The 288,358-nt window shown below is 49.2% G+C and overlaps 2 protein-coding genes across 3 annotated transcripts; both read right to left on the reverse strand.

Annotated features, from left to right (window-relative positions):
• Window positions 1-10,186: 10,186 nt before the first annotated feature.
• On the reverse strand, window positions 10,187-85,943 carry LOC8030972 (putative surface cell antigen sca1). 2 transcript variants are annotated; one of them, XM_029993442.4, is made up of 5 exons: window positions 85,723-85,943; window positions 27,307-27,362; window positions 16,532-19,087; window positions 13,898-14,111; window positions 10,187-10,931 (listed from the first exon to the last, which is right to left on the reverse strand). In XM_029993442.4, exons 1-5 carry the CDS (start codon window positions 85,775-85,777, stop codon window positions 10,738-10,740), a joined length of 3,075 nt encoding a protein of 1,024 aa, XP_029849302.2. In that variant the 5' UTR covers window positions 85,778-85,943; the 3' UTR covers window positions 10,187-10,737. The 2 variants fall into 2 exon arrangements, with proteins under 2 accessions (XP_029849302.2, XP_029849301.2); XM_029993441.3 differs by lacking the exon at window positions 85,723-85,943 and adding an exon at window positions 44,723-45,436.
• A 2,237-nt stretch (window positions 85,944-88,180) lies between these two features.
• On the reverse strand, window positions 88,181-240,351 carry LOC115331337 (hemicentin-2). Its single transcript, XM_042289730.1, has 16 exons — window positions 240,019-240,351; window positions 111,476-111,832; window positions 108,686-108,985; window positions 107,178-107,432; window positions 105,408-105,689; window positions 103,847-104,113; window positions 103,044-103,367; window positions 100,926-101,222; window positions 99,391-99,576; window positions 98,795-98,902; window positions 97,390-97,665; window positions 96,086-96,244; window positions 95,772-95,805; window positions 94,354-94,526; window positions 91,973-92,197; window positions 88,181-91,031 (listed from the first exon to the last, which is right to left on the reverse strand). Exons 1-16 carry the CDS (start codon window positions 240,065-240,067, stop codon window positions 90,868-90,870), a joined length of 3,456 nt encoding a protein of 1,151 aa, XP_042145664.1. The 5' UTR covers window positions 240,068-240,351; the 3' UTR covers window positions 88,181-90,867.
• Between the last annotated feature and the right edge of the window lie 48,007 nt (window positions 240,352-288,358).

Consider the following 288,358-nt stretch of genomic DNA (forward strand, 5'->3'; position numbering starts at 1 on the left):
GAGGGCTGCAAACTCCGGCATCGGTGCGAGGACGGCGCGGGGTTCTTTCGCGAGCTCTCTCATTTTTTGTCGGGTCCTTCAAACTCCATTCTCTCATCACCTGAACCTGGGCCAGCTTTACTTCCTTAATTTCGCGTTGGAGTCTAAGAATTTCAAGCGCTATAGCTGCCGACCTGCTACCTACTCCGTCCTCCGCCCCAAAAGAACCGCCCTTAGCCCCTGATATCGTGCCCTTGGAAATTGTGAGCCTCGGAGGAAACAACCCTGGGTCTTACCTGGGAACGAAGGTCCTGCCGTGCCGTCACATTTCCCCGGGGCTTCTCTGTGGCTCCCTTGTGTTGCCTCCTTCCGCCGGTCTCGAGCCCTTGACTCCCGGAGCCTCTCGCTGGGATGCCGCTCCGTCCGCCGCACACGACGCAACACGCTATTGCCGCCGTCTTCTCACGCAGATATTGACGGGGCTCACCATCAGCTGACGTCGTGGCGTTCCTCTTGAGTCCCTTGACTCCCGAAGCCTCTCACTGGGATGCCGCTCCGTCCGCCGCACACGACGCAACAGGCTATTGCCGCCGTCTTCTCACGCAGATATTGACGGGGCTCACCATCATCTGACGTCGTGGCGTTCCTCTTGAGTCCCTTGACTCCCGGAGCCTCTCACTGGGACGCCGCTCCGTCCGCCGCACACGACGCAACAGGCTATTGCCGCCGTCTTCTCACGCAGATATTGACGGGGCTCACCATCATCCGACGTCGTGGCGTTCCTCTTGAGTCCCTTGACTCCCGGAGCCTCTCGCTGGGATGCCGCTCCGTCCGCCGCACACGACGCAACAGGCTATTGCCGCCGTCTTCTCACGCAGATATTGACGGGGCTCACCATCATCTGACGTCGTGGCGTTCCTCTTGAGTCCCTTGACTCCCGAAGCCTCTCACTGGGATGCCGCTCCGTCCGCCGCACACGACGCAACACGCTATTGCCGCCGTCTTCTCACGCAGATATTGACGGGGCTCACCATCATCCGACGTCGTGGCGTTCCTCTTGAGTCCCTTGACTCCCGAAGCCTCTCACTGGGATGCCGCTCCGTCCGCCGCACACGACGCAACAGGCTATTGCCGCCGTCTTCTCACGCAGATATTGACGGGGCTCACCATCATCTGACGTCGTGGCGTTCCTCTTGAGTCCCTTGACTCCCGAAGCCTCTCACTGGGATGCCGCTCCGTCCGCCGCACACGACGCAACACGCTATTGCCGCCGTCTTCTCACGCAGATATTGACGGGGCTCACCATCATCCGACGTCGTGGCGTTCCTCTTGAGTCCCTTGACTCCCGAAGCCTCTCACTGGGATGCCGCTCCGTCCGCCGCACACGACGCAACACGCTATTGCCGCCGTCTTCTCACGCAGATATTGACGGGGCTCACCATCAGCTGACGTCGTGGCGTTCCTCTTGAGTCCCTTGACTCCCGGAGCCTCTCACTGGGACGCCGCTCCGTCCGCCGCACACGACGCAACAGGCTATTGCCGCCGTCTTCTCACGCAGATATTGACGGGGCTCACCATCATCCGACGTCGTGGCGTTCCTCTTGAGTCCCTTGACTCCCGGAGCCTCTCGCTGGGATGCCGCTCCGTCCGCCGCACACGACGCAACAGGCTATTGCCGCCGTCTTCTCACGCAGATATTGACGGGGCTCACCATCATCTGACGTCGTGGCGTTCCTCTTGAGTCCCTTGACTCCCGAAGCCTCTCACTGGGATGCCGCTCCGTCCGCCGCACACGACGCAACAGGCTATTGCCGCCGTCTTCTCACGCAGATATTGACGGGGCTCACCATCATCTGACGTCGTGGCGTTCCTCTTGAGTCCCTTGACTCCCGGAGCCTCTCACTGGGACGCCGCTCCGTCCGCCGCACACGACGCAACAGGCTATTGCCGCCGTCTTCTCACGCAGATATTGACGGGGCTCACCATCATCCGACGTCGTGGCGTTCCTCTTGAGTCCCTTGACTCCCGGAGCCTCTCGCTGGGATGCCGCTCCGTCCGCCGCACACGACGCAACAGGCTATTGCCGCCGTCTTCTCACGCAGATATTGACGGGGCTCACCATCATCTGACGTCGTGGCGTTCCTCTTGAGTCCCTTGACTCCCGGAGCCTCTCGCTGGGATGCCGCTCCGTCCGCCGCACACGACGCAACAGGCTATTGCCGCCGTCTTCTCACGCAGATATTGACGGTGCTCACCATCATCTGACGTCGTGGCGTTCCTCTTGAGTCCCTTGACTCCCGGAGCCTCTCACTGGGATGCCGCTCCGTCCGCCGCACACGACGCAACAGGCTATTGCCGCCGTCTTCTCACGCAGATATTGACGGGGCTCACCATCATCCGACGTCGTGGCGTTCCTCTTGAGTCCCTTGACTCCCGGAGCCTCTCGCTGGGATGCCGCTCCGTCCGCCGCATACAACACAACAGACTATTGCCGCCGTCTTCTCACGCAGATATTGGTGGGGCTCACCATCATCTGACGTCGTGGCGTTCCTCTTGAGTCCCTTGACTCCCGGAGCCTCTCGCTGGGATGCCGCTCCGTCCGCCGCACACGACGCAACAGGCTATTGCCGCCGTCTTCTCACGCAGATATTGACGGTGCTCACCATCATCTGACGTCGTGGCGTTCCTCTTGAGTCCCTTGACTCCCGGAGCCTCTCGCTGGGACGCCGCTCCGTCCGCCGCACACGACGCAACAGGCTATTGCCGCCGTCTTCTCACGCAGATATTGACGGGGCTCACCATCATCCGACGTCGTGGCGTTCCTCTTGAGTCCCTTGACTCCCGGAGCCTCTCACTGGGACGCCGCTCCGTCCGCCGCACACGACGCAACAGGCTATTGCCGCCGTCTTCTCACGCAGATATTGACGGTGCTCACCATCATCTGACGTCGTGGCGTTCCTCTTGAGTCCCTTGACTCCCGGAGCCTCTCGCTGGGATGCCGCTCCGTCCGCCGCACACGACGCAACAGGCTATTGCCGCCGTCTTCTCACGCAGATATTGACGGGGCTCACCATCATCCGACGTCGTGGCGTTCCTCTTGAGTCCCTTGACTCCCGGAGCCTCTCGCTGGGATGCCGCTCCGTCCGCCGCATACAACACAACAGACTATTGCCGCCGTCTTCTCACGCAGATATTGGTGGGGCTCACCATCATCTGACGTCGTGGCGTTCCTCTTGAGTCCCTTGACTCCCGGAGCCTCTCGCTGGGATGCCGCTCCGTCCGCCGCACACGACGCAACAGGCTATTGCCGCCGTCTTCTCACGCAGATATTGACGGGGCTCACCATCATCCGACGTCGTGGCGTTCCTCTTGAGTCCCTTGACTCCCGGAGCCTCTCACTGGGACGCCGCTCCGTCCGCCGCACACGACGCAACAGGCTATTGCCGCCGTCTTCTCACGCAGATATTGACGGGGCTCACCATCATCTGACGTCGTGGCGTTCCTCTTGAGTCCCTTGACTCCCGGAGCCTCTCGCTGGGATGCCGCTCCGTCCGCCGCACACGACGCAACAGGCTATTGCCGCCGTCTTCTCACGCAGATATTGACGGTGCTCACCATCATCTGACGTCGTGGCGTTCCTCTTGAGTCCCTTGACTCCCGGAGCCTCTCACTGGGATGCCGCTCCGTCCGCCGCACACGACGCAACAGGCTATTGCCGCCGTCTTCTCACGCAGATATTGACGGGGCTCACCATCATCCGACGTCGTGGCGTTCCTCTTGAGTCCCTTGACTCCCGGAGCCTCTCGCTGGGATGCCGCTCCGTCCGCCGCATACAACACAACAGACTATTGCCGCCGTCTTCTCACGCAGATATTGGTGGGGCTCACCATCATCTGACGTCGTGGCGTTCCTCTTGAGTCCCTTGACTCCCGGAGCCTCTCGCTGGGATGCCGCTCCGTCCGCCGCACACGACGCAACAGGCTATTGCCGCCGTCTTCTCACGCAGATATTGACGGTGCTCACCATCATCTGACGTCGTGGCGTTCCTCTTGAGTCCCTTGACTCCCGGAGCCTCTCGCTGGGACGCCGCTCCGTCCGCCGCACACGACGCAACAGGCTATTGCCGCCGTCTTCTCACGCAGATATTGACGGGGCTCACCATCATCCGACGTCGTGGCGTTCCTCTTGAGTCCCTTGACTCCCGGAGCCTCTCGCTGGGATGCCGCTCCGTCCGCCGCATACAACACAACAGACTATTGCCGCCGTCTTCTCACGCAGATATTGACGGGGCTCACCATCATCTGACGTCGTGGCGTTCCTCTTGAGTCCCTTGACTCCCGGAGCCTCTCGCTGGGATGCCGCTCCGTCCGCCGCATACAACACAACAGACTATTGCCGCCGTCTTCTCACGCAGATATTGACGGGGCTCACCATCATCTGACGTCGTGGCGTTCCTCTTGAGTCCCTTGACTCCCGGAGCCTCTCGCTGGGATGCCGCTCCGTCCGCCGCACACGACGCAACAGGCTATTGCCGCCGTCTTCTCACGCAGATATTGACGGTGCTCACCATCATCTGACGTCGTGGCGTTCCTCTTGAGTCCCTTGACTCCCGGAGCCTCTCACTGGGACGCCGCTCCGTCCGCCGCACACGACACAACAGGCTATTGCCGCCGTCTTCTCACGCAGATATTGACGGGGCTCACCATCATCCGACGTCGTGGCGTTCCTCTTGAGTCCCTTGACTCCCGGAGCCTCTCGCTGGGATGCCGCTCCGTCCGCCGCATACAACACAACAGACTATTGCCGCCGTCTTCTCACGCAGATATTGACGGGGCTCACCATCATCTGACGTCGTGGCGTTCCTCTTGAGTCCCTTGACTCCCGGAGCCTCTCGCTGGGATGCCGCTCCGTCCGCCGCACACGACGCAACAGGCTATTGCCGCCGTCTTCTCACGCAGATATTGACGGGGCTCACCATCATCTGACGTCGTGGCGTTCCTCTTGAGTCCCTTGACTCCCGGAGCCTCTCACTGGGATGCCGCTCCGTCCGCCGCACACGACGCAACAGGCTATTGCCGCCGTCTTCTCACGCAGATATTGACGGGGCTCACCATCATCCGACGTCGTGGCGTTCCTCTTGAGTCCCTTGACTCCCGGAGCCTCTCGCTGGGATGCCGCTCCGTCCGCCGCACACGACGCAACAGGCTATTGCCGCCGTCTTCTCACGCAGATATTGACGGTGCTCACCATCATCTGACGTCGTGGCGTTCCTCTTGAGTCCCTTGACTCCCGGAGCCTCTCACTGGGATGCCGCTCCGTCCGCCGCACACGACGCAACAGGCTATTGCCGCCGTCTTCTCACGCAGATATTGACGGGGCTCACCATCATCCGACGTCGTGGCGTTCCTCTTGAGTCCCTTGACTCCCGGAGCCTCTCGCTGGGATGCCGCTCCGTCCGCCGCACACGACGCAACAGGCTATTGCCGCCGTCTTCTCACGCAGATATTGACGGGGCTCACCATCATCTGACGTCGTGGCGTTCCACTTGAGTCCCTTGACTCCCGGAGCCTCTCGCTGGGATGCCGCTCCGTCCGCCGCACACGACGCAACAGGCTATTGCCGCCGTCTTCTCACGCAGATATTGACGGTGCTCACCATCATCTGACGTCGTGGCGTTCCTCTTGAGTCCCTTGACTCCCGGAGCCTCTCGCTGGGATGCTGCTCCGTCCGCCGCACACGACGCAACAGGCTATTGCCGCCGTCTTCTCACGCAGATATTGACGGGGCTCACCATCATCTGACGTCGTGGCGTTCCTCTTTAGTCCCTTGACTCCCGGAGCCTCTCGCTGGGATGCCGCTCCGTCCGCCGCACACGACGCAACAGGCTATTGCCGCCGTCTTCTCACGCAGATATTGACGGGGCTCACCATCAGCTGACGTCGTGGCGTTCCTCTTGAGTCCCTTGACTCCCGGAGCCTCTCGCTGGGATGCTGCTCCGTCCGCCGCACACGACGCAACAGGCTATTGCCGCCGTCTTCTCACGCAGATATTGACGGGGCTCACCATCATCTGACGTCGTGGCGTTCCTCTTGAGTCCCTTGACTCCCGGAGCCTCTCGCTGGGATGCTGCTCCGTCCGCCGCACACGACGCAACAGGCTATTGCCGCCGTCTTCTTACGCAGATATTGACGGGGCTCACCATCAGCTGACGTCGTGGCGTTCCTCTTGAGTCCCTTGACTCCCGGAGCCTCTCGCTGGGATGCCGCTCCGTCCGCCGCACACAACGCAACAGGCTATTGCCTCCGTCTTCTCACTCGGATGTTGGCGGGGCTCACCATCAGCTGACGTTGTGGCGTTCCTCTCGCAACCCGTCGCAGAAAGTGAGCGGGATCCTGTCGACTGCACCAGTCAACTTTCCGGGGGAGGGCCTGGACCTGGTGGTATGGGGATGGGCGCGTCCTGGTCCGGATGGTAACGACCGATGACGGTGCTCGCCCGATGACAGCCCGCGGGAAGTTGATAATAAAAAAATACTAAACTAAAAGTTGTTCGATCCCGCTGAACACATTGCGACGTTCGTTGGCTTTACAGTGGCCAGTGTGGCCACGTTTATTTTGAAACAAAACAACTCAACAGTGAGTTAAAATCCCAAAATTAGACCCCGTACTTTTGTTCCCAGTCTCCCAAAATCGAATCGAAGCCAATCCTCCATAATCCTCTCGGGGACCCCTTTGTAGACTCGCAGGGGCCTCCTTTCCCCTCAGGGACCGACCAATCCCTTCAAATTTCACCACTCCCACGTGGTACACTGTTCTCCAATGGTCGGCGAGCTGTCAGCCTGGCAGTCCAACCGCCAAACCTAAATTCCTTGTAGAGTTGTTCCCTGCAATTTTCCCAGTCTGACTGGCGCCAACCGCTAAGTTATTGCATCGGGCAAAAAGCGACAATTTTACAATTAGCGGCAAAACCCTCTATATACAGGCACATTCGGCTAAAAGCTACACGATTCTCCAGGCGGTGGCTCTCCCGGTCCCGGTCCGAGCGGAGTCCCGAAACCTGAGACGCTTCTTAACGACCGCGAGGGGAACCGCTCCCGCACTGCGGCCGCTCTGGCCCCGCCGACACAAACATAGAAAGCTAAAAAAAAAGAAAAAAAAGAAATGCCGACGCAACATTGGAAAGGTAAACTTTCCTAACAAAAATCACCTGAACTAATAAGCAGGATTTCTACAAACTTAACAACCACCAACTGTAACCTGGTGGCCAGATCCTCCCTGGTGAACGTCTTTTGGCTCTCTCCGTCTCTGATGCCGCGTATGCAGGCACACTTGTTTTCCGCTGCGACCCAACCTCGGAAGGTCTGCAGAAGAAGGCCTCCTCCAAGCCACGACACGGAACCTGTCGGAGCACGTTGGCCGACTCTCTACTCTCCACCGGAGCCCCACGAGGCGGTAGCCGTGCCTACCACGCCGGGTTGCGCATAGAAACGGCATGCATGCCTCCTGCCGCACGTAGGGCATCGGATCCTGCTGCGACAGTTCCTCGAGTGCTGTCGGATCCCCTCCTCGTACAGCGGAAACATCTGTTGTCCCGTGAAAGCCGTCTCTTTCTCTCCTCCAAATAGTTCCCGGAAGAACAGGTATTGATTGGTCTGATAATCTTACCCGTCGCAGAAGAAACAGGCGTCCTCCACACTGCCCGAACTCTGCAACACCAGTGTCGAGCGAAGCCCGCCGGTCTGTTGAAGCCTGGAGGGCTTGTGGATTGTCGCCCGCCGATCGACGTGCGCTCGCGGCTCTCAATCTCCACTCGTAAGAACCTCAACAGCAGCATCAATTCTTTGCCCGCATCCGTCGATGCTGCAGACATGGTGTCCGAGTTTGTCCCGTTGTCGGCAGTAGCTGCCCCCTCCTCGGCAGGAATGCGAACACCCAGCCGTGTCCCGTAGCGGGTGATGCGATGGTACTCTACAACGATGCTCGCTGGCAGGCCAGACAACAGTATGTCTGTCTTCATAGCGGCGTATGTCGCACTCGACACGCCCAAAGATCGCAATCCGCGTATGTTGGTTTGTACGTGATCGTAGACGTCTCGTTGCCCCTTGACGTCGCGCTCAGATTTTACGCTCGGGAGACTCCGCAGCTTCCCGAGATGCTCGCGCTCGATACGTCGTTTGTGTCCGAAACGCTCGGTCAGTATCTCCACTGCATCTTTGTAGCCCGCCACAGTTGCCTGAAGTCCCGATATCGCGTTGGCAACCGGTCCCACAAGAAGCGAGCGAGCGCAGATGCTGAAACTTTTCGGCATCAGAGAGGCTCGTGTTCCGGTTGACCGCGGCGTCGAATTCTTCCCGAAACGGTTGCCACTGAGCACGGTGTAAGATAATACTCTTCAGGTAAGGACAGTGCGCTCCTCGCGCAGTGCAGATAAAGTTCGCTTTTCACTCTCTCTCTTTCTCTCTCTCTCACTATGGTTTCAAGCGGCGCCGGCAGATGACTCGTCGACCCGTGGGCACGGCAAAGACGGCTCGTGCCGCCTCATGCTCCACACGCGCAGAGCTCCAGCGAGGTTGTCGCTTGTGCAAAAAGACCACGGTGTACCGGGGTGTCATGGCAACGAGATAATGTTTTTCGCTCTCACACAGTTTCGCCGTCTGGCCGCCGGCGACACTGTCAGCCGCGAGCACGGTCGCCGCGGAATAATTCAGCCTTTCGGATGCCCATCGAACGAACACTATCTGATTCCTCGCGCCGCGCGTTCAGCGACGCCGTGTCCTCACCTAAAGAGTGTATCTTACACCGTGCCACTGAGTCAGCTCACCTTGGGAAGTAAAGGAGCTGTAACTTCGGGAGCTTCACTCCAGTCCCGTGGGAAGAGTCGCCTCTGCCGCCGGTCATGTATCTGGAGGGAGCTCACGGACGGCGGCTGCTGCACTGCCTTGACTTGCACTTCGCCGACGACCGTGGCAACCTCGTCCTCGAAGTCCGCCACGACAACATACTCTTCGTCCAGGTCGTCGTCGGCGACAAGGGGTTCAATTTCCTCATTCACCTTCCACACTCCTCGTTGCTGGAAAGAAGCCCGTTTCACAGGGTGTTCCCGCTGTCGACGTCGATGGTGGCCGACTGAAGCGCGATTACAAGCTCGTTAATGAGCTTGTATTGCGGCTCCGTCGAACGGTACGTTTTCGTTTGATTCCATCCATTCTCCGTCCCTGAAGCGTCACTCACTTGTTCACTGTCCCGGGTTTGGGCACCAAATGTTGCGCCTTAACGGCGCTCGTTTCAAACAGACAGGAGGCGACCAGCTCTCTCGTGACGATAGTTCATTTAGACTGCCTCGGTATTTTTCAAGTACCGGAAAGCCGACGCCCCTCTCCTCCCCCTATCTTCTCTCCGCTTGGTGGAGGGAGTCGCCCATCTGGAAATCACGCACGCACGCACACACATACACGCACGCACGCGCACGCACACACACTGGTATAGGAGGGAAACCAAGTTCGGATCGCAGCTTGTTTTCCAACAACGCCATGGCGTTGTTGGAGTTGTGTGGATATTTAGACAGTGTGTAGTTGGTCAGCCATTTCAAAGTTGCGACTATAGTCACTCGCTTTAGATGAGAAATTTGAGAAATTTAGCCAGTGCGGTACAACCGCTAGCCTGGGGTCTTTAACGTGCACCACGCAGTAGTGATACACGACCGCACGCCGGTACGATGCTCATCCAGATCGAAACGGGCAGGGGTGGGGATTGAGCCCAGGATCCCTGGGTTCTGCAGCTCGAGCTTTCGCTCCATGCACGTGCTCCGAGCTGGTGTGCGCTAACCCACTCGGCCACCGACCTCCCCGCGTTTCACTCTTACCGCTCATTCCCACTTTAAGCGGATCCGCGTTCGCAAAGAGGTTGTGAACGCCGGTTGTATAAAGATCCAGTAAAATTTCACGCGCATTTGATGTCATCAAATGCGCGTGCAATTGTACTGGACCTTTATACAACCGCGTTCGCAACCGCTTTGCGAACGCGGATCCACTTCCAGTGGGAATGAGCGGTTAAAGGCGAAGTTTAAGCACCCGCCAAGATTTTTTAGGAGTGCGTGTTTCGCCATTCAATGTTCAGCCATGCCGGTAGCGCTTTCAGAGCTTTGAGGAGATGTCCATTGCCCGTTCGCACACCGTCCTGCTGTTCCGGAACAATAAACAGACACCGTCTCGAAGACAAAAGATGTCGTTTTTAATACGCAAATATATATATATACATATCAAAATTAGTTTTTCTTTTTCTACCGGTTAAAGCACACAAAGACAAATCATGGGCCAATACCATGGGCTGTGTACACTCGGTGCAAATCACAAGTTACTATTTCGTTCTTTACTGTTTTTCTTTTATCTTAAGTCTCGCAACAATTATTATTTTTGTCATTGAATATAAGCCGTCGGAAATTACGTTATAAACGTCCGAAGTAACATTTGAAAAAAAAAAATAAAAAGTAAGAACTACGCAAGGCACAGCGTAACATGAACGCGTTGTAAAAAAGCCTACACTTGCGTCCCTAGATTGACTTTTGTGGACACACGCTGTCCTAATATACCTCAAAGATTAAAAAAAAAAAAATTAAAATGGGTCAAAATTGAACGGCACGCGTTATCGTCAGCTCTAAGGCACAGTACACACCCTGCGACAAACGAGATGCTCGACAATAATTTTTGGGGGCCTTGACTAGGACCCGCGCTGCCTTCCCGGCAGTGTTCCAAGGCTGGGCTCAGCGCGATTCAACGAGCTCCCGCTCCTCCTTGTGCAGCCCGCTGGGTCCGTTGTCGGGCTTGAGCTCCTTGCGTACCCTGTATCCCCTGAAGGCCGCCTGGATCTTGGTGGCCGCGGCGGCGGTGCTCGAAGGGTCAGACTCCCCGCTCGCCTCGCTCTGGTCCGCGTCCGCCGTCTGGTACTCCGAGTCGTCTGCGCAAGAAGGGACGCGGAGAAGAGCCGCGTGAACTTGGCGCAACGCGCAACGGTGATCTACACCAGTAACAACACCTATACTCGCATTCACCTCAAGAACCGCAGTAAAAGAGGTCCGGCTCGTCGGGGAACGTTCCCCCCTTCACGTGTTGAAATGAGATATATGTGTGTGCATCTTGGTCTTTTATCGATACGATATAGACGCTTTCAGCGCGAACCAGGTTGAGCCGCCATCCGACCTTCTCTTGTCTTACCGAGATGCCGAGCCACTGAAGCGGGCCTTGACGAGTCTCCAGAAGGGCCTATGCTGGGGAGAAGGACACAGTAACACTTAAAATGTCAATAACCGGTCCTGCTGTTGTAATGATGAAGTGGAGCGAACGGAATACTAGGGAACAAAAACTGAAGGTCAGTTATGGCGGCGCCTATGCACAGCTGCCTGAAAGCGTCTATATGCACTTTTCAAACACCGAAAGCATCGTTTCTTTCCTTTTTTCGACACGCCAATCTTGTAAGAACTTCTCCGCGCAGCGCATGGTTGATGCGCAAAACTTCCTTTTTAATAATGTTGGATTTTCTACGTCAGGTACCGGAGGCCAGCGCCTGGCACCGATTGGACACGAGCGCTGCGTCGGCGTTCGGTTCGAACTCGTGTCCAAGCGGTGAGGAGACGAGTCCGGTATTGGTGATGGAGACAGGCCAGCGCTATAAACTGTTTTTTTTTTTTTTGGAGGGGGGGGGGGGGGGGGGAGGAGGGGGCTGAGGTGTTTGAGTTGGCTCTTACGACGAAAAGGACACACCGGCACCACCTATCGGGTAGCAGTGAAACACTGGGCGGTCCCGTATATTTTAAATTTTTTTCGCGCATCATTCTTTTTTTCTTGGCTCTAAAATCTTATGTCAATGTTATATACGAACATTTCTCATAAGTAGTACGTACAGTTGACTTCGCAAATACTGCCAAACCTTCGCTCTAGTAAAAATACAGTTCCAGGGTCACCCCATAGATGGCGCCAGCGTGTCCGTGTGTTCTCCCGTCGTAAGAGATTGTAACAAGTGTTTAAAAAAAATATTTTTAAACAGTATGAATGGGACACGCGTTCAAAAAAATAATTTTACGCAAAAAAATTAATATAAAGATTAGAGCAATGTTGAAGGCGCGAGACACGATTAAGTTGGTAGTCACCCCCTGTCCTCTTGTTTTCTCTCGGCATTTCGGGCGCTTGGAGGAGAGGTGGATCTTGACATCATGGACTTTGTGCGCAAAATTTCAAATAAATCTCTCACCGTCAATAGTGCTTGAAATTATTTTTTTTCGTATGAAATTTATTTCTTGACACGCCTCTCCCAACCAGACTGTTAAAATTTTTTTTATTCCGGGTTATTTCTGGGCGCTCGGTTCTAAGGAGTCGCGAGTGAGTGAACGGGTCTTCAGCGCTCGGTTTCGATCCAAGTCTGAGCCAAAAGTAGACGCAATCGTCGTGTCCAATCTGGGACCAGCGTTGGCCTCCCCTGATGACGCAATCTCACTACGGGTTTGTTATCTAGGAAGTGTTTACCCTCCCCCCCCCTCCCCCTTTCTTTCCAACCTCCTCTAAACCTTTATGTTACAGGAAACAAAAAGAATCCCTCAGAGAAGATGGGAAAACGTTGTATTGTATTTCTGCGTCCTGATTTTATGTTTCTTATCCTTATCAATCATCCGCTGATTGATCCCAATGAGTGATCAGGCGGACCAGTGGAGTGATTTTCGTCTGCTGCGTTTGCCTGACGGGCACCCTTTGTCATCAAATTACTGAAATACACAGGGATTTTTTTTTTTGACTTCTTGTTCGGGTTTTGAAGATTTTTTTTTAACCGTGAAAGCTACACTAATCCAGTTTGTGCATGTGAATTATACGGCCAAGGGGAAAATAATACAGGGTGCCAATCGTCACGAAAAGTAGAATGATTACCTAAAGTTTGGTAATTAATTTTGAATAAAAATAACCACATGGTTTTAATTATACACCTGATGAGCGACACAGAAAACCAAAAAAAAACAGTAAATTGTGAAAACATTTCGTGGCGCGTACTCCGTTTTTTTGGATCTCGAAAATCCCTCCACTTCTGGGTATGCAAACTGGCGCTGTGACCGTGGCGAGCCGGAGAAAGTTCACGGCAAAGCCGGGGACTCCTCGCCACGGCACGCTCCGGCAAGCTACCGCGTCCCGCCCCGTGACGTGTTCCATGACGAAACCACTAGATGCTACCAATCACGTTCACGAGCGGGGTGGAGAGGAGGTCAAGGCTTCGGCAAAGCTTGCGTGGCTCGGGCGTCGTCGCGGCGTCGCCCGACTCCCGAGCGTGTGTGTGTGTAGGCGTTGTACGAAGATATTAGACTCCCGAGCGAGTCCACGCACCGTGCGCGTGGAAAGAGACATTTCCATTGGTGGGCGGCGGGCCGGTGGGCCAGTCACAGCGCTTCGCCTTCTCTCACCACCACGACTCGCTGTCGTGTTCAAACAGAAAAACGGAAAGGGAGTCCAGCTTTTTTTACGGAGCGGTGAGCCGCCCACAACCCACGCAGACTCTTTTTTTTTTTTTTTTTGAGTGTATCAACGTAGGGGTTTTCCAAGTTTTTTTATGTCAAAATGGAAGAAAAAACGTTGTTGTAGTCTATTGAGGTATTTATTTAATTATTCACTCGTTGAGAACACCTTTGAGGTTCATTCATTCCATTAAAGAAGGAGAAATTATTTTAAGTTTTCTGTAGTCGAGCTTTGAGTAATAAAAAAACATACACAGATAAAACAACATAAACGGGAGCAAAATCACTGACTTCGTCACGTGGCTATCCTGGAAACACTGCAGCAGTTTTTCGTGGAGATTCCACTAGAAAATATTCTTACTTCGACCATGAAAAAAAGAAAAAAAAAAAGAAAACGTGGTGACAAAGAGAAGAGATTTTGACATAGGCTTACCGTGCTGCGGCTGGGGCGACCGCTCGTGCAGGTTCTTCCTGGTAAGGTATCCCCGGACTCCGGCCTGGATCTTCACCACGGCCGTCTCGATGTCCTCCAGCTTGGGGCTCAAGCTCCGCCTGTCCCCTTGCTCCACGTGCAGAAGCAGCAGCTCGGAGGGCTTGGGCTGCTCGCCGCCGGCCCCTTCGAACTCCAGTCGCGTGGCCGAGCTCACCTGCACCGAAGCTCGGGCTGTGGGCGACCGACGAGACCGCGTTTTCTACCGCGTTTGCCCACCACCTCCTAAGCGGCCGGCGCGAAGCGAAGATTGGAAACCGAGCATTGCGTCAGTGTTCGGCTAAGATTCGCGTCCAGTCAGCGAGAACACGAGTCCGATCCGAATGCTGACGGACCGCTCGTATCCAATCCCCGCGCTGGCCTCTGCTACGTGACGTAGCAAATCCAACACTGCGGCCTTGTTCGTTTCGCCTTCCGATGGACCGCAGTGGACGCTTCGAGCCCTCCAAGCCAATCCACTGCAGTGTGGGTGTCACGTGATCTTCTGAAAGGGCGGAGCGATGCGTAAGGCAGTCACGTGATACGTGCACAATGCTGGATTGGCCGGGATGGCTCCCAACGTTTGCCGGAATCCCTCCCTTCCCGGTTTCCCTGAAATATTTACGAGATATTACGTATTGCGCAACATGGAAACATTTCGCGTGAAGGCGACACTCGGTGTAATAAATCGACGTTAATCGGTATATATATATATATATCTGTGTGTGTGTGTGTGTGTGTGTGTCCTGCTCGGGAACAACTGCAGTGCGCAGAATCGGGGGAAAAAAGGGTTCATGAAATTGGCGGAGAACGGTCTAAAGTAAAGAGTAATGCAATCACGAACAACAAAGTTCTCCCAGTTCTCATTATTATCAAATCTGGGGCATTTAAAGTGAGAGGGATAAGGAATAAAACGAAAGTAAATGCCGAATAAGCGAGTAATATTTCGGTGTCTAGATATTTCCTATTGATTCACCAAAATAGTATTCGGCGTACATTTACCACTCGGCGTATTATACGTGCCCAAAACCAAATTCACTATCGCAACGTGAACTAAAAGAAACACTAGAAGTGGTTTCCAAAACTTGTTTTTGAGAGTGTAGTCAATCGTTAGCGGAAATGCAGGCCACCGGTCCTTCTATTCGTTTCGCATTCCTTTCAGAATTTTTTTTTTTTTAAATAATAATGGCCAAGTTTTAATTTCTGACTCCAAGGGATGGGGAAATGCCGGAGCGATAGACGTAAACACAGAACTGGAACAAATGCGATCGTGGCAGCACGACACGCAGTTCGATATGGGTATTTTCACCTGCTTGCTTTATTTTTTTCACGGATTATCCGGCATCATACTTCATTAAAGTACGCGACTGTAACGTTAAGGTTACACGTTCGAATCTTAGAAATGTAACGGGAACCCGTTTTTTTTTTCGAACCACTGGAACCTGTAACGGAAACGCGTTTCAAGAGATGGCTATAGAAGTGGGAGCATTTATACAGCTGAACAACATTATTTAAAAGAGATAATAACAAACACTACAAAAGGAAACCTATTAATAAACATAAATGTTGTTAGTTCAATAGTTGCTGAAGGGCACGGAATTGAGAAATGTTGAAACAAAATTGGGCACTTGTAACAACTGTAACACAATTCAGGCCCTTAAACACTCACATAGTCATAGTCAATAACACAGTAGGTATGCTTCTTTTTAAAACGAGAGATGAAAGCGATCACATGTTGTACACACTAACGTAAAGTATCGATAGAAAGTAAATAAATTCTACGCAAACGAGTGAACACACATCTTGTCAATTACAATTACTGCCTCAATACTGTAGCTCGTGAAACTCGCACTTTCGAAACCCTGCAATGGAGGCTCGCTAAATGTTATTCGACGCCACCATCGAAGGAAGAAGCGGAGCCCTGACTAGTCGATGAGTTTCGCCACCATAGTCACTGACGGTGTAAGAACGGCAGGGCGTGTCTATCGAATTCCCAGGCTCCAGCACGTGCTCCGTGCCTTCCGCCGTGCCTGGGCTGGGCACTCTATGTGCACCGGGCATATCCTCCTTTTTACTCACAAAGCCTGGCAGTTCGACGACGGAGCCATACAGTGCCCGGTCGCAGATTTGGAGCGCGAAGATCTGGTAGCACAGAGCATCAAAGAGGCATTTTTCGGGGAAACTTGACGTCAGCGCATAGCTTTTGCAGCGGCGAGGGCCCGAAACACACTTGTTCGCTCGGGAGAAGTGTGTTTCGGCGTCTTGCCGCAGCGAAGCGCCAGTCACGTAGCTTTCCTCTGATTCGTTGTCCGCCGCTCTACCTTTTTCATTTCGGCGGCCGCTTCTCGTGGCGATCTGCCAGGCTTTGTCAGTGTATAGGAGGCTATGTGCACGGGATGCCCAAGCGTTGCCGAAGGTAGAAAGCTCGTGTTGGAGGCGGGACAACTGAGGCTCCTCCCTGCCCTTCTCACCTTGTCGGTTACTATAACAGCTAGTTTTTAACCGAGCGACTATGCCGTTCGACAACAAAGCAACACATCTCGCTCGGACAGCCTAGGTGTTTCCGAAACTTGCAATGCCTACGTGCTAGCTGCTCACCTGCTGATTAGCGTGTTCGGTGTTCGTTTTGCTCTTGCCAGATTCGAACTCTTGTTGAGCTCTTTCCTTTAGAAACTCAATCTTCTCCTTGTCACTCCCGAACGCGTCTTCGGAGGCATGCTTCAGGGATTCCGATGCCCCAACGACGGACGAGATGACATGATCAACGAGCAACTCAGCCTGGGATTTGGCCGAATCGAACATTTCTTGCGAATCGGTCTGCAGGCACTCCGAAGGTTTTTTCCCGAATCCATCGAAGGACTTCTCTTTCCCGGCTTGAAATGCAGCCGTTTCGGGTGATCCTAACACCTCGGTCCTGGAAGCGCCCTTCGTCGCTTCGTCTTTGTTCTCACGTCCAAGTGGGTCGCGGTACGCGAGTTCCAGAGCTGCCTGTGAACTCAGCGCGGCAAATTTTACCTGATCCAGTAGCGTCCCCGCCGGCTCCTCCTCGGCGCCGAGCGCTCGTGCACCCTTCTCGTCTGCGGAAACATCAGGCGGAGACTTCTTTGCAGCGTCAGACTCGTCGAACATAAAAGCCTTTATTTGCTGCGCGTAAGAATCGGCCATTGATTTACCGGTGTCGAATGCATCCTGAGACCTTTGTTTTACTGTATCCGAAGCCCCGACAACAGCCGGTTTTACTTGTTGAAGAAATGTATCGACTTTTTGTTTTCCAATGTCGTAGGTTTCCTTCGCTCTGTCCGTCAGTGAGTCTGCTGTTTTTCCCGTTGTTGCGGCGGCATCCTTGGACATCTCCCGAAGAACACTGGCTGCGTCCACCGATTTCTGATTTAGGAAGGCTACGTCGGATTTTCCGATATCGACAACTTCTTGGGAAGCCTGTTTCGCGCCATCCGTTGCTGCCAGAACAGTCGGTGTAAGTTCTTGAATGAACGCGCCAATCTTTACATGGCTAGCGTCCAAGGTTTCCGCAGATTTATCTGTAAAGAAGCCAGCTTTCGTTTTTCCAGCGTCAACAGCATCCTGAATTGCTTGTTCAGCTTTCGATTTTTCGGTGTACAAAGCGTCTTGAGCTTTCTGTTTCATATCTTCAGCTTTGACTTTTGTGGCATCGGCAGTTTCGTGTGCCTTTTCCTTCGCAGAATCGGCTGTCTCTAGTGCTTTTGATTTCGCAGCTAATACTGCCTCTTGAGCGCTGTGCTTAAGGTCTTCCACGTTGGTCTTGCCTGTGACCACAACCTCTCGAGACTTCTGGTCAACCATCTGGGCCTGCTGTTTTCCCGCCTCAAGTGCTTCCTGGGATTTCATTTTTAACTGGTCAGCAGCAGTCACCACCGACATCTGTACCTGCTGAAGAACGGACGCTGCTTGTGACTTCCCAGCATCAATAGTGTCTTGAGAGCTTTGCTTCAGATTTTCTGTTTTTTCTTTCGTTGCTTCAGCCGCTTGCAGTGATTTCTGGTGTAACGAGCCCAGTGTATTCTTCCCAAAATCAACTGCCTCCTGACTTGTTTGCTTTAGACCCTCAGCTTTCCCTTTCCCTGCCTCAACCACATCGCAGGACTTCTGTTTTAAAAACTCGGCCTGAGCCTTACCAGCGTCAAATGCCTCTACAGACTTGTGTTTAAGGGACTCAGCCTGAGCTTGGCCAGCATCGAGCACTTGCTGCTTTATGGATTCTAGTGACTGTTCGGTCGTTTGCTTCAGCGATTCAACCTGGGCCTTAGTAGCGTCAACCACCTCCTGAGGCTTCTGCTTCAGCGATTCAGCTTGTACTTTACCCGCATCAACCGCCTCTTGAGATTTTTGCTTTAGAGCGTCAGCCTCAGCTTTACCAACGTCTAGCACGTGCTGAGATTTCTGTTTCAGAGATTCGGCTTCAACACGACCGGCATCGAAAACGTCTTGAGACGTCTGCTTCAAGGAGACTGTCGCGTCGTGTGCCTGTTTAGACATCAACTCAACGTTTGTCTTGCCAGCGTCGAGCGCGCCTTGTGCCTTTTCCCTCAGCAATCCCGGCGTCTCGGCCAAGGCGGACACGTTCTGACCAAACTGGGGGACGGGGCTTCCGCTCGGCTGCTTCTCCGTCTCGGCAGAACTGGACACGGCTTCCGGACTGCTCTTCTCTTTGGACTTCTGATCTTCCGATTTTCCGAAGCGAAGCTTCTGCAGGAACGATTCGGTCTTACCCTTTTCGTCTTCGGTTTTTTTGACCTCGGGCACATCTGGGGTCTTGGGCTCTGTAGATTTCGGAGAAGCGGGCTTCGGCTGGTCCGTCTTGCCGGGTTTCTCGAAGAAGGCTTCCTTGGCCGCGCCCACGTTCTTCTTCATGGACTCGAAGACGCCCAGCACGTCCTCCTTGGCCGATTCCAGCTTAGACGGCTTCTTGGTGAGCGCGGACCTCGGCGGCGCATCGGGCGCGCCATCTCCCGGCCGTTTGGCGACGTCCTGGTCGACGGGGGTCCCCGGTTCGTGGCTTGTTCTTCCGGGGATCGGTTCAGGGGGTCGGGAATCGGGAGGCGGTTTCTCGGGACCCACGCGGGCGACATCTGGCTTGCACTCCTCTCGGGCATGAGGCGGCTCCTGGCCAGCTTCCTGCGGGAGAGAGACGAGACAAACGCCTTTGTATACAGTCCGCTGCCTCTGTCTCCCGCTGTTTGTTTGGATTGCCATGTCAGGACCCCACGGTATAATAAATCTACAAAAAAAAAAAAAGCCTTTTTTTTTTTTGCGAAAATTAACTATGCGTTGCTCAACGCTCATTCTCCGCCGAAAGGTAGCGCTCCTAACCAGGTGTCACAAGGCTTCAGCACGAATCGATATTTTATTCAAAAGTTATAAGTGATTTCCTGAAAAGTTCAATGGAGAAAATGGAGGCCATTTTCGCCCGTTTTCGGTTTCTGGCGCCATAGAGCATCATGTATTCGAGAGCTCCATCGGCCACCATATTCCCCCCCATTGACATTTTCAGAAAATCACTTATAACTTTTGAATAAAATATGGGTTCGCGCTGAAACTTTGGCATCTGGTTGTGACCTCTGGCGCTACTTTTGGGCGGAAAATGAGCGTTCGACGATGCCTATTATTTTTTGCAAAAAAAACCCTCCAAGCTTTTTTTTTTTTTTTTTAAGGGGGGGGGGGGGGGCATTTTGTATAATTTACCGGGACTTCTTGATTTTCCCAGCCTTCTGTACCTCCGACAGGCAAAATAAAATAATCGTGGGATAAAGGATGATTATCGCCGTCAAAATGCCGGAGGGTTTTCGATTTTCGCAGAAGTAGATACGATGCATAATCAAATTACACAAAAAAAAAAAAAAAAAAAAAAAAACGAGGACAAGGAGATGAGTGGAACACAGTACAGGGACGCCTCGCTTTGTCCTGTGTGCCATTCACCTTGTCCTCGTTTTTTTCTTTTTTTTTTTCTGTCTCGTTTTTATTTTTCTGTATATTTTTATTATGAATAAGAACCAACTAACTCATCTCGCAGTCTTAATAAATACGATGCTTTTAACAGGCCTTTTTGTCTGAACTGTGCGATGAAAGAATTGAAACATTTATACGACGGTTGATATAAGCGGCTCATCAATTCACCGGTAGCTCGAACGAAGTGTTTGGTCGCATTAAACGGGGGTATGGTAATTTTTCTAACTAAAATGCGTAAATTAGAACCCAGTTACAAACGTGTATGTGAATAAACTGTCGGTGGATGCATACTAAAAAAACAACAACAATAATATACTGCTAGATTAGTAAAAATAAAAAAAAAATGTCGCCCTTTGCCGCACTAGCGTAACAAAGGCAGTGTCAACACAAAATGTGACGTGTTAATGTGGAGAAACTGAGTAGACGTGTGGAGACTTGATGGCGCCAAGCGGCCCTTTGTCGTAAAAGGTAAGCGAGTGAGTGTTCCGTGGATGTCTTACTTGTGGATGCCATCTTCTGCGGTTGCAGTGTAAATGCGACTTTCTCGGAGCCTGTTGCAGTGCGTGCGGAAAACAAAACAATAGACCTATTGCTGTCTTATCCAAGTGCTCTCGTGCACGCCCGAGGAATTGTGGATACGACGTTCTGACTTCTGCAGCTGCTCTCCGTATACAGATCGCCTTACCTGGCCATTTATGCCTTCTCAATGTTCCGTTTTTTTTTTTTTTTTTTTTTTTTTTTTTTTATATAGCTTTAGTTCTCTATTTCTAATATTCCAGTGTAATTTTATTGTTTGTAAGTGTATTCATTCTGTTCTGCGTGCTGTATTCATTTACATGTAGTGTTTTTGTGCACATTTCGTCGTTTTCGACGCGGGTGTTGACGGACCTAACGACGCTGCTTACGCCGCTGCCGAGGTGAGTAGTACTACTGTTGTCGCGACGCTCTATCGCGCTATAAACGCGTCTATTTGACCCGCATCAGTCTCGAGCGAGAGAGAGCTGTTTTTGAATGTCAGTGCATATGTCATCAGTGTAGGCAGAGCAACGACGTAGCAATCGCGACGCGAAAGCCGACCGCGCCTCGATCTGGCCGACCGTGCTTGTTGTGTTGAATTACGAGCGTGGGACTTGTTGGGACTCTCGAGCACCGTTAACTTGCTGATGATGCAAGATTCTGCTTTGTCGTCATGAATCCTTTACCCTTCGAGCGCCTGCAAAGCCGTTCCAGCGTTCGGCGTATCCTACTGCGCCTTTCAACTACCGCCCGCGCAGCATTGCATCCTTCCGTCTGCGAGTGTCGGCGGTTCATCGTCGCGGAGGTTAACGTTCGCAGGGGTTCACAAAATGCTCGCGTTCAGGTCGCGACGATGAACCACCGGCGCTCGCGGACGGCCAACAGGCGCCAGAAAGGTCGCGATGGTATACGCGGGTGGCTGTTAACAGGCGCTGCGTATAGGTACGCCGAGCGCTGCACAAAAGTGAAACAGTATACAGTGGTTCTACTCGAGGCCACTTCTGGTAATCAAGAGTTGACAGAGCCCTGAGAACAGTATGGGGAACTATTAGTTTTTTTCTTTGTTTATTGATTTATTTAAACTGTCTCAATAGTACAAATTAATTATACTAAAGTGATTTTGAAAAAAACATTTAGAACCGCGCAACCATACATTTATATGGTAAGACAAATGTAGCAGAGGCCGTTTGCCACCATTAGGCCCGTTAGCCTTCACGAACGAGTTCAGTGCCCTGTGACCCGCTTGTCCGAAGCCATGTTTTTAAACTTCAGCGATCCCGTTGTCGGTGATCGCTCTGGGGATATCTAGTTCTAGGCGGCCATTTCCTTTCAGTTATAGCCTCGCTTGTGTTTTCATTTGACGTGCGTTTCCAAATCACGATGCAAATTCGTTCCAAAGGGGCCTCCTCGAGCAGAAGCCTATTCATTTGAGCGATGGGTATTCTGCTCATTCATTACTGCTAGGTGCAAACATATTTTAAAATGTTTGTGCTGCCCTCCGCGCAAGGCCAGAAGCGAGTATGTTTTCTCCAACGGAGTGCATATCGGACGCAGCCGGTTAACGTTTATGACTAGTGCGTGTTACTGGCGCTGTACGACGTGAATGGAAGACGCGGCTCGAACCTAATCAATTACTTGTTCACGCTTTATAATATCTGCGTAACTTCCGCGGTACGAAGGTTTCACACCGCTTCACTGGGAAAAAAAATCATGGCAAATCCCGTTATACAGGAATAAAATTGAGTTTCGCTAATCTGCAAAATAATAAAAGAAAGCTATAACATAAAATTACACGCTTAGAAAAACAAGAATAAATTCGCGCCGCTATAGAAAGTCAATCGACCAATTATTATATCTACATGCACGCATAGAAGTTGACAGGGTATGCGTACATACCTCTGAATTGACTTATAGCCCGGTGTACTTCTAAGGAAATTTAATGCAGAGGCACCTCTAGAAATAGCGCATCTCGTATATGTCAGTTTCAGAGATCCACACCGGCCATCTCTTGTCAGGGTTCCCTGTGAGCACGGCAAGCCTCGCCACACACCGTTCAATGTGAGGCGAGCCCTAGACGCCATCTATCCCGGCTAAACACGCCGAACAGTGAGGTCTGCAATTATTCCGCATTTTATATGTGTAAGGTGTATGCAACTTTGTACATTCACTGTGAGCTGCTACTTCCTTGTTCAGCATGATGGTTTCTCAAATAAGTAAAAGAGAACTGAGAGTTACTGAGGAGTGGAGGCAAGCTGCAAGGGCTTGACACCCAACATAAGGCCGATCAGAAGTCAGAATGTTAAGGGGAGAAAACTCAAGAGGTCATCTAAGCCACAAGGGGACAAGCAGAGACCGTATGCCGGAAAAGCTAGAAGTTGTGTCTGCTCTTAGACACAGAAACACACATCCTCATCTTAGGCAGCATGATTGCTATTATCGTGGCCAATGTGAGCTGAAACGCCATGACGTGTGGCGCCCGGCAGTATGAGAGCCGGATGACATATTTTTCCGAAAACTGTGATGCCTGCTCTGGCCAAGAGAAGTTCTTTCCTGCACTGCACCTATATGTCATCTGCTATTGAGGAAGTAAAGGAAATATCTTTTTGCTTAATCGAACCACTAAACCTGCGCAAGACCCGGCAAAAATTTACCGCATACTTTCTCGGAACAATTTTTATGATGCCCCGATTTATGATCACGCATTAATCGATCCACAGTTGAGTGGCTCAAATACAGATGTTTCCCAGCATTTGCCAGAGACACGTTAGAAACAGTAAAAAGTGCCGACAGAAGCGTACCACATATCTGAGCATTAAAGTATATCGGCTAAGGGCAATAGTAAAGAAGGTCATTAGCGATTATCAATTGCATAATTCATGTCTGCAGGTTGAAAGTCAACTTAGTGATGCACCTCACAAATTGTGTTTCCGAGCAAAAACGGACGAGGAGAACCGCCAACTCGTCGCAGCTGCGTCGGTGCATCCTTTCCAATTGGAGCGGGAGCTCAGAGAAAACCTGGCGATCCAGGTACCCATCCAAACAGTCCTGCCCCAATTCACAACTGCCATCTCAGTAGTAGACAACAAAGAAGTGGAGAATGGTGCAACAAGTGCAGGAGGAGAGCTGTCTTGGCCTGGCATACATCACGGTAGAAAAATGCGACAGGCGGCTCTGATAGTACCGCACGCTATGTGTCGTGGTGTTTCAGTTCCTATTGGCCACGATAGTACATAAAGTGAACTGCTACTGGAAATAGGCCGACTCTTAATTTTTATAAGCCCCGCACCTTTACGTGGGTACCATACTCTGTCTCACCACACATTGGCAGGCGGCATGAAGAGGTGGCAATGTATCGTCTGAGTACACTCCTCCTATAGGGAGCGGTCACGTACTTTGCTTCATTGCCCCGACTGGCTTGCGGGGGCCTCAGTGTTCACTTTTTGTCAAGCTATGCCAAAAGAGAGTACAACAGTTGCCCTTGAGGTTGATAATAAAGCATAAAATTATTTCTAAGGGGACCAGAGTCTATCCTGTGGTCCCTCGAGCAAGTCTGTTTTGAGACAGATGTATGACACATCAAACAATCCTACATCATGATTATGCAAACTTTTCAAGTCGAGCCTTAAGAGCTTTGACTTTGGGTGAAAAAAGAGCACCTTCCTACTACCACGGCATGGCATAAAAAAAGTCCCTCATTATCATGGTTGCTAATCCACAGATTTGGCATCAAAAGACCTTAACCTATAACAACAATCTCCTGTGCGAAAGGATACAAGTTGCAAAGTTTGCAGTCTGCGGCAAACCGCATCTGCTATCCGCCAAACTTGCCAAAAATTCATCCGTCGGTGTCCGTCTGTCTGCACATGTGTATCCACGGTCAAGCAAGACTCGGGGTATGATTTGCTAAAACTTCGTTTATTACTTAGCCAGCGGTGTCAGCAATCTCTAACGAAATTTCACACTTCACAAGAACAGCATTGCCATCTTTGCTGTCAGCTTCAAAAATTGTTCTTGTTGTATTAGAGCACATTTCTGCTGCATTTCTTGAAATTTCCAATGCTGTTTACATTTTTGACATCTTATATACCTTACATATTTCTTGGTTAGTACAAATAACAACGTGTGTTCATGCCATATCTAAGAAGCCAAAGTAAATCAGAAGAGGAGAAAAAAAATCTAATGAAGCTTTTTTTTTTTATACAACAGATGCTACAATTCTGTACAATATGATCTAAAAACCTACTGATCGCTGCATGAATGTCATAAACAAAATTACAGTGGAGTGTGCGGTACAAGTTGGAAGTCAGTGTCTGGAACTGCTTGCTTGGGCATGCTGCAAATGTGCCGAGTGGTTTTGTTGACTGTTTGTTGGCAACAGAGTTTCTAAAATAGATGGTAAACTGCTCAATATGCTGAAGTCTCGCTCATTGGTACACTTAAAGGTGCTTGCATGGGCTATGACTACCAAACAAAGCTGAACCTTATGAGGCCTTAGAACCTCCTCATAGTGGTGTGAAAGCATAGACCATTGTCTTTGCTCGAATGGTTTGGCAATCGCAGTAGCTGCCGTCGTGCATATGTGGGGAAAACTGCGGGTTGAGGGACTCGCCTTTCTTGTGACCAACATTATCGAACAGCCCTTTGCATTCATTCGTCAGAAAGGGAATTTTTGGTACACCCTGACATGAAGTTATTGCAGGTATATTATGCAGTCGAGCCCGATTACAAACTGTAAGGAGAACTTTGTTCATGTTCTGCTATGTGCAAGTAGTCTCATCATTCGGCAAATGAAGAGTGCAGCAGTCATGGCGATTCTAACGTCAGGCTCCTGAACAGTGGAGCTGTTACTGTGGGTTTGCTGTTGTCAACTCAGTAGACTTCCTTCGGAAATCACATGAAGAGTAATGACAATAACCGGCCACTACCACCATGTTGCGTTAGCCAGTAGACAAGAGCAAGGCCATCCCCTCCTTGAGCTTAGACAAAGGGTCTTCATTAATTTGTCGTCTTCTCAAAGGGGACCACAGAGCTCAAGGGCGAGTGTTGTAGCTGACATTGTGTGGGCGGAGGCTTCCTCTAAGAAAACCGACTGAACACATTTGAAACTGGCCGACACATCTGAATACTAAGCCTTTGAGGTATTTTGAATAAATAAATAAACCTCCAGACATTGTCCTGAGGAAATCGACTGGCTAGATCCAGTATACCTGCAAGAAATCTGACTAGGTGCGTCTGACGCTTATCTCGCGAAACTGACGGGACAGGTCTAATACGCCTCATAGAGACAGCTGTATTCTTCGCCATATCGGGCTGTTTACTGTTCTCGAAGAACCGACTCGTTTGTAAGCTTCGTATAGTTATGCGAAGCATTGTATTCCTTTGCAAAAGAACAAATGGTTGTACGAAATACTAACTGTCTTGAAATACATTTCCCTGTATTCACTGTACTCATTGATCGTCGGTTTCCCCTAGAGTTTTAGTAGATCGTTCCGATATCCCCGATAACGATACGATGCATGCGTAAAAGCGGCTGCGGAGCACCAAGTATCAATAGAAAGTTTTCGTAGATCGTTTTCGTCGTCCCGCAACGCTCTTCGCAACCCGCTGCGATACCCGAAACTTTAAGGCCATCGGCGCGCAGGCGCAGGTTCTTCGTTGCGGAGGGCTTAGCGGAGGGGGAAACGCGGACTACGAAAACTCTCTATTATCGGCGTCGTCGGAACGATCTACTAAAAGTCTGCTTACACTCAAGCTGTATCACTGTGCATTTTTGCTGAAACTGCTCGACAATCAATCGCATCGATGCATGCGCTGTTAGTACCTTTTTTGCGCAATGTATTTCATGTACAGTTGAAATAAACAGTTGTCTGCGTGAAAGAGGTTACTGTAAACGACTAAATTTTCGCGAATTTCGCGAATCGCCTACAATTCGCAACAAAATACGTCCCGCGAACAATTCGGGCAATATGTGAACGCTACGGAAGCTACACTCGATTCGCGAAAATTAGAACCCGCGAATAATTTCAAATTTTCAGCTTTGGCCCGATTCGCGAAAATTTGAGCCCGCGAAAATTAAGTCCTTTACAGTATCTTCTTTTGATCGGCTGTTGTTGTCGTCCAGTGATGGGCACATCGGAAGAAAGCGAAGCGAAATGTTGGCGAGCGCGAGGACCAAAGCAAACCAAAATACCATGGGGCCGTCATCTTTAAAAGGAAAAGAACAAAACTGAAACATTAAAAAAGTAAGCTATAGTTTCCCCATACCTTGAAAAAGGGCGCTTTTATGGGTTCAAAACATTAATTGAAGAACTTTCGCTTTTTTAAAGTTATTTTGTAGTGAACATAATTTAGATTGATCACATAAAATAGAATAATTTTGGTTGTTCTCTGGTCTATTATTGACACGATATCCTAGATCACGTGTTCAGCGATTATCATAGGCTTCCTGTACAGTGGCCAAACTTTATATGATAAAATGTGGCTGGAACGGCTTTGGAGACGTTCGAAGGGCAAATGATCCGGGACGAAAAAGCAGCGTCGCAGCGTCCTGCATCATCAGTAAGCTAACGCTGCTCGGAGTCCTGCGCTCACATTTCAGCAGAGCGCGCGCAGTCGGCCAGATCGAGGCGCAGTTGAGCTGACAACTGTATTATATTGCTAATGCCACATTCATTTGCTGAACCAAAATATGGACTGCACTTGTTAGTGATATGAAAAAAAAAAAAAGAAAAAGCACAATTTGAGCGCCTGTACCATCTTGTAGTATGTCCTCATTATTTCAAGATTGATGCGTTCAAAAAAAAAAAATATATATATATATTAATACCTATAAAAGTAGTTTAATTTACTCTAAGCGCGACCGATTCACTTACCGACTTAGCTTGGCCGGGTTGAGGGGGAGCGTCGAGACTGTCGGAAGGCACAGGACCTGCGAAGAGAAGGGGAAAAAAGAAGAAAAGATCAGGTTAGAGAGAATTAGCGGCCGTGGGAGAACCCAAGAAAATTCAAAATCATGAACTTAGTGACAAAAGTAAAACTGCCCAGGTGTTCCGGAAACGATAAAAAATTGCGCATATCAGTGCCATCGAAGTGCAAGGCAACACAGATTAAACCGGTCCAAAGCAAACAAAATAAAACCTACGTGCCAGAACACATCTTGATCCTTAAAAAAATAAATGGAACATCGTTAGCCGTAACTGCGCTCAATATACTGTTTGTAAACGGTGTATTAGGATCTGGACATATGTGCTTAGAAAACATGGCATTACTGTAAGGCTGGGCCAAAGTACCCGAGTAGACTATTTCAGTTATGTGATCGCTCCGAGTCATTTTGGAGCACTTCTTGAAGCCGCCACAAGTTCAGTTCGAGAGAGAGATAGAGAGATTTCGGAGCCCAAGCATACACTTCATACTGAGTCATCCCTCAGCGAATACTAATTTAAGACTCGTGTGTTGGCTTGTAAACCTTGAAAAAAAAAATGCTTTCTTTCCCTTTCCCCTTGAATGCAACCACTTAGCATAGCGTCGAGCGAAAGGTGAGAACGGCAGAGAGGAGCTTCACTTGCATGTCCCGCCTCTGCGCGGGGATGCTCGGGCGTTTCGCGCACTCAGAGCAAAAGCGCGTAACCAAAGCACGACGGAGGGTCGCGTGCTTGAGACCGGGCGTTGGAAAGACACGCCCTGCCGTTTTCATGTTAGGATTAAAAGTACAGGACATGACAACAAAAAGGTCGTGGCAAAGGCCATTGTTTTTTGTGTGTTTTTTTAGAAGGCTTATCCACACAGCCGTATTTCAAAGAAACGATGACTAGACATTGACAAGATTAAAACGGCAAGGAAGTCGTTCAGGTGTCCCACCTCGAGGGCGAGCTTCCTAGCTTCGATGACGCTTCGGCGATTCGTGCGCTTCAAGCGTGCGGCCAAAGCACCGTGGAAGGCAACGAGCGTTTGCTGGAGTTCTGACATCTGAAAGGAGACGCCCTGCGCTTCTCGGGTCGTCGGTAACTACAGGGTGATTCAAGGAGACGCCAGGCTCTTTAAATCGACCGCAAAATTCAGTTTCTTAACCTATCGCGTTACGATTTTGTGCAGCGTTGCCCACAGATGGTGCATATTTTTTTTATAAAATTTGCAAGGAGCGATTTTTCCTGAGGAAAAAGTAAAGAAAGGAAAAGGCTTAGCTCCTATGGAAACGCGGTGAAACCACCGGTCTTCAAACAACACGGCGCCGTTTCGAGCGGGAGACAAGAGATGGCACAAGCGGTCGCGACGCCAACTGCCGCCAACGAACGAGCATACGACGCCGAGAGCCGGCGTCTTTAGCAGACAGGGAACTGCAGTTCTTGTTGTTACCGCGCCTGTTTTTGTTTCTGCGACTGTCGCCGCCTGCGGAACGCGCGTCGCTTGAGTCGAAAAGATTGTCTGCTAAAGACGCTGGCTCTCGGCGCCATATGCTCGTTCGTTGGCGGCGTTCGTTGCGCCATCTCTTGTGTCCCGTGCGAAACGGCGCCGTGTTGTTTGAAGACCGGTGGTGTCGCTGCGTTTCCATAGGAGCTAAGCCTTTTTCTTTCTTTACTTTTTACTCAGGTAAGTTCGCTCTTTGCAAATTTTACAAAAAAAAAAAAAAAATGCACCATCTGTGGGCAACGCTGCACAAAGTCGTAGCGCGATAGGTTAAGAAACCGAATTTTCCGGTCGATTTAAAGAGCCTGGCGTTTCCTTGAATCACCCTGTAGAATGAGGGATATCTGCGAATGGTTATATTAATTATATAAAATGAAACCAAACGGTGTTCAGCCGAGATATTAAGTAAAATAATTTGGAGTAGTACTTGATTGAACGTTTTATTTAGGTTCTGCAAGGTTGCAATAAGACATCAACAATGAATTTAGACGTTAAACAAAAAAAATCTTTTATAATTTAGTTAAGCGTACGCATTTAAAACGCATTGTTTTATGAAAATGAAAATTCGTCGTGTAAGCAATAAAATGGCCTACTTAAACAAAATCCCGCTAGCTTTTATCGCACTGCTAAAGTTTATCTTTAGCAGTCTGTGCCTTGAAACATTTGGAGGTTTATCTAGAGCCGATAACTAAGCAAGCAATTTCACATTTAAAAAAAAATCTAACTTGTGGTACAGCCCAACTGCACATAATCAAGGTTATTCGTAACTGCTCTCGCTATGCCCAAGTACCCCTCCTTAAATCCCTAATTTGTAAGGAAATCACTACCAACGATGCACAAAACTCGTCAGGACGCAAGTATGTATCATGTAAGGCAAGCGCCAAAAAATGTTTTGCTAGTTTTTTTTGTTTTTTTTTTTTTTTTCGTTTTTTAACAGGGTAGGGTTGTCACATCAACATTCACCATTGTCTTCTTTTTTTTCGATACTTGACGCGTGCGCTTGCACACTCCCGCTCAGTGTTGCCGAATCGTGGGAAATTTCCCATATTGTGGTAAAAAGCATGACAGCTAGGGAAAAAGGGAAACCAGAATTTAAACACATGTAAAACGTGGGAAATATTTTTGAATAAACAAACTAACCCGAAATTTCGTAATTTTCTTATATAAGCTAAGAACAAGAGAAAGGGAGTGGCACTAGCTACTCAGACAGTTTGCTGTTTTGAAGAGCCAATCTAATTCATCACGACTTACATCATGTGAGTGCTGCAAGCAGTGCCGGTACAGTACTGCCGCTTCGCGCGCTTTCCTGGCCGCTAGGTACGCACACACGTCCTCTGTCAGTGCGTTACATCATGGACTGCACAATAGGTGTGATCCCTTTCACATCACGAAAACGAGCAGGCGATTTCAGTTTAGTTTAGTTAATGGCCCTCTTGCCTTCATTTAGTTCCCCGGGTTCATTCAACCAATGTATAGCGCGGAAAAGAAGGGAAGGGGAGACCAGTTTGCCGAATGTCAACATCTACATTTCGTAATTTATGCGATGCAAACTTTTACAAAACAAAAACATAGCGAGGCGTTGCCGCATTTAAATATACTTGGCGTCATGCGTATCTTAAAAACGACTTCTGTCACCAAAATGGTGTTGTGGGAAAAAAAGGGAATTTTCGCCGCTCGGCGAGGGAAAAACCGAAGTGGCAGTGCGGCAACACTGTTTCCGCTGTGGAAAAATAGCAAAACCCACTCCGCTGGGTTTGCTTTTCCACAGTGCAGCGGGGCACGGCGACAGGCGCACTTAACGGAACTTGTTACTCCGCCCGAACAGATCCCAAGAAGTTCGCGTGGCGCCCCCTTACGGCAAACCGGGGTGACGTCACGGCGAGGAGAGAATTTTTCCCCAACTCGCCCCGCTCGCCCTGGGGAGGCTGTGACGACGCTAGCTGTCGGTGCGCTCGTTTCTATTGAACTTTTTTGGCGTGTTTTTGTAGGAAGTGTAAATTTTTATATATGCCTTTATCGAGGTATGGTCTGTGCCTGCAGGCGAAACTTCAACCAACTTTTCAGATATGGTTGACAGAGCAGGCAACGTTTGAATCGCAGCTGGTACATGAAAAGGAAGAAATATGGCCACAATTCAAGGAGCATCGCTACAGATTTACATCTCACACATTTAATGCTGCTGATGGGCGGAATGAATCGGCAGATTCAGTATACTATTTTTTATCTCTGTTTTTAAACAAGATCTCCGAAGCAGAAAAGCTGCATGCTGCTCGAGCAACATGCTAAATACAGTCTGGGCCATGGAAAGAGAATCACAAGTAAGAGAGCCCAAGTGCAGGGGCAATGTAAAAAAACAAGGACCATTTATTATACACATTGCTCGCATTTGACCTTTGCTGGATTCGGATAGTATTTCAATGGACTACAAGGGTGGTATCCCTGGACTTGTTTATATCAACCCTCAAGTAATATATAACAAACGTAAGCGAAGGTGTCTAGCTCGTTATTAGTCCCTTAAGCCCTAAAGTTGAGATTTGATTTAAATCGAATTGTCCTCAAGCTAAAATACAAGAAGCTTTTCTCACGCAAACTGTCGCCCTTCACAGGTTCCACATTTTTTGCTACTAGTGCTGCATCTACAACTGGACAGACGTTCAAATGCTTGCTTTTACTCCTGTTTTCCTCCGTTGTCAGAAAGTCCAGCTGTAGGGAGTTTGGAGACTGAGGAAGCTTTTGGAGACCTGCAGCAGTGTCTGTTTTAATTGGAAATGACAATTCAGACAGAACGGTGTATTTTCCGAATACCCAAGGCTGGAATAAAAATGTCAGGAAAAAGTATAAACATTCCAAATTACGGCGCTATTGCTGTGCATATTTTGGGCAGTTCAATACAAATCATACAGGCAACTGGGGGTAATTCGGCCGTTTTTGCTGCTACCATACAAACTAATTTCCAGTAATTGTGCATCTAAGAAATATGCCTGCATACGTGTATATACTATATAATTAATTCATGAAGAAGCTACATTTATGTAAAACAACCCTGTTCCACGAGCACTTCAAAAATAATCAGACACAGGGCCTTTAAAACATCTGCGAACCAGCGCATGCAGAGTGGCAGCGCAGAGTCGGGGTCGCGAGCTAATTTGCCGACCACCCAAAGGCCCATGGTATGAATGCCACTTCAAGTGCCTTGAAGCGGGATGTAATATCGTCCTAAATCATGAACATGTAAGGAACAGAATTCCAGCGTCTGAAACACTTGCGCCACCGCTTCACCGATCCCTCGCAAAATTGCCTTATGTCATGTGGACGGACGGGGAGGTTCATCGGCGGAATTGCGTCCGCCGATAGCTTTCGGGATTTGTAACCCAATTTAAAAGATAAAAGGGACAAGCAGGCTTATAAAATGCACGGAAGCACGTCAATATCGGCCTAACTCAACGTCTTTTACACCGGGTAAACGAAGTCCAGCTCCTCGAAGAGTTTGCGGCGCACAACGCTCAACCAGGAAACCGGTGCTGGGAAGCGAGCTGATGCGAGGTCGCGGAGCGGAGTCCTCCCCCTGACGTCACGGTACACCTCATCCAATCAGGGCGCGGCGACCGCAGCGACGCTTGTGTTCGCTCTCGGGGCTAATAAGCACCAGAGAAAGCTCCGAGGACTGCATGTCGGTGCTTTACAGAAAGATCACGCCATTCAAAACTATAATATATATATATATATATATATTTTTTTTTTTTTTTTTTTTTTTTTTTTTTTGCGCACGCTTATTTTAACGGTTTGTCAGTATAGCATCGCTTGAGTTATTAGTTTCCGCATTGACCACGTGAAATCAACCTTTGGGGCCGCAGCCGTGTCCAATATGCGCCCTACGGTCACCTCTTATAACCCTTCTCAGTAGTCACCTGACCGGTGGACAGAGCGCGCTGGCACACGCGGTGCCATAAGGTGGCTTCAGTTTGGTTGGTCTCGGTTTCATAGGGCTCGCGGCTGTGTTGCTGTGTTCTGTCGTTTCGATTAAGAATGTGAGATAAGGAACAAACACGTCAATTGAAGTCTGACGTCTGTCTTCCGTATACACTCCGTGCGACGCGACTGGCGCGCCGCCGCGCGGCCGGTACCGAAGGTAGGCAGTGAGAACCCCAGAGAAAACGAAACCGAAACCACGCCGCGTACGTTGGTACGCATTGAAGTCGGAGTGGTGCGGTTGCGCTGGGTTCACAGCATGAAGTGCTGCCTGTGCTGCGTCATTAAGTGCTTTAATAGTTACGCGTCGTTTCTCGTGGAGACAGAGTTTCACAGTTTTTCACCTTGCCGATGTTTTGTGGGACAGCGACAACGATGGAGCCGTGCCGTATGACGCGAGAAATTGGGTCTCCCGATCATGTCTGCTACTGTGTCGGCACGGCTGACATATTCTACACTGCCGCTTTGCGCTCTGCGTTTGTTTTTGTACCAGTAACGCCTACATGTGTCAGCGCCGATGGGACGAACTGAAATGCCATCCCACACTCGCGGGTATGAAGTGCCAATTTCGTTGGAGGAATGAACTCCAAAGAAGTTTCGTCCACATCGTACGTGTCGATGATATTTCCGGACAAGTATGGCACGCAATCTGTACTTCACGAAGAAAGATTCGAACGGTAAAAAAAGTGAGAAATATGAATCTAAAGAAAACAACAATGAAACTCGGAATCACTGGAGAATCGACGCTTGAGTGTGGAAGTTTATGTGGTGTGCTTTCTTTCTTGGTCAACCTCTTTTTGGATGTGGAAACGCTGACACCCCGACATCTGTAGACAAAAATTTTTTTTCTCGGCTTTAGAGCCACCTATCACAAAGTGGTTCGAACTGGAAGTACCGTCCACTGCTCCCTTCCTACCTGTAGAGTGTGCACCTCCCACGATGAGTGGTATTATCTTGGCAGCCTTTCACGGTCAAAACTGGTTGCCATTTAGTTACGCTGCCCAAGCTAAATTTTCACCTGGTTTCCCTACGCCACCTTTTTTTTGTGTAATAGGTGCTTTGTCATGTTACTGTCAAGTCCAAGCACCTGCGTGCCCAAATCTGCACTTTGCACAGCCCGCTACAACACAACATTTTGGGTCCAATATTGGATATCCCGTACAGCTTTATTTCTTTATTCGTTAGAAACATAACGTTCACTTGCCACTCTTCGTGCACAAACTTGGTGAACATCTCACTCGCCTCCAAATATCATCGTATCAGCAGTCCTAAGTTTACAGCGACGAGCGAAATAAATTTCCCACTCAGAGCAATTATGCTAGCGGCCGTCTTGTTTATCGGAAAATTCCTCCAACTCCTTTTTCGGCCGCAACTAGAGAAATTACCCCAGAACAGCTAAATGCCCTTCTGCCCCAGCACTCATGCAACGTCACCCTCAACCTATTGGCTCAAAAAGCAAAAGTTTCGTCCGTGCGCGCTTCCGCCGCCACAGCTTGGCATGCGAAAAGGCGCCGCAGGCTGCTGAACGCGCCTCACAGTCGAACGCCAGCTCCTCCGCTAGCGGCGCTGCGCGCGTTTTTCAAAGCGCCCCCTATAGTTCCCGCACGGAGTGTATACACCAACTCATGTTTACAAACAAACCGGAGCGCCCGGAGCACCCCTAGTGGACACCACCGGCGCCGGGCATGCGCGATGGGGGTGTGGGCAAAAAGCTCGCCGTCGCCCATAAACAGACCATTGAAATGCGATGTTGTCGGCGCCGGTGTGAGTCCCCGCGCTCTTTTTCGCGTTGGAATTGTTGATTCTACGTCCTCCTAACGATGTCTGACTACTTGAGCAGCGTCAGCGAAATTAACGAGGCTCGTTACACCGCAAAACTTCGCGTGAATAATCTGACATGTGGCGATTCATTCCGCGTGGACGCCGTAGAACGTACGCATGATGAGATTTCGGTTATGCCTGATTGTTGATGTTATGCCTGATTCACATGATGAGATTTCGCTCGCAATTTTCAGTCGCGACGCCGCTCGGACTGCAAAAGCGTGAACCGTAGCTGAGATGGTCGACGTCGATACTGAAAATCGCAAGCAGAATCTAACCAAGTGAATCAGGCATAACAAGTCGGTGATGGCCACTGGTAACAATGATCAACATCTCCTTCTATCTACTGTTTACGTCGAGCCTGCTTACCAACATTCCAACTAAAGTCTTTTGAGGCCTGCACTTAATTCTTATCGCAAGTACCGGGCCCACGTTTGGTCTACGGGCCGGTGTCCTCTAAAAGAGCAGACGACAAGCAGAAACGTTTGAAAGAGCAGACGACAGTTCGAACGATCAGGCGACCGTTTGAACTTGAAGGCGCACTGAACGGTAGTCCGCAGGTGGTCCGCACAACTTGACGTTTTTCCGGCGTTCATTTTGGAACAAAACAAATAAATTTTATGGCCAGTAGTATCCGTGAATTTAACCCAAAATGCTTCCCGCCCAAGCAATCGTGGTCCGACGGCGTCTGGTTTTCCCTTTTCACGGCACATATCCGCGTTCTCGGACGAACCGAGCGCATGAAAACTGACGTTCAAACCTTTCTCGACTCCCTTGGTACAGCCCCAGTCGCAGCATTTTGACGAGAAGGCAGGTTTTTGTCTGGTTCTTTTTAAAACAACGCAGGAATACACGTCTCAAATGGGCACTTCCGCCCACAGCCCCGGACCGGAAGTGCGCCCGACGCGCCACCACCGCGCCGTGACGTAACAGAGATGAGTTCGTGTATAATTTGCGAAATAAAATTAAATGGCGCGAGAGAATTGACCCGCAGCAAGCTTTGCTCAAGTCAAATTCCAGGCATCTCTTTATGGATTTGTGCAGCCAGATCTTTATTGGTTTGAACCGATACGCTTTTTACTTTCAGTGGCGTCGAGAGTAAATCTGGCCTCGACAACGCTCCACTCGAGTGATTTCCATTCAGACACGGTTTGGTTTCGGCGTCATATATTGCGTGCATCGGGCACTTTTGTCAGACACTCACAAGCTGTCTTTGACGAGTTTTTCACCCTGGGAGTGGGAGCCAACCCTGTGTCTAAATAAATTAATTTAATTGTATATATTAAAAAAAATTGAATGACTGCAGCATGATACTGAGCACAATCTACACTTTCTTTAAATTCACAAATAAATAGATCAAGTGTTTGTTTTACCGCAAAAATGATTCCCCCATATAATCAAAAGCCTTTGTATTGGATTTATGGTAATAAAAATCCGAGACTCGAGAACAAAGAAGGGGACGAACATAACACGCCCCCTTCTGTGTTCCCGAGTCTCAGGCTTTTATTAGCATGATTCAACACCAGGTCGCTTGTTTTTTTAGCATTGTTGTTGTTTTGGATTTGTTATGAAGGCATGAGCACGATGCTTTCAAGAAACACACATAGTGACTACTTGCGTTGACTATATTTGCCTCCTTCATTGAGACAATAAAAACGTGATCATAAATATACCTTGCGCTTCTTACTGCGCCACTAACACTTAAACAAAGTTCCGCTGTCATTAATAATTGACCTCTCAACCTTTGTGTGTCTTAGTCATTTACATACTCAATGTGCGCCAGTGCTAATGCTGATTCCTTTCTTCACACGTATCCGGTACGCCGACAGTGCAAATAGTAATACCCTGTTATAAAATAAAGTTCAGAAGTTGTGCACATAATGATGGCACGTAGTTAGGTAGCAAAAATAAGTTTCAGACGCGAGACAAAGAATCGCGTTAAAACGCGAGGAAAAAAAAGTGAAAGCCGTTTACAACTCCCTGTAACGCCGAATTAGAGCGCAGCTCTTGAGGAGGAGGAGGGAAGGGTACTGAGGGTCTCGTGTTCTCGGGCGGGGGGTCACGTTACGTCGGGGGGCCCTCGGGGAGGGGGTCACGTGACCTGGGGGTGTCACGTGACCTCGGGGGGGGGGGGTCACGTGACCCCCCAGAGAAAGTTTTCCGCTAGATATAGTGGGGAAATTTTTTCGCTAGATCTAGCGGGGAAACTTTTCCGATAAATTTAGCGGGGAAATATTTTCGCTAGATTTAGCGGGGAAATTTATCCGCTAGATTGAGCGGGGAAATTTTTCCGCTAGATTTAGTGGGGAAATATTTCCGCTAAATTTAGCGGGGAAATTGTTCAGCTAGATTTGGCGGGGAAATGTTTCCGCTAGATTTAGCGGAGAAATTTTTCCGCTAGATTTAGCGGGGAAATTTTTCTGCTAAATTTAGCGGGGAAATTTTTCCGCTAGATCTGGCGGGAAAACTTTTCCGCCAAATTTAGTGGGGAAATGTTTCCGCTAGATTTAGCGGGGAAATTTTTCCGCCGTTTAGCGGGGAAATTTTTCTGCTAACTTTAGCGGGGAAATTTTTCCGCTAAGTTTAGCGGAGAAATTTGCCAATAATGCACCGCGCGGTTACGCCGACGCCGACGGCGACGGCGACGCCGCTCAAGCCGGAAACGGGCGCCTAAGAGCTGCGCTCTAAAAAACGAATACAATGCCTTCACCAAGGCGCGGAGGGAAGAGAGGAGCGACGATTTGAAGCCACCTTATGGCGATCGCGTCACGTGATTCCAAGATGGCAGTGCCCATGCGAAGGAGGGTGAAAAGTCCAATTCAGCAATTGGGTTTCTCACCTAGAAGGTGTTGGTTATAATTACTGCCGAGACCGCTAATAGCGTATAACGAAGTCAACGGGAATCGGATATCACTTCGCTATATTCGCTATTTCGTTATAATCGACTTCGGTTATAACGAAGTCAACGGGAATCAGAAATCACTTCGCTATATCCGCTATTTCGTTATAACCGGTCTCGACAATCCTACGACAGTTAGAACAATGTCACAACAGGAGCGGACGCTCCGTCTTCTCTGAAATAAAGCTCAACGCGGAAATCAATTGAAAGTGATGGGACAGTAGCTGGCATGCTGCTCAAAGGATAATAGAACACCTCTCATATTTTGGAAATACGAATGTTTATTCGATTTTGTGCTGTTTTCACCTATTCCTTTAAAAGCTTCAGGTTTTCCACATTCCTTTCACCCTTTTCGTGCGTCAGCTTTTTGTGACCTAGATAAAAATGGTAATGTTTTGTTCTATGGCACGTTATTATTAGGGCACGTCATCGGTAATACGCGTATTTTGACAAAAAATACCTCGCGTTTTTTTTATTTGTCAGTCTCCTTAGACGAATTAATAAAAAAATACGCAATAGCTAGCGTCAGCTTTTTTCTTCTTCTCAATAACCATGATGTTAAATAGATTCCCGACTTGACTCGTTGGCTGTCGCAGTGGAGGGAAGCTTCGCTACCGTTGCCTCACCTGGCGTCTAGTTGAAGAACACTCAGCTGGCCAAGGCCGACCCGTGCTCCATACGTTTTAAACTGCAAATTGACATTTGTTTTTGTTTTTTTTACTCTAGGACGTAAAGTTAAAGTAACGCCGCCAAAGTAACAGATTACTCTCTGACCTAACGGTGTAACAGTAATTGGTTACATTTTAACTTCGGGTAATCGTAAAAGTAATTCCTTACTCTTTTTTTTCCTTTCTTTTTTGGCAACGTGTAGAAGTCTGCGTCGGGAGTCACAAGCAATACTGGTTTGGTGGCAGATCAGTTTGTTTTCAATAATATTTTATCGTCAAAGTATTTGGTGTTAGACGTAGAGCTCGCTGAGTTCGTCTGCGGCGGTGTGTGTAGAAAGGCCGACGACCAGACACGAGATTCTGCAAGGCAGAAGATCCTCCTCACCCTGGGGGAGGAGGAAACAGGCAACAGTGGACAGGGTAAAAGGGGGGAGAGGAGGAAGCGGGGGAAAGTGGTAAGCGCGAACTGGTCGCCGGTCTTTAATTGGACTGTAAACGCTCCCATGTCTCCCCCCGGAACCTCTTCGGAGTGAACGGCGAAGCCGAGGAGAAAATTGCGCCTCCTGCAGAGTCCTGTTGACGTCACGCACATCTCTCCACAGATTTCTCCCCCGTGTGAATACGGTTTAACATCGTATAGATTTAAGTTTTAAGTGTACATTAAGAACGTATAGGAATAATAATAATACGCATAATGTGGCATAACTGCAACTAATATATTTTAATTACAAAAAAAAATAAGATGGGGAGAGTTGAGTGGTATGGTATAGCTACGACCGCGTTAAAACTCCGGAGATACGTCTACGAACACTTGTCGGATTGTTAATTTTATCTGCTTCGCTCGCAAATACAGCGAAGGTCATGAAATGTTTTAGAACCACGTAAATACACATCTGTGCTACTGAGCTGTGTCTTCCACAACTCTACCGTGGTGTGTTTTCTTTTTCTTTCGACTATACTATACACAACACTGCTGCTTGGCTGCCGTCATTGAGACGGGTACACAAGGGAAGTTTGTATCCACAACCATGTGTATTGTGTTGGACGGTGGAAAATAGACTGATCTGAATGTCGATCGCCTTTTTCTGAAATCGGTGAAAGTAATGTTTGTTGCTTTTTTTTTTTTTAACATATAGGTAGATATATTGTAGAAACGCACCCTCTCGCGACATATAAAATATTTCATAATTAGCAATTTCCAGTGAATTATTTTTTTTTCTTTTGTAAAAGAGGGCGAAATTTAAAGGAAAGCCATGCCCACCACGCGGCTTTTTGTAAAAACTGCATATTTCTAGATAATTAAAAAAAGAGTTTGCTTTCATTTTTGGGGACCGGACTATAACATATATTTCGTGAAAATCTGAAGGCTCGATTCCGACTCGCCTGTTAGAATCTAAGGAAAACCGTCCGACAGATATATCCGACCTTGTACGCGATTGATACACGCGCACTCTGCTTCCGACAAGGTACAGAGGATCGGAAAATAGTATTTTTGAGTGTCTACGACAATTCGGGGAAGAATCGCTGAAGCGCGGTCTTAATGAAATACTGACGCGAGAGTGTCTCAACAAAAACGATTAATGTAGAAGTATGGAAGCCCCAAACATTCCCAACGCTTTGGGGCATTCGTCCCATCCGCCGTCTCCTCAAAAGTTCTCAGCGAAAATCTGCACAAACTGTAATGTTCCCCCGAATAATTATGAATAGTAATAATACAATAAAAAATGTAAAAAAAATATTCAGGAACGTGTACGTTTTTATTCATAGGTCAGACATTGTTTACACAAAAGCTTATGATCCGTTTAAAGAAACAATATATATATATATATATATATATATATAACTGAGAAGAAAAAAACCCTTAGTGAAAAACAGCAACAACGGACGATTTAATCTTCGACGTTTCGGCCGGAGTCCGACAGTCAGAAAGTCAGGAGTCAGGAAGACTATATATATATATATATATATATATATATATATCAGGGTATCGAACCGGAACCGAACCGAACCGATAACCGGAACCGAACCGGTATTTTTTCCGGAACTGAACCCGAACCCGAACCGTTATATTGTTATCGCGATGAACCCGAACCGGAAATGAACCGGAAAAAAATAACGGTTACCGGCTCATGTCAAAACGGTTCGGCCACGCGCTGTTGACAATGAATGTGCTATCAATGCCATTTGTTTTTTAAGTGCCGTCAACTGACACACACCTCGCTTACATATTTTTCTTCTCCACTCAGTTTTAGGAATATAAACGCTGCATCCATGAATCTTGACAAACGCTGCATCCATGAATCTTGACATAGGAACCAGTATTGCACTGGTCGCGGCTTGCACGGAAAAAAAAGAATTAGAAGGCTGTGCAAAAAAAAAAAAAAAAAAAGATCGCGTCGCGGGATTTCATTTTCCTACAATCTTGCAAATCCCAAATGCTGCTGTGTGCTCGTTTCATAACACGTTTCTAGAAGGCGGCGAGTTCTTGAAGCTTGCTTCGATCGGAATGAGAAAAGAAAAGGCTGTGGAGTTTGATAATAATGCATCCGGTTTCGTATAGGCACTTAGAAGCTAACATATTTGTGAGACAGCGAACTCTTCCATTTAATATTTATCCTATTACGTCCTTCTGGCGTTGCGTTCGGTGAAGTCTTTTTCATATTCCGTATCTTGTTTGATGAAAACTTCTTTAAGGGTCTAATTTGAGTTACCGAAGGCTAGTTCAAATAAAGAAAGCTGTATTTTCTCCCCACTGTTCCTTCAATTGCTTACACGCCGAGGTGGCGGGATATAGCGAGTTCTACTTGTAAGTGGGTTTGTAAGGAGGTCGCGGATTTTACAGCTACTGCGTCGGACCCAATTAGATGAAGTCCGAATGCGTAAACGTCGGTGAGGTAACCTTTGAGTGCACATAAAGAAACCATTCCTGGTAGAAATCCCTGAGCCTTACACTACGATGTATCCCGTTTCGTACGTGCTGATTTCAGATGTTTTATTTGTAATTTATTTTGATGTTGCAATTTGTCATTTATAATTTCCGAACCGGTTCAGCGCCCCGAACCGGTTCGCGAACCGGTTCGCGGATCGAATTAATCGAACCGGAACTGAACCGGAACAAAATAAATTTACCTGAACCTGAACCGTAACCGAACCCGTATCTTTTACGGTTCGACACACTGATATATATATATATATATATTTAAAATGTGCCCCTCCCCCCCCCCCCCCCCCCCCGTAATATTTCCGACGGTAGTAATAAGGCAAGACTCAAAGCGTATGCAAAAACTAAAACTTCCCAATTTCCTTAAACAGCTCTCTTTCCCCGGGAACTTTTCGTATTGAACACAGCATTAGTCCCTCTAAATTTATTATTTCCGCAAACATCGCCGCACTGAGACCAACTTTACAAGCGCCTACAGCCATTATTAGGATCGACTGTATGAGGAGAGTCGAGCAGCATCAATAGGGAGTTTTCGAATCGGGGGCCCCCGCGCTTTGGGTCCCCTGTTTGGGGCATCACACTGCGCATGCGTAGTCACTCAGCGCTCGCACTGTGCGACGCTCCAAGCTGTTTGGGAACCCGTGGGGCCCCCTATCCGAAAACTCCCTAATGTTGATACACCAGGCGGGGTCTCGCAAAGAAGCTAAAACCGAATGTCGTGAAAACAATTAGAGCAAAGAACAAGACGAAGAAACGACTAAGACATTAAGCGCTACTATTAATAATTCGGTGTTTAATGTATAAAAAGAGATAGGCAAGAAGGAAGTGAGGAATGTTTTGATTCAAAGAAAAAAATAAAGATTGTTTAGAGAACAAAAAGCTAGGGCGCAAGCTAGCTGGTGATGGCTAAACTTTTAAGACAAAACCCTGAGACTAGGGAAAAAAAGATTTTTCCGCTCGTCTCGAGGGTGTTTTTTGATGTTGTTGTTTTTCTAACAAAAAATAATGTCGGGTTGAAGGATGTCCCGATGAACTAAGTGACACACACGTACAAAAATAAAACAAATCAAGAGAAAAAAATAACATTTTAAAAAGAAACAATGAAAGAGAAAAAAATAGAGGATGAGAAAAGGGGCAGGGTTAAGAAAAAAAATTGAGGTGCCGCATCTCTTTCTCGGACAGTGCTAGAGATGATGTGCTAATCTCCTTGATCGATGATAGTTTTTGCCTCCTAGAGCTCTCTGGCTCTCTTGCTATGAAAGCGAACGAGGACTTTAGTTCATTTAAACACAGTAAAGCAGTTACAATCGCTGACGTGTATGGCTAGGTGTCCTAATAGTGACGATTGTAGAGAAGGTAATGCTCTCGATCGTAGCCTTACATTAACGCAGCGGCCAGATTGGTCACATACACTTCTCACAAGAGCACGGGATCTCCTACACGATGTTGACGCTGCGATTGACGTATTTATGCGCACAATGAACTATGCATTAGGCATGAGAGAAAGAGAGAGATGACTTTATTTTGGGTCAAATAAAGACCCTTGATCATGACGTTCATTTAGTGAGCTGGTCTTAGGACAAGTTTGTCCAGTGCTGACAGTATCCCCTATTACAACTTCTTTTTTGTTTTTCTTCTATTGTGGGGGGGGAAGCATTCTGCTACATCAAACAATAAATAACTGGTATATCCAAATTCCTGCAGTCTTATAGCTTGGGCCTCAAAACTCTTCTTGGCTGTGTGTTCGCATGATTTTTGCAAGGCCGCGCCGAAGCAGCTTTACACAATTCCTCTTTTGATTGTCTTCGAATGAGCCAAATCAAAACAAAAAAGTTTAATTTTTCTGTGAGTGTTTTTTGTTTGTTTGTTTTTTGACCGTGGTGAATATATGTTTAGCGTTTAAACTTGTCTTTAAAAGACAGCTGGATATCTAGAAATTGGAGATTGCAGGTAGTTGGCAGTTCGTGGGTAAACTTTAGTCTTTGAGATTGTGCCACGAAAGTAGCGCGGATGTTTATTGTTGACGAGTCGTTTTGTTCAGGTCGCTCATGCAGTAGGACAAGATAGTCATCAGCGTATCTCAACACACGTGACACCAGGTTGGTGGGAATAATCAGGAGCATGTCCCGGTCGCACTGGGATAAGAAGATGTCACAAGTACAGTACAGGTGCAAAGCCTTTGGAAATTTCTTTCGTTTGGATGTAATCACCATTGTTGAACGTAACTACTGTGGAGTTCAGGAGCTCCAAGAATGAGTCCACCGATATACACACCCCTTTGGGTTTGAAATGACACAGTTCCATTCAGTCTCGATGCAGTCACTCACCGCCTCAAACATCTGTGTGTGTGTGTATGTGTGGGGGGGAGGGGGGGGGGGACAGAACAAGCTAGGAGGTGTTGGAACAAGTCCGCCACGTCACGTGAAAGACCAAACCTGACCGGCATGGCGTTTTGTTTGAGACGTATCAATGTCTCTTAAAGGGGTGTTCACACGAGGGAGAAATCCCGGGGATTTCTCCCCGGCACGCGCATCCCACGACGAAAACGTCAGGCTTTGCGATGTGCAAAAGCCTCGCGTTTTCATCTCGTGATGCGCGCACGCCGGGGAGAAATCCCCGGGATTTCTCCCTCGTGTGAATACCCCTTAATCGGGAATCACGAAAGGATCGTTCAATTTAAGGTTGTTCAGGTGGAGTAAAAGAAATGGAGACATATTTCTCACTGCATAGTTCCTTTTCTGTTACAACTACACGAAATGGGCAACTTTCCTTGTGAGTTTTTGCAGTGAAAAACATCTCCAATTAAACACCTTTCGCGGCGGTGATATTCGTTATCAAGATAGACATCTCTAGTTTCCACAAGAAAACCTCCTTCCTTGTACGAGAAAAGCAGATTTAAATTGTTTTGTCCGCATTTATCAACAATACGAGATACATTCATCTTCCTTTCGCTATGAGGGCCTGTTTTCAATAGTACGTCCACAGAAAGTGTTACGTACCTCGGTCTATCATTTTTTGCGGCTCCAGTAGCACTCTCGTGGATGTTAGATAACATTTATACTGCTTGCTGTTTAGGCCACGCGTTCGTCTTTAATCAAGTTCGAAACATTTCCAGAGATGTGACGTGGCGCTTTGTTCCATTACCCCCTGAATAAACCGTGTTGTTGCAGAATGTTCGAGCGAAGCGTCTCCATTCGGTCGCGTAAAACACAGTCACAATCCCGGGATGTCTGCTCTTTTCCTATAGAAATAAATGTGCGGACAGTTTGCCGCTAAGACGATCTGTTTGTTGAGGCTTTGTTTCACGGTGCCACAAGTCGGCGCTGGCACCTTTCCCATTCGGGACGCACAGACAGAACCCAAGGCTAAACGAGCAATAAATGAGGTTTCGAAGCAAGCATGCACACGCACCGTCCTAACAACTATAACGGGCGGGGAAAAGAAAAGAAAAATATCAATAAACGGTTTTCCCTAAAGAAAGACCAGTCGTTATGACCACGGAGAAACAATAAACAACGTCTCGCCGCCACCATAGAGCTCAACAAATATAGGAGCTGGATAAAAGCGCGCGAAACGGTGTAACTCACCGCAGCCGGTGCCTTCTCGAGTGACATAGGAACCGGAGTGAAGAGCAGAAGCGCAGCAGCCCATGACGCTGCCGGACTTGGCTCCGGAGTATATCCGCTTTCGATACGCCTATCTTTTCGAAGCCTCGGTGGTCGCACCAGTTCGAGTCACCGGGCCTCCGCATCCGCCGCACCACCACAACGAAGGCGCGTAATGCGAAAAGACGATATAGATTCCCGAATCTCGGATGAGGTCCGAAAGATGATCACCTCTTGATTTCCACAGAAAGTTAAGCCATCAACGAGATCAGGAATGTATGACTGCCCGAACGGGTCACATGTGCACCCGTCGGCTCCCGTCGAAACGGGGGGCGACAATCAATCGAGCGACGGATCAGCGTGCTGTCGCAACCCTCGGGCTCCGGAGGGGTTTTGCCGCAATGGACCCCAATAGCCTCCGGAGCGCAACCTCGCTCTGTGCGCCATATTGGTTGCTTTCGCGGGGCCCAGCGAAATGTTCTGCTGGTGCGCCTGCAAAAGTTATAAACACTCCGAAGGGCGCCCAAGGGAAAGAGGGGGCCGGAGAAAAATAAAGCGGCCCGCGGCGCAGAGAAGGGAAGGAAGTGCTCCGAGAAGAAGAAGCGGCCGATGTTCCGTCGGTCGCCTAAAAATAGGCCGAGCTCGGTACGTCTGCAGCCAGCCAGAGTCAGCCTCGCGTGGAAGCTGGAACTGAGCGCGAGCCCCCGCGCGTCGTGAGCGATGTGGAATGCCCGCCGCAGTGACGGCCGGGGGCTGTAACGTCCGGCTGTAACTCTTCGTTGACGCGGGTTGCGGAAAGAAATCAAAACGATACCATACGCAGTCTTGCGGGCCCTAGTGACCCCCCTCGGGCTCAGGCTGGAGGAACTTGTAATTGGACGCAACCGAAAGATGTGCGATGTTTGGAACTCGGCTCTCGGGGTCAAGGGCCTTTTTTCTTTCTTTTTTCTTCTCGGAGCTTGGGGGAGGGAGTTCGGTCGCTGTCAGCGCTCGGAACGAAGGGCGCGTCGGCACTGAACGGCCTGTAGGATTGCGGCCTCATCCACCCCGACGGGTCGAGAAATAGTGGGCTAACCGAGAAATCGTAAACCACCGAAGAGCGTGAATATATATATATGTTACCGCTCAAGAAACGAAGCCTTCCTGACCTATGTTTACAAGCATGAACGTAGGTTTCGTGGCCTATGTTCACGCTTGTTGCTTTGTGATTCCTTAATCGGCATCCTTATCGTCTAACGGTATAATCTCATTGGTCGTGGCGGAAGGTGATTGGGGCCCCGCGTTTTTTTAAAGCCCTGACCAACTCAAAAATATTCCGAATTGACAACAACAAAAGAAAATCCAAAATTCTCACTGACCGGCAAAAAACTCTTCTCCACCCGAGGTGTCGACTGGCGAAAAGAAAGAGTCACGCCTGCTGATGATCACTTCGCCTATGCTTTCAACCACATATCGTATACCGTCGACTGCGCGACGATACATTGACAACTGTTTCATTGGAACGTTGCAACAGCAGCCGACAGACAACAAAGTCTCTAGTTCGCGATTTGCCAGGGGAAAGGGCTATATGATTCACTCCACCACCCAAGTTAAAATACAAAACAGCAGAAAGGTAAATAATTTCACAAAATACGCTAGATACTAATTGTTAAACTATAGAACGATCGTTTGGGAAGGAGGTTCAACCATCGCGCCCCTAGTGGTTAAACTGAGAACTACACCGATGTATTATTTGTTTGTTTTGACACACCACTCAACCCACGAAGAACAACGTTGCGCCAGCGTTTGGCAGGCGCTCGTCTTCAATCTGTGAAGCCGAACGCGGACGCAGCGAACAATTGGGCAAGAGTCGTGCCCCATCATTGCCCCGCGCGCAATCGAGAAAGCTGAAGTAAAGAATCCAGTGCACGTGACTTGTGTTGGCAAACACAGAACTCGGGGGGAAACAAGCTGGACGTCGCTCCCCCCTATAGTTCGACCTCACCGCCAATAATCATTTTAATTATCTTAAAATGAATATGGACGCGTGGGTAAAACTCAGCCCACACTGTAAAAATATGCGGCGGAAGCTTCATTCAATGGTGGTCTGGATAGTGAACGGTTACGGCTTTGTGGAACAAAGTTTCCAGATGTTACATTGTGAAACAAACGAATACTTCCCACTATACCGTACTATGAAACGGCTTCAAGAGTGCAAGTCACTAGGCACTGTTTATGGTGGCTTGAGCGATGATAGAACATATCCAGAAACATGACGAACACCATGATGGAGCCCTTTTGACGCTGTTTGATTGGTTCCATATCAGCTCGCCTGCCTCTCGCGTCTCATCACAATTCGAGCTAGCGATAAGATTAAACAGCCATACCGCGCCTCGCAGCGCCCGTGCCTGCGCTTACGCCTAAAAGGGTGAAGTGCCTCGGCTGTAGAGGCAACAAATACAATTTACAAGACGACTTCTCGTGCCCGCACCGAAATTGTTTCTTTTATTTGGAACGAAACGCAACCAAACACTTAGTTTTATTAATGTAAACACCGAGATTGTGTGGAGTACAAACTGCGCAACGTCCTCGAAGAGAAAAGTACCTATTATTAACACGCCCCTCGCTAACCAGGTTGTCCTGATCCTTATCCTCGGGAAATAAAAAAAAGCGCATCAAATTCGCGGTACGCGTATTTCGCATCTAGCTGTAAAGAACCACCACGTGGGTCTTGTCAGGCCTTTTTAAAGCGTCAGAGAGCAAAGGGGCCAGTGTGGAGGCCCTCTGGGCAAGTGCGGGAAGTGCCTGATGGCCAGCGCCGCCAAGCGAGCACATCAAGCGGCTTGCCAGCCAGGAACCGTCACAGCAAAGGGGCCCGTACCGCAGCCGCGGTTCCAGTCTAGACCGCAGCAACCCATGCAGCCGGGCCATCTGCCAGGGGCCGGAGGCTCCCAAAATATCGTCGGGTTTCGCAAAAAAGCCCGCTCGCTACGGTTCTAAAGGCGACGGCCACGAAGAGCGGACCCTATGCAGTCCGTGATGGAAGCGACATTTGACCTTTCGTAGCAGCTTCTGAGGCATGCAAAATATTGGTTTGGAACCGCTGCTGACGCTTTTGGAGCAGATGCCGAAACCTCTTAGAAAATCATTTGAGAATGAAAATGCGATTGCATGTCTAAACGAGTTCATCTGTGATAATGATTGACGGTTCCTCTTTGATACTGGAGCATATTACTTATTACTTTTGCTGATAAAAGCAGATACGCAAAAGGAACACAGATACTTCTTTTTAGAAATAAGGCTCTGGTCAGCTAGGGCCATTCCATCTACAATGGGTACTAAAAAATTCTCGAAAAATAAATCATAGCCCAACCCTTCATTTGGGATAAAGCCTCTATCCCCTCCCCATTTCACACTAAGTAGTTTAATTCATCCTGTAAATATATCGGTGGTGACGCGACGCCGTAGACACATAATGACCGACGCTTTCCCCTTCCTTCAACGCCCCCATCTCTCTCTCTCTCTCCTCTAAATATAATTTCTGTAATATGCCAGCAAGAACCAGCATATGCCGCTACACGTTTGTAAACAAAAATGCCTCCCCCAAGTTTTATGAACGTATTAAACTCAAGGCGTTAAAGAAGCGATCCAACAATTTTCTACTTTAAAGAAATACAGCTTAGAATTATTCCTTGACATTTATTACCTATGAAACACACGTTGCTTTGTTTGTCCACGCAATGGCAGTCCCAGAAAAAAATCCGAGAAAAGCCAAACACCATTTGCCCTCTCAACTCGCAGCCGGAAAAAGCGGCCACGTGATCTGGAACCGATTATATGCCACCAATGTTTTTAACATAACCACTACCCGAATACATGGCGAGGCATCGATTGTCACGAGCCAAAATCGAATGCCTACGCAGTCTTCGTACCCACTGCATCAGCAGCATTTAAATATCGTCACAGCGGGGATCGCGGAGGTTGATGACGCACTTCTGGGGATCGCATTGTTGGCACTGTACCCACAGCTCCATCATCAAGTTTTCCGAAGGAAAGAATGAAAGCAAAGGTACAGTTTTATCCTTGGAATTCCACCGCGACGAAGACGCGTCTTGGTCCGTGGCGTTGCGTTGAGCATTCTTGGGTCCCACTAGTGCCAGTAAGCTGGTGTAAAGTGAGAAACGTTCACAAACAGCAAAAACAACAACATTATGAAAGCCTTGTGCTTTAGAGCTGACATTGCTCTTTAGCGGAACCAGAGTTAACTCAAAGTTGAGCTGCTCTTTCGGTCGACACAAGAACTACAGTGACTACCGTGTTTATTCAAATATAGACCCCTCTTTTTTCTCTCTTTCTCGGCTCAGCCTTTTTTTATTATTTTCTCTCTCGATTTAGAGTTTAATTTGCAATTAAGGCAAAGAAGGTCGACCTACAATGATCCTGAGCATAGTTTGCGTGCGCTCCCCCAGGTCAGCCGCTGCTCCTAGCACTCCCGTGCAAAGCGGTGAAGCTCAACGCGTGCACGCTGGCGAGAGGTGAAAGTTGACGCCAGGGACGCAAGTGTCACGGTACTCTGCAGCCAGGGCACGGAGGCATGTGGCAGACATGATAAGCAAGTGATATCATCGGGAGTACAAGACCCTGGTTCTGTCTTATAACAGCAGCCACCATCCTACTATTTTACAATGTTTTCTCGCGCCTTTTAGGTCCTAACATCGCAGGCATCGTCTGGGAATGTAGACCATGTCGGCGATCAACTGGCCTGGCCGATTGACGAGCAATCTCTATACTTCGTTTCACCGGGAGCCAACAGCACAGTTGACTCTACGAGCCAATGGGGCCAATCAAACAGCATCAAAGCGCGACACTATGGCATTCGTCATCTTCCTACACGTGTTCCTTCACCAGCTAGACCAGTCAAGTGCAGCGAATGTCCCGTGACTTACGCTTTTCGCGTGTGTTTGAGGTTGTATGCGTTCGAGCCTTCGACTGTGCTCTGACCTAAAATGAACTAAATAATATGGTGAGTAGAGACGCCGTGAAATAGGTATTTGCACCATTTCTATTTCGTTCTACTCCCAATACGAAAATATATTTATTACAGCGAAGCTGTTTCTGGCTCGGTTTCCGTGAATTTTCTGCGTGCGCCAACAAAAACTCCATTTCCCCGCTAAATTTAGCGTGAAATTTCCCCGCTAAGTTTAGCGGGGAAATCCTCCTCCTTCCCGCTAAGTTTAGCGGGAAGGAGGAGGAGTGGGAAGCGCGCCCCCCCCCCCCCCCCCCCCTTTGTCGTCGTTCCAAGTCCGCTTGCGTGCCTAGTTTCCTTTCCTTGCGCCGGGTGGCGGGGCCGTCGCGCGTGTCTAGTTTCCTCCGGCTCCTCGGGGCGGCCATAGTCCTCGACATGTGTGCGCGTACCTTTCGTCGCGATGACCACCGATCAAGACAATAAATGTGTTCGTACCTTTTTCAAAATTCTGTGTCACGTCTGTGTCGTGTGCTAAACAGCTTCTCTGGTCATCCACATCTACAAAATAGCTCATGACTTTTTTTTCTTTTTGCTTTAAGTTCATTTTGGCGCAGGTGTGCTGCAGTTCTGAGCGAAAATGAAATTTTGGCGCCAGTTGTAGGAGATTTTCGTTCATGACGCAATTTGGCGGAAGTGGCACCGCACTCCCATCACTGTGTGCTCCGCCAGAAACCGGCCCTCAAGTTCGAGCATGTGGCTCTTGTACGAAGCACCGTAGTTTCTTTCACTCTGTGTGCGAGCGAAGCCGAAGTTGCGATAACGAAAATGCTGCCCTGAGCCATGCTTGTAGTGCACATGTCCGCGTGCTCGGCAAGGACGCTGAAAGTCAGGAACTTGCAGATTTGTGTACTTTGTTCGAATACCGCTTAGAATTAATCCTCGACGTTTGTAGCATAGCAACACACGTTAGCTTTTCTCCCGCCGCAATGGTAGTTGCAGGAAACATTAAAGAGAAGCTGAAGTGGTTTTGACTTTGATTAAAAACACTAAATTCTTTTTAATCCGACTTCAAGCATCGCGAATATCACAAAAAGTGGGCTATTTCATGCCTTTGAATTTGCGTTGAAACCACGCCCCTCCGGGAAAGCGGGAGAGGGGAGTAAAAGGAGAAGGGAAAACATGACGTCACGAAAGGTTCCTCGCGCGTGCTCCTCGACTCGCAGAGCCAGCGTCTTTGCGTCGCTGATACTGAGCTAGTTGGTGATTCATGCTTCTGAAAGATGCCAGCTGAACGTATAGACGCTTTGCTCACGCGCCAGATTGAGCCGCCATAACCGCCCTTCTCTTGTCTTACCGAGATTTTGAGCCATTGAAGCGGGCGTTGACGGGTCTTCAGAAGGGCCTATGCTGGGTACAAGAACACAGTAGCATCTAAAATGGCAATGACTTGTGTCCTGCTGTGGTAATGATGAAGTGAAGCGAACGGAATAAGAGGGAACAAAAACTGAAGGTCAGTTATGGCGGCGCCCATGCACAGCTGCTGTAAAGCGTCTATACACACACCAGGAGAGATAAAGAAAGAAAGAGAGAAAGAAAAGAGGACAAGCACACTGCTGAGCTAGCTACCATTTACTGGGGATCTTCTTCCACACCCATTAGTTTGATATCTCAGAACTAATGGGTGTGGAAGAAGAAGTTTATCTTAGCAAATTGCTTCTAGTCCAGCAGTTCCGATCATCTTTCTATAGAATAGCTATAGTCACCTCAGCGAATCCGAGGAGCTTACGCTAAGCGGAGACGAAACGAGGTAAGTATTGCTAAGTGATCATTGCGCGAAAAATGCAATTACAGTGGTGGAACTGATACGTAGTGATTTGGAGCAGTTCTTGTAGCAGAGCCTCAACGGGTTTTGGAGCAGAGATTCCCACTCTTGGAGCAGGCAGTTTTGAGCTATCACGTCAGAAAATTATATACAATCTCTTTAAAAGTTAGCCTGTGAAAAAAAGAAAAAACTGCAGTTGTTAGTGTTGGGAGACTATTAAAGGTGTCATTCCTACAGGGTATATGGCCACTACAGATATTTATTTATTTATTGACCAATCTCAAGCCCGTAATTTTCCAGATGTCTGAATAAACTATTAGGAGTACCGATGGCGTCTTCGGTTTGTGTTTGATGTAAAAATATGTTGTTTTTTTTTGCTATTTCCGAGGGTTTGTATTACGGTGAGGTAATTGTCGCGAGTTCGACAACAAACGGACACTTTTGTGTTGCATGTGTCTCACGCTGCCCTCGCTCGTATTCAACCTGCTATTGTTCATAGAACAGCTAAGCGGAGCACAGAGCTACTCTAATCTATAGTGCCACTAAACAAGCTACGCTTCAGAGTAACGACACTTGGCCATATTGTGGCTTAAAATCATGGTTGCCAGTTTTCTAAAATCATAGGAAACGCTTTTCCGTCCTCCTCAAATGTTTAAAGTAGGGTGACCACCCGTCCCGCGACTCGCGGGACTGTTCCGCATTGAGGGCTCGCGTCCCGCGTCCCGCAAGAAATTCCAAAATCTTCCAAATGTCCCGCATTTCACATTGTCGTAACATTCACTGCACAAATTATGCCGCTTCCGAACAACGGGCCACGGGGAAGCGCGGAGGTCGCTGATAAACGTGGGAATTTCGATGGTATGCCATTTTATATCCAAGCACTGCGGGAAGCGACCGTCAGTCTTGCAGGAGACTGACGCACATGCGCCGTTGTGCCTCTCCCCTTAATGGCAAAATATTGCGAGCGAAAATTGCTCGCCAAAAGCTGAAAAATAAACTATAGTAATTAGTTGCAAATCATACTGTATCATGCGAAATGGTTGTTGTGGAAAGATTTTTTTTTTTTAGTGAAGACGGCCACAGAGGGCAAAAAACCTGCAACTCACAACGGTCAAAAAACAATAAATTAAGGTTTTAATTTTGTGTAGGAGCATGTTAATATAAGAGTATCGACAGGAAACAATAAGCCGAAAATATTTACTGTTTTTTTTTATTTCCTTTTGATGCATTGGGGTCTAGTGCAGTCGATCTTTATGTTTTCAACTTAAATACTTTTAATAAAATATTTACCATGACAAATAAACAAAAGTATAATACTGTGAGTGAAACTTATCTCAGTTTAATTGCCGCGTACAATTTTCAGGTGTATAATATGCTTTCGGACAGCACAGGATTTCGGGGTGTGCGCGTTGGTGAATTTCCCTTAATAGTTATTTCTTGAGTCGTAAAAATACCGTCCTCTTACTCTCCTCCCCGCCCGGTCAGGGCATTCCACCGGCAGGAAGGTGGTCACCCTAGTTTAAAGGGATGGGGAACCGTAATTTGGATTTCAAAAAAACAATGCTGGAGATTAGGCGGGACGCAACGATCCCTACAACAATACTAATAAGGCGATATCTCAAATGGACGGCCGTATTTTTGGAAAAAGAAGTCGAGATTGAACCAGGCCGACGACGCGTGTGACCCCCCCCCCCCCCCCTTTCCCCTCCCCCTCCTCCCGTCAAGATACTTAGTTTCCTCCTATCTTCGCTGCGCTCCCTCAAGGCCGCGAGGCAAAGAAGACGCGAGGCCGTTCCCTCTCCTTCTCGGAGAAACATGACGTGAACATTCCTGCCAAATGCGCCTCTTTTTTTGAAAAATACGGCCATCCGTTCGAGATATCGCTATATGAGCGATGTTTTGGTGTTTGTAGCATCCCGTTGCCCGTTTTTGCCGCGTGTTTTGGGGAATCCAGATTTCGGGTCAGCATCCCTTTAAACAGATCGCGACAAAGCAAAGCAATATTACATGAGCTTCCTAACACCGAATCTAATGCTGAGGAAGTCGCACTTTTGAATCATGACGATCGGCAGTTGCGTCTGCTCTGCACAAGCACCAAAATGGCGGCGCCCACACCAATGTCGGGGAACGGAGTGCCATACTCTAAGCGCAGCTCATTTAGTGGCTCTACTCTAAGCGATCACAACGAGTAGCACCACCTATTCATTGCGATTGATGTAAGCATCATTCGCACAAAAACCGCGATAACTCTTCATTAGGCATGTGCAAATAATAGGTATTGGGTTCGAAGCAAATTTAAAGTGAATAGTGGCTTTAGCCGAATATTTTTTATCGAATATTGAATAGTTGCTGCGCCTTTCTCCACGCTTTTCACCCCTGTTACACCATGCTTAATCTAAAAATTCAGCTGAACTCGCAAAGCTTGTTCACAAGCCTCTAATTGCCAACTTATGAGCTCTGTTAAATTTAAGCTGGCTACATTTATAGACTGTGGCCTCAGACAGTCCGATACCTAAATTGGAATGGCAAGTAAATGACAGATTTGACACAAAAGTAAAAATATAAGGCATAGGAATAGGCGGCCATACAAAAGCAGCTGGCTTTTCCTCTACTCACTACTCATTCCAACCAAAGCTCGCCGCTAAGTCCAAGCGCTATTGTCTCCTCCTCCCACTCAGTTTCTACTAGTGAGGGGCCGCACTTTTTCCGAATCGTAAACTCGGCAAAGTCAAACTTTTGCCAAACTTTTATAAAGATGCGGCAAAGATTCGGCAAGAATGCATTGTTGACAGACTTAACGTTGATATTTAGTCGTTGTTTTTTTTCTGGCGAAAAAAAGGTGTTATTCTTTCTTTTTTTAACTTAAATGCAACATGCAACGCATATTAACAGTTATTACAAGTGATGGGCCGAACTTTTACCCTATCGAAAATTCGGCCCCGAATCTTAGGCATCGGCAAAGCCGAATTGTAGCCGAACTCTTCTGAAGATTCGGTAAAGATTCGGCAAAAAATACATTCGCGCCAGACCTAAAGGATTTTTTTTTTCGGGCAAAACAGTCTTGTAGGTTCGTTTTAAAGGCATAATGACACAGTTATGACTAAATAAGGCGATATTCAAAACGATAATTGTATCGGTGTCATTTCTGCGTGTTTACTGGCAATTTGGCAGTGACTTTCTGCGGAAGTGGTGTGACAACGAGGTTGGGTAGAAGCGAGCGCAGTCAATTAAAACACGCGAGTTTCGGTTTTGACGCCTCATCAGGCGCAAGCCTGCAAGTGACATCGTTGAAATAAAGGCGCTAACACTGTTCTTACTTTCTCTGCGAGTTACCGTTTCGTGCTCGAAAATGAATGCAACGGCTGTTGAGTCGGAGAAAACAATAATATTGTAAATATGCATGTTCTTCGATTTCAGTCACTTCAGCTTTGCATGAAAGTGTGCGTTCCATATTCGCAACGACTCGTTTTTAACTTTTAAAATGCCGGTTTCTGATGTTAGGACGCACGCGGACGTTTAGGAAGATGGGAAGAGTTAGGAATGTCGGATGTGCAACGTCGAGGGCATGGCAGTTCATTGTTTAGTTTTATGAGGATAGATGAAAACCGCGAAATAATGCTAATTAAAAATCAATATTATCTGTTTTTACACAAACTACTTGTGAGCTGAAAACAGGGTTGTTATAATGGCAGGGAGTGCTTTAAAGTGCTTGTCAGTCAATGTTTCAACTACGTCGTTGCAACTGGAAAGCTCAAATGAAAATCACATTATCCAGGATGTACCGCATCATGTGTCACCTGCGCAGTGGACTGCGTCAGTTCCAGGTCGACCTTCTGTTTTTGAGGCAGAAAATAGTGAAGAGAACCACTCACAAAGGCTGACAAACGCACAGTTACCATGTCGCCCACTGCGCACCTCGCCGTAACCGTTGGTAGTATACTACACTGTACGACGGTAACCGCACGACGGCACGGCGTCCATTTGCAATCAATCCATGATCCCGTCGCATTCCCGTGCGTGCGTAGACGTTTGCCGAATTTTTGCCGAATCTTTGCCGAACTTTCCTTCAAAACTTCGGCGAGTGTGCACCAAACCTTGTCGGAAGCGCCAAGGGTTAGCCAGGCGACCATTTCCCGCTCTCAGTGTTGACCTCCACAGCGGAGCATCCGACTTTGGCTATAGTGTTGCCCCGTTCACTTTAGAAGACGGCATTCGTGAGGTGCGTTTGCCGCTGCTGGCTTCAGACGCTGCGTTTGCGCGTTCGTCCATAAAGAAGACGCTTCGTTGGCATACTGACATATTATATAGGTGTGCACTTGAGCTCTTTCGCCGTGCTTTTCAATGGGCGAGTGTTTTAGCGTGTAATTTGGACTAGGTATTTTTGTTGTGCAACATGGGGCTAAACGACCGATGTGCCCATTAACAGATAAGAATCATACATGTCAAATTCGGTACAACCATGTATTCGAATCGTAACTATATATGAAATCCACAGTCCCCGCGGCTAAAAAATAAAAATGAGAGTCGAAACAAACAAACACGTTTAGCGTGGAGAAAAAAAAAAAAGCAGAAATGTAGCTATTTTACTTCCTCGTTTTTTCTGTGTTTTTTGTACAGTTGAATTTATTTTTTACCTTCGCTTCACAAGGAGGATAGAAAGGTAGGAGAGGGCATGACGCCAGCCGCGTAGCCTCCACAAGCCATGCTCCCTTGACGCCTCGCCTCTTTCTCATTTTCCTCCTTTCTTCCTCACTCTCCTCACTTACCACGCCAATGTGACCACATCACGTGACCGTAGCTAGCCCTCGTCTAGCTATGGGGTACTAGAATACACCACAGTCTAGCCTTCGACCTGATAAAACTAACCGGACGGAGCGCGCGCAAGCCTGCAAGGTGTCCTTCTATACAATCAACCATCCATCTCACACGTGACATGTCACACGCACCAATCGCCAGAGAGATCTGCGGTCACGTTGGCCACAACATCGTTTAAACTTTTTTATGACTAGGCTTCACCAATATTGCAACGTGCCCCCCCCCCCCCCCCCCCCCCCCCCCAGTACTTCTAACCTCCTTGGTATAGATAGTTTGATAGGAAAGCCTAGCTAAGGCGTGCCCATGGTGGCCAGGCTGGTGCGCCAACAAAAGCGCTTTCCACGTTTGGTGGCCAGAGCGGCCTTAGAAGACTGGCTGCTTGCAAACCTGTCTATAGGCGGGGGCGGTGCGAACCGGCAGACTGCGTCTCTGCGACACCCACGTGCTTCTATCTTGGGCCCGTCCCGCGCACCACTCCCACGAGAGCGTCACGAGAGCGTCAGGCCTCCGGAGAAATGCAAGTTCAAGGCCCCGCCGAAAGATCGGAAAGGTTCCGCAGCATCGACGCCGACGTCACGGCCCCCTCTCCCACCTGCCAGCCCGAGATGTGCTCAATCACTTTCAAGTCAACGCACCTGTCGCCACGGTGACTCGAGGTGTCGCAAGGGAGACGTTTTCGCCTTGCAGACGTCTGCCGTCAGAGGCACGCGCGGAATTCGAAAGCACATGAACGGGATCCCGATGAATCGCTATTCTCTGCCAGCGGCGTACCTACGGAACTTCGCAAGTACGGCCTCTGGGCACCGCCATCTTGCTGCTGGTGAGGGTAGATCGCCTGACAGTCAAGCACTGGTGAGGCCCTGGGTACCCCTCAGCAATGCTTGACTATCAGACGATCTACCCCTTACCAGAAGCAAGATGGCGGCGCTAAGAGGCCGTACTGGCAAACGTCTATTGGGGAGGACATCGAGGAGTGCCCCTCCATAGCGGCCGCCGCGGGAACTAATGCTGTGTGGCTATGTCCTCCGAGATCCCAAATCGCGCGAACGCTTCGGGATCTCGGAGGCCATGGTGTGGCAAACAAACCCTACGACCGCAGTCGTTGGTGCATTCGCTGCCATAGAAGACGACGAGGCTAGGCTCGTGAACGATATATGCAACACTATTCGTTTCTCCTAAACGCATCTAGATAAAAGTAATCGAGTCCCTCTTGCGTTCAGTGTCGTGGAAGTTCTTTTGGAAGGCAAAACAAGCGCATCTGTGGTTGTGACTGATTCAAAAAGGGGTGGGGGGGAGTTCGGATGTTATGACCCCTCTTTTGAATTATGCATGTGCAAAAATTTAGGACGGCTTGGGGGGGGGGGGGGGGGGGGGGGAGGGCAAGAGAGAGGTTCTTGAACATTTAATACACTGACCTTCCCCTCCCCCACCCTTTCCCCTGGAAATACCTGTGTGCCGGGCCAGCCACGTCGTGTCGACCCCGCCCGCTGTACCGTACGTGGCCGGCGCGGCGTCCGTATCTTTCTGAATGATCCACAAAACATGCACATCCCTTTTCAGTTACCCTGTCTCTCGCGACAATCATGGACGACATCTGCGAAAGAAAGCGGTGTCTCGTTGAAGGAGAGAACGTGCCCAACTGAAATCATCAAGTGCAGCGTAGCACCAAAGCCGTAGGCGGACAAGTATGTGCTGCAGTCCTCCGCGCTGCAAATATCATATACTGCATCGCGGGCTGCGGGTGGCCGACCCCAGGTCTACAAGTTCATCACGGTCAGTTTGATCAGTTTCTCCTTTTTCTACACTCAACTGAGTGCGACCACAAAGTCTGTCGAAGCCCTTTGTCCAATACCAACTCAGGGGTTCCTCCTGTCTACTCGCCGGCCCGGCGCCCCTTTCATATGACGCCCAGGGTACGTGCCTCCCCCCCCCCCCCCCCCCCTCCCCCCGTGCCAGGTATGCCACTGATCGCCACTGAAGACAATTGAACAGATTCAAATATTTACTATTTCATTATCGCACCGCTAAGACTTCGATATCGACTTGTCAAACTCTATGAGAAAACATGCAGAGTTGGACATAACTCTCCTCGCCAAGATGTTCATGTTAGATACACTTTGCGGAATGTAGGTAGTTCAAACGATAATTCGGTCCTCACTAAAACGGGGAAAAAATGTTTATTTTCTGCACGCAGCCCATGTAATGCAAACAAATGTAAAAAAAAAGAAAAAAACTGCGGATACATTTAATAGGGTAATCCAAGTCACCAGGCTCGATCTAAAATGGACCGTAAAAATCGACGCCCGCACGTAGCAATCTAACCTTTTCGTCAAAGGTGTATTTCACGGGTCAGTTTTTTCTTGTAAAATTACAAAGCGTAGTTCTCTTTTAGTAAAAAATAGGGCCAAGCAACTTGCCAGGGTCTACGGCGGGCGGTGACCCAGACGGCCAAGTCCAGTAGCGGGGTGTGTTTGGCGTTCGTATTGATAGATGGCGTCGGGAGCAGCGTCTGAATAGGGTGCCTCGACATCGAGCAACGTTACTAAAACACTCAGTTGGGAAACTCGCCGTCGAAACCTGGGCCGCTGGCGTCCACCGAGACCGAGCTAAATGCGACAACAGCGCCACTCTTTATCATTTGTCTGTACTGTGGTCACCTTGAGTTTTTGAAAGCCTGTTTTTGCGTAAAAACAAACGGAAAAGACTCTTTTTGTATGAAATTTATTGGAGTTTAGTACAAAAGAAGGGGCGCATTATGTTTTTAAAATCTTCAGTTTGCAGGGTTTTGCGGCACAATTAATATTGTTTTTATACAACCATGCCTCAGCGGGCCTTTCAGGTAGCGCGTCCCGCCCTAGGTGCATTTTAACTTCGGTCGTTGATCGCGGCGCGTCCGCCGGGGAGACGGGGGTGGAACCCCTGTAACCTCTACCGCTGTATCTGTTCTTAGAGCCAAAGTAGAAGTCACGTGCAGTTCCTCGAGAGGCCGCTGTGGGAGAAATGGTGGCGTTGTGTTCGCAATTAGCTCGGTGCTCGGAGACAGAATGGGGCCACTTTTTCAAAGCTGTCTCTATGGGAGTTTCCCAACTGAGTGTTCTAGTAACGTTGACATTGAAGCACCGTACGTCTGAAGGTGCAGCCGACCAGCGAAAGATAGCAGACGACACGCAGACGAAATCCATTGGCAGCAGAAGCGCCGCCGTTATGCAGACGCGCTTTTTTACTTAAAGTTTTGCTTTTATTGTTCGCATTTATTTTTTAACCGAAGGTACATTACAAAAATATTATATTCATTTTAATAAACCACGGTGGTCGCGAGCCGTCGCGATTAGGAGGTAGCGCCATCTATCAATACGAACGCCACACACACCCCGCTACTGGACCCCTGTCGTCTGCGTTGCTTCCCGCCGTAGACCCTGGCAAGTTTCTTGGCCTTATTTTTTACAGAAAGAGAGCTACGCTTTGTAATTTTACAAGAAAAAAACGACCTGTGAATTACGCCTTTGACGAAAAGTTTAGATTGCTACATGCAGTCGTCGATTTTTACGATCCATTTTAGATCGAGCCTGGTGACTTGAACCACCCTATATTTGAAGGTCGTATCACAGACTAGCACCAATCCGTCAAAACCATCGTTTTTTTATGTATGGGAGGCAAATTACATGAAAGTCTTCGCCGTGTTCGACGAAATACTCGATAAAAGTATTTAAGCTAAGTTACTAAATAGCTGCTTCGTAAAGTATTTAAAATATTACTCAAGTTACTTTCACTGTGAAGTATCTTGAGCAGAGTACAAATACTGAGAAATGTAATTCAATTACTTTTGAAGATACTTCCGCATTGCGTAATTTGTATCGACGTCAGTGACAAAAACAATTATATGGTTGCGCCAGTCTGGTTTACCAGAATGGTTTATTAGCACGCAACAACACAAAACGAGAAGAAAAAAAACCATCGTAGGGTTATTTTCTGCAGTCCAACCATAAGGAACAGAATATCTTTGATAAATGTTACAAAACATTCCTAAGGAAAAAAAAAAGTCGCTTTAGTTATTTGCATCTTTCACGAGTTATAGCGGCGCGCTGGTGCCTATCAAAATGGCTGTCATCTGGATGATCGTCATAGAACAGCAGTACAGGCGGGGTCTGCGACGCGTAATTAATTCGTTTTGCTTATAGGAGCAGCATTGGAGCCTTTATTTTTTCCCGCCAGGAAGGTGTAGGCAAGCACGTTTCTTATGAGCTGATCATGTAGGAGCTCAGGGAGCGCGATCCTCACACCACGGTACCACCATCGCTCAAAGTTGAGAATAGTGACATCGCTGAATATCAGGTCCTGCGGCGGGCCTTAGACGCATCGCTTAACTACAATCCATATTCCCTATATGGGGAGTTTACTATAAACGAACTTGGGATCTGGAAATGAGTGAATGGATAACAAAGAGAGCCCACATAATAGCCACGGCAGTGGTCGCACCTTCTTCAAGTAGGTTGCGTTCAAAAAGGCACTCAACGTTGGGAGACGCTTTGTTGGCATTTTGATAGGTCATTTTGCTCGTAGTTAGTTTCCTGTTCTGTTCTACGCTTATCAATGTTCGCTTACAGACAGTGTTCGTGAGAGCAGTGCCGGACTGACGACAAAAATAAAAGAAACAAAAGAAACCTCGACCTTTTGCGTAGCAAAATCAAATACACAACAGGAAAAAAAAAAAGTGTTTTATTTTTTAGTTTACTTTTCATTTTCTTCTATTTGTGATTTTCTTGACACTGAAGTCTGCATTGTTGTCGTGGGTCGTTTCCCGTTCTGCGTTGCGCCTCAGCGTGGCAATCATTACTTCCGTAAATCCACCCCTTTTGTTTGAGAATTTGTTTGGGGGGAAACTCTAGGGGAAAAAAAGGCGCCTATGGGAAGGCGAGAGGAAAAACGCTTCGTCGTACGAACTTTGGGCTGAAATATGAGTCATAATCGGGCCAGAACCGATGTCTTCAAAAGCTTAATCTAAGTCATCGAAGCTTATCGAAGCTTATCGAAGCTAGCAACAGGATATGGTTGCTCGAAAGAATGTTAAAGTTTGCTCGTGCCACGCCCACTCCATTTCATACCGAAAAACTCGGAAAATGGTGGAATGTCAAAAATGTATTTGAGATAATGAGTACAAGATACTCAGAAATGTAATTAACATACGGTATCGAATACTCTTAATCAAAAGTATTTGCAAGATATCAAGACACTTCAAAAAGTATTTGAAATAAAGTATCTCGAATAGAGTATTTGAGATAGGCACAAGTCTGCGGGGGCGACATCTCACCGGGACAGACATCGGTATACGAAGCGACGCGCGCCGACGCGAGGTGACGCTAAATAACGCGGGCAAAATGCGTAAAAGTGTCATGCTTTGCATGACGCTTTGCATTGCGTAATGCCACAGCACAGACTTAATTTGGAGAGGGTTGTAAAGTACCTAGGTACAAGTAACTCGAACTCGGTATCTAGGTACTTCTGTTGTACCTGATGTACAAACCTAGGTAATAATTATAATGCAATTAATTGCAAAGGTGCAAGCGAGCTTGAGAAGATTTTTCATTTCTCGCGGTATCTGTATTTGTATCTTAGGTACATTTTCATGTAACTTGTACCTAAGTGAAGTTACTTTTTGCAGGTAGTTTCCTATTAATTTCGTCAAAATGGTGTAAACCATAAATCTTGAAGTATTAATACACTACCATGTGCCGTGATTAACGTCGAGTTGGGTACAACCTGGGAGGCACTGACTTAATCGAACGACGTGCTAGCGAACGAAGCCCTGCCCATGATGTTTCATCGAACACTTCAACGAATGGTGGTGTTCATTCGAGCATACGGTGGATTAGCGATGCCGTTCTAGCGACACCAATTATTCGAATTGCTTCGGAACTCCATTTAGGAAAAAAAGCGACCTACTTCCTTCATCTGAAATCAAAATCGACTTTATTGCGTGTTTGAAGCTCTTCTGACAGCTATACAAGGGAGGAGATAACTTGAAAGATGTGCGCAGTTTCTGTTAAAGCCCCTGTATCTGGGAAAAGTGGCGCATTCTCTTCCCTCCTCCTAAACTGCGGTCGAGGATGTCAGATAAACACTTCGAGGACATTCCATTCCAGGACCATTTGTGTCCTGGAATGCTCATGCGAATGCGGTTTTCCTTATTTCTCGCATTGACACCAAATAAAGCACATTTCTAGAACTCGTTTTTGTGTCTATCCTTAGTATAAAAAGTTTTACTTCCAACGTAATCTGACCAATTTGGGGAAAAAATAAAGTATCTATGAAGTAACTGTACCTGTACCTAGGTACATTTTTGTATGAATAACTGTAACTGTATCTTAGGTACATTTTTTAATTAACTTTTAGAACCCTGGTGGGGGGTAAAAAAGAAAGGATAACTATAATCACTGACAGCTGAAGAAATGCAGGGCGTGGCGAGTTCCTTAAATGACATCTCGTTATGACTCCGCAGCCAATGAGCTTAAGCTGTTAAACGTAACGAACTCCCAAGTCATACGCGGATAGGAAAGAGCCTTAAAACCACAGTGTAAATTACATTGTTAGCATAAGCTTAGCGCCAGTCAGTCAATTATATCGCAACTTACCACGAAAGCATATCCTAAATACTGAGAACGAAATGGCATTCTTGGATCGAGGATGAATCGCGAGAATGCCATTTTTCATTAATCCCGAAGCGAGGATATGTTAACTTCTCCGCTTCCTGCCAGGAAGCAGGGAAGTTAATACTGGTGCAGGAAGTAAAGCGATTACCTTTACTGTAACTGATAAAATTAATCATCCCAGAGCTGCGAACGGAACGCAAAAACTCACGCTGTGTTGTAAGTTGAACTCTGACTCGGAGCCCGGGAGGGCAAGAAACAGAAAAATCGACAACGAGACGGCGATAAATCTCACGTGATACAGCGCAGCATAAACACGTAAACAGACAGGATACACACAAAGAAAAAAAGAGACGAGCACGAGGAAAGCACGTGGATGCTCAAGTAACCTCAACGGGCTCCTGACGGACTGAGCTTTGCCCGTGGCCTCACGTCATGTTTAGACCAGCTCGGGCGAACTTGAGCAAGACGAGATGTTTGCAGCCGCCATCCGGGAGTGCGAAAAGCGGACCGGGAAAGAAGCGGAATCTGAAACGTCGGCGGGAGGGGGAGAAGGGAAATGATCACGGGACGACGGGGTCTCAAGAGAGATCGAAAAGGAACGCAACGAAAGACGCCACGCAAAAGAACTCTTCTCTGTTTAACGAAGCTTGAGTTGTAGATTTAGACTAATAAACAGTTCGTGTTGGGTTAAACCTTGTGGTTGTCATTAAACAACACGCTGCGCTGCGCCTGTGGCATACATGTCGATTCAACGGGCCCCCCAATTTAATCTCACTTCACTAAAATCTCGGTCCCATTTGCAAGGCTTGATATCATGGAGGACATAGTCCGCGTCCGCTGCATCGCGGAAGTTGTCCCAGCCCCAGTTTTCCGCTTTGCACCCCTGGCAACAAAATTTCCACGAGTGCGAGCGAATGAACACCTTCTTCAAACGTTTTCGTGCGTATACAGGGTAATTGGGCGAGCGCAGTTTGTTTCTATTTCAGATTGGCCCGTTGCGACCGCCGACTGCCCACGACGGATGAGGAAACAACGATGTGCCCCGTTTTCCGAATACGCACCCCGGGCCAGACCGACGTCAAAGTGGGCGCTGTGCCATCGTCTCTTTTGGAAAAGCGTCAAGGGAGATGTTTCTGTGTCGCTAATATTTTCTCAGCGCGAGAGCGCACCTCGCAGACAGTGACGTAAACGGGGCGAAGACACGAAAGTGCCGTGAAAGCGAGCAGCATTCCGAGAAACACACACACACGCGAACACACACACACGCGCGCACAAACACACGCGCACACACACACACACGCGCGCGCGCACGCACACACGCGCGAGCGCGCGCGCGCGCACACACACACACACACACACACACACACACACAAAGAGAAGAAGTACGATGCATATTCGTATGCATGGTTGGCGGCAGAGTATAGGTGCATCTATGTCGGCGGTGAAGCGTGTGTGGAAGTCAACATCCGCATCTAAAGGCCGGTTCAGACACTTGCGTTTGAGTCCGTTTGACTGCGTTGCGTCGAGTACCGAAACCGAGTCACCGGCGCATCTGTGCTTCGTATGAAGCGTGGAGTCCAATTCAAGGAATCATTTTGGCACGCGATATAAGCAGCAGGGATGTCCTGGTTTCTCGCTGCCGCAACGCAGTCAAACGCAGTCAAACGCAACTGTCTGAACCGGGCTTAACTTTGGGCTGCAAAACGGCTTCGAAGTACAAAGTTACGCAGTCTTGCTGAAAAACGAGTGCATCTGTGAAGAAGAAAACGTTATTGGAGGCTCAGGTGGAAGAGCAGTTAAGCGGTTGTTTTATTGAAACGTCTCGTGCACGAAGGTACAACACGAGACCTTTCACGAATATAGGGTGCGCGAAGGCACTCCATATTGTAGTCAAGTGGGCTAGCGCACACCAGCTCGGAGTACGTGGAGCGGAAGCTCGCGCTGCAGAACCCAGGCACCCCTGCCCGTTCCGATCTGGATGAGCGTCGTACCAGCGTACGGTCGTGTATCGCTACTGAGTGATGCACGTTAAAGATCCCAGGAGAGCGGTTGTACTGCACTGCCTAAATTTCTCATTTATACAGCTGTGAGACATGTCTCCCGTTGAGGCGGACTAAGTTCTAGGCTGTATAAACATACACACACGGTACACCCCAATTTTTTCTCTCTTTAATATGATCCCGATTAATGGAGATAAACCGCGATATAAACACATTTTTTGGGACGAATTGGGTAAATAATGAATTGTTTTGGTCCCGTGAATATAAACAATTCGCATTACGTTATATGAACCGCTTTCGTGTCCCATTTCGTCGTGCACGTTAAGAAATTGTCGTGTATGCTAGATTAATAAAAGGATCCCAACGTCTGCGTTCATGGCATTATGAATCTCAGCACCATGCCATGATGTTTTCGTCCTTGTTTTGTGAGATATACAATACTAGTCTAATCTGTCTGCTCCTCCAATTCCTGGACGCGCGGCCACTGAGCTGTTGGGTCTATCAATCGTCGGCCACGTGCCTCGTGACCCAACCTGCCGCGCGCATGCGGTGTTCCCCAGCCTTTGACGTCTCAACACGAGCGCCCGACTTTGGCAGAGGAGCGCTATATCACTCTGGACCGCGGCGGAGGGGGGGAACAGCTTAGGCGGCCAACTGATTATTGAGTGCGTGTATCACCGCCATCCGCAACTCGATATCAAGAAGAGAGCTGCGAATCACGGGGTCACTTTGTTATGAGGCTCTTGTGGCGTTAGTGCGTGAATGCAGATGTTACAAAATAAAGGTATCGGTTTCGACAGCGTAACCGACGCCTGCGTCGTTTTCAGAACGGGCAGCAGCTAGGCAGCTAGGGCACTCAAATGCTTTAAACTTCTCTTACGCCAATGCAGCACGCGATTCTGACGAAGTAACTTCATCATTCGCGGCCTACTCTACTCCACTCCCCAAACCCCCCCCCCCCCCCCCCCAAAAAAAAAAAAAAAAAAAAAAAAAAAACGCTCGACACGTACAGGCTCACAGTCTGAGCAGCTGTGTTTCAGCTGACGAGCCATCAGAGCCAGTTCAGCTATGCGGACCTAGTATATCACGTGACCACGCGCCCCTTTGCCCCTTCCAAAGCTCATGTGAACCTTACACGACACTGGATTCGCTATGCTTGCGGAAAACTTTCGGTAGAATTTTAGACGAGAGGAGGAGTGCGCTTGCGCTGCTTTAATCGGCGCTCAAGCTCGCGCTCCCGTATCTTTGACTGCATGGTTACAGAAAGTTGTGCGGTCCATTAGGTGTTTGGGTGCGTCCCATCCCATGTGACGGTCAGTTTCTCATAAAGCTAATAAAGGCGTCTTTTCAAATATACATAGGAAACTTTTCTTCAGGCGTTTCATACCAGGGCTAAATTGTTTCGTACCGTACTTTACTACCGTGAGCCGTGGTCGGAATAAGGCCCATTAAAGTTGATTTCTGAGACCGTATACGATACTGACATCCGGTACATCGTAACCGCGGAGACCAAATATTGCGCCGAGACAATTGCAATGATCTGCGAAAAACCAGATTGGCTCTGCCAGTGTGTGGGAACGTGGATGCATGGACAATTCTAGGTGCAACCAATCGTGTGAGGCACCAACCAATCGTGCGTAAACTATTTTCAGAAGGCGACCGAACGTTAACTCGCAGGTTGTCTCCAGGCGACGTAAGCAAGCTGGGTCGTCAGCTCTTTAAAAAAAAAAAAAAATCCCAGCTGGTTTTTGTCGGCTCTTGCGACGTGGCCAAAGAGGATCCGAGTGCGTGACAGTGCTTCTATAAATGCGGCCCAAATACCAGGAAGAGTCGGACGACGGTTGCCAAACAAGTGATGTCACCGGCGGGACCGGCCACCGCTCGGCGGTATTTGCATGGTACGCAACGCAAACAGGATGGAACCGCTGCACTACTCGAAAAGAATAAGAATTGCACAAGGCACCTCGCAAACAGCACTGTTAGCTGTCCCTTTGCTTGTTCGGATATTCTAAATCACTGCTTTTGAGACACAGAGCCACTGGACCGGGGACGCTGACAGACGCTTCTCCCTCTTCGTGACGTCAGGCAAATGGTGCGTTCGTCCAACATCTCCTAGATAAGGAGGCCGCAGTGCTGGATTAACTACGTCACTCACTGAAGGTCGGCGCGGGGGAGATTAGACGCGAGTGGCTGTCTTGTTACGGTTGGAGATGTCTGGTTTGTAGTACTCAATCATCCATAGAAAAAAAAACAAAAAAAAACAACAACATCGTGCAATTTTGGCGTTTGTTACTTCTTGAGCGCGAAACGTGGGATATTGGATCCGATTCCGCGAAGAACACCCGAAGGCTGGCGCAACCATCGTGTCCACTGCTCAGAGTGTATACGTGCTCAAGCAATATGGCGGACTGGAATATTCAATTAGCGAAGCAGTTACTTCAGATGTCGCGCACTTTTGAAGAGAGTCCAGTGACGTCATTTCCCTATTCCGGGACGGGGCATGGCCTGCAGCTCTTGCTAGCCACGGTGCCTGGAAGGCGTCTCCGACGGGTCTGTTCAGCGTCATATCCCGCACAGGCATCCAAAGTGATTCCGAAGCGGCGACGAATGACGTCACAATAGCCGGAGTCTCATGCTGTCGGATGTCGCGATCCTGGCGGTTGGGCGAACAAGTTCGGCAAAAATGTCACGAGGGAACGCGAGTGTCATCGTGCCATCCCAACTCTGTCTGCCGAAGCTTCCGTGAACAAGCTGAAGAGCGACCAGCAGAAGGCGCCTGTCAACACACCGCTGCTGTCGTTCAAGATGGCGACCGGCAACCGCGTGACATTTCTACGACGTCTTCGGGCGGAACTCGAGGGAGCACTGCTTTGGACGCGGTAAACAACGCGTTCCAGGCACGGCGGTTGCAACGAAGCATTCTTTGACGTAAGCGGCTAAGCGATATTCCGGTAGAATATCGCTTGGCGCCGAGAAGAGCGATAGCCGACGAGATACGGGTCGCCGTCGCCTGCACGCTTCATCTCGCTGGTTGCACGCTCAATTTGTTTCTGCAGATACTAGCAGAAACAATGTCCCGAACTGCTCGATGACGTCATGAAGCGAGGATGCTCTGCATCGCCGCGCATTTCAATGAAGCCGGCGCGTGGTCACGCTTGGCCGGCCTCGGCGGCAGCGGGACACGCGGCGCCTGTACGCCGAGTCTCCTCATACTTCCGCGCAGCCACAACGTGGTCTGTGTACGTGTATATGGCTCATGCGGAGGACGGACTAGTTCCATAACCTAAGACCACCCAGTAAGCTTTAGATGAATATGCATGCCTAAGGAAGACCCATTTTAATGTCAGGAGGGGATGGACCAGCTACTGCCCCTAGCTTCCTATTAGTAATAGTAAATAAAAAAAAATAATTGCATGCACGGAAGACCCATTAAGTATTACGTTGGGAGGTGCGGACTAGATCCGTGCCCTCAAGCTTCCTTTAGCTTTATAAAAAAAAAAGCCTTTAATGCTATTGTTTCCGTGAAAGGGGGGGGGGGGGGGGGGGGGTTAATACATGTTGAAATCACTATTTCCAGGTAAAACAAATATAAGTATATCAATCTGAAAACATAAGATATCAAGACATAATACCACTAATATCTTAATATGTAAAAGAAAACATTGAATATAAAGACCACTCTTAAAGATCGAACTAATTAATATGTGAAATACCTGAAGTTAAATAAGTAATATGAAAACATAAAATAAATTAATTGATATTCAAATTGAGCGGTTCAGGCAACCTCACTGCTGTATATTATCTTAATGGCATAAACTAATTGAATATGTTCTCCAAAAATTTGAAGTCAGAGTACCTTTACAAAATAAAAGAAAAAAAATTAAATACGAGACACAGTTTTGAAATATTAATCTCCAAACTTAGATTTCCACGTCGCTCATAATTCTGTCTATATCTGAAAAGAGACACTGCGCCCAGCACCATAAAAGTAAAAACAAAGGTAAAAAATATTAAAAGAGAAGGGATTTTTTAAAGGGATACTGAAGCGAAACTTGAAATACTTCTATTATGGTCAGAAATAGGTTTAATATGATCGATGATATCCGTAAATCATAATCGCGCGTTTGTATTTTGAACGGATGGCTATATTTTTCACCCTGAAGGGCCCGATTGGGCGCGCGCTCAAAAATCAGCCATCGGAGAGCGCGATGCGTCTTGGGATATTGGGCGGATTCGTGACGTCACTTGTGCCAGACGGGAAAGGCTACGGCGTGGATGTTGTGGTTACGAGTGTTGTCACTTGGTGGCGCGTCGACGATTTACGGTAAGGGCAACAGAAATGCAGCTGTAATGAAAAATAGAGCACTTTGGAATTACAACAGGTATGAGGTGGTGAGAGAGATTTGGAAAGGGGTCATGGTGCCTGGCTTGACTTTTGGAAACGCAGTGCTATGCATGAAATCCGAAGTGCATGCGAGACTAGAAATAAAACAGCGCGGAGTTGGTAGACTGGCTTTGGGGGCACATTGCAAAACGCCAAACCAGGGAGTACAAGGAGACATGGGATGGGCATCATTTGAGAGCAGGGAAGCGGTGAGCAAGGTAGAATTTGAGGATAGGTTGAGGCAAATGGACGGGGAGCAATGGGCACGAAAGGTTTTCAGCTATTTATACATGAGGAGTGTAGACACAAAGTGGAGACAGCGCACTAGGAAATTAAGAGGAAAGTTTTTGGGCTATAGCGAAGATACGGAAGAGCAAGTCTCGGTTAAGAAGAAAGTTAAGGCCACAGAAAGAGACTGGTGGCTAGAGGGAATGCAGACAAAGACGGCTCTGGAAAGCTATAGATTAAACAAAAGAGTTATTGTCAAAGACAGCATTTATGACAATTCTAGGGGAAGCTCATTGCCGTTTGAGGCAAGAACGGGTGTTCTGCGAACCAGAACATACAGAGTGAAGTACCAGGAAATTGATACAGTGTGCACTGCTTGTGGAGAGGAGGACGAGACGGCTGAGCACTTGATACTCTACTGTAAAGGGCTTCACCCTATGCCTACCGAAGACAACATAGATTTAATAAAGTCATTGGGTTTTAGAGACAGCGAAGGGAGAGTGGATTTCAAGACGGTAGAGATTACCAAGCAAAGATTAAGTGAATGGTGGCAGAAATCGAGAGAAAACTAGGTATTTTCTTATCCACTGATGGCAAGGGGGTTTCATAGCCTCACTTTCTTTGCACTGCGGAGTGAATATAGATTTCACATTTAAATATTCTAAGCTTAAATGGTAAAACAAAATGGCTAGGTGGCGTAAGCTACCGCCCGATCCAAAGGGCTCAGCCGTATTCATCCATCCATCATCCATCCACCTGCGACAACGTGGCCGTTTGAGATGTGCAAGGGCTGCACGTGCTGCACGCACGCTGCACCACGGCAAGTCGGCAACCACGGCACCACTCACAAAACCAGCTGAGGCCGGATTCTCAAAGCGAACTTACGACGAAAAAAGTGCGTACGACAAATTTGAGAGAAAACCCGTATTCTCGAAACGAAATTGTCGTAACTTTTGCGCAGGTTACGACAGAATCCTACGACAGCTCCGCAGCTGTCTTACGCACTTTTTACGATCAAATCAACATGGCCGACAGCGTCGCTGAGTCACTTGGTAGCGACGACCAACGGACATTTATTTTTCTACGTGCTCTTCTCGTGCGTCCCGACTTCAACCAACAAGAAAAAAGGAAGGAGTACTTGAAACAGACCACGACGATCAAGAACGCAGGATCCATAAACACCCGAGACGAGCTACAACGGCCACGATTCTGCCGACCGAGCGAGCTCGGCAGAATATAGTAGGCCTAGCAGCAACATCGACTCGGCGCACCGTTGTTCCGGCGGACCTTGGCCAAGACCGTCTGCCCATGACCGGCTGGCCTGCTGAATGGAATATGCCCGCGTGACCCTTGTGGACCCTTCCCGGATGAATAGTTTGATCTTTAAACTAAATTTCAGAGGTCAATCTTTTCCCCTTGTCATCTCGATCTCCTTGTTTTCCGAGACAGCGGTGATGAACGCTGTCTTCGAAAAGGGACTCTCGCTGATTCTATCTCCTTGTTTTGTGTGATATAGAGCTCAAATAAACGCCATACGGATTACCTTCGCAACACGGTATGTACACTTTGTTATTAGTATGCCATTTTTATTCTGACACGACGCTACGCCACTGTCGAGCTATAGCAGTTCGTGGGAGCTACGCGATGTCGGTTAAACCTTTCTTTGCCGAGTGTCATCATCATGTCAGTATCGAGTTGCAATCGTAAAAGATCGGTCCAGAAGCGCTTACCGAAACGCGGTCTAACAGAGCGAATCCAGCACTTCGATCAAACGCGCGTGTCCGCTCCGAGTGTGAACAGGTATTTGCGTGGCTCTTGCTGACACTCTCGTAGTTGAAACATATCTTTTTTAACGTCGGTTCGCAGCTCGCAACTCGCAGCAACTAATACCGGCCGGCGACCGTGCCAGAAGCATGCTCGGGTCGTGTTATGCAAAGAGCCGCAACGAGAATGAGCTCACCGTGGCCGGCTACGCTTTGGCTTTCTCCGCCAAGGCTTTGCAAACGCGCTCAGGCCTAGGCTAATCCTGCCGGCACGCCGTATTGCCGCAGAACGGCGCTGCTCCTATGCCACAAGTGATGTCACGAAAACTTTCCCACCATCCACCAGATGTGAATTTGAAATTGTTTAATTAGGTTTAAAATTAGTTCTCCTGTGTTTTACAGCGTGATACTGATATTTCCGAGGTGGTGCCTGTCCCTAGCCCACATTTATGCAGAAAGATCGGCGCTAAAATTTTGTTTCCGTACCCCTTTAAACACACCGACAGCCAATTTAAAATACAATCTGAGCTTTCAATCACAACTTCCTTAAATAATGACATAAATACTTAACAGGTAATCAAAACACTTAAGAAATACATATCTCCGTTAATATTAATATACCACCCTTTCCTCCAACCCTACTAAATAAAATAAAAAATCTAATAGTTGAATACAAGTAAATTCTTCACCACATATCATAGGAAAGCCATTATACACTGAATAATAATTTATACGCAATATTCCTCTTTTCAGATGTAAACCTCATGAACCCAAGCCTCTGTCGCCGTCGTCCACCGGATAGAAGACACGAAACCTCCTTTGCTCTCAAGCAAACCTACTTATAGATACCTACAAATAATTTTCGTTTTATAAGAAAACGCCCGCACTGATTCTTTACACGCCCATTCCAATAACTGTGGCTTCGTAGTATCACCTGTTTTTCTTTGCGGATTGGCTTTTACATTAAAATTTTCCTTTTGGTCATATTTGGCCCTATTTATTTATATTTAATTGGTTTAAACCTATTATACCGTTTGGTGGTGCAGGTACAGTTACACTTTTTTTTTTATTCATTTAATCTTTTACTTAGAAAAAAAAAAAAAAAAGAATGTATATGCCACACCGGCGCCGAGCGAACCTGAAGGCCCTCGGGGCTTCGCGGTCGTTCCTGAGCTGATTTTGGGGTATAATGGACCCTTTTTCAGAACCTCATCAGGCAGCACTGGCAGTCGCCATTTCTTGGGAATGAAGCGTGCGATTGGATCCGAGTTTTAGCCGAATGATGACGTATATAGTACTCTAGTACTCGCGTCCAATGCACAATGCAGTACGTGCCCAAACAATGGCGGGCTCAAATAATTGGCGCAAAAAACGCAGTCTGAGTTGTGACATTAAGCAATGCAAGACGTCACGGTTGCATTGCTTAAAGGGATGCTTCAACGAAATTTGAAATATTCCCGTCGTATTCAAAAATAGGTTGAATATGAGCCACAATATCCGTAAATGACAATCGCACGTTTGTATTTTGAGCTTGGTAGCTGTATTTTTCGTTATAAACGGCCCACTCTGGCAAGCGCTCGGAGAAGGCCCAGCGGAGACCACGTGACATCCAACGCAATCGTGACGTGGGTCGTCTCAAGACCAGCAAAGCTACGGCGAGGCTGACGTCGAGAGGATGGCCTAGTCGTTCCAGCCACCGAAGCGGCTGCTTTTGTACGAATTTTGAGTGACGGGTTAATCTTCTGTAATCTTGTAGGGGGACAATAGCAACTTCTGCGACACACAAAAGGCATTCTCGGGAAGAGGCGAGTTCCTCCTGCCCTTCTTCTCTCGTCATGGCCGGAGGCGAGACAACCTCCGTCCCTAGCTGTCAAAGTTCCTAGACGGGCATTACAAGCGAGGCGTTAGCGACATCCACCAGGTGCTCTTTGCTAATCGTTTAATCCGTTTTAAAATTTCTTTTCGTGACCTTTTAATAAGATATTGGTATGTTCGATGTGATACTGCTCCTTTGAACACATATAGACCAAAAAATGAGCGCCGAAATTTCGTTGTAGTATCCCTTTAATGTCACAACTCAAAACGGCGTTTTTTGGTCTAAACATATGTTCGGCATCGTCATTCGCAGAGGTGCTTCCGTAAGTTGCGCTGATTGGCTCTCCGGGTGTTGTGAGGGAAAGTAGACGCACGGTTTTTTTTTTTAGAGTGTATCGTTTATCTGCAAGGAACCAGGACGGCCGTCCATCGTCACTTCCTGCGCATATATTCACTTTATTGCCGCTATATCATTAGAGGCGGCGCAGCGTGCCGCAGGTACCAATCACTCTCCTTTCCCCGGCGCCACGGCGCTCTCGAGCCGCCGGAAAAATTGTAAAACACGGAGTGAGCGTCCCGCTCCTCGCAAGGTTCTCACCCCACCATTAGTACACACTTTTACGACATGGCAACTGCTCCAACTCCAAATTCCCAGGAAGAAATTGTGTCACAGCGCCACTCATTACGAAAGCACAACTTTTTAAGACGTTAGCATTAGAACGCTCGTCTTGACAAAAACCCGGCGGTGTCTTTCGTTTTTCAGTGCCGTGGGGAGAGGGAGAAGGAAGGGAGAGTGTGACACGTGGGACGCTCCCATTGGTTCGAAGCGCTAATATCAGCACGCGTGAACCCCTTTCTCTCTCCCCGACGCTGACAAACTGACAGACACCACCGGGTCTTCGTCAAAACGAGCCCTTTCGTTTTCGTCAAAGTCACGCTCACAGCTGGCGCGGAGCCAGAGAGGAGGAGGCGCCGCGGCCAACACCTTTGAGAAACGAAAGCCTAAAGCGCTGTTCGCACACTTGCGACCGTGTAGGACGGAGAGAGACAAAGCCGGTTTTTAAGCCTCTTGCGACGGCGGAGTACCGGATGCGCTGCTGCGGAGCAGGTCCTACGCCGGCGCAAGAGGCTGAGAAATCGGTCTTGTCTCTTTCATCCCTACTCAGATGCAAGTGTGTGAACGGCACTTAAGTGCTGAATTTCCCTGCGTCACTAAAGAAGGCCAGCGACCACAGATTCGACACGACTACGGCGCTAGCGTTCGGCCGGGACTCGGGCTCTCACTGATTGGACAGGTGTTACGGCCGAACACTGACGCGGCGCTATGTGTGTCCTTCGATGGCATTCTTTAGTGGCGCAGGAAAGCACCTAGGCTTTCTTATCTAGGAGGTGCTGCCGCGGTGCGATGGAATGCGGGCGTGCTCAGTTGCCGTTCTGTCATCGCCTCTTGCTCTTCGCTCTGGGTTTCCGTAGTGCCGGTGCGTTGATTGTGATGTCTGTAAGTAGTTCGAACAATGGATGCGGTTCCCTCCACAAGTGGAATGGATGCAGTTCCTTTCACGAGTGATATTGTCCGTACGGCCCTGCGCGGATAACAGTTTGATCATCTGATCCGCATCCGCAGTATTTGTATCCGCATCCGAACCGCATCCACAAAATTTGAAACCGCATGCGACCCTTAGTTTTCGCATTCAGTTTACATCATAATATCAAGCATAAATAAAAATTAAAAAAAGAACATCTGGATGGTATCCTGAGCCCCGTCTGCTAACCTTTCTACAAAGAAATCTTCGTGCCACAATATGGTGAAAGTAATTTTATCGTATTTATAAAATAAGCGATCATCCTTCCAGAGACACTTCGCATCGCTCGAAAGATGATCGCAGTTATTAAATCTTCTTGGGAGTCCGTGACACTTACACTGTCTAGAAGATAAGCTCAAAAGGAAGAAAATTTATATTTATTTTTCTTTCTGCTTTACAAAACCCACTACAAGCAGACGCATATTTTATAAACATGGAAATTGACGAAGGACAGACTAATAACATTGTGTCCTTTTATTTAGGCCAAACCATAAAAAAAGTAGGAGAGTGACGAGTACACCACTGGGAAAATATCACGATATTCGATAATGGCAACACCTCCCTATCGGTTTCAGTTTCAAACACGAACCCTCAACTGCAAGCTCGGAATTATATACTTAAAAACAACTCAGTGCAAACTGTCGAAAAAAAGAAAACGCACACACACGCAACGTTTCACTTGTCGAGGTTGCTGCGTAGAAGCAGCAGAATATCGTCAACATAGACAGATTCAGACTGGTTCGCCTCTTTTAAATTAATACCCGCTAATTAGAAGTATATCTTCGTTGGTGCACTTGATGCTGGGATGGCATGCACGAACTGCGTTACAAGGATGGGGTCCGGAAACTCGAGCTGGCGCAAGTTCCACCACTCCAGATGATCGAATGCAGTCTCCTCAATATATACTTGTAGGCGAAGAACTCACTTGCACGCTTCTTCTACTTTCTTGTGGCTTGTTCTTTTTGAGTTTTCTTTGCCTGAAGAACGTTCTTCGCTCTTTCACTGCCAAACAAGAACACGCTTTCCCGGGACGACCGATGCTGCTGCATTCTTTACTTTTTCTAGGGACATCATTTTTGGCGAGATAGAACGTGCTATAAAGCGATCTTTGATGAGAATCAAAGGCCAGATTCACGCAGAGCTTCTTAGGTTACGACAACTTAGTTAAGTTCGTAAATTAAGAACATCGTAAGTAGAGGAGAAATCGGTATTAATTAACGAACACGTTTTAAAGAAACACTGAAAAGAAAAAAAAATATTTTTTAATCAGTTGGGTTGGGACACGCGTGTTAAAAAATAAATTTTACGCAATTTTTTTTTTTATAGCAATATTTACGGCGCGAGATTTATTTTAAGTTATGCGCGCCCACGACGTCACGAATGGTCATGCGCTTTTTCCACCTTAAAGACCGACGACCAGTTCGCGCTTTCCACTTTTTCCCCGCATCCTCCTCTCCCCCTTCTACCTTGTCCACCGTTGCCTGTCTCCTCCTCCCCCAGAGTGAGGAGGATCTTCTGCCTTGCAGAATCTCATGTCTGGACGCCGGCCTTTAAAGGGGTACTCCACCGATTTTTTGAGCTACCTCATCTAACTATATTTTCTGACTCCCCGGCCTTTACTCTCTCCGGTGTGCTATTTAGAATCGCGAAATTCATAATAGTTATTGCGAAATCAGCAAATGAAAATGATGCAAAAACCAACATTCAAATATACGCGCGCTTTTCAGGGCCGTGACGTCAGTGGCAGGCAGGCTTGCCAGTCGAGCAAGCAGCCAAAAAATAGAATATGCCAATCATTTGTTCCGTGCTGGAGCGCGGGTACTGCAGCGAGCTTCCCAAGCATTCATTTGACACCATGAAACTGCTTCGAATCAGTTTAAAACAAAATCTACAGCCCAAAGAGTGAACTCCTGCCTTCCACTGACGTCACTTTTTCATTGTTGCCAGTAGAGACTTCGAGCTTGAAAAACACGGTGAGGACCAAAACTGTAAATTCAATAACTTCGTGAAAAAACAATATTTTGACCTAATATTTGGGATACTATTTTCGCGATGTTTGTTGGTTAGTTTAGCAAAATTTCAAGCAAATCGGAGACAATGAAAAAATCGGTGGAGTAGCCCTTTTTAAAGGGATACTGAACCAAGGAATTTAATGTCCATAATAAGTGGCGCACGTTCTTTCCACGAGCCAGCAGCCGCCGGTGTGCGCGAGCACACGCAACAAAAATGACGTCAAAGACCTCCATTCGCGGTTAAGATGACAGTGAAATGCATCGGCTTCGGGCCAAATGAGAATGCAGACAAGATTTTCATCTACACAGTGGGGTCTGGTGTAAAAGGTAAGCGATTAATTGGTCTAACAAGCGCGTAGCTTTAACTTGTAGAGATAAAAAGCCCGTCTCTATTCTCATTTGGCCCGAAGTCTTTGCATTTCACTGTCCTCTTAAGCGCGAATGGAGGTCTTTGACGTCATTTTCGTTGCGTGTGCTCGCGCACACCGGTGGCTGCTGGCTCGTGGAAAGAACGTGCGCCACTTATTATGGGCACTAAATTCTTTGGTTCAGTATCGTCTCTCCACCTCAACGTGATGGCCAAGCAAATCCACCTCTCTTCCACGCGCCTGAAGTGCCGAAAGAGAAAGCAAGTAGAAAGGGGGTGACTACCGGCCACCGTGCTACCGACTAAATCGCGTCTCGCGCCGTCAAAATAGCTCTAAAAAAAATAAAAAAATATTCCGCGCAAATTTTATATTTTGACACGCGTGTCCCCATCCAAACTAAATAAAAAAAAATATATATTTTTTTTTTGTATTTTTTAGTGCGAGGAGGAAAGCGACGTTCTCGTAGGAAAAAACTAGAACTTCCGGTGTACCGCAAGTTCCCGATCCCCGCGAGAGCGGGTTGTTGCTATGGCGACAGCGTCTTCGGCAACACGAATCGGAGAGCTCGGCATAATTCGGAGCAGGTCAGAGCACGTGGATTTTGAATAACAAACGCAGGCGGCCTTTCCGCCGACGCTTGTCTAGGGTTTGTGTCCGTGCAGTGAAATGCCGACGCTAACACGATTTAAACGGGCCCGAATGCCGAGGCCGGCATAATTGCCGTCGTCGACTGCTACGAGCTCAATCGTTACGAAGTCAGCACAACTGTCATCGTTTCTAAAAAGACGGCCCGTGCCAGTCGTTAGCAAAGCGACGTAGATAGAAACAAATCGCAGCGGCGTTTTTCGCGGCCTCGGAGATGCAAGAGCGAGCCGAGGAGGAGGACTGAACTACGAGAGTGTCAGCAAATGCTTTTATACTTTACTATACCCCTCGTAAAGTATTTGGTGTCAGCAAGAGCCACGTAAATACCTGTTCACACTCGGAGCGGACGCGCGTTTGGTCGAAGTGCATGGATCCGCGCTGTTGGACCGTGTCTTGATAAACGCTTCGGGACCGATGATTTACGACTGCATTTTGCAACTATATATATATGCTGACGTGACACTCGGCAAAGAAAGGTTGAACCGGCATCGCGTAGCTCCCAAGAACTGTTCTAGGTCGACAGTGTTGAAGTACCGTCGTGTCGGAATAAACATGGCATACTAATAACCAGCAGTACATACCATGTTGCGGAGGTAATCCATACGGTGTTTATTTGAGCTTTATATCACACAAAACAAGGAGATAGAATCGATGAGAGTCCCTTTTCGACGACAACGTTCGTCACCGCAGCTTCGGAAAACAAGAGCATAACAAGGGTAAGAGATTGACCTCTTAATGTAAAATTGAGGTCAGCGATCAAACTATTAATACGGGAAGGGTCCACAAGGGTCGCGCGGGCATATTCCATTCAGCAAGCTAGCCAGTCGTGGGCATACGGTTTTGGCCAGGGACCGTCTGAGCAACGCTGTGTCGGAACAGGTTGGAGTGCCTTCTAGGCCTATATTCTGCCGAGCTCGCCGAGCTAGCCATTGGCGGCCTCTTGGTCGTTGGGATCGTGGCCCTTGTATACCTTTTCCCGGTTATTTGTGGATCCAGCGCTCGTGTCCGTCGTAGTCGGTTTCAAATACTTTTTTTTTTTTTTCTTGAAGTCGGGCTCTTCTCGCGCGTCCCGACTTTCTTAAAGTCGGGACGCGCGAGAAGAGCACGTAAGAAAATAAATGTACGTTGGTCGGTCGCGACAAAGTAGCTGAGCGACGCTGTCGGCCATGTTGATTTGATCGTAAAAAAGTGCGTAAGACAGCTCCGGAGCTGTCGTAGGATTCCATCGTAACCTGCGCAAAAGTTACGATAATTTCGTTTCGTGAATACGAATTTGGTCTTACGTTTTGTCGTAAGCACATTTCTGGCGTAAGATCGTCTCGTGACTCTGGCCTTAAATCCTTATTTACGTAAAGAAAAATTTTCTTTACGTCCCGTAAAAATTTTCTGCCCGACTGGCACCTTTTATCTAAAAGAGTAGTTTGCCCCCGCCATACATTCGATTGTGCACTTCATAGTAATACTTTCTTATTCACTCAACACTGTGCGGTCGAACACGTTTATGGGCCGCCTCTGCAAAAATAGATCCGGACTCGCGGATATCTGCATCCTATCCGCAATCCGCCAAATCTGATTAATTTTTACCCGACTGTCAGTTTACTGCGGATATCCGCGGATACTCCGCGGATATGCAGAGCTCTATGACTGACCGTATCCAAGGGCGTCGACGTACTCTGACAGGCAGAGCACACACACAAAAAAAAGAACGAAAAAAATTACAGGAAGATTTATTGGAGCAGTAGTGCCCGCAAAGAGCATTCTAAGGGTGCGCAAAGCCCTGCCTCATCAGTCAAGCCCGGCACTAAAAGCTGTATTTTTTTTTTTTTTTTTTTTTCAGATTGAGAAGAAACGTTCCAATTCGCGGGTGAGTTCCCTCGTGTGTATGTCAATCAGAGAAGTCTACTTCACACTAACCCTTAGTGTTATCCGTTTAATAAATCATTATCATAAATAACATATACCTTTTCCTTCCCCTCACCTCAACCTGGGTCCTCCATCATCTCCGCCGATTCACAAGAAGCCTGGGAAACATCAATGGTCGAGAACCACTGCGTTGGAGGATCCATTGGAAATGCCCTTGGGCAATGCCACACACCTCCCTCCCCCTTAGGGAAACGCTAACACTGAGCCCGTAACGAGGCCAAAAAGAGGCAGAAAAAAAAAATGAGGAAGCAAAAGAGAAAGGCAAAACAGAAGTGCGAAGGGATCAGCATTAGCGATTCCCAAAAGGGGATCCGTGCGGCGTTTCCCAGGCGTCATGCTAACGCGTTCCCTAAAAATGCACCAACGGATCTTCCTGTGTTTCTTTTTTCTGACATCACGGAAAGGTATCCGTCAACGTCGTTATCTATAGTTGTTGTTGTTTTATTGTATCAATGTGGCAGCAATTAAGCGTTTCTCCATTAAGGCCTGTCTTCACATGCACCACAGCGCTACCTCAGGGGTATTATATAGTCAGCGCTGGGAATAACGCTGACCTTGCTGACTTTGCGCTGGCTTACAACGGTGTATGTTAGTGATAGTGCGCTGCTACAGAGCTGTATCATCGCTAAGTTGCGTTCCAGTCAGCACTGCATCAGCGCTGTTCCTGGTGTTGAATTAGCGCTGCGATGTATCTGTGAACCGGCCTCGGGGAAACGCAGTTTTGTTAAAGGCAATTTTCAAGCTTTTGAGTCAGGGGCTCCAAAAGTGCAAAATGTCACAAAAAAAAAATGAAATTTTTTTTTTTTTTATATTGAAAAAAACAACAAAAAAACTAGGCATCGCCGAACGCTCATTCTCCGCCCAAAGGTAGCGCTCAGATGTCAAAGTTTCAGCCCGATCCGATACCTTATTCAAAAGTTATAAGTGATTTTCTGAAAAGTTCAATGGGAAAATGGAGCCCAATTTTCGCTCGTTCTCGGTTTCTGGTGCCCATAGAGCTTCATGTATTCAAAAACTCCGTCGGCCACCATTTTCCCATTGAAATTTTCAAGAAAATCACTCATAACTTTTGAATAACGTATCGGATCGGGCTGAAACTTTGGCATCTGGTTGTGACGTCTAGCGCTACCTTTGGGCGGAGAATGAGCGTTCGGGGATGACTAGTTTATTTTCGCGGTAAAAAAAAAAATGTGTATTTCTTTTTTTATTTTTTTTGTGACATTTTGAATAGTATTTGATATTTGTGGGGGCGACGTCCATGAGGGCTCATGTCACATCGTGTAGTTTACCTCTCTCTCTCTCTCTCTCTCTCTCTCTCTCTCTCTATATATATATATATATATATATATATATATATATATATATATATATAACAGCTTTGCGTATGGGGGCATGCCCCCACTCGTTTAGAACCTGTAAGGCCGACTGCCCCCACTGCCCTGCCCCTGCTGCCATCCCCCCCCCCCCCCCCCCCCCCCCGCGGTTCCGGAGCCCCTGTTCTGGGTATTAAAGGCTAAATCGGGTCCCGCGAAAACTACCCAGACGGCATGTATACGATCCGCGCTCTCGTAACTGGCATGGTCGCTTATTTAGACCGCAAGCATCAGGTTTCTTTGAATGCGGCTCTCGATGAAAGCATATGGACCCTACCGAATTCGTTCGTTTCAGTGTTACACGCTCCAAGTTTGCACCGAAAATGTTGGGATTATTCGGCAGCATGCCTTCGGTAAATATACAATCGAATCGGCTCAGACCCTCCTAAGAACGGCAGCGAGCATCCTCCAGTTCAGATGGCTGGCCAGCACCGTACGTCTCATTCGAGGAAGGTATACACATGTTAAATCTTATATTCGTAATTTACGTCCGTAAACTGCCGATGCATGCCCGTAAAATTCATGCCAGTAAGCTTCCGAGTTTGTGACGCCAGATGTTTACACATGCAAGATGTCTAAATACAAAAGCTACGGTCCGGGATAAGTCGCACATTCTGAGAAAAAAATTACAATGTGAATGCACCGAACACATTCACCCACAATGTGAATGGAAAGATTCTGGGGGACATTACACGCACGCACGCACACACACACAAACACACTATAGGGAAACGAGAGGGCATCATCGAAGCTTGTGTTAAAAAGTACTTGCACTTTAATATATTGTATTTATAGTACCTCAAGTACATTGCGCCCGATGTACTTACTACTTTACTTAAAGTACATAACCTCGCATTTACTTCGTACCTCACGCATTTTTTTAAATGTACTTTACCCAACACTGGTGACAACTTGTGAGCAACGGGTGACGAGGCAAGATGTTTGGACGCAAGCTGATGACGCTTTGCGGGCGGAATTGTGCGTTCTGCGTTGAACCTCCCCACGTTGCCAAATCAATTTAAAAGAAAAAAAAAACATTAAATCAATTGTTTTTTGTTACCGGGAGGTGCCATAGCAACAGCCAGACGTTTGTTGACAAAACGGGCGCACGGGGCCATCGGTTCGGGGCCGAACAGCTCCTGGCACCGGCGTCCACGACTCTGCCCAGGAACGGGGCCGTGCCAGGCAGTTGGCGAAGCCCTCGGTTCCACGTGCCCCGGCCCCAATTCCGCCGACGCTCTTTGTCCGACGGGAAGGACACTGGAGTTCTGGTTATTCCAGTCCGCGGTTCTGAGGCCTGGCAGCTCGGCAATAGGAAACAAAGGTCAACGGAGAAAAATAGGGGCTGACGAGGGCAGCGGCCAGTCCGAATTTCGTCACAACGGTTGACCACGTCGGGAATAATGGTTGCGGACGCTCGTTGCCCGCACTCTCCACCTCGCACTATTTGAGGCACGAAGGCGTTTCGAGATAGAGGGGAAAAATCATGGAAGTGGCAAAAGCAAAAGAGCTAGTTTCTTTCTTTCCCTTCTTTCATTCCGCCGTGGCCGTGAGCGATGTCTCTATAGGGCAATGGTCGTCGTCAGAGACGTTGCAATCAAAAGTGGGGAGCGCAGAGCGATGAACTCGTGAGTCATAACGCACCGACCGCGAGGAATAACGCTGATTCGTTGAAGCGTTGGCCCATATTATTTTGATTGGCTCATTCTCGCAATCATCTGGTGTGTATGTTTGGACACCGCGAAGTTAGGAAGCCCCAGTGAATTTAGCCGGTGCGGGACCCGGGGTCTTTAAAGCGCGCCACGCATGCGGCAGTGATACACGACGGCTTGCCGGTACGATGACCACCCAGTTCGAAAGGGGGGGGGGGGGGGGGGGGGGGGTGTATTGAGCTTCCGGGTGCTCGCTAACTTTCGCCTCACCCGCTCCGAGCTGCGGTGTTATTAACACACCCGCGGCCACCGATATAGCCCCTAGTCACGATCAGAGAAACAAAACGGTACAAGGACGTTTTGTTTCACTGATGAACACAATGTCTGTAACCTCGACACAAACTAAGAAAGAAAAAAAAAAAAAGAAAACGAACAGATATAATATTCTGGAGAGTACGATTTCATGAATAGAGCTTATTATATTTTTCCTTTCTTTCTTTCTTTCAACAGGAGCGCTCAGAGGAGTTCTTAGTCAAACGAGTCACGCGTTGTGTTTCTCGGTATAGTAGTTTGAATGGTGCTCGTAGATAGACAATAGAGTTTCCCGTTGGCGGAACTGGCAGAAAGGGCAGACCCGTACGTTGGCATATCGGAGGAGCGATGACCCGTGAAGGCAGCCGTGAGCAGTCCGCGCTCAAAAGGAGCCCGTTAACAATAGAAGCCCGCATGGTGCTCCCAAGTAGGCGAAGAAAAACAATGCGGTGTCGCGCAGACGTCGCCGGGGCCTGCCTGCTTCTTAGTGACCGTGCAGCGACCAGCCGCGAGCTCTAGTTTTACGGAAGCCCAGACAGTAAGAATGCAGACACCACGCCCAGCTGTCGTCCGAAATGCGTACATGTGGGGGGCCCTACACTCGTCAAACACAAAGTTGGAGCCGAAAGTTGGCGGAGAGCGCCGAGTGGACGTCGGCGAAAAAAGCGCGAAGTCATCGGCGTGAGAGGCCAATCAGTGCGCTCCGTCAACTTCGGCCTCAACTTTGTGCTTGACGAGTTTAGAGGCCTTGATGGGGACTCAAAACTATCTATTAAGCTTTTTTTTTCTTTTTCTTTCTTCTGAATTTGTTGTTTATATATTTTGTTTTACCTTATCTCAGAGCGCAGCCGATGGAGTCTACCAAGCAGCGCCAAAAGCGCGACGTCACGGTGTTCCTCGTCTTCCTGTGTTCGTACGATCATCCAGCATTCCCTACGCAATGTGCGTGACTCTACTCTACCCCCCCCCCCCCCCCTTTCTCGCTTCTCTCTCTCTCTCTCACACACACACATACACACAGATGACAATCCTGGATAAATCAGTGAATCGGGCGTAGTAAAAGCGGCCTGATATTAATGTGTCGTAGCTCGTTTATATGTATTCTACAGCCTTTGACTGCCTTATTATGACTTACGCCGAAACAAAGTATGAATGTTTCACGAGCTACCTGGAGACGTCCCCGGAGGCAATACAAAGCCGATGGCGATTTATACGCAAAATAGCCGATATTCCAGGACTTACCACGTGGATCAATTAGTGGCAATCTCGCCGACACTGTACGCGCTCTGAACGAAACCCGACAAACGGTGAGGCCATCTATTTTGCCAGAAAATATTAATAATTGAATGGGTCCCACGTGTTTGACAAGAAGTCGAAAACAAAAGAAAAAAAAGGGTTACTGTTTTTTTTTTTTATTAGTTTATTCGTTAAAGCACAAAAGAACCGGCAATTCAGCTGCTGCATCGGTGTATTATAGCTGCCTCAGTCACCACATTGCCTTTGAGCCACCTCAGTGATACGACATCTACATGTGATAATTGGGGGGGGGGGGGGGGGGGGGGGGGGGCAGTCAATGCTATGCGAGGCACACGAACAATTGACAGAAATGAAAAGCGCAAGGTCGAGCCGCACTCTACTCGCTAGATCGAAGCATGTCGTGGATTGGAGCAGCCGAAGATAACGCACGCACAAAAAGACGCCATGACGTTGCACACTCGATGCTGCCTCATTGAGATAAGTCTAGCCAATAGCGAAGCCTAGAATTATATTACTCGAACGACCAATCGACAACTCCGGGTTCGAATGACAAAATGGCGGCCAGTCATCTTGATCATTGAAAGGTGATTGGCGGGGGAAAAATTCCTGGTCCAATCAAATGCGAAGCATGAGTATGCGTAGCCAATGGGCAGTGCGGGAAAGTGCAGTGGATATTTTATGGGGATAATGGTATATTTCTGCAAATTAAATAGTGACAGTAAAGTTATATAGCTCGAGATATCTGTCCGACAGCTGCTGCCTATAACCGCGTGCTTAAAAGCACACCAGTATGTCCATTTATATCGCGCAAACGTGTAGACTCTGCTTACATGTTAATAAAAATCTATTTTCGAATGAAGAAAAGAAAAGTTACTGCGCTTTCGAGATAATCGCGGCAAGTCGCGTCCGCTTGAATATCGAAGGAAGGCACGAAGCGCTAGTGCGCAGTTTGTTCGATAGTTTGCCAAGAACTGGGCGTTAAAGGACCACAGAATAAAAATATCAATATATACTTCGAAAAAAAAAAATCAAGTTATGTTTAAAGTAAAAACGAGGATGGAAGAAAGGCTGAAGCCTCCCAGACGTGTTCCCTGCCGCGAAAGAATGCAGACGCGTGGGTGATCCGCATCTGTTCCCGGCTGCGCACCCATCCTGCCAGATGCTCGCTGGCAGCTGAGCTCACGGCCAAAGGAGAGACACCTACACGACAGCCGACGAGTCAGAACGCGGACAAGGACACCTAGAAAATAGGAACGCCTCTAAAGGGCATCGGGTCGAATGCCCCAAATGTCTGGCGGCAGGACGTCCCAAGGATGAGTTTCCCGGGCCGCGAGACGGGATGAGAGGCCGACATCCTCAAGCGATGACAATCAAGACCGGGCGCACGGCTTCCCGTCCCTAGCTGGAAAGGCGACAGAAAAGTGCGGCGTGCACTCACCGGTTTCGTTGGTCCTGTATCCTCTGCCGAACAGCTTGGACACCACTCCACCCATGACGAAGGCTCACTGGCTGCGCGACAGGGCCAACTGTCGGGCGCTGGATGCTCGGCGCGTCGGCGCAACAGGGGCGACGGCGGCGACGCCTGAGGAGGAGCCGAGGCGCGGGACCTACTGCTCATCGCTCGTTCGCCGAGCCAGACGAGCGCCAACGCCCTCTGGCAAACAAAAACGCACCGCGCCAATTCCAAAAAGTTTTTTTTTTTTTTTTTTTTTTCGTTTTCTCGCGTTGATTGTCGTTTTTCTCGCCACCTTCGCGCTCGCAACGGCGCCCCACTTTGCACACCTTCCAATGGGCGACGTTTTGCGGCGGGACGCTGGCACGGTTTTTTGACGCGGGCCAAATGACCGGCGATTTGGAAAATAAAGGGCACTCGGTAGGCCATGGTCGAGATCCGCCGAATCCGCGTGGATGGCCCATGGGCTGTCGCCGTGCCACGATGGAACGAGCCGGACGTCCTTGGTACTGGGAAGCCGATTCACACTGACAGCATGGCCAGGTTCAATGAGATTCAATGTGAGCATCTTAAAGTACCAATGTGCTTCGTTTGCTCATTGATGCTCTTTCGAACACCGCAGAGAAGCTGTAATTTGGGAAAAGGGGCAAACCCGTGAGTAAGGTGAAGCCAACTTTGGGGACAGAACCTTATGAGCACCAATGTGCACGATGGTACACAAGAGCACCAATCTGCACATTGCTCATTGGTGCCCTTAGAAACATTGCAGCGGAGAAGCTGAAATAGCGGGACGCAGTTTTTAATGTAGACTTCGAAATTACGGCACTGTACAAAAAATATGAAAATTGAGTGGACATCCTGGAGACTTGGGGTAGCTAGATCACGTTTAGCTGAGAGGACATTACTCAGAAATGCGATTTGAATCGTTGGAGAAAAGCACATGTTTGTAAAGCTTGGTAATGAACTAAGTGCTGTAGATGACCAGTTTTAAATGGGAAAGAATTTGCATTACCGAGGTTTGAAAAACCATGGGGTGATGCGGAGCATCGCGGATCGTTATTAACGGTGTTATTAACGGTGTTAGTAACGTTGTTGAACTTCACGGTCCCGAACCTCAGGTTCTGCTGCTCGACGTTCACGAACCAACGCGCCGTTCTCGAAGGTCGGGTTCCGCCGCTCGCTTCGTACGTTTACGTTGAACTTCACGGTCCCGAACCTCAGGTTCTGCTGCTCGACGTTCTCGAACCGCCGCTGCTTCACGTTGTCGTAGTTCACCATCCGCCGCTCGACGTTCACGAATGGACGCCGCTTCTCGTTGCCGTAGCCCGTAGTTCAGGGTCTGCCGCTCGCTTCAAGCGTTTGCGCTCAGCGTCGCGTGCCCTTCGCTGCGCGCGCTACCGCTTGAATGAGAGGAGACTAGAGGAGAAGAGTTGCGCATGCGCGCGCGGTGTGAGTAGAAGCGAACCTAACGCGCAGCTGTTGGAGAGAGGGAAAGAGGAGAGTTGCGCATGCGTAGTGTGAGTGCGGACTACGACGCCGCGGGACATAGACCCGAGCAAGAGATGCTCCGCATCTAAAATATTTCAATTTATTCTGGAGGTGCGATGTACGTAAGTACCTATTCTAAGCTCGTGCTGGCTATTTCCTGGGCCATGTTAGGATGGGTAATGCGGTACTTCGAGTATGCGGGGTGAAGAGCAACCTACAGCAATAAAGAAAATGACCCTCCTTTGCATTCTACATGTATTCATATTTATTGCCCTTCAAATATCAAGCAGAAAAACCCCATCCCTGTAACCTCATATATTAGGTGTCTGGGAAAGACGTTTGCGCTCAGTGGGCTGCTCTTGCTAGTGTGTTCTTCTCGTCCGTACTCATTGATTGTTGCTCAAGATAAATATATAGCTGCTCATTCATGCACACTCAATTCTGGATCAAAATCCACCTGTCTTGTCTCACTTTCTACATTCACATTGTGGATTTCCAGTGAAATTTGACATTGAAACTTTCTTCCACTACTAGCATCTGCACAATAGTTTATGAATCAAAATAAATAAGATTTCAGCTCTTTTTCTTCTTTTCCAGCAGGGCGCCTACTATTGTCCTTTCTTTGTTATCTAGTCCCTGAAGGAAGCTTTAGCCAAAAGGTACAAGTTGCCGATTTTTGTTTTTCTCATGGCTGAAATGCTGTAATATAAACTATTGTGCGGTAGAATCTCCTTATTCTGCGCACCAACTTAGCCCATAAAATTTTGTGGTGCTCATGCTCTGCCTGAGCGGAAAGCGAAAAAGCGCCACTATTGCATACAAGCTGTGTGCCATTTTTCCGACACCTCGAAATTTACAGAAATGGGAATTTACATTCTGGATTCCTGACGAAAAACTTCGCTCCCCCTAAAGAAATAGCTCAGGTTCCTTGACAAGAATGCATACAACTCGTACGAAGAATAGAATGTATGTTTATTTACAATGACATACAAGAGTTTGTTGTGACCTAACAGTGTCATTGAAGAGCAGAAGGCACTGTGGCATATGAGAATAACAGTTTGTCACCTATTTAGATGTCAACAACACTTTGACTTATACAGCCATGTACAAAAATCATATGGTAAGGCACATTCTTTTTCGTCTTCCGAAGCCATTCAATGTGCAGGTCATTGAAGTGGTTTGCTTCTTAGCATGTACAAAAATAAAATAGTGTGGAGAGAAACATGTCATCCTAAGTAGTAACCGTTGAAGCATCTTGATGTTCACCATTATACAACTGGCACTTTAGTAGTATGAAAATGTTAAAAATGCAGTCAGCTCGTTGCACTGGTAGGCTACACCTAAGACGCTATTGCATGCAATTTTTACCTGCATGCTATTTGCTGTTTCAAACTTTAGCTCACAAGCTCTTACTGCAGGTGGCTGGACTCACTCCATTTAATCTGTGCAGTTTTATTAAAACTGAGGAGACTACAAGCCAGACAGATTGCGTCGTCCCTAAACTTATATGCCCAGGGCTTTCTAGACACCAGTACACCATTATTCTGATGTATAAAGCTGATTTGAACGCTCTATAGAAATCCATAAACATTCCTGAAGTTAAGACAAACATTGGCAGCTTTGCCTGTCTTAACATACATGAATTATACAAATCCTAGTCACTAATCATGTACGAGGGCAAGTCTAGGCAAGTAGAATCCTTACGATATTGCAATAGGATGCGAGGTTGGCAAGATATCAGTTGCACTTCGTCGATCCGCTATTTTGGGCAGTTCATTCTTTGTAAACTGCTGCGTTACAAAAAAGATTGCGCATGGCATTTGCACAAAACAACTTTATATTTTGGGACCGTTAGTCGGGCCCAGTGTACTGTGCAGGTGATGTTACTCTGAACATACCTCTAGTTCTGAGATCTCTACTTTACGGCTTTGCTGCAGTCATGTGCAACATACCAAATGAAAACAACATCAAGAAAATCAGCCTACTACAACATGGTATGGTAAGTTTAAGAAATGCTCAATATTTATATTGCCTTATGAAAACTAATGAATTATTCACACTGAGTTTGGAAAACAACACTGGGCTAATCATTAAAATGTGAATACTATGGCCATCTGCTTTACTTTTTCTAATATAGTGGACTCATTTGATTTAAGAGATGAGCATTTTCCATTTTGATGCTTACATTTTAGCATTTCTAAACACTACAAAAAAAAGTTCTTTTTTTCTTAAATGTTATGTTTTGAGTAGAAGTCAGCTTATAGCTAGAAATCTGCATAAGAATGTGGGGTTTGAACCATTTTGCTTTCACGCTTCATTCTTGCTCCCAGGTATATTCCTACCACTTGAAGTAGCAAGAGAGCTAGCTGGTCACTCCATTAAGAAGCCACTGATATTAATAAACACAAAAACACATAAAAAAAATTTGCCTGTACAAAGTGTGACCTCACTTTGTTATTTACAAAATGAAAATATGAGCATTAAAAATCTCATTACACGTACCAAAAAAGTTAAAAAATGGATAACAACCTTTACACAATGCACAAGGAAGTTAAAACCGATTGAATGGATGAACACAGAAAAAGAGCCAGCCATTGGACATAACAAATGTTACAAAGTGTGATGAACATAGCAGTGCAATCAGCATATCACCTAGACTGCTAAAATGAGCACTTGTTGCTGACATAGCATTGACTCAGCACAACTGTCGGAGTTTTACCTCGAGCTAACGAAACTGCCGTTAATAAAATTTCTGTCCTAATTCAACGGAAATTTTGTCAGCACCAATGTCCCGACAAGTTACCTCATTCTCTTTTCCACCCTTAACCTTAAAGGAGACTGAAAAAAAAGGAGCTTGCATTACAACATTGATAATAACCTTGAACTGTAACTATGAAGATGTAGAAGAAGTAAATATGAGCAACACAGGCAACTCCAATTGCTGGCAACCACTGAGCCCTCTGAATTCCTTACGCTAAATGGGAGATGTGAATGAGCGTATGAGAACACTGAATAAAGTTTGGCCCCCGGAAACATACAACTGTATGACTCGTGTTCTTTACGCGCCTCCAATTTAAAAACGGGATAAGAGAAAAAAAAACTAAAACATCAAACAGCATGTCAATACTATCATCCCGAACAAAGATACGCAACTTTGAGCAAAAACACAAGCATACACATGCATGCAAAACAAACTATGCCACATTCTCAACGCCCGGCAGATTGTGTGTCATTATCGGTTCCTCTGCCGATGAGGACTTTCTGCTCAAATCATGCCTAAAACAGCATGCGCATGGTTTCAACTTGAGGGAGGCCAGTCAACACATGATGTAAGGGCGACGAGACAGTCACGCGTGGTCGTCGCCAGTTTGCCAACGCAGGCTCCCTTGAAGATGAAGAACACAGGTGGTGGCACACTCTGTAAGCTCCTCCTTCCTCCTGCTGCCCTTGGTTTACCAAAGGCACACCAGCTTGTCACAGATGCAACAGTGCCGAACAAGTCCTTCCTTGCGCACAGTTTCTAAGCTCCAACAGGCTTTTTTGCCACGCACACACCTCATGCACATCTTGAGAGCTTCTGAGCGTCCATCCACAGACTCTGCTGTCTTTCAAAGGGGGTTCCCCGCTTCCGCAACACCTCTCTCACACGATGATCTCTCGCACGATGCGGCGATTCCGAGAGTTCGGTGTGGAGTAGCCGGATTCGAGGCTTTCGTCGAAGGACAGCGAGATCTGTTGATTCTTGTCCTCGTCGCCCATTGCAGCGTACGGATCTGGGAGGCCACTCACATCGTAATAGGGCGAGTCTGAAAGTCCAAGAAGAAGGATCCCGTTAGAAGATACTTAATCACGCCGGGGACGTGCAACTATAGGGACTTAAAATCCTAATACTGTCCGTGATTTTTATGCTTCGATGCAATGTTGGAAATGCATCCTTTTCCCAGTTGGAAACCTATTTTCCTTGAATTTGAATATATTATAAAGGAGTGCTCGTTTTCATTCTTTACACTCATGGAAAAGAGTGGCCTGAGGTTGCCAAAATTTTTCCAGTGCTACGTAGGAAACAACTCTGCAAATGGAGAATAAAAAAATGGCTAGTGATATTCTAAAAAAAAAAAAGGTTTATGTAAAAAAAAGACAGGTCCCAAATGTCACCTCATAATAATACCCTCAAAAGACTGTGCTCCATCTGCCATCTAGATGAGCTCCAAACGCACCAGAATCACCGTATTTACTCGAGTAAGAGATGTGCTGCTCACAAACAAAGCATGCACGTCCACTTTCCAATGGAGCATGCAGATAGACGATCATCTCAATCGATCCAATGAGCCCACTGAATTACAGGACCGAAAGAATGCCCTCATGCAAAAGTGCTCCTTGAGCAGACCGTATTTTTACCAAGAATCGTCTCCTTGACCCGATTACTTGCTAATATTTCTGCATAGAACACAATAATTGACTGTATGTGCACTTTGTGAGAAGGTAAGGCACATGGACACCTTGTTCACAAACATGTGCCTATTACTTAAGTAAAAACAGTATATCACATATTTGTTACCACCTCCCAGAAAAAAAAAAATTGAGTTTCAAAAGTTGTAGAGATTAACGGAACGCAAGGAAACAATTTCAAGCTTCGGCCGAGCAGAGAAAACAAGTCGTCTTTTTGTTACCCTTCCCACTTTTCGAGAAAAACGCAAGACCAGAAGCAACACAGACAGCCCAAGAGGCAGCTGTGAAGGGGACTCACGTAGGTGTTCCCTGTTCTTGAGGTTCATGACGTCCTCGTTGAGCCCCTGGTAGTCGTCCTGGTAGTAGTAGCCCGAGGGCAGCCGCGAGTCGTACGGCTGGTAGGAGGACTCGGGGGGCGGGGGAGCCTCCCCCTGGCCCGCCTTCACCCAGAGGTCCCCCGGCCCGTCGCTGCCGCCACCCCCGTGCATGCCGTCCAGCATGTCCGAGGAGCCGTACAGCATGCCTGCCCCAACAGACGGACATCTCAGGAACGCTCCAAAGATGCCATGCTCCTACTTTCTCGTCTTTGTCTTTTTTTGCACTATTCTACCGCAGAATACCGCGCATCCACCCAATCCACACTAAGTGCCCATTCCCGAATTTGTAAGATCTGAGAAAATATGCACGGTACATTTATATGTAAAATTAATGACCGGACAAGCGCCCATCCTCCATTTTTTCGTGATTATCTCTAAATTTCGAGAGGGTGCTTGCCCGGTATTTTACGGCATTGGAACCTCGTTGTGTGCCAACTAGCCCAGCGGAATACTTTACTATAAAAGTAACACTTATACCGCAGCACTTCCACAATAGACACTTAATATGACTTAATGTAAAAAAACAAGAACAAAGAGTTTCTGTGGGGGAGAGAAAATTGCTGCAATCAGGTACCAATTATGTGTCAATTATATGCTGAATGAGCTGCTCAATGGTTTGGTGAATACAACTGAGGCTGAATTAGTAGTCTTCTCATGGCTAAAATAAAAATTACTGGATAAAAATAAGAAGCAGCTCATGCATTTCTGCCAGGCCTTGCCCGGACGATAGAAGCACTCGACTCTCTTCACGAAATGTGACAAGAAGCGTGGGTGAGACAACGCACAATGTGAGAAATGGTGCCAGAACAGATATTGATCACTTTGTTCGGGAGTTGATTTTATTGTTTGCTTCGTAGTACCCACTTAGGACACGCAAACCCAAAGGTTCACAAAGTGCAGTCCTGAGAGTTTTAGTCAGAAACCGTGCTCCTTAACTATAAGCAATAAATTTCTATAGAAATATTCAATGCATTTGTTTCTCTAGAGGTAAAAGCTACCTCTGGATATTTTTGCTGGTTCAAAGCTGGACCAAGTACCTGAGTATGTGCAGGTACAGTGAAATCTCATTACAACGAATGCCACTTTAAAAATTTTTTCAGAATTACGAAAATTTTTGAAATCTTCTTCCAAATGCTTATACTAGCTATGTAGAAATATTTCACTACTGAGAATTTCAACATACCAAACATTTCATAATAATGTATGTCATTGATGTGGCTTCATATATGAGCAACACCTCACTATTATGAATTGATAGTGCAAAATTCGGCCACCTCGTGGCATGGGCGCCTCCAACTGACAACTATTATCATCATTAGCCACTGGGTATTCATCCATCCGGTTTAACTAGGCAGCGTATAGACGCTTTACACACGCGCCAGATTGAGCCGCCATAGCTGCCCCTCTCTTGTCTTACCGAGATGCCGAGCCACTGAAGCGGGCGTTGACGGGAATTCACAAGGGCCTATGCTGGGCACAAGAACACAGTAGCATCTAAAATTGCAATAACCTGTCCTACTGTGGTAATGATGAAGTGAAGCGAACGGAATAAGAGGGAACAAAAACTGAAGGTCAGTTATGGCGGCGCATGCACAGCTGCTGTAAAGCGTCTATACGCAGCTAGGGTTATTCTCAGATTGCTGCGTCTGTCGTATCACCGTGCTGCTGCTGTTTTCTTTTAGCATGTCACGAAGTGAACGCGCATTGAGTTTTGCGAGCGGCAAGAAGAAGCGAAAGCAATTTTTGCTACAAGATAAGGTTGACATTCTTCGCGAAGTAGACGGCAGCAAGAAACAAGTCTAGGTTTCCCCAAGAACGTGGCATCGCCCTGTCGACTGTCACAACGATACTGAAATATCACAAAAAGTTCATAGAATCGGATCATCAAAAGCATTGAATCGTTCATGCTGCAGCACTTTTCTTGCATCCGCGAAACGAAGATGACAAATTTCTTCAAATAAACATACAATGAGCATCTGCGAGCATTGCATTTTGTGTGGCTATCAGCATGGATACATTTGCTGATGTCCTCATCGCGAAGGCAGGTAGATCTGCCAGTTTTTCATTATTACCATATTTCAAAATAACGAATTACCAGTGGCAGTCCCGCGATATTCATTATACCAAGATTCCACTGTAGTCCTTCCTTCCCAAGGCACACCGTGCGGAGGCAATACACATGCCGTGTACTGAAAAGGCCTAACTCTATGACATTGGTGGCACCCCAATCCTGCAGCCCAACCCCTACATGAAAACGCGTGGCAGATGTCCCTCAAACAGCACTGCTCGAAATGGGTCTCACCGTTGGACATCATCTGGCTTCCATGGTGTCCGCTGACAGTGTGAGGGGAGCTTCCCATGCTCCCCATGCTGCCGGCATAGATGGCGTGCTTGTTCATGTCGTCTCCGTTGGCGTCCATTCCTTTTCCGACGTCGTCGTGGTAGTACGGTCCACTGATAACCTTGGGCCTCGCGCTGCACAATAACGAAAGGAATGTCTTAAGATTGGTAACAGCTCTGAGACTGTCACAGAGGCTATCGAGCATGCAAAACTCCCTTTACAAAAAGAGTAAAAATTACAAAGGATAGCAAGGAATGTTAAATTAACTGCAGGGTATTAGCAACTTGAACCTCGTGGTTTCTAAGCCTCATCTCTCCACATCGCGCCTGAGTCACCAGGCAACACCATTTCCAGAAAATCAAAACTCTGTTTAGGTATTTACTACTTGTCTCTTCCATGAGATGGCATCACCTTGTTTGGACCTGTGAATATTTTATACTGGCTTCAAACAAAGAGGCAATTCTGAACTATCCTGAAGCTTTTTAAAGGGAAGCTGAGTCCACTTCCAGCTGGATTATGAAACTGGTCCATGCTGGGGTTGTCAAAGATAAAATGAGACAGTCCAGTTGGAATCCAGCTGGACTGTCTCACTTCCAGCTTGGACCAGTTCCATAATCCAGCAAAAAGTGGGCTAATTTTTGCCTGGGGGTGTTGTATTTGAGTCAAAACACTTCAATCATCTTCATTTGGCCTCCAGAATCGCAAATATCGAGACTATTTTTCAGTTTGGTGCACGGCAGCTGCAGAAAATCCCTTTCAAAGTACCGCTGAAGCTTCTCCTTCCCGGAGCATTACGTCATAAAAGGAGTTCTCGGAATCTCCGCTCTCGCGCATCTTCAGCGACTATCAAAGCTATGCACGTGCAGTCTTGCTATTTTCAAAAAGGTAAAAAAAAGAAGTCATGAATGGTGTCAGTTCGGGGGAATATAGCTGACAAGCTTGCAATTGTATGTGCTGCTCACACGAGCGACACGCGCTTGGCGGCTCAAAAGATGCTAGTATGACGTCACAACAGGTTTTTTGTGTTTTCTCGCGTTTACATAGTTACATCTTCGAGGAAAACGAACATGATACACAGGTTCATAGGATAAAAATACTCTAGAATTCACCTCTAACTCCTTCTTTTCAAGAACTTTTCCAGCTTTTCTTTAACTGCTGCCCTGCTAAAACCATGTTCTTTGGAGCCCATATTGCAGTGTAAACCGTGCACTGTTCATGGTTGGTGCCAGAGCACTTCGTTAACTCCGATTCAAATATATTGGTTTCCTTCTTTGATTAACTCCACATTATTTGCAGAATGATCCTCTCTTTCTAGAAGTGCCACTCTGCTTTCAAAAGGCTATGGTAGTTCTGATTTTTGACAAGAACAGCACACTTACTTTTGCACTTCCGACTCATAGTCCTTCTTGATGACTGAAAGCAAAAGCGATGTCAAGCATTATCAAACTGTACCATACATTTAAGGCCCCAAAATTCCACACTCCCGTCTTCAAATTCACATGCAAATACTATTGGAATGATTACTAATCATATATGATTACAAATATAAGATAAGGAGCAGAAAAAACAAAAGCTTGTTTAGAGTTTTCATTATGTGTTTACCTTTCTTAGGATCGGTATTATTAAACCAACGATGCAGACTACAACATCATCAGTAACGTTCAAGAAAACTGTCAGTGGGTCGAGCCCTCACCCTTGCTGGCCTTCTTCTTCCAGCAGCAGCAGACAAAGATGAGCACCAGGAGGAAGAAGAGGCCTGCGGCCACAGCCACAATGATCACGACATTGACGGTCATCATCGACACAGGGGCACCCACGGGATGGGAGCTGCTCTCCGTCGTCAGCGCAAATTCTGGCAGGGCACGAGAGAACAAAAACAACTTTAAGTACTCCCCTACCTAGCATTCACAAGAGGCAGAGACTGCAGAAAACAACCAATGCAGTTTTACCTTCTTCTTCATTTTCATTCATCAGCACCACTCATTGTTTGGTTTAAAAAAAATGCAAGAAAAAGTAAGGCAGCAGAGAGAGAAATTTAGTACATCTACAAAAAAATAAAGCGAGGCAAGGTAAAACTGTCTTTCAAATGACACCACCAAAAGCATGTCAACAAATTATTATTATTATTTTTGAATTTGTCACCTTGAGAGTTATTTAATTTAAACATGCATGTGCACTTCATGAGGAACTGCTTGATCTAAGCTTTTTTTTTTTTTTTTTTTTTTTTCAAATGTAATGCTTGTGCTTACTGATGTGGCATGCTTGCAGGTCTTATACTGATCACTCTCAAGTCACTAATCCTGAGAAGGGTCTATTCATTATCAGAGTGTTCTGAGCCATCAAAGCTGTGAAGATTATAAGACAAGGTATAATAATACTATCGACAATCACAATCCCACTCCTCTAACTTCAGTGCAGCAACTCCACACGACAGAGAGCAATACCAGCAGAGAGTGCTGCTTCTAGTATTCGGTGATGGAAGGGGCACACAGTCAAGTGATATGTTCACAGTGGTGGATTTGCTGGGATGGCTTGTAGCATCCACTGCGGTCCCTTGCGAAGTTAAAAGGTTATACAGCAAGCAAGTGTTTGAAAAGGCTTCTTTGGTACATCGAAACACGAAGAGGGGCACGCCAATCAAAGAGCAATATAGAGAATGCGCAGGAAACGTGGTATGACGAGGCAGACAAGCGTGCGCCATTACTGGTTGAGGTCAGGGGGAAAACCAAAGCATGTGGGCTTGTCAGTAGGCCAAAAAAATGCACGGGGTGCACAAAGAGCAAAAGAACTTGCGTGCCGTATAGCAGACTGGAATATCTCTTTCTGTTCCCCGGGAGAGATCTACAGGAGCACACATACACGCACATGCCCAGCGTTTTTTTTTTTTTAGGCACCAGCAGTGCTATCTGCGAGACTGATATGGCAAGCGGTGCCACCTATGACACTATCACAGTGATAACAGTCAAGGACAACGGAGGGTTCGGGCGGGGCGCTCACCATCGAAAGGTTCGGCGAGGCGTTCGTCCCCGCACCAGGAGACGTTGCTCTGGAGGCAGAGCAGGACGCGGACGTCGGCCAGGGCGGGCCCCGGCGAGGGCAGCTCCACAGACAGCTGGGGGCGGTCCACCTCAGTCTCCACCAGGGGCCGCCACTGTTCCTGGCCCCTGGGGCGTCCCTCCACCCGGGCCACCAGCTGCTCCGCACTCGAGTCCACCGTGAAGTACACCCGACTCGACTCCTGGTCGTACTGAGCCGACAGGGGCCGCGGCATGTCTGCACGCCCGGGGAAGGGAGTGGTGTCACGCTTCGAGGCCTACCAGGCTTACGACGGGAAAAATGCAACAGCGCGAGCACTTGGGTGCCTCGTTAATGACGCAGTGACTCGAATCAAAAGATTGCACCGTTAATTGTCGGTCGCATATTATGAATGTCGTGAGCTCCGGTCTGTTCGCACATGAGCCACAGTGCTACCTCAGTGCTATTAATCAGCGGTGACCTTGGTGATGCGGTGCTGACTTTGAGCTACATTAGTGATACAGCGCTGATACAGTGCGACGTAAGTGCTAAGCCACGTTCAAGCCAGCGCTCCATCAGCGCTGTTATTAGTGTTGATTTAGCGCTGCGATGTATGTGTGAACCAAGATTGCAATAGGCATTTGAATAAAATGCACACTACCCTGAAGTACCTACCATAGAGCCCCTTAATTGGGCAGAGAGGTCATATTCTCAACCATTAAAGTGTGCAAATTTTGAAGACTGGGTTTCGCCTCCTTATAAAATTAGTTGCGTGTCGTTAAAGCTTGCAAATTTTCCAATTCGCAAATATTAGGGGCTTGTGAACAAGAGCTTTACACTATCTAATGCACTGCCCTCCATGTTTCTCCCACTACTAAATCCTTGCACAGCCTGTGTCAATCTGAATGAGCATCACACCGACGTGCATTCATGTAATTACTGCGTGACAGACCCCAAGCAGTAGTACTGCACTGGCTAAATTTCCCATCTAAGGCGACGACATAACGGTTGTCTTAATATCCTCAAAAATATAAACTTTTCAGAAATGGTCCCTCCACTAACCCGGATGCAGCTTCGGTAGAATGAGTAAAACAAAGAAACCAATATTGATTTGTTCGGCCCAAATTAGAAACATTCGACCAAAGTGTGCTGCTGCTGAACATTTGCTAGAATATATCTGTTGCCACTTTTGCACTTTTGCAGTTCAGTTCCTGTATCTTTTTCAAGAATGTTTGAAAGTAGAATGCAACATGAATTGATACTAATAAGTATAATAACCTAAGTGCACACGTGAGTGGAAACATATTTTGTAAAGAATGGGTGTGCTTTCCATTTCCCAGGACAGTGGATAAAACATACTAGTCAAGATGCATACGAGTTAAGTCACCTTTCAAGTTCACTTTCGTCTGGACACCGATCTCTTCGGAGTACGAGCTGAAGCCCCGCGGGTTCACAGCAACAACCTTCATCACATATTCAGCTTTGGGTTCCAGGCCTGCAAGAAAGAAGATAGAGGGAACAAGGTGATTTACCAGGAAATATTTAAATGAACATAACGGGGCTGTGTCAACTTTCTACCAGCTTTCCTACCATTAGTGTGCGGGAATTGGGCAAAACCTTGGATGGCATTTTATTTACGCGCCCTCTTTTGGAAGGTCAAAGAGAGGTTCACTTCGAGTTTCTGCGGTCATTGACAGAATGAGAACGGCAGGGTGCGTCTTTCGAGCATCCGGCCTCCAGCAGATGCTCCGTGATCACCGTTTGGCCGTGCGCACTCCCTAGAGGTGCAGGAGACGAAGCGTCGTCCAACGTAAGAAGCTCACATGGGGGGGCGGGACCAACGACGCTCCTCCCTGCCCTTCTCACCTTGTCGGCGACTAGAAGGTTGACGCTCCTTGTCGGAGGTCACAAACTATCTGGATGGACCAGTGTTTTTATTCCCTCAGACGTCATTTCTAACGACGAACACGAAACTTTGCCTACCAGTGATGGGACAAGGGTTGTGGGTCCGGCAAGACTCGTTCTTGGTCTGTCCGGTAGCAACATTGGTGTAGGTGACCACAAATTCCGTATTGCCGAATCCCCCGTTGAATCCTTCGGTCCACTGCAGGGTCACCTTGTCCGAGTCGCTGCTGATGACGTGCAGACGGTCCGGAGGGTCGGGAGCACCTAAAAGGAACGAGCGCAGAAAGGAGGGCCACGACAGTCAATGCGTGGCCTGATAGAGAGGATCTTCAATAAAACAAAGGGCTTTCCCAGGTCAACACTGAGACAGAGACGAGAAACAATGTCCGATCTGCTCACCGACTCTGTTTCCGAATGCCGGTTATTCATCCTCGCCATAACAACCAGGCAACGAAGTTTGGTTAGAAGGAGTAGAGCTACATTACGCAGAATTTTTGCAACACCGAGACTGTTCGCGGGTGCAACAATCAGACCCGATTGCTAACTGGAACGTCTGAGTACCCTACCAAACTGCGACGCAGCGCTCATACCCACGAAGTGGCACGGCTCGCCCAAAGTTGTACGTCTTCACCACCACCCGCACTGACTAGGAGACGAACGAGGCGCCTCCTGTTCAACGCGTCTCAGACCGGTGTGTTTACTGCATCCAAAAAAGTGGTCCGTCGACTTCCGCCCGACAACATCCAACGCTCGGGATCTTGACATCCGACGGCGTAACACTCCCGTTTTTGCAACATTGTTTGTTGCTGCATCGGGTTTGCTTTTGATTCGTGGTGGGAAGAATGGGACGTTAAACGCACCACTTGGAGATGCGTTCCAGGCACCATGCTGAAACCAGAGACAAACAAACGTTCCGACCGACTGAAGCCAAGTCTTAAAGGACACATGCAAAGGAAAAAAACATTTTTTTTAGACAGCTTAGATGGAAAAAGGATGTCATAAAACGATTTTACAACGAAGAAAAAAAATTTTTAGAGCTATATTTACGGCGTTATTCGAATTTGTAGTTGGCGCTCGCGGGAGCCGCCGCTGGTCACGTGGTAGGCCCGCGCGCCGCCGCGCTGCGTCGCCGCCGCACGCTGAGCGTTCTGCGAACGCCGCTTCAACGCGTTTCTTTACGCCGCCGTCGCCGCCGCCGCACAAGTTCGTCTGCTTCGGGGCGCCGCCGCCGTCGTCTGGCCGGCGCACAGGTCTATCACGTCTGCTTGCGCTTATTCAGGAGTTTCCTTTGGTCTTTAAAACATACTTATTCATCTTAGTTTTTTGTTATACTTCAAACAAAGATGAATAAGTTACTTTTAGAGGCCATAGGAAGCTTCCGAAAGAACGCAAGCACCACGTGATAAATAAAGACCAGTCACGTGATAAATACAGACCACTTTTCCGCGGTGCCCGCGGGCGCCAACTACAAATTCGTTTTGCGCCGTAAATATAGCTCTAAAAAATTTTTTTCTTCGTTGTAAAATCGTTTTATGGCGTCCTTTTTCCATCTAAGCCATTTAAAAAAAATGTTTTTTTCTTTTGCATGTGTCCTTTAAGAGTGGTCGACTCACTCTTCTTGACGAGCTTGAGAATGGTGCGCTGGACGTCGCCCACTTGGTTCCAAGCGCGGCAGGTGTAGTCCCCGTAGTCGGCCTCCTTGACGTCGGCCACCGAGAGCACGCCGGCGTACAGGTCGTCCTTGAGGTCAGTCACGTTGGTGGCGTAGTTGGAGTAGCGTTCCAGGATGCGTCCCTGGAAGGCCCACTCGAAGGTCGGCTCGGGGTAGGCCTGCATCTGGCAGCGCAGGATCGCCGTGTCTCCCGGGTCGAAGGCCACCCTGTTGTATGTGTGCCGCACTTGCGGAGGATCTGCAAGGAATCGAACGGAGACTCAATCGAGGCACAGACCGTCCCAACGATCGCCATCCACCTGCCGCCATTCCCGCCTACTGCGGAACCAACACCACCTAGAGGACGCGCTCATTGCCTCTTGCAGGGATGGGAAGATAAAGATGGGTGGGGATAGGAATTAGGAGGTGATGATGGGGATGTAGCAGTACTATATAAAGGAGTTGATGATGTGGTGGGGGCGATAAGTCGTAAATACCGCCGACCCAAACCTCATCCTGAGCGCACGTTCCTCAGAAAGGGTCTTGACATTGTCACACAATACAAGGCCTGCACATAACATTGTCATTACTGGATCCCCGACCCACACCAAGCGGCAAACACGATGAAGCTCTACCAGAGTCGCTGCAAGGCAACAAACGCGTCTGTCTTGGTATCGCCACATTCTAGCATTGCACAAGGGATGATGCTTGGGGGGAAAGGCATGGCTCTTGCCTTCGAGGTGGCATGGATAGAACGCATTCTGAGCACACACAGTGGCTCTTTTCCATGGAATGTCGGACACCACGCACGCATCTACGGACCAGTGACTGAAAATGCACAATCGACGTGCATGCAATAAATGTGCCTTTTAAAAGTTGCGGCTGATACTTCTTAGTACCAAACCTCCATTCTTCGTCCCCTGCAAAAGCTTGTTTAGTTTCATTTCATAGTTTGTTAATTGCTCTCAAGCAGTCAGAAACCTATACAAAGGCGGCAGATAAACGAAAGATTTGACATAAAAATAAAACCTATAGTGCTGCCCAGGCCAAGGTTATTTAAAAATTCTCTTACTACACACGAGTATCATCCTCTAAATCGTGAATTCAAAAGCAAAAATTATGACCATGTACCAAGCTCATCGGGATATTGCAGTTTTGTATTATATGCTAGCTGCTGTTTTATTCCGAAAATTGCACAATAAGGTTCAACAAGTTCCTTTCCTTTTTTTCCTTTTCTCCAAGTGCCTAACACGTGCGATCCCCATTTTGCTTCGGAGGAATGTGTTTCTCCTAAGCCTGCAGCTGCTATGTGGCAAAACAAAAACCTGAAGACAGCGATGTTCCCTCTGCTGTGAGTATTGCTTCTCCCCCAGTATGTGGTAAGAAGCACACTGATAAAGCTAATTAGGTAGACCATCTGAACGGACCGCGAACAATAATAAATATAGCTCAACTTCCAAGAACTGTCGGTGTTCGACACAGTGATCAAATACACCGTAAGTTACCTACTCAAAGCCATAACCAAAGTTCTGAACATTCGAACAAGACTGCTGTAAAGAGCTAGCAGCGCAGAGGGGCCTGGGATATCGGTTTCAGTATTAAACGAGTGAAATTAATGTTTGGTGAAATGTTGGCACAAATTCCTCAGACACTGGTGAAATGTAGCAGGGTTTGGCAAGGGAAAGCGCGTCGGTGCAGTTAGACAAAAACGATGCAGTAATTGCATTGCTCGATTCTTCTCATACAGCCTCGCTTGAAACTGTGGGAGAAGCCGGCACACGCATCTCTCAAACCCTCAGACTAGCCGAAAGTCCCAACAGATGCGAAAAGAACTCCACTACAAGTGCCCCGACCGGATGAAAACGGCGGAGCGTCTCTTTTGGATGCCCAGGCCTCCGGCATATTGCCTTTTGTGATGCTCTGTCCACACGAGCATGCTTGAAGCTCCCCAGACGCCAAAGCGCTATCAAAAGTAGGAGGCTCGCTCCGGAGGTAGGACAACAACTGAAACTCCTCCGTGCCGTGCGACTACTATAACGCGTTTCTCCAGATAAGCCGGACAACAAATCTTAGAGCTCACGTTCGATCCTGAGGAGCATCTCCGAGTCGACGGCCCCGCCGAATCCGTTGTCGAAGTGGCACGCATATTTTCCCCGGTCTTCGGGGGTGAGGGGCCGCTGGAAGGTCAGGGTGCTCTGGACGGAGAAGACGTCGTTGTCCTCGAGGTTCTCCACGGTCTTGATATCGAACCGAGACTCAAGCCCCGGCTGAAGCGGCTTGTCTCGGTGGGTCCAGTGCACCTGCGGCTTGGGCTTGCCCCGGGCACGGCAGCTGACCGACTGGCTCGTGTCGCCCGTCTTGCGGATGATCTGGGGCCGCAGGGGTACCACGATGGTGGCGGCCTCTGTGGACAGACCGGCCATCAGCTCGTGTCGACGCGGTTATTTGCTTCTAGAGCTCTTAATATAGTGGTTCAGCCTCGAGGGGGTCTTAAAAACGATGAGCGTACAATTATATTCTCACCATACGGCAAATGACGACATCTCTAAGCTGTGGTTATCTTCTCAAACTCCCGCGAGGCTTAGACTCTTAACCAGTAATGAGCTTACAATTAATCTTATTCAAGTACGTCCGACTCTAGTCGAAATATGTGAAATCCAGGAAATGAAAATTAGGGAAACTAAATTGTAGGTGCCTGTTTGATGCAGGGCCTTCTGCTCATTCATACTAGCGATTGATGCAGGGCCTTCTCCTCATTCATACTAGCGAAGACAGAAACATAATTCTATATTAGCAAACAATAAAGCGTCAGAGAAACAAAACATGAAACAAAAAGAGGCCAGTAAGAAAGCGGACGTCAAGCGCCGGCTAACTGGTACCCACCGTTGACGGCGAGGTAGACAGAGGCAATGGATCCCTTGCCGAGGTTGTTGTGTGGCTGGCAGAAGTAGCGCCCCTCGTGGCTGCTGTGTACCGACAGGAAGCTCTGGTTGGCCCTGTGTCCCAGGTCAATGTGCTCTTGCCCCTCCCGCCACCAGCGGTACTCGGGCCGGGGCCAGCCGGGGGGACGCGCCGAGCAAGACAGCGTGAACGGACGTCCGGACACTGCCGTCGGACCTTGTGGCAAGATCTCAGCCTCCCCGGGCTTGTCTGTGGGGCGAGAAAGAAGGGCTCATCTCGAAACACATCCTTGACTAAATTCGACTCGCACCCTAACACACGAAGACATCCAGGGGACCGACAGAGTGAATGACATATCTGGGCGAGGAGCTTACATCTGCTTCAAGAAGTAGAGCCTAGATTAAGGAGAGGGAGCAACTCCAACCATGGAGAGCATTTGCTACTTAATAGCAGATGCTTCCTGGACAGAGTGGTCACAAGTGAGCATGCATTGTGTCGTCGCATGACGAGGAAGAATGCAAGCGGAGAGGCGGAGAAGCTTGCAGCCGATCGACGCTTTCTCCTCCTCCTCACAGCTCGTATTGCAAATCCACCCCATAAACCACGTGGTCCCGATCAAGCGGTTGGAAACACACTGAAATCTGGGTGCACTATCAAGAAAAGATGGAGCAATAAAAAACGCATGAAACGCTTTGTTAAGGTGAAACTCGGCATAGCAAACAGGAGATGATATGACCAATGAGGCACCGATTATACTGATACTTATTTTTCAGCATCATTTCAATCATCAAATCTCGACTGTGGATTGGGGAGCTGAACTTGTACTATGCATGTTTTATGAATGGATTGTAGACTCGCACAAACTGTCATTGGCCAAACAAAACAACCGACAGATTGTGTCCATGAGTCACATAAGTGTAACCACCACACCATGGCCACATGAGTGTAAAACAGACAATACAACAGCATTTCTTTTTTTTTTTGTTAAACTCCCATAGATTTCTTTTAGCTCGAGCGAAGCATTCTACCCCAACAAAATTCGGATGCCTTCTGGTAAGAAAAGCAATTTTGGCAAACACAAGATTGACACATACTTGTCTAGACGAGACTTACTATGTAGTCTGTTGCAGGTTAAAAAGATCAGGACAAGCACCTCCCACAAAGCTCTCTGCTTGCCCTGATTCGTGGTTTCCTCCTCTCCACTTGCATCCTCCTAAGCATTTGCTTTGCTAAAGTGGAAGAAGTGAAGGGCTTCGTAAGAAGCACCTGTCCTATGTTTTTAAATTGCAACGAACTACAGGAGTTTCTTTCGGGTACCCAACGCACGCGCTTCATGCTTTCCACCGTGCTTTGACCGTGCACTCATGCGCACTTGAGGTGCACAAGACGCCAAAGCGTTGTCCGAGGTAGGAAGCTCGGATTGGTGGCGAGGCAGCTGAAGCTCCTCCCTGCCGTTCTCACCTCGTTGGCGACCATAAGGTGACACGTTTCGCGGGAGCGGCTGCAGACGCTCGTGAGGCACAAAGTGCACCAAGCCACTCACGTCGGACGTGGAGCACCACCGAGTCGTTGCCGACCACCTCGGTGTGGATGGCGGTGGCCGAGGGCCTCATGACGACGGTCGCCCTGCAGACGTAGGTGCCGGCGTCCTCGGCGGTGACCCGGTCCACGCGCAGGGTGTCTCCCTTGAGGGAGAACTCCGCGTCCCCTTCCTTGGTCCACACCACCGACTGGGGCTCCGGGTTGGAGGCCACGTTGCACTTGACAACCACATTCTCCCCCAAGGAGGACTCCTGCTCAGGCAGCACGTTCACCCGGGGGCCGTCTGGAAAGGGGAGCACGGGGAGACTCAACCGTGGAAATTTGGCAGAGGGGAGTGCACGTCATGCGGCGTTTTGGCATGCAAGGTTGAATGAAGCTGACGGGCAATGCAGGAACATACAGAACTGGGACTCTAAGTTGGACGCTCAGCAAGATAATTGAAAGGATCACCGACCGTCGCAATTTGCCGGCACCTAGCTTGACCTTGGCGCTCGCCAATTGCAGTACGGCACTGGCCAACTGCGGCAGTCGTTGATCTCGCTGACCTTCTTTCTCGTTAAGTGTCTGACTATAGCCCAGGGGTGGCCGGGCAGACCCGGCCTAAGAGCCGCAAACAAAACCACGAAACTTCAAAGAGCCGCGGGGGGGGGGGTTAATTTGTTCAGAGCAACAAACGAAACTCAAACTACATTTATCCAATCTGACTCAAAAGCAGTCCTACTGTACGTAAGGTAGCAATAGCAAAAGACTACCGAACCGCACCCTGACCTTCGATTAAAAACGCCTTCCATTCTTTTTTGGGGAAGTCCTCGTATGACCCCAGAATGGAGGTGTTGGAGGGGGGGGGGGGGGTAAGTAGGAGAGGGATTCGCGAGCCGCACTTTAACACGCAAAGAGCCGCATGCGGCTCGCGAGCCGCAGCTTGGCCACCCCTGCTATAGCCACTGCCGGAGAGGTGCGAGACCGAGATTGGTCTAGTAAAATATAAGGTCTTTGTTTCAGCCGACTTGGACAAGGTAGCGTGGCTGTTAATCTGAAGACATAGCATGCTTTGCATCGTCATGGCCAACTGAAAATACCTTATTCTGGAAGTGGCCTTCACGAGAAATTTTATGTGTTAAGTCAGCACAAGCTTGCTTTCATTATTGTCTTCAACTACCCTATTATTTTCCCTGGTAAATAACGTGAGGATTAAAAGATGAAGCACCATATTTACTAGTAGACAAATACAAACAAAGCCCACAAACCCACTAAGTGGCACAATGAGAGCCAGTTATCATAATTTAAGCAAAGAGATCAGCGAGTAGGAAACGACTTTACTGAATTAGTGGACGGGACATTAACGAGATCAGCATCCCAGAAACAGATGCGTGTGCATCTCCGCACCCATATACGTAAGAATGCAGGCACACGCACAAGTCCATACTGACACATATGTGCAGGTACTACCACATACAACATGAGCTCCGACAGACCCTTCATCCTTTTAAGACGTTCCTCCCGGTTTATCAAAAAAAGCTTTGGTCCAAACTGTTTGATGGAACATGAAGCTTAGCTCCCGTGCCTCTAACAATACAACAAATTGGGAGAGATAATAAAAAATCCTGGAGATTGCAGAGGAAAAAAAAAAACAAAGGTCGGAATGGGTGTTGCAGCTCGTATTGTGTGCGGGTGTACATGCAGTCGTACACATGTATGTGCCATATGTACGCATTCCACAGAAACGACAAGAGTCCCCGAAGGACCGCCTTCCACCATTCCGACTACTCACAGAGGACGCTGAGACGAAGGTCGGCTTGCGTGGGCTGCTGAATGCCGTTGTCAGCGATGCAGGCGTAGTCCCCGCTGTCCTCAGGTGTCACAGATGGGATGGTGTGGTTGTGAGTGTTGGAGAGCAGCTGGCCCCGCTTCATCCAGCGCACCGAGCGCACGGGCGGGTTGGCAGACACCGAGCAAGTCAGGGTGGCGTCCCCTCCCACCATAACGTTCAGCGGGTTGTGGGGCCCCACCGTCACCTTGGGGGCATCTGCGAGGGACGAAAAGTCGCGTCACTCTGTTGGTTGCGATGGGTAAGAATTGTTCTAAATAACATGGTGCAAATGCAACCGTGAACCTGAGTCCTAGGGAAATGATTGAAGGATCCTACTAAAATTTGCCTTTGGCTTAATTTTTTCAAAAAAATTTGCTTTGCGAAGAAAAAGATTCTTAAACTAATCTGAAATGAAAAGTTCCAAACTTCAAAATAGCCTAATTAACTACTTCAGCCTACATTTGGGCCTTGGTACTGTTACAGTGACATAGCTAGAGATTCGTAACAGGTACCTTATCAGGCAACTCATTGAGCTTTTGCATAATTAACATTTAAAAAAGTGCTCTCCCATGAAAAAGAAAAGTTGATTAGAAAATTTTTTTAGTGGACACTTCCAATACAGGGAAAAAGCATATGCCACAACCCCTTGCTACCGCACAAGAGTGTATTCTTGCACGTAGAGAGGCCTGGGATAAGCACTTATGCATGATAGTAACCAGCTTGAGAGAGCTCATTATTCCTAATTAAATCCTCATATGTTAACACCAGAACAGAAATTTGGCACCTTTGTAGTACTTTTTCATTCTTTCATTAACAAAGATACTGACTCTTTATAAAAATATTTTGATCACTCAAATATTCTTCTATAACATTCACAACTTGAACTATTGTGCACTAAAATACTGACTAATAATATGTTCCTTACACAATCCTATTAAATAGTGTCGTTAAATATTCGAATTTTTAAATAATAGTTCCGAATAAGACGCTATTCGATATTGGCTTCAAGGTGGACTGCAATATTCGTACTTCTCAAAGCTAATTGCGGCGGGTTAGTCCCATTGAGATCGCTTCTCCCCGAGCACCGTTGCACTGCGGGGAAGCAATACCCGTGCAGCTCGCGGGCATGGCTTCCCCGCAATGTACAGGTGCTCGGTGAAAAGCGCACTCAACGGGGCTAACCCGCCGCAATTATATTTTGACAGCTCGCATTCATCGGTTTTTCTTCTTTTTTTTTTTTAAGTCTGAATTAGGAGGAAGAATATTTCCATATAGCAATCATATTTCTAAATCCCCTCGATTGGGATAGCTTCGACGACAAATCTCTCGTTTACATGCCACAGTACATATAGTGCTGTGGCATGTAAGCGTATAGAGCGTGGCTTCTTTGGGGGCTCTAGGGTGCGTTATCCAAGCGTCCTCGACTCTCAGGCGAGGAACTGAACAGCGCTCCAACGAGCCCCACTCACAGTAGACCCTGAGGCTGGTCCGGGCCTCGTGTCCGGCTCCCTCGGGCATGGCCCTGTTCCAGACGTGGCAGCGGAAGTTTGCGCCGTCGTCCTGCCTGGCCGGCGTGAGCGTGAGCACGGCCGCCGTGGGCTTGTCCCTGCCGCCGCCCTTCTGGAGCGTGGAGTCGACCGGCACGTCGTCCCGGTACCACTGGATCTCCGGGTCCGGACTGCCGCCCTCGCTGGCGCACGTGAGCGCGAAGGCCTCGCCCTCGCGGGCCGTCGGACTGCTCGGGCTGATCCGGGGCTCGCCGGGGGGAACTGAGGGCACGGGCGCAGGAGAGAAAACAAGTTAGGTTACGGTGCGGTCGTCAGTGAAACGACGACGGGCGACGACGGCTCTGGTGTGACATAGCCAAATCTGGTTTAACCCGTTGAACTTAATCCAAGTTTCAGTTTCCTTACCCCATTATTTTTTTTTTTTTTTTAAGATTAGCAACCTATACTGAGTTGCAGGTTAAATAAAAAATCAATAAAAAAAAACGGGAAAGGTTTCTTCCGCAAAGCCCTCCACAGGCTCCACTCTTCGCACTTTGGCAGAGCGAACACCGGAGAGGAAGTAGCGAAGGAAACCAGCAATCATGGCGAGCAAAGAACTTCTGCGGGGGTTTGTCCCACTTTCCTCAATTTGAAACGGACTATCACCTAGCCTAAGCTAAAGAATTCCTTCCCTCCTCCATTCAACAATTAACCTAGTTGGCCACGCATTCCTCCTTGACGCCATATTCATAAGCGCAACGCTTACGGCCACTGTTTTCATACAGGCTCGGACACGAGCCAGCTGTGAGGAAGCAGGGGGCGCGACAGGGGCCAGACAATTTGCAAGCTCTCGGCAATTATCGTTTACATATAAAAACAATCGCATCATTAATGCGCACACACTGCGCTCCCTCGGCCAGAAGGTCAGTCTTAGCAAATCTCTCCATGCAAGGAACGCCAGTATCAAGGTCACAACGGCCGTTATTTTCCCATCCAGTGTCCCCTCCATAAATATTTCCACTAAAACTAAAGGAAGAAAAAGAAAGTAGCGGACAAGGGCTAACCTTTACTTGAAACGCTTTCCCAGTGCTAAGGACAGGCTCGCTGACAGGCTCGCTGACAAACTCGTATAGTTAAAACATATTAGCCGCACGTAACTAAGTTTTTTTTTTTTTTTTGCACTTATAAGAACAGTTTGGGCTCTATGGTACTGGGCATGACGCTTTACCATGCTCAGTGATACAGCACACTTTAGGTCTAAACATATTTTCAGCCTCGCCGTTGGCCGAGCTCGCTCCGCGGATAGCAGCGATTGGCTCTCCCGTGTGCTTTGCGGCAGAGCAGCCGATCCAGGTTTCTATGAGCCGTTATTCCCCAAAAGAAATACAAAACATACCCTCGAACATAATGAAAATAATCCCTGGAGAAGGGGAACAAGAGGGACAAAGGACATAACAACATACGAGACAAATAAAAAAAAAAAAAAAAAAACATTTCCGTGAACATTTTGACTAAATTGATGGAACTAATATATGTAAAAATTCATTAGCAGCTAGTGTCGTGAATCACAACTAGGATTTCGTGTTTTCGGAGTTTATTTTTCGCCAAATTCAAATGGTGTTTTTCGGAGTCTATTTTCTTCCGAAAATTCGGAGTTAATTTTTGTTAGATTCCCAAGTCTCCGAAATTTGGAGTTTAATTTCGCGGTATTTCCTAATAAAAATAAATAAATAATATACGGGTGTAAACGTACGTTCAAAAAAATAAATAAAATGCGCTTGTATCAATTAACAATTCTTCAGTTGGATTCGGCGTTGGCGCCCTTGCCATTTGCAATACTGATTTGTCTCACGACAACGTTGCACGTAAATGTTGCTTCGATAAAGATCGAAGCCTTAAAATCAACAGACTCCTGCTGAGGAGCTCATACTCATCCCAGCCTATTATCAACCTACCCCGAGGCCGCGCGAGGTGGAGTGGGTAAAGGATGCAACAGAGAAGAACTGCCCCTCATCCCTATTTTATGCAATCTCTATGGTTTATATATTTCCCTGTTACAAAAACACCCTTCCTCTAAAGCACGAAATGCATTCCTCAAACTGAAAAAAAAAAAAAAAAAGTGGCATTTGTTAAGACCCGAAAGTACAATGACCTGTTGTCCTGAATGAATCTTGACAATATAGGCGGTAAGACACCTTTTGACAATGGACCGAGAATTTAAGTTTTTTAGAAGCAGCTTCCAGTGGGACACTCTGTCGAACGCTTTGGCGATGTCAAGAAAAAATTACATCAACCTGTTTAGAGCGATTTAATATTTCAGCAAAATCATGGACGGTTTCGAGTAATTGCGTCGTGGTTAGAAAGCCATGACGAAAACCATGGTGATTCACGTTAAAGAAGTTGTGATTTTCTAAATACGCTGCCAAACGTTTAAAAACAACGTGCTCTAAGAGTTTGCACGTCAAACAGTTGCACGTCAAAAGATCCCCAGGTGGTGCAAATGAATCCTCAGTCCTCCGCTAAGACATGCCAGATGCCTTTAGTTCGCTGGGCAAGTAAAACTCCAAAGTTTGACTTTCGTGTTCACGAAATATGTTTAAAATTTATGAAGTGCGGACTATACAAGACGTGACAGATTTCGTGAATTACAGGTTATTTTCCATATGATACAAAATTCGCTTTTACCGACATACACCGAATACGGAACGATAGCCGGGAAAATGCGATGTTGCCCAGCGAAGTGGGAAGTCGAGGTGTCCAGCCATCACTCACTGAGCACGGTGACTTTGTAGGCGTAGGTGTGTACGTCGGCGCCACTGCCAACCTCCTTGAGCGTGCACTCGAAGGGCCCGTTGTCCTTCTCGTACTGGGCCCTGGAGATGATCAGGTCGTAGCGGCCCTCGTTGGGGAAGTAGTCCACGCTGTAGTGAGGGTCCAGAGGGCTGCCGCTGATGGCCGCGTTCTCCCGGCTGTCGCCGCTGGACCGGTACCAAAAGTACAGGATGTTGCGGCTCGCCAGCGCCGGGTTGAAGTGGCACGTGAGCCGCAGGCTCTCGCCCTCCACCACGTCGCGCGCCTCGTAGTGCAGTGCCTGCGCCCAGCTCGGCCTCGTCGTCAGCGTCACGGCCACTGCGGAGGAGAACCAACAGTCGTACGTTTTCATCGGCTGATATGTTTCGTCGCCAGAGACAAGCACTCAAGCACACGTGCTTTTCTGCTGAGGGTCGTATTAGGGAGCGTTTGTAGATTGTCCCCATGACTCCGATAACAAAACCCGATAACGGTGCGATGCATGTGAAAAGGCACCGGTGGAGTATCGAGTTATCAGAGTTATCGGAAAGATAAACCAAAACTCCCTATTCATCCGAGCAGCCAAGCACTTGAAAGGTACAACAATAGGGAATCTTCGTAGACCGTACGCAGGAGCTTTACGTTGCTTGCGGGAACTCGTGCCGTCCCTTTGAGTGCGGATTGAGCCCGCGTCCGCAGGGCCCGCGATCCTCATCTGTACCGGGAGCTTGCGCTGTCCTTTCCAAGCGTGGCTCTCCCGGAGCGACTATCGGGCACTCGAAAACAATCGGCTGAAACTACTTACGGGGCCTATGAACATGGTCTACATGTCAAGGCGAATATGCGATGGGGATATGTTAAGCATTAATCAAGGTCCCTGTGCTCAAGTTCGTTACGCATAAGTCTAGAATGGAGAGGAGGCTATGAGAGTCATAGGCGTAGACTTCGGGGGGCATCGGGGCTCGTGCCCCCCCCCCCCCCCCCCCCTGGTGAAATCCAAGGGGGGGAAGGCGGAGCCCCCCCCCCCCCCCCCTCCCCCCTCCGGGCCCGGGCTATGATCCTTACCGAGACGCTGTTTACGTGCCATGCAACGAGCTTCTATAGTAGTGGCATGTCAACAAAATAACGCCCACGTTGCCTTTATTGACAAGATACATGGGAAATGGAATCCTAGCGTGCTTTCTCCAGTTCTGACGAAAAGGTAACGCGCAGCCCCCTCACCCCCGCCCCCGGGAATATAGAAAGTCTACGCCGCTGATGAGAGCACAATCATCTCTAGACTTCCCTGGGGGACTGACGGGTAGAGTCCTTCACACATCGGGGCTAAATCAAAGGCGAATCCAGTACCGTGATATCGTCATCACTAATATCGGTCTAGCAAACCTGCTAGACCGATTTCAATGTTTTCGAAAGAAAACATTGAAATAACTGTTCATCCACAACGTTTTCTACAAATCAGGACCAGTTACAGCAGTCATCTTCAAATGAACGAAACAAGTACAACCAAGTATATGACTAATAACATATTGTTGTTATTATTTAGTAACCCACCAAAATGGTTACAAACGTGAGTGCCCAATACAACAAAGACTGACGCAGCCGCGTTTAACGAAGTTTTCAGCGTGCGGAGGGTGGCAATACATCATCAACAAAAGAATCAAGTACAATCGACACCAATTAATTTTCCTACGAAAGAGAAAAAAAGATAAAAAGCAACAAATTTATTTTTTGCCTCGCTAAAAAGAAGAAAACAAAAGAGAAGAAGAAGATTGTAGGATTTGGTTATACGTATTCGAAGGTTAAGAAGACAACTCGGCCAACCCGACCCGTCCGAGCGGAGGACCACACAAAGGCTCTCATGAACGTCCTACGATCCGATCGCTGCTACGCAGAAGAGCAAAGTGACTTTGATGACGGCTATATAAAAGCGTTGGCCGGTGAAAGTCTACGTCGAACACTCGACGCTCATCCACTCGATGGGAGCGACCCACGCTCGGAACAGCCGAAGACGACATAGGCAGTAGAGGACAGAAAGCGGACTCGCCAAAACACTCGAAGCAGAGGAGGACGCCATCCAGGCGAGCAGGACCATCTTCTCCGAACCCCCAAAATGAGGGCCTACCCGCGAGAGGGGCAAAAATAATAAGCGGCCCCAGAGGGAGAAATGAACCCGCGTTCCATCCAAGCCGAGCAACTCTCCCAACAAATAAGAAGCAACGCGGAGAGGGAGCATGGCCCAAGGCCCCATTTGCCGGGCTTCCTGCGCGTCTGCCCCGCTCCGAAGAGAGAGTCCCCACCCACCTCCGGGGGGGACTAATGACAATGGGGGCTTTTCGGGGGCAGAAAGAGAGGAAGAGGGGGAGACGGCCCCTGGAACTAGGGCTAGCTACCTGGAAGAGGCGGAGGCGAAATGTCCCGTCACAGGTGGTGGAACGTCTCAATCAGGGGGGCCCTGTCGTCGAGGGCAGAGCCCCGTCGAGCGGGGCAAGGCCCCTCTCCGAGCTGGCCCATTTCGGAACACTCCCAGCCCGAGGCGCATGGGTTTGCCGTGGCTCTCTCCTTCGGTTTGGGCTTGGCAATCAAATGGGATCGACAATTCCATTACGTAGGGTATCGGCCCCAGAGCGGCGGCCGTTCTCTCGTCTGTGTCGGTTTGTTTCCGAGTGAAAGACAACCTTCGTTGCAGTCCGTGCCGCAGAACAGGCATAAACGATTGGATCGAAAATGGCAGAGGAGCCAAAGTACGAGCACAATCCTTCAAATACTCTGGTACGAGCTAGCGCCAAGAGGCGCCGAAGTGCGGTCACTTTGCCATGGAGCGAGAAAATAGCCGAGACGCCATAGCTTCATTTACTGAAAAGCGCATGTGCACGGTACCGAGGAACCCAAATTTACGTGAGCTAACGACGCGCAAGAATTCCACTAATTGGTTTTACACAAAACACCTCGTCCTCCTCTATCAAGTCTTCTTCTTTTGTTTTGTTGTTGCTCCCGAAAGCTTCTGGCAGCCTTCACTTTAAGTGTGAGCATAGCAGAAGCTACAAGCGCGAGCTTCGGGCTTTTATACTTCGTTTCAGCTTCGATCCAGACGCAGCCAAACCTACAAGCGCGAGCTTCGGGCTTTTAGCGTCCCTGATAAAGGGGTATTCACACGAGGGAGAAATCCCGGGGATTTCTCCCCGGCACGCGCGCATCACGAGATGAAAACGCGAGGCTTTTGCACATCGCAAAGCCTGACGTTTTCGTCGTGGCATGCGCGTGCCGGGGAGAAATCCCCGGGATTTCTCCCTCGTGTGAATACCCCAGTGTTCTGGGCCACAGGACTGGATACGCGCGAATCCAGTCAGGCTGTGGCCTTGCCACGGTCAGAAAATCTGATGATTCTGCAAGGCAGAAGATCCTCCTCGCCATGGGGGAGGAGGAAACGGGCAAAGGTGGACAGGGTAGAAGGGGGGCGAGGAGGAAGAGGGGGGAAGTGGAAAGCGCAAACTGGTCGTCGGTTTTTAAATGCAATTTCGCACTAAAAAAATGTAACAAAATTTAATCAATCAAACCACATAAAAAAAACAAAAAAACTTAGTGTTCTGTAATGCCGTTTTACACCACGCTCCCTAAATCAATTGTCGTCGATCTTCATCACTGCATCGCCGGGGTCGGCCTCGGCACGTATATTACATAAACGGGCCGGCATAGCTTCGACGCTCCAGCTCAATCTCGCTCGCGGGTTACACTTTAATCTCGTGTCAAAGCGGAAACAACCCTCCCGGGTCCTCGCCTTCCCGCTGGACGGAGTCTCTTTCGGGTCGCGTCGAGGAGAAACGACTCGTCCGAGAACACGCTTCCGCGTCCCTTGCTGTGGCACGTCGCTCCGTAGCCGTCACTCGCGAAGTCGGTGTACTCATTCCTCCAATATTCGAGACAGAACTTACCAACTAATATGAAACGTTTCTGTTTCACATGAATCGGGCATTGCTGTATCCAATAACAACCCCCCCCCCCTTTTTTTTTATTGTTTCTTTTTTTAGAAAACACTAAAGAAGCAAACATGCTGGAGGCAAACACGACTGTGACCTCGTCCTGGATGTTTACATATTTCTCTTCGTGTTTGCAGGCTCGTGCAGTTCCAAACTTGTCCACACCACGCGTGCCCGCACGCACCGCGCATCGGCCATAACGCTCCGCTTGCAAATGTATAATGCAATATGCTCGAGCTCTTCGCAACCGAAAGATGAATTATTCAAAAAGGTAAAAAAAAAAAAAATCTACTTCAAACCCTCACACTGTTACAAAGCGACGAAGAAGCCAAACGAGCAGCGATCAGCTTGCATGCCCACGCGCTCATGCATCAAAATCATAATTGCGTGTCGCGCGTTTGAACCCCATGCAAATAAGAGGACAGGTCAGTGCTGACCTCGTCCCCTTCGCGCGCGGGCAAAGCCTCCTCGGTCTGTACATGTCCTCGTGATGAATAGAGTGCGAATACATCGAGCGAACTGATTACATCTCTCGATTGGCCGTCCCCTGCCTCGGGTACAAATCTCTGTTTAGGTCATATGCGTGCGACTCTGAATTATTTATTTATTCGGTGTCCGTTTATTTTGAACCAACTGCCAGGCCGCGAGGTCGAAGCAAGTGGGTAGGCACGTTAAAACTTAAAAGTAAAATCACTCTTAAGTTTAAAAACTATTACAGAAGAAATCAGGCACATTTGCACTACATACGGCATTTCGTTGAAGACAGTTCCATTCGTCGACGCACTTAAAGAAAATCTGTAAGGCATAATGGATTTATTCTGTTTTGTTCTAGTTGTGCTAAACACAGTTTGCATGTGCACCATGTTTGTAAAAATCAATAAAGTAATGACCATGTAGCAAACGGGGAAAAAAAAGATCCTTGTGAAGGAGACAGAATCTGCCGATTGAGGGCGATTAAAAATAAATCTGGCAACTTTACTTCGTACGCGTTCTTTATTCGTGAACATTTTGGTGCGTGAATGGCTTCCGAACTTGGTTTTACACAATCGATCGGCGATGATATCTGTGACTGATACGTCGCTAATTTGAGCTCTAAGGACCCGCACATTGTAACTTTTCAGAAATCTACGGCGTGGCTTCCGGATCAAGACTGCGCGCGAAACGTCGCCAGAAACCAAGGAGCGTGCCAGCAACCGCGTGTCCTTCAAAAGCCCTCGTACTAAATGCAAGCGAGCGCAGGGCGAAGGGGAGCCCCTAAACCGAGGAGCGGAACGGATGCTCCCCAAGAAGAAGGTCCCGGGTTCGACTTGGTTCGACGGCGGTGCCCTACTTGGGCACGCCGGGCACGTGTTCGGCTCGACCTCTCGGGCTCGGCGGCCGGTTGACGAGGCCAGAACCGGAAAGAGCCCAAAGGGGGACCCGGGAGAGAACCCGTTGGACGGGTGCCGTCTCGACCGAGGTCGCCCCGACACCAGCGCCTTCTCCGGACGCCCCGGGGGGACCGACAGGGTCGCCCCGTCGCCGTGCGCCGCGCCATGTTCGGGTCAGTCCAGTTGCGCGAGCGGCCCAACGGGATTTGTCCGCGTTCCTTCTCGAGAGCACGGCGCGAATTGGATCAAACGCGGCGAATCGGCGACCTACGAGGTGCGATCAAAAAGGTGCAGAGATTGATTTTGCAGCGTAAAAAGTGAGGCGCATTTTGTACGTTAACGCGTTGTTTACAAAAGAAAGCCCGCGTTTGCTGGGCAGTGCGCGTGCGCAGAAGTCAGATTCAGAGAGACTCGAGTTGGCAGTTTGGGCCTCGGGTCCCGCCCGACCCTGTGACACGAGGAAGGAAGACGCGCTTACGAAACGTCACGTATAAAAGGGAATTAAAGAGTGGGCTGATCCGAACGAAATTGTCGTTTATGATTTTGTGGTAAACTGTGCAATCAATGATTGGAGTAAAAACCGAAATGTGCACAATCATACTTAGCAACCGATCGAAACCGCAACCGTCTCAAAGGATTGTTTTATTTTGGGGTGAAACGGAAGGGGGGAGCCAGGAGAGGTGTGGTCAGGCCAGGTACACAGCCAGGATTTTGTTTCGGGGGGGGGGGGGGGGGGGGCGCCCATGACAAAATGTTGTATGAGGGGGAGGGGGGAGAGGAGGCCACAGCAAAGTGGAAGATTTCGGGGGGGGGGGGGGGGAAAGGCGACCCATGCCCCCCCCCCCCCCCCCTTGGCTACGTGCCTGGGTGTGGTATGGTTGTGGGCAACGACTCAAAGGGTCGAGTCAGACGCCCGTTAGCATTTACATTTACTCTAGTCAGAACCAGATGGAGCGGAAATAGCAAAGCGAAAGCTGCTGACCACTATCTGACAACGCTCATATTCGAGAGTCGAGACGGGAAAGGTCGAAGCATGCGTGCAGCCGGGAGATTCGGAGAATCCTCGGGATGCTGCGAAGGATAATGCGCGAAACACATGTACGACGAAACCGTCCGATCCGACGTCCGACCGCGCAATACGACGGTCGGAGGCGAGGGTTTTCAACGCTCTCCGAAGCTACGAACACCCTCTCCCCCCCAAGGTCATTCCGGCAGTCCGCACGTCGGATCGGAAGGTTTCGTCGTGCATGTGTTTCGCGCTTAAAGCGGGAAACACATGTACGACGAAACCGTCCGATCCGACGTCCGACCGCGCAATACGACGGTCGGAGGCGAGGGTTTTCAACGCTCTCCGAAGCTACGAACACCCTCTCCCCCCCAAGGTCATTCCGGCAGTCCGCACGTCGGATCGGAAGGTTTCGTCGTGCATGTGTTTCGCGCTTAAAGCGGGAAACACATGTACGACGAAACCGTCCGATCCGACGTCCGACCGCGCAATACGACGGTCGGAGGCGAGGGTTTTCAACGCTCTCCGAAGCTACGAACACCCTCTCCCCCCCAAGGTCATTCCGGCAGTCCGCACGTCGGATCGGAAGGTTTCGTCGTGCATGTGTTTCGCGCTTAAAGCGGGAAACACATGTACGACGAAACCGTCCGATCCGACGTCCGACCGCGCAATACGACGGTCGGAGGCGAGGGTTTTCAACGCTCTCCGAAGCTACGAACACCCTCTCCCCCCCAAGGTCATTCCGGCAGTCCGCACGTCGGATCGGAAGGTTTCGTCGTGCATGTGTTTCGCGCTTAAAGCGGGAAACACATGTACGACGAAACCGTCCGATCCGACGTCCGACCGCGCAATACGACGGTCGGAGGCGAGGGTTTTCAACGCTCTCCGAAGCTACGAACACCCTCTCCCCCCCAAGGTCATTCCGGCAGTCCGCACGTCGGATCGGAAGGTTTCGTCGTGCATGTGTTTCGCGCTTAAAGCGGGAAACACATGTACGACGAAACCGTCCGATCCGACGTCCGACCGCGCAATACGACGGTCGGAGGCGAGGGTTTTCAACGCTCTCCGAAGCTACGAACACCCTCTCCCCCCCAAGGTCATTCCGGCAGTCCGCACGTCGGATCGGAAGGTTTCGTCGTGCATGTGTTTCGCGCTTAAAGCGGGAAACACATGTACGACGAAACCGTCCGATCCGACGTCCGACCACGCAATACGACGGTCGGAGGCGAGGGTTTTCAACGCTCTCCGATGCTACGAAAACCCTCTCCCCCCCCAAGGTCATTCCGGCAGTCCGCACGTCGGATCGGAAGGTTTCGTCGTGCATGTGTTTCGCGCTTAAAGCGGGAAACACATGTACGACGAAACCGTCCGATCCGACGTCCGACCGCGCAATACGACGGTCGGAGGCGAGGGTTTTCAACGCTCTCCGAAGCTACGAACACCCTCTCCCCCCCAAGGTCATTCCGGCAGTCCGCACGTCGGATCGGAAGGTTTCGTCGTGCATGTGTTTCGCGCTTAAAGCGGGAAACACATGTACGACGAAACCGTCCGATCCGACGTCCGACCGCGCAATACGACGGTCGGAGGCGAGGGTTTTCAACGCTCTCCGAAGCTACGAACACCCTCTCCCCCCCAAGGTCATTCCGGCAGTCCGCACGTCGGATCGGAAGGTTTCGTCGTGCATGTGTTTCGCGCTTAAAGCGGGAAACACATGTACGACGAAACCGTCCGATCCGACGTCCGACCGCGCAATACGACGGTCGGAGGCGAGGGTTTTCAACGCTCTCCGAAGCTACGAACACCCTCTCCCCCCCAAGGTCATTCCGGCAGTCCGCACGTCGGATCGGAAGGTTTCGTCGTGCATGTGTTTCGCGCTTAAAGCGGGAAACACATGTACGACGAAACCGTCCGATCCGACGTCCGACCGCGCAATACGACGGTCGGAGGCGAGGGTTTTCAACGCTCTCCGAAGCTACGAACACCCTCTCCCCCCCAAGGTCATTCCGGCAGTCCGCACGTCGGATCGGAAGGTTTCGTCGTGCATGTGTTTCGCGCTTAAAGCGGGAAACACATGTACGACGAAACCGTCCGATCCGACGTCCGACCACGCAATACGACGGTCGGAGGCGAGGGTTTTCAACGCTCTCCGATGCTACGAACACCCTCTCCCCCCCAAGGTCATTCCGGCAGTCCGCACGTCGGATCGGACGGTTTCGTCGTGCATGTGTTTCGCGCTTAAAGCGGGAAACACATGTACGACGAAACCGTCCGATCCGACGTCCGACCACGCAATACGACGGTCGGAGGCGAGGGTTTTCAACGCTCTCCGAAGCTACGAACACCCTCTCCCCCCCAAGGTCATTCCGGCAGTCCGCACGTCGGATCGGAAGGTTTCGTCGTGCATGTGTTTCGCGCTTAAAGCGGGAAACACATGTACGACGAAACCGTCCGATCCGACGTCCGACCGCGCAATACGACGGTCGGAGGCGAGGGTTTTCAACGCTCTCCGAAGCTACGAACACCCTCTCCCCCCCAAGGTCATTCCGGCGGTCCGCACGTCGGATCGGAAGGTTTCGTCGTGCATGTGTTTCGCGCTTAAAGCGGGAAACACATGTACGACGAAACCGTCCGATCCGACGTCCGACCGCGCAATACGACGGTCGGAGGCGAGGGTTTTCAACGCTCTCCGAAGCTACGAACACCCTCTCCCCCCCAAGGTCATTCCGGCAGTCCGCACGTCGGATCGGAAGGTTTCGTCGTGCATGTGTTTCGCGCTTAAAGCGGGAAACACATGTACGACGAAACCGTCCGATCCGACGTCCGACCGCGCAATACGACGGTCGGAGGCGAGGGTTTTCAACGCTCTCCGAAGCTACGAACACCCTCTCCCCCCCAAGGTCATTCCGGCGGTCCGCACGTCGGATCGGAAGGTTTCGTCGTGCATGTGTTTCGCGCTTAAAGCGGGAAACACATGTACGACGAAACCGTCCGATCCGACGTCCGACCGCGCAATACGACGGTCGGAGGCGAGGGTTTTCAACGCTCTCCGAAGCTACGAACACCCTCTCCCCCCCAAGGTCATTCCGGCAGTCCGCACGTCGGATCGGACGGTTTCGTCGTACATGTGTTTCGCGCTTAACACCGACGCGGCTGCATGCCAGCGTTGGGCACCGCTCTCTCTCTCTCGCTCTTTCCCCACGCAGGTAAACGGTATGAGTAATTCGAGAGTCCCTGCATTCCGACTGCAAGCAACCGCGCAGTTCGAGTTACCGATGATTGACGATAGATATGCACTTCGCTCACAGCAGCCCCTCCTCGGCGTTTCGGCAGAGGTATGGTGTCTGGAACGCGTTTCCCACTGGTGTTTGCCTCGTCCTAAAAAAAGTGGTCCCTCCTCCATTCCCGCCTGGTGACGTCATAGGAGCGTCACGTCGTCGCAGGCCGCGATCCGGGCGGTGGTGTCATGGCGGGGGTGGTGGACGACGCAGAAGCATGCTCTGCTGCAGGTAGCTCTCCATCTTGACGGACCACGGAAGCTCGCGAGCAGACGGGAGTTGGGACTCTGCGACAACAGCGACTGCTAACACCAACCGCGAGGATCGCGACAACCGACAACGTGACACGGCGGTTTCTGTGACGTCATCGTTGTCACTTCGATGCCGCTTTTCCGAGTACAGGGACAGAACAGGCGGCTACAAACACACTGGTCGAAGAAGCGTTCCAGGCTCCGTGTGGCAGGGGTGCTGGCTGCGGAAAACGGAAAGTGCGTGACGGGAGAAAGGTCGCAGGAAGAACCGGAGAGAAAAGCTTCTCAAAGGCCACACGGCGCGCACATCCAAGCGTGCGCCGTGACTTCTCCAGACGAGGAAAGAAGACAGCTTCACGCGTCCTTCCCCGAGCGACCCCCCAACCGAGAGGCGTCCGGGCTTCTCACCAACAGACTGTCCGAAGTCGCACTACAGAGCTCAGTAGTTCCCCCCGTCCAACGATCGAAAAGTCATTAAGGAGCGCGACGTACGTTGCAGGCGGCGAAACCGGGAGGCAATATCGCGGACCGACGTCACTGTCGCTTTCTGCTGGGCCGATCCACCCGAAATCAACGAAGCTGAATCCCGCAGAAGAAGCTTCGAGCTCCTCGTGTCTCGAACAGTCCGTGTTGCCGATCGATTTCCTCTTGTCTCGGCTCAGAGCGATCGTGCGTGTAATGCCGCACCTTCGACTCGTCCGTCTCGAACGTCGCAAGTTAGAAGCCCCTAATCGATCGACCCAGGCTCAAGCGCCCAATCACGCGCCGTGGCCTTCGTCCGCGATGTGTGCCGCGTGGACACTCGCGGTTCTTCGAAACGGCGCGGAAGTCTGTGCACGCGGGGCCGCCCACCGTATGCAAATACGGTGAGCGGCCCCGCGTGCCGCTCACCGTATTTGCGAATAGAGACGCCACTAACACCGTATGCAAAAACACGATCATTCGCGCACATAAAAATAAAAAAGCAAAAATGAAAATTGTTTTGAGTATGTTTATACAGCCTGAAATTAGTCAGCATCAACGGGCAACAAGTCTCTCAGCCGTAGGTGAGCAATTTAGCCGATGTGTAGATGAGCAATTTAGCAGGTGCAATACGACTCCTAGTGATTACACGACCGCACGCCGGTATGATGCCCATCCAGATCGAAACGGGCAGGGCTGGGGATTGAACGAAACGAGTATCAGCTATGCTTCATCCGATTGTCTGACCAAAGAATAGTCGCGTGAGGGCGTCGTCGCGAGAGAGTAAGCTGGCAGAGAACAAACACAAAAAAGTGCGCGAAAAACAAAAAAACAAAAACAAAAAAAAAACAAGAGGAGGAGGAGAAAGAGGCAGGGGAAAACGGTCAGAGTTGGTGCTGGCGTGACCAAGCTACCAACAACAGAAAGGATGAGCAAGGCCGTGGGATAGCGAATATTGAAAGTGGTAGACTACGTACACACTTTGTCGTTTATTTCGCATCATGAAGTCGCTGAGGCTCGTACGGTAAAGGAAGCTCGTGGTTTCAGAATGCCACGCGGAAACATGACATGCGCAGTGTAGGTGTATTCGCTTCGACTGTAACAACAACGTCACCCGGCTATTTTGTTTACCCACTGTTCGATAGGTCCCTGTGTCCCCCATGGCGATTCCCTCGTGCTCAGAGAACGACAGGGCTAAAACCATACATCCACACTACTGACATAGAACGCAGAGACACCGAAGCACGAACTCGTAGCTTGCTAAGTTCCTTTACGCCAAACCAGCGCCTTTGGACGCTCCCCCTTCACGCACGTAGCGCTTTCCAGCGCAGGCTGCGCGCGCGCAGCCAGCGTGACGCTTGTCTCTACGCACACCCCTTTCCTCGTATATGTCTCAGTCTGTTTCACTGAATGCGAGAAACGCCTTCAGGCTTCTCTTTTGTTTGCACATATAGTATCGAGTACGCCGTGCCGTCAGTCGCCTCGGGAGGCGGCGCGAAGGCAGAGAAAGCCGAGCAAACCAAGCAAAGCGCTCCTCTAAAACAAGGTGGGCGGACACTCGGTGGAGAAGACGCAACAACGGGTTTCCTTTTCGTTTTTTTTTTTTTTCGCCGAGCGACTGTTTGGCCGCGCGCGGTCTCGCCCGCCTCTCAGAAAACGCGCGTGGGTGCACCGCCCGTTGCGCCAAGACGCCCATCTAAAGAAAGGGACTGTTTTTGTTTTGTTTTTTTTATTTTATTTTCTCCTCGTCCGTTATCTCTCGACGTATATACGGACGGGCACATTTCTATTCCGACCACCTTCGTAATACCTGTCCTTGAGCGAAGCGGATGGCCGCAGTCTCTCCTCAAAGCGTAGCTCACCGTCGCGGCGTACCAGGGAACGAGGTCGGAGGAAGGCATGATGCGGGGACCGTTTTGTAAGCAACCCGCAGCGCTGAGCTCCCGGTGTATATACATTAGGCCGCCTAATTGCGCAACGTGTACGCCACCAAATCTGTTTCCTTCATCTGAGCGGCGGCGGCGGCGGCGGTGGGAACGCGTCTGGCAACCGCGACCACATACCGGAAGTATGCGCGAGCCCGTTGGAACGTTCGTAGAGAGCTAAGGGAAGGAGCAGCTCAAGAGTCGGAGAGTCAAGTGCGCATGCGTGAGCTACCGCGTGGAAAGGAGCAAACCGGGCGGAGAGGCTGGGCAAAGTTTGGAGAGACTTGCAGATCGATCGAGTAGTTGGAAACACTCTGAAATCTAGGCGCACTAAACGTTACAATCGAGAGGCGCGTCGACTGGATGGAAACCGGGCGCAGGGGGTCGGCTAATCCGCTCACGTTCCGATCGTCGAAACTTGCTTCACGTGCCGCGATACTCACGGACAACGGGAAACCGTGAAATTGTCCGCGGAGTAAAGCGGTACCTCGAGCCAGCTGGCGGAAATTAGCGTTCGATCGAGACTCTCGCGCAGCGCGGAGGGGCGCCAGAGAATGCGCCCGCCGCTTTGAGAGGCCTTGTTCTCAGCCCAAAACCCGTCGCGGCTTCACTGACCTTGCAAGGTAATCTTTTCCCATCAATCGCGAGAATGGCGGCGCTACGACGCAGCAAACGATGGATGTCAAACCAAACATGTCGATTCCGCCACAGGGGCCACCGCAGAAGCGCTTTGACGTCACGAACGAAATTGAACTTTTCTCAAGAAGAGTTCTGCGCATGCGCGGGCCCCCCTCATGCAGCGGCAAAAGCCGGGCTACGCCGGGCAGAAGAGGAGAGGTAGCGCAACCCCCCTTCCGGACTCCAACCGCAGTTCGAGTCTTCGCCGCTTGGTGTCGTTTTTATGCGAAAAAGGTCCATTGCTGGGGGTTCGTCTGGCGCTAAAGGCCCAAACCTCAGGACATGGTCCAGCCTCTAAGCCCTAGTTCGTCCTTACATCTCCTACAAAAAGAACAGGCTCGAATTAGTGGTACTATAGTCGGTGACAGGTCAAGAACGAAGTGGAAGCTCCTGCCACCCCTTCTCACTTTAGCAGAGCGAACGCTGGAGGGGAGGCGAACTCCTCTCCACCGTTCCCTCTGCTGAAGTGGCAACGGGTGGGAGGAGCTTCCACTTCGTTCTTGACCTGTCACCGACTACAGACGCCTATGAAGCGGTGCCTGCAAAAACAACCGCAGAGCTTGAAGCGGTTACGGTACTGCGGTCTCCGGCATAATTTCCGTCGAGCTTTTCATCCACGAATTGCGGACGGACACCGAGCTGAACGAGGGTAAATAAGCGACAGCTAGCGGGTCGACCCGCGCATGCGCCCGTCGACAAAGACACCGCCCGCCCCGTAATCGGGGCAGTTGGTCGAGCGGGCCGGCATTCAGCGCTCACCGGCGAAAACGGGCCTTGCCTTCCCTGGGGGTAAAGCGAGAAACGGCCGAGCCACAAAGGAGGCAAAAACACACACACGCCGCCCCTTTGTTAAACGCTGCCGACGAAAGAGCGCCCCAGATCGACCTCGTTCGGTGGAAGAGCCCAACAGGGGCCGAGACTGTGGAGTTCGGACAAGGGACCCGGCCAAAAGCACCGATCGGTCCTGCCTCACACGACAGCTCGGTTCCGCTGTTGCAACAACGAAGGCACGTTGCTGTTCCGTCCGTGCGCGAAAGACAACGCGATCGTCTCATTACGCACGGCGCCCGCGAACGAAGCTGCAGCCTTGGCGAGGTTCGGGAGGAACTGCAGACCCGGAAAAAGCGGTTTGCAACTTGTATTGTCGCAAAGACGAGCGGAACTTGTTAAGTGTTTGCTTTCCGCTTTGTCTCGTGGTCAGCTGCCGTCCATCAACGTCCATGCGGAAAACCACGTCAACACCGCCGCTCGACGCAGACTGATTTTTCGGGGGCGTTTGGTGAAGGTCGACACGCTCACGTAAATACTACAACAAGTAAAAAGTTGGTCGCTCGCGTCTCGAGGAAAAAAGAAAAGGAGAGAAATGGTGTGTGTATTATGTTTATACAGCCGGACGTTAGTCTGCCTCAGTGGGCGTATGGTGTCTAGGCTCTAAATGAGAAATTTAGCCAGTGCAGGGAGTTTTCGTCAATTGCGTTTCTTCCTCCACTAAGCCCTCCGCAACAAAGGAGTCGCTACTGCGCCTGCGCGCCGATGGCCTTGGCTGTAGAGCTCCAGGTATCGTAGCGGGTTGCGAAGAGCGCTGTGAGACGGCGAAAACGATCTACGGAAACTCCCTAGCGAAACATGACCGCACGCCGGGACCATGCTCATCCAGATCGAAACGGGCAGGGGTGGGGATTGAGCCCAGGATCCCTGGGTTCTGCAGCGCGAGCTTTCGCTCCACGTGCTCCGAGCTGGTGTGCGCTAGCCCACTCTACGTCGAACAACACACACACAAACAAAAAGTTACGATTTACTTTTGTTTTCTCGTCGCATGCCTGTCGAATCTTCTAAACTCAAGAACGGTTATGCGATGGCACGTACATATTTTGCGCAGCCGGGGGCGTTTGTTTATTTATGTTTATTTTCATTTACACAATATTGCTAGCCAACATTGTTGTCCGAGCAAGAGTGGATGTAATGTTTATGCGTAACTAAAATACCAGTTGCTGTTAAACACGTAACCCTGGAAAGGGACTGAAGAAATTTAATATCGGTCTGGTTTGAACTCGCTCGCTATGACCATCTGAAGACGCGACGTCGGAGTCACCGAGCCACCCAGTCTTCTATAATACACCCCAAAACTTCAGTTCGACGACGACGTCGAACTGACGGCCTAACTTTTACGAGGGGCTAGATAACGGCGCGATATAACTTCTTAAACAGCTAAAGTACGTATCAGAGACTAGAAGAAAAACACTAAGGTCACGTACATTAGCTATTTTACTAAGTTGTACCACTCGGTTATCAAGCCGCTCGTGAAAATTTGTACCGTCGGTTCGACTTCAGTGCGCTGTACGTCGAACTGAAATTTTGGGAATGAAGCACATGGGAAAAGAAATGTCCCATGTGAGAAAGAGTGCCAGTTGAAATACACTTGTGGGGCGCCATTCCTAGGGTCTGACCAGAGCCATGGACAGGCTCCGGGCCCGAGCCCTCGGCACTCCGAGTGCCGACACGGAACTTAGGACGGAGCCGGTCAACCCATCGAGGCGCAGCTGGAGGGCGTCAGCTCTTGGCGAGCACGATTCATCCTTTGGCGGGCGCGTCCCCAATGACGTAATACGACGCGCAATACGATAACAAAGGAGGAAATACAGCCGCCGGGAAGAAGCGAAAAAAAGAAAAGAGCGCCTTAATGGCTTCTTCAACTCTGCAAGGCGCTTTCAGATAAACACGGCCCGAGAGAACGCTTCCTGCAGCCGCTGGAAGACGCCCGCCGTCACCGCACGCCTCTCCTCCGACAAGAGAACGGACAAGCCAGCGCCACGCGAGCCAAGAATGCATCTGCGTAATTTTGCAGCAGCTACGAGGTCGACGAGGCTTCCTTGCCGTCGGCGTCCGCCGCCCCGACGGTCTGCCACACTGAAAGGCGCTTGTTCTGCCCACGCATCTGGATCACAAACCGGCAGCAGCATGCACGAAGCACTGCTCATAGCCTCATATTGTCCGCGATAGTAGTGCACCCCGATGACCATGCGCCATGCAGGTTCACAGGGATGTGGATGCCTGATGGCGGGATAAACTACTCGTCCGCCTAAAATCACATAACGGTACATCCTTTTTAAAAGTGCCGCCGAACGCAATAGGCGTCGCCACCGTTCGGCGAGTTTTCGGGGGCAAATCTATTCGACACGCGTTGCGTCACCACTCGGCGTGAGCTCGTATCGAATCACACGCCCGGGAAGCCTTGCCCAGAATTGGGCGGTCGCCATTTGACGGGCATTCGAAAAGTGTCTCGACACACTTTTCGCGCGCGCGCACACAGACAGGGACAGTCGAGTTCCCCCGCAACTAACCACCGCTTATGCGTGACGCCACATCGCGCTTAAAAGTAGGGCCCGCTAACCTCCAGAGAAGCGACCCAAGGGCGAATGGCCCAGTTCGTCGGACTCGAGGGGTTCTCCCCGACCGAGCGTATACAACATCAGAGGGGAGAGATAAGGACACTGGGCCGACTCGAGCACGCATTATTGTAGACTTTCACCGGGGCCGCCACAATGCGTCCCCGCAGATGCACGGGTGAATGGGAGCGTCCAAAAAGGGTTGTTAACGTTTATCGCGGCAGGGCCGACCGGGCGCAGCACAGAGAGTTGCCCCCCGGGCGATCGGGCGGTGCCGTGGTACGGCGGCCCGCAACTCCCGAGGCGCCCTCGGGGCTCGATCGGTCAGGCAGCGAGGGCTGAGCTGCAGAAGGCTGCGCTCCTCTCTCCCCGAGAACGCTGTCTCGCCCATCAGAGCGAGCCGCTATGATGCCCAGCAGAAAGTCCCTGGAACGCTCCGGTGCGATCGTGACTCCGTCAGCTCCGAAATCCGTCCTTTGCCCCGATTCTTTTTTATTTATAATCTTTTTTTGTTTACAAATTCATAGCCGAGCGTGCTATCTCACTAGCCCAGCACGCGCATGTTTGTCGCTTCGGAAAGACCGAAACGCGCGCCATACGCATGAACACTGAAAATGTTGGAGGCCTTGGCTATAGACAACGAAGAAGAAAACTGCGTGAGCTCCGCTTCAATAACCCTACAGCCGCAAGAAAAGCTATTTCTGAAGGGCGCGCTCTCTGCTAAGTAAAAATAGAAATAGAAAAAAAAAATTATACACATCAGATTTAGTAGGAGAGAAGGACGATCTATTAAAAGAGTTGGTAGTCCAGCGAGTGGTTGTCTTTTCTCTGTCTCCTTCCTTAAATGTTCAGCTGGTTCCACCCATAATGTACTGAAAATGGCACCGGCGCCTCCCTACATTGCGGCGAGAGCACCAGGGTTCGCCTCGCATCCCATTCGCAGGCGTTCTCGAGCGAACGAGACGCCGAACCAAGACTCGTAGCCATGATGACGTAGCACAAAATATGTGCGAGTGCATCTTTAATTGTATACATACGCCTCTCGAAAAACGGTCGGCGTGAATAGGTTTCTTCGTGACGCACGTCACTCCCGATCTATGGAAGGCACACAAACTTACCAGGGAGAAGCAAATTCCTCAATCCTAATAGAAAAAAATCATGCGAAGAAGTTACGCGGACCTCGTGATTCACGTGATCTGCGGAAACATAGACATGATGTTCCAGAAATGAGACACGTACTATTTACCGCCGCTCCAAAAAGCAGAATTTTACACCAAATATTTCTTGCGTTCGCTCTTTGTATGTACGCGCGCAAATAACGCCTTCCAAAACGGGGAAAAAAAATGATGCCGAAGTTGATGTTGTTGTTACGCTGATTCTCGGCGAAATATGTTAGCATGCAGAGCAGGGGGTTCCAACTCAGCGACGGATGGAAATGCCAAGCTCGCAAGCAACCTACCTACTGTCGTGTTCGGAGAGCCAGTTTGTTCTCCAGGGAATCAGCGGTTTCGGATGCAGCCACCGCAGCTTGCCTCGATCGCCGCCTACGGTTCGCGTACCGTTCGAGCCATGTTTTCCCTCCCGGGTGTCGACGGTTTCGCGCAAACGACGCCGTCGCTGCGCCTCGGTTTTTCGTTGTCGCGTACGTTGTGCCACGGCCGCTCGATCCCCTGCTCTCCCGCGGCGCGTCATTGGAAGCGTGCGAGAAGACCCTCCCCCCTTGTACGAGGGGAAAGTGGACGTAACGAGCGAGCGAATGGCGCGAAAAAGCGCGGCGGGAACCGCGTCGCGGACTTACAAAACCAGTCCAGTCCAAACCACGACCGTCCAAACCAGGGGTCTCCAAATACTTCAGCTAAAGGGCCGGATCCGAGAGCTGTTGCTGCCTCGAGGGCCGGAAAATAAATAAGCGAATAGAAATGAGAAATAAACTTAATAAATAATCATATATCAGCAATGAAAATTCGAGTTTAAAAAAAAAATCTAAGGTGGATAAAAAGATATACTTAATTTTGAAATCCGGAATTAATCTAATTACGACATTACACAATAATTGGGACCCGGAAAAGTCACGAGGCATATATTAAAGCGCATAGGAACTTTGGCATGTTCACACTGGGCAGAAGACTGATGAGAATGATAGAAGTGACGCTGACAATATGCAGTAGATACGACACAGGACACTAAGCACAATATACAGGAGAACGCGAAGGAGTTACACAGACATGAAACAGGAGACTACGAATGGTGATGCTGGCGATGACAAAGGAATAATATCACTAGAAGACACGCCGCAATAATAAACAGATTTCACTCTTTTTTTCTTCTTTTTTTCGGGTAGCTTTGTTTAAGCGGCTAGTGCGCCTTGCGACAGCGTTTCTTTACGCGCGCTCCTTTTTGCGCCGATAGCAGCGGGCCTGCTGAAAGCGAGCCGCGGCCAGGGCTTCATTGCAAGTACAGCGGCTAGCCACGGGCCGGTTAGAAGACCTCCGCGGGCTGGATTTGACCCGCGGGTCGGAGTTTGGAGGCCCCTGGTCCACACGAAAGACGGCTGCATGCGCCAGGGCAATAAAGGCTGACGCATTTAAAACAGCAACGACAAGTACAGATACCTTTACGCCACGATTGAGAGTGCATAGTAAAGGCAAGTACCGAACAATGGCAGGCAACGAGAGAAACTAGAGTGGAGCATAAATATGGTGGTCAGCAACGGCTGGCTGCATCGAGAGCACGCTTTTGGCAGCTCCCCACCATCGACCCATATATCACCCTTTTTATCGCTCCCCCTTCTTTCTCCGGTGCGTGCACAACCGGCGCCGCACGGGAGAGACGTGGCCCGTACTCGGTGGCCCGCGACCCCTTCAATACAATCTATCGGGGGTCGCCGTGAGCGGCCAAAACGGCCTGGCCACGAGGCAGGCTGGCAACAACGTAGCAGCGAGGCGAAGAAGGCGGCCCCCCGCGGAGAATGACACCCCCGTGCGGGCCGGCCATGACAGCCACGGCGGGCATCGTCGGAGCTGGGGGGAAGGGGGGGGGGGGGGGGGGATGCAGGGAGGGGGCGACGACGACCCAATGGCCCCGATGGCCAGCGGGGTCAGGTTCGCGCGCTGCACGGGGCCGCCAGACTGCTCGGGCGCTGCTTCTCCCATGCCACCAGCCCCGGGGACGAGTTCAAGTGGGAAGGGATCATGCACGTGATTACGCAGCCGCCACACACTCCTCGTTCGTTCTGATCCACGTATTGCAGAGTTCACGGGGAATGCCCGGGACAGGGGAAATCAGCTAAATAATGCTGACGATTGGGCTAGAGAGTAGTTCATTCTTGAAGGTACCAACAGCGAAAACGACACGGACAAAGTAAAAGACCAACCGACAACAGCGCATGTTGTAAAGTCCGTCTTCGTTTACTCTCTGGATGTCGTTGCGCCGCTTTTACTCTTAGAAATTAGCTAAAAGAACGGATGATTAATCGCTCCAATAGATACCAGTTAGCCTGCCATGTTACTCCAAGTAATGAGGGTGCACGACCGCTGGACAAGGACGGGTCTGTCAAAAACAACTGCAACGGTGTGGCATGAACGTGGTGGTAGGTCGCTCGAGCATCATGCATGGCCTTCGCCCCAATGCCAACATTAGGGAGTTTCAGTAGATCGTTCCGAAACCTCCGATAACGACACTCCGCCGGCGCCTCTCCGTATGCATTATATCCAGTGGCGTACCAACTTGTTTTTGAGGGGAAGAGAGAGGGGGGGGGGGAGGGGGGGGGCAAACCATCCCCCCCCCCAGGTTGGTACGCCCATGATCATATCATTATCGGGATGGTTATCGGAGTTATCGGAACGATCTTCTCAAACTCGCCATTGGTGAGCTCATGGGTTCCAACCCGTAGGGCACATTGAGTAACGCAACGGATCACGTTCACAAGCGGTTTCTACGAAGATCAAACAAAGACTTGCAATGCAAACTATTCGTCGGTCGGGCTCGCTCGATCCGTGCATCCCCCCTTTAGCAACGGACGGTGGATGAAAGCCGGATGCGCCCCCGGCGGATGCCCCCGAATTCGGGGCCTCCTCCGAGGCGACCCTTCCCCTCCTCACCTTTCCCTCCTGTTCCTCCGCTACAGCCACCGGGGTCGCAGCTAGTCGCCGTAAGAGGAGTCGTGGATAGTGGCAAATGCAAAATCTAGGGTGCCTCGATGCGCGCTTTGCATTGGATGATGCCATCTGACCATTTTGTTCCCGACGCTTTTGTTTCTCTTGGCACTGACGGTGGTACGGCATATTGTTACCGGCTTTTCTTTGAATTTTTCTCGGGAGCGCGTGCTGGCCGTCATCGCGTACTAGGAAGAATGGCGTCGCCCTAAAGAAGAAGACATCGAGGCACCCTAAAAACCGTGTGCAGAGAGAAAGGGGAGACTAACCGATTCGTCTTCGTCGGTAAATAACCTGTAGTTACTTCCTTCGCAATAAGGAAGTCGGCACCGGTAAAGATACAAAGTTCCTCGAAGGCTCGGAAATTTCCCCAAAATGGCGAGAAAACCAAAGCCGCGATTCCACCCTCCCAGTTGTCGAGCGAGTCGGACTGCCATCGTCTACGCGGCGGCCTTCGCTTCGGATCGCGCACAAGCCTTGACTCGGGATTTCGTACGCCAGATCTGAAGCCAAGGTCTGATTATATGATGCTCCGTCATCTTTTGAGCTGCGCGTCCTCCCTCGGGGGTCACTGAATATAAGTTTTCGGAAGAGATCACGAGAAATAAGAAAGAGCGGTGCCCTCGAACCCGGAGCATAAAAGCAGAAAGCGGCCCGAGCTCTACAAGGCGACTGCGCCCATCACAACTTGATTCGAGGAGCTTATAGCGAGTTCGTTTCACGGCACTCGTGCCCACGAATGCCCACTCGAAGCGTGGAACGGGTTCGTTTCGGCCGGCACTCCACGAGTGGTTGCACTCTCCGAGTTCGTTTCAGCGCTGACACCCCACGCGTGCACGCGCTCGCTGCACCGAAAAAATCGGGAGTGCGCCAAAATGCAATCCCGTCATGCCTCGCTCCGGCGGGGCCGGCGAGGAGCGGGAGCAGACGACGAGGGTTCGTCTGCTACGATGTGTCGCGGAACCGAACAAGAAAAAAAGTAGATTTTCTGATAAAAATCGGGTCCCGCGGGCCACGAAATCAAACGCGAGCTTGAATTGTGAGCGTCTGCTATTTCCCGAAGAAAGCAATTGACAACCCGTGATTTATTTGCAGGTTTTAAATCGCTCTGTTGCCGCACAAACGCTGAAATATACAAGTGTGTAAAGGAATGCTCAAAACAAACGTAACAGCGGCCCCCGAGATGTCTATCACCATCCGTGTGCGGGTGAAAAATTTAACATTTGTCGACAAAACTCCCCCAGCAGAAACCTCTGACTACCCAATAAGCATCAGAGAAAGCTAAAGATGGTAACTTTATCCGAGGATTGGGCAACATCATCATGTTTAACATTTATTTACGTCAGATAACTTGCCCCGTCGTATTTTGTTCGAGAAAGCTCTCGTTCTCGACGCCCTCACCAAGGCTAATATCTGATGCACCCATAATGACGATCCAAATCGAAAGTCCCAGTTTTGCTGAATATTCCAACAGGCTAGTTTTAAGCCGTACCCTTTCAGTGGTTCACGCATAATACCATGCTCAAACGGATCAAGCTTCTGCTCGGACAGCATCATCAGTTTTCTTCAGTGTAAACGGTTATAAGAATAACCAGCTGCTTTGTAGACAGCTGGTTGCGGAAATTTACGCCGTCTGTAACTACATCTACGGCAGCCGAGCTGCTTGAAGTCATCGCGACTATAAACTACAGGTTGCAGCGACCAACGTTCGTAGATAAACGTTGGTAGCGACTGCATTCACGCATTCCCACGCATCACTCCGAACAAAAAGGCGCTAGTTTCGGTTTGAAGTCGGTGCCTTTTCTACAACATAGATGGCGGCAGCATCAGTCTTCTGCACTCGGTGCATTTGGCGAGTTCGTTTGAGTCCAGTTCTCCATGCAACACTCTGCAAGTGCGATGCATTCTGGGAGAGAACTCGAACGGTGCCAGTGCGTGTGAAACGAACTCGCTATTAGAAACCACCGCGGTCACGTTCGACACTCGGTACGCGAAGTTTGGCCGAACTGAACTATCGTGCTGGCCACACGCTTCGGTGGAACCCGCTCGATTCGACGTCCGCACAAGCCGTTACGTTGAACTGCCCATCTCACAAGCTGAGTGCAACGCTACGTTCGCTCGCCCCAGTGTAGCTGGGGGATTGGTGGCCGACGTGGTGCAGCGGAGCTCGGAGGACGTGGAGCGAAAGCTGGCAATGCAGAGCCCACGTCCTAAGTTCGCTCCCCACCCCTGCTCGTTTTAATTTCGACGAGCATCGTGACGGTGTGCGGTCGTGTAATCGTGCACTATTGCGTGATACGCGTTAAATACCACAAGCCGCCAGTCCCGCTGCACCGGCTACATTGCTCATCTAGAGCGTGAATCAGCCCCGTTTGCTCGTTTGAGGCGGAGGTGGTAATGCAACGTTTCTGATAGAAGCCTCTTGCGTGTTGTGATACGCTCGTCTTCGATTGTTTGTTTGGTAATTAGGTTAGGCAAATAAACTGAACGTGAAATTTATGGAAACCGAAACGTTTCTACGTATACCTAATAAGTTAGCGCGCAATAAATCATGTAGTGGGAAGACGAATATTCTGAACAACGAGTGCGAGAGACCGAATGAGAAGCTCCCCTTTCTGCTTCCCGCTTTTTCAAATAACATTTCCTCGAATTCATCTAAGCAGTCCCCCGAACGGACTGTAGACGCAAAGAACAAACGCTAGACTCGTCGAATAGATCTTACGAAATAGATCTTACGGGGAATTCCCCCGGTGGAACTTGGAGCGGCTTTGGAGCGCTTTTGCATCGCTCCAAATCCGCCGAGGGAAATCCACGTTAAAGTCGCCTAAGCAAGTAAGAGCTCGAATCGGTTGTGACGACACCAGCCCCACTCGAGGAAGAAGACGCGGGCGTCGAGTCCACGTGACTACTGCCGGCCAATCAGCGGAACGAGGGTAATTAAAAAAGACGTGTGGAAAAAATGGATCTGGCTAAGCGCAATTCGCCCACCGCGATGCGAGGAGGAGGCAGTCGCGTGGCTGCTGTCTGGCCCCCGCGGGAGATCAGGCGAACGAGCGGACGCCTCGCCTGGCTGCGGCAGTTCAGCGCGGCGACGGAATGGTCAAGGAGAACCGGCTGTGCGTCGGTACACCGATTGGGCGCCGACGAAGGGCGACCTGTTCCCTTCAAGCTGTCACGACGTCTCTACGTCAAATGTAATTTTCCCTCCCAACGTAACAAAAAAACAAAAAAAAAAAAGTTTGATGAAACAAATGTTTGTTTCTTTGAAAAGTATGCGAGTTCGACAAATCTAGAGACAACTAGAAGGATCCCAGCCAATTGCAAAGCTCTTGAATACGTACTACGATTAGACCAAAAAATTGGACGTGGGCAAGGACATTGGCCCGCCGTTTCACTTGCCCATGTGTCCCAGCGCAGCACACCGCATTCTTCAGATCTAACCGGATAATGTGCTTCGTCGTTAGACGAGACCTCTCTTTCGTCGTGCGCTTGACGTTTGTATTTCCTCCGGGATTTTAACGGCATCCTCCTGTTCATCTCCCTTTCGCCCAGTTCCTCGCTCTCAACGCGTCTCTGCAATACCCTAAAAACATGGAAATTGGTAAGGGGTTCGTAAAACCAAGTAAGCCTAAAAAACTTTTTTTTTTTTTTTTTTATATACGATGCCGTAATGTCTTTGGAACGAATGGAACTGCAGCCCCCCAAGATGGCAGCGTGAACATTGAGCAGGCATTACCAATTGTCTCTTTCCAAACAGACTGAGCAAAAGCGTCGTCTGGTCCATGCGCAGGGTCTGGCGTTCGGCGTTCGAACGCCACCACCCTAGACTCTAAAAAAAAGCCTCTGAGTGTACTTTCCTGCACAACACTCGGAGAACCAATCACCGCAACTTACGGAGGCAGCTCAGCGAATGACGATGCCGAAACATATGTGCAGTCTGAGTTGTGACATTAAGCAATGCAAGCGTGACGTTTAGGATTAATGTCACAACTAAGACTGCGTTTTTTGGTCTAGATATATGTCATATATAATATGTAACTTCCTCCGCTGGTGCAAGCACGTGCAATGCCAAGCTTCTATGCAGCAAAAAAAAAAAAAAATTAAAACATAGCCGCGTGGGCAGCACGTGCACTATCCAGGGTGAGGAAAACAGGAGCTCCCCCAGCGGGCACCTCACCGCGAATAGGTCGCGCAATGCTCCGAGATGCTCGAACAACACGTCGGCCGGTTGTAGCGAGCGCGTATGCAAATCGAAGGCGGCCAATGCACCGCGTGCAGTTTCGAGAGTGAGATCAGGGACCGGCTGGCGAGGAAAGAAGGCCCTCCTCGCCACGGGCTTTGTTCGGCTGCCCGTGAGACAAAAGACGGGGGGCGGCGGGTGCGCCTAATGGACCCCTCGGCTCCATTCGGAAAAAAAAGGCAGCGCGATACTGCAGCGCCGCTCCAAGGTCATGCGCGTCCAGTTCTCCGCGCTTAATTGCCCCGCCATTCGTCACGCTCCACCCGTCGCCGCGTGAACTGCTCTCACGGAGGAGCCGGGGAAGAACGCAGCGTGAATAAGAAACCGCGGCCGGCCGCCAATGCTCCGCGTAACCTTAGGACGGACCGCGGGGGACGCTACGAACCATCGCAGCCAATCCAACGCCGCGTGAGAGTCACGTGACCTTCGGCGGGGCCTTAGCGACGCGCGAGGGCACGTGGTGCTTTGCGCAGCGCCGGATTCGATGGGATGGCTCGTAGCGTCCGTTGCGCTCCGCGCTTTTTAAGGTGTGTCACGGACTATAATAAGAGTCGCCCATCCGAAAGAACGAATGTCGAAGCTTCTGACCTGTTCCCACATCTTTTTAACCGTCTCCCTCTCTCATTTTGGGGGAAGTAGAGATGTGCGCGGCTCTAACGAGGAAGGCGGAATAAGCAAAACGACTGACAGAAAGGGGTTGCGTCTTGGAAGTAGGTTGCATCGACCTGCTGTGGGGACGAGAGAGAGCGCGCGTGCGAGGAACAAATGCGTACACGTTGACTTCTCGAAGCGTTTCGAATGACACGGCCGACGCTGCAGGTTCACGTTGGAAGTTGGAGGTGACGTCAGAATCCGGAATCCTCTCTTTCCTCGAGCGGACGCCAATACATGAGCAGTTATTATTAAAGATGGCGTGCCGAGTGAATCAACGAAGAAGGCATCGTGACTCCTGATTAAGTGATGGAAGAATCACTGTTATTCCACATTACAGACGCTTCCAGGCAGCTGTGCATGGGCGCCGCCATTACCACAGCAGGGGACGTGTTATTGCCACTAGTTGCTACGTGACCTTCTCCCCAGCATAGGCCTAAGTGGAGGCTCGTCAACCCCCGCTTCAGTGACTCGGCATCTCCGTAAGACACGACAAGGTCGGCAATGGCGGCGCTAATCTGGCGCGTCTTTAAAGCGTCTATAAACGAGATAACATAAATGCAGAGACAAACGAACAAAGGCATGCCAATACCAGGACCGGCTGGCGCTCGAGCTTAAACCGAGTTTCAGACGCTCGCGCGCCCGACCCTTGGCAGCGCTTTCTTTGAGCAGTCTCAACTGAGACGCTACTTCTAGCAAGCCGGACCTCAAGACTTGTGCGGAGAATTGTGATGCCATAGTGTACGGGAATCATGGAGACACTTCGCGCATTACGCACTCAAAAGAAAAATTAAAAAAAGAAAGAAATAACGCGTTTTTGATGTGTGAGTTTACGTTTTATGAATTCTTTTTACTCTGTATGTGCATCTATAGACTTCGAAAATATTTCGTACCGTGTGTTGCCGCCACACCTGACGATGGAAAGGGGAGTGAGGAAGACATGAACAGTCAATTCTTGACCATCAAAATTTGTGAAAAAAAAACAATAAACATACATTTTTAGGCGCGAAACTATTTTATTCTTGGTAGTTAACAATCATCAATCATATTTCAGGGGAAAAAAAAATATCGGCAAACGTTTTTAGTTCGTCAACGCGCATTTCGTGGGGGATTAAAGTGCTTCGTTTCATTGTTGTTGGCAGACCGCGTTGCGCCCACAGGTCAAATGACGTCCTGATGGGCAGCAAATGCCGCCGACTAAAGTAACGTTCCGCCACAACCGCGGGAGTGACTGACTATCGGCGATTTTCAACGCGTGTTTTTGAACGTACACTTTCACAGCTTCGTCTTTTGACCGCCAGGCGCTGCGAATGTCTGATGCGCTCGAAAAGGCTGGAGAGCGAACCTGTCCATGGCCTCCGAGATCCCGAAGCGCACGCTTCGGGGATCTCGGAGGCCATGACCTGTCCCCACAGCTTTCTATTCTAGCCGCTAGGTGCCGCCGATTTCGCCGGAGTCGCCAATATATAGTCACTGGCGGCGTGGTGCGACTTCCGAGCATCTCATCGTCGCTCCTCGGCCAATAAGAGTGCGGCATTGACCGATAACAACGTCGCAGAACCAATCACGTATCCAGAAACGTGAACATGATAAGTAACGCCCTGCTCTTTTCTTAAGCTGTCGGCGACTCTAGACATTTGTTGGTACGGCTTCTGGACGCCGCCATCTTGCTCCTGGTGTGGGCAGGTTGTCTGATAGTCGAACATTGCTGAGGCGCACGAGGTCGTACTTGCAGACGTCTGTGCCGTCAAGATAATCGGCGCGCGTTCAAGCGGAAATCACCGAGCAGCAGTATTACGCAGAGCGGGAAAAGTAAACACACATCCAAACAACGCTCAATTGTTTCCAAAAATAAAATGGCAGAAAAAAGAACGAAAAAAAAAAACGAGGCAATGGCACTTGAAGCAATGACCCGTGGAGAATAGATGACCCGTAATCGGGCTTTTGAGAATCCCAACCAAACGGCTCAAAAAGATATTTACTTTCAATATTGCGCCTTCCTGATTACGTAAGAAGGCCTAGGCGACGCCATTGTGAAGGGGCAGGCGAAGAGAACAAAGCCGCGTACGCGACCCTAAAAAGGAAGTCACCCACGACGCCGACGACAAAGTCGCTCGGTTTCCTCTCGCCCTTTATCCAGCCGTCCTTTAAACTTTCACGTCGTCGCTCGGGACAATGGAGAGAACTTATCCGAAAGCCAAATAGCCTCCTCGAGCTCCGAAGGAGAAAAATGAGTTCGAAAAAAGAAAATAAAGCGAGCAATAACGGAAGAGGCCGGAACGCTACAGTAAAGAATATTAGTCCCCCCCCTCCTTTTTTTTAAATTTTTTCTTAAGTGACAATACCGCGAGAGCAACGCGCATGCTGACCCTTTTCGCCTTTCACGCGCTTCACTTCCTCCATCAGTTAAAAAAAAAAAAAAAAAAGAACGCCCGCACTCGAATTTTACGAAGTTTCCTGTCAGTCTTTTCTGGCTACGTTTTATGGAGCCCGTAGACACTTCATACGTCCGTTGTTTGTGCGCGGTATATTTGTTATTTCGTATATGCGCTTCCTAACGGCGGGCGATAGAGAGTTTCTTTTCACCCCAACAAAAGGGGCACCGAGAACGATTTACACGAAGGAAGGCAAAACCAACGGGACGTGGAGGAGGCGAGTAACGGAGGGACGCGTAGGTAAAAGCAAGAATGTGGGTGGAAGAGAAGGCAAGCTAACGGGCTCGGACTTTTGGCGAGAGCCAAGTCATCCCCCCAATTCGTGAGCGTTTCTTCTTGGGCTCGAAAGTTTGTTTCGACAGAAAAGGTTGGGGAGGGGCGGCGAACGCTTGACTTTCACGATGAAACCGTTCCGAGCAAACCAACTTCCTCTGCCCTCCAAAAGCAGCACGCGCGCGCCTCTCCCGACTGAAAAGAGAAAAGCGAAGCATGCCTAGGCTAGACCCGTAGGTTCGAGAAGAATATATACAATGTGCCCGTATAAGGAAGGCGTTCCTCCGTTATTATTTATTTGTTTTTTCCTCCCGAGTTGAACGGGAATTGCCGCTCCGGAAGTGGGAGGAAGTAGTGCTACGCCCAAGCGGCCACAAGCCGTCCACGTAACTTTGGCGGGGCATCACATTTCTGTGCTGGCTGCTGTTTTGCGCAATTTAAAACGCGACAAAAGACCCTTCCCCCCCCCCCCCCCCCCTCCCTCCATTTTGTGTGAAGAGGTGATAAAGGCACCGAATCATTTGAAGGAATGAACAATGCCGTTAAAGGTGAAAGAAAAGTCATCAGAAAGTGAGCGCGAGGCCATGGCGTCAAAGAACGAAACAATGCGAGATTAAGAAGAAAGGCAATATTTTCGCAGTCCCTAAAAAGAATGGATCGTCGCAAAGATCTCACTGGCGGCGTCCCTGCGACAGGAACCGACTACCTGTTTCGCACCGCGTCCAAACTAACCTAAATCGCAATCGCACCAAAAAATATATATATATATATTACGCGTAAAATAGACGCTTCAGTTCGTGGGCTCGGAATGAGGGCTTCCATGAGCCAAAGCGAGAGTCGTACTTGCAAACGTCTAGAGACGTTTGCAAGTACAGCCTCTGGGTGCCGCCATCTTGCTTCAGGTCTGGGTAGATCGACTGATAGACAAGCGTTGGTGAGGCGTATACCCACGATTCCCAGACTGACGCCGAAACGAAGCGTCTTCCGTCTACGGTGGCCAGACTACCTCTCGAAGCTCGGCTGCTTGGAAACGTCTATACGCGTGATGATTCTACACCAGGAGATATTCCGTCATCGTGAATGCACGTGATGCAGTCATATTCTGACGTCACATCAGTCTGGTTACACTTAGGCACCGTGCAGCACTCGACAGCGAGGATGGGGTAAGGCGAAAGCGCTCATTTTATTTTTATTATTATTACTATTAATGATATTTATTTTGGTGTTGTGCAATAACCCACTAGACAAAAGAAAAGACACATTTTCGCATTAACAATGCTCTCTCCTCTGGTACCACTGGGCTGGGCAAGGGAGCCATTAGGTATCGTTGCGCTACTGAGCTTTGCATGTGACGCCGACGCTACACGCTATTGACTTCGCGTGGAGGTGTGCAACCGGGCGTGCTTCCTCTCTATATGAATCCCCCCCTCCTCCCCTCTTACCTCTGCCACAGTAGAAAAAAAGAAAGCGAGCATCACGAAATCACGAAACACAGCCAGTGACCACCGGAAAAACGTCGTCCGCCCCCGCCGTCCATTCTCTGCCCACCACCAACCACTCCACGCTCCCGAACACAGGCCTTCCAAGGCTTTCCTCTTTCGCGTGTTTCTTTCCAAAGTCGCTGCCCGGGAGAAAAAAAAAAAAAGAAAAAAGAATAATAAAAGACGGGAGAGCGAAGTACTCCATCCCCTCGCCACTGTTCTCGGCGGCGACGCACTTTCACTCCATTTTCATACTGGTCACGGTTGCACGAGCCTCGAGCAAGCGGGCAAGAGTACAGTGGAGGGGGAGCTCGAGCTCCGCAGCGTGTCGGGACCACGGTGGTCGGGACGGAGGAGCACCTGGCGCGGAGCTCCTTGTGCTCCGCCAACGTGTCTGCGCCGGGGCGGCGAGAGCGGGACCGAGGGAGCGGATCGCCGCACCGCCCACGCACGGCGGCGGTCGTCAACCGGCTTCCGACTCGGCTTCACGGTCACGCAAACCTCGACTCTCGCCGCCCGCTGTTACGTCTCCCCACCGACGAGGCCGTGCTGGTCCGACGGCGCACTTGCCAGCGACGGTCCTCAGCACCATCGCTCGACAGAGGGAATCGCGAGCGAGCAAGCGCTACCATTTAATGCTCTAAAGGCACGAGCATGGAACGCTTTTGGATCGCGACGAATTCACCGACGGAATTCCCCTTGATAATGACCGTGTGGCTGGGGCATGAGTGTCGTTTGAACTAAAGCCACAGGGGGCTGGCAAAGTAGCGTCATCATTGCCTTTACTGTCCGTTACCTGCTTGCTAGCGGACACATACCTATACTAACGCAGAGACGACACAAACCTCGCGAGGCGACGGGGTGATCGGTCTTTGTTGCCATGGCAATCGCTATTTCGATCCTTTGAAATCTTTCGAAGCTTCCAAAAGGTCGTTCTGAACCTGTTGCGCCAACATCGCTATAGAGCTTCATCGTGCTAAAAAGCGTTCCTCGCTAATATAAGCGTCTTTGGCACTCTGTACTGAATCAACTTATCCATCGAGCTTATCTAAACGGATCTCTTACAATGATATTGTTCTTATGAAATTATTTTTCGATGCCGCCAAGCATCGACGCCACAATGGTAGCAGTGCGAATATATGTGCTTGTTTTGCCGGTGTTTGCATAACGAAATCTCGCTATGCAGGAAATGTCTTCATGAAGCGACCTACCTGGCAGCGCGAATTCTGGTCGTCTCACCAGGAATGGAGACGTCGAGGAGAAACTGCTCGTTCCAGGAACCGAAACTGCGAGCACACGGGAAGCTTGGCGCTACTTTCTCCGGATCCAGTTACATTCGTCCGAAGAAGAAGCCGGGCACACACGCGCACAGAGCACGCTGCACGCTCGAGGATTTTCGAAAATGGTGCTCAAAACGAACTTCGCGAAGCTGCAGTATGGCGACGGCGAATCTGAACTTTCCCAACGCGGCAATGACCCGCAGCGAACCTGCAGCGAACGGATTGAAAGAGAGTGCCAACCCTAGACGGATAGTAAAAACCTTTCCATCGCATGGCGAAGCAATCGCGGAGAATTCAAAGCAGAGCGAACACCGACATCCTTCGCTACCCATTCTCGTCGCTTTATTCGGCCGCGCTGAATGGCACCAACGACGTTCTTTTTTGCTCTCTGATTTATAAAGGATCGAGAGAAAAAAATGCAGCTACATACTCGAGCAGACAGTGCGCAACACAATCCTGTCTCGCGTGGCATGCAAACCGGGGACGCAACGGTTTGCCCGTCGCCCCGACACTCAAAGACACCAGCAACGAGCAGCAGGTGCCTCGCTATGCAAACGAAATCTGTCGACGGGTCCCTTTTTTTATACGTGTAAATGCCTGCTCACGTCACGTAACAAAATTTAAAAAAAAAAATATATATATAACACGTATATAGAATGGGATGGGAGAGTGGAAGCCGAGCGCTCCGAACGGATGTGGTAGTTGTTTCCTCGTCCCTCCAGCGAAACCCCCCTTCCGGTGCCCCCCCGGTTGGAGTCGAGGCGACGTCGAGGTTCCTCGGGGAGGAGCTCTTTCATCCTGGGCTCGACGGCGGGGCTCGTTGGCCCGCCCTGGCTCCCCTGCCGCGGTAGACTTGCTGCCCCAGTGAGCACGGCGCTCTCCGCCAGCGGCACAAGCGCCGTCGAGAAGAAAAGTGGCTACGCCTTCTCGCTCGCCGAGGACGGACGCGCTCGCTGCTTCGGCCGTTTTGCCGACGCAACGGAGCGGACGGAACCAGCCACGGAACCAAAAGAAGAAAAGGCCAAAGTCAGCGAAAGTTTTACCTCAGCAACTAGTCAGCAAAAAAAGAAAGAAAGAACAGCATGCGCCAAGCTGAGGCGAAAGCGAGGTTGCTCTGCGGAAAGAGTAAGCCCGCAGAAGAACAGTATGTAATTGCGAGAGCGAAAGATGCTGACAACGACGACGTTGATTGCTGCACCTCTGCCAAAGGGAAAGTGAGCAGTTGAAAAGAAGAGCTATTGCAGCTGCTTTTTTCTTTTCCGACGGACGGCCGCGGTTTCTCGTCCGGGGAAGCATGGGCGCCGGCCAGCCTGGCACTGCGTGTGCACGCTTGGATGGTTGGCTGTAGCTCCTTTATGCCATAGTCGAGAGCTATGCATACAATCTATAGCGCGCACAATGGTCAGCCTGTATGCGAGGACCAGTTGTCGTTGTTTTCTTGTTTTGTTCTGCAGCATGCATACGTGCGGAGGAGTGTGAATAGCGATGATGCAGAGTAGTACGAGCTGGCACCACGAGAAACGCAAAACGTCAGCCTCCCCCCCCCCCCCCCCCCCTGGTGGTTGCAATGGAACACATTTCTTTTATTACATAGGAATGACCGCAGAATCGGAATTCCACCAAATAGTGGGCCTTCCCGACAATCCTCCGCTCTTATAACCACTACATTACAAAAGAAAAGAAAAAGGAAAGAAGTCATTGCATTCGTAAAAGCAGCTTCTGTCCTTGCAGCACAAATCGTATACTTTCCAGGGCGGGCACTATGTCAATGGACCTTTTTCCAGTAAGCGTCTGCGCACGCGCACACCCTTTTCCCTTGACCTTGACCGCCCTTTCGCCATTCTTGGGGGGCACTGTTTTCTTGCGACACTAATCTGTTCCTATGGGAGAAGGCGAGTCCGGTTGCCCTCCATTTGTAGTTGGCGGCGAAACCGTCATGAGGCACTCCTTACTGGAAAAAGGTCCATTATCTTCTATCATCGCACCACCTGAACAGCGCACTTTATCTCACCTATGCAGTCAGTGACAGGTTAAGAATCCAGCCAAAGCTCCGCCTTCGGCACGCGCTCGCTGACTTCCGCCGGTCTCCGGCTGCGCGTCTTGCCGGGACGTTATGACTTGTGACCCTGGCTACTTGTAACATCAATTACGAGCCGCAAGTTCGATGGTGCGTGCAAAAAGGGCGGTGGAAGCTCGGATTCATCCTATGGCACTCCTAAATCAAACCCGTCGAAGTTGATAGTCTGACCCCTGACAGACCCCATCTGCTAGCAAAACCGTCGTAGTCAGCGTCTCGACAATCGTCGTGAAAGTCGATCACAGCGACGCTTCTGGTCGCGTACCACGGTTTCGATATTCGAAACCGTACCACACCCTACCACGGTTTCGAATATCGGCGGCACCTCCGCAGACCGTACGAACAAACAGAAACAAGGCGGCCCGAGGCATCAATGTCCCAAGAACTTGGCTGCTAAAGTTGCTCCCTTCAATGATCCCGCTTCGGCGATCCCTCGTAGCTGGAGAGGAGGCAGACAGGGAAGGACGGCACGAAAGACCAGCGTTCGTGATTTCCGGATTGGGTGTAGAACGCGGCTCGCCGACACTTCCTGCGGCGCGCAACGGGCACGAGGACCCGATCGACAGCTCGGCCCGATTGCCCGAGTACGGTCGCCCGATCGAAACAAATGGGCTGGGCACGGGCAACGCCACCTAAAATCATCCGAGCTCCGCGAACATTCTTCCCGTCCTCCCCCTGGAACGTCACGCCAGTCGGATGGCGCAAACTCAGCCACTGGACCCGAAGCCGATGCCGAGTGTCCTTTGACGCGCTGATTGGGCACGAGGCCCGGCCGAGCGCTGACGCGCCATTCGTGTCCAATCGGTGTCTTCGCTCAACCTCGCCGCGATGACGTCGAAATTCTAGCGTACGGGCGGCCCTGATTACCCCAGGTGGTGTTGGCACGGGGCAGGCACGCAGAGAGACCCAGTTCCCGGCCGTTTCTGACGACCGAAGGTCCGGAGAGTCTGAGCTCAATTCATCGTCGGAGCCGAGCACGGGACCGAGGATAAAGCGGCACATTTCGCGGGGACAGCGACGAAAGCTCACGCTGTGCGGAATTCCAAGGAGAACGGAATTCGTCGCGCACACGGGCGCGCTCCTTTCTTTGGACGATTTTTTTTCCCCATCGGGTTTTTTTTTTAACGCGAAGCAGGAAGACTCGAATACACCGGTCGCCGCTTCGGCGACACACACACGCAGGTGCCGAAAAAAGACCGGTAGCAGTCTTCGCCGCCACGAGCGGCGGTCATTAGTCCAGGAGCACACTTTCCCCGAAGCAACGGACGAAAAAAAAACAAAAAAAACAGCAGAATCGGGACGTCCAAGTTTGGCACGCTGGACGTTGGTAACAATGCTCTCGACGGACAGCAAGAGAAACGCGGACTAAAAATAAAACAAAACAAAAAAAATGAAAAGGAAGGCGCCGACGAGTTTCGAGAAGGCATGACGAGACAGCCGACGAAGGCAAAGAAACAATGGAGACCGAACGCGCTCGACGTCCGCAATCGGCCTCCTCGACCCGAATAACACACATCCTGCTTCCAGACCAAACGGTTTCATGTGTCTTCGGGAAGGACCCGCACATATTTATGAAACTGGCAAGGAGAAGACAGCATATTCGCCGAGTCACTGACGGCGTAAGAACAGAGGGCGTGGCTTCGTATGTTCGCACATTCCGATTGGTTCATCGGCATTCTTATCGGCCGATCCCGCAATCTGATTGGCAGCGGGGGGTAAGGAGAGACACGGAACTCACCACACCCTGCCTTTCTTAAACTCTCGGTGACTGGATGCATGGATGTTAATGGCCATTCCCTCTGTAATGGGCGGTAGCTTGCGCCACCTAAGTCTAAAAAGATAAACATATTATTCTTCCCGCCCTTCTAAGCCAATTTTGTCCCCCTAGGTATCAACAGGCAGTGTGGGATATCACCAGGATGACCTTTAGAAAAACGGGCAAATAAACAAAAAAAAAAAAAAAAACACATCGCCCACCACTCATCACCCATTCCATTCCATTCCATTCCATTCCATTCCATTCCATCCCCCCCCCCCCCCCCCTTTGGCGAGGGAGTCGCCGATTTTCCTCTGGTCAAACCTTGTCGGAGTTACCCCAGCACTGGACCCACTGGGGGACAGGGTCGAGACTTTGGGCCGGAGCCACGCGGGAGGGAGTCCCAATTTTCCTCTGTCCCGCCTGTCCCCAGCCGCGCTAGTTAGTTGTGCATCACTCAATCTTCCCTAGATAATTTCCACCAATCTTCTAATCGCCTCTTTGTGACGTAATCCTTTTCTCTTGCGTCCTTCCATCGTCGCCAGCGAAACCCAGGGCCCCGGCCAAATCTGTTACCCCTGCAGGGAGCGACGGCAGGGCGAAGCCTCGTGCACTTCAAAACCAAGTCCTCCAGTGTCTCGCTCTCATTATGACAGGCAGCACATAATGGGTGTGTCTCCTGAAATTGGGCTCTACACGTCCTTGTTCTCAAAACTCCCGTTCTCGCCTCGAACAGCAACGAACTTCCCAGTGAATTGTCAAACATAATTTCCTTTCTGATGCGGATGACCAGCACGCTCAACAAAAAAAAAAAAAAAAAAAGAAAAAAAAACGTAATATTTTTCCCCTTCCTCCCGTGCGATAATAATTAGCGGATGTCATATTACGCCACCGGACTCGTACCCGCGCGACAGAGTCGCTCGTTGTCCGAGACGAGCGTTTATTGACTCTCCGATGCTGGCCCCGATCGACTGGCAAGGCAGCGGGCGAGCCAACGAGACCCACAAGTGGGCACGGCCAGCGCAGGAAAGAAGCGACAGCTCAAGGCCGACTTGGTTTCGCTTTCGGCGGCCACATCGGCTCGAGGTGACACGTCCCGCTGGCGGAGGACCTTGGACCCGAAGCGCGGCGCGCGTGGGCGCCGCCCGACTGGCCAAACCGGGCCACGCCCGAGCAGCTTGCGGTGCCAACCCGCTGTCACGGTAGGTTCGTGCGGGCGCACACTCTATGCAGGCGGCGGAGCAAATCAGATTGACGACCGAGACGCCGAGGACATCGAAGCGAGCTCAAATGCGCTCGAGTGTCGTGGAAGAACGACCACACCTCTCCGACAATACTTCGGACATGTACACGTGACTGAAATAACGATACTCGTTACCCCATCAAAGAACGAGGAAAAATGTCTTACTCGTTCCTTCTCTCGAGAAGTAACCAAGCCGTTGAGGCCCGTTCACACACTTGCGACCGACTACGACCGAATGCGACAAGACCGGCTACGGAGACGGTCAGAAGCCGTGACGAGAGGAACCGGTCTTGTTTCAGTCGGTCGGAGTCAAACGCAAGTGTGGGAGCGGGCCTTTACTTCGTTACCGAAAAAAAGAAAAAGGAACTACATGGTTTCGACCGTAAGGACCAACACATTCGGCACGCCTCGCAAAATTCGAAATCCAAAGCACATACCTGAAATTGGGCACGCAAGCGTATAACTTCGCAAAATGGCTTGTATCTATGTTGTTGTTGTTGTTTTTATTGCTCGATTTTGAGGTAGCAAAATATTCAAAAATATAGCAAAATCCGAGGCTCAGGAGATTATAGACATTTTCCACAGGAGCGCCGCCATCTTGAATTGTCGTCACTTCCAGTATGGGCGACGACAAAATAGTAAAACGTTTCAACCTGTTACTAGTAAAAAAAATAGAGGGCAGCCAAAACCAGAATGTGTGACGGTTAGGCTTATATCCTAAATGTCTCCTATTGGCGTGGTGACTGCAAAGTAATGTTTTCGCCCATACTGGAAGTGACGACAATTCAAGATGGCGGCGTCCTTGTGGAAAAGGTCTATAGTCCGTTGCAACTCAATAACGTAGGGCGAGGGAAAGGAAGGCCGGGAACAAGAAAGCAGACGAAACGCTAAAGAGAGGGCGAGGTTTCCCTCCCTCCACTGCAGCGTTCCGCCTGCTACCTCCTTCCCGGCCTTCCTTTCCCTCGTCCTACCTTCTTGAGAGTTGCAACGGACTATAGCTTATTAGCTCGCTCCCAAATGGCTCACTAAACGAAAAAATGATTTAAAAAAAAAACTGTTAAAAACGAGTAGCAGAAGCTGGTGATGAGCCAGACAATCGCGATAACTAATACCTTTAGAGGAACATAAGAACAATAAGTCGTGTGCACACGACGAACGTCCGGTATAGGGAAAGGCAAAGACAACTATCGCTGCGACGATGCACTTTTGGTGCCGCTTCATTGGCTCTATTTGGAACGTCGGCTGCGGACGGACTTGGAGCGAGGCCTACGCACGACGTCACCGTTAGTGGCTGCCCGACCCGCCCCAAGCGGAAAACGTACGCTGAATCGCGACGAGAGTACGCCGCAAAGCGGGCCCCACGCATACGTCTGGCGTCGCCACGTGGCAGCGTCGCGCACGTCGTGACGCGCTAGTTGAGACGCTGCAGTTCGGAGGAGCAAGGCGCAGGCCTTTTCTTCTACGCAGTATCGGTCTAGAGACTGCCCGAAAATCCAGGAAAGAACGTGCCGCAACACAGCGGGGCGTCGTCTCCGGAAAGCAAGGCCGGCTTGCTGAAAGAGCGTCTCAGCAAGACTGGGTGGAAGAGAACGCCGCGAAGGCTAGGGCGCGCGAGCGTCTTGAGACGCGGTTTGAGTCCCGCTCAGCTCGTGCCCTGGCTTCGGCATAGTCCTTTCTTTTCCCCCATGCCTCAGCTGAGACGCTGTTTCTAGCAGGTGGGCACAGAGGCTCGGCTTCTACGGACATTCCTGACAAAGAAACGCCAAGCGGTCGCCCGCGTTCCCCACCTATAATCGTTTCCGACTGCCGCTGTCCGAGAGCTGGCGGGAGCGCTGGGCAAATATGGCGCCCAATAGCCGTATTGCGCTCCTCGGCCGATCGCGCAAACTCGGAAAACGCGTAATTACACCGTCCGGGCAAGCGATCGGGCCTTCCCTAATTGGGTTGTTGCCGCTCCGCGTGGATTGCAGGACGGTACGGCAGAAAAATGAAGGACGCGAGATCATTACGCCGAAAAGAAGGGCGAAACGAGTTTCCGCGAATTAAAAGGTCAGAACGAAACATCAGGCACAAACGTGCAAGACAAGTAGCTCATAAAAATCTGCCTAAATAAAATAAAAAAAAAGGGGGGGGGGGGGGGGCGATTGCAACAAAATCGTTCGTCTAGGTGTTTTAAAATTTAAAGACCCCGGAATCATCGCGAATTAATAGCGCAAAACAGCGAAGGAATTGGACTGTCACTTTAAGGTTAATCTATCGCGCGATGTGCTTGCCACACTGTCCTTAAACGCACGTTCGATAGATCCACCCGATAGTAGAGCCAAACGCTCCGGATATATTTCATCAGCGAAGCCACTGTAACGACTCGCCATCTCGCAACGCAACTTCAATACAACTACGCATAAAAGCAAAAAAAAAAAAAAAAAAAAAAAAAAAAAAAAAAAAAAAAAAACATTGATTTTTTTATGCAGTTTTTGCCCAAGCTTTTTAAAGCAACGCGATCACCCCCGTGCTTCCCAAAATGGTGCACAAACCTCTCGAGATGAAATAAAAACAGGTGAGGTGTAGTTTTTGCAAGCATCAGGGCCTCTAAACTCGTCTAAACCCGAGGAGGACGTTCTAGAAATCGACACCAAGTCTAAGACGACCTCTAAGACGACGTCGCGGACGACGTCAAAGACGCGACGTCTAGGACGACGCCTAAAGGACGACGTCTAGGACGACCTCAAGGACGACGTCTAGGACGACCTCCAGGACGACACCAAGAACGGCGTCGTCCTTTAGCATGCGATTGAGCGGCGCGTGCTTGATGACCGTATTCCTATGGCCATCCTTCGGGCACAACGACGCCGCTTTCTCCCCTCAATGGGACAAGTAAAAGGCTTTCGCCTTAAAAACAAAACAAAGCTTTTTATGCCTTACTGTTCCTCGGTACGATCTCCAACTAAGCAACCACTAACCAAAAGCGGTCCCTCGTCCCGGGCACGCAAGCGGTGGCGAGACGTGTCTGCCCCAACACCCGCCGCTCCAGAATGGCCCCAGACGGCAAGACAGCAAGCCCCCACGCAGCAGAAGCCTCTGTCAGGTGGTGCGTAAGACGAAAAGACAATACAAAAAAAATCTCTTCCACCTGACCCCTCCTCCCCCACAACACCAGATGGCCCTCGGCGGCAGCAATCTCCTCCCGGCCAGAAGAACCACCAGCCGCGGGCCTGGACCACTCGCCTCTGGTATCTCGACGGGCGTTCTCTCCAAGAAGCCGGCTCGCGCAGGGGGGGGACACACGAAACGGGCGCGCTCTCCGCCGACCATAGGCCCCGCGCTGCAGGCGACTGTACTCGGCTTCACCTCGCGATGGACTGCAGCGGACGCTTACTATACGCATTCCAGCCAGCCCAGTTCTGTGAAGGCAACACGCGACTAGGAAAGGCGCGTCACTGCGCTTCTCCCCAAGGTCACGTGACATTGGATCGGCTGAGAGGGCTCGTAGCGTCCTCTGTGGTTCATCGTATAAGGTAAAACGGAGCGGGGCTGGCTTTCTTCTCGGTGGACTCCGGCCCCACCTCCCGCACAGCCTCGCCCCGTCAAGGGCGACGTCCCCGCCCCAGAACCCCTCTGACAGAAGCCCGAGCCGCGACAGCTGCGCCCATTTTTCTTCGCCGCCATCCGTCACGAGCTTTGCAGCAGAAGACATCCATCGGCTGTCGCGCGGCCACGCGAACGACAAGGGATTCGCTTTGTCCGCGAGTGGACCCCGACACCTCGTTCCTCCTCTCTCTCTTGAGAAGCGAAGAAATCTGCTACATTTCCAGGCGTTTCAGTCGACTGCCTTCTCCGGAAGGCGCCTGGAGCGATACCGTGTGAGGGAGAGCAAGCTTTATCCGAGAGCGCACGAAGGAGGAGGAACCATACACCCCTCGGTGATAGTATTCACTGTGGTAACACCACGATTGCAAGGAAGGCATTCACCGCCTGTCCGCAACGCGCAATTAACCACGCAGAAAATCAACTCCCTGCCTTCTATGGTTCGATAAACGCACGCGAATGCAAAATCAGCGGTCGAGACGTTCCCGCGATATATTTTCGAAGGAAGCTGGTATGTACACGTGTGTGTGCGCGTAGCGGTGTAGCTCATAAAAAAGGCATACCAGCTCCACTTGATGCACAGTGAAGCATCCCCTGAGTCGAAACTTGGGTTTACGAAATTAAAAGGTACGCGGGTCGATCAACCTGCTCGATACACGGCGGCATTTATCGTCGATGGCGATTTGGCTAACGCAGTATATACTGCCGCTAACCTGGACTCTTTAACGATGGCAATTTTGACAATGTGAATGGAGTGCTGCCACCAAACCGGGGTTTTTAACGAGAGCACACGCGGCAGTGGCGACATGAAAGCATACCGGTATGTACAACGCCCCTTCCAAATCGTCACACGCACTGCAGGCGTGGAAGTTGATCTCCCGACTCTTGAGTAGACGGCGCGAGCCCTCGCTCAGCGCGCTCCAACCTCGACGCGGTCCTCGGCAAATTGGCAAATAATGGCCGAAGACCGCGTAGTAACGCAATACACAAACCAGCACACATACGCAAAAGCTGCTCTAGACTCCGTGATTGCCTGGAAGTCGGGACAACGAGAGCTAACGTCGTAGATTACGCCATTTCCGCGGCCGGTACCAACAACGGGCGACGCCGCCATAAGAGAGTTCCGTCCCACCGCTTATTGCCCCCGAAACAATGCGGAGAATTGTTAACTGCCGGTCGCGACCACCGAGTCACAATGGCCGCCTCCTCGAATGGCTAGTCGAGGAGAGGTCTGTTGTCCCATTGTCACATATTTCCCAACAAGGGGGGAGGTGCAGGCCACACTGCGGGCCGCGAGGATGTGGGCACATTGGCGAATATTGTACCATACTCTCCCGCTTTGGTTCGGAGCAGCGTGGCAAACGGAACGACGGAGCCGCGAGATAAAAAGGGACAGAAAAGCCAATTGGGTAAGTGCCCAACCCGTACACAATGAAAGAAAACCGCAACTGCAGGTGAGATTAGTCGAGCAACCTTGACGCGTGCGTTCCTAATACACGTGAGATGAAAGGAAAAGAAAGAGAGCAACGAGCGGCTCGCATTTGCGTACGAGCGAGGTGGGGACAACGGCTGTCGGTGTGTGTCTCTGTCGGGCGCTCTGGTGCGGCGACGACGACGGCATACTGACCCAGAGTCAACACTCGTTCGAGGAGAATGAACCGACCGGCTTCGGGTCCCTCTGTCCTCTTTATTTACGGCGACCACCGCAACGCGAAAGAACTTCCCGCATTGCGCCCCTTCCCGTGTTAATCAGGACGCAAAGTACGCAGATGTACGCGCGGTACCCGAGGCCCCGATGTCACGGCACGCTGGCGGTGCTATATCGGGAACAAGTATTAGCGGGGAGAGAGGGGCAGAATGAGACTCAACCAGGCTACCCTTGGGTGCCGCTAATTTTACGCGGTAGCTCGTGTTAGTTTACAGAGTTCACGCTCCTGGGCTTTTGCTGTGAGTCGTGCGAGTGGTGTGGATCACGGGAGGACGATCGAACCATGAGAAACAGGCAATGCATAGAAAGGATGACACTTTCAGTCACTACTACACTGCTCTTCCCCCGCCTTAGCAAGGTGCCGAGCCACCAGAACTGGCAACGACGAACCTACGCGGAGCCTGCGATGCTGGTACAAGAACACCGTAATGTCCAAAAAGACTATCATCGAACGAAGCGATAAAAAAAAAAAAAAAAATGAAAGAAAACGTGAAGGGCACATATGATGCGTCCAATTTTGTTTCTTTCTTTCTTAATTTGAACATAAATGTCTCCGAAGAAAGGGCATACGCTGGAAACCGGCGCTCTGTCACGGAAGGAAGGACTATAGCGCCTGATCGACCAGCACTGGATCAGGAAGATCTCGACTCATGAAAACCTATCTATTGAACCACGCGCTCGGCCAGAAGATGGCGACAAGAATCAGTATTCGTTGCATGCTCTATCGAAATCAAAATAAGAAATATAGAGAAAAAAAAAAAACCGGACGCGTGTTGCCCAACAAGTTACAAACAACCTCTAAGTCTCCGCTGTATTACTGAGCGATCGAGCTCAGCATTTATAGTAGAAGTTAACCTTTTTGTCGTGTCCTAAGATTAGAAAAACCTATACACAACGTCGCGATGATAGTCCCCCGGCGAAACATCGAAAACGCGGCTGAGGGGGCAAAAAAAGCGGCAGTATCGAGTACAGACCGCTGGATTTTAAGCTGACTCGTCCTTTTGAATCTCTTCGGAAACCCTTCTTTATTTGATTCTTTTAAATCCGATATCGGCAACCGCATCGTTTCGTATTTTGATTTCTTTTTCTTTTACAAATAATAAATATACGACTGCACGCGTATACAAACACAAAAAACCCCTCCTCCCCCAAACACACACACACAAACAAACGGACCAACACCGGAGGATAAAGCGAAGTGGCCAATCGACGCGTCCCGCGAGAGGCGATATCATTCGGGGCACGCTCGGGGGAAGTTTAAAATTCGGAGCCGCGCGGCAGCAGAAGTAAGCCGCTCAGCCAGAAAAGCCCGCAGCAGGGGCGAAGCTGGAGCAATCCCCCCTCCGACGATCTGTTTTTGTTTGCGCCTCGATGCATGCGGCCAAGATGCGGCAGGGCAGCACCGCAACCCAAGAGCAGCAGCAGCAAACTCCGCAGAGGAGGAGGCCGTCCGGGAGTTTCTTGAACCGATCCGGCTCGCAAACTGGTTTCCGAAGCCCAAGACGTCGACCGGTTCTGCCTTCGGCCACGGGGCGGCAGGGAACTGCGGCAGCGGCGGTGCGACGGAGGCGCTGCGTTCGAGTCTCCTTCGATCGGAGAAGATCTTCGAGAAGCTGTTCGGTTTCTTTGAAAACTGATCCTCTCATTAATTGCAGCATTTCCGAGTTGAGCGAGCTTAAAGAGCACGGGGGAGAGGGTACGCATATTCTGGAGAAACGAGGCTGGCTTTCTACGAGGACGATGTCTCTCTCGGGGAATGTCCCTCCCCCAAAAAATGCACCGACGTATCTTCTTTTCGGTGAACATAAAATTAGGGGGTCAGCTGTCATCGGATCTAAGAAGACGGACGGACGGGATTACACAAATGCCGCTGACCGGAAAGCGGCGGGACGAAGGGTCGTTCGTGATACCTTTCGGTCGGCGACATTTTGCAGACTTCTTTTCGATTCATTTGTCTCTGTCCCTGAAAAGTTTAAATGCTTACCATCTTTTAGTGCACACCTTTTTGCTTGGGGCACAAACAGTGGCTGAAATATCAGTCAAAATAGTTGTATGCTCATGCCGGTTAAATTCCGGTGCCATTTTCATCGACGGTACACTTACGAAAGTTACGGCGTTTTTCAATGGAGAGTTATTTCTCTATTTGCTTCAGGTTCGGTGATGTCAGGAAACTACCGCTCTGCACAAGACGCTTACAGTTGAGTAAACCTCTTGATAATATTAACACTTCGTTGTCACGAGCTGTCTGGGACGTGCCGAAGCCGAGCGTTCCAAGGACGTACATGATAGCCTCAAATGCGTAGCGCATAAAGAATAAAAGCTTATAAGTCTCGTCACGGTGACATCGAACAACATACGGCGAACTAACGCCTGGATGCTCAGGCTACGCATCGGTTTCTGTCTTCATATTCTTCCTTCGCTAGCCATTAAAATGCCGCCATTTGCATGTACAGATGATACACAGTTAGGTGATGATAGCGATTGATGTCGGCAGACTGAATTTCGGAAAATGTCGAGTGGCGATTGAAAGAAGCCTTACAAAAGCCTTTATATATATATATATATATATATATATATATTCTGTCGGGGATAATTAAAAACAAAATGAATTCTTTTTTTTTTTTTTTGGGGGGGGGGGGGGGGGGGGGGCACCGAGCGGTTTCGAAAATATATCGATCTCTTTTATGGCGTGCTATCACTTGGCGGTTGAATTGCACCCCATTTCGTTTCCACCCTTTTAAATTAATGCCAAAGATATCCAAGCACCTGGGCACTCAGAACGGCGTTCACTGCATCGCACAATTTCATGAACACTACTCTAAATACCCAACAACTGTCCTTCAGAAATGCACGATAATCTACAGGATCGAGGATGTATACGAGCACACGTACCAACTATTACACAGAATGTTGCTTACGGACTTATATGCACTGTCTGTCGTTCCTATCCGTCGATCGCAGGGCGGCAGGAAGCCCGGTTTCTGCAATCATCTCGCGTTCCAAAGAGGCAGCCGATTGAAATCCCGGTACCCTTGGCATCCCAAGAGAGAACCTTCCGCTAGCCTCGCGCGCCCATCTTAGAGGGAATTTCCCCGGACGAGCAATCATCTTAGAGGGAATTTCCCCGGACGAGCAATACCGACCGGCGGAAACTGGTCCGCATTCCCGGAGCGCCTCCGGAAGCATCCGCACAAGAACCATCTTGACCATCTCGGGGAAGCCCACCCTGGCACCAGACCGGTGACCACCTGGGCAGTCGTCTAGCACCTCGGAGTCCGAGACGCGACCTCCGCAGTCGCGAACGCCGGGCGACCACCAGCGACGCTTCTTATTCGACCTTACGATGGACCGCAGCGGGCGCTACGAGCCATCTCCTGACCAATCCGGCAGTTCGCGAAGGGGCCACGTGATGACGTGCCCCGCGCGGTGCGCTCCTCCCGATGGGCACCTGACGTCGGATTGGCTGAGATAGCTCGTAGCGTCCGCTACGGTCCATCGTAAGCTGAAGCGGAGTGCAGCGAGAGACGCTAGGGAACGACGGAGGGGCTCCAGCGGGCACGGAGGCGGCAGGCGGGAAGAGCGAACCTCCACCGCGGCGTTTACCGACGAAGACGACGAAGAGGCGCGCGTAAAAGTGCCGCTTCTACGCTGGGGTCTGACCAGCGTAGCGACGACGAACCCGCGCCGGAAGAAGAACTGGGTGGCCCCAAAATACAGTTTTCGTCGACCGCTCAGGAGAGCTCCGGTGGGCCATCATCGTCGCCCCCCCGCTGATCTTGCCCGACGGCGACTCGTCGAGAGGATCCCTGAAGTCATCATCCGGCGAAGAAAACCCAAAACTGGAACGCCCACGTGGCACACTGAGACTGGTTGCCAGAGGGAAAAAGAAAAGAATAAGGTACCACGAAGATGGTATTGGGATGTTTTCGAGGGAGACCTCCGACTCCGATGCCTATATAAAAGCCGTCTTCTGTTCGACTGGCGTGTGAGTGAGGCTTCGAATGTGGTCCCGAAAAGGCAACGAATGACATCTCAGGAGCCGCCGTGTCATGCTGTCAGATGTCGCGATGCTGGCAGTTGGTAGAGGTTCCGGCGCCGTATTTTTAGGAGGCCCTTTCTTATGATTTCCATCCATGTCGTCACGACCGGGATTCGGCTCGCCGTAACGTCACGAGTTGTGATCCTGGCTACTTCAGTTCCGAACTACAAGTTGGATGGTAAAAAGCACGGTGGAACCTAGGAACCGTCGTGTTCTAAAACCAACACCGTCCAAGTTAAAACAGCCTGAAAATGCATGCCTGTCGTTTTGCCAATCGTAGGGTCCGAACATGCCTGTCTGCCTCAGGATGAATACATCCTTTGTAGCGCTACTTGGGACAGCGCGTGACGCGCAATCAGTGCGTGACTTGTGCGGTGAAATGGCGTCTAAGCATTAGCCAAGGTTACTAGGCTACCTCCGTTCTGGAAAAGTGGGGCCATTCATCGTTGTGCGAATGCTCGAGACACGTGCCGCGCGCCACTTCTGGGAAGGACATGGCGTCTGACCAGGCACGTAGCCAGACCCCCCCCCCCCCCCCCCTGAATCTTCCATTTTGCTGGGACCTTCTCTCCCCCTCCCTTTCATACAGCATTTTGTCATGGGCGCGCCCCCCCCCCCCTCCCCCCCCCCCCCCCCCCTCCCGAAATAATATCCTGGCTCTATGCCTGCGTCTGACATCTAGCTCAGTGCTGCGCTGTGCTGCCATGATCTTCCCAAGGGCTGCACGTTGCACGTGCCTCGTGCATCGACGCACCTTGCGCTACTTTCAAAACATGAAGGGGCTTTAGCCTCACGTCGTTTGAAGCGCGCTCTAGGTTTCCGTTTCAAATTGTTCGTTTCATAGAGTACTGTAGAACGCCCATCTAGACGCTCCGCTTCGAAACGTAAACGAAACGCTTTTTTTTTTTCCTCGTGTTTTGTTATATGTTATGTCTGACAATTGGCGCTCGCTGCCGGAGCCCGAGCAGCGGCGATACAGCGAAAAACTGCGTTGACGGGGTTACCCTCGAGGATCCCCACGCCGCGAAGCCCACACTTCGCCCGCACCGAGACAGCCCGATATATTGTGTGCCGGTAAGCGCCCTTTGATACGGTAACCACGAGTCGGAATGGCGGCTTCAGTCACCTGAGTGCTGCAAGCACTCAAGACCCAACGAGGGCTGAATCAGAGCACTGCCGATTTATGTTTGGGATACTGGAGAACTTTACTGCATCTGGCAGTCTTGCCCCGACGGAACCGGTCGCGTCCAAAGAAAAAAATCAAACGCACAAAACACAATAAAAAAAAAAAAAAAAAAAAAAAAAACTGCCGAAAATGTGAATTGGCATGGAGGACACGCGTCGCGGCTAGAGTTGCTCTTGTCTCGGTCGTGTCGGCTGCGAACAAACCGGACCTTACGGACAGGAGTTCCGGCATCCGGGCCGAGATTGGGGCGGTTCGCGCGCGTGATGCCTCGATGAGCGCGAGCACAGATCGACGCAGATGGGTCAGGCCGATCCCGCATCGAGGCGCGAGAATTTTCCGCGGAAACAGTTCCGAGCCGAGGGGAGAGCAGCAGCATCGCGGCCGCCGCAGCGCTTACCGCGCTGACGTTCCACAAACACGGAGGAAGGCAAACAGGGCCGGCCGCAGTAACACGGGGTAGCGGCGGCAGCCGTGCACGTAGGAGCCAATGAGTGCCGCCGCAGAAGCAAGGCACAATGGCCGAGGCAGAGAGCGGTTCGCCCCGTCGAGGAAGCGACAAGTGGGCCAAGCGACGCACGACCATTTGCTCGCTCTCAGGCGCAGACACCGAAAAAGAAAATAAAAAAAAAAAGGATAGGGGGAAGAAAAAATATTTGAGATCTGACGGTTCTTTTTCTGTTTACATTTGGTTATGTTTTTAAGTAAACGTACTCACTCCCAGATTCGTTTGGGACAGGAAAATGTATATATATATTGCGTCCTAAAACACATACACACAAGAAAAAATCGCACAAAAAGTCAGAATTTGGTGAAATTCCGCATTGGAGCAAGAAGAACACTTGGGAGAAAGAAAAAGGAGGAGGAAAGGGGGTGGGGGGGGGGGGGGAGCTCCTGCGTGGTGGAAAAGCGTGACTTGGTCGAAACGATGAGGACAGTGCAAAAGCAGTAATCAGACGCACGCGCATGCAGAGAGGGAGAGAAACAAAATGGGGAGGAGGCTCCCATCTGTATATTGCTGGCGAAGGTAATGGACCGCCCTTCTCGGCTCAGTCCTCACGAAGTAAGAAAGGGCTGCCGCGGAGGACGAAGCGCTTTATCGGCGTGCTCTCCCGTGGGGTTCTATAAATCGCGCTTCCAAGTATATCGTTACGCCAGATAAATTCTGTAACCAAATACAAAGAAGCACATACTCCCCTCCCCCTTTACAGTTTTTCTTATATATATATATATATATGTCGTCCCTATCCTTCGCTCGTCTCCCTCAGTTTCTCGGCGTATACTAAGATACTAAGGACGCCACAGTGAGCGCTTGGCCAATCGTGGAAGGCCGACCAGAGCGACGCTTCCGGTAGAGCACGTCGCCCGCTGGCCAGCCACTTGGACAACGAAGCTATAGTAACGTATTCTCTACGCAGTCTTGTACACGTTACTAAAAAAAAGTAATCGATTACAATTACTATTACTCTTGGCTAAAAAGTATTCGATTAGATTACTTGATTACTCGACGGCAAAAGTAATTGGACATTACTTAAAGAAGTAATCGTTACTTTTCCGATTACTTTATGTGTGAAGACACATCTTTAGCGCTAATAACAATGAACTACTTCCAACCTATATTTCACATTTGCACAAGTATTGAAGAAGAAAAACTGGCTCCCTCTTCGTGGTCGTTGCACCTTCACAATGCGGACACAAGCATAAAATTCGTTTGAAGTTTAATGATTTGGGCGTTCGCCAGTGTGTGTGTGTGGGGGGGGGGGGGGGGGGGGGAAGCGGAGGGGGTTCTAGATCTTCTTAAGCTTGAGCAAGGTTTGTCGCTCAAAGTTTGCGTCACTCATTTTATTATTCACATGTGAATGAGCTCAGCTCCAGGATTTGAAACGGATCATGTGTAGTACCCATTAGCAGAAGAGATCGCCCGACCACTTCTCAACTCGAAACATTGTTTGTCACAAAGACCACGTAGGGAAAATGGGGAAATATTTCAACTGTTTTGTTATATTTTGCATCCGCTTTAGGCATTCTTCGGTTCTGGTTCTCCTACGGGCTGCGAGGTAGGTACCCTAAGCAGGATTTTTTTTATTTTTTATTTCTGCGTGTGTGTGCTTGAGGGGGCTAGTTTGAACGAAGGACTCACAAAGCTACATTCTGCTTCTTCAAACTTCGCCCTGAATGGCCTCTGTCACGCACTGTGGCTTTCCTGAGGCTTCCCACTCCCAGTCCAAGCTCGAAAAAAAAAACAAAAAAAAACAGAGATTCCACCGAAACTGTACATAGAAAGAGATTGACCTCGTTTCCTACATCTCTGCAAAAATCTTTCTTTATTCCGTTCGAAAAAATAAAGAAGCAAATTTTATTTTTGTCATTTCAGAAAAAAAATGGCGGTGTTTCGGGGGGGGGGGGGGGGGGGGGGGGGGGTCCCGTGGACAAATTGTAACGGTTACAAGTAATTTTATTACTTCAAAAAGTAATCAGATTACTCTTGTGATTACTGCCTAATAAAAGTAATCAACTGATTACAAAATTACTCCAAAAAGTAATCGATTACAAGTAATTTGATTACTTGTAATGCGTACGGTACAAGTCTGTCTCTACGTCACCGACTGGAGGTCGGAGCAGGTCACGCATTAATCGCGAGCAACGTGTCAACGTTCGGCTGGGAGTCGGTGCTCTGACCGACTGAACACGAGTTCCAGCCGAAGGCTGACGTGACACTCGCGTACAATAAATATGTGTTCCGCGCTGGCCCTCACTAGGTGACGTACAAGTGAGGTCACAAGAGCGGGCATTGTGGCGGCCTCGTTGCTGAGCTCGTATACGAGATATCCGCGGCACAGATTCGCCACTGAATTTGTATCTTTCGGCAGGACGAGTTATAGGAATGGTAACCAGCATGATACGATGACATCACGTGCAAGGAGCCACGTATACGGTCTTCTTCTATCTAGGTGGCGTTGCAGCGAGCGGGTGGCGACGGTTCCGCGTGCGAGAGGAAAGGGCGGAGCGGAACACGCCGCCGCGACACTGTCCGGACGGACCCAAAGGATTTGCGACGTGAGGCGGCGTCTTCCGGCTTTGCCCGTCGCGGACGATGACGCGGCGTCGGGTCAGCGCGGGGAGAATCGCGGACCGGCTCGCCATGAATATGCATCGGGGAGGGTCGGAGATGGCCGTCGTCATGTACGAAGTGCGCGCGTAATAACCGATGGCCGCCTGGTCTCGCGTAATACGCCGTCCGCATCTGCTGCAGCGGCTGAAGCGATGACGAGACCGCGCGCCGGCCAAACCCGTTCGTTCGCTGCGGCAGGGCCGAGATGGACGGTCGAAGCAGGGACCACGCGAAGGGGCCGAGGGATGCGCGGGACCAGGGCAAGGAGGACCGACCCGGGTCGGCTACTGGGTGGCGCGGGAAAAGGAAAGGTCAGGTGGTGTATATTACAGAGCCACCGGCCACGGACACATACCAGCAATCACAACATAAAGAAAACTCGGGTCAACAAATAGGGAAGATAGAGGACTCATTGTGGAGGATGAGCACCGAAAAACCCCTCGACCATCGCCGTTTCTTTTCTTTCTTTTTTTTTTCTTCTTTATTTCCAGAAGAGAAAGATGGAAGGGAAGAAAGTGGTAAAACAAAGGAACCGATCCCTTTGAGGTACGGACAAGGCAAAATTAGAGAGCACAGATACCGATAGTTTGAATAGGCGCTATGATTTGCTTCCCAACGCAAAATGTGACGCACTACGCAAAAAAAAAAAAAAAGAAGAAAAAAGCATAGTATGTTTGGTCACAAGTGTTATTACGGAAGGACAGACAGACAGACGCATGCGAACGTACAGCTGGCTCCTCTCGGAGGTGGCCACGAGCCGTCCCAGCCAATCCCAGGCTGCGAACGTAGCACGTGACTACGCGTCTCACGCGCATCAGATGGGCTTCCATCGCTCGTGGCCATCGCTCGTAGCGTCTTCCGCCGTAAGAGGAGCGAAGGCGGCCCCGAGGCGTGTCCGTGGCCACCGATTCGAGCAACAATGGCGACGCTGTCACGGGGCGACGCTTCCGGAAGAGTCGATCGTGCGGAGCAGCCCTCTAATGGCGCCTCCATTAATTTCGAGGACGCCCGGCAGACCCCTCCCACGGTTCTAATGGACGCTCTACAGGTGGTCCTTCCGTCTTCGGACACGGCGCCGGACGTCGCCGCAGGGGCCACGTATCCCGAGGGAACGCGGAGACCCGATCAGTTCGACGACCATCGATCTTCGATTCCGAACCAAGTAAAACGAGTGCGAATTATTACATAGAAAGGCGTAGAAGGCACCGCACTACGATACGCAGATACCTCAGTGAGCCAGGGAACAACGAATGTAAGGACGCGAGATTGTTTCGGAAAATTGTGTTTTTATTAATTTGAGAAGTTTGGAATCAAAGGTTCGGGTCTCCCGAACCGATTGATTGTCGGGGCGTGGTGGGAGGGAGCTACACGCTCACCGCGGGCCAATCAACCGCCCCCAATTTCATGACTCGCTCTCCGCGCCCAGATATGAGCGACAGCGGCATCACGTGACGAGAGGTAGACGTACGACTAGTTGAACGAGCAAGTAGCTTCCACCGCACCGCCCGCTTAGCAGTGAACCAAGTGCTATAGTTGCGACTCTCACTCGATCCTCCGTGGATGTTAGAAATGCTGACGCGGGCAGATGCAAGAGTAAAAACCAAGGATGCAAAACTATGGAGAGCGAAAGCATGGCTACGCCGTTTATTTAGGCCACGGACAGCGGCTTTCCTTCCTTTTTCCTCTTTCGAAAAGACCACAAATTCGTCTCTTTCCGAAATGACGCTGCCTACATCCAAACCTACATGGATGACCATGTTCCAAAGCTGTCGCAATAGTTTCGCCTCTCCATTCGCGGAATCGCCTCTGGTCGAACGCGACGCGAACGACCGTCGTAAGTACAGGGCCCGCATCTCATACGACGAAGCACGCTGCGTCACTTCTGACGAGCACATTACGGCCACCGTTCCAAACCAACATTAAACCAAACGCGCAAACACACACACACACAAAAAAAATCGTCTGCCTTTTTAGACATTTAGTTAAATGCGACTGGTGGGTTTTTAACGATCATCACTTTCAAATGCCCGCCCTGCACAAAGATTATTCTACTATACTTCGTTTCAGCTTAATTCCAGACGGAGCCGATGCTACGAGCAAGGTCCTTGCAGAGTTCCCATTTGAAGCCATCGGTTTAAAACAGTCGGTCTTCACCGATACGCCTCGCGTTCAAAGACCGCCGGGCAATCCCAAAACAAAACAAAAAAAAAAAAAGAAAGAAAGAAACCGAAACCGACGAAGCATGACCGAAGCGCCGGCACGCTGACAAGCCCGGAAGCGGCTCGCTCGTCGCTTCGGCCGCGCAAGCAACCGCCCGAACATCCATCGACGCAAGCAGGAGCAGCGGCAGCCAAATGGCTTCGCAGACACGCGGGTGGAAGCGTCGACCAGGCCCGAGACGCCTCCGGTCGCACTCCCGCGGCTCGAGACGGGGCTGCGCTGTGCGTCTATGCAAATGAGCGTCGTCCTCGGCCCGCCGGGGGCCCGACAGGCAAACGAGCTGGCTCGCCCCTCCCTGGGGGGGCCATTGACCGAAAGGCGGCCGCTCTCGGCCTCCGCCGCTCCATCGGAGAAGGCCCAAGACAAGCACGCCGAAGACGGAACCATTGTTTGGACGACCGGGAGGTCCCCCCCTCCTCCTCCAACAGACCGCGGAGACAATCGAACCGCCGACAACGACGACGCACCGGGCCCCCGCCGAAAAAGGCGCCGTCACCGAACTGTTGCTCCGAAAGCGTCGACTGGCAAAACGCCGCTTTGGCAACGAAGGAACGTTAGGAAAGCGAGAGCTGCCTCCGACGGGGTGGACCGCGAGCGAAAGGTTCCAAAAAGCCCGTTCGGGAAGCAGCGTGGGAAATGCGTGCCGGCATTGTCTTTGGACAACTCAACTCGGTGCGAGCTCCGACCGTAGACGGCTGAAACGAGGCAGTCAACGAGCGCGCGACATTGATTGTCGTTCCTTCGGTCACGCGTCTTTATTGCGCGACATCCCACAAGTAAATGTGGGCGCGTTCGCGCCTGCGTACGCACGTGTATTACGAGCAAGAAGATCGGCTGGCTTTCGCCAATTGTAAAGGTACGATACCACTCATAAAACAAAATTGTCATTAAAAAAAGAAGTGGACATTCGATTGTCGTTGTTTGGTTTTGTTTACGTATACGGACAGCCAGCCGTGCTCACACAAAAACTGTCTTTGCACGTGTTCTAAGCTTACTTAGGTGTGCAGCAACCCCGATTCGAAGACGCATGAGGCGCGTCTGCGTCCAACACCGCGTCTTTTGCATGATGTAAACGAGCACTGTGACTTCCGCTTAAATGTTCTCTCTTCCGTCTCGTCTTCCAAGCGCTCCAGCGTTCTCCGACGCACCATTACATCACGAGTGCAGGTGCGCCTCGGCGACCGATAGAGCCAAAACGACACACGACGGCGGGCAATCTCGCAACGCGCGTCCCGCTGTCTGCCTGTCCCTGCACGAATCTCGCAGACCGCGCAATTTCGCGCGACACTCCTGTGCTGCAACTCAAAGAATCGCGCAATTTTTTTTTATTATTATTATTTCTTCTCGCAGCGTGCAGACAAACCCCAAAACAGGTTACGAAACACGCACGCACAGAGTACCCGTTTCGCGTCCCAGCGCTCACGCGCTCGCACTCGGCGACACCTTCGCGCCAATTCAACACGCAGACGACGCCGCCCGCTATACACCACCGAGTTACAAAGTCCCCGCACCGCAGCAACCCCGAGACGAGACGACACCCAACACCGGAAAAAATCCGGGCGCAGTATCCACCCACGTATCGCGCAACAATAAAACACCGACACAAACCCAGACGCTGGAAATGTAATACTACGCGTAGCTATTACTCCACGCGGCAGCGCAGCAGAGTAATGAAACGAAGAAAAGAAGAGGTGGAAGAAGAGACAGAGATATCAAGTAGGAAAAACAACAGCGCCGCGTCGGCGGCGGGGGAGAGGCGGGGGCGTGCCGTCCATGTCGGTCAGCCTGGTCACGACCGTCGGGGCCGAACGGGCAAGTCGGTGCCGACCGGTCGAACGGACCTTCCATCGGCCGGCTAGCCTTCGACGCACGCAGCGACCGACTACAACAACTACGACGTTCGGCTCTACGTCGACCGACACAAAGAACATCCGGTGTACGACAGCAGCCTCCCTTTTGTTTGCTTCTTCGTTGTCTTCTTCGCTCTTTCTTTGCCCGGACGAGGATAGGACGACGAAACGGCCACGGAGAACGGCGACGGCTGATGCGGAGGAACAGTCCAAGCGCGACGCTGAACACCGCTTAGCGTGCACTTGCTGTCTTTCCTGTGCTAGCGTAATGTGACAGAAGCTGCGTCCCGACTTAAAATAAAATTAAAAAAAAGAAAGAGTCGCATTTCGCGTTTTCCGGTGTTTTCCCGGGCTAACGACTCCGTCGATGAACCGCTTTCAAAACATCAATTTCCTTTAAAAAAAAAAAAAAAAAAAAAGGAAGGGAAAATACAGCTATAGGTTTTGAGACAGAAGGAACACTTTCAAACGAAAGTGACTGATTTTCATTTTCTTTTCCCCCGATGGTGGTGGTACTTTCTTCTAACAGTCAGCTGTGCACGGCCTCTGACAGTCGTGTCAGGGATATGGCACGCTAGAGAGTTGCCGTGTGTCGTCGTGTTTAGTTTTTCCACGCTTTCGCCTCGCCTCGACTTCAGCTTTTCTTGTCTTCTCTCGCGCCAAATGGCAGGGACTCACTCTTTCGTTCCTCGAGTCTGGGAAGTTCAAATAATGAAAAATATAAAGAAGTAAACATGACGAGGGCATGGTTCAGATGAGAAGGCGATGGCGGGTTGCAAAAGGATATCGAATTACACGTGCTGCAATCACGGTGAGCGTTGAGTCAAGATCCCCTAAAAGACAAGGCCGGAGCCAGACCTCCGAACGTCATCACTAATGAATCTATGCAGCGTCACCCTGCTCTCGTCAGCGTCGCCGCCAGCGCGTCGTCTCACAACAAGCGCGACGTGACGCGGTGCGTGCGTTCGCGCTAATGACTGAAGGTTAATAATCGCCGAGCCGACAGAAAAAAATCTTTATCAACTGATAAAATGGGTCAAGAGGAATAAAGGTCCTAATGATGGTGGAGGGCGAGGGACCGAAGGCCCCTCGCCCCCCACCATTACCAGGACGTCTTCTCCTAGACGTCCTCCTGGACTCCTGGACGTCTTCTCTTTGATTTAGGTTGGTAGTCCCGAGGCGGCTGCAAAACGAGGCCTGGATATGGGTCATGGTGGCCGCGGATTGAGGAAAAGACGTGGGATCGTTCTAAGCTAAGGGGTTTGTCCGGCTGCGGATACATCCGGCGGGAGAGGAGGTAATAGGTGGTGATGTCGTGATATCCGATCAGACGAACGCGCGGACCGGGCCGACACCACCTAGAATAATCAAACCCTCCGCATCACCTCCTCTCCCTTCCTGAAACGTCATCACAGTCGGATGGCGCTAACTCGGCTATGGGGCCCGAGTCCGACCTTTGACGCGCTGGTTGAACACGAGCCCGGACCGAACACTGACGCAGCACTCGTGCCCAATTTCAGGCCTCGAGCGATCTGACTGATGACGGTGCGGAGGCCTTCTGTTTATCTAGGTGGTGTTCACCGGGCTCCAATACGCGCTCGGCCGAGCCGGTTTCGGCGATACGGTTTCGCCGAGCCGAAACTCGCTTAACTCTGAATTTCCGAAATACATTCTAAAGCACGCGCTAAAATATAATTAATCTGCCGATGTTTACCGAGTTCCGAACAACACTGACACCCATCAGATGTTCGCTATCTTCCGCCAAAAAATCCCGAAGCGTCTTCCCTCATAAATTCTAACAGTATTGACGCACGTTTCAAGCAATCTAATGTTCTGATTGGATAGATCTGCTGACCTCAGCTAAAAAGCATTCGAGATTTCTTTATTACGCACAACGTAAACTCTCGAATGCATCTAAAATTATCAAAACAGGCTACGCTTTCTTCGGTGAACAAAAGTTCAGATGATTTGGAGCCCCTCCTTGGAACGATAGGGTTCAAACGCGAGGTAATTTTCGGGACCGACTTGCTCGAAACGAAACGAGCCTGAAACTCCTTAAAAACGACCATAAGAGCCTCGCAATTAGAACTCGGTATCGAACTATTTCGAGCCACGTTGTCGAGGCTAGCGTATACCTCCTTCCCCAGTACTGCAGTACCGTACCGCTGCCAAAGACCGTAGCTCCTTCGTCTTGCGTCTCATTCGCACGCGAAATTATGACTTCGACAAAGTTGGAGCACCGCGGAAGCCACGCCATTGCCTCGGCAACGTAACACAAAGTAGTTGCCGCCGACTGAGAGAGAAACAAAGCCAGCGCATGGTGCCATCGCTGTTGGAGCCCCGACATGCCCCGGACGACAAACTGACTGAAGTCAGACGAAACTACTCCAGAAAGCGTCAAACGCTCTTAGCGTCGCCGTCTGCCAGCATAACGGTCGTCGAGAGACGCTGGAAGACGCGTCTCCAATGACACTTCGGCCTACATCGCTGTCCTGCTCAAATCAAAAACAAATCTTACTTATTTCCTTTTTTTAGATTAGTCAGGGCACGACCTTGCCCCGTTCGTGCACACCGGCCTCGTTCGGCGACGCTGCAGCGAGTGCACAGGCGAAAGCGAACGAGTGGCCCGTGACCTCTCCGCGCGAACGGGAGCGAAGATCCGCTGTCCGTCATTTCTAGGGCCACTCTCGGTTATTTGCGCGGGACCGAGAGCGGCCGAAACCAGGCCGGCCTCGCGTCCACAGCAGCGGCCGTGGCCAATCAAAGGTGCAGCGGGTCAGCCGAGAGAAAAGAACGCCGCCCGACGCGAACGTTCCATCAGCGAGCGCCCCGCTGGGCTGCCGCTATACTTAGCGGCGCATAAAATCGAAAACGTTACACGTATACCAATGCCCTAGTGTGTATTCTAGCTCCGCGTATGTTTGCCGCGCCGCGTGATCTCGCCTGGCTATCGGTCGCATTCGAGAAAGGCATCCACAGAAATCCGTCTGATCGGCCTGCAGAAATCGTGGCCGTTGCGGACTTTACAAAGGCAACGCTTTTTCCTGTATTCGCCGTGGAATGGGATTGTTATAGTTTCTTTCGCTATAAATCTCAGAACCAAGGCTACGACGCTACGAGGCTACAGTGCGTATGTTACCGCCAGCTGAACTAATCAAGCGGAAGGCGTGCACCTAAAGCGAGCCTGCGTTTTCAGCCTGCGCGTTTGTGCTTGAGCGTCTTCCAGCCTTTGACTGCGCACTGACTTATAAAGAAACGCAGCATAGTTACGGTCATTTCTTCCAAATCCTCGGTCCGTTTCCACGTTCAGACCGGTAAAGCTCACACGGCGAGCCCATTCCTTCGTCGAGTGTAGCCTATGTGCCTATAGGGTACGGCATGCTCTAGGCACGTCTCCTCGATCACCCACGATAGCAAAGAGTCCCCCAAGACCTGGATTCCTTCGTCGCAGTCTCGAAAGAACCTCTTTCGAGGCCGTGAGGACACCCCATCAATCCCCGCGTATGCACGGTCGCGTTCGCACGGCAGGAGCGGTCATCGATCCGCGCGCGTACAGGACCCTCCAGGGTTGACCGACCACACTGGCACCTCCGTGTGAACGAGCCATTAGCGTAGACTCGCATCCGTGAGGATCTGCAGCGTGTGCGTGCGCCGCGGGACAACGGACGAGCCGCCGAGTCCGTTCATGCGGCGGCGGCGGCGGTACCGACGCTGCACTGGTTGTATACCCGATGACCCGGCAAGATACTCCCCTCCCCCCTCCCGCATACATGCGAGCGCGGCACGAGGCGCCCGCCCCCGCGTCTTCCAGTCCTCGATAACCCCTACCTTCATCGCGATCGTGAAGAGACACTCCTCGCCGGGACGGCGGACGACTGAAGAGACCGCGTCGGGAGTCACCGTCCAATTTCTGTTGTCGTAATCACTTGTTCCGCGTGCCCAATCACACGGGGCCCCCAATTAGGCGCGTTCTTCTGGCCGCGTCTCTAATGCACCCTAACATCGAGACGCTCCAAGTGTAGTACCTATTAGTGTGGTTGCTGCAGCGGCACTAATAGTTAATTTCGGGGGAGCCGATGGGGTCAGCTCCGCTCCGATGCCAGGGGGCGCACTGTCGGGGAGAGAGCGGAAAAGGAACCTTTCCGACTGGTTGGTTGTTCGCCATTCTTATCGGCTAATGCCGCAAGCTGATTGGCCACGAAATGAGGTGGTCGCCGCGCCCCGAGCTCTTAATCTCAGAGTGACCATATAGTTAGGAACGAGACAATTCGAGTGAAGCAAGCAAATACACTCATTTCTGACATGGCATGAGGAATACTACCGGAATTGTGGGGTTACTTTATAGTGCGGTCAAACCCGGAAAGAGCGTTGGATGACCTCACACAATGGGCGTTAGCGTCACCACGCCCACCGCACCTGGCAAAAGACTGACGCACGCGGCATGACGTAATCGAGCAGCCGAAACCGACCTTCGACCCTATCTTTGATCTCAAAGAGACCTGCCATGGGGCCCGGGCCCCCCCTCCGAAATCTTTTATTTTGCTGGAAACTCTTCTCTCCCCTCCCCCTCATACAGCATTTTGTCATGGGCGGGCCCCCCCAACCGAACCAAAATCCTGGTACGTGCCTGCCTGCCACCCGAGCAAAAATAGATAAATAAATAAATAAACTTGGTTGATTGAAAACAACGTTATTTTCTATCAAAATAGACCGACCACAATTGTGTTAGCGCACCATCTATTTATTTATTTAAAAAAGAAGTGACGTTTCTGGATGGCTGTTTGTGGGAGTGGTGATTGATAGTGATGCTGGTCGGGGAGGAGTGGAAGCATATATGTGATGATGAGTTCAAATAAAAATCAGTTGAGAGTTAGCGCCTGTCCTGTTGTCTTCTTTGTCCTTGTTCTGTTCGCGCCTTTTTAAACCTTCGAATTAATAAGCAGGCGAGCTGGTTGTTCATCGACATACCAAAAACCGAGACGAAAAAAAATCCCCCAAAAAACATCGCCTTAACTTGAACAACAATGGCTCTACTCAGCGGAGACGTTGTAATTGTCCCTCTCTTTTTTTCGTTTTTTCTTTGCTTTCGTTTTGGGTTTTAGTGTGCCGATTAACTTGGTTCGCGCATATTTCTTACAGCTCCTCTCCTCTGTTCAAAGGGACTGAGAAAGCGAGGGGGCTGTTTTCAAAACGCGCTAGTTTAGGAGAATTCGGCAAGTGGCAATTTCTTCTTACACAACCACACAGAGAGGCTACAGCAGATTGACAGTCATCAAAACCGACAACCTCAGTCGGCGCCCATGATGAACACTTTCCAGCACACTACCGATTTTTTTATCTTGATGTTTTGTTGAGAGTATTTAAGATGTAAGAGAAAACACATAGGAGCAACCGGCAATCGCTTCTCCGTACCCGTACAGCGCTGTCTCCACCGAACCCGGCGCATCCCACGTCATCGCCCGGGAGTTGTTTAGGGGTCAGGAGACAGCTCGGTCGACACAAGGGAGGGGGATGGTGTACTAAGTCACTGGTCAACGAAACAAAGGCCACATCCCAAGAGCCGACTCCGTGCTTCTAGGCCGTCGGAACCACTCCGGATAAGGACCAGCATGCGAGCGCGCACCAGCAGAACGCCAGAATGTCACAAATGGCCCGCGGGCACGCAACGGAAAAGAACTCGAGGGGGCTGCAGCAGCTGCGACACGCTATACTGTACGCTACACCTTACGACGGGCCACAGCGGACCCTATACGGCGAACCCCAGCAAATCTAGCGCTGCTAACGTATCACGTGACAACGCGCCCCGCGCATCGCTGCGGCCCTCTCGTTAAGTCACGTGACTCTCTCGCGGCACTGGAATGGCTTCGATCGCTGGTAGCATTCTCTGCGCTCCATCCCAAGGTGAAACGGAGTAGAGTCTCCCAGCAGTCGTACGTAATCACCCGACAAGACTTATTTATATATATATATTTTCCGCTGTTTTAAGGTTGTTTTGACAGAGAGAGAAAAAGAAAGCTTTGGGCCCAGCCTTCTTTTGTCTTAGTCCGTCATTCGGAGAGTGTCTTGAAACGCGCTCTCGAGCCGAACGACCTCCGACATCGACCCCCGAAACCCCGCTTTTCGTCGTCTGCGCGTCGCACGGACGGACGGGTAGACAATGGGAAAAAAAGAAGCGAATGGGGAGAGGAGGATCGGCAAACACTATTTCGGGCAGAGGACGGATTCTGCAGGTTGCTTGGTCCGCGACCAGGCCCGTAGGAACAAAGAAAAGGAATATAAACGTTCGGCCCACGTGGGGCTAGACGCAACGCCGACGTCGAGACTGCGTCAGAGCAGTCTCGTTCTGCGCCGACTCCTCGCCTGACGAGAGGGGAGCCGTGATTGAAGGGAGGAAGCTGATTTACACCAATGGGTCCCTTCAGAGCGCAAGAGGGACGGAATTTATTTAATGAAACGGTGAAGGACGAGAAGTGCCGCGGGAAGAACAGATCCAATTTTGGGAAAGACGGTCGATCGGCACTGTCGCGCGTAGCACCGGACTACACTCCGTTTCAGCGTATACTTCGCGCAACGTTACGGCCTTCTCGGCCCAAGCAAAACGAGCGAGCAAAGCACGAGATAGTTTTCTGCGGGAGGGGTGAACTCCGACGATACATTAGCGAGTTTTAGTAGACCGTGTTTCTCGCTCCGCTAAGCCCCTCCGCTACCCGGAACTCTACAGCCAAGGCCATCGGCGCGCGGAGGGCTAGCGGAGCGGGAAACACGGTCTACTAAAACTCCCTTGTCACGCGTGCCCCGCTCCGACGGGCTCCCTGAGGCCCTAGCTTTCGCTTTTCTCCAAATTACGGTGTAGCTTGGAAGGTACGTGACAAAGGCATACAAAAACTTAGTAATAAAAGATTTCTTTTTTCTTTTAGCTTTAAAATAATGTTCTGATTAGCTCAAAACTCAGAGGAGCACGAAACGTCGCGTTCACGCGAACTGGACGCCACAACGCCCGTCTAACCGGACAGGTCAGCGCGACCCACGGGCGCGAGACTCTTCTTTAAACATTACCGCGCATTTGATTCGGACAACGCCGACCATCCCCCGTCACGGTCGAGTCGACGACGTGCATTCTACGCGGCCGGCTCTTACCTCAGAGCGGGGTTCAGAGGCCGCGACGTCTGTTCCGTACCAGGAAGCGGACCGGAAGGGCCCCCGCTGCGCCACGAGTGGCAGCAGTGACCGCCAAGCCACAGCACCCTCTCCAATTATGGGAGCCCGACATCGTCACCGCGCTGCCCACGACGACACTCCTTACAACCCTCGAGCTGTTGCGCCTGAGCCGACCGTGGGGAAGAAGCTATACGCGCTCGTCGCATGCCTTCCGTCACGTGATCACGCCCTCCCGCCCATAGCGGCGTGCGGTCGTGTCTCCCCTACTGCAGTCGTACGCACTGCCGAAGTTTCTCATCGGTGTAAGCCAATGCGTCCATAACAGATCAACCTTTCGCTGCCCAACATCCGAACGTCCAATTTGCTGCTGTTGTTTTAAAGAGCAGGTGATGAAAGGCAGACGGTTGATCGGTCCTGCGAGCGCGTAGCTCCCACCAGACTGTCAGCTAAGGGACGCGTCAGGGTTGTCGTCCAGCGGCGAACGAGGAGCCACGAGTGGAGTGACAAGGAGCCGTCGCTGCTCTCCTTCCTGCCTTTGTTCCACCGCCCCACCGGAGACAAAAGGAGCCCCCGGCGGCGGACAATCACCCTGCGGCGCCTGCCACTCGTTCTTCCTTCCCCTCGCGCAGCAGCCCGCGCACCGGCGAGTGCGCGTCGTGGCCGTGTTCTCGGACAATTAGCCGGTCGCTCGGCGGTTGTCGAATTACGCCGCTCGTAGGGCAGGCGGCGCGCACCGGTCCCGCTGCCATTGTGTCCCCCCAGTGCGGCGACGACGACGACGCCTGGGAACTACCGGGGGAGGAGGCCGGGCGACCCATTACTATTCCGCTGGTCATCGCCGAGACACCTCGCGCCGGCCTTATCTTTCTAAAAGGCCCGTTAGACGGGGAAGCGAAGGGTTCGCCCAGCAGGAAAAGAGAAACCACGCTGGTCGTTTCTTTGCTCGTTCTCGCTGCTTTTTCCTTCCTCCTGGTCCGGATTACGCGGAGCCGAGGCGGGCAGAGGAAACGGTTCCTTTCCGAGGGCGCGCGATTAATCCGTCGACCGCGGGTGATTAGTTGGCTGCGCGTTTTGTTCGGGGGCTGCCGCGCTGCCTTTATCCGGGCTAATTGTGTTATTCAATTCCGCCTGGCCGCAACCGCTAATTCTCATGGGCGTGCTGCTACGGTATGGCGCTGCAACGTTTCGCGAACGCACCGTGAGTACGAAGCGACTGTCTGTGTCCTCGTTTCGACGCATTGCCGGACGAGTGGCGGCGCCCGCGCTCTTCGGGAAAAGGACTTCAGCGGCAACGCCCGGTAGGAATGAACCGCGAACCACTAGCAACCCATCGGTCCGCTGTTCTTTTGAGGGGGGTCAGAAATTCACGTGCAGAAGGCGCGAAGGCGGTAGTTCGTGCTAAAGGCTTTCCGGACTTTGTAACGCACATCCCGGTCCTCATGAGCGCTGGAATTGCGATTCCTAATGGGCCGCTCGCGCCCACATGACCGTGGTCGGGCACGCAGTGATAACGGTCGGGTACCGCACCTTCCGAGGCGTTTACGCGGCGTTCCTCGGCAAGCCACGCGCCAGCTGGCTCTCGCGTCAATGTGCATGTCATCGAGATTCTTGGCACGGCAAGGCTGGCCAGCCCACCTAATACCGCGTGGATCTACTAGCGATGACGTCAGAGGCGGAAAGGTGCAGGCCCTATCCCATCTTCGTATTGCGTCGTGTCGTGAGCGCCCGGCCCTGTTCCGCTCCCTGGAGGGGCCGCGACAGGGGGGCGCACCCCGGGCGCGTCCAAGCGCGCGGTTCGGGGTGGCAGCGGGTGGTCTTCCGCGGAACACCTCGGCGCGTCGTCGTTCCCGAGGTCAACCTACCGCGGAGCTACCTAAACGCGTCGCCTTCTCTCCCCTCGCCAGATTCGGAGGAAAGCTCTCATTAGAGCGAGTCCGACTACGAGGAACGCCGGACCAGACAGCCGAGCCGTCAGCCCGGCCACGAGAAGGCCGTCGAGGCGTCTTCGAACCAAGCGGGAGGGGGGCCTGGCATCCCGGTAATCACGGACGATCCGACGAGCACGCCTCGTACACAGCCAAGGGCGGCCTCCGAACAAAATAACAGGAGGTGTAATGGCGAGCGTCAGGACCATCGTGCGCCCCCTCTCCCCCTCGAGGGTGGGCTGGATCAGGCTGGCTCGGGATGGCGCGCTCGCTTGGCTCCCGCGGCCGGCCATCTTGGGCAAGGGCCCAGCAGCCCCGACGCCGCAAAAATCATAAGCAAGACAGGCGGCATAACGAGGAAGCCCTCGTTCGTTCCTCGTCGCAGGGGTGGCGAACCACAGGGCCCGAGGCGCGCTCGCGGAGGAGGAGGGAACCCTGAGGAGGGGAGAAGGACCCACGAAATCCTGATGAAGCCGTCCGGCGCAAAACGGCGCGGCTACGGACATCGGGGCTGCCCTCCTCCTCACCCTTCCCTGCTTGTTTTTTTTTTTTTTTTTTTTTTTTCACCCCTCAAAAATTCGCTGTCAAAAGATAGAAAGAAATATAGAGAGAAAAGCGGCTATTTTCCCTCCGCACTATTGCGCTGCAAAATCCCTCCTGTAAACAAAAACTACACTGATGACGCGAACAACGTCGACCATAAAAACAAAGGAGCCGATCAGAAAAACGCACACACACACACGGGCTGCTTCCCTCACCCTCTTTAAATTCTGCCGCTCGTGACGTAGAACAGACAACGCATCGCCCAACGCGCTTGGGCGTAGCAGCTCGCCGCTGCGTGCCAGCGAGAGGGGTTCGACGCCGCCGCGTAAGCGATCGTGCTCTCGCGTGCGTGCCCGGCCTTCTTTGTGCTGCTTTTCGGAGCCCCGGCTAATTCCGCCGGGCCCGGCAGCGTCACTGCTAATCGTGGTCTCGCGTGGTGGTGGCCCTATCGAACCACCAGGCCGTCGATGCCTGTACCGCCGAGATCGTGATTCGCATCCCGAAGTCGGCCGCCCTTTCCCCCAACAACCCCACCCAAAAATCGACTCGAGAAACCGTAGCAGACAGGCGGGCGATGAAAGCGTGCATGGTGCGCAGAGCGGGGGCAACGTTCCTCTTGTTTTGCTGGCTAGGCTTTGGTAGGGGCGGGGGCAGGGTTGCCTACGCGGCGGTACTGCGTGAAGCCACCGGTTTTCTGCACCTCTCAGAGTAATGACACGACGCGCCGAGTATCACGCCCCTCTTCGGGGCTCACCGCCGTGACGAAGGCGAGCAGCGTGCATGCGTTATGTACACGGTTCACTAACCAGAAGAAGGGGGAAAAAAAAAAATTACGCAGAAACGCGGAGGTCGAACGGATGTTGACAGCAGTGCTTCCCGCCGTCAATGTACACAACACTGCAGGCACGCAACGCGACTCGAAAACATACCAACTCCACTTCCTGACGTGACGTCATTGTGGTGGCGCTGTTGTCGGCATTGCGCATGCGCAAAACGTTTCGTCTTGCGCGACTCTGGTTTATGCGTACGTGCAGAGCCCGTGTTCTGAGAAAACGTGCCGCCAATGATTTACGTAGTAGATAAATTTTCATTCCCTGATTGATAAATTACGTTGGCATCATGAGCAGAGGTGACACGGTTAACCACGGCCGAGTGAACATTCGTCAAATCCTAAATCTAAATAAAACACACACACACACACACACACACACACACACACACACTGTTGTTTCTCAGCTGCACCATTTTTTTTTTAATAAAGGGGGGAAAGTTATATGAATCCGATTTTCACTGCGTGTTTACATAGTTCGGTGGACGGACATTAGATGGGAATATAACCATAACTATTATCAGACTAATTAACTAAAATCCGTTAATTAACTTTTTAATTACTGTAAATACAATATAGTTTTAAATTAAAAATTTTGAGGCGGTCGTGTGCCAAGACCGTTCCCATTTGTAGAATTCACGTAACCAGCCCGTGTTCCGAGATATCTGCCCCCGAACTTTCTACATAATTTCTGCACTCAATCCGGCAAACCCGCGAACTGTAGCCGAACTTTGCTACATTAGTCGAACCTCACGCAAAGCTTCTTTGTTTCTTCTCACAACTGTTTTTTTTTTTTTTGAGTCATGGAGACAAAAAAAGAAAACTTAAAATGAAGTCATTTATAGCGTTGTGAAACGGATCACTGAATGATCAGATCGTTCGATGTTTCGTTCATCGATAAACTAAAATAAAAAAAATAAAAAATTGCCTGGTTTAGAGACACTTCACCTGTATATCTTCAAGGAGACCAAAGAACCGCCTGCAATTTCAGCAACGGCGCGTTTGCTTACCTGCAAGGAAAGAAAGCGAGACAATGCATCAGAAACCTGCACCAAGAAACCAATGCAATGCGAAATAGCAAACAAACAAAATAAATTCTGAGCCACAGACAATCGAAACACGCACAAAGTGCGAAGGATTGTGAAGTCGATGCCCAATTGCCGGAAAATTAAGCCATCTCCATATTACCAGCTCCCGAATTTCCTTTTAGTACATTTCGTTTTCTGTATAAAGCGGTTTCATCGCGGCCAACGCATATTATCAACTGCCTCATTTCCTTTTAATACAATTTATTTTCTACATAAAGAAGTTTCATGACGGCCAACGCTGCCGGATTAATCTATCTCCCGCCAGGTAGCGCCAGCGGAGAGAGGCGAGCGCGATCGTTGCACCTCCAAGCCAAGGAGTCCTATTGCCGGGCCGTCCACAGTCCAATTCGAGACTCCTGCGGCAAAGGCTGAGCAAACCGATGAACGCTTCGGCCTTGAAGCCGCGCCCCCGAAAGACGAGGCCTCTGGGACCTCACCCGTACCATCTCTCTCTCTCTCTCTCTATCTCACTCTGGATAGCCGCCGTATAAAGTCCAATTTGGAAGATGCCCCTTCTCTCCAGACTCCATATAATAAGCAAACGGAAAAGCTGCGAAATTCAAGCACGAACAAGTAATTGCTGGAGCCTGGTACTTCGATCAGAGAAGCAGAGAGAGACATCATGTGGCGTTTCGCGATTCATTATGGAGCGCTACCCATCCATTGGCAGCGCCGAGTTTTCCAGGGCCGCCAAGGTGGCGGACGGCGTATGTTTCGATGCCGGGGAAGCAAGTACGCGGAAGCACCGGCTAGGGTTCTGTCCGCCAGAGGCCCGGAAAACCAATCAGAAACTTGCACGTTTGCAAGAAAGGCTCCTCTGCGTTGCCTTTTTGAACGATGCTGGCGCCGCGTAATGTTTCCGCCATCCTGGGGTGCGCCAGGGACACGCCTTGCGCTTTTTGGGCTCCCACGGCGACTAGGGAGAAGGAAGTGACGTCAACAACGCAGCAAACGCAGATTGGATGTTGATTGGAGAGAGTCGCTGATGACAAATTTCCGCAAAAGAAAACGGAGCTAACTTTTTCTTTGTTTTCTTCTGCGGAAATTCGTCATCAGAGACTCTCACCAATCAACATCCAATCTGCGTTTGCTGCGTTGTTGACGTCACTTTCTTCTCCCTAGTCGCCGTGGGAGTCCGAAAAGCGCAACATAGGGCCACTGGTGTATCGCCGACGGCCAGCGTTAGCGACACACTGTTTCGGAACACAGGAGGAGGCATCCGCACGGAAACACAGCATCAAATATTGTAGGAGTTCACTTTATAACGATCGCAGCATCTGTTCCAGCACGTCGTAGAAGCCAGAGCTGCCGCGAGCGCTGCCATCGTTGAAGCAATGGCCATCCGGCTTCTGGCGCATTCTGATGAGCGCTTCGAGTCTTTATACTTCGTCTCACCTTAGCATGGACTAACCGCGAATGCTGTGCTAGCGCGAGCGGCTGGCCTTGACTGCCTTGACTGGAGAACTCGCTGCACGAGCGCTCGTTCAGCCGCCGAGGCTTCATTCGAAGCAACTAGCTCGCGCTTTTAGCACGCGCGGCTAACAATAGCCCATACTAAGGTGAGACGAAGTATAGATATATATTTTTTTCGATTTGTTACTGGTTTAGGTATTTTATTTAATTGTTTGTGTTCTTTCGCGGTCGAAGACAACACCTGTATGTTTTTGTTCCTTTTTTCTTTCTGCTCTTAGAGGTGTATGTTTTAGCAAAAGACGCTTGGCAACACTGAACGACAAGCAGCGAATGTCCTGGCTGGAGAGTAGGTCCGCCTCACGTCGTTGCAACTCCAGCCAACTATAAGGGGCGCGCTGGTCAGGCGAAATGGCGGACGAAAGCAGGTCGTTTTCGTCGTTCAGCACGCGGACCACCATAAATTTCTTGCCCCGCAGCGTAAAATCGATGTTACATATGAAAGAAAAGCGATGACGCGGCGGAAGCAAAAAATGACAGGGCGGAAGCAAAAAACAAATTACTGGAAACGATGTTTGTTTCTGCAGCCTACGAGAACCAAGCAGCGATAGTAGACGACAGAGTCGAAACGACTTCCTCTCCTGAGCTTCTCGGTGTTGCCGCTAAGCGGCGTCGATTTCGCTGAAGTCGCCAATAGCATGCAGCAGTCAGGGAGCTGGTCGCAATCCCATAAACGGTGGATATGCCGCATCTTTGAGGCTTGCCATGGAGACGATCTCAAAATTTTCCGAAGACGGCACAAAGTCACATAATCAAAGCGGCAACTGATGCTGCGACCGAAGTGTGGGTGCCAAATGCTGTCGTTTTTCTTCAGTATCTACGGAACTGAATAAGCTGCCCCATGTTTAGGGAGTTTTGGTATAGATCGTTCCATCGACTCCGATAACGATACCCGTTAACGATACGATGCACGCGCAAAGGCGCCCGCGGAGTATAACGGGTATCGCTATCACCGGGACCACCCACTAAAACGCCCTTCTATCTACGATTTAACCAAAACCACCGAAACCGTAACTCAAGCGACGCGAGTACTAGGCATAATTCCTTCATCTTGCGACAATAGAATCCCATAATGCAACTTGTCGATCGCGTGATCAAAATCGCGGCCCACTTGATTTTGGCCCCGATGCGGTCCCAAAAACGCGACCCCGCGGGAGCGCCTCTGCCTAATTATAGCCTAATCCGGGCCGCACGACCTAGATCCAATCAGGCGACTGCAATCGCGTGACCGGCTAAGCGTTGGCCACCCGACCAATTCCAGGTAAGCTGCGGGACGCACGCATGGCAGCGTCCACCGCCGGAAACATTAAAGAGAACAGAAAAACCGGCCAAGCGTGAAACCACACAGCTCTTCCAAGGGCGGCCAAACAGAGGAGCGCTTCCGGCGTAATGGACGGACGCCGCAACCATTTAGCACCCACGCGAAGAGGCCGCCTTTTCCGGAGCTCTGCTCCAATAATGTCCTCGCCAGCTTTCTTCGAACCCGCTCACCTAATAGACTTATATCGCAAAATAAAACCGCAGTTAAGTGGGACTGAGGTCAGACTTCTGCGATAGTATATTATATATGGTCATAACTCGATCTAAAAAAGAAAAGAACACGTTATTACCCGTTGTTGATTTCTATATTAAAGTCGGTATCAAAGATAGATTACCTAGGGACTATAGCAGACACCAGAGGGCGCTGTCGGACCCTCTGATGTCTGCGATAATCCCTAGGTAATCGATCTTTGATGCCTATTTTAATTCTTTTTTAATCGGACGCGCATTTTTTTTAATTTCTTTTTATGAGGTTTAGAGTTTATAGATTGAGCTTTTACCATAAATAGACCATCGGAAAACGTGGTTCAGAGCCTCTTTAAGTACGGGCCCCTCGCGTAACTAGGGTGTGCGAGAGCAAGTCGTCTGCTTCTTGCGCAAGAGTTGTCGTGACTTCAGAAAGATGCCGAGCTCCGACTAAAGGACGGTGGGTAGACCTCAAAGCAAGCTGCCTCGAGGTGCATTAAGAACCAATCAGAGCTCTACGTTCTGACGTCGCCAGAACCCCTGCAAAAGCAGCAGACGAACTTGCGGACCGCATTACTTTCCAGTGTGGTAACTGAAACGCTTCTTCGACTGGCGTGTTGAGCGCCCTATCGCGCCCATACATCGAGAGAAAAGTCAAGTTTGGCTTCCTTCAGGTTCCCGAGCCGCTTCGGAACCCCCATGAGGTCGCGACCCACAGTTTGGGAAACACTGGAAAGACGTTCTTCATGCTTGAGACCCCATACCTTTACAAGAAGAGAGAATAAACAAACAAAACTCAGATCGCGAAAGAAAAACAATTAAAACACGCAAACATGGATAATTCAACCGAACAAATCAGTACTATAATATAGAAGTAAAAGAATACAAACTTCACCGGAATGTTTTGGTTCCGCGGAGTGCATTAACCTTGGATGTGTACTTCGCGTTTATCAAACCTTCGATCGCAAACGCGCTGCCTAAAGTCGAACGACGTTCACATTATACGAAAAAAAAAAAAAAAGTATACTTATATGCCGCTTCGATTTGGGCATGCAGATTCGCTGATGCCGCCGAGATTGTCGGGATTCGGCTTCCAACAGAAGCGAGCCCCTGGCTGCGTGCGTACAATTCAAACAGCGCCATCGCGGAAGCGTGACAAACGTTCACCGACACCCGTTTTCACAATAAGCGAACGAGGGACTCCACTAACCGGAGTGGCCGCGCATCCCCGCACAGCTGGGACAACATGAGCGAGAGAAGCCATGACGCGACCCGACCGGGGATTCCGCTAATCCCTCCAGAATCTACCGGCGCTTTTCTTTGTTTCTTCGAATGCTAATCTTAATCTCCTTCTTCCTTCGTTGTTTCTCGTTCAGTGCGCGTTAGCCAACGTGCTCAAGGCAAACACGGGGAAGGGGCTGAAAACCGGCAGAGATAATCGCTCGTGAAGCCAGGAAGGAGAGTGCGTAATGCAGGAAACGTCACTGTATAATAAGAGGCGAAAAAATCAAAACAAAACGGCGATACAGTGCTACGTCTTCGGCCAGCTTCTGCAGCGTCCGACGCTGCCCCCTCTCGGCAAAACGAACAAAGACCGAAGCAAAGTCGAAGCCAAAGCAGCTCGGCAAACCGGCTCGACAGCTAGCAGTCGGTGGAGATTAGAAGCGGTTAGCAACAGGTTCAGGTTTCCGCCCCTTTGTATCTGACGCTTCTTCGTGATTTTTTTTTTTTTTTTACCAGCTCGGCACGGTGAAGGCACGTGCGACGACGCGTGCCTTCATGCAACGCCATGAAGGGTGCTGCCGCCCGCCAATAACGAAGCTTCAAATGTAGTTCTGTTTGCGATGGGACGTAACGTCAGCGAATGTGTACACAGAATTTCGCCGCCTTTAACGTTACTGACGTTGATTGACGTTGGCTAAGCGCCACTCGACATGAAGGGTCCAGGTGCGTTGCGTTGATCAACAGCCGGCGCTCGAGGAGTACGAGCGCCTGCAGCTTCGACTACATTGCCAGTGCAATGCTGCAGAGAGCAGCGCCTCTGGCCAATATACGCTCAGAGGCGGTGGCCAACGTCAACCACAAATCGGACGTGCAAATTGCAACCTCCGCAGCTCAAAAGAAAAAAAAAATTAAAACAGCTTGGCGTTTGTTGGCGTTGTTGCTGCAAGTATGTGGTGCGTGCCTTGACCGTTATTTCTTTAAAATAACAAAAGCAGCCGCATTTATCTTGTCGCAGCATCGTATAATTAAAATATGATCGATTCAGGCACAAGCTTTAAAAAATTAAAAATAGTAAAGCAAAAAATCTCAGCCGATTATTATTTAAAACAAACGAAGCAAGAAAAATCAGAACGTATCTCTATATATAGTATACCGAACCAAGCAATGGGAGCAGTCGGCTAAATACTCGGACGAAGAAACACAAATTTCTCGCTGTCTCATGTCGATATCTATCAGCGAGCCAAGCTAACAAACGTACGAAATGAAACACATAAGCTTACAAAAAAAAAAAATTCAAAGGCTTCTCCGAAAACGCGCAATAAGAAAATGAAAGAGGAAAGAAAAAGGCGAGCTCAGCGAGAGGACTTGGTCCAGTTTGAAAGACTTTCCGCCAGCGCGTCGAAGGAACGGCTGCGGTCGACTATCACGCCTCGGAAAATTCACGGGAGCCGATCAAAAAGCGTGCACACACACGCAGACACCAGACGGAACACGAGGCGCGAAAAAGCGAACCATCGAGCGAGCAAGCGAGCGAAACCACCTGCCTTGCCTCCCCAACGACGTGGAGGCCCTATATTTGTGACCTCGTATCGAACGTCGCGTGCAGAAAACAGCAGCTACACAAACGAAACTCCAGCCATTTCACGCACGTTCTCCGACGATAGACGCCCGACCAGACATCAAGAGTTTCTCAGAGAGCCTAGACTCACGAGGGGAAGCAACTCAAACCACGTCCGTCCTGGCGTCGCCGCGCGGTACGCTGCGACGCTTCGCACACGCGCCAGAATCCAGCCGCTATTGCTGACCTCCTCTTGTCTTACCGAGGTCCATTGAAACGGTCGTTCAAGAGCCCCCACAAAGGCCAATGCTGGGGAGAAGGACACACTCGAAGCTAAAATGGCAATACCCTGGCCTGCTATGGTAATGATCAAGTGAAGTGAACGGAGTAAGAGGAAACCAAACAGCTGCTGCAAGATTAAGAGTAAAGTGGAAGCTCCCTCCACCTCTCTCCACGTTAGCAGAGCGAACGCTGGAGATAGGGCGACCTCCTCTCCAGCTTTCGCTCTGCTAAAGTAAAAGGCTATAGCTGTCTGGGCGCCGGCCTTTTCTTCTAGTTTGTAGTAGGCTAGATCGCGGATCGGGAGCCCGTCGGTGGCAGCACCGGAGGCCATTATTTGACACCAGGCAATACACGCGTGTTGTATGGGAGAAAAACGCAAAAGTAGGAATATTGAAGCGTGTACGCTGCGCTGGAAGGCGAGTGTTTTATGATGCGCTGCGATCATTATATCGGGTGTTTGAAGATCGAATCGGTATTTTTCGAGCGTTCGAACGCCCATTGAAAAAAAAAAAAAAAATCGACTGGTCGGAGCACTTACGGCTGAGCTCGCAAGCTTGCTCTCGTCGTGCACTTAAACGAAGGAACTTTTCGTCAGTAAGACCGTCCTCGGGGAAGTCCGGAAGTTGATGAACGTCGAAAAAGTTCCACGTTAACAGCGGCTTTGAGTGAGCGAATTCAGCGCAGAAAAGCTTTCGAACTTGTCGTCTGGTAAACCTTTTATTTATAAAAACTGCGAGGGCTGTAAGTTTTAATGTTTGTGCACAAGCTACTTCTTGCCTAAAAGCAGCCAAAAAGTTTAGGTGCCGACAACAGCTTAGAAACCGGAAAAACAACACTTTTTTTTTTTTTTTTTTGCAGTCGTGTGCGTTGGTGCCAAGTGATGGCTGCCAGTGGTGCCACTCGACCCCAGCAAAACGAGCCTCGATCCGCGATCCAGCCTACTACAATAGAGATCGGTGTCGCACACCATATGCAGAGCCCGGGATCCTGAGTGAGTCCAATCCCCATCCGTTTCCACCTGCACGAGATGGCCCAGGTGGTTAGCAGCGGTACTGCTCTGGCAAGATTTCTCATCTACAGCCGAGACACCACACGCCCACTGGAGGTAACTTGCGCGAAGGTCTAAACACACGCGCGCCTCCTCGCAGTTTGTATTGCCGGCCCACAAAAACGTGATCCTGATCGCGCAGTTGGAAAAGCTCCCAAATCTAGGCACACGTCTCTCGAGATGCGGCAGCGGCGAGCTTCGGCAGCCCGCCGCCGACTTGAGATGTGGAGCGGAACGGCCGCAGCTACACCGCCTGCAGCCCGGCCGCGCTGTGTGAGGACGGCCATTTGCATTGTGCGGCGCAACAGCCGACGGGGACGTCTTCCCGTCCGCGTAAATTGGTAGCTCCAGTATCGAAACGCCCCTCCTATACTATACGGACGGAGAGCCGACGTCGTATAAAGCCAGTGCGTGCTCTCGGGGGCCGATTTGATGCGCGTTAGACACGCTCAAACACGACCGCGTTCTCTTTGATGTTGTTTGTTTTTGCGTGTTTTTGTTATTGGTATAATTTTTAGAGCGCGGACGTTAAGTGTCAATAACACCACGTCCTCAAAACATTTTTTTTTAGCCCCGATGTTGTGAGGTTGCATCGGGACGGCCGCTGAAGTGATTTCTTCCGTCACGTGAAGGACACGAAGTATACGTAGCTCGCACTGACGTCACTTGGTTAGCCATAATGGGCTTGGACTGACGTCACGTACGAGCCATTGTTATTCCCGGCATTGAAACCAGCACCGCGACAGGTGGAGGTAGTGCTACGTAAGACTCTGGGCTGATTTTGTACCGAAGGAATGAGAAAAAGACTGGTAGAAAAGTGTTAAACGCTTCCGCGCGACAATCGACTAAAATACTCCCCCCCCCCCCCCCCCCTGATTTAAATCAGTCTGGTATGATAAGATTATGACGTCAGTATTTCTTCCGCTGATTGAGGTAATTTCTCGGCGGACGCCAAGTTTCCTCGAGTTGTCGGGTTCCTGCGCAGCGTTCCCAAGAGTGACAACAGCGTCCAAGAAGTAGGCGGCAAGCATACCAAAGGCCGCGTGCGTCACCGTCCCAACCCAGACGACCCGACTCGACGCAGCCCGCAATCCCAGCACGTCCAATTAACGCGACACTGCGGGGACGAGCGGCGAACAGCTCAGACCCAAGACGATCACGAAAAATCAGCACCGAAAGGACCAGACACGTGACATGCGTGTTCCTCCCGAACCTCCTCTCCCCCGAAACCCCGGCGGTGACAGCAAATGACAGCCTCGCGACAGCCAGATTGGCGGCGCGGGACGTCGGGCTTCCCAAAATGCCGTCGACGGCATCAACCGATACCACCTAAGACAAGGCCGGCGCCTTTCCCCGCTAAACGTCATCACCACATAGCGGACTCACGCGGGGCCGCCAGCTTGCGTCAGCGTCGCCGCCAACGCGTTTCGCAGCGTCACACAACGAGCGGTGACGCCAAGACGGACGCGTCCGCCGCTTTGCGGCGACGCTCGTCGAGCTTCGGCGTGTTTTCCGCTCGGGGCGGAAACGATGACGTCATGAGCGGGCCTTGTCTTCCCTGTGGTACCGCATCAACCCGCCGGTGAAGAAAATCACGAAGAGCGGCTGGCAGATACCCCCGGGTTGAACGCGCTCGAATAGAGCGCGAAAGGCATTTAAAAAAAATAAGAATTAAAAGCGAGAGAAGCGGTGTATAGCAGCCGAGACGGGCGGAAAACGAGCCGCGACATCCCCGTGCCCACTTGGGCTGTCGCTTTGACGGCGACAGCCTGGAAGGGAGTCACACAAATTCGTCCGTGTCGCCGCGTCGAGGGTCGGTCGGTGTCGTCGACGTTTCCACGCGCGGCGGCGACTGTGACGGATTGGAAGGCCCGCCTCGCCTCCTCCAACGTCTCCTTCTACCGTTCCAGCCCCCGTCCCCCGAAACGCGGTGCCGGTGGCAGCCCTTGTTTTTACAACTGGCGCCGCTCCGAATTTACGAGAGCGAGCCACGGAGCGACCGACCTTCTCGTACATTTCGTTCCCCGTCCTGTTTTCGCGGGAAATGTTTACCTTACATCACCGTAGCGCGTCTGTTTACTTGTGCGCGTATCCTGCGCGATTAAATGCGCGCAGTCATCCTTACGACTCCATAAGTAAGGAAGAGTCGCTGGCATTTATACGGCTTTGCTGGAGCCAGATGGTTATGAAGTGGGTGACGATTGCTACCGCGCCCATTGCCCGACGCTCTCGGCACCACTACACACCAACAGGCCGTTTCCAAACAAGCACGCGTTTGCCCACAACCGGTGTGGGCAGTCCGTCAGTAATTTGTATTTCTTTCTCACCGATGCCGCGACTCGGCAATTGTACAAGCACGGCATTCTCTCCGTGGCATCTCGAATGCTTTTAACTGGACGCTTCGAATTACATTGTTTACATAGAATTGCTTTAGGTGAGACCAAAGTTGATTTGATTCCGAGTCAGCTGACTTTCGGCATGATCCGTGCGTCTGACAGATTTGCAGTGCGCAACAGCCTTTCATTCCGTCTCGAGAGAACAGAAGAAGCAGAGTGGCGAGCCTCGGGCGAAAATTAATACGCCATCTTTGCACCACAACATCTATGATTTTTTTTTTCTTAGGGTACGTTGGCACATTGTGTTGAGTGATGCCGACGCGTGACTGTTTATAAATAATAAAATAAAAATACCACTTCCGAGTCTAAAGAATCGCTCAGCTAAATTCAGGCGCGCAGTTCCTGTTTGTCCAGCCTTCTCGTGTATATTTTTTTTTACCTCTCTCTCGCTCTTTTTTATTCATCTTGAGGAGGAGGAGGAGCCTGTTCGCGATGCTCGCAGCAATCCGCGATTCTGTCAAGCAGAAAATGAAGCAAGAGCGCGCAGCTGATGGATTCGGGAGCTGCAGGCCTCCGCCAACTCCCAAGGAGCCAAGAAGAAGCGGTTTGGCCATCATTATTCAGAATTCTCCCCGTCGCATACCTGCATACATATCCGCCGCCAAGGCGAGCCAGCCACGCAAACAAACCAAGCCCAAACTCGGCGGAGCCGAGAAGAAGCACGACAGCGCGGCGCGCGGCCGTCGCCGCCCTTGCCCGGTGCGTCAAGGCCTCGACGCTCGTTGTTTACATAAGCGCAAGATGGTCGGGCGTTGGGCGGCGAACGCATCGCCTCGAATAATTTCCTCCCTCGGGTTCCGGTCGAGTAAGAGGCGTACCCCGGGAGCTCGCGATCGAGCACGAATTCGCGGGATGGAGGGGAGTGACACCCACCGCGAAACATCGGGGTGCCCAGAGGCTTTCCGGTGCCCCGAAGCGGCCTCCGCCAACCTGAAACGTCCGCAAGGCAAGAGTTTTCCTGCACGAGGCGGCTGATCAATGCGGAACACGAAGACGGCCAACAGTAGCAAATAATAGAAGGATCCCAGCAAATAACGTAGCTCAAGGTACGATTAGACAAAATAAAAACCCCGAGGAGCGAAACCCCATGGAGCGACATAGGCAGTCGCAATTTCCTGCACGAGTCAACGCTGACGCAGTACTCGTTTTCGACAGGAGCCGAGCTGAGGCCGAACGATGACTCAGCCCTCGTGCCCAGTACGTGTTCAGGTACGTGCTCAAACACAGGAATTCGAATAATTGGCGGAGCAACTATGAGACGGCGCACACTGTTGAAAAGGGCCTACTTACCAGTTGCAACGCGCGGTTGAAGACATCAATGCTCACATTTTCCATTGGACAGATGCGCCCTTGCTCCCTTCTTGCTTTTCCTCCCTTACTCTCCCCCCCCCCCCCCCCTCTTTTTTTTCAAGAACAAAAAGAAAAGGTACATTGGACACGATATTTAAAGAGAACACGCAGCGAGTGCAAGGTACAGAAGGCGAAGGAGGAAGGGGTAAAGAGATTCAGATTCCTTTTGAGGGGCGCCAGATGGAAGACAACAAAAACAGGACGCAGCGAGTTACAAGAGCGCGGAAGGAGCGACAGCTCGAATGCGGGACCCTCCCAGGGAGAAAGAATGCCGGGCCCCGTAAGCGAGCGAATCAACGGGGCACAAAGAGAGCGCGCCCCTTTGTCCCCAGGGGGGAGATCGCCCCCTCCCACTCGCGCATGCGCGGGACACAAGGCAACCCCCACCCTCCAAAATTGTTTATTTTATGAGAGCTACGGGTGGTTCCCTCCTTCAAGGAAGAAAGTAAAAAAACCTCAAAAACGTAAAAGATAAAAAAAAAACAAAAACCTAAGCGCACAAAACCAACCCCAAACATAAAACTTGAACAGAGGTCGTGGAGAATCTACTGCCAGGTATTTGAACTCGCTACCGAAGAAAGAAAGAAAAAGGTTTTAAATATTAGAACAGGGATTACGGCGGGTGGGTGACCTTGAGCTTCCCCCAGGGCGGCTTTCGAGAGATTTCGAGAAACTGCTCCTCGGTGGCGGGGCAGAACGTCGCATTGGGTGCGGTTTCGCTCCGGGCCCCCGCACGGACTTGGACAGAACCTTTCTCTCATTATTACGATTATTATCCTTCTTATTAGCGAGTTTTAGTAGACCGTGTTTCCCGCTCCGCTAAGCCTCTCCGCTACCCGGAACTCTACAGCCAAGGCCATCGGCGCGCACGCGCAGTGGCGGTTTCTTCGTAGCGGAGGGCTAGCGGAGCGGGAAACACGGTTTACTAAAACTCCCTATTATCCACACACCGTCGTGTCGCATCAGCGTTGACATCGCCCCGTGACCGCGACATCCAGCGGCCGCTCTCGGCCTCGCCCTCGAACTCTCCCTTCATCAATCGTGACAACATAAAAAAAAGAAGCAGCAGCAAGTTGAATTAAATCGGGAATTTTGCACATGCCACTTCGATACGAATCAAACTGTAAGCGGACAAAACGAAAAAAAACAAACATATATAGAGAGAGAGGCACGATGTTTGCACAGAAAGAACGAATCGATCGAAGCCAGTACCTGTTATACACGGAATGGAATGAAGTGAATTTGTAACGGTTGCGACACTGTATAAATAATACATTAAATCAATCGTTAAAAAAATAATCACTGGGAAAAGTTTGAAATAGATCTCATCTAAATGTGCTGACCCTGAACTATCGTATTATCCAATTGATAAAAAGGAATATAAAGGTGGATAAGTTCGCCTGGAAAGTCCTAGCAGACTTATCATACCCACGACTAAAATCAAAGCGAGGAAAAGTGAGAAACAAAATGGTGCAGCTACTTCACGAGTTATTATTTTTTGCGCTTTCCTACTCTTTATCGTAGCGAAGTGACATAGTACGAATTTTGAAGTACAGTTAAATCCGCTTAGGGAAAACGACGAGACAGGCGTTTTCTCCTCACATTTTGCTGACCGTGGAGACCAAATAACCTCGTGAAAAAGGAGGCCGGCACCTTGAGCACCGACGGACGAACCAACAACGCAATGCGAAAACTCCGGATAAATGCAGTAATGGAGATTATGCTCGAGATAAAAGAAAAAAAAATCAAGCAAACGAAAAAAACGTTCAGAAAGACAAGATAAAAACCGAAACACGCAGCAAAACTCGAGCATAATCATTCATTAACAAACGTGGCTTTGGCGGTCGTCACGACACACGATGTAAAACTGGGACTTTTTTGTGTGTGTGTGTGTGTGTTTTTTTTAATATGTTTAACGATTTCCTAGGAATGAAAGGCTCATGATTCGAACCGGGACTAGCTGTGTGTGTATATATATATATATATATATATATATATATATATATATATATATATATATGAATGGAAACTGAGAGAGAGGAGGACAGCTCTGATTGGAATGATTAGCCGACAGACGCAAGGGCCAGCTGCTTTTGCCCACGCTCTCCTCTCCTCCCTGGGTTTCTAACCGCGAAAGACGAGCGAGGTGCGAGGAAAGAGTAACATTTGCGCGTATTCTTGTACGGATGAGACGCTAAGCGAAGCCAGGCTTTCTCACGCGATGCTTTGACAGCGTTGTACCTTACTAAGCACGACGCCGAGCATAGCTGGTATTCACCAGAGGAGCGACCGTACAGTTGAGTCCATTTCTGCTAAGGTTCAGCTTGCGATGAGCCTCCACAACGTGCACTCCACGCCACCGAAACTTCAGTTCGTCTCAAATGATCAGTAAGGGCTCGTTCACTACCCAAATGTCCAAAACCACAGCAAACCGTACAAAAAAAAAAAAAAAAAATGGAAAGTTTATTTCGAAGCAGTGCTATCCCCGGAGCACCGTGCCCCGGAGCAATCCCATCTCGAGAGCTGCTCTGCGGGCATCACTCTCTGAGTCGCGCTCGGCGAGTGCGTGACTTTAAAAAAGTGTATTTCCTTCGGCGACTACGCCTGCAAACAACGCTCCTTTCACAACACGTAACGAGTCAAATGAGTCGGTGACAAATTCACCCCGAGCAGGGGCGGATTTATGGGTCAGGTTGAGGGGAAGGGGGGGTCTGCTGACTCCGCTCAGATATGACGTTACGGCCGAAACGTTGCCCATATCTATTTTGTTGGCTTAATGTTCGCTATGTCACCAAAAACTAAGCTTTTGACAGGCGCATATCAAGTTTTCAAAAACAAAAGTTTACCTCGGGGAGCTGGGGGGGGGGGGGGGGGGGTCGCCTTTTCCCCTTTCCCTCCTCCCAAATCCGCCCCTGCAGCAAGTACACGATTGACTCTTCTCCACTTCCCTAACTCCTAATCGCTAACAACAGTGACACGTGTACCTTTCAAACAGTGATTCTCATTTTCTCTGTCTCTCTATGTGTATGTGTTTAGTCAGCCCGAATGTGCTAGCTCCGCCGTAGGCGAGAAATGAAGCCAGCGCGCTACCACCGCTGGCCCGGGGCCTTTACCGTGCATCACACAGTAGCGATTACCCGAGATGCTCATCCAGGTCGAAAAGTTCGGAGGTGGGGATGGAGCCCATGATGCCTGGGTTCTGCAACGTGAACTTTCACCCCACGTACTCCGAGTTGCGGTGCATTAACACAGTCGGCCACCGATCCCCTGCCCCATGAAAATACTGCACACAGCGACACAGCTTGTGAAAAGCTGTTCTGCAGATAGGACGCAACAAATGCCGTGCACGGCGAGAAAAAAAAAAAAAAAAAAAACGCGAACAATGAGGCGCGCGCGAAGGTACTACAGTGCAGGATCACATCACCACCACCACCACCACCTTCACTCACCGGCCTGTGAAAGAGGAGAGTTAGGTGAAGGTACGATGCCACGGCGCAAGAGATAGGTGAACCCAAAGGTGAACCCGTCGCCGCCCAGCGGGCGGGGGTCGTGCTCGTAAAGTATCGAACCCTCGTCAGGGGAAACACCCCTCCGTCCCTCGCGGCGAGTGGTGGATGCGCTCGCCGCCGCCGGAGCAATCGGGCCACACGTAAAATACGTAAAATACACCAGCGACTCCACCAAAACCTTAAACTCGGAAAAAGGAAGAAAAGAAAAAAAAAAAAGACCTCCGCGAGCATCAAGCTGGCGCCAAGAGACGTACTACCGCGGTTACATTTTACAGTCGTCTTAGGGCGATAGAGAAACACGGCGCCGCCCTGAGCCAAGCTATGCGCTCAAACCCGCTGCAGTCAAGCCGGTTTGTCTGATTTAGTTTTTCTCTCTTTTCCGAAGTCGAAGGAGAGGAAAGGAAGAAAAAAAAAAAGGGGGGAGGGGGGGGGGTCGATAAAAACGACACAGCTGAGCCGCAAAGGCGTTAAAATCCTTAAAAGGTTCGACCTGCTCTGTGAAGGGGGGCGGCAAATGAATGCGTTTCTCTTCTTTATGGCCGATTTACGTTTCGGTTCGTCCGAAGCTCCTCGCGACAAAGCTCGCGCATTCGGCGGTGCAAGCTCAACTCGCGCAGGTGAGAGCGCAGCCGTTGCATAAAGCCGAAAAGCACTTTGACGCAGCCGGGCGTTTCCAATGCGCCGGGTTTCACACGACCACCGCCGACGACCGTCAATAAAACCAGCCCAAAACCAGAGAAAATGCTTTCAATAAAAAAAAAAAAAAAAAAAAGAAAAAGCACATTCATAACCTGCAAGGCGTCCACGCGTCATCTCTGCAGAGAGCGAGCGGTCTCCTGTGTTTGTCGAGGAATTTCCGGCGTCCCACACACAAAACGCTTTCGGCGAATGACTTCGACCAAATTGCGCCCATGCTCTCCTTTCCTTTCTATTTTTGTTTGTCTGTTATGTTTTGTTCAAAAGCGGACGCTTGCCACGGATTAGACACGCGCTCATTTCTAAAGCCTCGAGGCGACGCTGTCGGCGAATTTCCCGATCGAGCGAGTCTTTGAAAAGATGCGAGGTCGCTCACTACACAAACAAACACGATTTCAAAAAAAAAAAATAATAATAATAATAATAATAAGCACGCCCGCGAGATCGAAACGTTGCTGCGGGGATGAGAGAGCAGAAAAGTCGAGGACCGACTTCGAATGCATCGCAACGGCGCCATCGAAACGGGTCGTCCGTGTTTCGGGAGGACCCGCCAAGAAAATCGGATTGGGGGAGATGGATGAAGCGTGGCAGCGGTCACGAGAAAAGCAATTCTTTCTTTGTTTTCTTTCTTTTCTTCCCCGTGGGCGTCGTCGGCTACGCGGATTAGGAAATGCGAGTCGAAAGGCGCTCGAGATTACACACGCAAACGGCTTTAGAGCGCCCGAAGTGAATGCGGCTTAGAAGCCGCCAACGCTCGACTAAAAACAAGAAGAAAAAAAATGAGGTGGTTTAAAAATTAAAAGCAATACCAAACCGGCTCGAAGGCGTTTTCCAAGACATGTTCCGAGGTGTAAAAAATGATAATGCATCCTTCGCTGCCTCATTTGCCCAAAACTGGTTACGGGCCAGCATGGCGAGTGAGCTTCGCGAGGCTGCAGGAATGTTAAACAGGAGAGCCTGACGCCCGAGGAGGAACTTCCAAGGCATATAGGAGTTATACGCTTCCAGCGGGAAACCGCGGGTTAATCGAACTCAGTCAAGTACTCTTCGCCGGTCAGAAAACACCTATTTGTAAACAGTTGGTCGACGCATTGAGGGCCTGACGGCGGATTGCCCAAGAGCGAGAAAGAATCGGCGAATTTCGTCCTCGGAACTTGCGTCACTGTGAGCTCGTTAGAAAGAGAGGCGTTGGCAGCTGGTACACAGAGCACGCGCATCAAACGTGCACCAGCAAAGATGGTGGTACACCACCTTTCTGTACCACACGTTGCAAGTCGCACACAGAGTCGTCCAACCGATTGTTTAGAAACAGCCACAGCTAGGCAAGAAAAGCCAGGACAACTCATATTCAAGACCGAAATGACCGCTTCCAATGTACGTTTGAACGTGGCGTCGGACTGCCCGAACAAAACAGGAAAAAACTAGCTTTCACTATAGGGGCTTTATTGTACAGTACCGACTTCAGTCAAAGACTTACAAACCAATCTACCCTTTTATGAGTGCGAGTAGATGTGAGTTTCGGCGTGCGTCATTCCGCGAAAAATCGCATGACGAGCCAGTTGGTATCTGAAACACCTGTGGCGCCATCTGCCCCGAATTCTAACTCGCCGACCATATTTCCTGACTTGCAGCGCTACCGAGAGTTGCTGCGTTACCACGTTGACGCAGTTGTTTCCTATCTGATGCGTTGCGAGGCGCGCGTGCCAGTAACCCCCACGCGCCCCTCGAGTCAGGCGTCGGCCAGCCGCCCACCGCTCATTTACCAAAGTTCGTCCACGCTCCTCGGCGGCATTCTTTCTAACGATGATGAACGAACGGAGCGAGCCTCGCGGACGGGCTCTCCCGCAATGAGCGAACGAAGTCTCGCGTGCGGTCGCGGACATGACCAAACAGGCAAGGACCCCGCGTTCGGTCGGGGAACCAGAGATTACGTCCGACTCGATCTTCTCGGAGATTCAGTCGACGTCACTCCGAGCACGGACGGACACGCCCCCGAAAAATCGCCTTAGTCACGCTCGAGCACCGGCGACCCACGCCAGCATCACCAACGCGGCGACCGCACCTCGAGGGCCAGCCTCCGTTGGAGTCGACGAGGTACCCTCGCAAACAGAATTCCGATTCTCCGTCTAACAAAGACGATGGCCGTCCGAAGCACGACCCCGCCCGTCTCCGAAGAACCATCCGCTTGCGCGCGCAGATCGCAACCGACGTGGGCGGGACCGGGACGAATTCGGAGCGTGCGCACGCGAGGGCTTGGTCGAGCAAGCTGCGAACCACGGCGCCGACGTCCAGGGTATACGTTGTCGCATTACTTTCCGCCGAATCGCTCTCTGCCTGTACCGTTTCACCTTAGAATGGACCGCAGCGGACGCTACGAGCCAACCCCAGTCAATCTAGCGCCGTGTTCATTTCGATGGCTCGTACCGCCATCCGCGGTCCATTGTATAGGTGAAAAGGAGTACTCGACTTCGTCGTGTATATATAAATATATATACATAGGGGCGAAACTTCTCGAGGCCAGCCCTAATCCGAGCCACAAAGAAGGCAATAAGCCCGGCCAAAAAAGTGGGATTTCCCCCGGTGCAATCGAAGCTCGTCGGTGTACCAGAGTGAGGTCACTGAAACCACACAAAAGACGACTGGCGTAGAGGCACGGCATAATCTGCTTCGAATCTGCAAGTTGCTAAAGAGATGCGTGACACAAATCCCTCGGCTTCGCGACGTGGCAGTAAGAAACGACGTCATACCGCGAACGGACTAAAATTAGCATCCTTTACTTTGTTGACCGGAGGCGGGCGGACAGGATCACTCGAATCATTCGATCCTTGCAAGCAATGCAGCCCGTGACGAGCCACCTGTCCCAAACGCAGCAAACAAGGGGGGGGGGGGGGGGGGGGGGCGTCTAAAGCCAATTGCTCTCCGAGGCCTCCCGTGTCCCCTTGACCCACGAAAAGCGGCAGAAAGCATAGCCACGCAACAGCTGCGACCCACGACAGATGGCTCCGAGCCGTGCGATGCCGACCTGCCAACAGCCTCTATTCCCTCGGTGCCTACCACCGGCGCCAAAAAGAGAAAGCAGAGCGGCTGCCAAGAGTCTCGCAGTGAGTCTCTTGCGATCCAATCAAGTTCAAAGTGAGGAGTTCGCGCTCTGCAGCAAGTCTACCACAATGGCCGCGGATGTGACGTCGGTGCGAGGCATGCATATGGTGAACAACAGCGCGAACCAACGTGCACGTGTGTTACACGGCAGGGGACATAGTCCTACTTCGCGTTAGGGAAATAACCAAAGACGTTACTACCAAGAACAGAGATCTACCGCGCCACACAAGGGGAAGGGGGGTCCCGTTCAAAACAACGGCCAAGATGGAAGAGCAGCGGGCGAGGGGGACCAACGTCGTCTCTCGGCAACCACCTGGCGTCCGAGCCGCAAAAAGCCTCTCGGCAGCCCCAGAGCGGTCAGAGCGGAGCGCCGCAGAGACAAAAGAACCGCGGAGGGCAGCAGAGTGTTTGTTTTTGGCCGGTTCTCAGCGCGGCTGCTGGTTTGACCCACGGGGGTCGCGGGAGGCCTGCAGCGCTGCCGCCCGTACGCGTTACCGGAACGACCACTCGTTACGGCGGTCTGAGTTACGGGCGCGAAATGAGGGGAGAAGAACGAAGGAAACGTGTGCGCCGTTTCTGTGCCTGCTTCTTCATCATTTCATCGCCATCCCGCGCGCAACAGCGAAGTGGGTCGGTTCCAGACGAGGTCCGTCCGTCGAAACCAACGGGTCGTGTTCATCGTGGTCCCGATCCCAAAAGGGGGAGGAGCTCTCGTATTTAATCGTTTCTATATATCGGGACTTTAGGGAATTGCCGTAGAAAGTTTTTTTTTTTTCCCCACCCCCACACCAACGCAGACGCCGCTGGTGCGCATGCGCGACGCTACCGTTGCCTGCGAAGTTGCGGACGTTCTAGCGGGTTACGGAGACCGTGGCTGGACGGCGGAAAAAATGTACGAAGACTGCTTCGTATCGCTGCATGGCTACACAAAAGGGAATGCCCGCCGAGTATTACAGTTTCCTTCGGAGCTTGGAACATAGCGATCTGCGGGAAAGACGCCATTCGGACCCGCAGTGTCCGCCGTTCGGTCGAATCACCGTGTGTCCCTTGTAGATGTAACAGCTGGAGCCCGAAAACACCCCCATCGGCCCGAAAAGGGCGGCAAAGGCGGCCGATGAGGCGGCCAACATAATTTTCCTATTTCCGCTCGCATTTTCGGAGATCGGAGGTCGCCTCGTCCCTCCAATCTCCGAAACGTGACAGCGGCTTGGTTTTGACGAGCCTCTTTACGGCGCGCGCGGTCAGTGACGTTAAAACTGGACGCCCACGTGCCCTTATCCGAGCGACTGGAACGCGTAAAAACGAAGACGACCGGCTGGACTCGGATAAAAAAGAAATTACCGATCGCACAAACTCAGACCCGCCATGAACAGGCGGACCGCTGGCCCCGCCCTATCGCCGAACCGCCATCCAGTAACGCCGCCACGCTCAAAAAACACCCCCTAAAAAAAGAAAAAAAAAAAGATAAAAAACTCAGGCGGGCAACCGGCACGAGTGACGAAGGTGGCACAACCACCTCGAACGCGGTCGTGATCCGCAGCTCAACTCGGAGCCGGAGATGCTCATAGAGATATCAAAAAGGATCACCCCCCCCCCCCCTCCCCACACACACACACACTTTTGTTTTAGCAAAAACAAAGAAGGTAAATACTCAGCCCGATAGTGGGCTGTGGAGTCTGATTTGGCGCGACGTGGAGAGAGAGAGAGACGGGGGGGAGAGAGAGAGAGAGGGGGGGGGGGGGGCGCTTTTAGCCAGCCAGCCGTTCGTGATTACGTGGTCCCGTCCTTTTCCTTTTAATCATTATAGTTCGCTGAGCCGAGTGGTTATCGTGCTCGCTGGAGCAACCGCGCAAAAACTCTCGCGACCGCCAAAAAAAAAAAAAAAAATCGACGGGAGGAGATGCCAAGGTTCCTCGCTCGGTCCCCGCCATCTCCGACGTCAGCACCACCTGCCGGGTTTTCTTTTTCGGGTCGGTCGCCGCTACGCCAGGCGGGACTTTTAAAACGAACCCACGGGCTCTCTTCCCCTATCCCCCCCAAGAAAGAAACAAAAACAAAAAAAAAGGACAGGAGAAAAAGCGGCGCAGTGAGCTTCTTCACCGGGCCGTAAGGGGTAGTCCTGCAGAGTCCGCGGCTGGACGGCAGCCATCCGCCGGTGACCGGAGAACAATGGCTTTGCCCAGAGTAGTTAGAAAGAAGAATGGCGAGAGTACAGACGCCGCCAGAATCCGAGGCACCGTCCGTTTCAGCGTACGACGGAGCGAAGCTCACGCAACACGAGCCATCGAAGCCAATCCGATGCGTCGCGTGGCCTTGGAGAGGTGCCCAGCGACGTAGCTGGATTGGGCCGGAGGGTTCGTAGCGCCAGCTGCGCTCCACCGAAACGTGAAATGGAGTAGGGTCCCTGCGCGCTTCCGACCAGGACTAGGGACGAGAGAAAACCCGAGGAAATGGCCGCAAACTGCCGGTGACCGGACGGTGCGCTCTTTCGGAGACGCCAGACGGAGAGGGCGTGGCACTGCTCCTTCTCTCTGTCCCCCGCAAAAAAAGAAAGGTCATTGTTTCTACGCAGCGAGGGAAGATGAGGTTTTGAGGCAGACTGGAGACGTTGACCAGCGAGCGAAACGCTGTCTTCGTCGCGAGATGAAGGTCGCGTGGGGAGCCTAAAAATGGTCTCTGAAACTCGCTCTCTGACCTCTGTCTTCTTCGCTTTGTATTTATTTAATGGGCCTCTTCTTTCCGCGGCTTTCTAAACGGGTAGTGCACTTATAGTAATAATAATAATAACTAATTTTCCATCAACTGACGAAAAGGGGACCATTAATGACACGCATAAAAGCATCTCACGCGCACTGCTCTTCTAATGTCCGGTACAAAGAAATGATGCCCGATCGGTCAACGGCGTCTCCTGTTTTATTAGGGTATCGTCACAAGGACCGTAACCTAATAAAAAAAGGGGGGGGGGGGGGAGTTTCCCGGCAGAAGACTAGTAATGAGGGAGTTTTTGTAGGTAGTTTCCGGCGTACCGCAACGCTCCCTGCAATCCGCTACAACAAGATCCGGATCTCAGCAGACAGGCTACTGCGCGCATGCACAGTAGCGGCGTCTTCGTTGCGGGCAGCGTAGCGGCCCGCAACGAAGACGCCGCTAGGCTGCCCCGCAACAAATCCGCGTTATAGAAAAGAAAAAAAAAAAAAATCTTAGAGCGAGCTACGCGTGGGCGTCTCCGAAACGCTGCCGGCGCAGCAGCGGCACCGCACAAAGGAGTGGGGCGGCGCGAGACAAGGGCGAGAACCCACGGCCCCGCGCCAGACATCTTCATTGCACAGCCTCTCCCAGTCGTCCCGTGGGCTTTTCCCAAAGCCAGGGCGCGTCCCCCTCCGAGGCTCCGTGGGCGGAAGCGTCGGGCGAAACCCGCTCGCCGAGCCTCGTCTTGCAACTGGGATCCTGCCGCCGCTGCATCGCTCTGCAGAGAGGCCCCCGCCTGTCCCGCCCGTCCTGGGGCGTCACCCGCAGACGCTACAGCAGGCTGCAGCGGCGGCAGGGGACAACAGTCGCCTTGCCTGGCAGTCGGACGACTTTTGTCCGACCATTCAACGACCATTTCCTGTCGGATATGTTCAGCGACGCTCGTGTGCCGCCGCCACCCGCGTCGGCGGGCGCAGTTCCGCACGACTTGAACATCGACGCACCAGGAACTGGCAACAGAAAGCGAGTGCTCATTATCGGCGCATCTGTACGGCATCTCTGGTGTTTGTCTTTGGCAGGACAGACGGAAAGGCTCGTGAAGAAGTCGTGGCTCTTGGTTCCAGAAACATTTCACCAAAACATGTTCTCGCCTCAACCATTCTTGCAGCCAAAAGCACGAGGCTAGCTCGATCGCGCTCCCCATCCCCCTCGTTTCAGGGTTTTGAACCCTGTAAGCACCAGCGCTCACAATGCGTGGACATTTTCGACAGACTGCCGCTTAACATTACTTTGAACAGCCTTTCTACTAACCAGGCGCTACAATTTGTAACCCCACCTCAACAGCGTGCGAAGCATACGTCAACCGTATTTCGCTGAGTGTGCTTGTTGGCTCACGAAACAAAAGACCGCAATAACAACAGCATTTAAAAAAGGAAGTGATCCATTAAACGTCAAGGGGTCATTACCATTCAACTAATTTATTTACATTATTTACACGAAGCTAACACGATGGTGATTGCTGCCGGATTCGGAGCTGAGCTATCTGGTATTAAAATCTTCGTTCTGCTCGTGTCGCGCGACCCTTTCAGTTTATTTTTTTTCTCGTGCGTCGCCAGGGGCCGCTACACACGTATCGTACTCTCTAAGATGTCCGTCTGAGAACGACGCGAATCCCAGACCGTGACGCAAAGACACTACTACCGCGTCAAATCAAGAACATCTGCGCGGACAAAGGAGACGTCAAATCCTCAAACGAGCCACCAGAGGAAACTTGCCGACCAAAAATAAACAAACACGCACGACAAGATCCGCGTACTGGCGATTTCCTCCGGCGAAAATTACCACCGGTCGGATCCCCCCCTTGTATCCTCCACCGAACTGCAGCCCTCCTCCCACTCCCGAGCCGGCGAGTGGCTCGTGCGGCTCTTTCCTTTTCCCATCTGTCCCTAATTTCCAGGTTCCGGCAGAGCGCCACTTCCGACGGCGGAGGCATGCCCTAGCATAGCTAACCTACCCCCCCCCCCCCCCCCCCTTCCCCTCAGCAACTCGCTTGCCCGCGCAGCTACAGTCCGTTTCACCTTACGGTGGACCGCGGACTACGCTATACGAGCCATCGAAGCCAACCCCGTGCCATGTGAGTATCACGTGACCTAGTCGCGCGATACCTTCACAGACAGCGCCGGACTGGCTGCTTCGGCCCCCAGACCACCTCCCCCTCTTCACTAGGCAATCGAAACCGACAAGACCCAGCGAGCAAGAGCAGACGGAACAAGACAAGCAACGGGAGATGCCCCTTCCCCGCACACACCTTAGCAGATGGCAGGCTCTGTACCTCAGACGCCGAGGTTCGGTTCCCCGTCTTTGCTGGCCCACCTTCTCTCGTTTCGGGGCCCCTGCGTGCGGCCTACGCTGTGCTGCCGCGACTAGAACGGCTCGGATCCCGGGGAAGCTCCTCTCTGCTTCCCCCACGAGTAAGCCGAACAAGGTCCATTCGAAGCAAGAAAAGCTTTTCTTTTTTTTTTACTCGGAAAAGATTGAAGGAGCGGTGGTCGCGGCTTTTTACGGGGCAGCTGCCGTTGCTTCCCCGCACCCAGTCGGCCCCTCGAGCGGAAGACGACGAGAGCGCGCCGCGGCCCCACCCCCTGCAGGGACCCTATTGGCACGCGCTTACAACGCTGCAGTACGCGCGCCTAGAGCTCAGAAAGGCGCGGGCCGAAGCTGAGAGAGTGCGCGAGCAGACATAAAGCGTTCTCGGGACCTTCTTGTAGCCCAGAGAACGACAGACACGGGCGGGGTCCGTAAGGCCCGAAGCGGGGGTGGCTGCGAGCTTTCCCTCCACGTGCCAGGTGGCCCCCGATCGGATTACGGAGGCAGGCTGGGGTCGTGCGACGAAGTGGGGCAGCGGTTCGGACGCCGGAGAGGGAGATTCCTTCCTCGTATATGCCGCAAAAGCTGGTTGCAAACAAGCTCGCGTTTGCCCGGTCGCAGATTCGGAGCGCGAGGATCTGCTAGCGCAGAGCATCAAAGAGCCATTTCTCGGGAAACCTGGACGTCAGCGCACAGCTTTTCCAGCGGCGAGGACCCGAAACACACCTGTTCGCTCGGGAGAAGTAGGTTTCGGCGTCTCGCCGCAGCGGGGCGCCAGTCACGTGGCTCCTTCTCTCATCCGTTGTCTGCCGCTCCACCTTTTCCATTTCGGCGGCCGCTTCTCGTGGCGATCTGCCAGATTGCCAGTATATAGCAGGCTACGTCCATTCTACCCGCCCTCCCCCCCCCCCCCCCAAAAAAAAAAAAAAGTAAATACCGCTACATTTTTTTTTCTAAAAAAGAAATGTATAACTAAATCCGTTACTCTTTACCGAAAACGGTAACTAGGCAGAAGTAACTCGTGACTAGTAACGCGTTACCTACATGTCTGCACCCAGCAGTGGGCTTCTAGTTCACACACTAGGCGACGCCGAAACATGCGCGCACGGTGCACTTTCCCGCGAAACCGGATGAAGACTCCGGATAACCATGGAGTCGTCGATGACCCCAACATAATCGAGTGCAGTCACGGGAACTGCAGGCAGCGGCGCGACTTACGGGGCGGCCGCAGTCGTGTATACTGCTCTCATACAAAAGGCGCGGCATTCGCCGCGGACACGATGACGGAATAATGAGCAGACAAGATGCTTCCTCCATGCATCGAGCATGTCGGCAGACGGTTTTTGTATGACCAATGTGACCGTCATATAAGGGAGAAACACTCCCGACACAGTGTCTTCAGACTGCCTAATACTAGCTGTGCGACCGCGGCATTATGCGCGGTGAGGGAATTATCATCGGCTCGCCATACTCCATCTGACAAGTCGCGTGCAGCGCTATCCGATGCTCAGGCGAGACTTCCGTCGCTCCGTTTCGTGGTTGGTGCAAAGAGGCTGCCCAAACTGCTCCCGCGAGCGCGGCGCACACGTTCCCCACTACACTTTGTACGAAGCCGCGCGCTGTAGCGTCCGTGCCTCGCACAGCGTAGCGCCAACCTCTCGAAACCGACGTACGCGGGATTGGGAAGAAAGATCGGGGCCATTCCCCCTGGCTCGGAAGAGATAGAGCAGATCGAGCCCCAAACGACACCCGTCGTTGATAAGGAGCGTCGTCCGTCGACCCCGCGCAGCCCAGCGTGATGCGCCAGGGCCCCCGCTGGAGAACGCGGAGCAGGTCGCTGCTGCTTGCGTCACAGCCGGGTCTGGCGGTAGGCGGCCAGCGAGAGCATGTCCGCCCCCCCTCCCAACTTTTTCCCGAAAATGAAACTCTCGGTCCTGCGGAAGGTCGCAAGGTGCACGATATAGAGTACACGGCAGGCACGCTTTTCCACCGTTTAGATACGACCTGCCCGCATGAAGTCGCCGGCCGCCTCCGTTTCTAAGCGTGTTCGCCAAGCTTTCTGTTTGTTTGTTTTGTTTTTTTTTTCTTCTTTTTTTAGTTAGGTTTTTTCTTAGCATCAGAACAACGCAAGCTCCCCAAGTATCGAGAGTCATCGACTGCGCTGTTCTTCTTTTTCGCAACGTTGCGTGCGCGTAATACGTAGAATATAAAATAAGAAAATATATTCCCAGGTGGGCAAAGAAAGCCCAAAGACGCCGAAAATGTTCGCTCACGTATTTTACAACAGCGTACTCTGCGAGCACTAGGAGCTAGCAACAAAATAAGGCAGCAAGTGGAACCTGCCCGAATAACGTATTGCGCAAGAAATGTCGTCTATGCTGGAACACTCGCACGTCCCCGTGACCCGTTGCAGATCATGCGCGATCGAGCCTTCGATATGCACATCCTCCGACCCAGACACTGCTGACGCACGGGGCAGCATGGCTCCCTGTCCGATGGGCGCCCGCCCGATGCTTTCCGGAACCAAGTTGACGATGCCGTCCTTTAGAGGGAAAGCCATACAGAGCCAGGCCTCTCGTCCGACAAGACGACGACACTGAGCAGAAGGCCTGCCGTCATGGTGCACGCATAACCGCGCTCGTGTTTTCGCTCGCCGCCCGAACAGAGCGCGGCGTCGAGGGGGAGGGGAGCTTATCCAAACAGCGCGCAGAGGTTTCCGGATGACGCAGACCAGAGCCCCGACTCGGGGGGAAAACCTCTCGGAGCACCCGAGGCCCCCGAGGGGAAGACTAAGCTAACTCGCTCCGAGACTATGTCTCTCTCCGCCGATACTCGACGCCAAACAGAACGTTCTTCTTCGTCCGGAGTCCCGTCTCTGAGAGGGTACTCGATCACGCCGAGTGCGCGATGCTGGCTGCGGTCTCCGACGGGGATATCGCTTCCGCCACTCCGGCCAAGAGCATGAAGCTAATCGATAAGGATGGGAGGGGCACCGCGAGATCCGAGGCTTCTCACGTTTCACGCTTCCTGATTGGCTCTTTGATACTGTTATCGGGTGGTGAAGCAATCCCATTGGCTACGAAACGGTGTTAAAATACTCGCCCCGTCCTGCGCTTTTTACGCTGTCAGTGACTATACGTCATACTGGTCCAGTTAGCTGCCATTTTGTTCTCGACGTTACTTCGATGCGAAGCACACATTTTTGGCCTCCCCACGCGTCCTTCCTTGTGGTATTTGATCGAGGCTTCATTTGGCCATATCGCCGAACTACAGAGTACCGAGAATAACTTTTTCTTTAATAGACACCCCCGACACGCCGCTTGCAGAGTTCCGGTTCTTCTAGCGGATTCCGGACAGCGTTGCGGGGCGGCGGAAACGGCCCACGGAAACTCCCTATGAAAGCGCGACTGGGGTCGTGGACCAAACCCACCTATAGAGAAGACAAGGCCAGCGCATGACGTCATCGTCGGTGGCTCCCCGCCCCGCCCCATACGGCAAACACGCCGAAGCACGAAGAGAGGCCTTCTTAGCGTCACAGCTTCCAAGAACCGCGCTCGTTGTGAGATGCTGCAAGACGCGAATGGCGGCAATGCTGACGCGAGCTGTTGCAGCAGTGCGTGCATCCACTATGATGATGTTTGGTGGGTTGGTTGAGGCGTTGTTTTCTACCTGGTATAGTGTGGGCCCGGCGGTAACGGTACTCGTCTACGTCTCCGAACGAGAGTGCAAGACATCGAAGAGGTCGATCAGACGGAATGCCATTCCGGCACGCGCGCTCCCGGATACGGTCGTCAGGAGGAACCGATGGGAGGGAGGACCACGGACCACGTCGTTTGAGGGTCTCCCAAATCGGCTCGACCTCCGCCGCGCATTCGCGGAGAGCCGCGTCCGCTTCAAATGCCCCTTGTTCGTCGGCCAAGAATTGTTGCTCGCTAAGCGAGCCGTCCAAAGAGACTCGTCATCGCTGGCTCAACTCGAGCATCGCTCGCGCCTTCGAGACTTTTACGAGAACCACTCGGAGGCCGAACTTAAATGAAAGCCCAGAAGAACGATCATCCGTCGGTCAAAATGGTGTACTCAGAAAGTAAAAGCACTGTTATCAGGATTTTTTTTTTTTCTTTATGACATTGTAACTGCGGTTTTGAGCACACGCATCGCGTAGTATTTGCAGCACTGGCGCGAGAATTGCAGCCCTTGCGACCGAGGCTCCTCGTAACCCGTCGTCGAAAGCCACGGAAATTGCGTTCGCTTCGCGGCCTGTCATTAGTTTGATTGGATCGCGACACTCCCTAAGAGGACCGTTGGCTTTGCCAGGTACACTTACTGCCTCCGCCAGCTCCCGAATAAGCTATAGTCCGTGACAGCTGTTAAGAATGCGACAGATGCGCCGCCTCCAGAGCAAGCTTTCAGCCTTTGATAAGACTTGGTCATAAGCGCATGCCCAAAGCCCGGCGCAAGGCTACACGAACGAGCGCGTGCTGGAGGGGGAGTTTCTGCCGCATTATTTGCCTGTCACCGACTACACGTTTACAAAGATGCACCGGAGAGTCCAGATAGTTGATCACTGTCTCGGCGGTGTTTTACTTCTGCCCCTGGATCAAAAACCAGTTTCGTGCCGACTGGTTTTGGGCCCCTGGGAGCACGGCGGTGCACGTTGACAGCACCAATCGCCGGAAAGGTAGAGGGGTGCGTTACCTTACCTCGCAGCCGAGTAGATGGATGGGTATACGAGCAAGAAAGAAAAGAAGAGAAAAAGGATCGTCTAGCAATGACGCGGCGTAAAAATATACATCCAATTACGGAGAGAGAGGAATTTCGCGGACTCGTTTAGACTGCGCGCCGCTATTGTAACCGAGTCCATAAGGCGACACCGACGTCTCGCTGAAAGGTGTCGAGACATCGGATGAAGGATGCGAATTCCTCTTGCCCTCCGATTCGACGACAGACAGACAGTACCAGGTTCTGCTTCGGTATCTTAAAGAGCGCTTGATCAACGACTGTCGAGTTATTTCGAAATCGGACATCTTTTTCCTCTCGCTCTCCTACAAAGCCGGTCGGGGATTTTAATTCCACGAGACGACTAGAAGAGGACGCTCTGTTCCTGAACCGCGCGCAATTTTTACCGCTTTAGTGACACGGAGAAAGAAGTATCCATCGCTAACGAAAGCGAGGAAAAGACAGCGACACCACAAAGCTCCTTTCAGCCGGTTGGTGTCCTTGATCCCACTCAGCACGGGATATCAGTACCAGATTAGATATATAGCTCGATTCTCTACATACAAGACAACAGAGAGAATTGTAAAAAAAATAATATGCCTAAGAACATTATCCATTAAACGTTTTTTTTTTTTTTCACCTTACTTAGACCAAGCTTAATAAATATCTTTTTCTTTTTTTTTAAACGGCGGACTTTGCCGCCACAAGTTATCTTAGGAACTCGGAAACATGGTGACGTAATGAAGCGCGGAACAGCTCCCCGCGGTAGGAGCTCGCTCCAACAACGCCCAGTCACGTGCCTCGCACCGACGCCCTGATTGGCTCACTGGAACCGTAGGATTCGCCGTCTGCCAAGTTACAAAAAAAAAAAAAAAAATATATATATATATATATATATATATATATATATATATATATATATATATATATATATATATGGGTGGTTTCATCTCAAATCGTGCAGGCAAAAAGGGTCGAATTTTTAATTTCGATGAAAAAAATATATGTTATGGCGCCGTTTCTAAAACCGCAGTCGACACAAACCGCAAGTTCGTCGGATTTTTCGTTCTCGACTTATGAATTTTTAAAGAGGCCGCGGCGAAAAGCAGTGTTTTTCACACCCGTCGTGGGTCGGATGTTTCGCTTGATCTACCGCCATGGATTTTCAGTCCACATTATATTATCTTTTTTGAAGCACTCTGTGGACACATTTAAAAGGCTCCAGTACCGTGAAAAAATTTTAGGCCTTTTGCTTTTTTTCTGAAAAAATGTCAAAAACGCCTCCCCGGTCAATTGTTGACGAACTTTGACAATTAATTACTGGCGATCTACTTGGGTTACACCGATATTTTTGATGTCCACGGAGAGCCCAAAACACGGTCTTTATATTTATTATAAAATGCCTTGGCTGTATAAAATATCCTTTTCGGTACGTTTACGTTAATAGTATGCGAAAACCAAAAAGTACCATTTTTGAAATTGATTTTCTCAAAAAACCCATTTTTTATTTTTTTTATTTTTTGTTCAAATGTAGATATGATAGTTGTCTACACGAAAATCAAGCCTAGAGAGTGTATATTTTGTTTGCATGTTTTATATTTAGGCCTCAATAACGGGAAAAAGACGTCTTTGTTTTGCAAGACTTAAGTCAGACATAGCGACCCATGCGTCTCTATGAATTGTAAAAAAGTTTTCTTGAATTTTCTTCTGCATTTTGTAATCAATTATAAACGGATTTTGTGGTATTAAATATTTATGTATGTTTGGATAAGAGCGGGAACCATGAGATACATATCTAACCAAATCAGCAGGCCTAGTAGACTTTCAATAACCAAAAGGCTCAGACGTTGTATTGTTTCGATTTATAAACCTTTCAAAGTAAACTAGTACGACTAGCTATTAGCTGTCATATTATTAAGACAAAGAAAGTCACCACATCGTCGATATATTATACACAATTCTTTACGAAACCAAACACTGGGGCTTGTTCACAGCACATCGCACAGGTCACCAGGGAATGTCCTTTCACTTCCGTAATACACAAAAGTGGTGACACAGAAACAGTCCTAAACACACAGAGAGTGTGTCATGGAGAGGGGTAGGAAATAAAGATAAATAAATAGGAATTAAATTGCCCAACTCCGATCTTAACGAAAATTGCGTTAAAAAAAAAAAAAAAAGTATTTAGGTTTGAGCGGTGGCAAGGCGATAGGTCCACGCCTGGTGGAGAGTCAGAAAAAGAAGTCGACGGCACGTAAAGGTAAAACAAAACAAAAAAATTAATAATTTAATAAAGACGGGAAAACTCAGCCGCACATGGCAAGAACAAAAACCAACTCCCCCGCGCATTCCCTAAACGGGGCGCAACCAAATGCGTGCGAACACGCTCTCTACATCACCGCCAGGCCGCTACGCCATAACGAAATAAACCTAACAACTGAACAGTGCTAACAAACAGTTAGTAAGAAAACATTGAAAAAAAAAAAACGTTCAGAAAAAACCGCATTCGAGAAACAAAGTTCAGCGGGGCGAAGAAACACACACGAGTCGGTCCCACGACATAGAAGTCTGGCATGATGACGGCGTCCAGATGATGCTCGAATCTGTTCCTCCCTCTATTACGCACATCCACGACGGCTGTGCGGAACAGTGGCTGTACGAAAGAAAGTGAAGAATAGATTCGAGCAGGCGATGCGCGAGAAGGTAACCGAGACTATGCTTCAAGCTTCATATCGGGAGAGGAGCTTTCGAGGTAGTTTCTGCAGTTACTCAAACTTTCTCTTTCCCCTTCCCTTTTTTCAAAAGAACACGTCAGCCGGCGCTAACGTTTCATCTCGGGAGAAGCCCACTCTTCACAAACGGTTATAGTTGACAAGGAGGCTGACTTCGACCCAACTAGTCTCCAAGCAGAATACAAACACAAGTATACTTGCCAACACGCTCGTTTTAATGTCAGTCTCCGGGCTTTGCTGTTTCCAAAAGAGATAACCCTTTATAAGGACAGAACGAGCGGGTTGGTGGGGATAATTAAACTTAAACACTCCCTTCTCGTTTTCTTCCTCAAGTTTAATAGATAACCCTTCGGTGCTATCGGATCTCCCCGGAGAGAGAGAGAGCACGGCCGTTTCAAGGTAAGGATAGGGCGCTCGAAGCTAGGGCAAACATGCGGTATCGTTTCACGCGTGCACGGATGGCTGGTTTCAAATTTCCTTACATCCCTAACGAAACCGGCCCATCTTCGTGTGTGCGTCTGCGCGGTTTCTGTCCCGCGCCGCCGGTTTTAGCGCGCACGCGGCGTTGTTTTGGCTGGCGGAACAGTTGTTGACCGTCGACATTGTAAGGCCGTGGTGTCCTCATCCTTTCAGGCAACGATTCCTTTGCTTTCCCTTGTGCAATACTCTGACAGACTCCTCCTGGGTGGCTGTCACTGTTCGCCGCGTTTACGACACAATGGTACCATTTCACTTTTGGTGACACAGGGTGCTCTGCTCGCTTTACTGACACGGGCCATCTCATCTAACACAACGAGCGCGAAAGGTCGTGGTCATCTGCTGGCTCCGAAAGGGCGGGACGTTCATGCAGGCCAATGAGGGCCCCGAATCAATAAGACGTCTGCCGACTCCTACACGTTAAAAATTTACGACACCTGCTGGTGTGTTAAAAAGTGTTGCTTTCTCTTTTTGGAACTCCTCCGATGTAGCTTGCCGCCTACAATAAAATTTAAATAATAAATAAATATATCAGGGTGGAAATACTGTATTTCATTTTTATGTGGGAGCGTTGAAAAAAAGAAAAAAATCTATTTCCAAGCTTGTGAAGACGCGCAATTCGCAAGTCCACTGAAGCCGTAAAAAACACGTTTTTGTACGATATTGATGCTTAAATGTAGAACATACAAACAAAATATACACTTTCTAGGCTTGATTTTCGTGTAGACAACTATCATATCTACATTTGAACAAAAAACTAAAAAAATAAAAAATGGGTTTTTTGAGAAAATCATTTTCAAAAATGGTACTTTTTGGTTTTTGCATAATATTAACGTAAACGTACCGCAAAGGATATTTTATACAGCCAAGGAATTTTATAATAAATATAAAGAGCGTGTTTTGGGCTCTCCGTGGACATAAAAAATATCGGTGTAACCCAAGTAGATCGCCAGTAATTAATTGTCAAAGTTCGTCAACAACTGACCGAGGAGGCGTTTTTGACATTTTTTCAGAAAAAAAGCAAAATGCCTAAAATTTTTTCATTGTATTGGAGCCTTTTAAATGTGTCCACAGAGTGCTTCAAAAAAGATAATATAATGTGGACTGAAAATCCATGGCGGTAGATCAAGCGAAACATCCGACCCACGACGGGTGTGAAAAACACTGCTTTTCGCCGCGGCCTCTTTAAAAATTCATAAGTCGAGAACAAAAAATCTGACGAACTTGCGGTTTGTGTCGACTGCGGTTTTAGAAACGGCGCCATAACATATATTTTTTTCATCGAAATTAAAAATTCGACCCTTTTTGCCTGCACGATTTGAGATGAAACCACCCATATATATATATATATATATATATATATATATATATATATATATATATATATATATATATCAGGGTGTCGAACCGGAACCGAACCGAACCGAAAACCGGAACCGAACCGGTATTTTTTCCGGAACTGAACCCGAACCATTATATTGTTATCGCGATGAACCCGAACCGGAAGTGAACCGGAAAAAAAAAAATAACGGTTACCGGCTCATGTCAAAACGGTTCGGCCACGCGCTGTTGACAATGAATGTGCTATCAATGCCATTTGTTTTTTAAGTGCCGTCAACTGACACACACCTTGCTTACATATTTTTCTTCTCCACTCAGTCTTAGGAATATAAACGCTGCATCCATGCATCTTGACAAACGCTGCATCCATGCATCTTGACAAACGCTGCATCCATGAATCTTGACATAGGAACCAGTATTGCGCTGGTCGCGGCTTGCACGGAAGAAAAAAATTTAAAAGCTGTGCAAAAAAAAAAAGAAAAAAAAATCGCGTCACGGGATTTTGTTTTTCTGCAATTTTAAAAATCCTAAATGCTGCTCTGTGCTCATTTCATAACACGTTTCTAGAACGCGCGAGTTCCTGAACCTTGCTTCCATCGAAATGAGAAAAGAAAAGGCTGTGGAGTTTGATAATAATGCATCCGGTTTCGTATAGGCACTTAGAAGCTAACATATTTGTGAGACAGCGAACTCTTCTATTTTAATATTTATCCTATTACGTCCTTCTGGCGTTGCGTTCGGTGAAGTGCTTTCCATATTCCGTATCTTGTTTAATGAAAACTTCTTTAAGGGTCTAATTTGAGTTACCGAAGGCTAGTTCAAATAAAGAAAGCTGTATTTTCTCCCCACTGTTCCTTCAATTGCTTACACGCCGAGGTGGCGGGATAGTTAGCGAGTTCTACTTGTAAGTGGGTTTGTAAGGAGGTCGCGGATTTTACAGTTACTGCGTCGGACCCAATTAGATGAAGTCCGAATGCGTAATCGTCGGTGAGGTAACCTTTGAGTGCACATAAAGAAACCATTCCTGGTAGAAATCCCTGAGCCTCACACTACGATGTATCCCGTTTCGTATGTGCTGATTTCAGATGTTTTATTTGTAATTTATTTTGATGTTGCAATTTGTCATTTATAATTTCCGAACCGGTTCGCGAACCGGTTCAGCGCCCCGAACCGGTTCGCGGATCGAATTAATCGAACCGGAACTGAACCGGAACAAAATAAATTTACCTGAACCTGAACCGTAACCGAACCCGTATTTTTTTCGGTTCGACACACTGATATATATATATATAGAGAGAGAGAGAGAGAGAAGCCGCGTATAAAAGCACGAAACAAAGTACAGAAGCCAAATCGAGCCAACACCAACTAAAATAAAGCCTCCGCATCACCTCCTCTCTCTTCATGAAACGTCATCAGAGTCGAATGGCGCTACCTCGGCTTGGGCCCGAGTCCGACCTTCGACGCTCTGGTTGAACACGAGCCCCGGCCGGACACTGACGCAGCACTCGTGCCCAATCTCGAGCCTCGATCGACCTGACTGCGATGACGGTGGGGAGGCCTTCTGCTTTTCCAGGTGGTGGGGATCGAGCCCTAGGTAAGATTGCGAGCTTCCTGAAGGCGCCAATAGAGAAGCCGCGTGGGCGTGCTCGGCTCCTCACCAACCGCTCGCGCAAAAAGGGGCGTGGCTGCAATGCACCCCAGAGCACGGCATGATCGATTCGGCCATGTCGAAGACATGGCTGGATCGATCTGGGGTGCATTGCAGCCACGCCCGGCGGTAGCGCTCTCGCGGCACGAAGGACCGAGGACAACTCGGCCCAGTGAGCGGTGGAGCGGGCGACAGACAACCTCGTCGGGGACGGTGCCTGCGCAGTGCTCATTGCGCGGACAGACACCATCACGCCCCCGCCGGAGGGGGCCTCACGCGCGAACAATGCCCATACAAAAATGGTCTATGGTCGGCTATAGAAAATCCTTTGTATGGCCGGCTATAGAAAATTGGCCCAATTAGCTATAGCCGCTTCTATGGCTGTCTATAGCTTTTCCTATGGTCTACCCTATGGTTGTCTATAGCTTTTTCAATAGAAATTTGGCTATCGAATTTCGTATGGTTTAATCTATGGGTCTCTTTAGAAAAGATGCTATAGCCGCCTATGGCTTTTCTTTTGGTTTTTTCGGCCGTCTATAGCTTCTTGTAAGGTCTTCTATAGAGATCTCTATGGCTTACTTTATGGTTCGCTTTAGACACCGTGCTATAGCTGCCTATGGCTTTTCTTTTGGTTCCTTTGGCCGTCTATAGCTTCTTGTAAGGTCTTCTATAGAGATCTCTATGGCTTACTTTATGGTTCGCTTTAGACACCGTGCTATAGCTGCCTATGGCTTTTCTTTTGGTTCCTTTGGCCGTCTATAGCTTCTTGTAAGGTCTTCTATAGAGATCTCTATGGCTTACTTTATGGTTCGCTTTAGACACCGTGCTATAGCTGCCTGTGGCTTTTCTTTTGGTTCCTTTGGCCGTCTATAGCTTCTTGTAAGGTCTTCTATAGAGATCTCTATGGCTTACTTTATGGTTCGCTTTAGACACCGTGCTATAGCTGCCTATGGCTTTTCTTTTGGTTCCTTTGGCCGTCTATAGCTTCTTGTAAGGTCTTCTATAGAGATCTCTATGGCTTACTTTATGGTTCGCTTTAGACACCGTGCTATAGCTGCCTATGGCTTTTCTTTTGGTTCCTTTGGCCGTCTATAGCTTCTTGTAAGGTCTTCTATAGAGATCTCTATGGCTTACTTTATGGTTCGCTTTAGACACCGTGCTATAGCTGCCTATGGCTTTTCTTTTGGTTCCTTTGGCCGTCTATAGCTTCTTGTAAGGTCTTCTATAGAGATCTCTATGGCTTACTTTATGGTTCGCTTTAGACACCGTGCTATAGCTGCCTATGGCTTTTCTTTTGGTTCCTTTGGCCGTCTATAGCTTCTTGTAAGGTCTTCTATAGAGATCTCTATGGCTTACTTTATGGTTCGCTTTAGACACCGTGCTATAGCTGCCGATGGCTTTTCCTGTGCTTTCTTTAGCCGCCTATTGCTCTTTGTATGGTTTGCTATAGCTCATTCTATAGTTCGTCCTATGGTTCCTTCTACCCATCGTGCTACGGCCGCCTATAGCTTCTTGCATGGTCTGCTATAGAGATCTCTATGGCTTACCTTATGGATCTTTTTAGACACCATGCTATAGCTGCTTATGGCTTTTCCTATAGTTTTTTTAGCCGCCTATGGCTCTTTGCATGGTCCGCTATAGCTCATTCTATAGCTCGTCTTATGAGTCTCTTTGCCATCGTGCCAAAGCTGCCTGTAGTTTTTCTTTTTACCGCAATCGTATGAAATGTGAAACAAATCATTTGTTGTCACTGGACATCTTTAAAAAAAAACCTTGTGAGACGTGCCGAACTTCATAGCCCCATTTAAAACAAATAGCTAACATTTCAACAAAACAACAACAAAAAACAAATGCACCCACTCAGGTGTTTGCAAAAGCACAGGTAAACAGACACAAGGTATTGTTTTCAAATCTCCTAGAAGTTTATTACACACAGCCCATTCTGTAGACAAGCACACATTAAGCAATCTCTACTATGTGAAGAGGTACTACTGAGCTGTTATACAACTGAGAATATTGCAAAGCAAACAAGAACCAAAGGCAATTCCTGGGTAGTGTCTAGTCCCCCGGCAGCCGGCCGAATTCTCCCCCCCCCCTTCCCCCCGAAATTCTCATGCCAGTCGCCACTCATTGGCGCTGCAATCAGTTTATCAAAAGACGTTTCATCGAGATCGTTTCATCAACACGTGACGTTTATAAACAACTCAAAATATGTCTTTTTTTTTAATAATTTGCCAAGAAGTGGCGTGAACAGGTGGGCTGAGTCGGTGAGCACGCGCTTCAGGAATACAGGCGCGACGAAATGTCCCTGCAGCGTGCAATTCGCGTAACGAGTGCCGACTAAACGTGTGTCCATGAAACGTCTTTCCACGCAAAGGTGTCCATGAAACGTCTTTTCACAAAACGCTGGGAGAATAAGAATGTCAGTATTCTAACTACAATTTTCACATGATTTCAGAGAGCTAATGGCAGGCGACTGCGTTAGAATTACGGGGAAATTATTCTCCCAGCTGTCAGAAGATAGGCACTGCCAGGAGATAGACACTACAGAACGGTCAATTGTCGCCAAGTAGGTTGCAGCGCACTTACGTTCAAAATACCGGACTTGAAAGATGTAATCCGAAATATACGTCGACACGGGCACTGCAGACCAACCACTCAAACACAAAACCGAGAAGGAAGGGATCCATGAAGATTCACCACGATGTAGCACAAGCTGTCATTTGCCGAACCGAACACTGAAAGCATCACAAGAATGTCTTGGGCTTCCTTGAATAAATCGCTTGTTGCCGACATACGGGTAGGACTTTTCGATCGGGATACCTTTTACCATAGAAGCGAAATCCACAGCAGCCCCGCGGGCCGCACGACACGCGAAACTAGGTCCGCAAGCAGCCTCATTCCGGGATTGGCAGTGGCTAATGCGTCATCCGTCAAACCACGTGATCACGCTCCTTCCGTTACATGCGCACAGAGAGCGGAGTGAAGCGATAAAAAAGTCTACGGTTGATTGGTCCGCCGAGTCCGCTCCTTCTACAATGCTTTTAGCTTAGGGAAAAAGAGAAAACAGAAAAATTGAAAAGCGGGGCTTCTTCAAGGCCAAAACGGGGGTGCGATCACAAAGACTAATCTTCAGGGGCATACCAACAATGAACACAGCGAGAGAATGTGTCACTTATATCCTGTTGACAGTTCGAGCCAAGGTTGATAGTGCAGTGGATGCTATGTGTGGCCTTGGGCTTAAGGCAGGTGCCGTGTCCAGCGTTATCACCAGCTTCGAGACAGTTGTCACGGGACCCTAACCCGAGACGTGATTGGCCTCAAACACGCATAGCGCCTACTCTGCTGTCACTACCGAGTGAACAGGACAGCTCCATGAAGGCCCCCCAGCTTTTGGACTTTTTTCTAAAGCTGCACTTCCCAGAAGTGACCCAAAACGAGGGAGGTTTGAAGATATCATATTTTACGCCTTGTAGCCCACATTATAATTTAAAATGAATAATTAATGGCGAATACTTTTCTTTTGCGCAGGATGTCCACAAGCAAACAAATAAATAAATAAATAAATAAATAAATAAATATATATATATATATATATATATATATATATAAATAAATAAATATATATATATATATATATATATATATATATATATATATATGTCTTTTTTTTTACCAAGCACTTTTGAATTATGTGTACACTGTTAGGTTCGCATTTTTAAACTTAAATTTTGGGAATCTTTGCATCGTTGTGGCATCTATGATTGCGTGGTTTAAGAAATTTGTGTAATACGTTTTTCATCCGTGAGTTCAGTCTATATCACTGCCATCAATTACAATCTCTGAGCACCATGATGACACGTGGTGAAGATGTGTGCTCCAAGAAGCTCTAACGACTTTAATGTCTCATAATTTAAAGAAAAAGAAGAGAAATTAGCCACAGCGCTTGCTGATTTGTTGAATTCGCAGAACAGAGAGATAATAGGACGCACCTAGGGTAGCGCGTGCCTAATGATATTAATTTTTTTTCGGCTGTTATTTGTGTATATTTCGCCGTTCTCGACATGGGCGTTGACGGAGATTGCACCGCTGCTCACGCCCCCGCCGGGGTAAGCTTTTTTGTTGTCACGACACTCTATCCCGCTATAGACGCGTCGATTTAACGCTCATGAAGTCTCGAGAGAACTGTCAATTGTTTAGTCAGAGCAACGACGCAGCAATCGCGAAGTGAGAGACGACTGCGCCTCACTCTGATAAAATGTGAGCGTGGGACTCTCGAGCAGCGTTAACTTGCTGATGATGCAGGGCGCTGCTTTGTCGTTGAGAATCTTTGTCCTGCGAACGCCGGCGAAAACGTTCCAGTGCTCGGCGTACCCTAGGCAGCAGCGCCTGTCAGCGACCGCCCGGAGCCTACTGGCAGTCTGCGAGCGCCGACGATTTATCGTCGCGACTTCAATGGGAGCATTTTATGAACTCCTGCGGCGAACATGAAACACCGCGAACATGAACTTCCGCGAACATAACCCCCGCGACGGCGAACCGCCGGGGCTCGCAGACGGAGGGTTCCGATGCTGTGCGAACGGTTGTTGGAGGACACTGCGTAGGGTATACGCCGGGCGCTGGAACGGCTTCGAAGCCATTCGATGGGCAAAGGATTCGCGACGACCAAGTAGTGTCTTGCATCTTCAGTAAGCTAACAGGGCTCGAGAGTCCCAAGCTTACATTTCCACAGAGCGAGCGCGGCCGGCCAGATCGAGGCGCAGTCAGCACTCGCGTCGCGATTGCTACGTCGTTGCTCTACCTACACCGATGACATGTGCACCGGCATTCGAAACCGCCCTCTCGAGACTTTATACGAGTCCAATGGACGGCTTTATAGCGCGATAAACCGTCGTGGCAAGAGTAAAGCTCACCTCTGTAGTGGCGTAAGCAGCGTTCTTGACGCCGCGTCGAGAACGACGAAATATACACAAAAAACATTAAATATATTTAACACAGCAGGCAGAAAGAAATAAAAACATGGCAGGGATATGGACAAAGTAGAAGGCGCGCTATGAAATACATATACTTACAAAATACACTGGAAACGACAGATAATTAGAGCTAAAAAACGGAAGATTGAGATGACGTCAACGCCGAAATAAGGCAATGTGCAGGGAAAGCAGCCGGCAAAACTGCAATAGTCCTATAGGCAGCTAAGGAAGCTTTTCTGATCGCGGGCGTATAGCCGCGGCGACGTACGCCCCGTTAATTTGGCTGAAAAAAATTCTCGCCCCGATCGAGCGCATGAATGACTCTCTTCCACTTTCGTACATCTGCAGTAAAAATAAAAAAAAAAGGGTCGCGGACCTATAGTTTAAGCAAACCATTGAGCCGACTAAAAAAATTGGATGGTCGCGAGTCTATAGCTCGGGAAACATACATCCCTCTATAGCCGGCTAAAGCACATTGTAAGGTCGGAGGCTATAGCTTTGGTGACATAGAACACTATTGAGACGGCTAAAGAAAATTCAATGGTCGCGATTCTATAGATTTAGGGACATACACCACTCTATAGTCGGCTAAAGCACGTTGAATGGTCGAAGGCCTATAGCTTAGGTGACATAAAACACTATAGAGACGGCTAAAGAAAGTTCGATGGTCGCGAGTCTATAGGTTTAGGGACATACACCACTCTATAGCCGGCTAAAGAACATTGAAAGGTCAGAGGCCTATAGCTTCGGTGACATAAAATGCTATAGAGTCGGCTAAAGAAAATTCAATGGTTGCGATTCTATAGATTTAGGGACATACACCACTCTATAGCCGGCTAAAGCATATTCATTAGTCGCGAATCTATAGCATCAAGGACATACATATGTCTATAGCTTGCTAAAGAATATTGAATAGTCGCGAGTCTATAGCTGCGTAGTCATAAATTATTCTATAGCCAGGTATAGAAATCGGAATGGTCGAGATTCTAAAGCTTTGAAGACATACATTTTTCTATAGGTGGCTATAGCGTGTTTTATGGTTTCTTATGGCTGACCATAGAGGGCCATAGAAGGTGATAGCTCACCATAGGATTTTCCATAGACGTCCATAGACCATTTTTGTATGGGTGGCGCCCTTTTGCGCGACCGCCGGCGCGTGCGATAGCTGACTGGGTGACGGTGAGGCCCAGATGATGACCCCCGAGGGGAGGGGGCCGATTACCAACGAGAACATCCGGTGCACGACGCCTGCCGTGTTTGTAAACAACGACGCTGGCAGAGCCGTCGGCACCTGGCGCAACGCCTGGCGGCGGCCGCTCGCGCTTCCGGGGTGCACATCTCCAGTCGTCCGAGCCGCCTGCCGCGCGTGTGCTTTGAATAGCGGATTTGCCGAGTAGCTCGTACTGGTATCCCAGACTTATAGAAAACTAAACTAATTCTATTCAAAGAAGAAAAAATAAAACGATTCGTTCACAAACAACCTTCTTCAAAGAAATAAATCGCCAGTGCTCCACCGAGGCGTTCTAACTAAATCTGCTCAATTTGGGACGCAAACACCGGATCTTTAACTTTCCGTACGGACCGTGCCACCGTCTTGGCCTCATCTTTACTGTTACAATTGTCATCATTCTTCCTGCCTTCCCTTTAACCCCGATGCATCATGGTACTCCATTAACGATCATCACAGACACCAACGCAAGAGAGTGTCACGTCGTGAGTTAGAACGTCTCAAGGAGCCAAAATCTTTGACATTCCTAACTCGAATCCCCCCCCCCAAGCACCCATCTTTGCCACGAAAACCGATCCCACAAACAATTGTGACTTTCACGTTCACGTTTCTAGCTTCATGATTCGTTTCTGGACGTCCATGTCTGCGAACTGCGCAATCTCATTGACACGCAGATAATGTGCCACGTATGAGTCTCACTGCTAACCACACCGTGATGGAATGGTTAAAGCTCCGATCGCGCGCAGCGGCGGGTATACAACAATGCGCCCCCGCGGTTGGGCAACGCGAGAAAACGCAGCGTCACTTCATCACGGGCGCTCCCGCAGCGAGCGAGCGCGCCGAAGAGCGACGCTCCAATCAGGGGCATTCGCTTAGCTCGGCGGACAAACGATCTCGACCGCAGATTGCTAGCGGAGTCGGCACAGCCAAGGCTGCTATCCACGACGGGCTAGGGCAACTTGACCCGGCTCGAGCCTTCCACGAGGGCTGGCGACCGGACATTAGCATGCGTAATGCGCCTCGGCCCCGCTAGAGCCCCGCGTCGACTACGCGGCGCGCCGCACAGGCCAGCGATCTAGGTCGCACAAGGGGCCATTACTTCCTCGCGCCCTTGAAAAGAAAAACAAAAAAAAGCATACGGGGAAATAATATTAAAAAAAATGTCGCGTTGGTGTGGCCGCGTTTGAGTCGGTACGCGTCATATTTCATTCGAATCGACGACATTCCTGCGCGATTCGTAAGGTATTCAAAGATGTTTTAAGGCACGCGGTCCTAAGTAGTCGTAAGTCTGTGAACGGGCCATAAAGCTTCGTCGTTCGCCGAGCTCTTCCTCCTAGGCCTCTAAACACGTCAAACACAAAGGTGGGTCGAAGATGACGGAGCGCACCGATTAACCTATCACGACGATGGCTTCGCGTTTTTTGCTTTTTTTTTTTTTTTTTCGCCGACGTCCCATTGGCGCGCTCCGCGAACTTTCGGCTCCAATTTTGTGTTTGACGAGTGTAGGGACCCTAGATTACAGCGATTAGCTTTTCCGAGTGTCTCGCGGGAAAGTGGACCCTTCCGATTTCTCATAGTGTGCATATACAAAGCAATACAGACGCGAACGCGATACTCTCGACTGTCAAACGTGGCCGTTCGAAAGAAAGAAAGTATTCGTTAGACCCGGCCTTATAATTACTTTCGATAGTGTGTGATGAAACACGGAAGACAGGGCTCGCCGTGTTTCGAACAACGGCCGGTTAGGCGGTGTGTCACTCCTGAACTGGCTGCAGCAGTTTGACAGACTCGTTCGAGCGACCCAGTTGGCCGACGAGTCTCGCGTGATAGGTGGTCGCGCTCATTCAAACCAACTATATATAAAAACACGCTAGTCGCTTTCGACGCGGCATATAGTATAAACTTGGCACAAGGCCCTTGAATATACATACGCAGACGTAGACCTGCCGCGCCCAAACAAATAGCCTTCAACGGCCCGATTAAAAAAAGAAAAACAAAAGTTCCCAAACGGGCGACCGTGAGAACGAGTGTATACACTCAGAATGTATACAGCATCGCAGCGGTCAGTGCCAATCGAACAGTCGCTCTAAAAACCCTGACCGAGGTTGAATTCAACTAAAACCCAAAAACCCGGTGGAAGTCGGGGGCCTGTCTGAGTGCGTCGAAGCCCACGAGCGCTCGTGCTTTTGGCGACCGTGGGTTTCTCTCGCTCTTCGGAGCATCTAACAGCGGCCCGCTTCGGGGGCTGTGCAATGGCGAACGCCGGAATCATATGGCCCATTGTTGATCCCGTAAGCAACGCGCTGTGCTCGGAAAGAGATAAGTGCGAGCGCATTTAGAGCGCTTGAATCTCACGAGCGCCGCCCCGTCCAACGAAAAGCGCTTCGCAATTACGTCCCTTTCGCCACTCGGTACGTCACTTTTTGAAATCGGTTTATTCGCCAATCTCGACAAAACAACCGGATCTAACAGTACCAAAAATGTGGTCGGCTTTTCGTGGCTTTCCACGATTGACCGATCCACGAGCATTGTCAGAGACTGTCGACTTCGACGGTGTTCGTTTCAGAATCTGTTAACGCGCGTATCTTCCACGCGCCGAGTTTTTTTTTTTTTTTTTTTGTCGTTGCAACAGACGATAGCCAGGGTCGTGACGTCATGGCGAGGCAAACCCTGATCGTGACGTCATGGATGAAACCCGTCAGAGGGCGCCACCGAACAATCTCGGCGCTAACAGTCACCGACAGGGGGAGAGCGGAAGGGAGGTCCAGCTCGAGCTTCCGGCATTCAATATAACGTTTCGGCGTCTCGCGGCCTTCGAGCGTGCACGCGCAGACGAAGCACGGCGGAAGGCAAAGAGCGCGTGAAGGAAACCGCGCATCTGAAAGAGACGCCCTGCCGTTCTTTTCCTGTCAGCGACCAAAACGAGATGTGAGGAGGAACGAGAAATAATAAGAGCGGGCGCCACAATCCCCCTCTCCCTCCCTCCCTCCCTCCTCCTCCTCCTCCTCCCGCTTTCTGCGCCATAGGCATTCATTCTCCGACGGAACCAGTCTTCTAAAAAAAAAAAAAACAGTCGCGACTTCGAGATGGATCGAGCGCTGCGGTTACGCACGTTGCGCGGAAGAACTCTATATATACATATATATGTTGCGAACAATTCCAGACTCCCCAACTCCCAAATCTCCATCTACGATATCCCTGGCACTGCATAATGCCTCGCATAATAATGTTACATCCTCGCAGAAAGAGAATTCGGCAGAATTCCATAAAAATGCGGGGCGAGAGAAAGCGCAAAGTGGCCAAGGTCTCGCCGCAGCGGACTGTGAACAACGCGGGGCTGGCGTGGATAATGGGAGCGGCGGTGGATGACCGACCGCCCGCGTGTGTTCTGCGTGCGTGTACCTGGGTCCGTGTAAACAGCGCAGCCGTCCGCACGCACAGACGCTCGGCCCGGTAAACGAAACGTGAAAAACCCTAATGGACCAATTTCTCGCAGTGGCGCCACGAGAGAAACTGAAGCTCCCTCCTGACCGAGTGTTGTCTGCGGAGAACCAGGATGAGGACGTGCAAAAGAAGGAAATCTTAGTACAACTTGGAATTTCACCAGTCAATAAAAGTAAATTTTAGGGGGCGGGGGGGGGGGGGGGGAGATACGAACCCAGTTGGAACCGAACGGGATTGGAAGCGAGGCAGATACCAAGGGCCTTAATCTGGACACTTGGCGGAGAAGTCGGCGAGAAATCTGGCGGCCGTGTTTGGCCAACGCCACACTTGACCTAGGCGCCGGCCAATCAGAGCCACCGGATTTCTCGCCGACTTTTTCGCCGAGTGTCCAGATTAGGGCTCCAAGTGCGCGAACGAAAGACGAACCTAATCACAAAGCAGCCGGCAGGTGGGAGCTCCTACAAGTATAACCGCAGAAAAACGCATTCACTCGTGATTCGCAAACGAAGCTGACGCATGAACAAAAGAACAATGCGATAGCTATACCCCGATTCGTGTTTCATTTGCGTTCCATACAAGCGAGTCTACCGACGGGTAGACCGAGAAAAACAGAAAAGGCGCCGACGCACGTCGACGACGCTATAGAGACAGCAACGTTCCGTGCACACCACTGCACGCCGTTGCTCTGCCGGAAGGGGGCATCGACCAGACATCGGTGTTTCACGACGGCCAGACAGACAGCCCTCTGCCAAAATTCGCTGCCTCCGAAACAAGTACAATTTTAAGAAAAGAAAAACGGGGTACTCCACAGAGACATCCCCCTTTCGATCCTCATATATATACACCGCAAGGACTCCAATCGAAATGAACAAACAAAAGAGGCAGTGCGCGGGAAGCGCGGCGAGACACGGCGGCGGAGGTGGGGGTGTGACGGGCCGTCCAATCTCGGCGCCCCGCCCACACCTTACGTAAACAAGACGGCGGAAAGCCCAATTTAAAGAGAACACAGTCTGCCATATAATAAACCGGCTTCGTCTCTTTGTTTTTCCCCTTTTAGCTTTCCTTTCTTTCCCACCGCCGAACCCATCAGCCTCGGTCTACACAGTTTCCGCACGTGGCCGCCGGATGGGGCTGTCGGCGGCGAAATGTTTGACGAGAGAAAAAAAAAAAAAAAAAGGGATTTCCCGTTACTAACATATACCGTGAAAAGAAAAGAAAATGAATAGAAGTGCATACGGACGGGAAAGTCCTCGTGTGTACGTAAGTCCTCCCCATTACGGGGAATAAAGCGAAGGGAATAAAAAACGAAATGACGAAACAAAACATTCGGGGCACAAAAGGTCGTGTTTGCGCCTCGTCTCTCCGCCGAGTGCAATCCAAACAGGACGAGTCGATGAGTGAGCCGCAGCAGCAGCAGCGAGGTTCGCCCCTAGAGATGTCGCGAAACTTTTTGTCGAACCCCAGGTTCGAGTGATTCGGCGAACCTTCGAACGGCAAAATGCGACCAAGTTCGACTTATTATTTGTATTATTTATTTATCAATATTGTCAGCCTTCTCTAAAAGGCCATGACAGAGGAGGTTGGTAGATACACGATTGCACCAAACTTTGCATGCAACAAACGTATAAACGGTGCTGCCCAACTTCTGCCCAAAATTTCAAAAAAAATAAAAAAAAATGATTCATGAAGTTGTTTATTTTATATGCTATAAGTATCACTGCCAATATTTAGACAACATAAAAGCGAACATGAGCACTTCCAAAAAAGTACTCCGGCCATTTTTTTTCTTTTTTTTAATCGGCAAATGAAAATTATGTTAAAACCAATATTTAAATATACCCTCGCCTTTCATTGCCGTGACGTCAGTGCTAGGTAAGCTCGCCAGTCGAGCATGCAGTCTAAAAAATTCATTATGCCGAGCATTTGTTTCGTGCTGCTGCGCGGCTGCTAGACCGAGCTTCCAAAGCGTTCCCTTGACCCCATGAAACTGCTTGCATCAGTTGTTCGAACTTCGTGCGCTAAAAATTCGGGGAAAAAAAGGCGAACTTGATCGAACTCGAACCTGGGGCAGGTTCGCGACACCCATTATTTGACTTGCCGCCTGCGCTGTCTTTATACCGCCAGCGTCGTGGCGAAGGTTCGCGAACCCCGTTTCGAGTGGAAGACAGAGAGCGTCTAAGTGTGTGTGCACACCGAACGAAGCCTCCGGGGAGTCAACATGGCCATCGGGCCTCCATCCAGCGTGACCTCTCGCGGTTTTCCCCCATCGCAAACTTGGGCGACGCGACCTGTTTGACAGCGCGCGTCTGCGGTTGAACTTTGCATTAAGGCTCTGTTACCAACTCGAATCGGCCGCTTGTGTCTGTCGACACCGCGATGAATGACCCGCGCCTTCCCGTCTGGATCCAACACTCGCGAAAAAATACCTTACGATTCTTGCAAATAAACAATACGATGTAGAAGAAAAGAAAGAAAAAAGCTACAGGGCGACCTCTTTAAATAAAAAAAAGTCGTTTTTTTTTCGTTTCTTTTTATTTCCTAACTTGCAGAGTTTATTATATTATATCCTTCTTCTTAAGGGTATGCGAGAATCGAATAGTGATTGACCGAACAATTCGAATCGACTTTCTCATCCCTAGGATTCGAGTTTTCGAATATTTCGATTAATCGAATATCAGCTAAAATCTTGGTTCATTCACGCCGTTGGTATAAGGTGAAACATCCCTCACGGGCATGTGTGCGATCTAAATCAAGCCTGAATTCAGACGCCTTAACTAACAAGCCACTTCTGCAGAATGTATAATTTGTTTCTTGTGTTCCTCGAACGAAGCAGTCATATCCTTCGAGCTTCTTGAATGCGTTCGACAAAAACCCGTCACCACGCACGACGCCCTTTTGAACCCAAGGATATTGCGTCACCTGCAGACAGCTCTGTGCACTATAAGCCTCCTCTCGCTTTTTACGTCCTTGATACGACAAAATATTTTTTCGAATACAAATCGCAACGACAACTGAACCGGCCTCTTTCCGCTTTTCTCTCTACGCGGCGTCGAGGGAGGCGCTCGGCGCAAGACGTCGCCCGATTCCAACGATAAAGCCCGTCCATTCATCCAGCACGTTACGTATCCACATAGGCATGGGTGGACAGATCTGGCAGCAGCTGTGTCTCAAGTTTGTAGCGTAAATGTGGTGATGAACACTATTTTGATTCGTGCTGGCCCCTTGTCATTCCGTTTGTCTTGGAATAGACACGTAAAACTTTTTTCTCGTCCGTGCGGCTGTTTAATTTTATTTTTATTTATTTTTTTTGAGGGGGGGGGGGGAGGGGGTATGTAAAACGCATGCGCGGGAGAGCCACAACTGGAAAGATTAAGCAGTAATAACAAAATTTCGGACGTCCCCCTCGTAGGACCTCAAGATTTTGAGCACGAAGCTCAACCACTGTGCCAAGGGGGAGACTTGTGAAGATATAATTACTATAGGTGACGTTTTCCTTTCTTTATCGCGGCGCGCACGCGCGGGTCCGAAGGTAGCTGGATGAGCCCCCGTCTTCAGAATGTTTCCCAAAAGGAAGTAGCGGACCCAAGATGAGACAGCTGAAGAGAAGCGGTATGGCGTCCTAAGTATGATCATCTTCATTGACAGCAAATGTACTTACATTCGATGCGTGTCTACGGTTGCTAGCAATCTAATCAGCAGTAGATAGCCTGCATAGATCTAGACGTAATCGTCCCCGAAACATCGCAGAACCACAGGCCTGTTTTTAGTCTCGCGAACATCAGGACTACACTTTAGTATTCGTATTCGATTCGCCATTCGACTTTTTGGCCACTATTCGATTCGAATCGAGTTGAAATTTCACTATTCGCATACCTCTATACTCCGCGTCACTAGTTGTGTGCAGTGCAGGCGAAGGCAACGCCAGGCGCAGAGAGAAAGAGCGAGCCGTTGGAAGGCGGGACGGGAGACGAGGGTAATTAAAGGAAATGGGAGAAAGGGAGAGCACTAGGAACGTTAGAGAAAGGAGGTTTCTCTCCTCCTCCCCAGCCTTCCTAGTGCTTGCCCTTTCTCCCTCGCCTGGCGTTGCCTTCGCCTGTGCTGCATGCAACTAGTGGCATACTTCCCGACACTCGAAGGAAGTTTTGACATCGGTACCGGCATGGCTTGGACTGACGTCACATCAGCGGCCATCCTGCTATTCGCTCTACCAAACCTGCTTTTTTTTTTTTTTTTTTTCGCTTTTGAAAGAACAAGTATAAGAATGACAGTAGTCCCACTCCCCCTCCCTCCCTCCCCCCCCCCCCCCCCCCCCACCCCCGCCGGGCCAGATTTTCCTACAGAATGTACACAGACCTACGCTATACCGCCCCCTGCCCCTCCTCTTTTCGATCTTTCAATTTTCAACCCTGGATAAAACCCAGCCACGATGTAGGGATCTCGACTGAAGGTTCGCGGTATAGTTTTGAGCAGTATTGCTCGCTTACAAAGGCTTCATGTTTTGTATATTAGGTAAAAGCTAACTGTCGTCACGAAAATAAAAATAAAAATGGATAGAAAAGCTTCGGCCGTACTTGTCCATCCATCCATCCTCGTATCCAATGCCTCCGCGGATAACAGAGACTCGGTAGAATCGGGAATGGAACATGGACGTTCGTGCCATTGTTGCGGAGGGCGGAGGGGCGGTACAGCCCTTCCGGCATTCTGACCGCGTCGGGGTCTTCCGGTTCGTCCCGGCCATCCCGACAACAACCCCGCGTACAAATGGCAGGCCCCAGCAGGAACGCTCGCAGCAGCATCGCGCAGTCCCGCTCCTCGATTCAATCGAATCCGGCGTATGCGGCGACGGCCACTGACCGAGCCGGGGAGCGCCGAAGCCGCTCGGATTATCGAGACGGCTGCACTTTGGAGGGGCACCTCGGCTACGGCCCAACCAAAACCAGTTCCGGAGGCCGGCAGCAAGAGCAGCCAGGCCGCGGCAGCGCGCGGAGGCCCAGCGCGGCGGCACGCCCGTCGCTTCGGCGGCTATGCCCGCCTTTTCTCGGCTCAGCGCGCCGTCGCCTCGATCGAGCAATTTTTTTTTCACAGAAGACAAGGCCTGGGCCTTTTTGCCCCCCACCCCTTTCATTATTTTCAAATTGTCATTTCAAATATACGAAAGTTGTTTGGACCCATAGCCATTCTGGCTAGCGACGTCATCATTGGTTGATCCACGGAGCGACACCTAGCTCGCGTCAGCGTCTAGAATTCAACGCGTCCTGCAACGGCTCACAACGAGCGCGACTCCACGACAAAGGCGTATGCCACTTCGAGGCTCATCGAGCTTCAGCTTGTTTGCCGCTTGGGGCGGGTAGGGGGTCCACCAACGATGACGTCACACGCAGGCCTCGTCTTCTAGGTGGTGTTGGCGCGAGCCACTTCCAGCTCCCCCAGCTCCCCATAGGCCAGTAGCGAAAATCCCGAAACGTAGCGCGTGCCAAGCTCGAAACGAATTGTGGGAGCGTCCTGTATGCGCTCCTTCTTGCCCGATCAGCATCTACATTTCATCTCATCACCCACAAAAAGCGAACGCTACGGCCCCTTCGAGTCAACCAGAGCGACGAAGGCGAAGCAGGTGACAGCGCCAAAGGTACAAGGGCGACGGCGTAACCCATACAGGGAGAGAAGAGGGAAACTTCCCTCATGATATTGTAGTGAGTGCGCAGGCGAGCTGGTGGAAATTAACCATTCTGATGTTAGCCTGAGACTGAGGCAGGAAAAGAGGAAGTTTCAAAGTAGAAGAAAAAGGAACAGTCGAGGATACGTCTCTAACACAGCTGGGTTAGAGACGTATCCTCGACTGTTCCTTTTTCTTCTACTTTGAAACTTCCTCTTTTCCTGCCTCAGTCTCAGGCTAACATCAGAATGGTAAACTTCCCTCCCTCTTTTGTACGTCCCAAACGTCGCTTTTGTCTCCCTAGGCTAGAAGATTAGCCCGTCAATCAAAATGCGTACAAAAGCTTCTTTCCTCTCTCCTGACCATGGCGTTCGCTCTGTCAAAGAGAAGGGAGGTGGGAGCAGCTTCCACTTTACTCTTAAGCTAAAGCATACTAGTCACGTGTCACCCTCCGACGCACTGATTGGCTCACTGGGACGTAGCCCCTGCCGTTTGCCAAGTTACGGTGAGAGGAAGGTGGAAGACAGAAAAGAGGGAGAAAAAAGAGGGCAGTCGGAAGTCCAGTTACGCACATGCCCTCGCCACCCTCGTCTCACCTTCTCCCTCGCAGATCGTCTTGCAGTCACACAACCGCGTCTATACATCCAGTTCCCAGAATTCCTTTCGGTGCCGCGTAGGGCGCTGCACGCTTTGCAATGAGTATATTTAAACGAACTGAACAGTGTGGCTGGCAGCCCAGGCACGCCGAACGGGTGAACGCATTTCAGTAAAGTGTCAAATTTTACTCCAAACGAGCACCGGAGACGGACGAATTTGCCGAGGTCTCTAGCTATTGACCAGCAAGCGCGATAATTCACTGCAGCCTTCATTGCGCCAACATCGTTGGAAAGCGTTCACGGCAAAGTTAGCGTTTCCCCCTTCCTTAGGTAGAAGCAGGAGGAGAGGATGCAAACTGTCTCGTCTCACTTTTTTACCCCTGTTTTTGCAACACGTGCACCGCTTAGAAGCCTTAGATGATGCCGAAAGTAGTGGTGATTCGACTCCGCAAATATTTTACCGTTGCTCGGGAGAAGACACGGGAAAAAAACCGACCCAACAAAATCAGAACTAATCGTTAAAGATGGCTTCGACTGAAAGCCGCCACAGCGCATAAAGTTGAGAACTCCGGTCGAGAGACAGGGCCCCGCTGTCGTGGTAACACACAATGATCAACGTCAAAACGGAGCACTAAACCGACGACGTCCGCGAAACACCTGCCACAATACACACGCCGCGACGCGAGACAGAGACATCCATCCGACTGCTTTGTGATTAGGAAGGGAAGCCGCGGCTCCACGAAAATCGCAAAATAGCCCCTTCGGAAACGCTGCACCGCGTCGGGAAGGCGCCATATCCTGATTTACAACTCGCGGGGCTAGCACACACCAGACGGGGCAAGAAATCCGATCCGGACGCAAATTCGCACCATGCAGGCATGCGCGGACGACGCTGTGCCGCCTTCTTATCCCCGAATCGAACAGGATTAGGGTTCGCTTCTTCTTTTCATTCCCCTTTTACGTCATGTATACGTGTTAATCCGACCCGCCCACGCCGCACGAAGATCCCGTCACTGCCGTGCAGATTCATGGTCCACGGAGGACACACACAAGTCATGGGGGCAGGGAACAGCGTCCTTGAAGGCTTTCGTCTACGCGACTCGCTGAAACCCTTTTTCTTTTCTTTTTTTTTTTTTACCTCTCCACTTGGGCACGCCCACAGAGGTCAAGGAGGGGCCAGCTGACTTTTCTCAGAAATCTATGGGTGTGTCAAAATTAAGCCCGATTGGTTCTAAGAAAGGAGGGGGGCGGCCGCCGCAGCGCTTGCTATTTTATTTTTAATTTGGCACGACGTTTGAACAGACCACCGAGACACCAGTATGTGCCCGAACTATGTGGCATATGTCAGCTGTTCGAGTAGCCTGACAGCAACCGCCGTTTTGTTCTTTTGTTTGTGTTTTTCCCTGGCATTTCTTTACAGCCGGAAGAATGTTATACGTGATCCTGAAACTTCGGTAAATGCTGAGTTAACAGCTGCCGCCAGGAGCGCGTCTGTTCCAGTGGGGGCAATTTCGTTCGGTCAACCCACTCAGTGACCCACCCGAAATTCGCGACTAGAAGTACTTTTCAAAGCACAATTTCTCGTACACCGAATTTTTTTTCTTCTGTGTCTGTAATTGATCACTGTATGCAAGCGCCGGTCATTCTTTATTGATGTCTAATAACAGAACTTAAAAATAAGCTCATTTTGTTTGTTTTCAAACAAAACGGTGTTTTTGAGAGCATTTCGAGGCAAGAAGAGGCAGGAAGAATGATATTACGTTGGAGAAGGCTGCAGAAAAGCGAGTTTGATGAGTTCATCGATTGTACAGAGCTGATCGAAGACGCTTACTTCAACGAGAAACGCCGTCGGTGCCATGACGCGTCACCGCGTTCCATCGTTGGCTCGTTCAGAGGAAGACCAGCGACATTAGAGAGTTTTAGGGAACCGTTTTTTGCGCATACGACACGATACGATGGGCCCTCCGGTACGAACTGCGCACGCGCTTCCGCAGAGAGACCGGTCATTCGGATGACATCGACAACGATACTCAATGTTCCGCCGCCGCCTTTGATCGTGCGTCTTTTCGTTATCGGGGATATCGGAGGTACGGGAACGATCTATACTAAAACTCTCTATTAGGGAGTTTTTGTAGATGGTTCCGATAACGAGACCCGATACTCCGCAGACACCCAGTGTGTATTGGAGTCGCCACCAAACCACAGTGAGCGAGAAGAGAAAATGCGAGATGACAGGATTTTCCCTCCGCAACCACTGCCCGTGCTAGCCAAGCGGCGGCGGCTCGCCTTTGAAGTCCCGGCCGCGCGACTGTAATCCCTTCGGAGTCGGTAGCCCGTCATGGCCGCACGAGCTTCCCGAGGACCTTCCGGCCCGGGCCGAACGCCCAGAGGAGTGAATGCAATGCACGGATCCGTAATACCCCGTTATTCAGGCTCTCAGACAGCACGCCGTTAAAAAATAAATAAATGAATAAATAAATGTGGACGCAAGTTAGTGCGCATGCTTGACGCCCACAGACCGCCACAACGGCGTTCTTTCGCAAGCATTCGCTCGCGAGTCGCATGACGCTGCCACGCGATCGAGTGAGGTTCGAACCGCGCTCCCGCCCTGGTTCTCTCCCTTTATCACATAATCATCTGGAAAGTTCCAGCCCATTCTCGGCTGTCGTCCGGTGTTCTGGTCATGAACATTCCTGACCGTACCGCGCGTATAAGAGCAATCTACTTCCCGACGCAATATACGCGGTATTTCTCTTCTTTAGTTTGGAGGCACAGTTCGCCTCATTAAATGGTTGTTTTCAGTTTCACATTCGTCTCCTACTTTTATCCGCGACAATTCGGGGGATTTAATTTATTGCATATAGCTTGGAGGGTGTCGACGATGTATGTATGTACAAATTTGTGCGGCACAATCTCTTGAAATCAAGAGCCTATCACATAAACGAGCCATAATAAAAAACGAAATATACGCAGGTATAATAAATAAATTAAACATGTTTCGTTCTTCATCATAATTAGTGGATTTGCCCACCAATCCTCGAGCATACGTTTGCAGCACGTCAGGCCAGCTCAGTTCTTCCCTAAACCTTGATCAATGCTGGTGCCGATGCCTGGTGTAGGTGAGAGTGCCGGACACTGAAACAGCGAATGCGGTATTGTCTTTTTCGCACCTCCACATGCGCTGCAGAGCACATCCGTCACGTTGACGTCCTATTTTCCTCCGTATATATGCGACTACGCGAGGCATCGGCACGGGCCTGAATGAGAAGACGACTGCCCAGCGTATTCCCACACAAGTTAACGTGGGCGATATCGGTCTCGAACGATCTGTACAAAAGAAGGCTCGTGTAATCTCGCATTTCTGCCCTCCTGTTCTCGCACCTTGGCGACCCGTTTTCTTAGATGGAGGCTCGTCGCTCATAGAGGGAATGCACTGTCCTTCGTTCCAAGCGACTTCCGCGAGATGCACCTAGCGGCGAGAAAAGAAAACTGTCGCGGCAGGTTCGCTCGCTGCAGCCTTCTCGAGCGAATCGAACATTCACAGCGACCGGCGCTCTAAACACGTAACCGTGAAAGTAGGTTCGAAAACACGCAATAAAAATCTTTAAAATAAAATTTAAAAAAAAATTACGGTTTACGCGGACTTTACACGGTATCCCGTATCTTTCGAAGCAACCCCAGGATGTTCGTGCACAGGCTGCTCATCTTCGCTAGCGGTGTTGCGCACGTGCCCCAAGAAGTGGCGTCGCGTGTGTGACTGCACGGCGAGCAACGGTCGCCCCCAGAAGCTCATGAGGCGGCGTTGGGCGTCGGCGCAGGCAGCAGCGGGGACGAGCGGCGGCGGCGGCAATCGTCGCCCCGCCGAAGGAATCCCGTCTGGCTTCGGGGGAATCGGTCCGACGACCTGACCTCGAACGACGGAGAGGAGGCCCGACCGACGCCCAAATCTAGGCCTCGGGGCACTGGACGGCCCAAAGAAAAAATCGAAAAACATCTTTTTTTTACGTAGTGCATACGCTGCGTCAAGCAATTCTTACAAGATTTCGTTATTTACGAAGAAAAAACAAAAACTTGTTTTCTTCCTTCTCGCCTTTGAAATGTGTACGTTTTCATAAAATGTCGGACCTTATAATTCAAATTTCAAACCTAAGTTTTTTCTCATTTTTAATTTATTCTAAATATAATCGAGAATATCTTAAATTCGATAGTGACTGACAGCCCAAGAAACGCAGGATATGACGAGTACCTTATTATCACTCCGCACCCAATCAGATGGAGGCACTGGTCGAAAAGAACGCCGGGGAAGCGCAAACATAAAGGCCACGCCCACCGTTTCTTAAATTCACCTTAACTAGAGGTAGTGCCAGTACCGCTTATATTCGTTTTCACCTCAGAAAAAAAAAAAAAAAAAAAAAGCTTTGCGTGCACGTTGCGCGAACTAGTCCTTACACACGATTCGATTGTCGGAGAAAGACGCGATATTTTTGGCGTCTGAAACGAGTACGTTTCGATAACCCATATCTAATCACAAACACGCCTACATACACCTTAATTCTCCGCATAATAGAGGAAATTAGTAATGCTCCACGAAAAGCCGTACTTCTTTTTACTACTGTTTTTGAGGTGAAAACTAGTACAGATATACAAACCCGTGTGCTGAATTTTCCACGTAGTCTACAGAGGGCCAGCGCGAGGTAGTACACACATTGAACACGAGTGCTGCTACGTCTGGCGGGAACTCGCGTTCCATCGGTTTTATCGGACCGGCCCTCACTACATGAAGTAGAAAATAGAGCACTTCGGCTTTCTCTCTAGGTGGCGCTGGGGAAGTGCCCAGTACTTTACCTCGTAGTGCCGAGTACGGTTGAAAGCGTAATGTAGCAGCGGACAATAGTGAAACAAAGCACTATCGGAGAATGGGGCAAAAAAGGGACACTCTCTCGCGAGTTGTCTGCCATTGCGGTGGATCGTGTACTGACACAGCCGGGCCCGCATTGCTTTTCACACCCATATTGCCGTGTCCCCGTGCGCCGCCTTTGCTGCGTGCGTTGCACTGTCGGGCTCGCGCGAAGCCGACAGTTTAACTTGAGGCGATCTGTGGCGGCTCGCGTTTGGTAATCAGTAGGCCGGGCGTCCGAGTGGTCGCTCTCAAGTCGTGTGTAAAGGGAATGTCGTTACCCGAACAAAGGAGTTCGATTAACCTTGGCTGCCCCACAAACGCCAAAGCTGTCGAGACTTGGCGTCTGGGAAGAAAGGACGATGGATACTCTCGTCGTCAGTGGCGGAAATGGGGCAGTCCAATGACCACACGGGAACTCAAAAACAAGGGCTCTGTCCACACAATAGACCCTTTCCGAAATTCAGTGCCATCTGGTGGTTCGTGAAGCAGTTAACGTTTTGCCATATCAATGGCGGAAATGAACTTGTATCGGCACCGTCACTTTTGCAAGTCAACGGCACGCGAGGAATTGTTCAGTGTGAGTTCTTCCTCGATTACTTTCAATTCAATGGTGACAAAGAACCCGCTTTCAGAACCAAGCTCCAACCCACTCAGATGCCTCAAGAAAATTCTATACGCCAAGTTGCTCCGAAGCCGATTGTGTGCTGCCCACAGATTGACTGAATCTAAATTATTAGAAATAAGCGCTCACGTAGCTCTTGTGTTCCATTCCGACATCGCGTCGTACTGACCCCCGAATGTGCAGGCCTCGCATCATCCGCTTAGGAGCATCTTCAACGTCTTCCTTTATCAGTCACTAGAAGGCCGCCATTGGTATGGCACAGATGCCGTTTCAGAGATGATGATAGTGATCAAAGTGGCCAGACTGAATTTCGGAAAGGGTCTATTGGTTCGCGTCGTCAATGTTACGAGAAGAAAGAAAGAAACACTGAGAATGGGGTTTTACGAGACTGCATCCCGCCACGGTAACCAAAGTGCTCCTCCGGCTGTGCTTTTGAGGCACATATCCAGTGATTTTCGGTATACCCTGCACGCTCCGCTAATGTGTGGAAGTACCATGCGCAAACTTTCCATTGTGTACGCGCAGGCCTTATTTTATTCCATCTATGACAGCCATATTAGACGTACTGTGGTGTTGCTGCAAATATCCATGGACTTACGATCATTCTCATTATGGCAATTACGCAGAGTTGAGACACAGACGGAATATAACATAGAATATTAAAATTAAAAAAAAAACTAATCTGTTAGCCACTTATATAGCATAGTCAAAGGAACTAAGCAGAGACAATAATATCTGTTCGTACTCATAATCTCCCTCGGTATGTCCGAACAGCGCCGAGACGTCGTGGAACCATAGCCTGTTGAAAGCTAAAAAATAGCCGGGCAAGTCCCTCCCGCGAAGTTCCCTGCTCGCCATGACTGGCGTTTTCCTCCTCTCCAGCGTTCGCTCGCCAAAGTGGAAAGAGCGGAGTGCTTTGTAGGAGGAGCAATTGTCCCGCTATTCTCCGCTTGCAACGCACAATAGCAAAACCGAGCCTTGGCCAAAATATCCGATAAGTTCTAATAATGATAATGCAATTCATGCTAAGGTGAAAGCGAGCTGGACAAGAATAACGATAATAATCCCTGGAGAAGGCGAACAAGGGGTCCTTTCTCCGGGGACGATTATCATAAGTTCTAATGCAGAGTAAATAAACACCCTTCCGAAATTCGCGATTATTCTCCAAGGTCGTACTCCGTTCACCCTAAGCTGAGACTGCGGAGGACCAGTCATGCATCTGTCTCTCGTCACGTGGTCACGCTCCCGCCCATACCCACCCGCAGGCACCTAGCTTCCACCGCATTCTCAGCTTAGGGATGGTTCTAAATCCGACCTTGGAGACTCCCACAATGGGCAGAAAAGCGACGCTGGAAAAGCTCAATCCAGGTACACGCAGCTCGGCAAGGCCGAGAAGATCAGTTTCGCTGCCCGAGGTCTGGTAGCGGGGGTGTTCCGCCCCATACTTCCGAACCAGTAATTCCGAAAATGGTGGATAATCTCTGCTACTGAGAATGCGAAAGCTAAACACAAAAGGGGACGAGGACGGAGAAGGACAGGATTCCTGCCTTCTTAGTAAGGTACAGCAACACGCTTCTTGAAATTTTCCCATCCCTGATAGAATAAGGGGGAGAAGCATTTTACGTTTATGGCTTTCAACGGCTACGTTTGGATGGATGGGACCAAAGGGCATCGAAATGCGAGAGGGGACCAATCACGTGCGCCCAATCCTCTTCTCCCAACCAATCATTGTCGTCAAATCTCGATTCGAAGCGCTGCGGTCGAATCCACGTACGTACACAATAGCCGACGTTTTTTGAGGTCAAAAGTTTTTTTTCCAAGTTCAGTCTCTGCGTTGATCGATTATAAGGTCTGCCTCGGCGGGTTTAACTCTCTAAAACAAAATGTCGCCTAAAAATATATATATATATAGTATATGTATAGTGAATAACTATGTAGTATTCGTTTTTAAAGAACACTCTGGGATGTTTAGTATTAGGTGAGTTCATGCTGCAAAACGGATGTGAAAAGACGCAAGATGTTGAGTTTCTTGTATATCTACCGACTCATTCGGAAGTACACATCAAAATCAAAGCAGAAATGCAATATTCATTTTCATAAGGGTCGTGAGAGTGTCGGACTATGCTGCCCGGCGGCAAGCAACACGTGGTAGACTTTGTCTCTATCGGGAAATTCAAGCAATAAAAGGGAAGGCGTCGTCCGCGTGTTCCCTTTGCAGGGCAAGCGAGGGGCTCTTTCTTCCCCGCAGCCGGCCCCCTCCAGGGGCGGAGGGCAGGTGCGCCAGATTAGGAGGCGCAGGTGGCGCAACGTAAACAGCCCCACGACGCCGCCGAGTTCACGGGAGGAGGGCAAAGGCGGGCAAGAGAGACACAAGCAAAGCGGGCTTATCTGCCTGTCTGCACACGGCCAACCCGGGCGAGTCCAGAAAATCCACGTCGGCTGCAAGCAGTTGGACGTTTTTGTGTTCGATGAACTTTCTGATCAGCCGAAGGTGCGGTAGGCACCGGCCGGACCAATCAAACCGCCTGCCTTTCCTTTCAGCACCCGAAGCCGCTTCCTGCGTGGGTGAGAGCTAGGGAGCCTTCATGTGCGCTTTGACGCGCACATGAGGGCACCCTAGTAGAGCGTGACCAGCCGACGAAAGAAGAACGCATCACTGGTCCAACGAGCTCGCATTACTGTCAGCTTGGGAGTGAACCAAGTATAACGACCGCGCATGGTCTTTTTCGGGGACGGTTTTAGCGAACGTGTTCGCCCAGATTCAAGCAATGCAGTGTCAAATTTTACCAGCAAATGTCTTTTTTTTCTTTTTCCTCGTTTGACAGCACGAGTTGCTCATTCGAAAGAGTCACTATGTTGTCATAAACTTGTTTGCTTCCTGTTACATTTCCAAAATTCGATAAATGCAACCTATATTTTTGAGCTTCTGGACCAGACCAGGTGAGGTTTGTTCGGTGTTGTGAGACAGTTCACATGGCAAGCCGTAAAATGGACGGTTTTCCAAGTTCGCTATTTCACGAGCTCTATCGCAACACGAGTGTTGCCTCGTTCCGTCCTTCAAAAATTGCTGAGGTTCTCTTCAAATACTCAGTACAGTGTGTATTTTATTTATTTATTTTTTGCACGCGTGTTGACAAAAACACGCTAAAAACGCTAAGTGGAAGCTAAGCAGCTTGGTCCCGTTTAAGCTGCTTAGCCTCCACAAGCTAGGAGAGGTCCGGGAAAGGGCAACAAAGATGGCTGACGCGCGTTTTGGAGGCACAAAGCCGCTTTATGCCCGGCTTATTCTAAATCCTCCAACATTCTCAAGTAGCGGACAAGTCCTCGCGAGAGTCCAGGCAGTCCTTTTTTTTTTTTTTTCCATTCCAAGGTGACACTTAGGCCTAATCATCCCCCGAGAAGCTACCGTGAACAGCCACATAAAAGAAGACAAGGCCTGCACATGACGTCATTGTCAGTGGACTCAGGTCCCGCTCCATCCGGCAAACACGCCGGTCGCCGCGAAGCGGTAGACGCGTCCGTCTTGGCGTCGCCGCGTGTTAGCACTGCGCTCCCTGTGAGACGCGGCAAGACGCGCTGGCGGCGACGCAGACGCCAAGTAGGCGGCGCTGCGTCCGCTTCTCGCGCCTGCGGTTGCGGTGACGTCAAAACGACGCCGATCTCTGATTGGCTCTGGCTGGAAGGATAGCGGACAGACCTCAATGGTAGCTGTTTCGAGGTCTACCCACTATCCTTCCAATCCCAGGCAACCCCTACGCGAGAAGCAGGCGAGCTTGCGCGCCGAAGAGCACGCCAGTGACGCCCCACGAGAATGCCGAGGCTTCTTGGGAGCAGAAACGGCGCACTCAGACAATCGGAACGCCCGGCGCCTGAGGCACACGGCTGACTCACGGAGGCAGCGGACGGCTCCCACTGGACTGCGGCGACGTGGTCAAACTCGGCAAACGACCATCGGGGATTTCATAACGGGGACAGCTAACAGAGCGCGGGACACAGCTTCTCATGACGTCATCCCCGTACATTCTGTTTCCGTCGTCGGAGAAAGAACAAAACGCCGGGAACCAAGCGTGTACAGAATAAGAGCCCCCGCGTCAGTCAGGTTCCTCGCCGGGCATTACTAATTTCCCCCTTTAGGTAGAGATTCAGATACATGTAGGTGCATTTTAGACTAAAAATAATGCTATCAAGATGTACACGTTTCAAACGCCAAAAGCATCTCTCCTTCTTCCGACAGCCGAATCTTAATTAAAACTACTTCGAGCGGCGTATAAACAATCCGCAAAACTTCATTATTTTTTTTTTTTCTTGAGGTGCACACGAGTACAGTCGCAACTTTCACGACCAATGAGGGCGCACTAGTGCCTACCGAGGTGACTTTCACCGGGATGATTCAAGTAGAACAGCGGTACGAGGTAGGTTTTGTTAAAAACGAGCGATGTGAAATTTATGCATCAGAATTTTGTGGCAAGACGGTGCAAAGGAGCATCCTTATTATAGGGTGAATAATCCGCGAATTAGGGAGCGCGGTTCTCACACCGCGGCACCATCATCCCTGAGCGCTGACATAAAAAAAGCGCAGGAATGAGAAGAAACCTTGACATGTTCGAAAAAACGCACAATCTTGGCGCCAGCGTGCACTTGGGGCTTTTTTGATGCCACACTAAGAAACGTCATGCGAACGCAAAGAAGAAACCAAGCTACGAGCCTCGTCCAGCTGGCTCTCCCTTTTCGACCTCTCGTCTTTGTTCGAATTTACTTGGCCGGCCAACGAACGTTCGACATTGGATGCCCCCCCCCCCCCTAGTAATTGCTCTTTCTATCTCCGTCTACGGAGCCACTCCAATCTACCCCTAGAGGAAAAGAGCGCATCTTGGTGTCTTCGAGAGCTCCGGGGGGTGGGCGTCCGTCGACTGGTCTTCAGGTTGGTCCGCTGATTGCACCGCTTCCCAGCTGCTGCTCCCTCGTGTCCTCCATTTTCCAAGACTCCCTCCCATCCCTGTTTGGGATGACGACGCGGAACCACCTGTCCTCACTCCCCACATCTGCTCTTCCACTCCTCCCCAAATGGATGACGAGCAGTAATAAAACGGGAAGCTTCCCCGACTAAAAAATACTACTCAAGTTAAAAAGAAATACACACTTGTAATGGCTTTTGCCCAAACAGGTGCGTGCTAGGGTAGATTTTATAAACACAGCTGCAATAAACCCGCTGCAAGCCCAAAAAAAAAGGCCCTCGACTTGACCAAAGACAATAAAGAAATCCTCTTGTTCCCCTTCTCCAGGGATTATTTTCATCATTATTGTCCAGCTCGCTTACCCCTTAGCATTTAAGTGCATTATAATTAGAACGGGCGGTAGGTGACGCCACTGCCGAACATGGTCGAAGTACACACTAAAGATATTTACATCCCTCAGGGAATGAAAAAGGTGTTAAAACAAACTTACACTCGGGGCTACACCCTTATTTCTAGCTATACGTAATTTATGAGTATAGAGTAGTGCGCCGGTCTGGAGAACAAAGCTCATTTTCTGAAAAGAGGAAGAAAAAAAAATGTGTTGTACATTGCGGGGAAGGGACAACAAGCCCGCTTCAAAAAGCTCGGAGGTTGTTGCGGAACTACACCGGATAATTATTGCCTGCAAAACTACTTTTCCCTTGGAGATCCTTGAAGTTCGAGATATCGTGCTCAATGTGCAATATCGAGGAGAACAAAGCAACATACTTGGTACCTTCGCAATGGACCATTTTAGAAAGTCGCCGGTTCAGAAGGTTCTGGTAGGAAAATACGTGAAAAATTGCTCGGATTAGGAAGGAGAGTGAAGAAGCGTCCTAAAACGAACTTAGGGGCTTAAAGATAAGCCACAATACGAACAAAACAGACTTTGGGGGAGCCCAATCTAGGTCAGAGCAGCTGAATAGAGCCAGCCGGATCTTTGCTACCGTGGTCGAGGTTGTGCTCGCTTGAGCACATGTTCACGTATTTTCATTCCAGGACCTCCTCAAATAGTGGCTTTCTAAAACGGTCCATTACGGAGGCAGTTACTTTGCAGGGCACAAAAGCGATGGCGCCGTTAACAAAGTCGCGATAGCGGTCTTGCGCGTGCTTCATTGTGTATTTGTTGTTTCTGGGCATGTAATATCTGTTGCATCTACGCTGGGCGTGGGTGTAGAGCGCAGCAAGTCGTAAAACACCTCTGGGACACCACTAAGATCGCTAGCACCCTTTTCTTAGGATGCCCCTGGTAAAGACCTTTTGGTACGTGCTATAAAATGCACCAGCAACACATTATCCTTTAATAATGTGTATTCGGTTAACTGTTCATATCAAAAACATTGGCTAGATGGCGTAAAACGCCGCCCCATCAAAAAGGATTGAGCCGCATTCATCCATTCATTCATCCAATAAGTTCGTTCATCGAAAAAAAAAAGTATATATAACCTTGATACCTGGCCGCTCTCCTCGTTTGGAAAAGCGCCAGAGGAAAGAAATGCCACAACACGCACCGTGGGTGTTTTGTCTCGCTTGCCTTCCGAAAATTCGAATGCGCCCTCTCTTCACCACTAGCCCTACCTGAAATCCCTCTTTATCCTCCCCCCAGAATAAGCAATCTTCCTGCTGCCATTGTAGACGCTGCCCGCCGGCGTTCCCCCTCTTCCACCTTCGAGAACCGATATTGTGTGCGGCAGCAGCGTTGCTTCGAAAAAGCGCCACAAAATACCGTGTTTTTCACCAGGTACGGAAGCGGCCAACAAAGCGAGCGAGGCAGGGGACGAGCCAGAGCCAGGTAGAAAAAAGAAAAAAAGGCAATTTGCCAGGGAGTTTGTCCGTCGCCGTGTCCTTATCCCGGAAGCCGTGCTAATGGGAGCCTGCTCAAGGTAGGCAACTCGGCGGGTAGGCGCCGTCCAAAGTGGCCAGGCCATGCCGGACAGAGAATACTGTCCCCAACAGGAGACATGCCCACAAAGGAGCCTCCCGAGATCGCACCCCATCCCGGAATTCGCGCTTGGGGTAGGCACGGCCTCCTTCTTCACCCGAGGCTAGTAGATCATTATCCGTGGGGAGAACAGGTAGAAATATCGGGAGAGCCATTAGGAAAGATAGCTTCAACGACCTCGGTGAAAAACACGGACTAGACAGCACTTTCTCGGATAAAGAAAACCGAAAAGACTTTCTAGGTGTAGTCAACGTAAATCGTGATAGTTTCCAGATTCGACGCCACAGGCCAAATCAACGGCAACTTCAATTATGTTGGGATATCTCCGCGAGTCGGACCACTGGTTGGACTGGCCAGAACCGATTTGAGCGTGTAGTCGTTTTCAGCAACAACATATTGCTTAAAGATAAATGGAGGCCGTGCGCTTTGATCGAACATGGCCCAAACCGGGTTCAAACAGCGCGCCCTAACCAGTCTGCGGCGTCCACCGCCGATACATATACACGACCTGCCGATCAGCTATTTCAACGCGATATGAGGCGAAAAATAAAACCACAGGAACGATAGGATTCGCCACTTTCGCAATTCAAGAACCGCCGCGGACCTCGCCAAAACACCAGAAGCGCAATCTGATTTTTGAAACCGTTGCAGATGCGAGCGCGCGCGCGTCCAAAAGGCCGCACGTCCGCACTCGGCGCACTGCAACCACCTGTCAGACGCCAACACGCACGAACTGCGCGGCAAGAAACGAAGCAGACCCGATCACCGATGGAATACATCGGTCAAAGTAAGATCCCGACTGAACAAGCCCGACCGGCGCCGTCATTGTCCGTCTTCGATCGAGAGCGTCGTCCCCGCAAGAAGCGGAAATCAGCGAGGCAAGGTGAGGCGGCGTCGCTTAGGCCTTACCTGCGGTGCAGACGGCCCACCAGCTTGCAAGCCTGCCGTCCAGATGCATGGCAGGGCCGCAGTCGGTCGCAAAACAAGCACGCACGCACACACCGGCAATCCTCGAGTGTCACACAAGAACGGGCCGATATCCCTTGCGAGCCGCTGTCACGAGGAGTCAGCGAAGATTCACCAAGCGTAGGTCGCCGCCATCGCCGTGTAGCACGCACGTAACGACCCACCGGCGCCTTCGCCGACTGCACGAGTGGGGACCAGTTCGTTTTTCCCTCTTCTCGGCCGGCCCCCCTCAGATCCTCCGCCACCTTCCCGCCGCGCGCCGGTCCTCCGCAGCCGCAGCGCGCACTTGGTCACCGGGCCCAACCGCACGCTTGAGCTGGCGCAACAACACTCACGCTCGGCTGAAAGCGCGACAAGAAAGAGTGCGCAATCTTTTAAAAGAAAATGCCGGGCTTTTAAATTTTTATTGCTGTTTTTATTGTCTTGACTCAACGTTCAACGAATAAACGTGCGATTTTTGCCTTCTTTAATCGGCGGTCTTGGCTCTGAGTTTGCGGTTTTGTGGTTTGTGGTTGGCCGTCCCCTAGCCGGCCCCGCGCGATCGTTACGGCGCGTTGTTTGAAGTGCGAGCCTTGGGGCAAAACTCACGGAGGGTCAGAAAATTCAAACGAGTCATTGTTTCCGGAGTTTGAGTGCGGAAGACTGTTAGTACTACAAATACATCAAAATGTCCAAAACATTTTTTTTTTATGAAATAAGTTTGTGGCCACTAGGGCACAAGATTTTGTTCAACACGTGCGCGAGTGAAAGCCGCACAATTTAGATATTCTAAATCAAAGTAGCTTCTTTTTTCTTTTTTTCTTTTTTTGGCTGACGAAGGTAAAACATATGCAGTGGGCGACAGAATGTTTTCGGACGTAACCCAGATTTCAAAAATTGAGAATTTACAGCGTTATCCTCTAATTTCGGAGTCAAAAAAGCTGTAACAGAGCAATCGTTTTTAGAACTCACGTCCTGTTTGTCATTATTCGGTGAGGAATATGAACACACTCGAAGAATGAAGGAATAAAACGTGCATTTATGCGGTTTAAAACAATACGACATCATCGCCGAAACAACTCGCGAAGTATACTTCAAGGAAATATATTTTTGTTTTTGTTTACTAACAGTATAGTAAACATATACATGATATTCGGACCACTTCCGGTTCGGGTTTTGTTTGCATGCTTCTAAAGGGCAGCATCACCGCTATGTTTCCTATGTTCTGCAATGAAATCTCTGTTCTTCATTATGTTTGCCACGTGGCTTCTTGAAGTGCTGAAATCCTTTGCAATTGACTGGGCAACTTTTCGGTGGGAGATCTCCGCGAAATAAAAGAAGCTTCTAGCCGCGGCCGTCGGGCGCGAGCGGTCCCTGTCACGCGCGCGTCGATTTTACGCTCAACACTAGGGTCAGGCACGTAGCCAGGATTTTTCTTCGGGGGGGGGGGGGGGGGGGGGTAACACTTATGACAAAATGCTGTATGAGGGGGAGGGGGGAGAGGAGGTCCCGGCAAAATGGTCGATTTCGGGGGAACCCGGGCACCATACCCCCCCTCCCTTCCTCCCCCTGGCTACGTGCCTGACTAGGATCGCTTAATTTTGAAATCGAAGGTGCACATATCCGACTCTTTCGGATAGCGAGGATACTGGATCGAACGAATCACCACTTGAGTTCTTACGCAAATAAAGATTGATTGAAATATCAATTAATATTCAGCCAAATATAACTGTGTACGTTTAGCCTGAACACAGGTTTTCATAAACGGACCATGTGACACATAAAATAATAGCTTTTATCGCTTTTTTTTATCTTAGAGCAGAATCACTTGCTGACATTAATTCTTGTGTGCATGCGAGCTTGTGAACAGACGGTTTATGTTACCTGAACAAACACCAGCCAAAAACCACAGACGAACTAAAAAAGAAAAAAAAAAAGAAGAGAAACGTGAATGTTGAAGGTTTGTCAAGTTTGTGTCAGCGAAGGACTTCGGAATGGGAGGGATAGGAGGCTACGGAACCGAACCTGGAGTTCGGTTCCGTACGTCCTACTTCAGACACGTCAATTCAAAATTCAAAAACCTGATTTTTTTTTCTTTTTTTTTTTTTTTGGCACGCAGTTAAGCGTTTGTACGTGACACGATCAAAGCAAGACGTGAAACAAACCACTGGTACCATCCTTTCGATTTGATTACTCGCCCACGTCGTCAAACACAACAGCGCCTGTGTGTCTTCCAAAACAGAACAGTGCTAACAAATAAGGTATGTTCCCAGGAGTATCGCGTGGCAACCACAAGTCGGACGTGAAGGCTAATTTTCTTACCTTGTGGCCTGGGTTCTAGAATCTAAAATCTAATTTTGACGTCCCCGTCTGCAACTGCACGGAATATCATTCCCGGGATCGCCGCGGTAGCTCGACGTTGTCACAGTCACACCGATCTGTTTTATGTCCGGTTTTCGACATGCCTTTCCTGAATTTCCACCGAAAAAAAAAAAAAACAACTTAGAAGACGCGCTGCTCATTCTTGTTCATTGAAACATGCACAAGAAGCTGGTCAACCAGAAGTCATCTCGGCCAAAGAAAGTTCCGCCATTGCTTGTCTATGTTTACCTTGGAATACCATGTATTAGGCCCGAGAGCGAACACAAGCGTCGCTGCGGTCGCCGCGCCCTGATTGGGTGAGGTGTACCGTGACGTCAGGGGGAGTACTCCGCTCCGCGATCTCGCCTCGGCTCGCTTCCCAGCACCGGTTTCCTGGTTTGGCGTTGTGTGCCGCAAGCTCTTCGAGGAGCTGGACTTCGTTTACCCGGTGTACAAGACGTTGAGTTAGGCCGATATTGACGTGCTTCCGTACATTTTATAAGCCTGATCGTCCCTTTTACCTTTAAAATTGGGTTACAAATCCCGAAAGCTATCGGCGGAGGCAATTCCGCCGATGAACCTTCCCGTCCGTCCACACGACACAAGGCAATCTTGCGAGGGGTCGGTGAAGCGCTGGCGCAAGTGTTTCAGACGCTAGGATTCTGCTCCTTGCATGTTCATGATTTAGGACGATATTACATCCCGCTTTCAAGGCATTTGAAGTGGCATTTATATCGTAGGCCTTTGGGTGGTCGCCGAATTAGCTCGCGACCCCGACTCTGCGCTTCCACTCTGCATGCGCTGATTTGCAGATGTTTTAAAGGCCCTGTGTCTGATTATCTTTGAAGTGCTCGTGGAACAGGGCTGTTTTACATGAATTTAGCTTCTTCGTAAATTAATTATATAGTTTATACACGTATGCAGGCATATTTCTTAGAAGATGCACAATTACTGAAAATTAGTTTGTATGCATGGTAGCCGCAAACACGGCCGAATTGCCCCCAGGTGCCTGTATGATATGTATTGAACTGCCCAAAATATGCACAGCAATAGTGCTGTAATTTGGAATGTTTATACTTTTCCTGACATTCTTTATTCCAGCCTTGGGTATTAAAAAATACACGGTTTAGTATGAATTGTCATTTCCAATTAAAACAGACTGCTACAGGTCCCCAAAAGCTTTTTCAGCCTTCAAACTCCCTACAGCTGGACTCTGACAACAGAGCAAAACAGGAGTAAAAGCAAGCATTCGAACGTCTGTCCAGCGGTAGATGCAGCACTAGTAGCAGAAAATGTGGAACCTGTGAAGGGCGACAGTCTGCGTGAGAAAAGCTTCTGGTATTTTAGCTTCAGGACACTTCGATTTAAGTAAAATCTCAATTTTAGGGCTTAAGGGTCTAATAACGAGCTAGGCACCTTCGCTGACGTTTGTTATACATTACTTAAAGGTCGATATAAACAAGTCCACAAATATCACCCGTGTAGTCCTTTCAAAATACTATCCCAGTCCAGCAAAGGTTAAATGCGAGCAATGTATATAATAAATGTTTCTTGTTTTTGTTTTTTACTTTGCTCCTGCACTTGGGCTGTCTTACTTGTGATTCTCTCCCCATGGCCCAGGCTGTATTTAGCATGTTGCTCGAGGAGCATGCAGCTTTTCTGCTTCGGCGATCTTGTTTAAAAACAGAGATACAAAAGAAAATAAAGTAAGTAGGCAGGCGAGCTGGTTGATGTTACACATTTTTGAAAACCGGAGACGACGGACGAAGAAGGGGACAACACACAAAACGTCTCAATGAGACGTTTTGTGTGTTGTCCCCTTCTTCGTCCGTCGTCTCCGGTTTTCAAAAATGTGTAACAAAAGAAAAATCGTATACATAACCTGCCAATTTATTCAGACCATCAACAGCATTTATTGTGTGAGGTATAAATCTATAATGATGCTCCTGCCATTTTGGCCATATTTCTTTATTTTCATATACCAGCAGCGATTCATGCGTTGCCTGGCCTGTCAAACATGCTTAAAATGTTGGTTGAAGTTTCGCCTGTAGCTACAGGCCATACCTAAATAAGGGCTCATATAAAAATTTACACTTCCTACGGAAAACACGCCTAAAAAAATTAAATAGAAACGAGCGCGCCGACAGCTAGCGTCGTCACAGCCTCCACAGGGCGAGCGGGGCGAGTCGGGGAAAAATTCTCTCCTCGCCGTGACGTCACCCCAGTTCGCCGTAAGGGGGCGCCACGCAAACTTCTCGGGGCTAAACGGCCACCTATACTAACTTATAGTCCGTACGCCTTAGTTGCCCAGACTGGGTCGACCGGCGCGAACCGCACTGCGCTAGGAAGTATAGACCCTTTCAGGCAACATTTCATGGGCGCCGCCATCTTGACGTCACGTGACCCTGCCGCCATAGCCGCCCTTCAGTTTCTCGCCGTTCCTCCGCGTTGTGTGCTGCACCGGCCGCTACCGGAGCTTTGTTTTCGCGTTCTTTTACGTTCCGCGTTGAAATCGCGTGTTTTCTTTAGGTCTTTTCAATATTTCGGGCTTTCATTTAATAATTTGATATTTATATTTCAACATAGCTCTTGTATTTTCTTATTTATGAAATGGAATGGGACAGCGAATGGATCGACGATACAAGATTATGGCTTCAGAGGCCAAGTAAGTTCATCCCATTCTAACGTTTTTCTCGCTAATAAAGGTCAGTCAACGCCATTGCGACATATGCAAATTTCAACTGACTACCCAGTCGTGCTTCTCGCTGCATGTGCCCGCTCGTTTCCATAAAGCCGATCCGCATGTAAGCGATTTAGCGGGCGACGAGACGAGCGACGGCGACAACGACGAGAGTCAGCGACGAAGATTTTTCACTGCCGCCTGTTGCATCGCTCGGTTTTTCGGGTTTTTAGAAAACGTCGCTCGCCGTCTTGGTCGCCTGCTCCCGTCGCTTCCATGCGGTTTGCCTCGTCGCGCGACTGGCCGAGCGACAGCGAAGCGGGTCACCGTCGCTTGTCTCGTTGCTCGCCGAATCGCTTGCATGCGGTTTATACTTAATATCGAGGCGTCAATGGTTCAATGGTGCGTGCATGGAAATTAATTGAGTATGAACCGCATGCAAGCGATTTGGCGAGCAATCAGATAAGCGACGGCGACCCGCTTCGCTGTCGCTCAGTCAGTCGCGCGACGAGGCAAACTGCATGGAAGCGACGGAGCAAGCGACCAAGACGGTGAGCGACGTTTTCTAGAAATCCCGAAACCGAGGGATGCGACGGGCGACGGTGAGAAATCTCCGTCGCTCGTCTCGTAGCGCGCTAAATCGCGGGTCATCTTTACGGAAACGAGCGCGCACATGCAGCGAGAAGCACGACTGTCATAGCCTTACTGCGTCAGTTGCAATTTACATATGTCGCAATAGTGTTGACTGCCCTTTATTAGCGACAAAAACGCAAGAATGGGATGAACTTACATGGTCATTGAAGCCTCATAATCTTGTATCGTCGACCTATTCGCTGTCCGATTCCATTTCATAAATAAGAAAATACAAGCGCTATGTCGAAATATAAATATCAAATGATTAAATGAAAGTCCTAAATATCGAAAAGGCCTAAAGCAAATACAAGATTTCAACGCGCAACGTAAAAGAACACGGAAAAAGCTCCGGTAGTGGCCTGTGCAGCACATAACGCGGAGCAACGGCGAGAAACTGAAGGTCGGCTATGGCGGCCCGGAAAGCGCGCGAAGGGCGCGCCGACTGGTGGCAGCTCGAGTAACTGGCTCGCTGAAAGTCTATACTCCAAAAGTTTATAATAAGAATCTCTTTATTTTTCCTTTATGCACAGCGGAGGGAGATAGGGACAAAAGCTGCATGGCTTGCAGCTTGACGAGGCCCTACGCCATGTGGCAGAAAAGCAGCAGAAAACATTTCAGACAATTACAAGCAAAAAACAAGATACTACACCTTATTACATCAATTAGCTATCAAAAAGTCGTTATCACTCTGTTTCTAGTAACATATTGATTATTTCAGTTATGTCAATATTTTCACCTTCGGGCTCATTTAAAAGCGACGGTAGTGTACATTTGAAAGAGGTTAGTCCGTGATTAGTACGGGGAGTAGTAACACACCCAGTTCTCGGTATGAACAGTTTCATACGTCTGGTTTGTCCTCACCAAGCCCGACAGTACGGAAAGAAAAAAAGTTGTTATTTGGTTTTACTACCATATTGTAGACTCCTATCAAACGATAGTCGTATAAATGATTCATTGTCGCAATTTTATGTTTTCGAAAAAGCTCATCGGAAGAAGGCAAAAAAAGAAACGTTTTCAATTATGCAAAATACGTTCTTCTGTGCTAGAATCAGTGTTGATAAGTTTTGTTTCGTTGTTTGTCCCCAAACCTGGTGACAGCACACGTAATATGGTGTGCAGATCAGGGAATAATACAAGAGCAACTTCACCCGCGCGGCAAACATAAAACGAGTTTTAGACATTATTCCTATCGCTTTGCAAACGTTTCGGTGGATATACTCAACGTGCTCAGTCCAAGAAAGTGCTTCAGATAAAATGACACCAAGAATTTTAACAGATTATGCAATCTCTAAAGAAGATGAATTCATCGTGATATGTAGAGGCAACAAAATTGTACGATTCCGTGGCTTAAAGAGATGCTGAACCAAACATTTCAGCGCCGGCAGCTGATTTGTCGACCCCATATTGTCATTCGATCGAAGCTACATTAATTTTAGTTCAGTGACTGCACGCGATAACATCGCTTACATGATCGTAAGTGACACTTGTTGAGCCGTGTCCGCGTTGGCTACGTCTACCTGATTTTTAACTGATCTGTATTCCTGTGTCTAATCACTACGTGTCTCGCCATCATAGGCCAGGATTTTAGGACATCCCATCTTAGTTGTAACGACTGTCGCCACGTGGCGCCTCGATCGTAGCAAGGCCGAGCGAAGAGAACCCATTCTCGCACCCTTTCCCTTTTCCCCCTTGCCACCGTAGGAGAGAGAGAGAGAAAAAAAAGGGGAGGGGAAGTGTCCTCCTAAAAATAGAAAGAGGAAAGCTTTTCTTGGGGGGGGGGGGGGGGGGGGGGTCCCAGCTGCTTTTGCATCTTTGGAAACCTAACTGGGTGTTTCTGGATATTTAGACAGCGCAATGCTTGTCGAATATTCAAGTGGCGACTGCCGCTTGTTAGTTGCCTCTACGATGTTGATGAGAAATTGAACCATTGGACTTATAATCCGTTTCACCCTAAAATAGACTGCAGTGGACGCTATGATCCATTGGAGCATATTGACCGCTGATGACGTGTCACTGACATCCCGGCTTGGCAGAACGACATGGAGAAAGCGAAACCGCGTGTCCCGCCGATTGTGCTCGATTCATCGAGACGGCTCACAGTGTCCGCTGCGGACCAGCCCAAGAGAGTATAGACTGTATTTTGTAACGAGCAGTAACCAGTAGTGATACACAACTGCACGGCGGTACGAGGCTCATCCAGATTCAAACGGGCAGGGTCGGGACAAAATGACTAAACCCATGACCTTTGGGTTCTGCAGGGCGAGCTCTCGATACGCGCTCGCTTGCTCCAATGCGGATGATGCTTGCTCTGCACGTGCGCGTGCTTGGCAAGCACATTCAAAGCGCGAGTCACACTCGCTTTCACTTCAAGTGTGAGCGCAGAAGCTACGAGTGCGAGCTTCCCTCTTTAAATTTGCTAAGCACGTGCACTCGTGCAGCGCAAGCACTGTTCAGGGCAGTATGCTCGAGCGTCTAGCTTCGGTTTCGATCGCACTTAAAGGGATGCTGGATTTCAGTGTCTATAGTAATTGGCTCACGATCTTTCCACGAGCCAGCAGCCGCCGGTGTGCGCGAGCATACGCAACGAAATTGACGTCATAGTCCCCCGTTTACGCTTAAGATGACGGTGAAATGTCTGGGCTCCAGGGAAACGGAGAATAGTGACAAGCTTTTCATCTCCACAGCGGGGTCTGGTGTAAAAGGTAAGCGACTAATTGGTCTAACAAGCACGTGGGTTTTACTTTTGGAGATGAAAAGCCTGTCTTTATTGTGACTTGGCCTAAAGCCCATATATTTCACTGTCATCTTAAGCGCGAATGGGGTACTACGACGTCAATTTCGCTGCGTGTGCTTGCGCACAGGGGCGGCTGCTGGCTCATGGAAAGGTCGTTCGGCACTTATTATAGACACTAAATTGTTCGGTTCAGTATCCCTCTAAAATGAAACAGTGTATAGCATCGCACCCGCATCTGGTCGTGTTTCACTGCTGCGCGAGGCACGTTAATGTCTCCAGGCTAGCAGTCGTACTAAGTCGGCTAAATTTCTATTCCACAGGTTAGAGACCTGTTGCCCCTTGTATGCCTCAAAATAGTCGCGCTATCTAAATAGTCATACACACGAATTAAAGGCATTAGTTTTGTAACTGATGCTTTTTCCGCGGCACCAATTTCAACACAGCATTATCCTTCAAGCCGGGAACACATTTGCGAAAAAAAGCCGAATTTTGTGCGAAAACCGCACACGAAAATCGCACGGCAGCTAGGCTCCTCCCCTTTTCCGAAAATCGGGAGCGGTTCCAAAGATCTGCAGCGCCAGATATTTTCGCACGGCGCCTCCGAATTCGGGGCGGAGGAGCTCGGTGAGCGAAAGCCCGGAACAGGACGGAACGAAAAGAGACGATCGGCTCGCAACATGGCGGCTCACGCAGCTTCGGAAGCAGCGCAGGCAACATCGTATGCCATCCCTGCGTTCTCGTCTCAACCTTCGTAGAAAACCCCTTCTGTCTCTATCAAAGGGTGGTGGTACAAAGTCTCGCGTGGCATTCAACGAGGTTTTAATAGCTGAAGTTTTTAAGAGGCGCGAAATGCGGGACGCCAGTTCGCCAGACTACCGCACAGCCTCCTAAAGTCGGAGCTCCCCGCCGCGCATTCCACCTCATGCGGCTCATCTTCCGAAAATCGCAAGGTACGATTTTCGCAGCCTCCGATTTCTCTCCGATGTTCGGTTCGTTTTTTCGCAAATGTGTTCCCGCCTTCACTCTAAGAAATGCCTGCGCATCTGGTTACCAGCAAAACACTCAAGGAGCCAATCTCTGCGAACTACGAAATCAGTTCAGCGAATGATGAGGCGGAAAATCCGTTTAGACTTAAAAATGGAGTCTGCGCTGTGGCAGTACGCAATGCGAATTGCGTCATGCTTGCAGCGCGTAATGCCACAGAGCAGACTTAATTTTGAGGCCTAAACAGATGTTCCGCCTCATCATTCGCTGCGATAATTTTGTCGATTGCAGAGATTGGCTCTTCGAGTGTTTTGCGGACAAGTAGACGCGCAGGCATTTCTTAGAGTGATGTATTGCCAAGTGACTCGCATGCACTCTGAAAAAAAGTCTGCTTTCACCCACAAAACTCGGAGAGCCAATCACTGCAACTTACGGAGTAACTTCAGCGAATGACGATGCCGAAACATATGTTTCGACCGAAAAACGCAGTCTGAGTTGTGACATTAAGCAATGCAAAACGTCACGCTTGCATTGCTTAATGTCACAACTCCGTCTGCGTTTTTTGGTCTAAAATATGTTTCGGCATTGTCATTCGCTGAGTTGACTCCGTAAGTTGCGCTGATTGGCTCTCCGAGTGTTGTGCGGGAAAGCAGACCCACGGGCTTTTTTTAGAGTGCACTCTAAAAAACATCTGTGCGTCTACTTTCACGCACAACACTCGGAGAGCCAATCAGCGCAACTTACGGAGTCAACTCAGCGAATGACAATGCCGAAAGATATGTTTAGACCAAAAAACGCAGTCTGAGTTGTGACATTAAGCAATGCAAGCGTGACGTTTTGCATTGCTTAATGTCACAACTCAGACTGCGTTTTTTCGTCTAAACAGATGTTTCCCTATCGTCATTCGCTGAGCTGCCTCCGTAAGTTGTGCTGATTGGCTCTCCGAATGTTGTGCGTGAAAGCAGACGCACAGACTTTTTTTAGAGTCTGTGCTTAAGAAGCCTTGCCTTATGGCGAACTCCTCTAGTTGTTTTGGAGCGCGCCGGGATCGACATTTCTGGAGCCCGCCTATTTCACTGGGCGGTCGGGATCGAGACGGACGTGTTCCGCTCGTCCTTTCGGATCACATCCCACTCCAGCCAAATACCGTAAAAGCCAATACTGGCAACTCCCGCGGAAAACGGGCGAAAAGTGACTGCAGCGCCCCTGGCGAGCTCGGAGTCTCCGCTAGCAGGCAAATTCTCCAAAATGCATTGGTTTTGCCTATCTCCGTCCTAGGTGACCAACGAAAAAAAATTGTCACGGACATTCGCTGCTTTGAAAGTTAAAAAATGGGTGCCAGCTCATGAGTGAAGGACATTCTTTATGCGTGGGAAAGATGTTACAGCTTTCTGGGTGCAATTTCGGAGTTCTCCCGAAGAAAACATTCTGTCACAACTTATGTAAGCCAAGCAAAACACGAATGTATGCCTTCACGCTGTTTCGTGAAAAAGGGAAATGTACAAACATTTCAGAACATAGCTTCGTTTCAACTTTATTGTTCTTATCGGTCAATTCGTTTTGTCGTTGCAATTCCCATTTTTCATGAATGTCTTGCTCATAACCGTTTAGTTGAACAGGCGAGCTGGCTAATCCCGTTAAGATCGTCTCCGGATGAAGAAGCAGAAGTCAATTTTGAACCACGTACGTTACGGCGATGTCAGTATGCTCCAAAAGAAGTCGTTGTGCATATGCAAATCTGACGCGATTATAGATTAACAAAAGCGGAGTTACGAAAAAAGCAGACTTCTCGCGCTTGCAAAGAAAGAAGGGGAGAGCGTCGTAGCCCCGCGAAAAAGGTGATTCCAGTCACGTTATTTTCAGTGCACAAATTCCGATTGTTAGCGCGGGGACGACCAACATCTTCTGCTTCGCTGCTTCTTTACTTCTACGACAACGGCCGACACCCGTTGAACCGTCTCCACTCTTTCCATTTTTGAGTCTTCTTTCTTTTATATTTTTGAGGCGACGCCACTCTGCCGCGTTATTTCTTCCTCCTGCTTATATGTTGCTGTGTATATTTTTTGTTTTCTTTTTGCTTTTTTTTTTCCCCGACGTGTAAACCATCGTGTATCCTTGCTTTGTTTGGTTTAGTTTTTACTCCCTTTCCTTCGCTTCGGCGCTACTACCCCTGGTTCGTCTGTGCTAGGCCCGGACATTTTGAGGAGGTTATCGCAGACGACAGTGGAAGAAAACAACAACAACAACAGCAAAGTTGCAGACGGCCCGTCTGCAACTTCAACAACAACAGCAAAGTTGCAGACGGCCCGTCTGCAACTTTGCTGTTGTTGTTGTTTTCTTCCACTGTCGTCTGCGATAACCTCCTATTTTCGCCTTCGATTGAGTTTCTAATCCAAGATCGTCATACGTGCTTTTTGATTTTTATTAAATATATTAGGAAGTGTAAGCTCGTTATACATTTTTATTCGAATTTTATTTGTGTACTCCGGCTGGCACGTCTGCTACGGGTCATCGTTTGTTGATCAACCGGCCGCATTCGAGCATACACCAGAGCATACTTTGAGATGGCAGGCATGCCATGTGCTGCCTACCATTGCAAGAACAAGTTTGTGCGATGTGGTGGAAAATCTTTCTTCTGCTTCTTACGTCAACCTACGGACACCTACGTCAACAAGTACTTGAATGCACTTTTAAACTGCTTCGTCAAGCGAGCGAACGAACAACCCGCCAAAGTCACTGGAAAAAGAAATTCGAAAGCAAAAAAAGGTTACTCACTGCTAGCACATATAGAAGATTGCCGCCTGCGACCAAAACATTTCTGCGACTCTTTTTTAGCGGGCAGTGTGAGCTGCACTACGTTATTTATTTCCCCTGTTTTGTTTTTAGTTCGTACCTACGCCGCGAAAGCAAATAAAGAAATGTATAACAAGCAGCTGAAAAAAAAAGGGACGCATTCTTCTTTTTTCATTAGTTTCGTCTGTTGCTTCCGCTTTGTTTGTCGTGAATTCAACACCGGTGGTGACCACCAGCTATTCATTTGCTGCTTTCCATTTTTCCTTCTTTTTTTCTATAAGCGCCGCAACGATCGTCGTCGTTGAAATAGTTTTTTGCTAGCTTCTTTGTTTTATTCGCCTTTGTTCGCTTCTCTTTCCCGTTTCTTTTTATTTTCGTCGGGAATGGCGACACCATTTTTTCTGCAAAGTTCGGTAAGTGTTCTCACGGTCGTTTTTATCCTTACTTTTTGTTTTGTTTTTATGCTCCAGCAGCTCGTGCGCTTGCTCTGGTAATATTAACATGTCGTTTTTGCATGTTTAATGATTACGACGTAGTTCGAGTAGCTAAACGCCTTTTTTTCCGCTTCCCAGACGCGTTTCAAACACGTGTGATCCCCTGAGAGGCGTTTGAGACCGCTAAATAAACTGCTCTATCTTTGTTTATGCGCGCGTTGTTATTCGATTGTCGTTGCAGTTGCGATTAGTGGATACCCCTTTTCAAGCGGACTGAAAGTAATAAATTGTTTCTTCTGTTAGGGTGACGAAACGGGGCTTGTAATGCTCGAGGACGTCGCGGAGCCTATACTTTTCCATTGCGTCGACTGCTTCCGTAGACTCCGAGTCCGCTAGAGGCGCCACTGTCACGTTCGCCGCCGCTCCTATGTGTTTTCGGAGGAGTTTCCAGTATTGGCGAAGCTATATCGTATTTGCTCCAGCTCTTGGTCTGAATCCGAGAAAAGTCGCTCCTCCGATTTCTGCGGATTCGACCAGGCCAGCCTTCGGCGCGAACACGTGGCTTCCTTTCTCGCCGGGCATCTCGCATCTCGCCTCGAAAGAATTGGGGATGGCCGCCAGCGAAGTGCCGCCCGCTTTACTGCTGCTGCTGCTTGATGACAGTTCGTCTTCAAGTTGCTCGAGCAGCTCCTCCAGCAGCAGCGGCTCGAGTAGCACGATAACAAGAAGTTCTGGTATGTCTTGTATGAACTCGATTGCCTTCTCGGACCTCCGCAGAAGACGCTGAGAATCGTGACGTACTTGGACACCGTTCACGAGTATTCCGATAATGATGCAAGTGGGCTGCGCCGATGCAGATGGCTTATCGACACGCATCTTTCACATCATGATTAACTTTGTTCGTGCGTTGAACACGTGTTAATTTCGCTATTGTAACCATTTGGCTCTTCTTTAATAACGTGACACGCGAGTAATTAGGCGATCAAGATGATTGCTCTCAGCGGTATGCCAATATAGAGGTATGGAACTATCCTAAAACTTGGGTTTGATCCAAGTCGGGGTTCTAGTCTTTGGGCGGGAGACATGCGCGTTTACCCGAAAATCGAGCTTGGAGAGGATGATTTCGCTATTGTAACCATTTGGCTCCTCTTTAATGACGTGACACGCGAGTAATTAGGCGATAGAGATGATTGCTCTCAGCGGTATGCCAATATAGAGGTATGGAACTATTCTAAAACTTGGGTTTGATCCAAGTCGGGGTTCTAGTCTTTGGGCAGGAGACATGCGCGTTTACCCGAAAATCGAGCTTGAAGAGGATGATTTCGCTATTGTAACCATTTGGCTCCTCTTTAATGACGTGACACGCGAGTAATTAGGCGATAGAGATGATTGCTCTCAGCGGTATGCCAATATAGAGATATGGAACTATCCTAAAACTTGGGTTTGATCCAAGTCGGGGTTCTAGTCTTTGGGCAGGAGACATGCGCGTTTACCCAAAAATCGAGCTTGAAGAGGATAATTTCGCTATTGTAACCATTTGGCTCCTCTTTAATGACGTGACACGCGAGTAATTAGGCGATAGAGATGATTGCTCTCAGCGGTATGCCAATATAGAGGTATAGAACTATCCTAAAACTTGGGTTTGATCCAAGTCGGGGTTCTAGTCTTTGGGCGGGAAACATGCGCGTTTACCCGAAAATTGAGCTTGGAGAGGATAATTTCGCTATTGTAACCATTTGGCTCCTCTTTAATGACGTGACACGCGAGTAGTTAGGCGATAGATATGATTGCTCTCAGCGGTATGCCAATATAGAGGTATGGAACTATCCTAAAACTTGGGTTTGATCCAAGTCGGGGTTCTAGTCTTTGGGCAGGAGACATGCGCGTTTACCCGAAAATCGAGCTTGGAGAGGATGATTTCGCTATTGTAACCATTTGGCTCCTCTTTAATGACGTGACACGCGAGTAATTAGGCGATAGAGATGATTGCTCTCAGCGGTATGCCAATATAGAGGTATGGAACTATCCTAAAACTTGGGTTTGATCCAAGTCGGGGTTCTAGTCTTTGGGCAGGCGACATGCGCGTTTGCCCGAAAATCGAGCTTGAAGAGGATGATTTCGCTATTGTAACCATTTGGCTCCTCTTTAATGACGTGACACGCGAGTAATTAGGCGATAGAGATGATTGCTCTCAGCGGTATGCCAATATAGAGGTATGGAACTATCCTAAAACTTGGGTTTGATCCAAGTCGGGGTTCTAGTCTTTGGGCAGGAGACATGCGCGTTTACCCGAAAATCGAGCTTGAAGAGGATAATTTCGCTATTGTAACCATTTGGCTCCTCTTTAATGATGTGACACGCAAGTAATTAGGCGATAGAGATGATTGCTCTCACCGTTATGCAAAATATAGAGGTATAGAACTATCCTAAAACTTGGGTTTGATCCAAGTCGGGGTTCTAGTCTTTGGGCGGGAAACATGCGCGCTTACCCGAAAATCGAGCTTGGAGAGGATAATTTCGCTACTGTAACCATTTGGCTCCTCTTTAATGACGTGACACGCGAGTAATTAGGCGATAGAGATGATTGCTCTCAGCGGTATGCCAATATAGAGGTATAGAACTATCCTAAAACTTGGGTTTGATCCAAGTCGGGGTTCTAGTCTTTGGGCGGGAAACATGCGCGCTTACCCGAAAATCGAGCTTGGAGAGGATAATTTCGCTACTGTAACCATTTGGCTCCTCTTTAATGATGTGACACGCGAGTAATTAGACGATAGAGATGATTGCTCTCAGCGGTATGCCAATATAGAGGTATGGAACTATCCTAAAACTTGGGTTTGATCCAAGTCGGGGTTCTAGTCTTTGGGCGGGAAACATGCGCGTTTACCCGAAAATCGAGCTTGGAGAGGATGATTTCGCTATTGTAACCATTTGGCTCCTCTTTAATGACGTGACACGCGGAGTAATTAGGCGATAGAGATGATTTCTCTCAGCGGTATGCCAATATAGAGGTATGGAACTATCCTAAAACTTGGGTTTGATCCAAGTCGGGGTTCTAGTCTTTGGGCAGGAGACATGCGCGTTTACCCGAAAATCGAGCTTGAAGAGGATAATTTCGCTATTTTAACCATTGGGCTCCTCTTTAATGACGTGGCACGCGAGTAATTAGGCGATAGAGATGATTGCTCTCAGCGGTATGCCAATATAGAGGTATAGAACTATCCTAAAACTTGGGTTTGATCCAAGTCGGGGTTCTAGTCTTTGGGCGGGAAACATGCGCGTTTACCCGAAAATCGAGCTTGAAGAGGATAATTTCGCTATTTTAACCATTGGGCTCCTCTTTGATGACGTGACACGCGAGTAATTAGGCGATAGAGATGGTTGCTCTCAGCGGTATGCCAATATAGAGGTATAGAACTATCCTAAAACTTGGGTTTGATCCAAGTCGGGGTTCTAGTCTTTGGGCGGGAACAGGGATGGGCAAAATACATGCAAATATGTATCGAAATACAAATACAAATTACTTCGTCAAAAATGTATTTAATTACAAATCTAATTACATTTCCAAAAAAGCATTTAAATACAAGATACAAATACAACCAAATGTATTTGGTCTCCTCCAAATACTTTTCCAAATACATTCCTCAAAATTTGCGTCAGCCACTTCAGGGCACCTGCAAGAGTTTCTGGGTATCTCATTTTAATTTTGCATCGGACACTCGGGAGTTAGTGTGCGAGGCTATAGTAACGTAATAGAAATATAATCACAAAAAATGTAATCAGCTTGGACGTAATAGGTGAAAAAAGTAGAGAGCTTTAAGCAGCTTTTTTTGTCGATTACATTTTGGTATATATGCCAACAAAGAACCGAGACGACCAAGACGCGCAGCACTAGCTAGAGAATTTTTTATTGTTGCAACTCGCACCAGTTACGAAAATCTGGACGACCCGCGCATTTAGAATGTTCCAGGCAAAAATATGCATGGAAATCAGTCTGGAAAGCATCACAAGTTGTCACAGGCACTTATTTAGCCAGTCTGCCTGTGAACGTCGATTTCGTCACTATTCTTGCCCTGGACTAGCCCGTAATCACAAAGTCACTAAACGCTTGTGCTTGATTGAGAGACACTGCATTCGGTGCAAAACGTTGTTTTCTTCCTGCTCTGGACAGTGACAATAAATTGAAAGGATGTATTTTCGCCCACAAAATTGTATTTAATTACAATTGTATTTAAAATACCCACGTTTTAGTATTTAAATACACACGTCAAATACATTACCCAATTTGTAATTAAATACAAATGCAAAATACAGAAAGTATTTGAAATACGTATTTCAAATACTTGTATTTGAAATACTGCCCATCCCTGGGCGGGAAACATGCGCGTTTACCCGAAAATCGAGCTTGAAGAGGATAATTTCGCTATTGTAACCATTTGGCTCCTCTTTAATGACGTGACACGCGAGTAATTAGGCGATAGAGATGATTGCTCTCAGCGGTATGCCAATATAGAGGTATAGAACTATCCTAAAACTTGGGTTTGATCCAAGTCGGGGTTCTAGTCTTTGGGCGGGAAACATGCGCGTTTACCCGAAAATCGAGCTTGAAGAGGATAATTTCGCTATTGTAACCATTTGGCTCCTCTTTAATGACGTAACACGCGAGTAATTAGGCGATAGAGATCATTGCTCTCAGCGGTATGCCAATATAGAGGTATGGAACTATCCTAAAACTTGGATTTGATCCAAGTCGGGGTTCTAGTCTTTTGGCGGGAAACATGCGCGTTTACCCGAAAATTGAGCTTGGAGAGGATAATTTCACTATTGTAACCATTTGGCTCCTCTTTAATGACGTGACACGCGAGTAATTAGGCGATAGAGATGATTTCTCTCAGCGGTATGCCAATATAGAGGTATGGAACTATCCTAAAACTTGGGTTTGATCCAAGTCGGGGTTTTAGTCTTTGGGCGGGAAACATGCGCGTTTACCCGAAAATTGAGCTTGGAGAGGATAATTTCGCTATTGTAACCATTTGGCTCCTCTTTAATGACGTGACATGCGAGTAATTAGGCGATAGAGATGATTTCTCTCAGCGGTATGCCAATATAGAGGTATGGAACTATCCTAAAACTTGGATTTGATCCAAGTCGGGGTTCTAGTCTTTGGGCGGGAAACATGCGCGTTTACCCGAAAATTGAGCTTGGAGAGGATAATTTCGCTATTGTAACCATTTGGCTCCTCTTTAATGACGTGACACGCGAGTAATTAGGCGATAGAGATGATTTCTCTCAGCGGTATGCCAATATAGAGGTATGGAACTATCCTAAAACTTGGGTTTGATCCAAGTCGGGGTTCTAGTCTTTGGGCGGGAAACATGCGCGTTTACCCGAAAATTGAGCTTGGAGAGGATAATTTCGCTATTGTAACCATTTGGCTCCTCTTTAATGACGTGACACGCGAGTAATTAGGCGATAGAGATGATTTCTCTCAGCGGTATGCCAATATAGAGGTATGGAACTATCCTAAAACTTGGGTTTGATCCAAGTCGGGGTTCTAGTCTTTGGGCGGGAAACATGCGCGTTTACCCGAAAATCGAGCTTGAAGAGGATAATTTCGCTATTGTAACCATTTGGCTCCTCTTTAATGACGTGACACGCGAGTAATTAGGCGATAGAGATGATTTCTCTCAGCGGTATGCCAATATAGAGGTATGGAACTATCCTAAAACTTGGGTTTGATCCAAGTCGGGGTTCTAGTCTTTGGGCAGGAGACATGCGCGTTTACCCGAAAATCGAGCTTGAAGAGGATAATTTCGCTATTGTAACCATTTGGCTCCTCTTTAATGATGTGACACGCGAGTAATTAGGCGATAGAGATGATTTCTCTCAGCGGTATGCCAATATAGAGGTATGGAACTATCCTAAAACTTGGGTTTGATCCAAGTCGGGGTTCTAGTCTTTGGGCGGGAAACATGCGCGTTTACCCGAAAATTGAGCTTGGAGAGGATAATTTCGCTATTGTAACCATTTGGCTCCTCTTTAATGACGTGACACGCGAGTAATTGGGCGATAGAGATGATTTCTCTCAGCGGTATGCCAATGTAGAGGTATGGAACTATCCTAAAACTTGGGTTTGATCCAAGTCGGGGTTCTAGTCTTTGGGCGGGAAACATGCGCGTTTACCCGAAAATTGAGCTTAAAGAGGATAATTTCGCTATTGTAACCATTTGGCTCCTCTTTAATGACGTGACACGCGAGTAATTAGGCGATAGAGATGATTTCTCTCAGCGGTATGCCAATATAGAGGTATGGAACTATCCTAAAACTTGGGTTTGATCCAAGTCGGGGTTCTAGTCTTTGGGCGGGAAACATGCGCGTTTACCCGAAAATCGAGCTTGAAGAGGATAATTTCGCTATTGTAACCATTTGGCTCCTCTTTAATGACGTGACACGCGAGTAATTAGGCGATAGAGATGATTTCTCTCAGCGGTATGCCAATATAGAGGTATGGAACTATCCTAAAACTTGGGTTTGATCCAAGTCGGGGTTCTAGTCTTTGGGCAGGAGACATGCGCGTTTACCCGAAAATCGAGCTTGAAGAGGATAATTTCGCTATTTTAACCATTGGGCTCCTCTTTAATGACGTGGCACGCGAGTAATTAGGCGATAGAGATGATTGCTCTCAGCGGTATGCCAATATAGAGGTATAGAACTATCCTAAAACTTGGGTTTGATCCAAGTCGGGGTTCTAGTCTTTGGGCGGGAAACATGCGCGTTTACCCGAAAATCGAGCTTGAAGAGGATAATTTCGCTATTTTAACCATTGGGCTCCTCTTTGATGACGTGACACGCGAGTAATTAGGCGATAGAGATGGTTGCTCTCAGCGGTATGCCAATATAGAGGTATAGAACTATCCTAAAACTTGGGTTTGATCCAAGTCGGGGTTCTAGTCTTTGGGCGGGAACAGGGATGGGCAAAATACATGCAAATATGTATCGAAATACAAATACAAATTACTTCGTCAAAAATGTATTTAATTACAAATCTAATTACATTTCCAAAAAAGCATTTAAATACAAGATACAAATACAACCAAATGTATTTGGTCTCCTCCAAATACTTTTCCAAATACATTCCTCAAAATTTGCGTCAGCCACTTCAGGGCACCTGCAAGAGTTTCTGGGTATCTCATTTTAATTTTGCATCGGACACTCGGGAGTTAGTGTGCGAGGCTATAGTAACGTAATAGAAATATAATCACAAAAAATGTAATCAGCTTGGACGTAATAGGTGAAAAAAGTAGAGAGCTTTAAGCAGCTTTTTTTGTCGATTACATTTTGGTATATATGCCAACAAAGAACCGAGACGACCAAGACGCGCAGCACTAGCTAGAGAATTTTTTATTGTTGCAACTCGCACCAGTTACGAAAATCTGGACGACCCGCGCATTTAGAATGTTCCAGGCAAAAATATGCATGGAAATCAGTCTGGAAAGCATCACAAGTTGTCACAGGCACTTATTTAGCCAGTCTGCCTGTGAACGTCGATTTCGTCACTATTCTTGCCCTGGACTAGCCCGTAATCACAAAGTCACTAAACGCTTGTGCTTGATTGAGAGACACTGCATTCGGTGCAAAACGTTGTTTTCTTCCTGCTCTGGACAGTGACAATAAATTGAAGGGATGTATTTTCGCCCACAAAATTGTATTTAATTACAATTGTATTTAAAATACCCACGTTTTAGTATTTAAATACACACGTCAAATACATTACCCAATTTGTAATTAAATACAAATGCAAAATACAGAAAGTATTTGAAATACGTATTTCAAATACTTGTATTTGAAATACTGCCCATCCCTGGGCGGGAAACATGCGCGTTTACCCGAAAATCGAGCTTGAAGAGGATAATTTCGCTATTGTAACCATTTGGCTCCTCTTTAATGACGTGACACGCGAGTAATTAGGCGATAGAGATGATTGCTCTCAGCGGTATGCCAATATAGAGGTATAGAACTATCCTAAAACTTGGGTTTGATCCAAGTCGGGGTTCTAGTCTTTGGGCGGGAAACATGCGCGTTTACCCGAAAATCGAGCTTGAAGAGGATAATTTCGCTATTGTAACCATTTGGCTCCTCTTTAATGACGTAACACGCGAGTAATTAGGCGATAGAGATCATTGCTCTCAGCGGTATGCCAATATAGAGGTATGGAACTATCCTAAAACTTGGATTTGATCCAAGTCGGGGTTCTAGTCTTTTGGCGGGAAACATGCGCGTTTACCCGAAAATTGAGCTTGGAGAGGATAATTTCGCTATTGTAACCATTTGGCTCCTCTTTAATGACGTGACACGCGAGTAATTAGGCGATAGAGATGATTTCTCTCAGCGGTATGCCAATATAGAGGTATGGAACTATCCTAAAACTTGGGTTTGATCCAAGTCGGGGTTTTAGTCTTTGGGCGGGAAACATGCGCGTTTACCCGAAAATTGAGCTTGGAGAGGATAATTTCGCTATTGTAACCATTTGGCTCCTCTTTAATGACGTGACATGCGAGTAATTAGGCGATAGAGATGATTTCTCTCAGCGGTATGCCAATATAGAGGTATGGAACTATCCTAAAACTTGGATTTGATCCAAGTCGGGGTTCTAGTCTTTGGGCGGGAAACATGCGCGTTTACCCGAAAATTGAGCTTGGAGAGGATAATTTCGCTATTGTAACCATTTGGCTCCTCTTTAATGACGTGACACGCGAGTAATTAGGCGATAGAGATGATTTCTCTCAGCGGTATGCCAATATAGAGGTATGGAACTATCCTAAAACTTGGGTTTGATCCAAGTCGGGGTTCTAGTCTTTGGGCGGGAAACATGCGCGTTTACCCGAAAATTGAGCTTGGAGAGGATAATTTCGCTATTGTAACCATTTGGCTCCTCTTTAATGACGTGACACGCGAGTAATTAGGCGATAGAGATGATTTCTCTCAGCGGTATGCCAATATAGAGGTATGGAACTATCCTAAAACTTGGGTTTGATCCAAGTCGGGGTTCTAGTCTTTGGGCGGGAAACATGCGCGTTTACCCGAAAATCGAGCTTGAAGAGGATAATTTCGCTATTGTAACCATTTGGCTCCTCTTTAATGACGTGACACGCGAGTAATTAGGCGATAGAGATGATTTCTCTCAGCGGTATGCCAATATAGAGGTATGGAACTATCCTAAAACTTGGGTTTGATCCAAGTCGGGGTTCTAGTCTTTGGGCAGGAGACATGCGCGTTTACCCGAAAATCGAGCTTGAAGAGGATAATTTCGCTATTGTAACCATTTGGCTCCTCTTTAATGATGTGACACGCGAGTAATTAGGCGATAGAGATGATTTCTCTCAGCGGTATGCCAATATAGAGGTATGGAACTATCCTAAAACTTGGGTTTGATCCAAGTCGGGGTTCTAGTCTTTGGGCGGGAAACATGCGCGTTTACCCGAAAATTGAGCTTGGAGAGGATAATTTCGCTATTGTAACCATTTGGCTCCTCTTTAATGACGTGACACGCGAGTAATTGGGCGATAGAGATGATTTCTCTCAGCGGTATGCCAATGTAGAGGTATGGAACTATCCTAAAACTTGGGTTTGATCCAAGTCGGGGTTCTAGTCTTTGGGCGGGAAACATGCGCGTTTACCCGAAAATTGAGCTTAAAGAGGATAATTTCGCTATTGTAACCATTTGGCTCCTCTTTAATGACGTGACACGCGAGTAATTAGGCGATAGAGATGATTTCTCTCAGCGGTATGCCAATATAGAGGTATGGAACTATCCTAAAACTTGGGTTTGATCCAAGTCGGGGTTCTAGTCTTTGGGCGGGAAACATGCGCGTTTACCCGAAAATCGAGCTTGAAGAGGATAATTTCGCTATTGTAACCATTTGGCTCCTCTTTAATGACGTGACACGCGAGTAATTAGGCGGTAGAGATGATTTCTCTCAGCGGTGTGCCAATATAGAGGTATGGAACTATCCTAAAACTTGGGTTTGATCCAAGTCGGGGTTCTAGTCTTTGGGCAGGAGACATGCGCGTTTACCCGAAAATCGAGCTTGAAGAGGATAATTTCGCTATTTTAACCATTGGGCTCCTCTTTAATGACGTGGCACGCGAGTAATTAGGCGATAGAGATGATTGCTCTCAGCGGTATGCCAATATAGAGGTATAGAACTATCCTAAAACTTGGGTTTGATCCAAGTCGGGGTTCTAGTCTTTGGGCGGGAAACATGCGCGTTTACCCGAAAATCGAGCTTGAAGAGGATAATTTCGCTATTTTAACCATTGGGCTCCTCTTTGATGACGTGACACGCGAGTAATTAGGCGATAGAGATGGTTGCTCTCAGCGGTATGCCAATATAGAGGTATAGAACTATCCTAAAACTTGGGTTTGATCCAAGTCGGGGTTCTAGTCTTTGGGCGGGAACAGGGATGGGCAAAATACATGCAAATATGTATCGAAATACAAATACAAATTACTTCGTCAAAAATGTATTTAATTACAAACCTAATTACATTTCCAAAAAAGCATTTAAATACAAGATACAAATACAACCAAATGTATTTGGTCTCCTCCAAATACTTTTCCAAATACATTCCTCAAAATTTGCGTCAGCCACTTCAGGGCACCTGCAAGAGTTTCTGGGTATCTCATTTTAATTTTGCATCGGACACTCGGGAGTTAGTGTGCGAGGCTATAGTAACGTAATAGAAATATAATCACAAAAAATGTAATCAGCTTGGACGTAATAGGTGAAAAAAGTAGAGAGCTTTAAGCAGCTTTTTTTGTCGATTACATTTTGGTATATATGCCAACAAAGAACCGAGACGACCAAGACGCGCAGCACTAGCTAGAGAATTTTTTATTGTTGCAACTCGCACCAGTTACGAAAATCTGGACGACCCGCGCATTTAGAATGTTCCAGGCAAAAATATGCATGGAAATCAGTCTGGAAAGCATCACAAGTTGTCACAGGCACTTATTTAGCCAGTCTGCCTGTGAACGTCGATTTCGTCACTATTCTTGCCCTGGACTAGCCCGTAATCACAAAGTCACTAAACGCTTGTGCTTGATTGAGAGACACTGCATTCGGTGCAAAACGTTGTTTTCTTCCTGCTCTGGACAGTGACAATAAATTGAAGGGATGTATTTTCGCCCACAAAATTGTATTTAATTACAATTGTATTTAAAATACCCACGTTTTAGTATTTAAATACACACGTCAAATACATTACCCAATTTGTAATTAAATACAAATGCAAAATACAGAAAGTATTTGAAATACGTATTTCAAATACTTGTATTTGAAATACTGCCCATCCCTGGGCGGGAAACATGCGCGTTTACCCGAAAATCGAGCTTGAAGAGGATAATTTCGCTATTGTAACCATTTGGCTCCTCTTTAATGACGTGACACGCGAGTAATTAGGCGATAGAGATGATTGCTCTCAGCGGTATGCCAATATAGAGGTATAGAACTATCCTAAAACTTGGGTTTGATCCAAGTCGGGGTTCTAGTCTTTGGGCGGGAAACATGCGCGTTTACCCGAAAATCGAGCTTGAAGAGGATAATTTCGCTATTGTAACCATTTGGCTCCTCTTTAATGACGTAACACGCGAGTAATTAGGCGATAGAGATCATTGCTCTCAGCGGTATGCCAATATAGAGGTATGGAACTATCCTAAAACTTGGATTTGATCCAAGTCGGGGTTCTAGTCTTTTGGCGGGAAACATGCGCGTTTACCCGAAAATTGAGCTTGGAGAGGATAATTTCGCTATTGTAACCATTTGGCTCCTCTTTAATGACGTGACACGCGAGTAATTAGGCGATAGAGATGGTTTCTCTCAGCGGTATGCCAATATAGAGGTATGGAACTATCCTAAAACTTGGGTTTGATCCAAGTCGAGGTTTTAGTCTTTGGGCGGGAAACATGCGCGTTTACCCGAAAATTGAGCTTGGAGAGGATAATTTCGCTATTGTAACCATTTGGCTCCTCTTTAATGACGTGACATGCGAGTAATTAGGCGATGGAGATGATTTCTCTCAGCGGTATGCCAATATAGAGGTATGGAACTATCCTAAAACTTGGATTTGATCCAAGTCGGGGTTCTAGTCTTTGGGCGGGAAACATGCGCGTTTACCCGAAAATTGAGCTTGGAGAGGATAATTTCGCTATTGTAACCATTTGGCTCCTCTTTAATGACGTGACACGCGAGTAATTAGGCGATAGAGATGATTTCTCTCAGCGGTATGCCAATATAGAGGTATGGAACTATCCTAAAACTTGGGTTTGATCCAAGTCGGGGTTCTAGTCTTTGGGCGGGAAACATGCGCGTTTACCCGAAAATTGAGCTTGGAGAGGATAATTTCGCTATTGTAACCATTTGGCTCCTCTTTAATGACGTGACACGCGAGTAATTAGGCGATAGAGATGATTTCTCTCAGCGGTATGCCAATATAGAGGTATGGAACTATCCTAAAACTTGGGTTTGATCCAAGTCGGGGTTCTAGTCTTTGGGCGGGAAACATGCGCGTTTACCCGAAAATCGAGCTTGAAGAGGATAATTTCGCTATTGTAACCATTTGGCTCCTCTTTAATGACGTGACACGCGAGTAATTAGGCGATAGAGATGATTTCTCTCAGCGGTATGCCAATATAGAGGTATGGAACTATCCTAAAACTTGGGTTTGATCCAAGTCGGGGTTCTAGTCTTTGGGCAGGAGACATGCGCGTTTACCCGAAAATCGAGCTTGAAGAGGATAATTTCGCTATTGTAACCATTTGGCTCCTCTTTAATGATGTGACACGCGAGTAATTAGGCGATAGAGATGATTTCTCTCAGCGGTATGCCAATATAGAGGTATGGAACTATCCTAAAACTTGGGTTTGATCCAACTCGGGGTTCTAGTCTTTGGGCGGGAAACATGCGCGTTTACCCGAAAATTGAGCTTGGAGAGGATAATTTCGCTATTGTAACCATTTGGCTCCTCTTTAATGACGTGACACGCGAGTAATTGGGCGATAGAGATGATTTCTCTCAGCGGTATGCCAATGTAGAGGTATGGAACTATCCTAAAACTTGGGTTTGATCCAAGTCGGGGTTCTAGTCTTTGGGCGGGAAACATGCGCGTTTACCCGAAAATTGAGCTTAAAGAGGATAATTTCGCTGTTGTAACCATTTGGCTCCTCTTTTATGACGTGACACGCGAGTAATTAGGCGATAGAGATGATTTCTCTCAGCGGTATGCCAATATAGAGGTATGGAACTATCCTAAAACTTGGGTTTGATCCAAGTCGGGGTTCTAGTCTTTGGGCGGGAAACATGCGCGTTTACCCGAAAATCGAGCTTGAAGAGGATAATTTCGCTATTGTAACCATTTGGCTCCTCTTTAATGACGTGACACGCGAGTAATTAGGCGATAGAGATGATTTCTCTCAGCGGTATGCCAATATAGAGGTATGGAACTATCCTAAAACTTGGGTTTGATCCAAGTCGGGGTTCTAGTCTTTGGGCAGGAGACATGCGCGTTTACCCGAAAATCGAGCTTGAAGAGGATAATTTCGCTATTGTAACCATTTGGCTCCTCTTTAATGACGTGACACGCGAGTAATTAGGCGATAGAGATGATTTCTCTCAGCGGTATGCCAATATAGAGGTATGGAACTATCCTAAAACTTGGGTTTGATCCAAGTCGGGGTTCTAGTCTTTGGGCAGGAGACATGCGCGTTTACCCGAAAATCGAGCTTGGAGAGGATAATTTCGCTATTGTAACCATTTGGCTCCTCTTTAATGACGTGACACGCGAGTAATTAGGCGATAGAGATGATTTCTCTCAGCGGTATGCCAATATAGAGGTATGGAACTATCCTAAAACTTGGGTTTGATCCAAGTCGGGGTTCTAGTCTTTGGGCAGGAGACATGCGCGTTTACCCGAAAATCGAGCTTGAAGAGGATAATTTCGCTATTGTAACCATTTGGCTCCTCTTTAATGATGTGACACGCGAGTAATTAGGCGATAGAGATGATTTCTCTCAGCGGTATGCCAATATAGAGGTATGGAACTATCCTAAAACTTGGGTTTGATCCAAGTCGGGGTTCTAGTCTTTGGGCGGGAAACATGCGCGTTTACCCGAAAATTGAGCTTGGAGAGGATAATTTCGCTATTGTAACCATTTGGCTCCTCTTTAATGACGTGACACGCGAGTAATTGGGCGATAGAGATGATTTCTCTCAGCGGTATGCCAATGTAGAGGTATGGAACTATCCTAAAACTTGGGTTTGATCCAAGTCGGGGTTCTAGTCTTTGGGCGGGAAACATGCGCGTTTACCCGAAAATTGAGCTTAAAGAGGATAATTTCGCTATTGTAACCATTTGGCTCCTCTTTTATGACGTGACACGCGAGTAATTAGGCGATAGAGATGATTTCTCTCAGCGGTATGCCAATATAGAGGTATGGAACTATCCTAAAACTTGGGTTTGATCCAAGTCGGGGTTCTAGTCTTTGGGCGGGAAACATGCGCGTTTACCCGAAAATCGAGCTTGAAGAGGATAATTTCGCTATTGTAACCATTTGGCTCCTCTTTAATGACGTGACACGCGAGTAATTAGGCGATAGAGATGATTTCTCTCAGCGGTATGCCAATATAGAGGTATGGAACTATCCTAAAACTTGGGTTTGATCCAAGTCGGGGTTCTAGTCTTTGGGCAGGAGACATGCGCGTTTACCCGAAAATCGAGCTTGAAGAGGATAATTTCGCTATTGTAACCATTTGGCTCCTCTTTAATGACGTGACACGCGAGTAATTAGGCGATAGAGATGATTTCTCTCAGCGGTATGCCAATATAGAGGTATGGAACTATCCTAAAACTTGGGTTTGATCCAAGTCGGGGTTCTAGTCTTTGGGCAGGAGACATGCGCGTTTACCCGAAAATCGAGCTTGGAGAGGATAATTTCGCTATTGTAACCATTTGGCTCCTCTTTAATGACGTGACACGCGAGTAATTAGGCGATAGAGATGATTTCTCTCAGCGGTATGCCAATATAGAGGTATGGAACTATCCTAAAACTTGGGTTTGATCCAAGTCGGGGTTCTAGTCTTTGGGCAGGAGACATGCGCGTTTACCCGAAAATCGAGCTTGAAGAGGATAATTTCGCTATTGTAACCATTTGGCTCCTCTTTAATGACGTGACACGCGAGTAATTAGGCGATAGAGATGATTGCTCTCAGCGGTATGCCAATATAGAGGTATGGAATTATCCTAAAACTTGGGTTTGATCCAAGTCGGGGTTCTAGTCTTTGGGCAGGAGACATGCGCGTTTACCCGAAAATCGAGCTTGGAGAGGATAATTTCGCTATTGTAACCATTTGGCTCCTCTTTAATGATATGACACGCGAGTAATTAGGCGATAGAGATGATTGCTCTCAGCGGTATGCCAATATAGAGGTATGGAACTATCCTAAAACTTGGGTTTCATCCAAGTCGGGGTTCTAGTTTTTGGGCGGGAAACATGCGCGTTTACCCGAAAATCGAGCTTGAAGATGATAATTTCGCTATTGTAACCATTTGGCTCCTCTTTAATGATATGACACGCGAGTAATTAGGCGATAGAGATGATTGCTCTCAGCGGTATGCCAATATAGAGGTATAGAACTATCCTAAAACTTGGGTTTGATCCAAGTCGGGGTTCTAGTTTTTGGGCGGGAAACATGCGCGTTTACCCGAAAATCGAGCTTGAAGAGGATAATTTCGCTATTGTAACCATTTGGCTCCTCTTTAATGATATGACACGCGAGTAATTAGGCGATAGAGATGATTGCTCTCAGCGGTATGCCAATATAGAGGTATGGAACTATCCTAAAACTTGGGTTTGATCCAAGTCGGGGTTCTAGTCTTTGGGCAGGAGACATGCGCGTTTACCCGAAAATCGAGCTTGGAGAGGATAATTTAACTATTGTAACCATTTGGCTCCTCTTTAATGACGTGACACGCGAGTAATTAGGCGATAGAGATGATTGCTCTCAGCGGTATGCCAATATAGAGGTATAGAACTATCCTAAAACTTGGGTTTGATCCAAGTCGGGGTTCTAGTCTTTGGGCGGGAAACATGCGCGCTTACCCGAAAATCGAGCTTGAAGAGGATAATTTCGCTACTGTAACCATTTGGCTCCTCTTTAATGACGTGACACGCGAGTAATTAGGCGATAGAGATGATTGCTCTCAGCGGTATGCCAATATAGAGGTATGGAACTATCCTAAAACTTGGGTTTGATCCAAGTCGGGGTTCTAGTCTTTGGGCAGGAGACATGCGCGTTTACCCGAAAATCGAGCTTGAAGAGGATAATTTCGCTATTGTAACCATTTGGCTCCTCTTTAATGACGTGACACGCGAGTAATTAGGCGATAGAGATGATTTCTCTCAGCGGTAGGCCAATATAGAGGTATGGAACTATCCTAAAACTTGGGTTTGATCCAAGTCGGGGTTCTAGTCTTTGGGCAGGAGACATGCGCGTTTACCCGAAAATCGAGCTTGGAGAGGATAATTTCGCTATTGTAACCATTTGGCTCCTCTTTAATGACGTGACACGCGAGTAATTAGGCGATAGAGATGATTTCTCTCAGCGGTATGCCAATATAGAGGTATGGAACTATCCTAAAACTTGGGTTTGATCCAAGTCGGGGTTCTAGTCTTTGGGCAGGAGACATGCGCGTTTACCCGAAAATCGAGCTTGAAGAGGATAATTTCGCTATTGTAACCATTTGGCTCCTCTTTAATGACGTGACACGCGAGTAATTAGGCGATAGAGATGATTGCTCTCAGCGGTATGCCAATATAGAGGTATGGAATTATCCTAAAACTTGGGTATGATCCAAGTCGGGGTTCTAGTCTTTGGGCAGGAGACATGCGCGTTTACCCGAAAATCGAGCTTGGAGAGGATAATTTCGCTATTGTAACCATTTGGCTCCTCTTTAATGATATGACACGCGAGTAATTAGGCGATAGAGATGATTGCTCTCAGCGGTATGCCAATATAGAGGTATGGAACTATCCTAAAACTTGGGTTTCATCCAAGTCGGGGTTCTAGTTTTTGGGCGGGAAACATGCGCGTTTACCCGAAAATCGAGCTTGAAGATGATAATTTCGCTATTGTAACCATTTGGCTCCTCTTTAATGATATGACACGCGAGTAATTAGGCGATAGAGATGATTGCTCTCAGCGGTATGCCAATATAGAGGTATAGAACTATCCTAAAACTTGGGTTTGATCCAAGTCGGGGTTCTAGTTTTTGGGCGGGAAACATGCGCGTTTATCCGAAAATCGAGCTTGAAGAGGATAATTTCGCTATTGTAACCATTTGGCTCCTCTTTAATGATATGACACGCGAGTAATTAGGCGATAGAGATGATTGCTCTCAGCGGTATGCCAATATAGAGGTATGGAACTATCCTAAAACTTGGGTTTGATCCAAGTCGGGGTTCTAGTCTTTGGGCAGGAGACATGCGCGTTTACCCGAAAATCGAGCTTGGAGAGGATAATTTAACTATTGTAACCATTTGGCTCCTCTTTAATGACGTGACACGCGAGTAATTAGGCGATAGAGATGATTGCTCTCAGCGGTATGCCAATATAGAGGTATAGAACTACCCTAAAAATTGGGTTTGATCCAAGTCGGGGTTCTAGTCTTTGGGCGGGAAACATGCGCGCTTACCCGAAAATCGAGCTTGAAGAGGATAATTTCGCTACTGTAACCATTTGGCTCCTCTTTAATGACGTGACACGCGAGTAATTAGGCGATAGAGATGATTGCTCTCAGCGGTATGCCAATATAGAGGTATGGAACTATCCTAAAACTTGGGTTTGATCCAAGTCGGGGTTCTAGTCTTTGGGCAGGAGACATGCGCGTTTACCCGAAAATCGAGCTTGAAGAGGATAATTTCGCTATTGTAACCATTTGGCTCCTCTTTAATGACGTGACACGCGAGTAATTAGGCGATAGAGATGATTTCTCTCAGCGGTAGGCCAATATAGAGGTATGGAACTATCCTAAAACTTGGGTTTGATCCAAGTCGGGGTTCTAGTCTTTGGGCAGGAGACATGCGCGTTTACCCGAAAATCGAGCTTGGAGAGGATAATTTCGCTATTGTAACCATTTGGCTCCTCTTTAATGACGTGACACGCGAGTAATTAGGCGATAGAGATGATTTCTCTCAGCGGTATGCCAATATAGAGGTATGGAACTATCCTAAAACTTGGGTTTGATCCAAGTCGGGGTTCTAGTCTTTGGGCAGGAGACATGCGCGTTTACCCGAAAATCGAGCTTGAAGAGGATAATTTCGCTATTGTAACCATTTGGCTCCTCTTTAATGACGTGACACGCGAGTAATTAGGCGATAGAGATGATTGCTCTCAGCGGTATGCCAATATAGAGGTATGGAATTATCCTAAAACTTGGGTTTGATCCAAGTCGGGGTTCTAGTCTTTGGGCAGGAGACATGCGCGTTTACCCGAAAATCGAGCTTGGAGAGGATAATTTCGCTATTGTAACCATTTGGCTCCTCTTTAATGATATGACACGCGAGTAATTAGGCGATAGAGATGATTGCTCTCAGCGGTATGCCAATATAGAGGTATGGAACTATCCTAAAACTTGGGTTTCATCCAAGTCGGGGTTCTAGATTTTGGGCGGGAAACATGCGCGTTTACCCGAAAATCGAGCTTGAAGATGATAATTTCGCTATTGTAACCATTTGGCTCCTCTTTAATGATATGACACGCGAGTAATTAGGCGATAGAGATGATTGCTCTCAGCGGTATGCCAATATAGAGGTATAGAACTATCCTAAAACTTGGGTTTGATCCAAGTCGGGGTTCTAGTTTTTGGGCGGGAAACATGCGCGTTTACCCGAAAATCGAGCTTGAAGAGGATAATTTCGCTATTGTAACCATTTGGCTCCTCTTTAATGATATGACACGCGAGTAATTAGGCGATAGAGATGATTGCTCTCAGCGGTATGCCAATATAGAGGTATGGAACTATCCTAAAACTTGGGTTTGATCCAAGTCGGGGTTCTAGTCTTTGGGCAGGAGACATGCGCGTTTACCCGAAAATCGAGCTTGGAGAGGATAATTTAACTATTGTAACCATTTGGCTCCTCTTTAATGACGTGACACGCGAGTAATTAGGCGATAGAGATGATTGCTCTCAGCGGTATGCCAATATAGAGGTATAGAACTATCCTAAAACTTGGGTTTGATCCAAGTCGGGGTTCTAGTCTTTGGGCGGGAAACATGCGCGCTTACCCGAAAATCGAGCTTGAAGAGGATAATTTCGCTACTGTAACCATTTGGCTCCTCTTTAATGACGTGACACGCGAGTAATTAGGCGATAGAGATGATTGCTCTCAGCGGTATGCCAATATAGAGGTATGGAACTATCCTAAAACTTGGGTTTGATCCAAGTCGGGGTACTAGTCTTTGGGCAGGAGACATGCGCGTTTACCCGAAAATCGAGCTTGGAGAGGAGAATTTCGCTATTGTAACCATTTGACTCCGCTTTAATGACGTGACACGCGAGTAATTAGGCTATAGAGATGATTGCTCTCAGCGGTATGCCAATATAGAGGTATGGAACTATCCTGAAACTTGGGTTTGATCCAAGTCGGGGTTCTAGTCTTTGGGCAGGAGACATGCGCGTTTACCCGAAAATCGAGCTTGGAGAGGAGAATTTCGCTATTGTAACCATTTGGCTCCGCTTTAATGACGTGACACGCGAGTAATTAGGTGATAGAGATGATTGCTCTCAGCGGTATGCCAATATAGGGGTATGGAACTATCCTAAAACTTGTGTTTGATCCAAGTCAGGGTTCTAGTCTTTGGGCAGGCGACATGCGCGTTTACCCGAAAATCGAGCTTGGAGAGGATAATTTCGCTATTGTAACCATTTGGCTCCGCTTTAATGACGTGACACGCGAGTAATTAGGCGATAGAGATGATTGCACTCAGCGGTATGCCAATATAGAGGTATGGAACTATCCTAAAACTTGGGTTTGATCCAAGTCGGGGTTCTAGCCTTTGGGCAGGAGACATGCGCGTTTACCCGAAAATCGAGCTTGGAGAGGAGAATTTCGGTATTGTAACCATTTGGCTCCGCTTTAATGACGTGACACGCGAGTAATTAGGCGATAGAGATGATTGCTCTCAGCGGTATGCCAATATAGAGGTACGGAACTATCCTAAAACTTGGGTTTGATCCAAATCGGGGTTCTAGTCTTTAGGCAGGAGACATGCGCGTTTACCCGAAAATCGAGCTTGGAGAGGAGAATTTCGCTATTGTAACCATTTGGCTCCGCTTTAATGACGTGACACGCGAGTAATTAGGCGATAGAGATGATTGCTCTCAGCGGTATGCCAATATAGAGGTATGGAACTATCCTAAAACTTGGGTTTGATCCAAGTCGGGGTTCTAGTCTTTAGGCAGGAGACATGCGCGTTTACCCGAAAATCGAGCTTGGAGAGGAGAATTTCGCTATTGTAATCATTTGGCTCCGCTTTAATGACGTGAGACGCGAGTAATTAGGCGATAGAGATGATTGCTCTCAGCGGTATGCCAATATAGAGGTATGGAACTATCCTAAAACTTGGGTTTGATCCAAGTCGGGGTTCTAGTCTTTAGGCAGGAGACATGCGCGTTTACCCGAAAATCGAGCTTGGAGAGGAGAATTTCGCTATTGTAACCATTTGGCTCCGCTTTAATGACGTGACACGCGAGTAATTAGGCGATAGAGATGATTGCTCTCAGCGGTATGCCAATATAGAGGTATGGAACTATCCTAAAACTTGGGTTTGATACAAGTCGGGGTTCTAGTCTTTAGGCAGGAGACATGCGCGTTTACCCGAAAATCGAGCTTGGAGAGGAGAATTTCGCTATTGTAACCATTTGGCTCCGCTTAAATGACGTGACACGCGAGTAATTAGGCGATAGAGATAATTGCTCTCAGCGGTATGCCAATATAGAGGTACGGAACTATCCTAAAACTTGGGTTTGATCCAAGTCGGGGTTCTAGTCTTTAGGCAGGAGACATGCGCGTTTACCCGAAAATCGAGCTTGGAGAGGAGAATTTCGCTATTGTAACCATTTGGCCCCGCTTTAATGACGTGACACGCGAGTAATTAGGCGATAGAGATGATTGCTCACGGCGGTATGCCAATATAGAGGTATGGAACTATCCTAAAACTTGGGTTTGATCCAAGTCGGGGTTCTAGTCTTTAGGCAGGAGACATGCGCGTTTACCCGAAAATCGAGCTTGGAGAGGAGAATTTCGCTATTGTAATCATTTGGCTCCGCATTAATGACGTGACACGCGAGTAATTAGGCGATAGAGATGATTGCTCTCAGCGGTATGCCAATATAGAGGTATGGAACTATCCTAAAACTTGGGTTTGATCCAAGTCGGGGTTCTAGTCTTTAGGCAGGAGACATGCGCGTTTACCCGAAAATCGAGCTTGGAGAGGAGAATTTCGCTATTGTAACCATTTGGCTCCGCTTTAATGACGTGACACGCGAGTAATTAGGCGATAGAGATGATTGCTCTCAGCGGTATGCCAATATAGAGGTATGGAACTATCCTAAAACTTGGTTTTGATCCAAGTCGGGGTTCTAGTCTTTAGGCAGGAGACATGCGCGTTTACCCGAAAATCGAGCTTGGAGAGGAGAATTTCGCTATTGTAACCATTTGGCTCCGCTTTAATGACGTGACACGCGAGTAATTAGGCGATAGAGATGATTGCTCTCAGCGGTATGCCAATATAGAGGTATGGAACTATCCTAAAACTTGGGTTTGATCCAAGTCGGGGTTCTAGTCTTTGGGCAGGAGACATGCGCGTTTACCCGAAAATCGAGCTTGGAGAGGATAATTTCGCTATTGTAACCATTTGGCTCCGCTTTAATGACGTGACACGCGAGTAATTAGGCGATAGAGATGATTGCTCTCAGCGGTATGCCAATATAGAGGTATGGAACTATCCTAAAACTTGGGTTTGATCCAAGTCGGGGTTTTAGTTTTTGGGCGGGAAACATGCGCGTTTACCCGAAAATCGAGCTTGAAGATGATAATTTCGCTATTGTAACCATTTGGCTCCTCTTTAATGATATGACACGCGAGTAATTAGGCGATAGAGATGATTGCTCTCAGCGGTATGCCAATATAGAGGTATAGAACTATCCTAAAACTTGGGTTTGATCCAAGTCGGGGTTCTAGTTTTTGGGCGGGAAACATGCGCGTTTACCCGAAAATCGAGCTTGAAGAGGATAATTTCGCTATTGTAACCATTTGGCTCCTCTTTAATGATATGACACGCGAGTAATTAGGCGATAGAGATGATTGCTCTCAGCGGTATGCCAATATAGAGGTATGGAACTATCCTAAAACTTGGGTTTGATCCAAGTCGGGGTTCTAGTCTTTGGGCAGGAGACATGCGCGTTTACCCGAAAATCGAGCTTGGAGAGGATAATTTAACTATTGTAACCATTTGGCTCCTCTTTAATGACGTGACACGCGAGTAATTAGGCGATGGAGATGATTGCTCTCAGCGGTATGCCAATATAGAGGTATAGAACTATCCTAAAACTTGGGTTTGATCCAAGTCGGGGTTCTAGTCTTTGGGCGGGAAACATGCGCGCTTACCCGAAAATCGAGCTTGGAGAGGAGAATTTCGCTATTGTAACCATTTGGCTCCGCTTTAATGACGTGACACGCGAGTAATTATGTCATAGTGATGATTGCTCTCAGCGGTATGCCAATATAGGGGTATGGAACTATCCTAAAACTTTGGTTTGATCCAAGTCGGGGTTCTAGTCTTTGGGCAGGCGACATGCGCGTTTACCCGAAAATCGAGCTTGGAGAGGAGAATTTCGCTATTTTAACCATTTGGCTCTGCTTTAATGACGTGACACGCGAGTAATTAGGCGATAGAGATGATTGCACTCAGCGGTATGCCAATATAGAGGTATGGAACTATCCTAAAACTTGGGTTTGATCCAAGTCGGGGTTCTAGCCTTTGGGCAGGAGACATGCGCGTTTACCCGAAAATCGAGCTTGGAGAGGAGAATTTCGGTATTGTAACCATTTGGCTCCGCTTTAATGACGTGACACGCGAGTAATTAGGCGATAGAGATGATTGCTCTCAGCGGTATGCCAATATAGAGGTATGGAACTATCCTAAAACTTGGGTTTGATCCAAGTCGGGGTTCTAGTCTTTGGGCAGGAGGCATGCGCGTTTACCCGAAAATCGAGCTTGGAGAGGATAATTTAACTATTGTAACCATTTGGCTCCTCTTTAATGACGTGACACGCGAGTAATTAGGCGATGGAGATGATTGCTCTCAGCGGTATGCCAATATAGAGGTATAGAACTATCCTAAAACTTGGGTTTGATCCAAGTCGGGGTTCTAGTCTTTGGGCAGGCGACATGCGCGTTTACCCGAAAATCGAGCTTGGAGAGGATAATTTCGCTATTGTAACCATTTGGCTCCGCTTTAATGACGTGACACGCGAGTAATTATGTCATAGTGATGATTGCTCTCAGCGGTATGCCAATATAGAGGTATGGAGCTATCCTAAAACTTGGGTTTGATCCAAGTCGGGGTTCTAGTCTTTGGGCAGGAGACATGCGCGTTTACCCGAAAATCGAGCTTGGAGAGGAGAATTTCGCTATTGTAACCATTTGGCTCCGCTTTAATGACGTGACACGCGAGTAATTAGGCGATAGAGATGATTGCTCTCAGCGGTATGCCAATAGAGAGGTATGGAACTATCCTAAAACTTGGGTTTGATCCAAGTCGGGGTTCTAGTCTTTGGGCAGGAGACATGCGCTTTTACCCGAAAATCGAGCTTGGAGAGGTGAATTTCGCTATTGTAACCATTTGGCTCCGCTTTAATGACGTGACACGCGAGTAATTAGGCGATAGAGATGATTGCTCTCAGCGGTATGCCAATATAGGGGTATGGAACTATCCTAAAACTTTGGTTTGATCCAAGTCGGGGTTCTAGTCTTTGGGCAGGCGACATGCGCGTTTACCCGAAAATCGAGCTTGGAGAGGAGAATTTCGCTATTTTAACCATTTGGCTCTGCTTTAATGACGTGACACGCGAGTAATTAGGCGATAGAGATGATTGCACTCAGCGGTATGCCAATATAGAGGTATGGAACTATCCTAAAACTTGGGTTTGATCCAAGTCGGGGTTCTAGCCTTTGGGCAGGAGACATGCGCGTTTACCCGAAAATCGAGCTTGGAGAGGAGAATTTCGGTATTGTAACCATTTGGCTCCGCTTTAATGACGTGACACGCGAGTAATTAGGCGATAGAGATGATTGCTCTCAGCGGTATGCCAATATAGAGGTACGGAACTATCCTAAAACTTGGGTTTGATCCAAATCGGGGTTCTAGTCTTTAGGCAGGAGACATGCGCGTTTACCCGAAAATCGAGCTTGGAGAGGAGAATTTCGCTATTGTAACCATTTGGCTCCGCTTTAATGACGTGACACGCGAGTAATTAGGCGATAGAGATGATTGCTCTCAGCGGTATTCCAATATAGAGGTATGGAACTATCCTAAAACTTGGGTTTGATCCAAGTCGGGGTTCTAGTCTTTAGGCAGGAGACATGCGCGTTTACCCGAAAATCGAGCTTGGAGAGGAGAATTTCGCTATTGTAATCATTTGGCTCCGCTTTAATGACGTGACACGCGAGTAATTAGGCGATAGAGATGATTGCTCTCAGCGGTATGCCAATATAGAGGTATGGAACTATCCTAAAACTTGGGTTTGATCCAAGTCGGGGTTCTAGTCTTTAGGCAGGAGACATGCGCGTTTACCCGAAAATCGAGCTTGGAGAGGAGAATTTCGCTATTGTAACCATTTGGCTCCGCTTTAATGACGTGACACGCGAGTAATTAGGCGATAGAGATGATTGCTCTCAGCGGTATGCCAATATAGAGGTATGGAACTATCCTAAAACTTGGGTTTGATACAAGTCGGGGTTCTAGTCTTTAGGCAGGAGACATGCGCGTTTACCCGAAAATCGAGCTTGGAGAGGAGAATTTCGCTATTGTAACCATTTGGCTCCGCTTTAATGACGTGACACGCGAGTAATTAGGCGATAGAGATAATTGCTCTCAGCGGTATGCCAATATAGAGGTACGGAACTATCCTAAAACTTGGGTTTGATCCAAGTCGGGGTTCTAGTCTTTAGGCAGGAGACATGCGCGTTTACCCGAAAATCGAGCTTGGAGAGGAGAATTTCGCTATTGTAACCATTTGGCCCCGCTTTAATGACGTGACACGCGAGTAATTAGGCGATAGAGATGATTGCTCACGGCGGTATGCCAATATAGAGGTATGGAACTATCCTAAAACTTGGGTTTGATCCAAGTCGGGGTTCTAGTCTTTAGGCAGGAGACATGCGCGTTTACCCAAAAATCGAGCTTGGAGAGGAGAATTTCGCTATTGTAATCATTTGGCTCCGCATTAATGACGTGACACGCGAGTAATTAGGCGATAGAGATGATTGCTCTCAGCGGTATGCCAATATAGAGGTATGGAACTATCCTAAAACTTGGGTTTGATCCAAGTCGGGGTTCTAGTCTTTAGGCAGGAGACATGCGCGTTTACCCGAAAATCGAGCTTGGAGAGGAGAATTTCGCTATTGTAACCATTTGGCTCCGCTTTAATGACGTGACACGCGAGTAATTAGGCGATAGAGATGATTGCTCTCAGCGGTATGCCAATATAGAGGTATGGAACTATCCTAAAACTTGGTTTTGATCCAAGTCGGGGTTCTAGTCTTTAGGCAGGAGACATGCGCGTTTACCCGAAAATCGAGCTTGGAGAGGAGAATTTCGCTATTGTAACCATTTGGCTCCGCTTTAATGACGTGACACGCGAGTAATTAGGCGATAGAGATGATTGCTCTCAGCGGTATGCCAATATAGAGGTATGGAACTATCCTAAAACTTGGGTTTGATCCAAGTCGGGGTTCTAGTCTTTGGGCAGGAGACATGCGCGTTTACCCGAAAATCGAGCTTGGAGAGGATAATTTCGCTATTGTAACCATTTGGCTCCGCTTTAATGACGTGACACGCGAGTAATTAGGCGATAGAGATGATTGCTCTCAGCGGTATGCCAATATAGAGGTATGGAACTATCCTAAAACTTGGGTTTGATCCAAGTCGGGGTTTTAGTTTTTGGGCGGGAAACATGCGCGTTTACCCGAAAATCGAGCTTGAAGATGATAATTTCGCTATTGTAACCATTTGGCTCCTCTTTAATGATATGACACGCGAGTAATTAGGCGATAGAGATGATTGCTCTCAGCGGTATGCCAATATAGAGGTATAGAACTATCCTAAAACTTGGGTTTGATCCAAGTCGGGGTTCTAGTTTTTGGGCGGGAAACTTGCGCGTTTACCCGAAAATCGAGCTTGAAGAGGATAATTTCGCTATTGTAACCATTTGGCTCCGCTTTAATGACGTGACACGCGAGTAATTAGGCGATAGAGATGATTGCTCTCAGCGGTATGCCAATATAGAGGTATGGAACTATCCTAAAACTTGGGTTTGATCCAAGTCGGGGTTTTAGTTTTTGGGCGGGAAACATGCGCGTTTACCCGAAAATCGAGCTTGAAGATGATAATTTCGCTATTGTAACCATTTGGCTCCTCTTTAATGATATGACACGCGAGTAATTAGGCGATAGAGATGATTGCTCTCAGCGGTATGCCAATATAGAGGTATAGAACTATCCTAAAACTTGGGTTTGATCCAAGTCGGGGTTCTAGTTTTTGGGCGGGAAACTTGCGCGTTTACCCGAAAATCGAGCTTGAAGAGGATAATTTCGCTATTGTAACCATTTGGCTCCTCTTTAATGATATGACACGCGAGTAATTAGGCGATAGAGATGATTGCTCTCAGCGGTATGCCAATATAGAGGTATGGAACTATCCTAAAACTTGGGTTTGATCCAAGTCGGGGTTCTAGTCTTTGGGCAGGAGACATGCGCGTTTACCCGAAAATCGAGCTTGGAGAGGATAATTTAACTATTGTAACCATTTGGCTCCTCTTTAATGACGTGACACGCGAGTAATTAGGCGATGGAGATGATTGCTCTCAGCGGTATGCCAATATAGAGGTATAGAACTATCCTAAAACTTGGGTTTGATCCAAGTCGGGGTTCTAGTCTTTGGGCGGGAAACATGCGCGCTTACCCGAAAATCGAGCTTGAAGAGGATAATTTCGCTACTGTAACCATTTGGCTCCTCTTTAATGACGTGACACGCGAGTAATTAGGCGATAGAGATGATTGCTCTCAGCGGTATGCCAATATAGAGGTATGGAACTATCCTAAAACTTGGGTTTGATCCAAGTCGGGGTTCTAGTCTTTGGGCAGGAGACATGCGCGTTTACCCGAAAATCGAGCTTGGAGAGGAGAATTTCGCTATTGTAACCATTTGACTCCGCTTTAATGACGTGACACGCGAGTAATTAGGCTATAGAGATGATTGCTCTCAGCGGTATGCCAATATAGAGGTATGGAACTATCCTGAAACTTGGGTTTGATCCAAGTCGGGGTTCTAGTCTTTGGGCAGGAGACATGCGCGTTTACCCGAAAATCGAGCTTGGAGAGGAGAATTTCGCTATTGTAACCATTTGGCTCCGCTTTAATGACGTGACACGCGAGTAATTAGGTGATAGAGATGATTGCTCTCAGCGGTATGCCAATATAGGGGTATGGAACTATCCTAAAACTTGTGTTTGATCCAAGTCAGGGTTCTAGTCTTTGGGCAGGCGACATGCGCGTTTACCCGAAAATCGAGCTTGGAGAGGATAATTTCGCTATTGTAACCATTTGGCTCCGCTTTAATGACGTGACACGCGAGTAATTATGTCATAGTGATGATTGCTCTCAGCGGTATGCCAATATAGAGGTATGGAGCTATCCTAAAACTTGGGTTTGATCCAAGTCGGGGTTCTAGTCTTTGGGCAGGAGACATGCGCGTTTACCCGAAAATCGAGCTTGGAGAGGAGAATTTCGCTATTGTAACCATTTGGCTCCGCTTTAATGACGTGACACGCGAGTAATTAGGCGATAGAGATGATTGCTCTCAGCGGTATGCCAATAGAGAGGTATGGAACTATCCTAAAACTTGGGTTTGATCCAAGTCGGGGTTCTAGTCTTTGGGCAGGAGACATGCGCTTTTACCCGAAAATCGAGCTTGGAGAGGTGAATTTCGCTATTGTAACCATTTGGCTCCGCTTTAATGACGTGACACGCGAGTAATTAGGCGATAGAGATGATTGCTCTCAGCGGTATGCCAATATAGGGGTATGGAACTATCCTAAAACTTGGGTTTGATCCAAGTCGGGGTTCTAGTCTTTAGGCAGGAGACATGCGCGTTTACCCGAAAATCGAGCTTGGAGAGGAGAATTTCGCTATTGTAACCATTTGGCTCCGCTTTAATGACGTGACACGCGAGTAATTAGGCGATAGAGATGATTGCTCTCAGCGGTATGCCAATATAGGGGTATGGAACTATCCTAAAACTTTGGTTTGATCCAAGTCGGGGTTCTAGTCTTTGGGCAGGCGACATGCGCGTTTACCCGAAAATCGAGCTTGGAGAGGAGAATTTCGCTATTTTAACCATTTGGCTCTGCTTTAATGACGTGACACGCGAGTAATTAGGCGATAGAGATGATTGCACTCAGCGGTATGCCAATATAGAGGTATGGAACTATCCTAAAACTTGGGTTTGATCCAAGTCGGGGTTCTAGCCTTTGGGCAGGAGACATGCGCGTTTACCCGAAAATCGAGCTTGGAGAGGAGAATTTCGGTATTGTAACCATTTGGCTCCGCTTTAATGACGTGACACGCGAGTAATTAGGCGATAGAGATGATTGCTCTCAGCGGTATGCCAATATAGAGGTACGGAACTATCCTAAAACTTGGGTTTGATCCAAATCGGGGTTCTAGTCTTTAGGCAGGAGACATGCGCGTTTACCCGAAAATCGAGCTTGGAGAGGAGAATTTCGCTATTGTAACCATTTGGCTCCGCTTTAATGACGTGACACGCGAGTAATTAGGCGATAGAGATGATTGCTCTCAGCGGTATTCCAATATAGAGGTATGGAACTATCCTAAAACTTGGGTTTGATCCAAGTCGGGGTTCTAGTCTTTAGGCAGGAGACATGCGCGTTTACCCGAAAATCGAGCTTGGAGAGGAGAATTTCGCTATTGTAATCATTTGGCTCCGCTTTAATGACGTGACACGCGAGTAATTAGGCGATAGAGATGATTGCTCTCAGCGGTATGCCAATATAGAGGTATGGAACTATCCTAAAACTTGGGTTTGATCCAAGTCGGGGTTCTAGTCTTTAGGCAGGAGACATGCGCGTTTACCCGAAAATCGAGCTTGGAGAGGAGAATTTCGCTATTGTAACCATTTGGCTCCGCTTTAATGACGTGACACGCGAGTAATTAGGCGATAGAGATGATTGCTCTCAGCGGTATGCCAATATAGAGGTATGGAACTATCCTAAAACTTGGGTTTGATACAAGTCGGGGTTCTAGTCTTTAGGCAGGAGACATGCGCGTTTACCCGAAAATCGAGCTTGGAGAGGAGAATTTCGCTATTGTAACCATTTGGCTCCGCTTTAATGACGTGACACGCGAGTAATTAGGCGATAGAGATAATTGCTCTCAGCGGTATGCCAATATAGAGGTACGGAACTATCCTAAAACTTGGGTTTGATCCAAGTCGGGGTTCTAGTCTTTAGGCAGGAGACATGCGCGTTTACCCGAAAATCGAGCTTGGAGAGGAGAATTTCGCTATTGTAACCATTTGGCCCCGCTTTAATGACGTGACACGCGAGTAATTAGGCGATAGAGATGATTGCTCACGGCGGTATGCCAATATAGAGGTATGGAACTATCCTAAAACTTGGGTTTGATCCAAGTCGGGGTTCTAGTCTTTAGGCAGGAGACATGCGCGTTTACCCGAAAATCGAGCTTGGAGAGGAGAATTTCGCTATTGTAATCATTTGGCTCCGCATTAATGACGTGACACGCGAGTAATTAGGCGATAGAGATGATTGCTCTCAGCGGTATGCCAATATAGAGGTATGGAACTATCCTAAAACTTGGGTTTGATCCAAGTCGGGGTTCTAGTCTTTAGGCAGGAGACATGCGCGTTTACCCGAAAATCGAGCTTGGAGAGGAGAATTTCGCTATTGTAACCATTTGGCTCCGCTTTAATGACGTGACACGCGAGTAATTAGGCGATAGAGATGATTGCTCTCAGCGGTATGCCAATATAGAGGTATGGAACTATCCTAAAACTTGGTTTTGATCCAAGTCGGGGTTCTAGTCTTTAGGCAGGAGACATGCGCGTTTACCCGAAAATCGAGCTTGGAGAGGAGAATTTCGCTATTGTAACCATTTGGCTCCGCTTTAATGACGTGACACGCGAGTAATTAGGTGATAGAGATGATTGCTCTCAGCGGTATGCCAATATAGAGGTATGGAACTATCCTAAAACTTGGGTTTGATCCAAGTCGGGGTTCTAGTCTTTGGGCAGGAGACATGCGCGTTTACCCGAAAATCGAGCTTGGAGAGGATAATTTCGCTATTGTAACCATTTGGCTCCGCTTTAATGACGTGACACGCGAGTAATTAGGCGATAGAGATGATTGCTCTCAGCGGTATGCCAATATAGAGGTATGGAACTATCCTAAAACTTGGGTTTGATCCAAGTCGGGGTTCTAGTCTTTGGGCAGGAGACATGCGCGTTTACCCGAAAATCGAGCTTGGAGAGGAGAATTTCGCTATTGTAACCATTTGGCTTCGCTTTAATGACGTGACACGCGGGTAATTAGGCGATAGAGATGATTGCTCTCAGCGGTATGCCAATATAGAGGTATGGAACTATCCTAAAACTTGGGTTTGATCCAAGTCGGGGTTCTAGTCTTTGGGCAGAAGACATGCGCGTTTACCCGAAAATCGAGCTTGGAGAGGAGAATTTCGCTATTGTAACCATTTGGCTCCGCTTTAATGACGTGACACGCGAGTAATTAGGCGATAGAGATGATTGCTCTCAGCGGTATGCCAATATAGAGGTATGGAACTATCCTAAAACTTGGGTTTGATCCAAGTCGGGGTTCTAGTCTTTAGGCAGGAGACATGCGCGTTTACCCGAAAATCGAGCTTGGAGAGGAGAATTTCGCTATTGTAACCATTTGGCTCCGCTTTAATGACGTGACACGCGAGTAATTAGGTGATAGAGATGATTGCTCTCAGCGGTATGCCAATATAGAGGTATGGAACTATCCTAAAACTTGGGTTTGATCCAAGTCGGGGTTCTAGTCTTTGGGCAGGAGACATGCGCGTTTACCCGAAAATCGAGCTTGGAGAGGAGAATTTCGCTATTGTAACCAATTGGCTCCGCTTTAATGACGTGACACGCGAGTAATTAGGCGATAGAGATGATTGCTCTCAGCGGTATGCCAATATAGAGGTATGGAACTATCCTAAAACTTGGGTTTGATCCAAGTCGGGGTTCTAGTCTTTAGGCAGGAGACATGCGCGTTTACCCGAAAATCGAGCTTGGAGAGGAGAATTTCGCTATTGTAACCATTTGGCTCCGCTTTAATGACGTGACACGCGAGTAATTAGGCGATAGAGATGATTGCTCTCAGCGGTATGCCAATATAGAGGTATGGAACTATCCTAAAACTTGGGTTTGATCCAAGTCGGGGTTCTAGTCTTTGGGCAGGAGACATGCGCGTTTACCCGAAAATCGAGCTTGGAGAGGAGAATTTCGCTATTGTAACCATTTGGCTCCGCTTTAATGACGTGACACGCGAGTAATTAGGCGATAGAGATGATTGCTCTCAGCGGTATGCCAATATAGAGGTATGGAACTATCCTAAAACTTGGGTTTGATCCAAGTCGGGATTCTAGTCTTTGGGCAGAAGACATGCGCGTTTACCCGAAAATCGAGCTTGGAGAGGAGAATTTCGCTATTGTAGCCATTTGGCTCCGCTTTAATGACGTGACACGCGAGTAATTAGGTGATAGAGATGATTGCTCTCAGCGGTATGGCAATATAGAGGTATGGAACTATCCTAAAACTTGGGTTTGATCCAAGTCGGGGTTCTAGTCTTTGGGCAGGAGGCATGCGCGTTTACCCGAAAATCGAGCTTGGAGAGGAGAATTTTGCTATTGTAACCATTTGGCTCCGCTTTAATGACGTGACACGCGAGTAATTAGGCGATAGAGATGATTGCTCTCAGCGGTATGCCAATATAGAGGTATGGAACTATCCTAAAACTTGGGTTTGATCCAAGTCGGGGTTCTAGTCTTTGGGCAGAAGACATGCGCGTTTACCCGAAAATCGAGCTTGGAGAGGAGAATTTCGCTATTGTAACCATTTGGCTCCGCTTTAATGACGTGACACGCGAGTAATTAGGCGATAGAGATGATTTCTCTCAGCGGTATGCCAATATAGAGGTATGGAACTATCCTAAAACTTGGGTTTGATCCAAGTCGGGGTTCTAGTCTTTGGGCAGGAGGCATGCGCGTTTACCCGAAAATCGAGCTTGGAGAGGAGAATTTTGCTATTGTAACCATTTGGCTCCGCTTTAATGACGTGACACGCGAGTAATTAGGCGATAGAGATGATTGCTCTCAGCGGTATGCCAATATAGAGGTATGGAACTATCCTAAAACTTGGGTTTGATCCAAGTCGGGGTTCTAGTCTTTGGGCAGGAGACATGCGCGTTTACCCGAAAATCGAGCTTGGAGAGGAGAATTTCGCTATTGTAACCATTTGGCTCCGCTTTAATGACGTGACACGCGAGTAATTAGGCGATAGAGATGATTTCTCTCAGCGGTATGCCAATATAGAGGTATGGAACTATCCTAAAACTTGGGTTTGATCCAAGTCGGGGTTCTAGTCTTTAGGCAGGAGACATGCGCGTTTACCCGAAAATCGAGCTTGGAGAGGAGAATTTTGCTATTGTAACCATTTGGCTCCGCTTTAATGACGTGACACGCGAGTAATTAGGCGATAGAGATGATTGCTCTCAGCGGTATGCCAATATAGAGGTATGGAACTATCCTAAAACTTGGGTTTGATCCAAGTCGGGGTTCTAGTCTTTGGGCAGAAGACATGCGCGTTTACCCGAAAATCGAGCTTGGAGAGGAGAATTTCGCTATTGTAACCATTTGGCTCCGCTTTAATGACGTGACACGCGAGTAATTAGGCGATAGAGATGATTTCTCTCAGCGGTATGCCAATATAGAGGTATGGAACTATCCTAAAACGGGTTTGATCCAAGTCGGGGTTCTAGTCTTTGGGCAGGAGACATGCGCGTTTACCCGAAAATCGAGCTTGGAGAGGAGAATTTCGCTATTGTAATCATTTGGCTCCGCTTTAATGACGTGACACGCGAGTAATTAGGCGATAGAGATGATTGCTCTCAGCGGTATGCCAATATAGAGGTATGGAACTATCCTAAAACTTGGATTTGATCCAAGTCGGGGTTCTAGTCTTTAGGCAGGAGACATGCGCGTTTACCCGAAAATCGAGCTTGGAGAGGAGAATTTCGCTATTGTATCCATTTGGCTCCGCTTTAATGACGTGACACGCGAGTAATTAGGCGATAGAGATGATTTCTCTCAGCGGTATGCCAATATAGGGGTATGGAACTATCCTAAAACTTGGGTTTGATCCAAGTCGGGGTTCTAGTCTTTGGGCAGGAGACATGCGCGTTTACCCGAAAATCGAGCTTGGAGAGGAGACTTTCGCTATTGTAACCATTTGGCTCCGCTTTAACGACGTGACACGCGAGCAATTAGGCGATAGAGATGATTGCTCTCAGCGGTATGCCAATATAGAGGTATGGAACTATCCTAAAACTTGGGTTTGATCCAAGTCGGGGTTCTAGTCTTTAGGCAGGAGACGTGCGCGTTTACCCGAAAATCGAGCTTGGAGAGGAGAATTTCGCTATTGTAACCATTTGGCTCCGCTTTAATGACGTGACACGCGAGTAATTAGGCGATAGAGATGATTGCTCTCAGCGGTATGCCAATATAGAGGTATGGAACTATCCTAAAACTTGGGTTTGATCCAAGTCGGGGTTCTAGTCTTTGGGCAGAAGACATGCGCGTTTACCCGAAAATCGAGCTTGGAGAGGATAATTTCGCTATTGTAACCATTTGGCTCCGCTTTAATGACGTGACACGCGAGTAATTAGGTCATAGTGATGATTGCTCTCAGCGGTATGCCAATATAGAGGTATGGAGCTATCCTAAAACTTGGGTTTGATCCAAGTCGGGGTTCTAGTCTTTGGGCAGGAGACATGCGCGTTTACCCGAAAATCGAGCTTGGAGAGGAGAATTTCGCTATTGTAACCATTTGGCTCCGCTTTAATGACGTGACACGCGAGTAATTAGGCGATAGAGATGATTGCTCTCAGCGGTATGCCAATAGAGAGGTATGGAACTATCCTAAAACTTGGGTTTGATCCAAGTCGGGGTTCTAGTCTTTGGGCAGGAGACATGCGCTTTTACCCGAAAATCGAGCTTGGAGAGGTGAATTTCGCTATTGTAACCATTTGGCTCCGCTTTAATGACGTGACACGCGAGTAATTAGGCGATAGAGATGATTGCTCTCAGCGGTATGCCAATATAGGGGTATGGAACTATCCTAAAACTTGGGTTTGATCCAAGTCGGGGTTCTAGTCTTTAGGCAGGAGACATGCGCGTTTACCCGAAAATCGAGCTTGGAGAGGAGAATTTCGCTATTGTAATCATTTGGCTCCGCTTTAATGACGTGACACGCGAGTAATTAGGCGATAGAGATGATTGCTCTCAGCGGTATGCCAATATAGGGGTATGGAACTATCCTAAAACTTGGGTTTGATCCAAGTCGGGGTTCTAGTCTTTGGGCAGGCGACATGCGCGTTTACCCGAAAATCGAGCTTGGAGAGGAGAATTTCGCTATTTTAACCATTTGGCTCCGCTTTAATGACGTGACACGCGAGTAATTAGGCGATAGAGATGATTGCACTCAGCGGTATGCCAATATAGAGGTATGGAACTATCCTAAAACTTGGGTTTGATCCAAGTCGGGGTTCTAGCCTTTGGGCAGGAGACATGCGCGTTTACCCGAAAATCGAGCTTGGAGAGGAGAATTTCGGTATTGTAACCATTTGGCTCCGCTTTAATGACCTGACACGCGAGTAATTAGGCGATAGAGATGATTGCTCTCAGCGGTATGCCAATATAGAGGTACGGAACTATCCTAAAACTTGGGTTTGATCCAAATCGGGGTTCTAGTCTTTAGGCAGGAGACATGCGCGTTTACCCGAAAATCGAGCTTGGAGAGGAGAATTTCGCTATTGTAACCATTTGGCTCCGCTTTAATGACGTGACACGCGAGTAATTAGGCGATAGAGATGATTGCTCTCAGCGGTATGCCAATATAGAGGTATGGAACTATCCTAAAACTTGGGTTTGATCCAAGTCGGGGTTCTAGTCTTTAGGCAGGAGACATGCGCGTTTACCCGAAAATCGAGCTTGGAGAGGAGAATTT

This window comes from Ixodes scapularis, unplaced genomic scaffold (assembly GCF_016920785.2).
Source record: "Ixodes scapularis isolate PalLabHiFi unplaced genomic scaffold, ASM1692078v2 PGA_scaffold0__279_contigs__length_252992795, whole genome shotgun sequence".
NCBI classification, from domain to species: Eukaryota; Metazoa; Arthropoda; class Arachnida; order Ixodida; family Ixodidae; genus Ixodes; species Ixodes scapularis.

Excerpts from the sequence above, each read along its gene's own strand:
- LOC8030972 (XM_029993441.3), bottom strand. The coding sequence starts at position 44,786 with ATGGGCTGCTGCGCTTCTGCTCTTCACTCCGGTTCCTATGTCACTCGA. Across the intron at positions 19,088-27,306 it reads AACCCGGCCAAGCTAAGTCG|GAAGCTGGCCAGGAGCCGCC; the intron begins GTAAGTGAATCG and ends TCTCTCCCGCAG. Across the intron at positions 10,932-13,897 it reads GTCGCCCCAGCCGCAGCACG|ACGACTCGGAGTACCAGACG; the intron begins GTAAGCCTATGT and ends CTTCTTGCGCAG.
- LOC115331337 (XM_042289730.1), bottom strand. The coding sequence starts at position 240,067 with ATGCATCTGGACGGCAGGCTTGCAAGCTGGTGGGCCGTCTGCACCGCA. Across the intron at positions 107,433-108,685 it reads GACCAGCCTCAGGGTCTACT|ATGCCCCCAAGGTGACGGTG; the intron begins GTGAGTGGGGCT and ends CGTCCCTCGCAG. Across the intron at positions 92,198-94,353 it reads AAGCCAGATGATGTCCAACG|GCATGCTGTACGGCTCCTCG; the intron begins GTGAGACCCATT and ends CTGTTGGGGCAG.